Below are 243,793 nucleotides of genomic sequence, written 5' to 3' on the forward strand. Positions count from 1 at the left end.
GAAGGACGTCACATTTTGTGATGGCGTTCTTTACCGTGGATATGTATGTCGAATCATAACACGATTTGGTTTTGCAAAGGAAATGAGAATCGGAAGTGGTATGTAGTAATAGGTTTTAAATGTGGACATGAGGATTTGCATTCAAAAGTTTATATGTTGCATTTTGGAAAGGGCAACGCTTAGTGGAAGTTCAAGAAGATGGAGTGAATAATTTATAGTATTGTGGTTCTTTGAACTCCGGGGGAACGTTTAGTCATAGCTGACTGAAAAAATCAGGTTCGGTGTAGCAAGTTCATTATACAGAGATATAAAAGTTGATATTGAAAAAAAGTAATAATGACTGAATTCCCAAGAATTTGGTTGATAACGAAAGGTGAAGTATATGGGCAGTTTCAGAATTTCAGATTTTGAACTTTACAGAACACAATAACTTCAATAACTTATGGTTTTTTTTACGTTCCAGCGGCTTGCATGCCACAAACATTCTCAATAACTAATTACAGCGCTTTTTTTTCTTCCCAATTTGCTGAGTATCGACTCAGTTATCTTAGAGACGATGATACTGGTCCAAAAAAGTTATTTCAGAGAAATGTCCTGGTTCTACGGGCTCATTTTGTACCACATTTAAAAAAAATTAAATGCAGCCCTTTTTTTTAATTGGGTGAGTGTCGACTCTCAGTTATCTTTTTTTTTTTACATATTTGGACAATACTAGGACATTGTGGTTCCTCAGATGAGCCTGTGAGAAACAACAGTACAAAATAAAAATGCCATTCACAACATTCAAAAAAGTCTCAAAACCCTCGATCATTAACCACGACACCAGTCTATTCTTTACTCTTCTGATTTCCCAAACCTCACATAATCTACATAAATAAAGTTTCAAGACGTGCACTATTTGCACTTCTATCCCATTCGAATCTTTGACCGACCCATCTAGCTCCGGACTCATTCAACATTCCGTGCAGATATCTAATAGTGCTTTTTTTGTCCACCCGGAAGCGTTTGGACACTTCTGGTGATGGCATGTAATGAATTAGTAAGAAAAACGAAGTAGCAAGAAGATGCAGCAGAAAATGGAACATAATCAGATTAAATATAAATCAATTTTCTTTAAAAGGAAGAAAAACGTTCAGATAACATAACAGATGTTACGAGTTCCATGGTTCAAGTGGTACAGAGCTGCTCTTTAATGTTTAGAAAAAGATTTCCCTGTTTCCTCTATTTTTGGAAGAAAAAAATAAAAGAAAACATTGATAAACATCTTCTGATTTCTGCATCTCTCACTGATCCATTTTCTGATCAGTGTTCAAATAGGGTACAGACAACAAACAATGCTCAAAAAGTGACTTCTAATCTACCAATGACATCATAAGAATCTTTATGGATAAGGAAGAGAATTTTTTGTCTTGTGAAACTTTTATGAGCGATATATCATATGACTAACTGGATACTTTTTATAGATTATCCCATCTTCCAACATTGTGCGTGGGCAAAAAACATGAACAGGAAATGGAGGGTACCACCCGGCTCTTTTTAATTCTTAAATCTCAAGAAAGTTCGAAAGATTTATAGTTTTTCTTCTAGTGAAAATCTGAAAAATCTACTTTCAGATCTGCACGTCATCATCTCCGGATTACTGAAAATTAGGAGGATACGAAGGTTAAGATATTTGTGGTGACATTAACATGATTTGTTGATTTATTTGCAAATAAATGTGACCTCACAGGAAATGGACTCGTCGCATTGGACTCGCCGGAACTATGAATAGTAGTTTTGGCTTGGAAAATCGGGAAGGTCCTCCTGATATTGAACGTTCGGGAGCTATTAAAACTTTTGAAAATTTAAGAAACAGTCTGATTCCTTACAATCGAAATGATCCGAAGAGGCCAAGCATTATATCTCAACTGACAAAAACATTTTCTTAAACTGATCTGCGAACATCCTACTGTATTTTTTCAGTTAACGTCTTTTCGATATCTTATCTAGAAACCAATTCAAGCTGTTGTGAATTTCCCCCTAAAGATGTACGACCCTCCGAACCAATAAGCAGAGGTAATGCGTTTTTCAGTCTGGAAATATTGATAGTTGGGAATCATCGAAAACATTACCAGGACCCTTCAAGCCAGAAAAATCCCAGGTCAGACTAGTATTTATCATTTTGAAACAATAAGAATCGCTTATATTCGTAAAGACACTTATCCTTCAAAAAAATGGCAAAACAAGTTTTTACATATTTTAAAGCTGAAATTATTCGTTCCATCTCTACATAAAAAGTAGACTCCACACAACTTTGACGTTTTCCCTTTGTTTACAAAACAAAGTGGTTCAAGACCAAAAACTTGCACAACGCTTGATGATCGTTCAGGCTCAGTAGTTTCGATCAAAGATTTTGTGACCTACAATTCGGGAACAAACAGTCGCCCACGTTACAGAATTTGTAACTTCTGATTGCCAGAAGAGACTTGATCAAGTAAATTTGAGTCTATCGAATAATAAAGATATTATCTTTCTCAGAAAATTCTACGCACTGTACTTCCTGATGCGTACAAAATATTGAACTGGTAGGATAAGCAATCTCAAATCCCTTATCCTCAAATTTCAAAAAAAATCGTTTTTTCCTGTCTAGACCTAGTGTTCTGTTCTGATGATCTAGAAAAGAAAACTGTCTTAAAAGATATCAAAAACAAGTCAAATTCTCACGTCTTCTAGTTATTCTTTGATTCTTTCGGAAGAAGAGAAAAGTGCAATGTTGGACAGACAACTCGTCTCGACAAGAAAAGGGGGAAGTCCGTTTATGGACTCAAAGAACCTATAAATAGGAAGGATCACCCACTCAAAAAAGCTCCAGAAAGCGACCAAGATTCTGGGATGAATGGGGAGGGAAGGGCAATCAATTGGAAATGCACAATACACAGAAGATTAAACGAAACAAAAAGAAACGTTGAGGGTGTATGCCTACGTAACCGGAGAGAGTAAACCGAGTGGAAACATTTTTGAAAGAAGAAATGAGTTAATAAATAGAGGAGAACATTGGATCATTTCAGAAGTGAGTAAACTAGAAAAAAGGTTGGAGATAGGAGAAAGATGGGTTAATGATCAAGTAATACGTCTACTGGAGGCGGGCAAAGACCAGGAAATGAACGAAGTAATTAGACGGAGGTTCGATAAATAAATGGATGAGGTCATTAAGACAATTAGTGACGGAAAATGAACTACCTCGCAGAAAAGTGAGCTTACTACCGCTGAAAACTAGATAAACACTACGGAAAGACAAAAGGAATGACCCTCCAATTCGGATTTTCATGTTTCCTATGGTTAAAAAATGGGGTCAGTGCCCAAACTTTGAGCTCAATTTTCTCGATACTCAGAGACGTTTTGCAAAGTTTGAAAACAGATTTGGAATTTTCAAAGTTCAAGCTTTCCAACCATATAAGTCCTGACGCGGAACTCCATCTTGACTTGGGATCCTTCCCTAGTTAGATGGAAAATTTATGAGGAAGATTCGGAAAGTTCGACACTTATTTGAGCACCCGGAAGATCGCACATCTTAATAAAAGAATCAGTTTGGAACAAAATCTCTAAAATTATGAAGGCCTTTCACGGAAAATAGAATAGTGCTAACCAAATCTCCATGACACAATTGTTCAGACGCCGAGCTTTCAAAAGTTTATTGTGAATACGGTATTTATTTTTGAACATTCTATTCCAATCTCATTCGGTCTATTAAAAGTTTTCATAAGGAGCGTTAATGGCTCAGTGCACGAACGTTCTACTCAATTTCGTTGAGATTTTGAACATTCACGCCGTTTTTTTGTCATACTGAATAAATTTGTACTAACATTTCAAAAATAGGTCCAAGAGAAACTTGAAAATAAAAGTGAAGTCATAGACTATAAAATTGTAAAAGCACATTTATATTCCAGGTACTCATATTTCACTTTTTGAAAGTTTGTGTTATTTATGTTTCAAAATTTTGAACTTTGGCTCACATGGCTTAAAATAAACTATGGTGGTATGGCTCACGAATTTTAGGGATCTGAATATTTTTTTCAATATTTTTCTCAGGGTTCCAACAACATCTGACTCATATCAACAGTGTCCTAATTCACAAAAAGGGCGTATCCTTGAATTAATCTACCAAAAGTCACGTAGCTGATGTTTGTTACGTAACCTCAATTAGTGGGATTCATTCAAAGATTACGAAATGGTTTCAGGAGTGTATGGTTTCAGATTAAATTGATACACAAAATAGAGAAGGTCGTTCTGGTTTTTGATGGAACTATTACTAATAAATTAATCTTTTGATACAGTTGGGAGCAAAATTTGAAAAAACAAGGATTCGGGATTTGAGATCAGCACGTGGTTGAATTCAAGGGTTTCGGAATGAGAAGACCAATTGAACAAAAAAAAAGATTATAGAAGTTAAAATATGGTGGAGTCAGTGGGGGAACCATCAGTTAGAAGTTCGAAATCAGACAGAATGGTGGTCGAAAGATTTGATATTGGTAATTTCTAAAAGAATAAATTTTGGAGTTTATATTATGTTTAAGGAGAACAGATAGAGGAGCAGTTTAGCGAACTTGTCATGGTTTTGTACCGTGATTATTTAAGCGCACAGACTGAAAACCAGATCGATTGAGGTAATGATAGACACGTGGACTTCCGGACATACAGACAGAAATCCAAAATGGTCGAAAATAGGAGATCCGAAAAGTTTTGTGAACGAAAATTTTTTTTGGTTTTCAAAAGGACCGTTTGGAAAATTTTGGTAGTTTCTGGTAAAATTTTCATTTTTTTAAAATGTTGTACTCCAAAACAGGTTTCTGGACATCTGTTTTTGAAATGCTTACAGTTTTCATACAAATTCAAGATTTTTTTTACCGAAAATCTAATTTTTCAGACAGTTTTCCATCAATTTTTTTTTGAATTTCTCGGTTTTTGGGTCAGAAAACCGGATGAAATGATACACAGATCGGTTATGAAATTTCGGTTTGACTAGAGCACAGACAACTGGGACATCGATAAACACAAATCCCGTACGAGACCTAAGATTCTTCTGGAATCTCCATCTGGCTTCTATCAAACAAGTATATAAAACGGGCGATACATAACAATATCTTCTGGAAGACATTGAAGTTGACCTCTCCACCAAAAGATGCCTCCAAATAATAGTTAATCTACCAACCTCCATAGCCCCATAAAAAAGCGAAGACGTGTTTTGAACCGTCACGCACACTATAGGTACATAATCTAAAACTAGACATCTGGAAAGGATCTCTGAAAATTGAAAAGAAGGTCTCGTCTTGGCAAAGATGAGATCAGGGAGGACCTCCTTTTTTTTATTTTCAAAAACATTTTCAAAAATAACAAAAAACAGAACAATATGAAACTAGAGACAAAGGGTATTTGTATTGGTTTAGGTCATGGGCGGTACGTCGTTTTGCAAAAGTGCATATTCTAGAATCTCCACGAATCATGTTCTCTTTTGTAGAAAAGTAAAAGACCATATATTTCTTAATTTGATATGAGGGAAAAGGGAAAGGGAAGTGAAAAGTAAACTGGAATGAAATCGAAAGAATAAGAAGAGAAGAGATTGAAGAACAATTTAGGAGGCCTACTTGAAAGGACTCAAAAGTCATCGGAAAACTAGATGACGTAAAATTTTTTGAGGAATATTTTGGACGGGTCCATAATACATTTGAAAAATAGGAGGACGAATGGATAGAATTTCACATTTAAGAGATCACTGATCTCATTAAAAGAGTCTCAGACATTTAGGTCAGATTTTCAAAGAATACAGTCAACAAATAGGTAACGAGAAAACAGAAAATATCAGACTTGTCACGGGCTGGGCCAAAATCAAAAATATTCTCGGCCTGGTAATCAAAAGGTGAATATGTATTAATTTAAGCACTTTTACTCTAAATTTTCAGAAATTTTTTTGTTTAAAAATGAGTACCCATTCTTGAATCCGGTCGGAGCCGGGCCGGCCCGATTTTTGACAAGTCTGTTTTAAACGGAATAGTTTAACAAAGCTATTTCAGTGCAATATGTTTTCAGATGGCGTAGATTATTTTCGGGTGGGTTGTATATGCTATTATCCAAGTTCAAGTAATGGAATTGGGTCATATGGAATGTTATGATATCATGGAAATCATGGTTTTTGTTCAAGTCGTGGAATCCAAGAAATTTGTCATTTCGGATTAGCTGAGAGCTCAGTCTGGTTGAAGTTTTTATTGGTATGTCTTTATGTTTAAAATCAACAAAAAAGAGCTGAATGCACTCCAGCTCTCAGAAACCTAATACTGGTCTAGAACATAGGGACCTCTCTGCTTACCTTTGCTTTATATAGGTTTCAGTCTCAAAAACATATTCATAACTGACTCTCTGAAAATAAATCATTTTCAAGGAACCTAGAAACGTTTCTGCAAATTTGCCGATTTTCTGAAAACATTTCTATTTCCCTAAACAGACACTATTCTTGCTTCTTGGTTCCTTCCTGTCTGGAAATTCATTGTCCTCTCCACCCTCACTTTTATTCGAAAAAAAAATTGGAGGTGTTTGATCAGACAGGAAGAATGAAATGAACTAAAAAGAATTTTTCATCCTTAGTGTGTCTTATGTGTAGTATTATGGCCTCCCACTAACTTTATTTTGATTTAGAAATCGGAAGTCAGTTCTTTGTTAATCGAGGATATCGAGTCAATCCAAATCAGGTTTAGCAGTTACAAGTCAGATTGTGGGTTTCTGTCTTGTTCATACTAACAAAAAATGAGAAAAACCAGATTTAGGGGGAAGAAAAAACAAGGGACTTGCCATGCAGAAAATTCATATTGAATTGAACTGGAGTCAGTTGACAGGCAGGTTGAAGATTACCGTAAAAACTCTATTATTACGGCATGCCATTATATTTTTTAGAAAATATCCAGGAGAATGCTAGTGGTGAATTTTGAGCATGCCGTTCCATTATAGGTTTCCGTTATAATACAGTTTTTACGGTATATTCTATTTGCTATAAAAAAAAGATACGGCGATAAATTACTGTAACAAGCTTGCCATGCGTTCTTAAAAACTTTTCACATTATTGTTTTGAATGTGACAGTGTTAAAACAATAACAATATTAATCTGACTTCAAGAAAAAAGAAAAAGTTGAACAGTCTCTTTCTGAAGGGCGCAGCTTGACTGAAAAGCAACTCTCTGTGTATATTTTGGAAAAAAAAAGTATAATTTTTGAATTAATCATTACCAGAACACGATACATGTTTTACGCGAGTTTGGAAGGATTCACCTAGCAAGATTATGAGAAACAGCGCCAGAGGCGCGACAGCCTAACTGGCAAATACATATTCTGGTTTTCTCAGTAGTCCTCGACTTTTGTGCTATTTTTAACTTGGTCAAGTTGATTAAAGAACCAACAGCTCTACATAACTTTTCGTAAATTTGTTCATAGCTTTCCTAAGGATAAATATTACAAATATATATGACATAGGTTATGTATAGCACACATCGAATCAACGTTTTTGAGGCAGCATACACCTTCTACTCCCGTTTTCTGATTGCCTTATAATAGAGAAACAACTAAATTACTCACATAATAAGCCATAGTTAAACGACTTTTTAGTATAAATTTTTGGGAAAACTAAATTACTAAATTTTCTATTAGCTAACAATCAAATTTAGCGTTTCTCAAGTCGTGAGTTTTAGTTTCTATTCTTTGATTTTCTAAAAGATTATTTCGGTTCCACAACTTCATCACCTGAAAGAAAACTGAATGATGAGCCAGTCTTTGACTCTTCCACACTTTGAACGTGTTCCTAGAAACTGATTGCTTATTCATAAATATCTGAAACATCGTCTGAATTTATTTACACTTTATTATGTACAAGAGAAACTAATCTACAAGAAAAGAGAAGAGAAAACAAACAGAAAGTGCGTTAGCACTTTGCATTGAGATGCGAAAAACAGAACGAGCTGAAAAATAAGTTACGAGAGCGATGGAAATTAAAAGGGGACAGATGTATGTAACAGAGAGGAGCGAGTGGAGAATTTAACAGTAGCTCTTTCTGGTTCCGGTACGGAGCTCCATTTTGGTGGTCGATGGAGCTGCCTCTGGTCTTGCAGCCTTGTGAACCAAGCCAGATGGTTTTGAAGCTTGAACCTTCTTTTTCTTGAGTCCATGGCTTCTGGCTTTTGGAGCCATCTTGTTCTTCGAGGAACGCTTCTTGGTCATGGCTCCACGTTTTTTCATGGTAGAGATTGGTTTTCCCTTCTTCTGGACAGCGGAGCTGGTGGATGGTTGGTTCTTGTCAGCCTTCTGGAATCACTCGTTTTACTTTTGAATATTGAATTTTCTCAGTTAGGAAACGACATGTCACAGCTAAACCGGAAATCGGTAAGGTCAGTCTAACAATCAACACCTGTCTGTCTGTTTCATAAACAACATGTTTACATTTCCATCTTATCAACTCAATTCCTAACCTTGGTGACAGCGACGTTCTCCAACTTCTGACGAACTTCCTTGAGCATCATCATCGGTTGAGTCTGGACTGGAACCACAATTTGCATGTTCTTCTCACGTTCCTTGCCCATGCGGAAACTGCCAGTGGCACCATGTCCGCGTGCCTAAAAATAGAAGTGAGGAACCAACGACCGAAACAGAAATGTCCAAAACAACAAGTGCAAGGACGTTTCAACGTTTCACCCTCACCTGTTCAATGTCTCCAGAGTCGACGGCCTTCTTGAGGACGGAGCGGAGATGGCTGTTCACCTGAAATAGATTTATGGTAATCCTTGGAGTTAAGGAATTAAAGATTAGGTATAAATAATTGATCAAAGCTCTCTTATTCACAAAAATAGGTGTTGATACATTTCTGCTCTTTGGTCTCCTCTTTTATGAGACAAAACATATGTTTGATGTTTTTTCTCATTGATATATTTTTCTTTTTTCTAGCTGGCAAAATGAAAAAAAATATCAATGAAGAATCAGAAAAGAACTACAAAATTGGAGCATATTATAGCTCATGTGGTATAAGAATTAGGTGTAAACATTCAGTGCATGTCTGGCTTGCATTTTGACCAAAGCACATACTTTCGGAAGGTTCTCTCCGACGTGATAGTTCTGAGCGATGTATTTGAGAATCGCCGCCTTGCTGCTTCCTTTTCCGTTGTCGATGGCGCTGATGGCGCCCTGAAGAAAGAAGAAATACAGTAATCCCTATTCTGAACTCAGAAACGCCCCCACCTTGATCATCTCCATGTAACTCGGATGATGTTGGACTCTCTCGTGATGAGGACGTCCGAGAAGAACGTAGTTGAGTGAGATTTCCTCGGTTGAGGCATCCAGGTTGTTGGCCATATGGATGAGAGAAGTGGTCATTTCGTCGAACTTTTTTGGTTGCTGGAATGAAAATTGGAGAGTTTTGAAGGGATCGGGCGATAGTTAGAAAGATAAGAAAGTGTTAAGAGACGGGATAATTCTTGAGAGGAGCGGTAACATAGAATATCTACCTGATTTGAACTTGCAGACGGAAATACAAAATCTAGACACATGGTATTGGAGAGAATGTAACTGATACTATATCAATGACAAGTTCTAAGCGAAACTTTTAAAATGTGTACCCAAAAGCTTAATTCGACTTTTTCTACCTCTGCGTGTGTGCAAATCGAAAGAAATCGGCTGACTGAATGGCAGAGACGAGGACGAACGATGAAGGAGGGCGTCTCGCCGTCAGTTGAAAACAAAAATGGAGAGCACAAGGACGGTAGAGGCAGCAGAATGGAAAATGGTGAGGAGAAAATGGAAAACAGAACAAAAACACATGACAAGAAGAAGAGGAGGAGGAGGAGGCAAGGCCAGTGGAAGAGATCGACGAGCGAAAAAAAAGAAAGAGTTGTTTACTCCAAAACGAACTGCCGAGTAGATGGGAAATGTGTGGACGCAAGTGGGCACGTGCCCGGGGTCGTTTTGCAAAAGAGAATAGATGAATACACTTTTGAATCTGTTCAGAAAATTAACATTTTCTGGATTTCGCACAAATCCTTGACATTCCGATAATGGAGATAACAAGAGACAGAACATGAAACGTGATTCCTCTCACTTGTCAGGAGAATCTAGATATTGTTTATTAGAAATTCGATGATGCGAAAAGTGAGACAAACGTGTAAAACTGAAAAATACATTGAAACTTTGTTGTTGAATTGGGATTCATTGGAATCAACATGTCGGATGTGCCGTCTGGGTGCCATTGGAGATTCTTGAGAAGTTGATGAGATAGAACCAGGAATATGTATTTTGCCATAGTTGTCAAGGCCCGGACTGTCAGAAAAACCGAGTCTCGGATTTTGGCGCCAAAATTCAAAATTCAAATGTTTTCGATTTTTTTTGAACACTTTGAATTTTTTACGCGAAAAAGTCAAACTTTCGACTATGATTCAGGATTTGAAAACATTTTGAATTGTTATCAAAAATTTTAAAATTTTAATGAAGAATTGGGAAAAGGGAAAAAAATTGTACTTTTTTGAAGACGGGCCTTAACAACTATATATTTTGCAATCACTGTTTGAACATGGGTACTACATCAAACAAATCGAAGTGTTCGGATAAGTTTTGATCAGTAACCAGATTCCTGGAAATTGGATGTTCTGTAAGAGCTGACCACATTCTACAGAAATTTTAAAGGTAGGTTCGAGTTGAATTATCTAGAAACTAACCAGAAAATAACGTTTGTGTACATTGATCTTTATTCTTGTAGTACTTTGAAACCAACAGTGTTTAAATTTTGTTGAAACATCGTGTTTTGAGTATTGCTGTAAATCTTCACTTTTCCGTTGAATAACTTATATCTAAGAGAGTGCTTATTCATAAAATTTTATCAACAATACAAATTATGATAATAAAAACCGAAACTTTTCTAAATAGCTGAAATTGTATTTTTATCTGAAAAATAGTTGAGTAGAGATGAGCATAACTAAAACAACAGAAAAACGATTTATATGTATGTTGAATTATAAAATTGTTATAATTTTAAAACGTGCATTCCTTCGGATAAAAAAAGCTTTGCCACATCGCTATATTCAAGTCAAGGAAGGCTGTGGAGCTTGTACTGCTGGAATTGCTTGAGGTGGTGGTACCACTGCTGATGCTCCAGCTTCAACTGGTTTTGCAACAACAATAGTGTTCGCCGTTTCATTGGCTGACTTCTTCTTATATATCCACCAAATACCGACACCTATTGCGATGATTGCTGGAATCAAGAGCCATCCATAGGAGGTCTTATTGTTATAGCCGTAATCGAAATCGTAATAATCATACCACTGAAAAGAGTTAATATTAGTCAATCTTTTCTGAAATTCCAACTCACCATCTTGACAGAAAAAATACAAAACTTGAATCAATTCAATTAAAGGAAAATGTGTTTAGTTTCATTGGAACTCGAAGCTTTCATTAAATATCATTTTGATTCATTGAATTCTTAACAAATGTCCAAACAATAAAAGATGATTTCATCTATTATGAATCATATCACATGATTCTACACAACAGTTGCGGAATTTCATTTCCACGAACAAGAAACCGTTTCTAAATGAAATTTTTGCCAGAAATTGGTTTTTTCATCTGAACCAGTTTCAGATGATGTGCCCTCTATAAAACTTATGGTAGCTCTTGTTCTGCGCAAAATTCCAAGCGGTCCAAAATAATCTGACAATATTCTTGATAATTGAGGTCTAGGATCACTTTCGTCTTATTATGGTTCATCTTGGCTTTATGCTTGGATACAAGGTTTCAGATACGCCAGTTTCAGTATGCCATTAAGTGTACACCTACCTTTATCTGACATCCTCACAGTTTTCTCAGCAAAAACCACGACAATATGCATTATATATTCACAGAGTTTATTATGTTTCAGTTGGTTGGTAAAGTAGTAAAGTCGATTCGCAATATTTCGTATTCGCAGAGTTTATTATGTTTTTGTAAAGTAAACTGTAAAAATCGTATTCACTTCAAAGATATTAGATTAGAATTACTATATCCCAAGAAATATACAAATAGACAATTAAACATAAATGTATTCATCGCCTTTAACTGCTGGAGTCACTGGAATTGTCAACACATGACTGGATCTTCTACGTTCTTCTTTGGTGTCCTTCTTCTCATCATCCAAATCAATTGACTCCACCGAATGAACATCCACTGATTTCCTCGACAACTGAACCGACTTTCTCGGAGAAGGAACTTTGATTTCTGGGGGAACGATTTGAACTGAACGTCTTGGAATCTCTGGAGCCATGGATTTCTCCGGAGCCACAGCTTCAGTGACAGCTGGTTCGGGGGCAGACAGCGACTTTATGTAGTTGACAATCGTTTTTCGATTGATGTAAAGAATCCAGAGAATCAAAAGTGCTGAAGCAGTAGCCACCACGAGTAGAATGACAATCATTTCGAAAGGTGTTGGTGACATGGGTTCTGGAATTTATAGGAATTTGGGTGGGTTTGGAAAAGGGAAAGATGGAAATGGAAAGAAAAACTAAAAAGTTTGATACAAAAGCTTCCTTTTTATTTGATTTCAGTTTCCAGGTTCGATGAAAGATGACTTGTAATAATAGATGGGTAATGCTTCACAATGCTTCAGGTGACAATAGGTGATGCTTTTTCCTGTTTTTCAAATTGTGTCGTTTTTCAAGAAATTCACGTAGGTAAACTGGTAGGCGGAACTAGCAAATAATGTTTTGCTGAAGATACACTCTAAGTGAGATAAAAAAACAAATATAGAAAATTATAACACTGTTCACTCTAAATACCATAACTCTCTGAAGACAATTGAAAACCTAGGAAAATAGGACATAACATCATTTTATTCAATTCTGAAGTTACCCAAAATCTGAACAAGTTAGTACTGAACTGGAATTGTGTACCTATGGAACAATAACCATATTTCAGATGGTTATTGTCTGTTTTCAACAGTTTTCAAACATAATATGTATCTTATCATCATAAGTTTGCTTCGGACCGCTGTATTTCCACCAATCGAATAATTCAGAAAACATTAAAATTGGAATTCTTTCAAAAAGGGATTTTTTATACATGATGCAGGATAGCTAGAAATTAGTTGGCAACTAATAAAATGTGCAAAATAGGACTGAAAATTAAATTCTGAAAAGGTATTGATCCTATAGGGGCTATTTCAGCCGGTAGGGGGCGGAGCCAAATGAAATACAGACCAATGTGTTATCAGTTGCCTGGGTACCGGTTTTACTTTTTTACACAGTGGGTAACATCTCGGTTCTGGAGTTCTACATTGAATGTGTCTTAAGAATCTTAGAAATCTGCCCATTACTGTGACATAGCACACTTCCAGTATGCCAGTTATCTAATACAGTTTTACATGACACTTTTTTAATTTCAGATGGTGTCAAACAAAGTACGATCAATGAAACGTTTATGAAAGTGCTGTAGATTTAAAACAGTAACGACAGTGTCAATTTGGAATAGTTTCTCATATTGAACTAATGTCGGGGTGGGGAATGAAAATGAAGAAAGGGAAGGAATCAAGCTCAATTGAACTGAAAATTCAGTGCAGATAGAGCTCGTCATCGGGGTGGATACAAAAACTAGATTTGAAAAAAACGGTATGCCAAACCGTTTTTCGAGAGAATAAAGTACAAATCATCACAACAATCGGTACTTATTGTAATAGAAAATAAGAAAGAGAAAGATATCAGAAATGGGAATTTTCAGTTAAAACTTTTGTGTTTTTTTATCAAAGACGGTCACCCGTATTAAAAAGAGAATGAGAGGGGAGGAAAAGAATAGGGAAAGTAAGGGTTACGATATAAAGGAAAGAGCTAAAATGAAACAAAGTGGAAGGAGGAAAGAATGAACAGATGAAGAGTTGCATCCGTCTGTATCACACGATTGAACACATCCTTTATATTGATGACCTTCGTATTTGAAGCTACCACAATGCGATATCCGCACGATTTCGGTGTCTGCTGTTAGAGTTCCCGAATCCAAAGCACATGTTCGGATTACCAGCGTTTTCGATTCGTTGTCGGCTGGAAATGTGATACGGTTGCATATCGAGAAAACTAGTCGTGAAAGTTTTTGAAATGATATCTTATCAAAAAGTAATATCTGTATTGATTGAGTATTTCAACCCAGTTGTTAAGTTTTTCATCGACAGAGTGATACCAATTTTACTAAAATAACTGTAAGGTCCCTTTAGACCGGAATTTTCTTCAGATCATATCGTATTAAAAGACTCACCCCGATAACCGACGATTTTGATGCAATGATCCGCTGGAAACAAGCCGTGTCGTCCTTTCTTATACGCCCAACAGGGATAGTTATAGTTGGCGACTGCAGAGGCGTCTCGATCCCTTGACGAAAGATCCATCGTTGAGTTGAACGGATCCTGGCATCCCTTGTTTTCGCCGTCGAACGAACTGCACACAAAACAGCCGATTCCCGATACTCCTGAAGCTTCAAATCATATCAATAGGGGGTTTGTTGGTGAGGTGGCGAGGAAGCTAGCACACGAAAAGTGTCCCTTTGTTTATATGAGGGATTCTAGCTAAACCTTTTTATTCTGACTGGTTGTGACCATACTTGCAAACCGAGCCAAAATATGGGCGGGTTTAAGAACTGAAAAATATACCAAAATGTAGATCTCGGCGAGTTCTATGTCACTGACTTACTATGGGTCTTGCGTATTGCTAAAGTGACAATGGCCGAGAAAAAGTGCCAAAAAACGCGAAAATTGCCAAAAAAGCCATTCTAGCCCTGCCCGCGGCACATTAACGATCCGCCATCCGGCCCGTAGTAAGTCGTGTCATAGAACTCGTCGAGATCTATATTTTGATATATTTTTCAGCTCACAAAATTCAATTTGAAGCGAGCTACACGCCGGTCCGGTTTGCATTATGATTGTGACAGTATTATGTTTCAGTATTATGTTTCAGATTTGTCTATACTCTCTTGATAGGCTAACAGTCCGCGTCAACATCCACTCAGATTCTAAGCTACTGATTCTTTTGAGCTACATGTGTCAAGCTAGCTTTCCACTTTCAGTTTTTTTTTTAAATATTCACCTTCCATGACGGCCAACAGAAGGACAAGGAAAACGGCTAACTGTCTTGAGATTGACGGAAACAAGAGGGAAACCGATGACGACGACGACGACGGCTTGGCGGATGGGCAAACGAGGCGGGACATGCACCACGCGTGGATCCTTGTTGTCTCGCCCCCGACAGCCCCGCCTCTCCGGTGAGCAACAGAGCAACTAGTGGGGCTCTGTGGCAAATGGAGAGCCGAACGGCTGATCGGGATAGTGTGGCGAGAAGCGGGAATGGACGGCGACGGGTTTCTGGAAGAAATGGAAACGGTTAGAAAACGTGGAAAATTGAAGATGCGGTCCAGAGCAAAAAATGAGCGAAAACGAATCTTGATGGTAGAATAAGAATAAGAAAAAAGAGTTGTTGGAGAGGGCGGGTGTATCATTTAACGGCTCCGAGAGCAACAGCGAAAAACACGCAGGAAATTAACGGGCGACGCCTGAGTCTTCCTCCTCTCCCTTTTTTGAAGACGTCTTTTTCGTCTTCTTTTGCCTGATGACAAAGAAGAAGATGACGATGATGATGACAATGATTGTATTTTGAAAGAGTATACACACTTAGTGGAAAATTGAGAAAAAAACGGAGAAAAATAGAGGGAGGGAGATCTTGAAGAGCTCCACAAGTGCTCTTCACCTTTTGGAGACGATAATGAGAAACAAGGAAGAGAAAAAAGAGGTTCTATTAGACTGAAGGAGTTATTATGAGTCAATAATGGCTGGAATAAGTCAATTTTTCTGAGCAAAAGTTTTTCTGGCTGGCTTTTCTGGGAAAACGAACAGGTGATTTGTTGACAATGGTAATTAGGTTAACTAGACAAGGAAGTTTTTATGAAAGTTGTGTAATCAGGAAAGTTACAATTGAGAATTAAAGAACAGTTTAGGAAAATGAAGAACTGTATGCAATAAATGATTGTGCGACCGACCATGATCTAGGATTCAGGATGGAGGGATTGTACACTGGTTATAACGTTATAGCTTTTAACTTGGATCAAAACAGGAATTTTATGATTTATCCAGTTTCAGCTACAAATCTTTCATCACAAAAAGCCCTGTTTTAGGTGACATACCGGCCAAAATTATATCATATTTTGCCCTTTTCAGTAGAAAATGCCTAACTTTGAAAGTGTGTCATAGAAAAACTAACTGTCCCACAAAATAAATTCTTATGGGATCGAATAGAGCAAGAGTAGAACTCCATTTTTGTAGTTGACAACGTTTTTGTATGGGCACTCCCTAGCAAGTTACGTATCGACAAAGTAATTTCTCCATCAAATCGACCAATTTCAGTGCCAAATAGTGTGATTTTTGACCTGTTAACTTAAAATTACTATAACTCTAGCAAGTGTCTGAACAAAAAAGCTGCAAACTGAAAAATTGGAGTTCTACTCTTGGTCTATTCGATCCTATAAAAAGATATTTTGTGGGACAGTTAATTTTACTATGACACATTCTCAAAGTTGGGCGTTTTCAACTGAAAAAGGAAAAAGTCTGACGCCTAGATCTAGTGACTCCATTCCTTCTAGATATTGTTAAGCAGAATCCATCACTTGAAACATTCCGAGTGTGCTCTGATCTACTTGGGAAGGAAAGAAACAAAAGATAGAAACGAAAAAAAAAGAGTTCGAGGAGCAAAAGCGGCTGGAAAAGGAAAGAGAGTATACGATTACGCGCGGGCGCGCGCGAGGCCCCCCTTCCCATTCTCAACCAACTTCTTCTTCTTTCTTCTTTTTTTTTCTTCGGAGATATGTGACATGGAGGAAAACACTCACATACAACCAAACACTCTTGCTTTGGCAAGAAAAAATGGAACAGAGGGAGAGAGAGAGATGGATGGAGGGAGAGGGGGACAAAGTATCCACAAATTTTTTTTGTAGACGTTGACGGGAAGAAGACTTTGATTAGAAAGTAGAGTGCATTCTGGATATGACACTTATTAGCAATTCTAAATTAATTTTATGGACTTAGTGGTTTAGAAGCATGACTGAAGCGTATCGAGATGGAAATGTTTGACCAGTAAAGGCTGAAATTTTAGGTGATGATGTTTAATTTACTATCAAATTTACAATACTGTTAGTAATGGTATCGGATAAGGTTTCGCCTGCTTCCAGTTACTAGGTACGTCAGGGAATTCCCCAATAACATGATTTTCAGTAAAATAGAAGTAAAATAGCAACTGAAAATAATGGCATGGGGTCTAAATATGTTGCCAGTTTCCAATTCTGAAACCCGCATTCACTGATATGATACAATCCACCCGAAATTTTGGACTGTAGGACCTAAATCTTAAGGATTTGATACAAACGGATAATAATAAAAACCTACATTTAAAACTTGAGCGCTAACCAAATATTTTTAAGCGTGAAAATATCGTATCAAAATAACAGAAAAGTCCGAAACAATGTGTTTTGTAGTAGGACCTTTTGGTTTAGACAACTTTTGAACTTTACTCCCATCATTTTCTCTTTTACAAGACAAAACGACATCCGGCCTTGCAGACTTTTTTCGGTTTTGCACATCCGTCTTCCGAGTGAATTTTTCATTTGGCTAATTTGGTCCTCTCTGTTTAATTTAAGCGGAGAACGAAAGTGCAAGAGCGCGGGGTGATTGGAAAATGGATCGGAGAGACAAAATGGAATAAAAATGTAAAGTGTATCTGACGGAGAGAGGACGGGGGTTAACACGATGAAGAGAGCAGGACTGGGACCCCACTATTTGCTGGTATTCAAGTGTATCACGTTACCAATTAAATGGTGGATGGAAAAGAGCTTCGAAAACTGGTTTGAAAAGGAAAAGAATGGAGATGGAGAGAGTGAAAATAAGAGAAAGGAAGAAGCCGGGAGCTTTTTCTTGTGGAAACACAAATAGGGGTGGCTCTCTCTCTCGGCAGGGTGCCACGCCCCGCCATAGAGCATGTTTAAGAGCAGAAACACAACCATCACAAAATGAATTATGTAGCAAAAAACGGGAGAGAGCTGAGGCCGACTCCAGGCGGACGGCTCCCAGTGTCGTGTCACATACACGGAATGGAATGGAATTGAGAAGCAAAAAAAGAGATTCTAGAGAAGAAGAAAGGTCAGAGGAGTATCTGAAAAAGGCGAGGAGTCTGAAGAGAGCTTGAATCCAAAGTTCTTGGGAGAACATTTTTAAAATCATAGGAAGCTTCTCGAATATCGGAGACTGTAAATTTGAGAAGTGTGACCTTTGAAGGCAAATCATTGGAATGTCAGTTCTAGAAAAAAGGAAACCGAAGGGAGACGTTTAGGATTCAGACGCCCAAATCTTGGATTTGAAACTTTAGGCTTATGATTTCAACATTTCTAAAATCATAGGCCTAAAGTTTCAAATCCAAGATTTGGGCGCTTGAATCCTAGGAGTGTTTTTTCTTTTGCTCTAGAACTGACATTCCAATGATTTGTGTTCAAAGGTCACACTTCTCAAATTTAGATTCCAAATGAAAATTTCAGAAATTTGAAATGCATAACTCAAAATAATGTGTCTAACTCTGGGATTTAGAATTTCAGATTTTAGGGTACACAGTAATATAATTTAGAAAATAATACGACCAAATTGAAATTTCAATCTCTAGACTACTGAGAGAAAAACTTGAATTTTCCGAGAATCTGGAATTTGAATAGATCAGTCGATGTCGTTCTGACTGAGACCGTCAAATTTGAAAATTGTGAAGTATGATAAAATTAGGAACCATCCTAGTCAAATTCTCTTCCCAATTATGTAGAATTTTAAATCAACAGTCCTCAAAAATTTCAAAAACGATTTCTACAAAACCTTGGAAATCCTATTTCGTGAAGGGCCTGATCCATCTCTGACTAATCACTAGAAATATCCGTCCCCTCCTCTATTTTTTGCCAGACACTTTGTGGTCAACAGCCCATCTTTCTCGAGTTGACAGCTGAACAACATGATTGACAGCTAGAGAGAAAAGAGAACGTTATCAAGGTGTGAATACATGTCATGTCTTCTCCAGATGATTTTAAGAGTCGCGCGTCGCGTGTCTAGAATACGTTTGACGTTAACGACGGAACAAAACGGAACAAAAAAAAGGAGTGAAAAGCAACACATACAAAAAGGCGAAAGAATGGAGAAAGAAGGAATTGTTTGGTTGCAAACGGGAGGCAAAACGGAGAGCAGAGGGGGCACGTCACCACACACAATGTCAGCCCATTTGAATAAATAACGTCACATATTGAGAATAGTAGCGAATAAAGTGTTGGTAGAGGATAAATGGGAGTGGAGAGGAGTCGGAAACTTGAATAGTCTAGACTTTTATAGAACTGGAAAAAACCTTTACGAATTCTAGGAACACAGCTGTTTTCAATGCAATTAATCTGAGAAAAGTAATCTGGAATAGATTAGTTTGAACACTTTATTTAATAACACCTGGTGTTATTTGTTGGGATTGCGGAATGACTAGATTTAATCAAAAGAGTGAGGGTCTAGTAGATAGAATAATCTGTATAAGCAAGATTAATTGTGTAGCAAGACTGACATTTTACAGATGTAATTTTAGTTTAAAACTGTTATTATATTGACCAGTAATGGAATCTCAAAAACTTCAAAGCGGAATAGTTTATGTTTAAAAATATAAGATGTTCTTGATATTGTAGACGGGATCTTTCAAAACTATATATAAGTAATGGAGTCAGTTTAGATTTATGGGACGTGACCTATATTATTGGAAAGCTGGGAACACGGTGATTCCAAATATATATATCTAGTTTTTGTCCTCGAGGCCTAGTATTCGCGATTGATAAAAACAAGGTACAAGTACGAAAAAATATTACCTTTTACCTTAGAACCTAGAATTTTATCTAGGCCTTTTACCTTTTACCTAGAATTATTTCCTTTTTGACACGCGAAAGTTGCAAAAGAAAAAAACATCATTTTTTCGTATGCCTAAAGGTAAAAATTCAACTTTTTCTAGAACTTTGACCTTGTTTTTCTCGAATACCAGGCCTCGTAAGCAAAAACTAATATACATTTTTGTTTTTTGAGCTTTCCAATGATATATGTCACGTCCCATATCTCCAAACTGATTCCATGACCTTCCCTAGTTAGACCTGATTTTCAGTGGAGCGTCGATGAAATAGTTGTCTTGGGTAAAGAGTTAGGCACCTTGCCGTTACTTTGAGGAAAAGTTGACAATCACAGAAAGGAAGATCTAGAGGTTTTTTAAAAACTAATACAAAATTTCAGATGTTTCTAGTTCTAAGAAGTTTTGAAAAAATGAAAAGTACGATTTTTGAATCAGTTTTACAGTTAATTTTGTAATTTTCGCCTTGGAAGCAAATCAAAACAGTTATAATGGCACTGTTCCTAACAATCTTAACAACTTACTCTCATATTTCCGATAAATGTAGATCAAACCAAAAAGTTCTCAAGAAAACGAAAAGAAGACAGATGAAAGTGAAACGAATGAGAAACGATGGCATTTAAAAAACTCTAATCGCACCCCCGTCCCCCCCGTCAAATCGAGAACAGAGAGAACCTCTAAAGCACCTCGAAAAATGATGGATGCAGTCATTGGAGGGCCTTATGACGAGACCGATTGAATAAAATATACTACTGGAAGAGAATTCATCAAGAGAATGGCTTTTTTTCCCCTACTAAAAACTTTTTGCCCCGACTCTTTTCGCCGAAAAAAACGAAATTCGAGATGTGGTCTTACTAGGCGTAGTAGTGCTCATGGGATGGCAGAAAAAACTGGGAGAGGCGGTTAGAGGGTTTTTACGAGTAGTATTTATACATGTTTTCACAATTATTTTCCAGTATTCACATTCGTGACGCTGTTTTTTTTATGTCAGTTGTTCAGGGAATATTAAAAAATACGACGAAAATTGGAACAGGTGAATCTGGATTTGTTATTCTATGCAATGAAAAGACTCAGGTGCATTGAAACTGAAAGCGGTGAGTCTAAGCCTAAGAATCGATGGTTTATGCTAAACGATTTGCAAATGAGTAACGGAAAGAAGGAAGTTTTTTCTTACTCCTTTTATGAAGATCCTAGGGATTAGTACTCGGAAAGGGAAGACGAAAGAAAAGAAGGAAGTGACGTGGAATTTCAGAATGGTTTTAGTATGCATCAACTTGGAAGGAGGATCTTTGAGAATCAGAAAGTAAGACGTCAAGATTGTTTGCAGATTTGCTAGAAGAATTGACATGAAGGGAGTACGCGTCTATATAATAGAGTATTTCTATAGTTTTGCAGGGGAAGTTTGGTATAAACACGAAAAATTTAGTCTGTGTATTAATATGCGAAAATTGCAAAATTTCAAAAAAAAAATTCGGGTGTTAGAAAGGCAATTTGTCATTTTTCCAAACTTTGACGTTGTTTTTCTCGAATACTAGACCTCGGGGCCAAAACTGAATATATATTTGGAATCAGCGTATTCTCAGTTTTCCAATGATATAGGTCATATAGCTCCACGGTCACTCGGGGGCCTTCCCCGTGAATAAAACTTTCAGAATCAAACTGAAAATCTGTAGTGCTTACAGCTTCTGATCTTGTAATGTGTAATTGAGAGTTCAAGAAAAAAAATTAAGAACAAGGATTATTCCTAGTAACTGATTATTTAGGTATTGGATGATAAAATTTGAAATATTGAAACAACAAAATTAAAAACCATATTCTTTGTAAAATTAAAGACTAAAAAAACTAAATTATCAATGATTTTATTATAATTGTCTTATTTAGAACAAAACTTTGAAAAATTGAATTTTTCTAACTGGAATAAAAGGTTTCATAAATAACACATGCCAGTGAAAAACGAAATTTTAACATAAAATTACTTATATACAAGCTGAAAATTAATTCTATAGAACCTAGTTGGCTACATGCCACATTAATAAAAAATCATGTAATAAATGAGATTGAAATCTATTTTTGACCTACTCAAATGAATTCATGAAAAAGCTTTTTTGTTAAATTGAATCCAAAGCACAAATCCTTCCTTAACTAATAGAATTCTTTTGACGTCTTCAAGAAATCTTCATTTAGATTTTCAATCTCTTATGCAAAGATGCAACATTTTTTGTTTTGCGAAAAAGGTTTCATCAATCTAATTCAGGCGCGGGGCACATCCATCATAATGAAGGGGGGGGGGTACAAAAAAGTGTCATAAAATGTGTGCCCTTCTCCTCCTCCCACTATTCAAAACCATTTCAGAGAAGGAGCAACACAGAGAGAAACAAAAATCGATGGAGCTTCTTCTCAAGAGGCGTACGGAGGAAGAAAAAGAAAAACGGAGCAAAAAAGAAGAAAACGAAACGAGAGATGGAAGAGAAGGGACCTCTCTTCTTTTCTTCCTCTCTAAAGCTTTTGAAAGCCTCTCTCGAAAAGCATAGCACACATTCGAACCACAAAGAAAAAAAACGCAAAGAGAAGGAGAAGGCATGAAGGAATAAAAATGGAGACGACGTGGACTCGAACGAGAGGAAAGAATGACAGAAATCGGAAACGTTCAGAGCATTTTCTTCGTGGTTTTCTGAGGAGAGACGACGGAAAAGTCCAATCGGCTCAATTTCATTTCGAATTGAGAGAGAGAGAGAGAAATTTCCCTTTTTTGAGAAGGGTGGATTATGGAAAAGTTTAGTACGGAAATAGTTTTTGGGAAGAATTCCGGAAATTTCCGGGCGGGAGGATTCTGTGACCCTAAAAAATGAATTCTGGCACATTATTTTATTTTTAAACCTTCATTTTGTTCTAATTGTTTGGTTTGCTTGAAAATTGAGATTTTCGGGTCTCACCACGACTTTAAAGGCTCATACGGTAGCTAAATTAATATTTCATCCAAAGTGTGTCATGATTATACTTATTTAAAAGATCTCATCACGCTGAGTTCAAAATTTGAATTGAATCAAAAATTGGACTGAAACTCATAGATATATGTCAACTTAAATTTTTTGAGATATTTTTTTGAAAAGTTTCAAAGTTTTCGAAAGACAGTAATTTTGTCAGTTTTTGACGGATTTTTATGTTTTTAGGCTAAAATTTCATAATCTCAATGTAACTTTTGATTTTTTCACCTTCTAAAATATGAGAAGAGGCTTCGGGTTTTGACATTTTTAGGGGAATTTGTCTGTCCTGCATGTTGACAAAAATTGCTATTTGATGGAAATTTAAATTTCCAACAATTCTTGATTATCCAATTACTTCAGCTCACTGAACTCGTATTCGGTTTCACTCTTACTAATGGTGTTCTTTATAATTTAATGACTGAAATTGAGAGAAAATTTCCTAATCAAATGACGTCAATCAGCTTCTGAAAGGTTACCCTCTAGTAAATAAAAGTTCAAAAAATTGGAGTGCTGTCACCACTACATTACTATTTGGATAAATGTCAAAACAACAAGTAACAAAAAGAAAATCTTGTTCTACTTCTCCCTTTCCTCTTCTTTTATTTTATTTTCTGACGTATGTTTGTGTTCCTCCTGCCATAATTCTGGATTTACGACAACTCATTAGATCGGTAAAAGAAGAAGAAGAGAAGAGAGATGTTCATTTGAGATGTGTGATCTCTTTGTCTTTCGAAATTTCTTTGAAGCAAGAGAAAGAGCAGCTGTTTGACCTTGAAGCAAGATGTGTTGCGGTAGATTTGTCACAACTCATCACAACATCCCTTCGTGGAGGTTCAAAACGTTTAATAATGTGCGGAAGGAGGTCAAAACTTGAAAGTTTTCTGATCTGTTTCATGTCTGTTCAGGGAAACACGTGGAAAAAGTTAGAAATGAAACTAGTTCAAGCATGAAAATGCGACCTTTCGAATATGAATCATTTCTATGAATACTCGCCACGAGGAGGAACGTATTGAACAAATATTTTTTGTTTCTACTGCAGTATACACATTCACAATCCAGAACTCTATTTTGTATTAGATTTTTTTTTGGTATCGTCGATTTTATAATTTCACGGTCTGCTGTCGGAGGGTGTTAAAAGCGCAACTAATTTGTTCGGATTGGTTTCGAAGATGAAAAAATGATTTCGGAAATACGGTATCTGATCTTTTTCAACTACCAGACCATTCCGCAAAAACTCCAATGAATTAGCTGAGCCCGCCGCTCTCCGACAGCAGACCATGAATTCATAACATGAGATTCCGTAGATAAATGATTTTCTAAACATATTCTGTCTGTATGAAACATGAGTACTTTCCTATTGTGATAATTGCGACAAAATCTACAATAAAAATATGTTCATGGTCGATGATTGAGTTTTGTTCAATGTCAGAAAGTAGCCGTCACACTACTATTTCTTCTTATGCTTGATGCACAATTCGACTAGCGAGTTGATCGCAAAGTCGTAAGCTTCGAATGTGTCAAATGTGTTGCATCGAGTGAAACTGAAAAATTGATTGGAATATTGCAAATAATGGGAACTAACCGAATCGCTTTGATCGTGTCCCCATGCTTCACTCTTCCGTATTTCGTCAAACGGTCGCATTCAAGATCAATGAATGCCACCACGCCGCATCTGCAAGAATGAATTTAGAAGTCATTTCTACAATAAATGAGATTTCTTGAACAATCTACCCACCTGGTAGCCCCATCTCTGCAGATGATAACAGTTGGTCCCTTCAACGGGCTTCCCAAATACTTGCGTGTTCTCTCCACCATCTCCACCAATTCCGCCGGAGTCATTTGATCAGCACGATTGAACTTGACCGCTTTCAGATTTTTTCCATGATCCTTGATATCTGCAGTGGCTAAATCATCAGTTCCCTTCTCTCCCTTCTTCGTAGCCAATTTTTCGAACTTTGGTGCGATTTGACTGAAAAATTAAATATTTAACTTTTCAGCAACAAGGTCTCCATGGCTACCTCGAAAATTCATCAGAAGATTCGGCAATGATAATCGCTTCCGCTTTCACATGATCCACCATTTTGAAGAAATCCTTGGCGGCGGCTGCGTCACGAGGTGCTTGAGCAAGAATGTACTGGTCTTAAACAGAATTATAAGACTTTCCTCGGAATCGGGAAGACTCACTTGGTCTCAAACCTTCAACCCACGATGCATGATAATACTCGAGATCAGGAACGATGACACGAGTTTGATCATACAACCAGACACTTTCCGAAGCGTTCTTCTCTTTTGGGGCTCGGAAATAGTTGATAAACGTCGGCGACTCCAAATAGTACTCTTTGTACAATTCGGCTACTCCCGCCTCGAAAGATTTTCCGGGAGTTTTTCCGATAACCTGAAAACTTGGACTGTTTTTAAGTACTTATTCCTCCCGGATACTTACAAAATCACAGAATTTCTTCGGCGACAGCATCGTAGTCTTCTTTTTACGAGTGGAACGTACCGACATCCGATTGGTTCCTATAGCGAGAGCAGTCGCTTTACCGTTTGTTTGCAAGGTGTCGGCCATTTTTCTGAAACTTTTCTGATAGCTTGAATTCTTCAGAACCAACAACTCACCGTTACCGAAGACAAACTGTTGACCAGCTCACACTACACAACGCTTCTTGTCGAAGGTACTGATTTTGATTCTGATTGATTCAATCGATAAGGGAATCTAAAGATGACCCGGTGGCCTGAAAGGAAACTGGAAAGGTCGACGTGAATTTCAAAATATTTTTCTTTTATCAAAAGTTTCTGCTCGAAAATAGAATGAGTTTCACGAGTGAAATCTAGACATTTTCTTCATTGAATTTAACCTTATTAGACTCGTTTAGTCATATACATTCTAATCTAATAGTTCGAAAAAAAACACTTGAAGCGTTTTTTTCTCAGCAGGTGGTTTAACAGCAGACATTTAAGTGTCCTACTATTTTGGAAACTATTTTGTTGCTTTGTTTTGTTTAGTTCTTATTTGTGAAATATTTTGATTCGGTGTACTTTTAGAAGATGAAATTCATAACTTATCGAGTCAGAGTAATGCTACGAGTTTGTATTCTTGATAAGGTTTTTTTTCTAGTTTTGTTATGTGATATAGTATTTGCAATGAGTTTTTCTTTTCATACTTTGTTTCCTATTCCACTGAAATTAGAATTCAAACGGTTGCATCGAAACTGGGCTTCAAACCAACTTTATAGCAACACCTCTTATATAAATGCATCCTTCTGCTCTCCGAATTTTCAGCTACCAGGATATCAATAAACTTCAGTTTCCCAATTAATAAATTTCCCAAAGCAATAAATTATCGTTTTTCACAGAACAGAAATCAAACGACGTTCCGTTTTAAGATCGGTATGGTAACAAATGCAAAAAATTGCGATAGAACGCAGTTTCTCGATACTAAAGAGCAGGAGAACGTTCTGTGGTTGAACCAGATTTACTCACATACTATAGACTATCACTGAAACCAAAAGAGCAAACGCTATCATGCAAAGAAATAAGATATAGAAACATCAGAATCTTGTCGAAAAGTAAATCTGATAAAGTGCAGTGGAGCGCACATACCTCTCCCTTGGAATGATCTTGCAAATATATATTTCACTCATATCCTATAAGTACTAACACTGAACTTTTCGCATTCTCATTGGGGCGCACTTTGTCTCTCGGAGGACCAATTGTATGTCTTCTGACCTGTGTGTTAATGTCACACGATTCTAGTTTGAGAGCAATTAATTTTTCCTTCGATGATTATATCCTTCAAAACCTTCAATTGGCACTTTAATTCCAGCTCTTTTTGTTGATTCATTTCTCTTTTTTCTTTTCCAACACGAATTTTATACTCATTTTACTCCAACAACTTTCAGAATGCTTAATTTTCTTCATTTCAAGTAAAAATAATGAGGATAGTATCACTCATTGAAGCGAACAGAAACATTCTTCTCCAAAAGTGGGTGGAGTCTATTTTTCTGTTCTTTCCTCTTTTCACTCTTGCTTCATTGTTTTTCTCTTTCTTACCTTCTCGTATTCACTCGCAATTTCTGACATTTTTGTGAAGTGAAACGTAAGAATTTCAGATGAATTGGGTTACTATATGTCAGATGATATATGGGATTCCTTCGTTTTTATTGCTATGGTTTTTCTTCTGTTTGCCAATTATTTATAAGAAGAAATTGAGCAATCCGTTCTATAGATTACTGCAAATTGATCTAATGGTGGTAAGTTTATAAAAAAGTAGAGTGTAGTATCTATTTTCGTTTGTTGTTTGCAAGGAGATAGACACGAGGAGTACCGTTCCGCATGTGTAGTCGCGTGCTCATGACTTCTAGAATATTTACCAAACTTGAGTAAAGAATAGAATTCATACTATTATAAATTCACGGTCTGCTGCCGGAAAGTGTTAAAGGCGCATCTAATTTGTTCGAATTGGTTTCGAAGCGGAAAGTATGATTTGCTGTTTTTTCAGACTTAAAATACGATATCTGATTTTTTCAACTACAAGATCATTCCGCGATATCTCCAATTAATTGAATGCGCCTTTAAAGGGGGACACCGGTATTCCAGAAATTGTGATTTTTGATATGGATCGACTCAGAAAACAAGAGAAAAGTCTCTTAGAATCAGGCCCGAAAATAAGTCAAAAACAAGTTATGAGGCCTCAAAGAGTCAAAAAAGGGCCTCTCGCCGTGAAGATTTACCTTATATTTCATCACTTTTTCACGTGCACCGCGAGTGAATTTTTCCTTGAAATATATAAGGCAAACCTTCCACGGCGAGAGGCCCTCTTTTGACTCTTTGAGGCTTCATGACTTGTTTTAGACTAATTTTGGCTCTGGCTCTAAGACACTTTTTTCTTATCTCTACAAAATTCTGAGTCGATCCATATCAAAAAATCACAATTTCTGGAATATCGGTGTCCCCCTTTAACACCCTCCGGCAGCAGTTTGGTGTTGCAATGAATAAATAGTGTCACTTTCCATTTCAGAAGTATACGGTAGTCTTGCAAACCTGACAAAGTACCCAAAACATTCCCATGATCGTTGAACTTTCCCATTCCTTTCTCATGCAGACACTCATGTTACTTCGTAAAAATTCAATTTAGTTAGTCAGAAGGAAAACCAATAACTGTGACGTTGTGTGCTTTTGGATTCTTGGTTTCTTTCCCACTGACTCCAATTGTAACATTTAGAAGGAAGTAATTATTTATAACAAAATGTTCGTAGTTTTTTGAATAAATTATTCATAGTTAGAGAAATCACCTGTTGTGCCTGAAGTATTAACAAAAATGTTATAAAAAATCGAAAAGTCACCTCTCAAAAAACACTTCCAGAACATCACATGCTACATAAACACATGGACAGCAATACGTTTGGAATATTTTCCGGAAGGAGTGAGATGTTTAGTTTTATTGGAAAGAGCAGTACCGGGTATCTTGACTTTGTCAAAATGTCTTGTTTCGGTGTAAGTTTGATTGAAAGCTGATTGACATGATATTCCACGCTTCCAGATATTTCCACATGCAAAACGTAACTGGCCTCTCTTTGGTAGTGTATCGTTTCACTTCTGTACATTACTTGAACTCGGAACAGGTACAGTACCGACCAAAATTAATATCATATTTTGCCTTTTTCAGTGGAAAATGCCCAACTTTGAGAGTGTGTCAAAAGTAGAGCTCCGTTTTTATAGTTATCAATTTTTTTGTTCGGGCACTTCCTAGAGAGTTATATTAATTTTAAGTGGACAGCTCAAGAATCGCTCTATTTTGGACTGAAATTGGTCGATTTGATTGAGAAATTACTTTGTCGATATGTAACTTGGTTGGGAGTGTCCGTACAGAAAAGTTATCAACTACAAAAATGGAGTTATATTCTTGGTCTGTTTGATTCCATAAAAAATTGTTTTGTGAGACAGTTCGTATTACCATGACACACTCTCAAAGTTGAGCATTTTCAACTGAAAAAGACAAAATATGATAACTTTTTGGCCTGCACCGTAGACCTTGAACATATTTCTCAGACTCATAATTTCTATTTCAGCATTGGAACCGGTGGTACTTTCTTGTTCCAATCTTCGGAGTCTTTTATTCATTTGCTGTATTATCTCCTTGGTATATCAGTGGCTATCTGGTTACAAGAGTCAGGCTGATCAATGGAAGACTTGAGAAATGTGTGAACCAGGTTTCATGCTTTTTCTATTTTCAAGAGAACTTTTTTCATTTGAGGTAGCACTTTCCACTCATGCCGCTGTGAATCCAATATTCGCAACATTTTATTTCATGCTAATATTGTTGATCGGAGTATGGACAACAGTTAAATTAGAAGAAAAAGGGAAGAAAAGTCACTCGAGTCAGCACAGGCATTTTGTGAGAAAATTGACAAGAGTTATAGCATGTAATAGTTTTTTGATGTCGGGTAACTTGATACTTTTAGTGAGGATTTACAGGAGTTGTAAGTGAATTAATAAGACGTTTTCAGTTCGTGATGAGTGTTGCTTACATATTTTATATACCTTTGTTAATACTCGAAATTCAGTCAATTGTGGTGACGTTTACATCAGATATGGTGAGTTGGGGATTAGAAATTGGTCAAAGGGGCGAATAAAATGTTGAGCTCTCCAAAAAAATCTGACTGTAAAAAGTTGTAGCTTTGCTCGTGCAGAGAATAGTAATATTTTTGAAGCGAATAGCAAAAAAACACCAATAAAATTAGAATTTTTTATGCATAACGACAGAACGAAAAACGAAAATTCAATTGAAGTACCCCCTCATGGGGCCTGAGAGTGAGTACAAAATCAACCGCGCTCCGCTGAAATCAGCGACAATTTCAGCGAGAAATTCAAAATAACTGTCTTGTTTAAAAATTGTAATAATTTTTTAGTAGAATTGATTTCAAAACGGCAGTCGAAAAATTTACCAAAATTGCGAGAAAAGTAATACAAATCGGCTCAAAAGTGGTCGATTAAGCCGAGTATCAAAATGCCACAACGAAACAGCGAATTGAGAAATTAAATTTTGAATTTGCCCCCCAAGTCTAGTGGAGCGCGTTTAATTTTAGTACTCACCCCCGGACCTCGTGCCACCTATATTACAGGTTTCACGGTAATGTAAGCTAGAAAATTATCTATCGAAACTTTTGACCAGTCATCTGATTTCCCTATTTCTAACGCCATGTGACTAATGATTCAACTGAACCTCCGAACACAGCCATATCCGATCCAAGACAAGTTCTTAGAAGAAAAAATCTTTCAGGTAACCCTCGCAATGCCTTACATCCTCTTCGCGTTCGATTCCAACATCCGACGATTACTTCGAATTGAAAAGACTCCTGATATTGCGAGACAGTTCAACAGTTGTTCTGGCAGAACGATATCAAACTACGCAATAAACTAAGTATTGTTATTACTTGAGTGTTATGATGAGAAGCGATCTTCGATCCATATGATTAATGAAATGATATCATCACTCAATCATCTTATCATCTCCTTCTTCTTCTTCTTCTTAGTTTTTCTGTTCTAACCCATATAACTTTTTTTCTGTTTCTCACTTACCAAGTTCGGCGAGAACAAGAAGAGAAAAAGAGAGAAAAAGAGAGAGATCGATTCCAATTTGTGTATCCTATTTTACAATTTCTTTTCCATCTTCTCGCCTGTTTTTGTTTCGATTACCTTCAATGTTTCTATTTATTTTAGAATGAAAATATCAATTTGAAAACCTGTTGCTTTTTTGTTTTCTTTTTCATGTCTATTCTCCCTACAAGTCTCTTCTTCTTACTTACCATAATATTTCAGGTCATCAGATGTGGCCTATAATTTTATTGGGCATTGCTGGAGTTGTGTCAGCTGGAAGTCCAGGAACAAATGGAGATATCAATCAACCACAGTTACAAAAAGAATTATTGGAGGAGGCAAAAGTGAGAACTTTTTGAAAATTTGAAAATGCTGTTTTGTTAAGAAGGGTACAAAAATTTAGAAATTTCTGGATAAAAAAATTTTGTAAAGTTTGGTAATTTTCAGTTGAAATCGTCTAACTTTGAGAATGTGTCATGGTAATACTGATTGTCCCATCAAGTAGATTTTTAATGAATTATAAAGATCAAACCTGGAACTTCGTTTTTGTAGTTGACAACTTTTTTGTACGGACATTCCCTAGAGAGTTATAGTCATTTTAAGACGACATTTCCAAAATTGCACTATTTTACACTGAAATTGGCCGATTACCGGTCTAAATTTAGATAGTTACCGCTGTGATATAATCCTTCAAAACATTTCCATAAACTTTTATCAGAAAAAGTAGGTCAAAAACCAAATCTACTTCCTGGTCACAGCATAACGATTTATTCAGGTTTACCTCTTCAAATTCGGATACATGATCCCTGACGCTCATCAACCGGTCAAATCAGTTCAGGAACCAACTCAACAACAGATTCATGATGCTCTAATGTATATTCCTTGTCTATTTTTAAAATTCAAAATAATTTTAAAGTTTTCAGCCGCTTCCAGTCCGCATTCTTATACTACTCATCGGGTACTGTTGACGTTCCAACTCAAGCAAAAATGAATGAATGGAGATGTGCAAATAATGATATGGATAGAGGATCTCCCATTGCTCGTGAGTACTTTTTGCTATTTTCAGTGTAAAAATTGTATTATTTTAGCGGCTTCAAAGAAAGAGTTGTGGACCAAGAAATCATTGACCTACAAGATAGTGAACACTCCGAAGACACTATCACAAGCTCAGATCAAGTCAGCAGCTCACGAGGCATTCGAGCAATGGACCAAAGCCAGTGGATTCAAGTTTGTGGAGACGACAGCTCAGAACCCAGATGTCACTATTACATTCTATGACGTACCACAGAGCAATTTGAGAAGTGAGACACAATTTTATTTTAAGTTTTTTTCCTAACCCGAGTCCGTTTCAGTCGCCGGCAGTGCGTCCAAACCGCTCAACAGTCATATCATCTTGGACAAGAACCAAGAATGGGCATACAAGTCACAGGCACCAATGGGAATCTCTTTATACCACACACTTCTTCATGAGATTGGACATATTCTCGGATTACCACACACTTTCTATCGAGGATCCATCATGCACCCAATTTTCAAGCCAGTCCTTCTTCCATTCGGTACATTGGACACTGTTCCAAACGTTGATCGTCTCGCAATTCGTAGAATGTATGGTGAGTAATTCGCAAAGTTCGAATTTAATTGAGTGACCACTTGATGATTCAATGTTCCGTTACAAGTCAGAAAAGAAGAGAAAAAGTGAAGTTATGGTTCAGTGATCAGAAAGATTATATGGAAAACCAGCTGAGGGAAGGAGGTTGTCGCGCCTCCGACGCACTATTTGTAATTTTGCTAATTGAAAAATCTACAAAGTGTACCGTAAAACCTCTAATAGAGACGCACCCGCTAACAAGAGTTTGAAGCATCCTATCTCGGTTCTCTTTGAAAATATAAAAATTGTTTCAACTGAAGAAATATTCTATGAATATTAAGCTATATTTTGTCAGTTTACAGTTTTTGATATTTCCTTTGGGAGCCGAGATATACCGCTGGGAACACGCACCTCTAAACGAAGAGTTTTCTTCTGAACCATTTTTTATTTTTACATTTTCGGTCCAATTATTAGCAAAACACGCTTCTTACAACCATAGATTAGGTATAAATTTTTGTCCATCTTTACTTAGTTTCACAAATCACAAAACTTGATTTAATTACTCAATTTTGATTCCAAGTCTATATTGGATTCTAGCCTTGACTCTAGCCATTAAGTGGAATATAGCCACACATTTTTCTATTTATAAAACTCTTCCGAATTAAAAAAAACCTCGTTCTCTTCTCATTCATCTCAACGAAACCAAAAGTCATTCGTGGTTTTTTTGTGTCCATCTCGTGAAGAACAGCTGCATTCTCCTAGTCAGCTCTCCTGCTCTCCTTCTCTCGCTTCTCCATTTCTCATAAATTTTCCTTTTCGTTTCACCCATTTCATTTGTGCCAGTGGCTCAAGATGAACTTGATTTCATCTCTGTTTCTTCTTCTTTCTATTTATGTTCTCTGTATTGAAAGTGGACCGCCTGGTATTGAGATAAATGATAATGATGTTGAAGAGAACACTAATAATAATCAAGAAGGAGAAGCAACTACAGGAGAAGGTTTGTAAAATATGATCGTGTTGGATTTTGTTCGGAATGCAGTGTTCTTTGTGCTAGGTTAGTATTCTGATTGATCTTGGTTGTCTTCGGATCGTGATGGGCAAAAATCCAAGTACCGCTCAAAATGTTATCAACTTTGGCTGTTTTCAGTAGAAAATTACCAATTTGAAAGGTATTTCGGTGTCATCTGATTGCCCGACAAACTCAATTTTTGTATGGGTTGAACAGAGCAAAAATAGCACATCATTTATGTAGTTGACCAATTTTTTGTAGCGACACTATCTTGAAAGTTACAGGTTGTCAAAGTGAAAAGCTCCGAAATTTCGTTAGAATGCACGGAAATTAATCGGTTTCAGGGATAGATTACTTTGACGGCCTGTAACTTTCAAGGTACAGTCCCTACAAAAAAATGGTCAACTGCAAAAATTATGTGATATTGTTGCTATTTTCAGCCCATACAAAACAAAATTCTTCGGACAATCAGGTGACACCGAAAGACACTGTCAAAGTTGGCCATTTTCCACTGAAAAAATCAAAACTATAGATACTTTTGAACGTTACTGTAGCATCAGGATTCCCATCTTCACAGTCATTTTTCTCATAGTTAGGAATTCCAGGCATTCACTCTTCAGGTAATAACTTCAAAACTTGACCGGAAACATGTGACATGCTCTCGCTGGCACACTTGTCAGATCATATATCTTTCCTCGTTCATCTCTTCTTTTTTTTCAGGACTCTCGTCCATCGATCACTCGGTTCCATCATCCGACGTTGCTCAATCAAAGTGTCCAAAGCATATTGACTCGGTTGTAGCCAGTGAGTATTTTTAGATTGATTCCCAATTAGATTTCTTGTTTTTTTTCCAGTCAACGACCAGGAATGGTTGTTATTCCGTGACAACAAGGTGTACAAGTTGAACAACAGAAAATTCGTCGACTCCGGTCGCCCGATCCAACAAGTGTTCCCACGTGGACCTCAATTCGTGAATGCCACCGTCTCGTCGGGTCCGTTGACTCTGTTGTTCGTGGAGAGAACTATTTATGGATACGAGTATGATGGAGTGCAGTTCACGTTAGTTTGAATTTCATCTGGAACTCTATAAGATATATAATTTCAGAGAAGCTCAAAACTATCCAAAGGAGCTTCATGATCGTGTACTTTTCTATCCACAAGGTGCATTCCCACTTAACAATGGAAGTGTCATTTTGTTGTCTGTAAGTTATTTTCTGCCATACTTGTCGAGACCCGGCCTCGCAAAGCCCCGAATGCCCGGGCCGTTTTTGTTGATTTTTCAGCATTTTTTCTAAATCTGAATGATAGTCGAAAATTTGACTTTCTACTTCAGTTTTCAAATCTTTAAAAATTTCAGGGAAATGTGTTCGCTACATACAACGTGAATCAAAACGCCCCATCGTTCCTCAACGACAAAAACCGCTACTTCCCAAATCTCCCTGAAGACGTGAGAAGTGGAATCGAGAAGACTCAAGGGTTCACCGATTCCTACTATATGTTCGATGAGGCAACTGTCTCGGACTACGACATGAATTCAAAGCAGGTGCTCCAGTTGCAGAACATTCCAGACTTCTTGAAGTGCGCCTAATTTGTATAAATTTTGAATAAAATGTATGACCTGTGTGACCTACTAATAATCTTTTATTAATGTGAAAATATCATCGGAATAAACATTTTTATGTATCATAATGTACTTGGATGATAGCATTCGATTGATGGTGCACGGTTCAGAGTTCTTCTTATTATTTGTATCCGATGCTCGTGTCTTCTAGATCTTCCTGATTCTCCAGTGGCAAAGATTGATGGTTCACGACTTGAAACTACTGGAGAAGCAGAAACTACTGGCTCATGTAATTGTTGATTCCGTAATTCTTCTTCTACATCCAATTCTCCTTCATCATCCGAAGCGATATCACTGATTGTGTTCAACTCATTTTCAGCGGGAAACATCAATTCTTCAGCTGCATTTTCGAATACAAAATTTGATTCTGGTAATCTTTGTGATTTTTGTTTTCCACCGATTTTCTTCTCGGCAGCTACAAAAAATATATAGGTATAACAAGAAATAACCAAAAACAGCTTACCAAACACAGGCCCAAGTAGCTCTGAATTGTGTCGACGATAGAAGAGAAAAACAAAAAGAAGTAAGCAAGTGAACAAAATTTGAATAAGAAATAGAATCCTATCACGGATAAGGGACGGGTCGGTGAAGTTGATAAGGAGATTCGAAATGTAGAAAATCCGAAAAAAGTGGTCAAATAGTAGTTTGAATACCATTGTCACGTAGATCAAAGTTTTGCCGATTGCATTGTAGATGCCACATTTTATAAGAGCTGAGCACTTGTCATAGTAGAGAATGACTGGAACAGATAAACATTTTTCTATAGAATTTGGAATCAAACTCACTTGAAATCACATGAAGTGCAATAACCACTGTTATATCACACATTACATTCTGAAAGATCTCTCATTCTTTTCCGCAATTCTTGGCTATCTCAGAACATACCTCAATCACAATAAGTAACCCTATGGCAAGTATAATCAAAATGAGATTAAGCACCGAAAATTGTATTATTACTTTCAGTGGGAGAGCGAAGTCTGCGTAAAAGATTGAATAAATCATAAAGTTAGACATGATGACGTAGAATATCTCGATTGCTGTCAGAATTTGTAGATTGATTCGTTCAGAGAACAAAGAGAAGCGCTGGAAATTAATTGGTTATTTTTTTTTAAACTTTGTAATTCACCTCAACACCCTCGAACATAAGGTAGTCTATAACAAATTTGATCTGAAAATAATTAGTATTTTTTGAAACAATCATCAGTCCCTCACCGTTAGAAAAATAATCACTATCGCTGGCCTAGCATACATTTTTCTGTGTATAATAACAATAATAATTCTGGTAATAAGCAAAACAATTGTGAAAATAGGACACCAATTTGAGTAGAGAGCATCATTCCAAGGGATTGATGAGGCGGCTGATGTGGTTGCAAGCATTTTTCTGGAACAACAAAAACGTATGGTCACTTGAGGACAAAAAAACTGAGAATTGAAATAAAAGATGGATGGGGATAGGTTACCTGCACTTTCAGAATTCCTTCAGGAACCAACTTTTCGGGTTAAAAATATTCATCTAGGACTGTAATGAAAGAATCCAGTAAAATTGAAACTTTAATATTTTCATTTAAAACATGTATATTTCTAAACTTATGCTATCAGACCATTCGATTCAGTTCAGATAAAACTTTTCCAAATAGGTTTGATGATCATTCAAAACCTAACAAAATAACATTTAAGGAGCACGTATTAGCTCAGCACAGTTTTTACAACTGCGCTCCGCCGAAATGCCCTTGAATTTTTTTTTCTCTGAGTCTCTCAGCTTTGCACACAATTTTCTTCGGTTTCGGTAGAGCGCGGTTGTAAGAAGCGTGTCATGCTATTAACTGAGTGTTTTTACAACCGGACAATTCAATTTATAAGAGGTCATTGGTCTGCCTGACTTTTCAAATTTATTGAACGAGTATTATATGAAAAGGAAAGGCACATATTTATTTTCGAAAGGAGTCTATCGGAATAAAAATTTCAACAAAAAAACATCACTTTTCCGGTACTTGGCCTAACTAGAATCAGCTGTCACATTTCACTATCCCCCGGAATATTCTCAGAAATTAACAAAGAAAATAAAAACAAAACCGGGAAAATAAAAAGAGATTCTATTCCTGGCTCCAAGACAATTGCTTTTCTTTTCTATATTTGAAATATATGATGTGAACATTTGATTTTTTGTTGTAATTAGCAGAAGGAAACAAACAAAAGGGAACAAGAAAAAGACAAAAAAGTAAATTATGAAGCTTGTGTTTTTTATCAAGCAACAGATTTGAGATAACAAAGCAAGGGGGTCCTAATGAGATTCTGATAAAAGACACAAAAAGAATATCAATGAACACAAAATCTGGTCACTAGACAGTCTGGAGAGATCCTAGACAGGAAATTGGAATATAGTAAATGTAAACTGCGGGGGCACAGTGAGTAGGAAATGTCTACAGGATACAATACAATTCATACGAATTAGTTCAAGAAATAATAAATGACGTGATCTGCTCTCAAAACTTTCATCTGAAGTTGTCTCAAGGTGCTAACTGATTTTTTTCTCTTAGCTCTAGAAGAGACTCGAGAAGAAAGGAAAGAGTTGGAGAGTAACTGGTGATTATTGCTCGACATACACAACACCAGACCCTAGATTTGGTTGTTAGATATGTTCAGCTGTCGCCTGTTTTTTGAATTAGGAGAAAAGGAGAACGATGGAGGTGAAGTAGGTTAGGGTCAGAAGAAGGAAGGAAAATGTCTGGAATTGAATTGATCGAGTTTGTCGGCGAGAGTTCAATAGTTGAGTATAAGTATAGGAATCAAAGAAAAATTGAGTGGAAACTGGCAATTAGAGTGTAGATTTTTTCGCTTAATTTGAGCGTACCAAGAATAAAGTGGTTCAGAAGGAGAGATTCATTTTATACCTGGCTTTTGGAATGCATGGGGAATTCGTAAGTTTTTTGTTTGCTCTTCGCTTGCTATAAGCAGTTTTTATCTCATCTTTTTCAAATTTTACCAAAACAAGCGACCTGCTCAAGTCAAGATGAGGTTATAATAAAATTGGCCTCCCTCAAACTTTCAAACAACAACCGTGTGCTTGAAAAATTCAGAAGTAATCCGATGAACCTTTAATATCTTAACTGAAATTTTGTAGGAAAGCTGATCAAACTGATGCACCGTCGATTCAATTTTGAGTAATTTTGTTAAATCTCGAGTTTTTGAACTTTTTCTGTCTTGATTTTATTCAATTGAAGTTGACCTTGCATTTTAAATTAGATCAACTCAACCACCTCACAGTTCAACTAAATATTTAACTGTGTCCAATAAATCCAGAAGTATTCTACACTTCATTCTCAACCAAGCATGCCACGATATAAAACTGATACAATCTTGACTAGATTCATTATTCTTAAACAACCCGAAAAAAGTAATAAAATGAAGCAAACGAGATAACAATAATTATCACGAGAATATACTACTTTCTATAACTCCTTTTTCAGCTTCTCCGCCTCCATTTCCTTCTGTTTTCTTCTTTGAATCCGTCGGGAGTTGATGAACTTTGGATGATTTCGGACATGTTCTATCATCTGAAAAGAGGGAAATGGGTACATTTAGTTAAAATCGGTTTACCATCTTTACTTGCTCCCGGAACTCAATCGGATCCACATGGTAATTGGCGAATTTCAGATGCTTCTCCCCGCTCTGTGGATGGTCCCCTTCATCATCAGAACGAATCAAGTGAATCTTTGACTCTGGCCAAGTGTAATACTTGACACCTCTTAATCTTGCCAAATCCGAATAACATCCAGCGTCACCGCAGTTGTATCTGAAATTTGGAACATTGAAATGTTCCCAATTTGTTTTTGTTTAGGGAGCATACATCTCAAAAATTGCAGCCCAATCCGGCAAGAACATTAAATGAGTTAAACCAGCGCCATGCATTCCAATGAAGATGTCAGTTTGGGATGTGGTGTTCAGTTGTCTCAGGAATGGGATCCTTCTGGAGAGATTTCAAGATTAGTTCAAAGCTCTGTATACACAGTGACCAGGGATGTGCGGAACGGAAATCGGAAAATTTTGCCGAAACTTCTGATATTTTTCGGAACTGTTTTCCGGCGGAAAATTTTCAAATTTTTTCATTTCGGAACTTTCGGAAATTTCCGATTTTCGAGATATTTTTGAGGAAAAAATTTGGTTCCGAAATTTCCGATGATAAAAAAAATTTTGCGGAGTCGAAAGAAATGGCTCCACAACCATTGTGAACGGTGTCAGAACGTCACATCTGTGTCAAAATTTACAGAATTTTTAGTTTTTACTGCATCTTTCTAGAATTTGACAATAAGAAACTTGAAAAACCGAGTTTCCGAAAAGAATAATTCGGAATATTTCTCAGTTCCGAAATTTCTGAAATTTTTAGTTCCGCACATCCCTGATAGTGACTCTCATGAACTAACAACTCTCCTTGACCATCAAAACATCCACTAATCTTTAAACTTACTCATTATAATCAACAACTCGAACGGTGACATTTGGCAAGTGTCCAAGTGATTTGAGAAGCTGAAACAAGACAACTGATATATATCTTTTCTCGTGATAAGAGTGCCACCTTGTATCAGGTTACGCTCCCAATAAAAAGTAGTATTACTACTGCTTTTCTCTCAATCTCTCAAGAGACGTTATGATTATTCGAGAGGCCATTCAATGGGCCACCCGCTTCTTTTACACTTGTTCTCCTCTTCTTGTCACTCGATCATCGCCGGGAGAGAATATTTATCAGAAAGCTGCTCTTGAATTGTGTTGCTTAGTCTTTCACTAACTATAAATGATATAAATGCTAATTTTTGATATTAAGTGATTTTGATTTTTCTGTTGTAACATATAATTTTAAATCTTTGAATGTCAATATCATATGTGGGCGCTAAATTTGTTTTGGGTATTTAGGAAAGTCACGTTATTTTTCAGGAAAGATGTAATCATGCAGATATAGACAAAAACCAGAAAGATGAAAATGTGAATGAACATGTTAGGGACTTTTGGACGGTAATGAATAATATAATATGAGCAAAACTTTAAAACAAAAATGATATAACTTATTAACTACTTATTGTTTTATCTTTGCTAAATTCGATACATTGGAATTTATGATCAAGTCACTCTTGTAAGTCTTGCAAAATCATGAACCTTTTTGGTAATAACTCGGCTACTTTCCGCTACAGTTGCGCAGCACTAACGCAGCAGTTATTCGTAGAGTTTACTCCTGCTGCGTCAGAGGCGCACAAGTGTTGCATGAATGCTGCACAGTTGTTGCATCAGTGCTGCCGGTGTGCTGCATGCGTTCATTGCTTCTCGTTTCTAATCAGTATAGTTAATTTGTGAACAGAATAACATAAATAACTATTAATATTTATTTTAAGAATATTAAATTTAAAAAAATTAAAGCAAAAACAAAAAACTTAGAAACGTCATTGAAATTCCATTGTGACCGACAGTCGATGAAGTTTCCAAGTTCCTACTATCTGTAGACGTCCGGTGCCCCAAGCTCATCGACTCTAGAACTGAAAAAGAATGTTTCAATGAAATTCGGTTGGAAACAACTCACATTTTTAGATCATCTCTTGCTGAAAACGCTTCAAAAGTCCAAGTTTTTTATCGAATAGGCGAATTATGTTGATCAGCTGCTCTCTCTGACTCGTTTCTGCCATCCAGAGACATTCTTCTTCTGAAAAATAATATTTTCATAAAATAGAGTAAAAATAAGTAGGAAAAATGATAAAACTTGTTAAACAGACAATAAATATCATTGGAAAAAAAATGAAAAATGCAGCCAAAGTCCAATTTGCATTGGAGCGAATATACAGTTGCTGCACGACTGTTGTGAGATTGTTGCACAACTGGTGCATGCCCCAAAAACAAGGGAACCATCAGTCGCAGTGACGTGAAAGCTGTGTAACTGTTGCATATGTTCTGATTTTTCCTAATTGCTGTGGAACTGTTGCAATCTTGTCGCGTAACTGTTGCAAAAGCTATGAATGCTGCGTAACTGTTGCGGGAAGTAGCCGAGTAATTCCTTACGGTCTTGCTTAATTTAATTTAGTCAATTTTTTTCCAATTTTTGGGATATTGAATTATAGTTATCTTCTTTACATTAAAACTAGCTGGAGCCTAGCTATCACATGATTTTTCTATGTAATTTTTCATTGCTGATTCAAAAGAAAAAAGATATTTAAAGATACGACAAAAGTTGAATACTGAATTAGCTGTTTTCAAAAGATTTGCGATAATAGATCCGTTCGGCACACTAAGACTGAATTAAAAATAGCTAATTTGGTATTTCCATTACCTACATTTTGGTATCAAAACAACAATATTTATATAGGACAGTAATCATAGGACAGAGTCTTGAATTTTCTTTTTCCACTAGTTCATTTTCGCTATTTTGGGATTCTTAGTTAGTACTTCACTAATTTGTCTGGAATTGCTCCGTTAAACAGTGCTACTAAAAAACCGTCAAGTTCGTTTTGCCTACTCTAACCTCTTTTATTGAACTAGTTCTTCTTTTCCAATCAAATTCATTATCTCTAAAACTCTCTTCTTTCTAACTCTCTCATTGATCGATTACTTATATATCAGATGCAGCTCCGTCGAGCAATTTTTCATCGTCCTCCTGATCTCACATCAATTTCTCCCCCTTCCCTCTCTCTCTCCCATCCATCCCACTACAAGAAACCCACAAGAAAAGACCCCAAGAGCAGTTGGAAACCGATGCGATTCATTTTCTAAATGATGCACTGCAATGCACTGCTTTTCAATTTTACAACAACATAAGCAAAGAGGCCATGAGAATGTGAGATACGTTTTTGAGTCGTCTATCTCATCTCTCTCGAGTCAAAACTTCCCCTCAATCTTTTCAAAAAATCAGAACTCCTCTTTTCTAATTCAATAATGGCGGCACCTGTGCCATTTCGAATCGATCAAACAAAGGTATGCAACTCTTTTTCAAGCTCATGGCCTCAGCTCACAAAGCCCATTAAATGAGGGGAGTGATCATAAATTCGACGATTTGATGACATGTGTCGTCTTCTTTCACTATCATTTCACTTTTATCCGTTCTTCTATCTTTTTTCTCCTTCTTTTTCTTTTTGATAGTGAGCATTTGAAAACTAAGAAGAGTCCAAAAACAAACTCGTTATCTGATTTGTTTTATTATTGCAGCCAATGCCTAACTTTCCGCCCACTGTCTACTATCGGGATACCTATGGATTCGATGATCGACCCAGTGAATCGGATAATGATAGTATTACTACGAAATCAACAGGTATGATTTTCAGACATACGCTTTTTTCAGCATGATTATGAAAATTAGAGAGTAAGACTGCTGATTAGTGTATATTTTGAGAATAAGCTGAACAAAATAACTAAACATTTTGAAAGTTTATAAAAAAAGAAGTGTCATTTTCTAGGGTAAGAAAATCTTGTTCATTCTTATTGTCCGTACATAGGCGCGTTCCTTACAAGGGCAGTCTTTGGAGAAGCGGCTTTCAAACCATCCATGAATTTGTTTATAGGTACTTTTGGCTACGGGGAACCCATTTCTGCTATTAAAACCTGCTAAATTTCCCTGTGAGCCGAGTTATAAGCTGTCAAACTTTTCACATGGTTATGCTTTTTCACATGGATTTCAAAATCGGCCGCACATACGCCTCCGCGGAGTTCCGTTTGTGTTCCCCAACAGTTCACTGTGCTCGTACGCTGGAAAAATGAGAACATTTTTGCGTATATTATTTTTCGATTTGGAATTCCATGTGAAAAAAACTTGACCATATGAAAAATTTGAGAGCTTATAACTCGGCTCACAGAGACATTTAGCAGGTTTTGACTGCAGAAATGGGCTCCACGTTGTCGAAAGTACCTATGACCAAATTCATAGATCGATTGAAAACGTCGTCTCCAAAGAATTCCCTTGTTAATGTAGAAACAACAAATCTGCCATACAGCGATAATTAAAAAATGTTTAATTCAACTTTTTATGTAAAAGTTGATCAGATTGCTGAATTTCTAATTCTTAATCATCCAAATTAATAGATAGTGTTCTTCCAGTAACAGTCCGTACAACATACAACATAAATCCCGGTGGTGGTGGAGGAATGGCTGTCAACCCAACATATCAACAGATTCATAATCGAAATATGAATAATGGAGATTCTTCGAAAATGATGAATTATTCACATGTCTCTAACTCATTTCATGTAAGTTTTCCAGCTTTTGTGACACGTTTCATTGATTGATTTTCAGGTTGAACAACTTGTCACATCAAAAATCTTGACACCCAACCCCAGAACAATTCTGATATGTGTTCTGATTGCAGCAGCCAGTGCTATTCAATTAGTGAGTCAGAAAGTTAGTTACAAATTTCTACAAATCATCTAATTTCAGATGATATTCGCAATGATTGCCGTATTCTACGATGGTCCGTTCCCATGGCCTCTTCTATTATGTTTTCTGATGTTATGTAACTGTTTGGTGATATTTATTTTTATCAGATGCCAACCGACTAGGGCTTGGCTGGTGAGTATTTAACATTTGGCTATGATAAATCTAGTAATTTTCTTTTTTCAGTATGCCAGTCTGATCGCGGCTGCTTTATCGTTCCTTGAGTGCACTGGTTTATTCTTCTGGACTGCGCTACTCATCAGCGACGAGGAAAAATATCTCGAAAGTGTTGGTGCAAATGATAATCGTATTGTTACGAGTACTCGCATAGCGATGTATATGTGTCAGATGTTGTTTGGGCCGATTCATTGTATGTGTAATATTAAGAATATTGAGTGAATTTTCTAAATTTCCAGTGATAGTCTGTGGTCTCATAATCTGGAAACTACAAGCTCAACTTTCACCTTCTGATGACGTGGTGAATGGATATTTCTTGAGTGAGCCCGAACTCGGACATCAGGTAGTTTTTTACTTTAAAACTTTACTTGGTAGAAAATCCAAAAATCTAAGAAAATTTCAGAAAATCCTGGTACCCATTGAACTTCGTCAGATCAGAGATCAAAGTGACGATGAGACCGAGAACGCGTCCATTGGTGTTCAGACGGGCGGATCAAGAAATAATTAAGAGAAAAGTAATCTGATCTAACTACAAGTCTTTCATAATTTCACTTGATGAGTTGATGTAACTATAAACATTTTTTCATTTCACCAACCTCTTTGATGTTGAGAATCCGCCGGTATGCAGTAGATCTCGATAAGATAACAATTCTCACTTTCTCCAATTCAGCCTTTTGCGGTTTGACTCCGAGTCTTAAAGGAAATTCAAAATCCATTAGAGCGCATTTGCAGCTTATCAGGCAAACCTGTGCAAAATAAACTGCGAAAATGTTTTGAATAATGTAGATCCTGAGCATCCGTTAACTACCGGACTGTTATAGAACAGACCATTCCACTGGCGAGCTAGCAATGGCATCATCACATTTTTAAAGCATACTCGTTTTTGATCTGAATCGAGCTTTTTGTAAGAAATTTGGAGTTTAAAAAATATAGCTCACCTAAAGTTTTCAGTTCAATAGGTTCATGTTTAGAAAACGCTTTCCACGTTATCCCATAATAGTGGTCGTTGTAGCCTCCTGGATGCTGAAAATCTTTAAAAAATAGAAAACTGAACAGAAGACAGTAGCCTTACAGTCTCCCATAGAATAATGTCCACATCTTGGTCGAATGTTTGATTTAAATGGAGGGAAGCATAAAGATTGATGAAGTCACAGAAGTGGTGATATCTAAAAAAAGAACCCTTGAAGCTTACCAGGGAAGGTCACGGAGTCAGTATGGAATTGTGGGACATGATCTATATCATTAGAAAGCTGAGAAAACGCTGATTCTAAATATATAATCAGTTTTTGCCCTCGTGGCCTGGTATTCGAGAAAAACGAGCTCGAAGTTTGCTAGTCATTACCTTGCTGATGTGTAAAAAACATCGGCAGCGTGGTGTAGGTGGTAGCCATAGAGTGCAAACTTTGAGCTCGTTTTTCTCGAATGCCAGACCTCAAAGACGAAAACTGAATATATATTTGAAATCAGCGATTTCACAGCTTTCCAACGATATACGTCACATGCCATATATACACTTGGTGACTTTCCCGTTAGTTGTTTTTAATAGTGACTTACAAATTGACAGCTGCATCTAGTTTCATGACAATAGTAGGCCTTTCGAATATCACATCACAATGATCGCTATTAATTTTGAAATCATCTTTCGACCGGAAATGTTGCAACTCATCAGCCCTACAAAATGTTTTCAAAAATTCTGAAATCATACAGAAGTCATACCAACTCATCAAGTATCCCTTCACTTTTGTGTTATCATTCAGTAAATGTTCATCAAAATTCTCACAGTTTCCACCAACTTGACCGGCTTGGATCACATCTTGTCGGTATCTCGAAGAAGTTTTGATTTTGAGATTGGAGAAGTCGAAGTAAATATTTCTTCCGATGCAATGTGTGAGATGGTCGGAGCAGGAAAGGCTGGAGGAGGACTGAAATAAACACCAGAAATTATATTCTACAGTAATAGAACTGACATCATTTCAAAACTTTCCTCCTTCAACTAAAAATTTATTTTTGGATTTTATTGTAATCCCGGATTGCATTTTGATCAGCAGCGAGGTGCTCTATAATCTTTAGAACATTTTTCAAAATGACGATATTCTATTCCAAACGATCGTAGTTCTCAAAACGGATAATGTCGTAGTTAGGTCAACAGGATAATTCGGTTCATATGAATAGGGGAAACTGGATTTTTGTTTTCACCGGATTGTGTTATTGCAATAAAGTTTGAAACTATATCTCACTGTCTGGCGTGAATGACGAATTTTTCATACTAGTATAGGTAAACAAAGAGATCATCATAGTAATCCTAGCCCACTATAAAATGTCTCCCAGTTTCACCAATAACATTGAAAACTCTTCAATTCAACCATCTGAAAAATGCTTTACACCAAAGTCTTCATTTTCTTTATTCTTTTTGGACTAGTACTTGCCATGCCAAATAATCAGGCTAAGCCAGAAGCAGCAGCTCCTCAAGTAGCACCACCAGCTGTGCCTGGAACCGGAACTCAAACTGGAGCCAATGCTAATTCTAACAATCAACCGAAACCAAATGGTAATCAGGGAACACCTTCTAAACCAGGACGGAAGTAATTTGGGAATCAATAATAATGAACAACATTCATTCATTTCTTTATTTATGTATGCATATCAGATTTTTTTTGTTTTTTAATAAATATATTATCCGGGAATCGAAGTACACTTTTTTTTGGGAAAAGTTGAAAAGTTAAGAAAATACTCACCTCCTTATCACTTGAAGAGCAAATGCTATGTTTCACCAACCGAGATTCCAGGTATCCGAAATCTCCATGCTCGAAAAACTTGTCTTTCACCTTTCTGAAAAATTTAGTTAAAGATTATAAAACTTGGTGGTTCTTACGGATTCAAATTCTCGTCACAACTTGTGAATTTGCTTCTTGAACTCAACGAATTTTCTTTCTGGCAGTCTTCTTCAAAGCCGAAACATTTCGTCGTGTTCAACTGAAATGGATGAAAAGAATTTGTTATTAGCATCTAACTAGGGAAGTCTTTGGAGACGCCGCTTTCAAACAATCTATAAATTTGGTAATAGGTACTTTCGACTACGAGGAGTCCATTTTTGAAGTCAAAACCTGTTTAATGTCTCTGTGAGCCGAGTTATGAGCTCTCAAACTTTTCATATGGTTCAGCTTTTTCACAGGGATTTCCATATCGGCGAATACTACACTCAAAGATATTCTCATTTTTGCAATGTACGAGCACAGGTAAGCCGCTGGGGGAACACAAATGGAACCGCGGGGTGGCGTATATGCGCCGACTTGGAATTACATTTGAAAAAGCTTAACCATATGAAAAGTTTGAAAGCTCATAACTCGGCTCGCAGAGACATTTAGCAAGTTTTGACTTCAAAAATGGACTCCTCGTAGTCGAAAGTACCTATTACCAAATTTATAGTTCGTTTGAAAGCCGCGTCTCCAAAGACTTAACTTGTAAAATTCAAAACCTTACGTCAATTTTACATCCCGGGTCATTGATACATTTGTCTCGGAGGTGGGTGTTAGAAGAGACATGGTATTCCAATAACTGTCGAGGGAGGTTTATGTCTTTGATCCACGTGGATTGAGATTGAATAATTAGTAGAGAAAGTATGGTAAAGGAACCACCAAACATTGCAGAAACTAAGGAAAACTGCAGAGACACTATAGCAACATGTGTTCTTCAATTATTAATGACTCGACAAGAAATTGGCTCAAAAAGGGAAGAAAGAAAAGGAAGAATCAGAGAGAATAGATACAATAGGAGACAGACGTGTCGGAGGTAAGACCAAACGGAAAGATAATAAAGGTTTATGAGTGGAAGGCAACGGAGGGGGGAAACCGTTCTCAAGGTGATTGGTGGTCGAATACATCGAGAACGGCACATTTCCTCTCTTTTCTACACTATTCGATTAGATGTCTTGTTGACCTTGAATTTATTTTTTGGAAATGTAACTTTTTTGGAAAATACAAAGAAAGTTTGGTGTACGTTTGAATTTACAGCTGAACAAATAGTCATAAGTTTTTATTGCTTCGTTGTAATAATTTTCTCTGGAACAAGTGTGAATAGAAGTCTAGTGTCTACTTGTCTACCCAGTGATGATGAGGAATATTTAGTTTCAGCTAAAATAGGCATAGCTTGTTGAATACGGACACTGTCTGGAATTATCAGAGCCTAACCTAGGTAGCATGGTGTTGATAGGAATCAAAATACTCCATTTTTTGAGGCTTCAACTCAAGTTTTCCAGACTTCACGGTCTTCCCCACTGCGAAAAAGAACTGCAAAAAACGTGAAGCCGATTTTTTCACATTTTATCGGCACCCAACTCCCGCTCCGCCCGACTACTTATCAAGAATCGTACTAGAACCTCCCCCAAAATACCTCCTCTTTACGTCAATAATCAACTGATATCCTCCAACGCAGCTAAATCATCCATATTCTCGTCTGTATTTTTAGCAACTACAACTGTTCCCCTTCCAGCTCGCTTATCCCAGTATCGAACAGTTCTAGTAATAATATCTCAACTTCTGAGCTTTTTCTTCCCTGGATCATCGAGAACACGCTTCGTAAAGTCCCTCCCCGTTGCGGTTTCACAACTCATCATGCCAACTTCTATATCATTCGTAACTGCGCTACCACCCTTGCTATCCCGTTGTCAATAATCTACTCTGACTCTTTTCTCAAGTCACACGTCCCTGCCTCTTGGAAACACGCTATCATCACCCCAATTCCCAAAAAAGGATCCTTGACCTCTCCTGAAAACTACCGCCCGATATCGCTCACAGACCCTTTTTCTCGTGTCTGTGAGCGTATCTTGTGCAATTATATTAAGATTAATCTTTTCCGCAATATAAGCAGATTTCAACACGGGTTTCTGTCTAAACGATCTTGCTCTAGCTCACTTGTCCACTCTATCTCTGAATACAGATTATTACTCTCCAGTCACAAATCTCTTGACGTCGTCTATTTCGACTTCCGCAAGGCATTCGATCAAGTGGACCACCAATTTCTTATTTTGAAACTTGTCAGCTTCGGAATCTCTAGTAATATCATTTCCTGGCTTACTGATTTTCTGTCTGATCGAACATTCTCTGTCAAGATTGATGACTTCGTTGGCACTCCCTCTGCTTCTATCCCCTCCGGTGTCCCCCAGGGCTCCGTCTCTGGCCCTCTCCTGTTTTTAGTCTTTATTAATGATCTCCTTCTCAAACTTGCTGACATTTCATCGCTACGTATCGCAGCTTTCGCTGACGATATTAAGCTGTACTCTCATGATCCTCTAGCACTTCAAATGGGAATAGACTTGGTAGAGTCTTGGGCTTCTGATAACTCCTTACCTCTGGCCCACTCTAAGACTGCCCTTCTTCGTCTCGGACCTCGAAACTCTTCTCACCCGTACACTATTGGAGGTTCCCTCATTGATTCCGTTGATTCTGTTAGGGATTTAGGTTTATTAATAGAACCTAATCTCAAGTTCACTAGACACATTAATCGGGCTGTTGCTCTCGCCTTACTCCGTTCGAAACAACTACTGAAATCTTTCAAATCCAACTCTCCCCAATTTTATATCTTCCTATTCAAAACTTACGTACTCCCTCTAGTTGAATACTGCTCCGTCGTTTATTCGCCTCCCCCATCATCTAAACTAGCGCACAAGCTTGAAACTCCTCTCAGATTCTTTTCGCGGAAAATTCTCCAACGCTGTAACACACCTTATTGTTCCTACTCGGATCGCCTCTCCCAACTTGACCTCTTTTCTATGCGCCACCGTAGGCTCAAAGCGCAACTACTTCTCTTATACAATTTCATAATCGGCGCCTCATATTTTCCTTGCCTTGAGACCCATGTCAGGTTAAGCTCCTCCTCCCGTCGCCCTATGTCTCTTATCTGTGTAAATCCTAATTGCTCTAATTTTTTCTCAACGGTAGTACCTATTTGGAATGCCTTAACTATTAATGTTCCTCATTTCCTTTGCCCTTCAGAATTCAAGTCTCTTCTTGTAAATAATATTGTACGATTCTGATAACTGATTATTTTATATTCCCTCCCCTCCTTACCCAACACCTACTTTTATAATTATTCTTTTTCCCGGTTTCCCTTTCTCAGGTTTAGTCTCGTGAGGGGCTCTACCTGACCTCCAGTGATTCTTACTGTATATTCAAATGTTTAAATAAATACAAATACAAATACAAACTCAATTCTTTTATTTCTTGCACTGAAAATTCAGTATTTTTTTTAGGTTTTCAGACGTCGAAATATTAGGTTGGTAAATAATTTTCTGAAATTTTTCTATAAAACTTTGATTTTATTTTTTCAAATCCAGAAAGATTTCTAAAATTCAAAATACTGTTAATCAGCATTGATAGTCTTCTGACAAGATTTTGGTAGCTTACTGATTCTCTCTGCGTAGACCATCTATTCGAGATCACTGGAAAAGGAAACTTGCTTCTTTTTGATATCCCCTTTTTATTTGGATTCTTCCCCATTAAAATGTCGTTGAAGTCAGGCAAAATGTTTGTGATTAAAGAGAAGAAGGTTGGATTAATACAATGAATAAAAAATAATTGTCCAGGCAGATAACAACAGTTTGTTGTGAGCTACTTTCGCAACACATGAACAATCGTTGTCATACTGAAAACTTCGTTTTATTATATCTCCCCGTCTTGGAGTCACAAGATTTTAAATTTATTGAAATAAGAAACGTGAACATCTGATGTTACTTCCCTGTCCTTGCTCAGGAGTTCCCTCCACTCCACCCAGAGTACTGAGTCCCAGATTCAAAAAACCACTTTTTCAGGTTTGAGAACATCCAGAGCGCCCAAATCTTAGTCCACACATTCTACTTTCCTCACATCGTTAGAGTAACAACTTGACTACTTATTTCTAAGAAATAAATAGCTCGACCATACGTGTGTTGGGTGTAAAAGTACTAATAGCCAACTTAGGTTCAAGTGATGTGCCATCTCATGTTGTTTCAAAACGTGTGGTATGTAAAGATGAATTTTCTCATTCCGATAATTTGTTTCCATCCATGAACTACAGTTACATAAGTCACCCTTAAAGAAGTTGACAACCTACGTGTGGTTTGACACAGATCCGCTTCTACGATTCCCTGCTATAACTCCAAATCTGGCTCTGACTGCTGATAGAGAAGAAATTTTTCAGTCAGATCCAAGTTTCTTGTTTCAAATATTTTGAATCAAAATGTATTTGCGTTAAAACAAGGAGACCTTTGTCAACATACATCAGCAAGTTTTTTTTGAATGACATAATTTTTAGACCAGAAACGAATGAAAACAAAAAAAGGTTCCAAAAACGCAAAAAGTTGCATGTAAATCAAAGCTCCGTTCTCGGCGGGGAAAAAACGAGAAGTAAAACTTTGAAACTGTAACAAGTACTTGAGTAGGCCTACCAAACACAAAAACAATCACATCACAAAACAACTCCTATGTCGAGAAATGAAAACGACAACCGGCAAGCTCGAAAATTGCAGAAAATTATGAACCAACCTAATAGATAGTATGATTTTTGGTTAATTCAGCCAATATTTGTTTCCAAAAAAATATAACAGATTCAGAGCGTCCACGACTACTTTTTCTGCAATTTTTGTTCGAAAATGTTTTTGCCTAAAAAGATATACTCAATTTTTCGTAAATCGGTTTTTCTGTATCAAAAAAAGTCAATTTCTTACCAAAATAAATAAAAACTTTAATCATATTTAAAAAAATAGTCGAAAAATCGACTTAAAATTATAAATTTCAAACTTTTGTACTGAAACGGCCCGTTGCAAGACTGATTTTTTCGTATTGGATGTTTTTCTGTAATTGTTCCATACAGTTTCTTCATTTTTGTTGTGCCTCCCAAGCCATTTATATATTTTCAGTCATAAACGAAATCTTGCAAAAATACTTTATTCAATACACATTTGTCCATCAAAATACATCCAACTCCGAACTAATTTCCAGAAGCGTTGACAAGTTCTGGTGCACGGTAAGCCAACTCAGTCATACTTCCCTGAAAATATTACAACATCTAACAGAAGGAAAAGGTTTCAACTTACATTGTACAACTTGGCTTTAATTCCACTTCTCTCCAAAGCAGTGAAAATAACAGATGCTTGAATTCCAGTGTTACACGCCACGTATACTTGATTTCCAGCAGTCAATCCGAGTTTAGCGATCTTAACATCAACCTCCTGCTGGCTAAGGAATCCATTTGGTCCGATGACCTCAGCCATTGGGAAGTTGATGGCTCCGGTGACGTGAGATCCAGTGGCTTCTGAAAATGAATTATTTTGAGACGGCCTACAGAAGAACTACTACTGTACTGTGCAAAAAGCTACGAACTTTGACCGTTTTCAGTTGAAATTGTCCAACTTGGAGAATGTGTCATGGTAATTCTAATAGTCAAACCCAGTAGGCTTTTGATGGATCCTACAGATCAAAACTAGAGCTTCATTTTTGTAGTTGACAACTTATTTGTCCGAACACTCCCTAGAGAGTTATGGTCATTTTAAGACGACAGCTCAAAAATTGCACTGAAACTGGTCAATTTGAGGAAGAAATTACTTTGTCGACGCATAACTTGCTAGGGAGTGTTCGTACAAAGAAGATGTCAACTACAAAAATGGAGTTCTGCTCTTGGATTGTTCGATCCCATTAAAAGTTATTTTGTGGAACAGTTAGTTTTACTGTGACACACTCTCAAAGTTGGGCATTTTCAACTGAAAACGATCAAAGTTCGTATCTCTTTGCACAGTATTGTACTTACTAGTTCCAGGATAAGTTGAAGAAAGTGGGTCTTGTCCAGTGAATTGAGCTGGAACTCTGGCATCCAAGTAGTCGACTTTCTTCTCCGCGAAATGATTGAACGGGATTTCCTCAAAGTTTGCCAAGATTTCAGGGTTCAGGGCTCTGATATCAACATTTCCAAGAGCTGGGATCACAACTTTATTGTCTGTGGAACCTCCAGCAGCCTTCCATGCATCGAGACCTCCATCGAGAAGATTGACATTTGTGAATCCGTAGACCTGAAAATAATAAAAAATTGAAAATAAAAATCAAAATGTTTTCCACAGATTTTTCCAGAATAATGACATCAAAATTACATGTTTTTGTGTTGTTTCCGGAAAAGCCTGATCAGTGACAAACACGTATGGTTTCTAAAAATAATGAATCACTCTACTTCCATAAATCCACAATTGTTTCATTCTCTCCTCACTCCCTCCACTCTCTCACAAAGTTCACAAACACTTTTTACTCTGTTCACTCGGTGACTAATACTTCTCAACTAAGATTTGCAAACATTACTGAAAAAGATCATCATCATGGGAAATTGCTATAAAAGGTTCATCGTTTCCATGAAAAAGTATCAATTTCTTTTATTATTCTTCTAATAATGGTTTCTACAAAACTGTGTCTTTTATTCCTAGTTGCTGGAGTAGCTATCGCTGCGCCAGGCAACAAATGGAGGTCTTCCACTACCACTGCTCGTCCAACTTCTCGTCCAACCAGAAACGGGCAAAATGAATTCAGTGGAAGCAACTCCAATAATCAGATGCCATCCGGAGCCAACTCTAATCCCAGAGAAAACTCTAGAGGTAAGAGAGAAGTGGAATCAATGGGCACTGGCGAACAGTCTGGTCCAAACAGACAAACCGGATTCGGTGAATCTATGACCAATACGCAAGAACCAATGGGACCAGGATCCAGTGGCCACATCAGCAGAAATGGTGAATCAAACGAGAACTCTCACTCCAACGAAAACTCAAACGAGCAACTTTCTTTTGGTGGTCAGACGAGCCAGAATGAGTTCGGTGGATCCAATTCCCACACCCACGGAGACACCAGAAACAAGAGAGCCGTCGGATCAACTAGCTTCGGAGGACAATCTGGACAAGGTAGTCAGAGTGGATCCGGCTTTGCCGGCCAGAGCGGTTTCGGAGGATCCAGTTCAAATGGACAAAGTGGATTTGGAGGATCTAGTTCAAACGGGCAAAGTGGATCAAACGGATTTGGTTCTTCCAGCGGAAATTCCAACACTGGATCAGGATTTGGAGGTCAGAGTGGCTTTGGTGGATCCAGCTCCAGCTCCAACGGACAAAATGGACAAAGTGGATTTGGTGGATCCAGCTCAGGATTTGGTGGTCAAACCAGCCAAAACGGAGTGAGCGGATCTAACTCGAACATCCGTGGAAACACCAGAAACACGAGATCAACTGGATCGTCGACCTTCGGAGGACAATCTGGTAGTCAGACTGGATTCGGATCGAGCGGAAACACTAACACAGGATTCGGTGGATCCAGCCAAACCAGCTCAAATGGCCAAAGTGGATTTGGTGGATTCGGCGGTAGCAGCGGTAACTCCAACATGGGATCAGGATTTGGAGGATCCAGTTCCAATGGACAAAGTGGACAAGGACTCGGTAAGTCTAGCCAAAAAAAAACATATGGTCAATGTGGATTTGCAGGTTTCGGTGGGTCCAGCTCAATCGGAACAGGATTTGGAGGGCAAAACGGACAGAGTGGATTTGGCGGATTTGGTTCTAACGGAAACTCTAATACGGGATCTGGATTTGGAGGACAGAGTGGATTTGGCACCAGTGGACAAATGGGATCAGGATTCGGAGGACAGAGCAGCCAGACACGTCAAAGAACATCTGGACAATCAGGATTCTTTGGACAAGGACAAGGAACCTCATCCTCATCGAACAGCCAGCAAGGATTCGGGCAGAACGGATTCAGTGGAAGATAAATTTTTGAACGTAATCCTCATACCACTTATGACCGGTGCTATTTACTTCTCCAAACTACACGAATAAATATATAATCGAACATAATTACCTTGAACGTCCAATAAGCTCTTGAAGCAAACATCATTCCGGAGGCAGGTCCTCTACTATAGATGACTACTTGATCATTGTTATTGACACCCAATAGACGGACGTATTTCTGGAAAACCTCTGGTGGGTAGAGGTCGAATTTGATGTATTCTGATTTGAAGTAGGCGGAGTCAAAGGCATAATGAGCAGCTCCTGGGATGTGCTCTGCAGCGTAGGCATCTGCTGGCATGTAAGTGGCGTCGATCACTCGGACCTTCTGAATGCAGAACAAATAAAAATTGTAATTCGAAATATATATTGCAACCCACATTCAAGTTCTGAATAAGCCATTGTGGCGTAACAAGAGAATTGGTGCTCATCGCTCTGAAATCAGGAGAGACTGGATGAGAACTGGCGGAGACTTGATTGTTAATCAACAGAATAACGGACAGAAGAGTTAGTGTACAAGGAGAAAACAGCACACACCTTTTGAATATGCTTATCATATTTCGTGTTGGCGGAATCTGTGCGTTTGGAAAATGAATCGGCGGGAAACTGCCGATTTTCTGAGTGTTTCATCGAAATTTATAGACATTTTCGAGTTTCCACTGATAAGACTCACGTAATTTCGAATTGAAGTTACAACAATCTTTTTCGAAGGTTAGAGAAATGACTAGAGACACGTTCGAAAGAAAATTGGAGAGGGATCATTAGAACTGCAGGAGACATAGACAAACAAGAAAACCATTTATTAGATTTTTATGAAGAGACGGTAGAGAACACGAGTGATGTGAAGACCAGAAGGTATTAGTGGACTGTGTACATATTTTTTGTGGGGAATTGAGGAGGGAGAGAGAGTGGAGGAGATGCATGTGGCAGAAGGGGAGAAATGTGCTGACCTAATAGATTGATAGGGAGTTTAGATAATAGGGTTTTAGAAGAAAGGGAGATAGCTGAAGTTGAATAAAGCCAAGTGTATTTTTTGGTGAATACAACAAATAATTGGATTCGGGTAATACAGTAATCTTAAAAGGGAAGTTCATGATGAGTCGGGTTGAACTTTTTCTATAAATTTGACCGTAGATAATTTCGACCCTGCTGATTCCAAAACTACAAGATAACTCCGTTCACGTGAGCAGTTGGCTTATTTTCCTTGCAGTTTTGGAATCGGCAGTTTGGAATCGGTCGAAAGTATCTAGGGTCAAATTTATAGAAAAAGTTCAACCCGACTCGTCATGAACTTTCCTTGTAAAACATATATGAACGTATTTCTTTGACAAAATCATAATGTTGTAATAAGTAAACTTGTATAGTCTCTCCTTTATCTGAAACAGTATGTTTCCAGAATTACCCATTACAGGCGTTCCAGGTTCTCTTGGGAAAGTTACTCCACAATATTGGTCACGGATTGGTGCTTGTGGAATGAAAAGTGTTCTTTCATCTCACTGATGATTATAAATTTCTGTATTCAATCCCAACAAAATGGCGAGGGCTCTAAAAGTGGTTTTTCCCTTGTGTTAAAAAATGGAAATCTGAAAACTTTAATCGACTAGACGATGACTAGTTTCCTGACTGCAAAACCTCGAATTTTCTATCTGCAAAACTATGCTTTGAAATGTTAAAAACAATATCTGAACTAAAAATGGCTACAACTAACCAAGCAGGATCCAAAAAACCATGCAATTGTTGTTTTATTTTTGTCTTATATTCTTATGACCCACTTATGGTTTCACACCATAAAATTAGTTATATTCTCTGCGCAACTGAAACATTTCTAGTTTTTCTCTTTCAAATTCTCCGGCCTGTATGTTTCAAAAATGTGATTATGTAGTTTGCTGAACAATTCAACGAACTCATAAAACATTTTTAACACTAATTTTCTCAAGTTTGAACATATTCTTTGACCTTGTTTAGAAAAGAACTATTAATCCAATCTTGTGATGTTGTTGTTGTTCCCTCTTCAAATCAGGATAAACATGACAACCAATTAAAGAAAAAAACCACTTCGTTTCAATAATATTTATTCATTTCAATCACAAGAAGAGTCAACAAAACGGTTGATTTTCAGTTATTTCTCTGTTGTCCTCCGAATCCTCCTTGTCCTCCACCCTGGTTATTCGAGTTTCCTTGTCCATTAGTCATGTTTCCACCGAAACCTCCGATTTGACCAGATAGTCCTTGTCCAATCTGAGCACCACCTCCGACTCCATTCGAAGTTGTTGAAACCTTTCCTTGGGCTCCATTTTGACCTCCATTTTGTCCATTCTTATTATTTGGAGCCGCGATGACAAGAGCAACAATTAGGATCAGGATAGTAAACTTGGTAGAGAACATAATTGAATTTGAGAATTCGATACTTTTAGTACTGCTACTCCCACTTTTATACCAAAATAGTGGTGGTGAACTTGTCTGTGAAAAAATGTAAAAATGCAAATCCTCTGTTGGTGATGAATCTGTTCGAGAACTTGGAACTATCCATGAGTCATGGACGGAATGGGGTTCCCAGCAGCGTTGGGAAATTCCGGACCGGGCCGATCCCGTTGAAATACGAAATTTTTTGAAATTGTTTGCAAAAAGGTCGAATTGTGGACTTTGTTTTTGCATATCGATAAAAACTGAAGCGTACGAGAGAATTTTGACTGTTTTATTTAAAATTTCCAAAAAATTCGAAAAAATTGCGCACATTTCTGAATCCGGGCCGGCCCGGAATTTTCCAATTTTGGTTCGCAGATTGTCGGTTTTTGATGAAAAGAGGAAAATAGCTTCACAGGTATAGTGCTGAGAAACATCTGAAAAACCAAGAAAAATATGGGAACCGTGAAACGAAATATTTGATGTTTCAAAGTCTCACTTTTGTCTTACGGAGCGCACTGTCTTCTCGATCACTCAAGACGTTCTCCAAGAAGAAATTAGGTTTTCAGATGACGCACTTCCGAGACTATCCATTACCACCTTCGCATGATCACCTATTCAATTTTCCCATTAACTTCCAGGTCACTCGTGATCCATCCCACACATATATCCAGTTTCTGACCGTTCCCATTGAAACCAGAACGTCATTTTCCCTCCCCCCACTATCATAAATCCACACGGGAAAGTGACCAAGTCACTTTCATTTTTTCCTCTGCCAGAAGATGATGATCACACATTGCAGTGTCCATTCAACCAACAATTCTCTTATTTCTTCTTCCCGCCACCGATACTTTTTTTCTTCTTCGTTTTCTTCCAATGTTTTTGATATCTCTTTTATTTCTTCTTCTTCTTCTTCCTCAAATATACTATCTCTCATTCTCTTCTGATCGAAAAAAAGAAAACAATAACAAAATAATGCCGGAATTGCGTGAGAGTGACCGTCGATCTGTACTGAAATGGCTGAAATAAAGAATCATAATTCGGTCAGCGGGGGTCCCGCGCGTCGCGTATAAAAGTGTTCTAATCGTATCAGAAGTGTCATTTCCTCCAATTTTTCAGTCGTCAATATTGATGTTCTGGCACAAGACGTTATTATTCGCCCACTCCTCTGAATTAGAAACATCTTGAAAATTTCAGAGCAAAAATGAATTCAATCTTCGTGTTCCTGGCACTCGTCTTAGCAGTCTACTCAATGCCAAATCCACCTTCATTCCCAATTGTTAGTTTATGAGGTCCCAAATTAAAAGAATCTACTCAAATCTTGGAAACAAAGTCACTTATTCTCATGTCTATCTCTCATTTCTCCTTGCCTAACCCTTGTCGGCGGTCAACACTCCGCATTCTTCTTGTCATAGAGAAGTCGGTTAACTGTCCGCCTCAATAGCTCAGTTGGGAGAGCGTTAGACTGAAGATCTAAAGGTCACCAGTTCGATCCTGGTTTGGGGCAATTGTTTTTTGCTTCCTTGCAAAAATTATTGTTCAATTTTTCAGAAAGAAATCTGTGCGGCTTACGGGGAGAAATGTGTGAGCAAACTGAATAGACGGGATTGTCCAGAAAGAATTATTGAGTGTGAGAAGTATGCGAATCAAGGAATTCGAACCACTTGGTCTTTCTGTAAGTTTGCTCTCTTTTCGTCTCGGGAACACTGACAATATATTTTCAGGCATGTTCTCCAACAACTACGATCTTTCCGCGTGCCACGAGCGTGTTCAAATCGATTACCAGATCATTCAGTCATGGATCAGCAAGGATCAATTTAAGTATCTTCCAGAATAATCTGTGTTCTTTCTGATTTATGACCAAGAAGTTTTACGAAGATCAACGGGGGAAATATATATAAATTTTGATGAGTCATCATTTCTGTAATAAATGTTCGAATAATATTTTGTTGTGATGTGATGATGTTTGTTGGTCCAGGTATAAAAAGGAGAGAACACGTGACAACGCTCGGTTTCAAGTTTTTTTGATTATTCAAACGGAAGACATTGCTGAAGATAACTACCGTATTCTCTGACCCAGAAACAACAAATCTCCAAAAATCGCGTGAATATCAGAGTTGCATGGAAGTGAAAATTTCTTATCCGGAAGTCGGAAGTGAATTTCCTTAACCGGAAGTCGGAAGTCGGAAGTCGGAAGTGAGTTTCCTTAACCGGAAGTCGGAAGTCGGAAGTTGGAAGTGAAAAAACGCCCGGAAGTCGGAAGTTGGAAGTCGGAAGTCGGAAGTCGGAATTAGATTTTTTCGCAAATATTCAAAAACTCCAAGAGAAAAGATCATAAAATTGGCGGAAATCAGTGGAAAATTAGGTTTTGGATGAAGAAAAACCAATTGTCTCTCCTTTTAGACCATTTTTTCAAGTATTTCTGCAAAATATACTTTTCGGAAATTCTGCAGTTATGGAATGACGGAAGTCGGAAGTAATATTCCTTATCCGGAAGTCTGAAGTCGGAAGTCGGAAGTGATTTTTCTTATCCGGAAGTCGGAAGTCGGAAGTCGGAATTCCATGCAACTCTGGTGAATATGTATGAAACACATTCGAATCTCAAGCTTCACGTAACCGCCCTGTGTATTCAAATACGTACTCTAAATAAAATGAATGTTCTTGCTCACTCGAAATTATTATGCTATTATTAATACCCGGTTTCCATATCAGGTTTAGTCTCGTGAGGGACCTTACCTGACCTCCAGTCACTTTTCTGTATATCTATCGTTCAATAAATTATATCAAATTTAAATTTAAATTTGTATTGCATTTTTGAAATATCATGTAACATTGCAGATACAAGACTATCAAATCATTTTCAGATTACATTATAACTCGAAAACTTCTTGACTTCAGATACAATCTAATCCTATCTGCTGAGTTCACAAGATCACATTTCTCTGAAATTCTCCAAAAAACCAAACACCGATTCCAGAAGTTTTATCGTTGCATTTTTCTCCTTTCCCATAACCATAAAACACAAAATTTCAAAATTTTTTTCATGAGAATTTTCCGAAAAAATATAAAACGTTTCGTTCGAGTATTATATATAAGTTGCAGAAGACCTCCATCACCAGTCCGGCGCCAAATGTATTATCACTTCCCGATCAACACATCCCCTCTCCGTTGATCAGATATCCGTTTTTCCGTTTCACTTTCTCTTTTTTTGCCATTCATCATTTATTGCCATCCATCGTGCCATTTTTTATCGGATTCAAAATCTAAATGCCTATTCTTTATTTGTTTTTTGATTCTCCTCTGACTTCTACTCTTTTCAAAATGAGAGCTCATTTCGAGAAGAATATTGATGATGGTTTGAGAGGACATGATCCACAAGAACAATTGGTGCCAATTGACAAAACTAAGGGGAATTTTGTGAGTGGGAAGAGTGAGTCGGTTTTCAACCAAACAACAACAAATATTCGAAGAAAAAAGATCAACGGGCACGTAGGCAATCATAGAGGGTTACTGTAGAACTTCTCGATAACTGGATAGGAATATTATAGAAGAAAGTAAAATGTCGATGAGAAATTGAGTCTGAAATATAAAAACTTTGCTCGGTTTTCTGTTTCCAAAAATGTTACCAGTACTCCAGTTCTTCTTTGGTAAGGGTCACAAGTCAATTATAAAAATCATGATTTTGAATTGCGTATCTGCAAATAGGTTTGTTGAAACATAAAATTTAGAGATAACTGTCTATAAGCTTGGTTTATTCTCCTTATCCGGTCATAATAGGCCCAATCCGCTCAGGCTGTCGTCGGAGCCTCAACTCGTTGCTATTATCTCGGGCACAGTTCTTACATCTGCGCTCCACCAAAATGGTCTTAAAAATGTCACTTTTTCTTGGAACCTCTCAATTCCACACACAATTTTCTTCGATTTCGCTAGAGCGCGGTTGCCTGCCGTGCGGATATGACCTGATGATGTGAGAAAAACGATTCCAGCCATCGCAGTATTCACAGCGTCGAGGTTGTCCTTCAGAAATACCAAGCAAATATAGGTTCAATTTCCAGAAATAACGTTCAATTTCCAGAAATAACGTTCAATTTCCAGAAATAACGTTCAATTTCCAGAAATAACGTTCAATTTCCAGAAATAACGTTCAATTTCCAGAAATAACGTTCAATTTCCAGAAATAACGTTCAATTTCCAGAAATACCGTTCAATTTCCAGAAATAACGTTCAATTTCCAGAAATAACGTTCAATTTCCAGAAATACCGTTCAATTTCCAGAAATAACGTTCAATTTCCAGAAATAACGTTCAATTTCCAGAAATAACGTTCAATTTCCAGAAATAACGTTCAATTTCCAGAAATAACGTTCAATTTCCAGAAAATGTAGGTTCAATTTCCAGAAAATGTAGGTTCAATTTCCAGAAATAACATAGCCTACCAACCATATATTGTCATTTTTGCTATTTCAGAAGCCAATGCTACATCATGCTCTGTTTCACTGTCCTCAGGCTTTTGTTCCCGGAAATCTAAATTCCTAATCTTTCCAATCTACGAACTTCTCCCAAGAAGTTCACCCGAACCTTCATCCCTTCCTCTTCAAAATCACATGAACCCATCTAGTTTGCGTGCCCTGTTATTTTGCCACCTCCAACTGCTCAACTCCCACAAAACATCTCTCCATGATTCTCTCTGTATTTTTTCCTCCTCGCCCAAAAATTCTCGACGATCTGTTTGCCAGTTGTCACCTCCTCATCATCGCCCTTCTCTCTTCTCTTCTTCGTGCCAAGATTAATTGGCCTCACTTCATCAACCAATCTTGTGGGGGCACCGCCCATTTTCACTCCGCATCGCATGCATCCACTCCATTCATTTTACCAGTCATTCTTCAACAGAGCATATCTTCTTCTTCTTTTTTTCTTTCCTTTTTTTTTGAAAAAGAGCAAACAACATTTGTTTTTTGATCAGGATGCTGAGGACCCTCGTTCTTCTATCATCCGTGGCAATCTTGTCGACATGGGCGGTCAAGTGTAAGTACGACAATCAAGATTTGGACAACAATCAGATTATTGTGAGTTCACAATCCAATAAAATTTTCAGAGCAAATTATTTCCAGGTCGTCCAAAACGCGTTCAGAATCAAGTGTCTCACGGAGGACAACGGATCGTGGAAGACTGAAATCGTCGGATGTGTTGCTCCAGATGGTACTGAAATCGACGCCGGACAGAAGAAAGAAGTTGGAGATAAGGTTCATGAGTGCGTCAAGACCGAGGGAGGACAAGTCTCGTTGAAGGAGTCAAAGGGACGTTTGGCTGCTTGTCCAGGAGGACAGAAGAATGGTTAGTCCGAATGGGAGTGGGCATATGAACGTTTATTCAAAAATAGGTAGCCATCACATATTATTTTGTCGAAATCCTTCTTGTTCAGCTTCAATTCCAGCTCGGCCATTTGAGTTTCCTAGTTCACTGTTCCCACCAGGTTTTCCTTGTCCATTCTGAGCACCACCTCCTATAGAATTAGAAGTTATTGAAACCTTTTCTTGGCCTCCATTCTTATTATTTGGAGACGCGACGACAATAGCAGTTATTAGGAGCAGGATAGTGAACTTGGTAGGGAACATAATTATAAATGAATATGAGAATTTGACTTATATTTCAGCTTTTATACCAAATAGTGGTGGTGAACTTGGTTGCGAATGTTATTGAAATGTTTCTGAACATTGTGGAGAGAGAAAAAGTTTTCAATGATCTTTTCTGTCTGTGATAACTAAAGAAGATTTCCAGGAGAGGAATGGCAAGAGAAGTCGTTCAAATTCCGTTGCGGAGACGGCGGAGTTGTCAAGTTCATCGCATGCGTTGGACAAGACGGAAGTGTCATCAACTCTGGGGAGACTGGAAAGATTGGAGGATTCGATGTGAAATGTTTGCAACACGCAAATGGTACTATCACAATGCAAGCTGCCAACGACCCGAAAAGCTATGAATGCAAGGCTAAGGATGGATCCATGAAGAAGAACGGAGAAGAGTACATTGAGGGAAATTTCGTGAGAAAGTGTGCCGATTATGGACAAGGAAAGATTATTGGATGCTATGTAAGTTTGATAATTATATATTTGTGTTTAACAAATATTATATAGGCTGAGAGCGTTGGAAACACTATCGGAGTCAACCAGAACGTCACGGCTGGAGACGTGATCTACAGTTGCAAACAGGACGGATCCAACTACAGCTTCAAGACCTACAACCTCAAGGCAAACTAGTCATTTTATCGTTCCTTTTTTTGCAATATGAAAAATAAAGTTTCGGTTTGCACTGTTTGGTTCTATCAGTTGTACGTGACACGTCTTGTTGAATGCATGCATGTTTCAGATTTTATAGCTAGTAGTCGCTAATTTCAGAATTTCAGGCACCTGTCGTATACTCGATGTGTGAACAAGACGGAAAGCAGTACAAAAATGGATCTACTTTTGTGAGTTTAAGATAGATTTACAGAGAGTCAAAAGTGGAATGGAAAAATCACAAATCACGAATTATTCTTTTCGGAAATTCAGAAAATTTCGGAAAACCGATTTTTCACGGCCAAAACCAATAAATATACAGTAAAAACTAAAAATTTGTAAATTTTGCCAGTTTCTTTTGATTCCGCACAAAATCCTCTTTTTATCATCATGAAAATATATGGAACTTCGGAAATTTCGGGAAAAAAAGTTTTCCGAATTTCTCGGAAAACGGAAATATCTGAAAGTTCCAAAAAAAATTCGGAAAATCTCCGACGGAAAACACTTTCCGTTGCGTTCATTCCTGTTACCTATCCAATCTTAAGATCTCGAGAGAATCCTTCCGTATGAAATGTGTGACTTTCAAAAACTTGACCTCTACTCTTGAAGTTGTCTCCTGTATCACTCCGGCCGGTGTTGAGGTTGGTTTGGCCTCCTTCCTTTTAATTGGATAATTGTTTCTTTTAAACAGATTGCTATCGGTACCCAATTGGAAGAGGGAGATAGGGTATTCGAGTGTACATCTGGCAATGTTACGTTGAAATCTACACCTGGACAGACTGGAAAATGCAGAGGAACTTATAAAGTTGGAGAGGAATGGGTTGAGGATTCATTCAAGTTCGCTTGTGAGCCATATGGAAAGATTATTATCAAAAGTTGTGTCACAAAAGAAGGAACTGAAATTCCACTGGGAGATGCTAAGAGAGTTCCAGCTGGATATGCAATGGAATGTGTCATCGTCAATGGACACGTGGCTCTTCAAACTGCAAAAACTTTCGACTGTGAGACTGGAACAGGGGAGACTAAGAAATTCGGTTAGTACGTTTTCTAAGAAAAAATCACAGCTAATCATCACGACCTTTTCATCCAACATTTTCCAGGAGAAACATGGAATGAGGGCAATTTCGTCCGCCGTTGCGCCAACCACGGAGTCTCTGAGATCATTGGATGCTACGTGGATAATGTGGGATCCGTTGGACTCAACCAGAACTTGACTTCTGGAGATCTCCTCTATTTGTGCATTCACCAGAATGATCAGTTCAAATTTAGAACTTTGAGAGCTCAATAAGATATTTATATTTTATTTTAATTGCTTTTTGCTTGCTGAAAATGTAATCTTATTTAATTTTTATCATTCTTATATATTATTTAATAATCCTTCGACAGTTTTCGTAATAAATATTGCTTCCGCAGAAGTCAAAAATCACAAAAATTGTTCTTAGACCCCTCGTGGCCTCTAGTTGAAATTAATTTGTTTTTTTTCTGATCTCGCACAAATTTGAGCTCAAGTTCATTATAGGACTCCTTTCCGGACTCTGCTCCAAGACAATAAAAAAGTGAACTTGAGAGGAGAAGACCAGAAAAGTCTAAACCTGATGTACGGCTTCTCACTTTTATAAATCACGTCGTGAGAGAATTTTTTTGAAAAATATGGGCTGGTTTCGACTCGTCTTTTCTGTTCTAACAGTGGTTAGTTTTGATTTTTTTACTCAGATATTCTCAGTTCTTGGTACAACCTTTCAGACCTTGGTACAATCCCAAACTCGTCAGATTTTAAAAGTAGGATTACTATTTGTCCAAAATGTGACTTCGTTGGAAGTTGGAATTGGGTACCGTACTTCTGCTTCTGCGGTTTTGGTTACAAGAGATAGAATACGGGCGGAACATTTATTGGACAGTTTTGATTTTGAGCAAGTTTTTATTGACAGTACTTTTATGTGTTCAATGTTCATTCAGATTTATATCCGAGTTTGATGAATGTGATGAGGTTCAAGCAGCTGGAAAAACGGTGGATCTCCTTGCAGTAAGGAATGTCGACGTTATCTTTGGTCCTACTTGTTCTCGTCGTTTGTTATCTTTTTCCTGTTTAGTTAATTCCATTTCACTTTTCCAGCTGCAATCGCTGCATCTGGCCTAGCTGCCTACTACAACATACCAATATTTGAGTGGGGACTTACCACATCATTAGATTTGACATATCGTGCCCGATTCCCCACTACAGTTCCATTTTCCATCAACTCGTTCAGCCTTGCTCTGGCGATACGAGGGTTGATGAAAGAGTTCGAGTGGGATCAGTTCGCTTTTATGTATTCAAATGACGGAGATGAAGAAAAGTGTGAATCGCTGAAAAATGATATACAGACTGTCGCTTCTTTGCATAACGATATCACACTGGCGTTCACTTATCAAATTGCTTCGAAGAGTTTGGTGGATATGAGGGAGGCTGTTAAGATTGTGAAGCAGCGAGGGAGAAGTATGAAAACAGAAAAAAAGCTTATCAACTTGGTAGTTTTTAGTGGAAAATGACCAACTTTGACAGTGTATTTCGATGTCACCTGATTGTCCGATGGATTATATTTTGTATGGGTTGAACAGAGCAAAAGTAGCACATAATTTTTGTAGTTGACCATTTTTTTGTAGGACCACTTCCATGAAAGTTACAGGTAATCAAAGGCATTTCTCCCTGAAACCTCGAAATTTTGGAGCTTTTCACTTTGACTACCTGTAACGTTCAAGGTAGTGTCCATACGAAAAAATGGTCAACTACAAAAATTATGTGATATTTTTGCTCTGTCCAACCCATGCAAAACAAAATTCGTCGAATAATCAGGTGACACCGAAATACACTGTCAAAGTTGGTCATTTTCCACTGAAAAAAACCAATGGTAATTGGTTTTGGCTTTTTGAGCGGTACTTTACTTAGAATATCCAAATCCAATAAATTTATAGTTATTGTGACATGTGTCCCTGCTGGAAATGGATCAAAAAAGACAATCATGCAAGCAGTCACCGCAGAAGATGCGAATACAAGTGAATACGTTTACATCATGGCAGAGACCAATTCGAGAGGATTTAGTGAGTTGGAACAAGATAGAACAAAAACGTCCTGCTTTTTCCAGTTGTTGACGACTTTGGTGGCGAGTGGCATTATTTATGGGAAGGGTCTTCAAATAGTGTCAATGGACTTTCTGTGGAAGAATCGAGAAAATCAATGACAAATCTTCTTTTTCTTGTTGACGTGAGCGATACATACTTCCCAATAATCTCTATCATATAGTTTTCAGAACATGGGAATGAATGAAGAAGTGACTCCTCAATACTTGAATTTCTCGAGTCTAGTTATTCAAATGATGAAGGAACCACCGTTTTATTGTGTTGAAGACTGTACTGATGCTAAGTATTCTTCTGTAATTAAGAATAGCTAATGTCAATTATAAATTTAATTTTTTTTAGGTTGCAAAATACGCTGGGCAGCTTGCTGACGCATTCTATGCATACGCAGTCGCAGTAAACAGAACTCTTACAGCAAACTCTACAGCGAATTATAGAAATGGGTCACTGATTCTGGAAAATATTGCAATGACATTCCAAGGAGTCGGTGGAGGCGATGTGGTAGTCGATCCAGACTCGGCGCGTCGCTCTTTGATCTACTTCATCGGTCTAAATTCGTCTCTTCTTCCTCAAACATACGCTAGACTCTTGATAAATAATCAATCCACTGAATTCATAAAATACTACGAAAATGAGTCGAAAGATGTGTGGAATGGAGGAGAACGGCCGAGTGCGAGACCAACTTGTGGGTTTACAGGAACAGAGTTTCCTGCGAATTTTGTGAGGGACTATCTGGCTATCACAGTTGTTATTTTTATTTTCATCATTTTTGCGATTCTTGCTGCAATCGGAGGTTTGTTGTACGCTATAAGGTGAGTGGTGATTTGGAGTGGGCATAAGTCTCTAACATTTCTAACGAAAATTTAAGAATGAGACAAAAAGAAATCGAGAAGCAAGATCTATTATGGCAAGTTGGGTTTGCGGAGCTCCAAGTTATACAAAAGAAGGTTCAATTAATTTCAGAAGCTATATATTTTTTATTACTTTTTTCTGTTAAGTCTCGCGCGGAATCCAGTCAGCGTTCATTTGCAAGCGGTCCATCTACTTCTACAAAACTTACAATAGAAAGCAGGAAGGAAACATCACGATACTTATTTTATGTTTGCAGGGTGAGATTCATCCTCTTGTTAGTTTACTCATCACCACTTATTTCAGAACGAAATAGTTGCTGCGAACAAACATGAATTAAGAATTTTGCTGACAGAAGAAAACAGAGTACAAATGAGACAGGTACTATTCCATAGTCTGACTCTCTCTAACGTGGAGGTTTCAGATGAGAATATTAGACCACGAAAACATGAATAAGACCCTTGGGATTTGTCTGAATGGTCCCCAGCTTCTATCCATCTGGAAGTACTGCTCAAGAGGTTCTCTGTCAGATGTGATCAGTAAAAGTTCAATGCAAATGGATAACTTCTTCATGTTTTCTCTAATACGTGATATTGCAAATGGTCTTGGATATATTCACTCGTCGTTTCTAGAAGTACATGGACATCTCACTTCTAGAAGTTGTCTTATTGATGATCGGTGGCAAATCAAAATTTCGGATTACGGCTTCAGCTTCCTTAGGGTTCATGACCGGATTGATAAGCAAAAGATGCTCTGGATTGCTCCTGAACTGCTACGAGAAGAATGGAGTGAGAGAACACAAGAAGGAGATGTCTATAGCTTTGCAATTGTATGCGCCGAGTTACTAACCAGATCATCTGCGTTTGATATTGAGAATCGGAGAGAGACTGAAGAAGAAGTAATTTATAACTTAAAGAAAGGTGGATTCAACGCACCTCGTCCATCATTAGACGTTGACGAATCATTGGAGACAAATCCAGCATTATTGCATTTAGTCAGAGACTGTTGGACGGAGAAACCATCGGAGAGGCCAACAATAGAGCAAGTGAAGAGTCAGCTGAAAAGTATGAGCAATGGGAATAAGAGGAATCTAATGGATCATGTATTTGATATGTTGGAGACGTATGCATCAACATTGGAGAATGAAGTATCTGAAAGAACAAAAGAGTTGGTGGAGGAGAAGAGGAAATCAGATGTATTACTGTATAGAATGTTGCCAAAGTTAATCGAAAGCACTTTTCAAGTTTTAAAAAGTTCAGTTTTCAGAAGTATCGCAGACAAGTTAAAATCTGGAAACGTGATTGAGCCGGAAACATTTGAACAAGCTACAATATTCTTTTCGGATGTTGTCCAGTTCACTACTTTAGCCAGTAAATGTTCTCCATTACAAGTTGTGTCACTTCTAAATGAGTTGTATACAGTCTTCGACAGCATTATTGAAAAACATGATGTTTATAAGGTATGCGACCCACCGTACTCTGTTACCCAGTAGTTTTTTTCATTTCACACCCAATCCTTTCTCATCAGATTGTGAGGTTTCGTGCTATTCTGTAGTGATTATCAATGATCCGTTACAAATGGATTACGGTAGTCTATTGCTCCTTGATTCCGTTAAACCTTATTAGACAGAAGGATTATGCTATGCATCAATGAGACCACATTTTGTTCTTCAGGTGGAAACAATTGGTGATGGATATCTTTGTGTGTCTGGACTACCGCATCGCAATGGAAATGAACACATTCGTCATATTGCGAGAATGGCAATTGAATTCATTTCTAGCTTAAGCACATTTCGTATAGGTCATATGCCAAATGAACGGATAAATTTGAGAATTGGAATTAACTGTGGTTCGGTGGTTGCTGGTGTTGTAGGTCTTACAATGCCTCGTTACTGTCTTTTTGGAGATTCGGTTAATACAGCAAGTCGTATGGAGAGTAACGGAAAACGTGAGAATAGAGGGTCTCAGGAAACAAAAGAAACGTACGATTTTTCTATTCCAGCTGGAAAAATCCATGTGTCATTGGAAGCTAACAGAATGATCACACAAGGAGGATTCCAAACTGAATCTCGAGGCGAAGTGATTATCAAAGGGAAAGGAGTCATGGAGACATTTTGGCTGTTGGGAGAGGATACTCATGTAAAAACAAATTTGAAAAACATTGCTGAGAATCATTACTCATCAGAATTATGACTCTTATCAGTGATCACTCTTTTCGCTGTTTTCATGATCGCATTTGATTCTGATGACTTTTCTTTTTCTAAAAACTTGTAAAAAGATGTCTAATGAAGATTGATATTTGCCGCCTAATCCCTCTTTTTTCGTGAAGAGACCAAAGCAGTACTCATCACTATAATCAAAATATATATTGAGAGGTTTCGTTAGATTCCCCCTCTCTGATTCCAGTTTTTATTTCATTATATCTTTTCAACACCATGATTCTTTTGTTTTTTCTTCTACCGTATTTTGCTGGTGGACAGTTCACAAAGCAAATAAAAGTTGGTTTGTTGTTCTCGAAAGATGCACCGTCTACGATGAGAGCCGTTGGCTATCGGACTTCTGCTTCGGCGGTTTTGGTGGCAAGAGATAGGATTAGAGAGGAACATTTGTTGGATGAATACGATTTCAAGTTAGTTTTTTCTTCTTCTTGCTAGAGAAATGGTTTCGCAGACTTTGATTTTTGTTTTATTGAACGTGAATGTATGTAGAATCCTGGGCCTTAATGGCGTCTTTGTTAACCCAAAACAACTAATTACTGAGCATCAAGAAATTTGATACGAAATTCGTTTCCTGAAGGGACACCAAAAATCTTCCAGCTTCACTGTAAAATTCGATGAATGCTCTGAAAGTCTTGCCGCTGGAAAAACTGTAGAACTCATCAACGTCGACGATGTCGACGTGATAATCGGTCCAACTTGTAACCGTGCTGGAGTATCTACTGCCTCACTTTCAGCCTATTACAACGTTCCAGTTTTTGAATGGGGTCTTACCACGACAGCTGACATTGGAAACTTCAGTAGATATCCTACTACAGTAACACTGTCGTTGGATACTCACAGGTACACTTGTGTGATGAGTTATTTGCATTCAGTGAGCTTTTCAGCATGGCGATTGGAGTTCGGGAAGTTTTGCAAAGATTCGATTGGGACGAATTCGTATTTGTTTATTCAAACGATGGAGACGAGGAAAAATGTGCTGCGATGAAAGATGACATGGAGAAGATGTCAATTGAATATGCAGATACCACATTAGCTTACATGTATCAAATCCAAACAGTCACTATGGATTCGTTGAAAAGGGCTTTGAAGGAGATTTCGAAGAGGGGGAGAAGTAAGTGAAGGTGCAACAATTCTTCAATGTTTGAGTAAATTACAGTCGTTGTCACATGTTTTGCTGGCGGGAAAGGATTCAAGAAGGCTTTTGTATCCGCTACAGTACTCGCAGAAATGTCTAACGATGAATATGTTTACATATTCGCTGAACCCCAGTCCAGAGGCTTTTGTGAGTGAGAATATATATGTAGCCGTTTTTATAAAAATTAAAATTAGTTAGGCGAACTCTAGCTAGCCTTGAACTTGTAATACCCCCATAATGTTGAAGATAGTAATTCAGATGTTGATGAGGCAAATGGTGGACTACACTACTCTTGGGATGATAGTGATGGAAGTTTTGTGACTGGTCTTACTACTGACCAGATTCGAGCAGCTTATGGACGAGTACTGTACATTTGTGATGTAGGTTTAAAACTTGGTGCAGCCAGTCTAATCGAGTGTTTTTAGAATATGGGAGAACCACCGACGAAAACTCCAGAGTTTTTAAATTTCACAACCCAAGTTATTGAAAGAATGTCCGAGCAACCATTCAACTGTGTACAGGATTGTGCAAATTCTACCTATAAAGTTGTGAGTTGTGTTTTCGATGAAGTTGACTCAAATTGAAAACCCTATAATATTTCAGTCCGCTACCTATGCCGGTCAATTGTTTGATGCGTTCTACTCCTATGCAGTGGCTCTCAACAAGTCTCTTGCAATGAACCCATCAGCCACCGATCTGAAAAATGGTTCTTTGATTATGAGCAGCATTGGTATGACGTTTAGAGGTGTCGGTGGATCCTCAGTAACCCTGGATGAGACTGGAAGTCGGATTGTTCAAGTTTACATGTTTGCAATGAACTCTTCTCTCCTTCCGTACATTGCTGCAAGCCTTTTAGTGAATGGAAACCAAGTGGTAAGCTTTGTTTATTGGTAGCAAATCTTAAAATAGCTTTCAGGAGTACACACCATTCTACAGTAGTGAATCCGTACTATGGAAAGGCGGAGTCAGACCGAAGTCTCGTCCGATATGTGGATTCTCTGGAAACGAGTGCCCTCCGGATTTCGTGAAAGACTATCTCATCTATACCATAATCGCCGCTTTGATTGTTATTGCAGCTTTGTTGGCGGGATGTGCGGGGCTTCTTTATACAATTCAGTGAGTTCTTGGGTGATATGACATTTGGTGTTATTGTTTGAGAATAATGATGGGTTAGTCATCTTATTACAAAGGAGAAGAATAACAACCACGAGTGATTCATACTTTGATGAAGATAAGGTTTTCAGCATGAAAAAGAAAGAAATGGAGCGTCAGGATCTGCTATGGCAAGTTCCGTTCATCGAACTTCAACAGATCCAATCGAAATCCAAAGCTGAAGCAAGTATGCATTCATTTGCAAGTGGGCCATCTACATCTACAAAAATTACGATTGAAAGCCGTTCCGAGACCACAAATTTCATATTCTACTATTACAAGCAAGACATCACAGCAGCCAGAAAACATGACCTGATTCTCATGTTTGACACAAATGAAAAAGCAGAATTCAGGCAAATGAGAAACTTTGACAATGATAACCTGAACAAGTTTATTGGACTCTGCTTGGATGGACCACAGTTGCTATCACTATGGAGATTCTGTTCGAGAGGATCACTTTCAGATGTGATCAGCAAAAGTTCAATGCAAATGGACAGCTTCTTTATGTTCTCTCTAATCCGCGATATTTCAAATGGTTTATCTTTCATTCATAACTCTTTCTTGAAGTATCATGGACATTTGACATCCCGATGTTGTCTTATCGATGATCGGTGGCAAATTAAAATTTCTGGTTACGGTTTAAAAGCAGTGAGAACATTTGAGAACCCGAAGAAAGAAGATTTGCTATGGACGGCACCGGAACATTTGAGGAATGAGAGTGGAGAGAAGACATCTGAAGGAGATATTTATAGTTTTGGTATCATTTGTTCGGAGATTCTCACAAGATCGTCTGCTTTTGATTTGGAGAACAGAAAAGAGAAACCAGATGTTATAATTTATCAAGTGAAGAAAGGAGGTCACAATCCAATGAGACCGTCTTTGGAGACAAGTGAGACAGTGGAGATTAATCCGGCATTGGTAGGTTTTGAGTGCGGGGGAAACATCATTAAATGCCTTTTCAGTTGCATCTAATTCGGGACTGCTGGACAGAGAGACCATCGGAGAGACCATCCATCGAGCAAGTACGCAGTCACTTGAATGGAATGAGAGATGGCAGGAAATCCAATTTAATGGATCATGTGTTCAACATGTTGGAAACTTACGCATCAACTCTCGAGGAAGAAGTATCGGATAGAACCAAAGAACTTGTTGAGGAGAAGAAGAAATCGGATGTTTTGTTGTACAGAATGTTGCCAAAGTGAGTGTTTTATTTCAGAGAATTGGCCTTTGGAAACTTAAACTGAAAACTATTTCAGAATGGTAGCAGACAAACTGAAGCTAGGACAAACTGTCGAACCTGAGACTTTCGAGCAAGTCACGATATTCTTTTCGGATGTTGTTCAGTTCACCACGCTGGCTGGGAAGTGTACTCCACTACAAGTTGTTACGTTGTTGAATGACTTGTACACGATTTTCGATGGTATCATTGAGCAGAATGATGTGTATAAGGTTACCAAAGCATGCGGTTGCTATGATTGCAAGAAATATTTTATAGGTTGAAACAATTGGAGATGGTTACCTATGTGTATCCGGATTACCCCATCGTAATGGAAATGAACATATCCGCCATATCGCTCGGATGGCTTTAGGGTTTCTGTCGAGTCTACAATACTTCCGAGTGCAGCATCTACCAGCAGAAAGAATCAATCTGAGAATCGGAATCAATTGTGGTATGAAACATTCTGAAGAGGGCAACTAAAAGTGTTTTTATTTCAGGATCCGTGGTTGCTGGTGTAGTTGGACTCACAATGCCTCGTTATTGTCTCTTTGGAGATGCAGTAAATACAGCGAGTCGGATGGAGAGTAATGGGAAACGTGAGTTACCTTAAACATTCAAGTATTTCTATAACTTGTGTTTCAGCTGGTCAAATTCATGTCACTGCTGAAGCTAACAAAATGCTGACTCAAGTGGTCGGAGGGTTCAAAACAGAATCTCGAGGTGAAGTAATCATCAAAGGGAAAGGGGTCATGGAAACCTTCTGGTTATTGGGAGAAGAATCTGGATTGAGTGTTTCAGCGCAGAGAAAGAAGACACCTGTGAGTATTGAGAATCTCTCTGATTTCAATTTCAAAATTTCAGGAAGAACCGCCACGTCGGCAATCAGTGAGAAGCATTTCTCCGATAATTGAGAAAAATGTAGAAAAGGAAGTGGCGAAAGGGCTGTACACGGAGTACAAAGATATCAATAATGGGAATGAGATGTGATAATAAATAATTTATTTATTTTTTGAGAGGGGATCAAAGTAATAAAGATTTGTATAAAGAAGGAGTTCAGTAGAACATTATCTATGTTTAAAGAGTATGTACAAGCGAGTCAGGCGCACCGTGGCGCGGTGAAAGATACTTTATAATCACGTTCATAACTGTAGGTAAACTATATGAAAGGTGTTGTACTGATGTTAAATCTAATTCATTGACTCGCCCAAAACCTCCATTACTGTACCTGACGTTTACAGTCTATAGACACTTCCAGTTTTTGGCAAAACTCCAGTCATAATCAGGCTATATTTATTCCGTACTGCAAATTTTTTTGCCCAAAAAAGTCTGAAGCTCCGACTATTTGTCTATCCTATCCCTCTCATAAAATCTCGGAATTTCTAAACTACTACTACTACTACTTATCCAAAGCGAATTCAGTGTGGACTGCCACACTTCTGCAATACCATAAAAACTCGGCTCTTCTCACTCCACCCACATTTTATGACTGCACATCTAAAACACAGCCTATTTCATCGACCAAAAGTTTTTTAGTTCCCTCCATCCCATCCCTCCCCCACTCATCATCATCATCATTTTCATCGACACCAACAACTTTGTGTGTGTGTGTGCTCAGGGGCCATCATCATCACCATCATCATCTTCATGAAACGTAATTTGGGAGGAGCGGTCTCCCGGAGAAAAAGCAGAAGGAAAGAGAAGGAGCATCTACTATTTTGGCTAGTCCTCCTCCCCTTCCATTTCTTCTTTCTCCACGACGAGGTTCATCATCATCATCATCATCTGTCCCCTGTGCTTCTGCTTCTTCTTCTTTCTTCATTCTCCAAATAACCCATTTTCCACCTATCCGAGCACACACACCCCTTCTTCGTGCTCCATCTATCTCCATTTCTTTTTCTTCTTCTCCTTCTTGTCCACCGACAAACTTACTCCGTCTATTCCATTTCCATTTCGTTCTCCTTCTCAAGGAGGCGACAACTCGACGTACTCGATCACATTCATCACCTTCTACATTTTTCTCGTATTTTGTCTATTCTTTGTTATCCAACATCACCTCTTGACGTGGCACGAAAAGATCCGAATGTCAGACTTGATCTATCAAAAATCGAGACTTAAGATCTTCGATTGTGTACCCATTCCCAAACGTTTATGGATCTAATTGTTCGATCTCCCACCCCTTCGGCTTAACATCTCTTTTACATTACGCTATGTGGGAAGCCTTTGCTAGATGATTTCACTGAGATACCTTTATGGAAGGTTTATTTGACAGAAATGACTATAATAATATTGTATGTTTATTAATCATTAATCTTTAAAACGAATATATAAATGCTGCATATTTTGATAGTTTTCTTCTGCAGTTGTTTTTTTCATGTACTGTCATGACACACCTGCCAGTAGCTTTTTTCTAATAAACTTATAAGCATACTTGCAAACCGGGTAAACATGGGCCGAAACGTGCCAGCTCGTAACTCGCTTAAAAGAAAAAGTTTTGAGCTGAAAAATTTACCAAAATGTAGATCTCGGCCAGTTCTATGTCACTGACCTACTACAGACCGGATAGAAATTTGTTAATGGGCCGAGCTAGAAAGACTTTTTTGACCATTTCCGTGGTTGTGACACTTTATCCGGACCGTGGCATATTAACGACAAGCCATCCGACCCGTAGCAGGTCACGGATATAGAACTCTACATTTTGGTATATTGTTTAGCCCATAGAATTGCCTTTTAAGCAAGCTACCCGTGTTGGCCCGTTTTGCCCCGGTTCGCAAGTATGCTTACATACACAATCATCACTACTTTATTTTTATTTTTAGACTAACTCGTGATTAGAGTAAGCTTGTCCAATTTGCATGTTTGTTTCACATATTATACAGTTTCCATCAACAGAGTTTCAGCATTATTTGATTTGTCTGTATGTACTGGGAATTTATCTACTACCACAGTTATTATCTGACATTTTCGCTTTAAGATCTCAGACTTTCCACGAGGAACTTTTTCTTTTGAATGATGACTTTCCACCCTCACTCTTGATTGTTATTCACTAATTGAATCAAGTCATTCTTCTGCAAGAATTTCGTTTCCTGATACCCACTGCATCCAAATGAAAGTTCCCATTTGAAAACAATGCTGAAATTCCCATGTCTTGAGTACTCGAATTCTCAAATTCTCCATCTTCCAATCTCAATTTAAAAATAATCTTTCATTTTCAGTTTCCTTGTTGGATTATTAAAAGTTTTATTTTGTTTTCGATGGCCTGAGCTTTCATGATCATCCAAAAAAATCTACTGGGAAACAAATATAGACAAAATAGCCACTCCCGAGAAAAAAAGAAAGCGGAGCTGTAGTTTATGACCATCTATTTCTATGGCACCAAAATGTGAATCTGACGAATATGATGAAGCTTCTTTTTATTCTGCTTTTCGAATATATCCACTTGTTGCATAACAACAACTTTTATGTGTTCGACGAATTTTTTTTGACTTTTTCGAGGTATTGTGTTCGTGTTTTTTTCTCCAACTCATCGAAACAAGATTGAAATCAGAATGATCAGGAGAAGCCTAGCCTTGTTAGGGTACTCAAATTATTTCAAGTAATTTATGAAATTCCTGAGTAGGATGTTCTTTGGTATTTAGTATCAGTATGCTAGGAATTTTCAGAAAAAGTTATGTCATCTGACCGGCAACGTGATTACTGTAATAATTTCTTGCCCATTTTGGCTGAACCAAGATATCTAGAAACCCTTATGATAAAAGAGTCATCAGAAACCTAAATTTTCTAAACAACTTTATTCTCTCTCTCTTATCTATCGAAAATCACAAGTCAATGAGGAACAATAGTATTCTATCATCACGACGGGGCGGTCGATTTCAAGTGCTCAAAGACAATTGAATTGCAAAATGGAGCACAAAGAGAAAAGAGTCCCTTCTTTTTTTCTCTGAGTCACTTTGCGTATGTAAATTGAGAGGACTTTCAATTGAATTTTGGGTAACGGAGATGGGGCACAGAATAGGAAGAAATAGATCACAAATTGTTGCGTGTTCCTTCTTAAGAAAAAATAGATTGTTTTTAGAGGTTTATACTTTTCAGCTGTGATTGCATATTTTTTTGTTAGTAAATAGGTGGGGTGTTAGAAAAATGGTTTATTTTTATTTGTAGTTTCCATCCAAGAGGTATCAAAGCTTCTTAGCTGTGCAAATAAGAAGATAAGGAGACAACCAAATTCCAGACTTCGATACTTGTTTTAATCATTATTGTCGTCTCGAAATAAAAACAGACTTCCAGTAGAAGCTTTCAAAGAAGATATTCAAGTTACTAAATATCGGCTTCTTAAATTACAATTTTCTTACTGTCAATCCTTTCTTTAGTGTTTGTTACAACCGTAATTATTTTTACGGGTATTTTAGCAAGTCTGTATATTTTCCGAAATCCCAATTTATACCAACTTTCTGATAGAGATACAGACCAACTACAATAAATTTTTAGATAAAGTTACCAGCTAGGTTTGTCGCGCGTTTGACGCATTTTCTCGCGGCTACGAAACTTGCATTTAAAAAACTCTTCTCTTAAGCATAAACGAAAATACAGGTAGGGTCGTATCATCCCGTAAAAACTGTATTATAACGACACCTGCAATAGAACTGCATCCGCATCCAGGCTCAAAAATTTGAAGCAGTCCGAACATTTTTTTGCGATATGAGGTACGGTATGCAAAAGCTGTGCGAACACCGCGCGGTGCCCAACGGCTTTTTTCTTTGAAAATTATTTTGAATTATGTTTTTTTTACTATTAACGAAAATTTTCTGACTCAAAGAAACATAGTTGTTTCAATTTCAGAAAAATGTCTGATAACAAGTAACTTTTTTCCGAATCTGGGGACAACGACGTCTAAAAATACTCAAAAACTAGAATGTCAAATCAGAAAAAAAAGTCAAAAACAAAAAAAATATTGTTATAATTTTCTGGAGGCAAGGTCGTATAATACAGTTTTATAATACAGTTTTACGGTTTGTGGAAATTGTATCTAAAATTCACATTTTCTTATTTCACTGCTCCATTGTCTCTCTCCGCACGCATTGACTTCATAATTTGATTTTTCCTCTCGCCTTGATTACATCTGCATACAATTTTCCTTGGCAATTCCCAAGTCATCAACTCTCCTGTCCCTGTATATCTATCTCTATCTTGTTCATTGTCCGTGAAACAACGAAAAAAAAAAAACAAAACAAATGTTCGAATCTCACGCACCACAGATTCCTTCTCCTTTTCTTCTCCTTTTCTCATCATCATCTTCGACTCCTCCTTGACTCCTCCTTCTCTTTCTAGAAGAGTCGAGAGGATTCAGACATCACCATACTTCTCTGTTTTTTTTTCCAGGATCAAAACGGAATTCATGAATATGGAAGTGGCCGAAGAGCATAATTGTATCGATGTGAATGCTATACTCAAACAGTTCAATGATTGGACGGTCCTATTGGAGGTTCGGGTGAGTTTTAAGTTGCATTTATTTTTATTTTAAATTGAGATATAAAATTTAAAACCGTAGTTTTTTAGAATTAGAAGGGTCACATACACTTAGCCAATTGAAACCATGCTTAAAGTATCAAAAATCTAGTCATCCTCCTAATTCCGAAACGTCGTTGGCACTCCCGATCTGATAGGAAGTCCCACGAGAGTAATGCTCATGTTGAAATCGGGAATTTTGAAATAAAGATTCTAGAACCCTGGCTAAACGAAAACGATGTTAATTGGAACTTAGGACATCAGTATTACGAATTCAGGACAATACTATTATTTGGTTTTAAAAAACAGTTATGGGGTTATGCGAGAAATATTGAACCTCATAATTTCAGCTTGCCTACTCTTCCTTATACACATTTATCTTTGTTACCGGAGTAATTGGAAATGGACTTTTAATATCATCTATACTACTCCGAAAAAAACTATCAGTGGCCAACATCTTTCTAATCAACTTGGCGGTTTCTGATCTGGTAAGCCCAATCCATGTATCTCCCACACTATATCCTCCCCTATCTTTCCAGCTTCTCTGCATCACTGCCGTCCCGATAACTCCAGTGTTGGCATTTATGAAACGATGGATGTTCGGCATATTTATGTGTAAATTGGTTCCCGCTTGTCAAGCATTTTCGGGTGAGAATTGGTAGAAATTGGGAAGTAGAATGAACGGAGGGGGATCTAGTCGATTGGAACAACTCAATTGTCTCCTTTCGGTAGATCTTCTTTTTGGACCAGCGAGTCCGAAAAAACACTCTTTTTGCAAAGCGGGAACTCTTTGAAGACCAGCAGACTGACATTTAATTTCCGTATTTCTTTTTTCAGTTCTCATTTCTTCGTGGTCTTTGTGCTACATTGCAATTGACCGATATAGGAGTATAGTGACACCATTGAGGGAACCATGGTCGGATAGGCATGCGAGGGTGAGTTTTATTTAAATTTCTGAATATTCAATTGGTAGAAAATTTTGTTTGAAACTGATTCTAGTAAAGAAAATTTAACAGAATCTTATCTGTTTCTCGTGATAGCTAATGTTTGAGTTAGGTCATTTCTTCTGGAGAAAATTAACATGCTGAAAGTTTGGCTGGTCTATTTGATCGAGTTCCAAGCCAGGAGCCTACTGTGAAAACATAAACGTTTCGCAAGAATTTCCAATTTTTGTTCGTGAGCTGAAACGCAAGTGCGGCAGGGAATCGTGGGCGGAGCTTAAACTGCAAGCGACGCGGATACACCTGACTTTTTTAACGAACAACATTAAGTTTCAAGATAAATTCTGGGTTTAATCAATTTTTGCAACGTTTTTCACAGTATATTTTCATCTTTTGCTTTTTTCAACCTAGAAAAAGTCAATTGCGATCCCCTGCCGAACTTGCGTTTCAGCCCGCGAAAAATTATTTGAAAATTCTTGCGTAACTTTTATTTTTCACAGTACTGAAAGTTTGGTTGCCCTATTTAGTAACTTACTAGTTAGTTAGTAATACATCTATATTAATGTTCTTCTTCTGAACAAATATAATCTATCTTGTTTCAATTTGTTTTCTTAACTGTCGAAAACATTATTTTCAGTGGCTGCTGATGTTCACCTGGGTCGTGGCATTTCTGGCTAGCTACCCACTATACTATTCTCAAAACTTGAAAACTATGGTTATTGAGAATGTGACACTATGTGGAGATGTGAGTTTTTATAGTAATTGAACCTGAAATTTTCAATCTATTTTCAGTTTTGTGGTGAATTCAACTGGCAATCTGATGAATTATCGAAACTGAGCTACACTACAAGTTTACTTATTATTCAGCTGATAGTTCCAGCACTAATCATGTCTTTTTGCTATTGGAAAATATTACAAAAGGTAGGCACCACACTCGAAAGATCCTATAAAAAAGCCGTAATGTTTGCAGGTGCGAACCGACTGGCTGGTCGACGAGGGATCAATGTTAACTGCGGCACAACAGGTGAGACGCAGACAGTAGTGGACAGCTAGGCGTCCAGTTTTATGACGGTTTCGTAAACTATGGTCAAACATCGGGGGTATAGCTCAGTGGCAGAGCATTCGACTGCAGATCGAGAGGTCCCTGGTTCAACTCCGGGTGCCCCCTAAATATCTTTTTTCCGATTTTTGTTTGACAAATAGGGTGTTTGACGAATTGTACAAAGTGGCCGTCTGTGGTCTCTATTATTTATGAATCGGATTCCTTTCTCACGGCGATTTGACAAGCGCTATAAAGAACGTTCTCAAGCGGGGGTATAGCTCAGTGGCAGACACAGGTGAACCGCTGGGAATCCTATGTGTGAAGGTGCCAGAATAGCGTCCTATATGTGTCCATAAATGAAACGTGGACCGCGCGTGTGGCGTATATGTGTGGTCGTCTTTTCTGTGTACTGGCAGCGCGTGCACCCATATAGCTCCCATATACGTTCCATGTATGGTCCATATTTGAGGGTGGCGGCCGGCCGCCGCAACGAAACTCCGGAATTACACGTGGGCGTGTTGTTTACCGTAAATCGACGCGACATTTTTTCTATAAGTCCGGGCCCATTTTCTCCGTTTCTCGAAGTTTTCACCTATTTTCTTCATTCTTTTTGCACAAAACAGATAATGGCAAACTTCAAAAATAAAAATAAAGTTATTTCAACTTACGGAAACTTATTTTTTTCAATACAAAAGTTGTTCTTTTCTCAATAAACTTAAATTTTAGCTTTTTGTCGAGAAATTCGAGTCTTGTGTTTTTCTTTACTTCGGTATGGTAAGTATATATATATAATATTTATATGAAATCGTATGTGATTTTCAATTTTTCATGAAGTATTGCCATTATCTGTTTGAAAAATGAAGAACTTCGAGAAAGAACGGAGAAAATGTACAAGTCCGAGAAATGGGAAGTGAACAAGTTGAAAAAAGGAATAGTGAAACAACATAATAACATTACATACCTATCATAACAATGAATTAGGGCTTTTTAGTGTTTCATACAGAATAATCAACCAAATACGGTTGGTAGAATTAATGCTGATATGCTATCCATATGCGTTCCATATGCGCCCCACGTTTTCGGCCGACCGCGCGTGGATCCATATGGGCACATATAGGGCCCAACCCTCATTCTTTTTAGCCACATATTCGCCACCGCGCGGTTCCATATGTGTTCCCCAGCGGTTCACCTGTGGAGCATTCGACTGCAGATCGAGAGGTCCCTGGTTCAACTCCGGGTGCCCCCTAAATATCTTTTTGCTATTATTATTAATTTCAGGCTCAAACTGCTGTCCGAAAACGACGGGTGATGTACGTGTTGATTCTGATGGTTATTGTATTCATGGCGTGTTGGTTTCCACTGTCTGCTGTCAATTTATTCCGAGATCTGGGGATGCGATTCGATCTATTTCAAAGTGTCTACAAAGTGCTAGTCATGGATCAAATGTACTTCAAACTCCTGAATGTACACGTGATAGCGATGACCTCAATCGTATGGAATCCGGTGCTCTATTTCTGGATGAGCAAGGTATTTGAGCATTTAGGTATTTAGTTAAACTAATTCAGCCACATGAAAACATCAAAAAAAGTTCCAAGTTTACTTCAATTAGCCCATTAAATTTCAGCGGCATCGGCGAGCCCTAAAAGACGACATGACGTGGCTGACGAACGCCCGTCGACATACGAACGTCGGCGTTCTATCTCGCTTCACACCTTCTCCGTCAGTGTCTGTAGTCTACCGACGAACTTTGGAGCGACATCTCGGCGTCAATCATTTCCGGTAAGAGCGCATCTCTTTTTCGAGTCTTTCTTGATTCTCGTCTTTTTGGCGCCGCCGGCTAAATGTGCTGTGCCTAAATGAGATTAGGCTCTTCTGGTTAGATAGAGAATACACACACATACATACACATAGAAAACCCATATATCCACACGCAACACTGACTCCTTTCGATGTTTCATCTGAACTTCGGGGATCTTCGGAAATGAGTCATGATAGACTGGAATGAAATCAGAAAATAATTTCAGCCGTGGGACGCTTGCTGATCCAACATGTACATCACGAGAACGAAGTCTACCGAGGGAACTACAATCGAACTGTTTTCTGCTTGTTCCGCTTATGCCGTTATGTCAATCTGTGACTAGAAAGAATAGTCATTTGGCCATCAATCGAGATGGGTGAGTGAAGGAATGAAACTTTGATGATTGGTTTTTATGAGGTGTTGGATTGGGTGCGGTATTAGATAACGGTGAGGGTAGCACGGGTTCCATGATAATACTGAAATTGAAATGACTGAGAAAGATACAGGATGCGTCAGTTAAAGTAATGTCGCATTTACGTAGAGAATCTGTGTTGAACAAGATCCAGTAATATTTTTCGTCATTTTTCGAAACTTCTGAAATAGCCAAAGATCAAATCTGTAATGTTTTCGAGATCTCACCTAACACTCTATGTTTTAAGAAATTTCTAAATATCCCATTCTTTTTTGGTAGGATTATGAGAGCGGATTCTATGAACCTTATTTAAGCTAATTCATCATAAAGGGTTTTCTGAAGTCTCTAATTAATATGTAGAGCTTTCCACAGTCTTCATAGTTTTTCTTATAATTCAAGCATTTTTTACCTGTTCCATCAAAAAATGAAGACATCCGTTCCCGCAGTTTAGCTACAATAACAAGGAGACAATAATAAACAATTACACCGAACCAGACTTGTCTCGTGAGACTTCAGCTTCATAACTGAAGACTCAAGCTTTAATTACACAAATTTTGCACCCTTTAAGCAGGGTCATGCCGACACATTTTCTGAAACCCTAACTCAAATCGATCTTGCTGAAACTTCAATAACCCTTCTCCATCATTTCAGAATCGTCATTCCTCAAGCGAACGGGCCCAGTCGCCGTCCTTCCAGTGTGAACACAAATTCAACTCGAGACTGGTGACACATCATCTCATTGGTCCCTGACTATTTTCACTACTTCCCCATCTTCTCCTTGTCTTTTTTCCCTATCCAATACCCATCGGGTTTTCTTCTTCGTCTTTTTGCATTTTCGTCTGTGTTTCGAAATGAGACAATAAATTGGAAATTCTTTGTGTCGTCTTGCTCTCCTCGTCTATTCCTCTTTGACTTGTCCAAAAGAAAAAAGAAAACGAATTGAAAAGTGCACCCAGTTGACTACAATGGCTGTGAATTTTAATGAGAGAAGGAAACAGGGAATTGGTGAAAGAAGAGCTCAGAAGAGGAGCAACAAAAGAGAAATGAGTTGTGGAATCGTATAGTTGATGGAAATTCGAGAAACAGGAAAGCGATAGTGAAAGCTTTTAATTACTGGGACGGTAGCATTTTTGAAAGTATTCGAACTTGTATTCTGGAAAATATATAAATATCCAGTTACCTGAAATAGCCTCGTTTTGTTTCTTCAATGACGGATGTTGGAAAAGAATACACGATTTTCAGCTTGGTGTTTCCTTATAGGTTTCTCATTAGTATGTAATATTTGTTTAATAGAGATAGTCTTTCTGTGAGCTTGACCGTCAGAAGTATTCAGAGGTTCCAGTGATGAACAACGAACCCAAAAAAGCGAGGATGTTCGTTTTGAAAAGTTGGAAAAATGAAAGTTGTGCTATGAAATGCAACTATTTTGGAACTATTTACCTGAGCTCAACTTTTAGTTACATTTTCGAAATTTGAAAAAATGAAAGCTTTCCACACACACAAAGAACAACCACTCGAGTTATATCACTGATAACACAAAACTTGATAATGAAAAATATATATGTCCTTATAAATTTCAAAAAAAACAGCTTGTCGTTCTGGAAATTTGAAAGATTATGAAATCAAAAGGGTTTCTAATCAAGGCTGTCGCACGGCCGGTCTCGGATCGAGGTTTCAAGTTGGTCATTTTTCCACATCGACTAATCTTCAGGACCACTACTTGGCCAGGGAACGCCGATATAAACTTGTCCCACGGTATTTTTGACAGCCTTATTTCTGATACAACTCTTAATCAAATAAAAGTGAAACGATTCCTAATTTAAGAACAGTTCAATCTCAAAAATAGTTTAATCAAGTATGTCCGTACCTTCTTCTAGAAGCGAGTCAGTTTGCTTTAAACCGAGAAATCAGTGAGTGTATATACTCATGAGTACCACTAAAGTTTTTATGACAAAAATTTTGTCGAGTTCGTCGTGCTAGAAGAAGAACGCTTTCTCGTCCCATATCTTTTGGGGGAATCGCTCAACTTCCAAAATTATCCTTTTCGTTTTTTCAAAGAATTGTTAACAATTTGATTATCTGTGTTACTGTTTGAGCAGTTTTTTCAAATCCCATTACATGTTTAATCTGGAATCACCTATTCCAGAAATTCCTGATTTTCAAACTCTTTATGAAATTTAGAAATTATATATTCTATTCATATCCCTGTCATTTGCATCTTTTGCTTTCCTCTACTCATCTTCCCAATTCTGAATACTCTCAATTTTCTTCTATTTGCTATTCAAATTTCAATGTAGATGTATGCTGATCCCTCTCTCCCTTCTGCTCCAACAAATCCGATCGCCCTTTTTGTTAAAATGGGCAAAGAAAGTAGGGATGTTGCGGGCGACCTTCGCCTTCACGCTGCGCCTGCTTCATTTCCCAATAAGGCGAAAAATACCGTATTCATTTCCAAGACAGGCTATTTTCGCCTGTTTAGTTTTTTTCTCGCAGGTTTTCATTACCGCTTTTCATTTTTCGGCAAGCATTTTTTACGCTTTTTGAAATTAATTTCTACACAAAATTAGAAAAAAAAACAGCATTTTTACCACTGGGAAATGAAACGCGTCAAAAATTTGCGTTTTAAAAACAGGCGAAGGCGGCCTTCGCCGGAAATGAAAAAGGCGAAGGCCGCCTTCGCCTGAAATTGAAGCGGCAAATATCGCCGTCGGCGGAAATGAAAAAGGCGAAGGTTACCGTAAAACGCATTTTTAACATCCCTAAAAGAAAGTCACCCAATTCCTCTTCTCGAATTCCGCTTCTAATCCATCGTCTGGTCACTCGGACTTCTTCATCCGGGTGGAACACTAATTCTCCTCGTTTCACACGATATTCTTCCCATTTTCTCCCTTACTAGCACTACTTTTGGAAAATCGAGAAGGGGTGTCCCCCGTCCCTCTTTCCCTCTGCAGAGCTCTGCCTTAGTTTCCTCCGTTGCTCTTTCTTTTCCTTCTCTGTGCTCTCAGGGGCTGCTTCCAAAATGGATCAATTCGTGTTTGTCTCCGTATGCCCTTCTTCAAGAGAAAGAGAGCGGGGGGACCCCTTTTTCCAACAGCAGCTACCACGACGACCTCATTTTCTTTCGAAATACTTTGCCTTTTACATTGATTTTCCCTTTTGCAAACTTTCGAGTTTCGACCCCTCGCTCTTCTTCCTTATCTCTGATCCACCAAACTTCAAGAGCTACACTTCTTTTTTTGTGATTTCCATGTGATTCCAGAACTTTCAGTGTCAATTTCATTTTCAGTCAACCAGTTAACCTCTCTCAGGTGACACCTATACCTCCCTTCAATTCGATTTTTGTTATCAGTCCCACCTTCTTTTTCTTTTGACGGTCAGCTGACCTGATCCTGACGGAGAATGATAAGAGAGTTAAGGGAGAGCACCTACACACACATACCAGATGACCTCATGGCCATGACGAAAGAGTCGAGACCGCGGAAATTTGAATTAGAAATATAAGGAATGGCATGATGATTTAAAAGTATGGAGAGAGAGGAAGCGTGTCATTTAGAACTTATTTTGATATTTCCTTCTCGATGACATTACAGAGTTCAGAAGAATTTTTCTGAGTTCCTATTACGTTTGCTCCAGAATTAGCTTCATTCTGTTGATCTTTCTAAACCCTTGGCTATATTAGCTCCTATTTTGGTTCACTACTTGCAGAAGATAATCTGAGACTAATAAAGATTAGAGGGCTTATGTATATAAAGTACATCTTATGCGTTTGACAAATTTTTGCTGCAATTTTTTCTGAGAGGACGCCACAAGACCCGTTGGCACTAGAAACGGTCACTATGCAGTAGTCAGGCATTTTACGTTCTCAGTTTCGGGGAATTAGGAGATTTTGGCCAGCCGAGTACACTTGTTCAAACTTTTTTATTTAAAACGTTTCGAATTCTCGCTTTCTATACCCATAAAGTGGAAATATCTCTTAAAATCTGAGATTTGCATTTTGTCTTGAATTTCAGAAGGTTGCTCAGGCTCTCAAAAAAGTTCTTGAATAGTTTCAGCAAAACCAAATGCATGTTACTGGCTGATAGATTAGCGTGTCTATCTACTGACATACTCGAACTTTCTAAATTTAAAAATGTTTTTTTTTTAATTTTGGCAAGAAAACCATTTTGTTCTTTTTCTTAATTTGTCAAAAAAAATTCAGGAAGTCATGCCAGAAAGAACATTACCAATAACAGGAAAAACGAAAAAAGTTTTAATTACTCAATTCGTTAGCCATGTCCTTGAAATGACCTTCCCATTCCAACCCATATGACTAATCAGTCCTTTTCAGTCAATTAACTTTATCATCTCACCAGTTTGTTTCGTTCTTTCTCAAAAAAGAAGGGAATCAAAATTGATGAAAAAGGAACTGACTAGTAGGAAGAAGAAACTTTCACTTTACCACATGCTTTTTGTCTCTCTCCCTATTCATCTTATCACACCGTACATCATACAATTTCTATATGATCCTCTCTTCCCATCACGTACACACAAAAACCAGCAAAACCAAAGGGAAAAAGAGGCAAAAAACGTTCGGAGGTGAAAATGCGGTCACGCGGCGATTCGTTTTCCACTGGGCACATAGGGGTCTGCGTCTCTTCTCCGCCTAGACACTACTTCTCTCTCACTTATTTCTGCCATTCAACACTAGAGAGGTACGGAAATGAGAAACACATATTCTCACGCGATTCTGAATTTCTGAATGTGTGTTTATATGTTATGTGGTGTCCCCACTTAATGGCAGGTAATTATCCCTTAGCTTGTTTTGCTCTCCACGGAAGGGTGTGCCATTGAGACCACTTCTTGCTCATCGTTTACTATTTTGCTCCCCCATTTTTAGGTGGTATTTTGCATTTCGCAATTCTTGTTTTTCGCGTTTTTCACCACCCGACCGCCCATCTGTTTTTGTTTGCCCTTAATAGAGAGTCTAGATGTTATTGGAGATTTGATGGTTTTTCAAGGAGGTCTCGGTTTCGAGGTTCTAGGTCAAGCCTTGATTTCTTAAGGAAACATCTGTTCTCTTATGTTCTTTGCTCTGAAGTTTTGACAGCTTGTTTGACAGCAATTCAGAATTCATAAGAAATTTCCTTCCTTCTCTTAGTTGTTTTTTCTGCCAAACCGTTTCTCGAATTCATTATCTTCCATTGGCAACACCATCAATCTTTCTTCTTTTCTTATTTTTTTGAATTCTATCTCTCACAGTCACACTTCTCACTTCGAGTACACACAGTGTAACCCCGAGTAACTTGATCATCATTTTTTTGAAATCCAACCTCCCCCCACGTCCACGTCATCACTCAGCTTTGACCCATCCCACCCCACTACACAAAGTGATTTATGATTCCAACCAATTTCATCGACACGTCTGAACAGAGGGGTCTTACCACGTGCCGTCAATGTTCTAATTGTCTGCGTATCATCATAACGTCCTTTTGGACTATAAACATCACACAATGAGAGAGAAGGGGAAAACTGTAAAAAGTGATGATACAAAGTATGGAAAGAATAACGAGTTCGTTTGTTTATTTGCATTAAGAATTGTTTGTTTATGACCCCCTTTCCATGAAGAGAGGGGGGGGGAGCTCCAGATTATTGTATTGATAACATGGAGAGGACTGGAAAAATAATGAATTGAAAACAACACTTTGATTTGTTTTTAACTCAAAAAGGTTTTGAATTTTAACTTTTTTCTTTTTTCCGTTTTTAGTTGAAATTGTCCAACTTTGAGAGTGTATCAGGGTAATACAGATTGTCCCATCAAGTAGCTTTTTAATGAATTTTTTTGTAGTTGACAACTTTTTTTGTACGGACACTCCCTCAAGAGTTATAGTAATTTTGAGACGACATATCAAAAATCGATCTATTTTGCACTGGTCAATTTGAGGAAGAAATGACTTTGTCGATATGTAACTTGCTAGGGAGTGTCAGTACAAAAATGTTGTCAACTACAAAAATGAAGCTCTACTCTTGGTCTGTACGGTCCAGAAAAAATTTCTTCAGTGTTACCGTAATATCCACTTAAAGTTGGAAATTTTCGACGAAAAACGGCCAAAGTTTGTTTCTTTTTGCCCAGTATTGTATAAGAAAACTCTTGAGAAGGGTGTCTTCTTTTTGCTTCTCTCATTTTCTTGATATCAAACTGCTAAATCCAAGATTCCAAAATCAGAAAATTCGTTTCAACTTCCTGTGTCGCTCATTGATCCATTGAGCACTATCACATCCATTATCTTCTACTCCTCCTTTTCTCCCTCTCACTCATCATCTTCTTTGTCTTTTGAAACGTGTGACTTTCGGATGTCTGTTTGAGAGCTGAGAAGACACGCAGAGATGAACATAGAGGAAAAGAGAAGAGGACAACAACAAAAAGAAAAACAAAGCAGCACACGAGAGGCACAAAAAGTAAGAGATAGGAAGGAATCCTATATCACCTGCGGTGAGACGGCAGCTGTTATATCGAAGAGATAGAATGTACCTGCGTGGAGACACAGACATCACAATCACATGGGTGAACTCTCTCTCTCTCTCGGGGTCCCTTTGAAGAATCGACTGGATTTTCGAGCATTTTTTCGCCCCGTGCTTGAAAGATATCAATCTGTCAGACATGGATGCTGAAATTGATACTACTGATAATGGAGGTGGCAATGAAGAAGACGTTGAAGTGGAGCTGTTCTTTCGGAAGCCACCAGAAATCAACAACTTTGAGTTGGTCAAAACGTTTTGGATTGATCCAACAGGTGAGTAGTTTTTTAAGTGTTTTCCTAGTAGTACATACCGTAAAACCTGAAATAGAGGTGCATCCACTAGCCAAAGTTTGGAGCATTATATCTCGGCTGTCATTAAAGATATTAAAATTTTTTCTACTGAAGAAATATTTTATGAGTATGAAGCTATATTTTGTCAAATATCAACTTTTTGATATTTCCTTTGGGAACCGAGATATACCGCGGAGAAAAGGTGCGCTTCTATTACAGGTTTTACGGTAGTCATTTCTTTTATTTTTTGAGTTTGAAAATGTTTTTTGTTAATTAATTAAATCTTTGTAGCTCTTAGGAACTCACACTTCCTAGATACTTCAGATTATAGATAACCTATTTTGCTTCACGCAGTTTATAATATTTTCAAGATTCCACTTTCTAAAAATAATTCGATCCGAATCCTATCTTTAGAATTTTCTCTTCAATTAAAGAAGATAGAATCAATAATACTTAATTTCCGTTTAATATTTCATGAAAAATTTTCGAAATCTAACTTTGATTTCTTAATCTCTAGCAGCATAAAGCATTTCCTAATTTGCAACATGATAGTTCCAAATCCTAATCCTATCTGACTACTTTCCAGAAGTGATCATTTCAACAAACGATCTTGCTCAAGAAGACCAAAACAATAAACCCTCCTCGGATCCTGAAGTGAAAGTTTTACAACCTCTTGCTCTCCGACCTCTCGAAACTGCTGAGGATGAATCTGGTGGGTCGTCTTGTTCTCATTCGGAAGATGTCCGACTTCCTGATGAAATTCTGGATGAACCTTTGGATGATGAGGTCTTCGAAGAAGAAAATGAAAAGACTGAAAATGTTGAAACAGACCTTGTGTTCCGTCAGCCAAAAGAAAAAGAAATGGAATTGGTTTACACGATTTCAAAGAGTGCAGTTTTCAACTTGGATGATTTGGAAGAAGAGGACGAAGACGTTGATGTTGACCTCTGGTTCCGTGAGCCAACGGACACTCGCTTTGAGCTTGTCTACACAATTCCGTTAATGGAAGACGTGAGTGTTGATTCTTTGGGAGAAACTTTGGAAGATGTGCCTCCTGCCGAAGAACTGGACAACGTTGTTGAAGAAGCGTCGGTCGCCGAATTCACATTCAAACCAATTGAAAATGATGAGGAGACTGAAACAGTGACGACTGAAGTTGTGACTGTGCTGGAACGAGGCGGAGAAGGATCCAGGGATTTCATTGAGAAAGTCAAGTTGACATCAAATGACACTTTCGATAATTTTGATGATGAGGGAGAGGACGCTTTCCAAAATGCATTCGTCAAATCTGTGGAGACTCCGGAGACACCGGTTCCCGAGTATGATAAGAATCAAGAAGATATTATTCATGATGTTTCTGTTTCGGATGTTTTGAAGGATGCCGCGGAGAAACTTCAAATTATTCAAGATTCTGAGAATATTGGAACTTTGAAACAAATTGCATCTGCTCCAGAATTTGTTTCTGATATTCGTACTCCAGAAGGATCTCCTGATGAAACAGAAACTACTCGATTTGAAATCTCTTCAGTTGATGAAATAAACATCAATACAGAGAATGTACCTTTCCTTCAAGTCACTCAAGACACTGATCGAGTTCCAAGCCAGGAGCCATCAGACTATGCTCAACTGGAAAGTATCTCGTCGCCTGATGATGTTCCAGATGTTGACCGAACATTGAATTCGTTGAAGAATGAAGATGTGTTCCCAAAAGAAGCGATTCCAAGTGAAGTGCCAAAAATTGAAGTGACTCCGGAAGCTGAGACTCAACCAGTTGTTGGTCTGGAAGATTCTGGAATAGTGGTGACTCCAGAAGTCGTGGATTTGAGTAAAGAAGATGTAGAAAAAACATTGAATGCTGAAGACGTTATTACAGGAGATGATGGTGTTTTGGTAGCTAAACCAGACGTGTACACTACGGAAAATAAGAATGCAGATGATCCAGTCATCGATCGGGAAGATTCTGGAAAAGTTGAAACCTCAGAAGTTGTTGAATTGAAGCAGGGTGTTATAGAAGCAGCTTTGAATAGTGAAGACGTTCTTTCTGATGCTCATGTGATGCCTCAAAATGAGACTACTCAAGGTGACCAACCTGTTGAAGAAAGCGGTGCAACTGAATCTCCATCTGTTGTGGACTTGAATTCTGAGGTGGTAACGGATTCATTGAATAGTGAAGATGTTAACTCTCAAACCGAGCTCCTTGAAAGCTCCAATCAAACTTCTGAAGACTTGCCTCAATCGGTCTTGAAACTCGAAGACTCCGGAATCGTAGAAACTCCAGATGTGGTCGAGCTAGAAAAAGAGGACATGATAGATGCGCTCAACAGTGAAGACGTTCTCACTAAAGCTGATGGTGTTCAAATGTCGACCGAGATACTCGATAACGAGACTCCGATTGAGGATCAACCTGTTGTGGATCTTGAAGATAGTGGTCCCACGAATATCGTCGGCTTTGATGACGAAGTGGTGGCTGATAATGAAGATGTCCACAAAGAAGATGATGCAACTCCTGGTTTAGATGAGCAGGTGCTGAAACTTGAAGATTCCGGAATTGTAGAAACTCCAGAAATTGTTGCTCTGGACCATCAAGATGTAAAAGATGCTCTCAACAGTGAAGATGCTCTTCTGGAGACTGAAGGTGATCTGGTCTCGTCTGCGGTTACTGAAACTTCGGAAGCAACTCATCAAGCAGCAACTATCGATGGTTCGAATGAAGAAGAAACCCCAGTTGATAATAGCATGATTGGCCTCGAAGATGGTGGAGATGTTGAAACTGCAAGCGTTGTCGAGCTGACCAACGAGATAGCAGCCGATGTTTTGAATAGTGAAGACGTCACTGGAGTCACATCCCTATCAGTTGTTGATTCGGAATTTCATGAAGGAGAACAAGAGTTCAACATTGAAGAAACACCAGTCGTTAAACTCGAGGATTCTGGAGTTGCGGAGACACCAGACATCGTTGAGCTGGATAGAGAAGTGGTAGAAGATGCACTGAACAGCGAAGATGTTGTCAATGAGACTACCGCAGTTGCAGAAGCTTCAGAATCTCACGAGGCAACTCAAGAAGAAGAGCTTCATCAAGAGAAAACGGCTGCTGAAGACACTGTGTTGGGACTTGAAGAAAGTGGAGATGTGGAGCCAGTAGATGTTGTCGCAGTGAGTAACCAAGAGGTAGCCGATGCAATGAATGGCGAAGATGTTGTGAAGGTTGCTGAAGAAGTTGCAGGAGAAGAAGCAGAGCAAGTGAACAGTGAGCTTCCTCCAGAAGCTGAAGAATCCGTGGTGGACTCTCAATCTGAAGAAGAACAAATTTTCATCAAGAACCAAGAAGATCAGGAAAAAGAATCTACTCCAGTTGCTGGAACTGAAGAGGAAACTCTGGTTGAGAAACTGGTTTCAATGGTTGAAGATACTCTGCCTGTGGATGCTATTGCCATTTCTGAAAAGATGGATACTCCTGAAGAATCAAAGGAAACGAAACCAGAAGCATCGAAGCCTGAAAGTGAAAGTATGGTAGAAGCTGATGTTGCCGATAGTTCTGAAGACCAATCTAAACCAGAAGAAGTAGTGCAAAAACTGGTGTCAATGGTTGAAAACGTGCTCCCGGCTGAAACTGTGATTCCTTCGGAAGACGTTGTTTCCGAAGAACATATTGAAGAGAGGGAAGAAGATGAACAGCCTGCAGAAATGTCTGAAAAGCCAACGATCATGGAGAAATTAGTGTCAATGGTGGAGAACATTGTTCCTATGGAAACACAAGATGAATCACTTTCTCCAGATGTAGAAGAACAGGAATCTAATCCAGTTGCAGAAAATTCTGAAGAATCTAAAACTCCAGAAGATACACAACCAGAGGAAACATTTGTGGAGAAGTTTGTCTCAGTTGTAGAAAATGCTCTTCCCGTCGACGTTGTTCTTCCTTCTGAAGACGTGCTTTCTGAAGATCATGTGGAAGAACCAGTCATTGAACTTTCTTCTGAGAACGCTGAAGATTCTACTATTCTGGAGAAGTTGACATCAGTGGTTGAAAGTGTTCTGCCTTCTAAAGATAACAAGAACATTGAGGAAGAAAAGAAGACTGATGAAAATGAAGAGACAGCTACAGAAAACTCAGAACTGCCTGCGGAACCGACCATAATTGAGAAGTTGACTTCAATGGTGGAGAATGTGATTCCTTCCAAAGATTCTGTTCCAGAAGAACCAGTAGATCTCGAGGGAATTCCGAATGAAGAAAATGAAATCAAAGAAGTGGCCGTGGAACCGACTCTAATGGAACAGTTGACTTCAATTGTGGAAAGTGTTCTTCCCACACAGGAACCGATCAAGAACACAGAGGAACCAGCCAATCCAACAGAGTTAGTAGAAAAAGCGACACCAGAAGATTCTGCTGCTCCCGAGCCGACACTTATGGAGAAGCTGACTTCTATGGTGGAGAGTGTTCTTCCTTCGAAAGATGAAGTTTCGGAGGAAAATCATGTTGAAACAACAGTGGAAGTATCTGAAACCAACGATGCTGTTACGGAACCAACAATATTGGAGAAGTTGGCCACAATGGTGGAAAATGTTCTCCCAGCTGATGCGATTCTTCTATCCGATTATGTCCGACAATCCGAGGAGCGTAACTCCGAAGCGAGACAAGCTGAAGAATTGGACCCTAGTGATCAGGTTCCGCTCGTGCAAATAGAGCATCTGGAAGAAGTATCAGCTACTCAAGACTCGGCTGTTACTACTGAAGCTGAAGAAGTTTTTGAACCAGAGGAAGAAAAAGTTTCGGGAGAAATTGTACCTTCTTTTGAAGACACTACTTCTGATGACCGCGCCGGAGAATTTGAAAAACCAAACGAGAGTTTGGCAGAAGCTGATAAGCGTGATGATCTCGACACAGTTCTGGATACTTCTGAAGACCCATCGAAACCGGAAGAAGCCAACCCAGCTCCAGAAGAAACCATGGAGCAAAAACTGGTGTCGATGGTTGAAAACGTGCTCCCAGCTGAAGCTGTGCTCTCTTCTGAAGATGTTGTTTCCGAAGAAGATAAACAGCCTGCAGAAACGTCTGAAAATCCAACGGTCATGGAGAAGTTGGTGCCAATGGTGGAGAACATTATTCCTGTGGAAACTAGTTTGGAAACACAAGATGAATCACTTTCTTCTGCTGTAGAAGAACAAGAATCAAATCGAGTTGAGAAAGATTCTGAAGAAACAAGAACCCCAGAAGATACGCAACCAGAAGAAACATTTGCGGAAAAGTTGGTTTCAATAGTAGAAAATGTTCTTCCTGTGAGCGCTCCCCAAGAAGAACCAAACGACACTCAACGCCACCTGAATGAAGAAAACCAAATAATTTCCACTTCCGATATAATTTTACCCTTTGAAGAGAACACGTCACTCGAAACACCATTTGATGCTGAAGGATTCGCAGAACCACTGGTTGAAAAAGAAAAACAAGAGTCGTTCAAAGAGCCGACTGCCGAGGATATTATCGAAACAGCTGACATCATTCTACCAGTTGAAGAGGAAAAATCAAAGAACATTGAGACACCATTTGATGCAGAGGGTTTTGTTTCTGAAGACCCAGTGGAGACCCCAGTGAAAAATGAAATTCAACAAGAAGACGTCCCAGATGAAACTGAACCTGAGAAGAGTACTGTTGTCGAGGAGTTGCTGGCGATGGCAGTTGATATTCTTCCAATTGATGGGACGGTAGCAGAGAAGATTGAAGAGAAATCGCTAGTTGAGAAGACTACCGTTGAAGCATTCGAAACTCCGAATGAGAAACCAGGAGAATTCAGAGAATCGGGAACTTCCGATCCTGAGCTAGCCGGAGAAGCTGAATATGTTCCAGAAGAATCTCAACCATTACCAGAAAAGTTCGAGAGAGTGAAGAGAGGAGACCAGATGGAGAAGGAAGATGACGAAAACGAAATGCAAGTGGCAACTGTTGAAGTCGAGGTTGACAATGAGCCGCAGGAGATGATTACTCCCAGCATTCAAGTAGTTGAGGTGACTGTGCAATCGGATGATGATCATCCAGAAGATGTCCCAACATCATCTCAAGATACAGAAGAGCCTCTCACAAAAACTGATCAACACCAGGAACCTCATAAGATCACTGACGTCCATTTTGACATTCCGAAACATCATGACGACTATGGTAATGATTACGCTCCATTTGGAACCGAGCCATCTGCTAGAGTGGAATTCAACAACCCAGAAGAATCAAAAGAGGAAGAGGAGGACTTTGTTGCTGAACTCAACTTCCACCCGATCCGTCAATGGAAAGATGAAGATGTCATCTCACTTCAATCACTAAAATCTCTAGTTGCTGAAGTTGGATGCACTACTGATGTATCTGCAGAACCCCAAATTCCGGCAGACAGTGAATCTACTCTGAAAATTCTAAAAGTTGTTCCCTCTGAACCGTCACTAATGGAGCTAGACATCTCCAATGACCCGAGTGTGATCCACGTGCCGATCCCGCTCCTCGAACCAGCTACCAAGTATTTGGAGGAGATGGTGGAGTGGATTATTGCTGATGCAGTGAAGGAAGTAGGTGAGATGGAAGTGGTCACTGAATCGGAGATTAGTGAGATGGTAGCACAAGAATCAGAGAATGAGTGTCCAGTTCCTGAGCCACTTGCTGATCTGAAACTTCCGACGGAGGATGACGAGAAGACTCCGGAACCGGAGACTCCGATTGAGGTGGCCAGAGTGATACCAGTGGAAGTTGAACCAGTCCAAACAATTCCACAGAGACCGCCACGAGCGCCAAAGGTTGAAGGTTCGAAGTTGGACACTTCGAAATCCCTGGATCAGCACAAATCGAAGGTGAGATTCAGACCATTGAACATCAAACTAGGAAGGAGTTATTCCGAGGAACAGCAAAAAGAACTTGTGGAGATGTTGGAGAGACCGTTGACAGTCATCACATCTTCTGAGCAGAAGCCTTCTGAACCCAAACCATCCCCTCTCTCACCAAACACTCTTGATGAATACGAGCATGTTCCGATGATGGATATGCAATCGGTTCCACATTCTCCACAGGAGAAGTTAGAAGAAGTGGTGGAAGAGAATGAAGAACAAAAAGAACCAGAGGACCTTCCAATGGTGGAGCAAGTAGAGCAACCAGTTGGATTTGTGAAGAAAGTTGAAGTGAAAACTGTCGAAACTCCAGAAGATGTCAACGCCCCACAAACTAAAATTTTCATAACGGAAACTAGAATTCTGGGAGCCGGCAAGTCTACCGAATACGTGGATGATGAGGATGGAAGTGAATGTTTGGACTCAATTGGAGATTTGAGTGAAAGGACTATTCAGAGATTCAATACTTCCAGTGAGCAACAGTGTGCTCTTTTGTGGTTTTTTTTTCGAAAGCTAGTTTTTTCAATTTCTAAAAATCATCTCACAAAACAACTCTAGGAAAACTCGAGACTTTGAGAATGCGTCACAGGTTTCTCGGTGTTGAAATTTTATATAATTGGGAATGTTTAAGTTCATTTTTGTAGTTGGACACTTTTTGATAGCTCGACCCACACTCTTGGTACTTAGGAATCTGTGACACATTATAAAAGTTGGCGTTTTCTATTCCATGACCTGAATGAGTAATCTTAGATATTTTGTCTTTGTGTCTAAACTCTCATTACTCTCCACTGCGGTTTCCAACTCATTTTCTAACTTCATTTCCTAACATTTTGAGTTTTTTTCTTCTTTTTATTGAAGTGCTCTTCCTTCCTACCATTATTTCCTCTCACATCTTTCCAGTCGACGATCCATCTATTCGTCGTGACTCTTTCTCCTCAATCTCCTCATTCGGAGACCGTCAAAAGTTCCGAACCGCCATTGAGAACATTCGTCAAGACTTGCTTCCGTTCCAATCTTCCGTTCGTTTATTCTCTCTCACCCAATTATTTTCAATATCTCAACATTCTCTTAATTTCAGGTTTCCCAGTACCTCGATCCATCTGTAAACCCATCTCAACAACTTCTAGTCACCAATTTATCCATGGATTCGCCATCTGACTTGTCGCCAAATGCGCCACCAGCCGGGTATGAGAACACTGCTCAATACCTTGAGAAGCTCCAACAAGAGGACCGCCCATCTGCCGAGGGATCCATCGATTCGAGTGGATTCGAGAAGGTAGATCATGAGAGTCTCGAAGATTACACTGCTCCAGTTCATGATCCAATGCAAAAGTCAGTGTTCGGAAGTCTCACAGCGGATTCTGATGATTTGGTGAGTAATAGAAATTGATGTTTTGATATGGTATAGAGTAACGGTGAAAGTTGGAAAATGTATGCCTTTCTGGTGGTCTAGAAAAAAAGAAAAAACTTCTAGGCGTTATTGACAGTACTATACAATTGAGAGTGAGTTCCACAAGTTTCATAAGGCAAACACCCTTTGGAACCATCAAATTTTATTGGCTGCATTCTCTTTCCCAACAAATGCACACATTCGGAGAAAAAGAGGAAAAAAGTGAAGAAAACTAACAAATCGGTTCCGGAGAGTGCTGTCGTTCTTTATAAAAGAAGAGAGATCCGAACCTGCCCATTTTCTGTTCCACTTTTCACATAGTTTCCAGTCGTCCACGCGTGTAAAATTATAAAATTGGGCGGTGCGGTACTGCGCTTTCTTTCCAATAGCCATTTCTGGGATGTTGTGGTAACTGGATCGGGGAAGGAATCTCAAATTTCCTTTCTTCTTCTTCGTTTTCTTCATAAATATTTGAGCTACTAAGTTAATCCAAATCATGACCATGATATTCGGTGCTTCATCAGTAATCATACCGGAAACAGGGCCAACAGAAAGACAGGTCTCTCTCTCTCTTTCATCGTTACTCTTGAATGAAACTTTAATTTTTTATATTGTAAAACTGGAATGCATGTATTGTGAGGTGACGTGTATATTCAGAAGCCACAACACGGAGACGACGGATTCGTGTTCATCGAACGAAACGAGGCAAACGAGGGGACTCTGAAGAAGGTTGTGCATATATATATTTGCCCCCACTGAAATTTAGTTTGTTATGTAATAGTCATTGTTTGTCCCCACCCTCTGTTATATATCACATGACCCGAATGGAACAATCAACAAGAAAAAAGAGATATTTTGAGAAAGAACCGCGGTCATTTAGAGTGAGAACTGTGACCGATTACTTAATCAGTGAGTGAAACCACCGGAAACTTGCGTCATCTTTCTATCAGCAATATCAAGTATTAGCGATTGCGCTTTATTCGAGGATTTCTATATTTCCACTTGCATCATCTTCTTTTTTCTATCAGCAATATCAAGTTTACCTAGGATTTCTTAGCAATTTGCTAATTTAAGAGCGCTCTGCTGCAATATTGTTGTATTGTTCAAAACCCAGCAGCAGTCACATTCAATAATGACTCAACGCGCGCGCAGTCACTATTGAAAATTGTTTTGGTCTTCTGTTCTTTTTCTCTCTCATTCCCCTCTTCCGGTCACTTCACTATTCCCATTTTCGAAAAGTTTTCGCCTAAAAATTGTAGCGGTGCGAATCGATTTGAATACATATACATATTCCGGAAATTTATGTGCAGAAACAGCAAAAAAGAGCGCCGCGCATTCTTCATTCGATCTTCTTCGCGCTCTCTTTTTTGTGTTTTTCCGCCACTCTCTGAATCTCTCTTCTCGCCTTTCTCCCCATCCATTTTTGTGTTATTTTGTCATTTTTTGGAGAGAAAAACGGAGAAAGGATGCGAACACTAACTTTAGAAACAAAGCTTTCTCTTCTTTTCCTCTGTTTGTTTTGTTTTGTGGCAAATTGCCCATTTTTGTGCAAACGGTTTTAGAATTTCCGTCAATTTCGAATGTTTCGAAAGTTTCGAAAGTTACGAAACAGAGAGAACACCTGTGAGAAATGCAAGAAAAAGTTTCCGGAAAAAAGAGTGAAATTACACTTTTTGGTTCTCAAACATCTCATTCGTTTACGCCAACGCCAGCTGGCCAACAACCCACATTTTGAAAGTAAAACCGAAATGAGTTGCTCATCGATTTTTCCGAAATTTCGCTCTGAAACTGCCTAGAATATAAATATATTTTTGTGTTTTTTTCTCTCTTGTTCCGTTGGCTGCGACATGTCTTTGTCTTCTTCTCACACACACCCTTTATGTTTATGTGGTTAGTACAACCCGGCAACAACAACCCACATTTTGTCTTTAGTCATGACGAATCCTTTATTTTCTAAAATATTACTCCATTTTTAACAATTTCCCAACTTTCAGATGTCATCCCACCACGACGACGTCATCGAGAAAAACTACTTCGGAAGTGCCGACGACGCCGCCACCGCGAAGTTGCTCGAATCGCCGATTGCCGAGGAGGCACGAAAACTTGTTCAAGACGCCGTTGAATCCGCGTCGGAATACTCGAAACACGCTACTGGCGACGATGATGATGAGATCGGACGCGAGTTACTCGACAATGTTCAGCACAAGTTCGAGCAAGTGAAGGAGCCGGTAGCCGACACGTTGCACAAGGCTTACGATGGTCTCGGCGACTTTGTTCATGAGACTGTGCCACAAGCGGTCGACAATTTCGTCGAGGAAGTTAAGAATCGTCTTCCAGAGAGCCCAGTTCCAGAGAAAGTCGAGACTCCGGAACCACTTGTTGATATCCATGATAGTGTTGACCAAGTGCACGATGAGATTGACAATTACTTGAGACGCGAACCAACTCCACCACTAGTGGCGGCTGACGAGAACGCTCCATCCTTCGACGAGAAGCCACAATTCGGAAATCAAACTCCAGAAGAGGATGAGACGACGTACGATCGTAAGGGACCATTGACGATTCCGGAGGAGGTTGAGAAGGCCGCCGCCGCTCACAAGTATGAAGACGAAGATCTTGATGAGTTCGACCCATTGGTCACTGGCGCTACTGGAGCTGCTTTCGGAGTCGCCGTTGGAGCTGCCGCCGCTTCAGAGGCTCTCACTGAAGAGGAGATGTTCGGACATCAGAAGTTCGAGACAGTGCCACGTCCACCAACTCCACCGAAGGAACTCAATGATGACGATGTGAAGCCATCGACCGTCAATTTGGGTCCAGCTCATCATCATTGTGAGTTTTTTTTGTTTTAGTTGCGGTTTTTAAAGTTAGTATTTCAGCACACCCATCATCTCCACACCATTCGATTCTGAAGCATCACGGAGAAGCGTGGTTCGATTTCAAGACTGTTCCACCATGTGGTAGGTTATAACGAGACGAAGAAGTGTGCGAAGCATTCTAATTCTGCTCTTTGTCTCCCGAATTGTGAGAGAAAGAGAATTGTGTCGGCTCTACTACGAGCTGGCTCCAGTAACATACACAACAAGAATAATAGGGGCGGGGTGGGTGGTTTTGGAAGCAAAAGAAGCTTGGTGGAACTACTGGGCGGGGTGGGAAGCTGGTGTAGACGACGGACGGGACGAAAAGGGGCAGCTCAATTTGGCACGACTCCAAGTCGATACGATGCGCGAAAATAGACGGGTGGCTGGTGGAGGGTGCAGATGGCCTGCGTACTGGTCACATGGTTCAATAGAAGAGCCAAAAGAAAAGAAGCACATGCATGCACACACAACAACAACGACGACGACCAGTACTAAGGAAGACGGCCTCCCATATTTGTGTGTCTGCAATGAATGTCTCGTTTTGGATGCTTCGTTTTTTTTCTTTTCTGGTCAGCTGTTTTGTCTAGTTCAACACCTTCTACTAAATTAATCAAGGAAATTGAATGTATTTCTTCAAAGTCTAGATTATCTCCCGATTTTTCTTCACTTTCGCAGAAAGAATCTGCTTTATTTCTCGAATTTCTCCTTTAAATCTTCAGAAAATCAAAAATCGTGGCGAGACCCTCTGAAAAATTTCACCACTGCGCCTTTCCAACCGTAGTTCACCCAGCATTCTTCTTTTACTTTTCAAGTGTGACACACTCGTTTTTTGTCCACTTTCCAATTGAATTGCGGTTTTTCTGTGTCTTTTGGCGAAACAAAAGGAAAGTGTCGCCCTTGTTGCACCCAAAAGTAAGAGAGTACACTTTTGTAAGAGACTCCTGCTTTCCCCCGCAATTCGAATTTGAATTTTGGCGCGCGCTCACCCTGCACTATTTCATCACTTCTAAAAGCGTCGTCGCTGTCTCTTTTCCTATTTTATCCTGCTATTTGAGCTGTATTCCGAAGCTTTTCTTCCTCGAAGGTCCTTAATCCGAAAATTACGCGCGCTCGTTGCTCCACCATTCGAATAATATCCGTTTCGCTAATTAGAATTCACCTCGCATTCTCCATCGCGGCCACCACCACATTTTCTAACTGATTATGCACGATTCATCGTGTGCCCTGCTACGTACTTTGATTCAAATTTATTCATTTCGCAATTTCTGTTTACAAATTTCTTACCTAGTCAGTCATCAAACACCCCCCGATTGTCCCGTGTTCATTTTGTGCCTGTTTTTAATCAATCGCGCTCTCTCCCACCCGTTTTTGTGTTGTTCAACACAACCAGTATAGTGTTAACACAAACCGAATATCAGTCTTTAGACGGTTTCCGCTCGGAATGGCTCAATTTTCGATTGCGTCCGCTCTTTCCGTTTCACTCTGCGCCGCCTAATTATTCATGGACCCAAAGTCTTTTGCGGCAGTCGACACATGACAATAATTGACTGAAAGGCACGTGCGTGTCCTCTTCCGTAATACTTTCTCTTTATTTTCACGCTACCAGTAATATTGTTGTTATAATATAGGTACTAGAGGTAGTAGAAGGTCGTCCATCCGAAAAGGAAAGTTGCTTTGACGATATTTTTGTTGTTACGAAACTATATGGATTTCGAAATCAAATTTTCGCCTTTTGCAACGTTTCAGTAAATAAGTAATAGTAGTAATAGGCTCGCCGCAAAAACATTCGTCAAAATTTGCAACATTTTCGCAACAAAACGCATATCGTTAGCCCCAAGGGGATGCAATGTTCTTGCTTCTCGATTTGTTTCTTTATACTTCTTGTTTTCCTTTTCTTATCTCTCTCTCCTCTATCTTCTTAACTCATCTATTCACATGAATAACACCACAGAAACACACTCGTTGGAACCGAAGAAGAACAAGTGATGAGTAAATTGGGAGCGATCGGACGCGGACTGTACGCGCTCATCGCGTTCGTTGTCAATATTGTTTTGCGAGTTGGACTTAATGTTGCACTTATTGGTGGTGTCGCTGTCAGCGGTTATGAGGCGTACAAGTTCGCCAGAAGCTCGGGAGTTCTTCAGCGAAAAGAGGGTGAGAAACGTCAAGAAGGAGTCGTTAATGTAAAGAAACCATTAGAAAAGGGGATAGACTAGGTCACTGCGAATTGATGGGAGCTGGTTTTTGCCCAAGCGACCTTCGATAGTGGACTTGACCGGGACCCGGTCGTATAAAGATAAAGATATCGGTGTACAATACATACATCTACACACTACTCAGCGTTTCGTTTCAACGGAACGGCAACGAAACCGCAACGAAACGGATATGCCACGCGGTTTCGTTGGGGTTTCGTTGCCGTTTCCTCCGGAATGGTGTGCAACAGAGCGCAGTTGCACGTTTTACACTGATCGCGCTGGTATCCCCCTCCTTCCTTCCGTAAATATAAATAACTGTATGCAATATTAAAGAACAATTTAGATGAGAATATAATTTATTGAGAAACAAAAAATTAACAACCGAAATCATTCTCGTTTTCTAATTGAATGCCGGAAGATGTCCACGTAGCGAGATGAATGTCATCGAAGACTTCCTCCTCTTGAACAAATTGGCTTTCGACGAGCTGTGGACTTTCAGAATTGCGCAGCTTTTCCATGTTGTTCGACATGTGTGTGACCTAAAACCGAATGATTTTCTAAGAAATGTTGAAACATTGAAATTACATTTTCGTTTTCTTTCTTCTCGTAGACTTCCTCATTGACGAATTGCTGTATGTTGAGTGTGACAATGTCGAAGCGTCGTAACTCGATACTGAAAACAAATTACACAAATTTTTAAGTATGTATACAGTGCTCTCTGTACCTTGTCGAAAACAATCCCAGCGAACTTGGTGATGTCGGAAAGGAGGTTCTGAAAATTAACCTCTGAACTTCCATCCTGACTGAGAGCAGCGACTAGCCTGAAAAAGAATATTAGTTAAATACTCGATATTCGACGTCGTCACCTTTTTCATTTGGTTTCTGACAGAAAAGGCTGTGACAACAGTTTTCTGCGATTTTGTTCCATTAGTGCACGGCTACCTGTAAAATAGTTTAACTAATTTTATTCGCAGCATTAATTTTTCTCGCTGAAAATTACCATTACGGAAAAACTAATTTTTAAAAAAACTGGAAAAATATTACTAAAAAAATATTATTTCAACAGAGCTTCGTTTTGACATTCGCGCAAAGTTTAGGGACACTATGCCGATATATCGATTGATTTCCGATTCGTTGTGGTTTCGTGGTGGTTTCGTTGTCGTTTCGTTGAGATTTTTTTCCGTTTTCGTTTCGTTAAACCGAATTTAGGTTTTCGTTTCGTTGCGGTTTCGTTGCCGTTTCGTTAAACCCTCTCTTCCGTTGCCGTTCCGTTGAAACGAAACGCTGAGTAAGAATCGCTTGAGACCCAGAGAGCAGCATTGGAAGAGAGCGCGCGCGGTCACTGTTTCCTTTGTGGCAGTTGGAGGTCTCGAAACTGCAAATGTGAGGAGATAGTATAAAGATCTGGGAGTGTCAGACAGAGCGCTCGCGGAGATAGTTTTTGTTGCGCGGAGGGCGACGGACGGTTGATCGGTTGCCGATTACGGTGACCGCAGTGAGAGACAGGGTGGAGACAAATACGCGGCCGTTCGTGTCACTTTTCTCGTTGCGATCTATTCCGCTTTTGTTGCCTTCTTCACTCTCAGTCAGTGTCGTCTTCGTCAGTGTGCTATCTATTCTACTGCTCGCTAAAAATGGCTCAAACCCGTTTTGTTAACAAAAAGTACACGAAGCAACCGACATGGGTTCCAGCTACAGATTTCCCCGGCAAGAGTGAGTTGGCAGAGAGAGAATGTGGGAGGGTTGGTGATGGAGCTGGGAGTAAACGCGAAAACAGGTGTCTTTCTGTGTCTCCCCGGTGAAGTAGCTTTTTACTCATCTCTTTTTCTTTCTCCTCCCCAATTTTTTGTTTGTTCGTTTCGGCGAGCCGTGCTCTTCTTCTCTTGAAACACGTGTGAGAATATTGATTCGAAAATCGAAAATCCACTCATAATTATATTTCTGTTCCTAAAATGCCGAGTTGTCAGTGCCAAAAAGGCGAGTTTTTTCCCTTATCTTTTGGATCGTGTTTCTTATCAAATGCAAAGAAAACATCATGTCGGGTAAAGTGTCGATCATATTGTTGTCGGGACACGCAATCATCGTTGATCATGTATATGTCAATCTAAAAAAGGAAAGCGAAGACAAAGTTCAATGTCTAGAAACTAAGTAGCTTGTGTTCCAACTCTCACAGTTCGGGTTGAAATCAAAGATGCATTGATAATAATAACTTTGAAAAAAATAATTCTATATAAATAATTTTCAGTCTTGGACGTGATCTACTGGCGCGATGCCAAGAAGTCGGCCATCGTACTCTCGTTGGCTCTTCTCGCCCTCTTCATCCTCGCCAAGTACCCACTTCTCACCGTCGTCACCTACTCCCTTCTTCTTGCTCTCGGAGCTGCCGCTGGATTCCGGTAAGTCACTTTTAAAGCACACCCATTGACTACAACCATAAATGAGTGCGGTTTCCAGCGCCTACAAGAAGATCGAAGCTCAAATCAAGAAGACCGACACTGAGAACCCATTCAACGAGATTCTCGCCAAGGACTTGTCCCTTCCGCAAGAGAAGGTTCACGCTCAGGCCGATGTTATCACCGAGCACGCCACCTGCGTTGCCAACAAGTTGAAGAAGCTCATCTTTGTCGAGAGCCCATTGGAATCTATCAAATTCGGACTTATCCTCTGGTCTTTGACATACGTCGCCTCGTGGTTCTCTGGATGCACCCTCGCCGTTCTCGCTCTTCTCGGAACATTCTCGATTCCAAAGGTTTACGAAGCTAACCAAGACGCCATCGACCCCCATCTCGCCACCATCTCCGGACACCTCAAGAACGTCCAGAACTTGTAAGTTTCTCATAACTTCCTCAAATCTTGTACAGAAATTGGAATGTTTCAACTTTCAGGATCGACGAGAAACTCCCATTCCTCCGCAGCGCTCCAGTCGCCGCCGAAGAGAAGAAGGATCAATAAATCAGCTCGATTCTTCGCCATCTGAACACCTTTTGCCATTGTTCTTCCAAATAATTCCGCATTTTTTGTTCTATCTTCTCACACACCCCACTCCCTCAAAAAATCGCTTCTATCCCTTTTTCCTCTTGACATTTTCAGGCTTTTCTTCCCCCATAATGCGTGTCTTCTTGTAGAATGTAATGTCGATCAAGTAGATTTCAGCTATTGCTTACATTTCCTATAATCGACCTATTTTTGCCCCCGTCACCAAAAAACGCACCCATCCCCCATTCACACATAATTATTTGTACTGTATATCTTGTCACAGTTTGGTACATTACTTTTTTTGTTCTTTTCCCCCCGAAAAATCTCCCCCTTCTTGTCTATCATATATATTTTCTCTATATAAAGCTTGTCCTTAAAACTGGACGATACGAGAAACAGTTATCACTAGGACGCCGATCAGTGTGAAGATGTAGGCGACGCCGAGGAGAAGAAGGTTTCGACGCTCCTGGAAACAATTCATTGGAGAAGAAAGGTAATTTCAGAAGCACCAACCGATATCTCCTTGAAGTAGAAGACACTCCATGCAGAAGTCACCAAACCCGGAGCCATCATACAGATCGGATAAGAAATTGTTGGCGATAAATGTTCGTTTGCAATGAAGAAAAAAGCCATCGCAGAAGAGAAGAAGACACCGCTGAGCATCGAAGGTAGCACTATTCTTGGTGGAATCGCTGGTTTTCCTTTTCTGAAACCAAAAATTGACTAAACTTTCAGCTTTTCAAAAAGACTCACTTCACCAGACAATAGAAAACAAAAATCACAATGGAAACGAGTATTACTCCGGTGAAAAACGAGAAATGAAACGAGACGGATGACTTGATTTCAGTGGAAAGTGGATAGATGTCGTGGCGGGTCTGGAAGTGAAAAGTAGAAAAAATAGAGAAGAGGGTCTAGATGTCTGTCGGTTTGTACGGATGTCCGCAAGCCCTGTTCGCTATAAATCCTGGTTTTTTTGTTGTGAAAACTCATTTTTGGGTGCTTTTTGGAATGCTGGTGCTGAAAATCGTGGTACTTTTCTCAGAAATTTTTCGTTTTCGCGTTTTTCGAGAATTGTTGCACTGAACGGCTATGGTTTCCGTATTCAGGAACCGCCCGGATTTCTGTCTGTTTGTCCGGATGTCCAGGACAGAAAAGTTGTCATTTTCATCGCGATTACCTCGTCTACTTCATCAAAAGTCAGAGTTTCAGAAAACACGCCCCGCCCACTGAAAATGTTCCGAATTTTTGTGAAATTTACTTCCGAACTTGCTGATTTCTGAGATTCTAAAAGTGTTTCGAATCAGCGATTTGCATTTTGTTGAAGCCAAATTATCGTGATGGGAAAAATTTGTTTGTAAAAAATTATTGAGATTTGCGTAATAAAAAAATGAATCAAAAATAAGGATAGCAGAAGTTTGTAGAAAGTTTCAGAAACGGAGGGATTTAATCTAGTATTTCTGAAGTACAAATACGTTTTTTTTTAGGTTATTTTTATCTATCTGGGAATACAGTACCGCCCTGAACCTTGGTCGTTTTCAGCTAAAATTGTCTAACTTTGAGAGAGTGTAATAGTAATTCTGATTATCACATCCAGTAGATTTTTAATGAATCATATAGATCAAAAACAGAGCTCCATTTTTGCAGTTGACAACTTTTTTGTCCGGACACTCCCTAGAGAGTTATGGTCATTTTAAGACGACAGCTGAAAAATCTCCTTATTTTTCGCTGAAATTGGTCGACTTGAGGGAGAAGTTACTTCGTCAATACGTAACTTGCTAGAGAAAGCCCGTACAAAACAGTTGGCAACTACAAAAATAAAGCAGCTCTACTATTGATCTATATGATTCATTAAAATTTTTCCTGATGGTACAATCGGAACTACCATGACATACTCTCAAATTTGGACAATTTCAACTGAAAACGGCCAAAGTTCATATCCTATTGAACGGTACTGTAAGTGAGTCCAAAATGACCTAGGATCCAGAGTTGTCCGGAATCCGGATTCCGGAAATTCCGGATTCCGGAAATTCCGGATTCCGGAATTCCGGGTTTTTTTGACATTTCGGTTCCGGTTTCGGATTCCGGATTTTTAAAATATGATTCCGGTTCCTGATTCCGGACTCCGGAAAATGAAAATTTTTATTCCGATTCCGGATTCCGGTTTTGTGAGTCTCCTTTTTCCGGAATTCAGAAGTTGAAATTTGGAAATTGTTTTGAGTTTAAAAGACAGCTATAGTAATTCTTTTTCGGTTTTGATCTTCAAAAGTAGTTTAAAACTTTATATATCATCGAAAACACTCGAAAAAATGACTTGGCCTTGCAAATTTATCGAATCATTCCGAATTCCGGATTCCGAAATTCCGGAATTCCGGGTTTTTTGTCATTCCGGTTCCGGATTCCGGATTCCGGATTTCAAAAATTTTATTCCGGTTCCGGATTCCGTATTCCGGAAAATGTAAAATCTCATTCCGGTTCCGGATTCCGGATTCCGAAAATCGAAAAATCTCATTCCGGTTCCGGATTCCGGATTCCGGAAACTGAAAAATGGCCTTCCGTACAACTCTGCTAGGATCCAACAGATAGAGTTCCTACTTCAGTCTCGATGGGTTTCTGTGCTCATCCGAATGTTTGTAAATGTGTCCGAATATCCATTCACCCACAACTTTCAAATAAAAACTAACCATCAACAGAGTAACTGGAGTTGTCATGACACCCAACGACAATCCAACAAGTATTGTTCCAATCCACGCCGCCACTTTCCTCACCGAATCATTCATATCGACGTCTTCTTTCTCGGCATGTTGCTGTCGTTCTTCCATTTCTAATTGATTCTGAAATTCAAAATTCTCGTGGTTTAATCGGAATACTCTCTAAATCTCCTTACCATTGGTACTACTTTTACATGTGGATCTATCACTTTCACTGCTCGGAAAACATTGATTTTTATGAATGGATATATTGCTGAGCTGAAAATAAAGGCAGTGACTACGTTTATCTGAAAATAAAATGACTGAAATTACCTACCCAAGAATAAGAAGAGCGATTCCAGAATAATTCAGAATATTGCTCATTGGAAGTGATGGAGGTACTCCGAATAGACCGAAACGGGATATTGCCCATCCAGTTAGGCAGGATATGGAGGAAGCGAATAGCATGAACATTGCCATTCCAACATGAGTCATTATGGGGACAGCGAAGGAATTGGCTGGAAAATTGATTTTGGTAATTTTGGTCAACGATTGATAACTCGGCGAAGAGAGAAATAATAGGTTCAGAAGTACAGTACCGTTCAAAAGTATATTAAGTTTTGGTTTTTTCAGTCGAAAAGGTCAAACTTTGATAGTGTGTCATGGTAATGCTGATTGTCCCATCAAGTAGATTTTTGATGGATCGTACGGATCAAAAGTAGAGCTCCACTTTTGTAGGTGACAACTTTTTTGTACCGACACTCCCCAGAGAGTTATGGACATTTTTAGACGAAAGCTCAAAAATTGCACTATTTTGCACTGAAATGGGTCGATTTGAGGGTTTACTTTGACGTTATGTAACTTGCTAGGGAGCGTCCGTACAAAAATGCTGTCAACTACAAAAATGGAGCTCCCACTCTCTAAGTTGGGCATTTTCAACTGAAAAAGGCAAAACTTAATATACTTTTGAGCGGTACTGCATGCCGCAAAGGATCTCTTGCTCAAAATTTTTAATTTGGAGTGTCCTGAATAATTATAAATGAGCTACCAAACTTCTATGATTAGAAAACTGAAGTTACGAGGATTCTGAAAGGGTCTGCAAATCTTGCTAATACTAAAATGAGCAGAGCTACACGGTTTCTTGTATGCGAGAAAGCGAAGCTAGTTATCACCAAAAAATTATCAGTCCGTAGCCTTACTTCAGTTTTATCATTAGTTAAGAAACTTCCGCTGAAAATTTCATGTTCCTCACAAAGCAATTCAATGTTTGTCTGAATTCTCTGTTTTACAACTGTCTTTCAATTTCCTACATTACTTTTTAATAGGGCAAATCTACGAGTCTAGACTATTCTAGATTCCAAGTCCTATAAAAATCTTCCTGATGTTTCCCACAACTGAGATGCAAAACTCACTAGCCGACCAAACCGCTCCTCCAACCATCGCCAAACTGTAGATTCCAGGAAACTCCATATACACATAAATCGCAAAACTAACGATATATCCAGCCAGACACATGAACAACTGAGTAGCGAATCCATCTGTAGGAGGGCATGCTTTAATTGGAACGAATAGAGTTCCGAGGAGAAGACAAGCACCCAGACAAGCCAGTAGACCAATGAGCATTGTTTTTTTATCCGGTCCGATAGAATATTCTGACCAAATCTGTGTTTATAACGGATTAGCGAGAAGTGAGACAGAGGAATGTACAGGTTTATTGTGGCAGGTAACAACAAAAGTGGAAACAGTTTTTCTGCGTGATGCAAAAACAAATTGTTTAGAGTATTCATAAATGGTGAAATGGCAACAATAGGAAAGAAGCATGATGCTTATGAAGACAACGTCTGAAAAGATGTGGAATTCGAAAACTTGATGCTGATGTCTTTTTGTATTTTGTAGTTGTAGGTTGTAGCCGTTCGGGGGAAGAGATGAAAACTTTCAAGTTGAAAAAGATTTTGGTGGAAAGCTAAGGGAAACCTAAAACCACGTCCACAGTTCCGAGTTTCGACCTCCATCATTCCAGAACTGTGGAATTTAGGAAGAGTAAAAATCACAGAAATACTTGAAAAACTGGTGTAAAAGGACAAAAAGTAGGCTTTTCTTCAGCCAAAAAACTTCACTTATTTCCGCGAATTTTCTGATCTTTCCTCTTGGAATTTCGAATCTTTGCGACAAAATCAAATTCCGACTTCCGGATAAGAAAGTTTTACTTCCATGCAACTCTGGTTTGTCATCAGCGTAATGTAACTGCAACTACCGTAACCCAAGAGTACCGTAGACAACGAGACCTCTCTTTTGCTCAGACTTGCAGTCGACTCGGAGTCAAAAAATGTGCACAATTTTTTCACAAAATTTTCCGAAATGTTTAAAATTTTCATCAAAAATAGGCATAAATCCTATGTACACTTGAGTTTTACCGATATGTACAAGTTTTATCGATATGTAGTCGAAAATTCGACTTTTTTGCAAAAAAATCGAAAAAATTTCAAATTTTTGTACTGTGACCCGGGCCAGGCCGGGCCGGGCCGGTGAAAATTCTCAGATCGGCCCGGCCCGGCCCGTTGCAAGTCTGCTTTTGCTCGTTCTAGCAAAAATAAACGCTCCCAGACTTTGCCATTTCATAAATGAAACTGCTGCATTTCCCTTTTCTAGACCATAGCAAGATATTCAAAGATCTATATGTAGAAGAACTGTTGATTGTATCATTCTGCTCTTGAGAGAATCGAAACAGGTCTTCATACTGTAAATGTGCAAAAACTCGTATTCCAACAAGTAAGAATAGTGATTTAAATATCATATTCACAAGTTTCATCGGATGAAAACATGCTACCGAAAATAGTGACATTTATCATTTCATATTTCGTTGATGATCGTCTTCTTTGTCATTCTTTATCTGATATGATTTGAGAGCGTTATTTATAGATTTATGACCGGAAATGGCCGATCCACCTTTTCCACTTCCGGTTTCGTTTCCCTCAATATCTCTTCTTTCCTTTCGGTACGGCATCGCACACAACTGTTTATCTATATTCTCCAAACACTTCCCTTCTCGTTCCCCCTTCTATCTATGAACCTATAATGAAATTTTTGAGATTTCCAGCTTTGGTTCTTGAAAAAATATTTGAGAACTTCGTCGTATCAGAACTATTGTTTCTATCCTTCTGTTCAAAACGGATGAGTTTTTTGATTCAGTTATTAGAAAAAAATCGATTAAAAGACATCAAAACTATAAATTATTATTTTGTTTCCGATGACCGTGTTATGATTCTTGGTCTAAACATTAATAATAAACCTTCAATTGATTTTGTGCTGACACCTGTTGAAAAAAAGAAAATTGCTCCGATGGGATTGTTTGGAATGGACAAAGATATGATTTGCTGGTAGGTGTTCTATCTTTTTATGTCAAAATTTTCGTTTTTTCCAGCATAGATTGGAGTTCGTTGTGTTGGTACTCTAAATATTTATACGATAAAAAGAAAAAAGAAGTCATTGTCCAAGGAGTTCACAACTACCTTTATCAATTTTTCGGACCGTCCATCCAATATCAAGTTGTGTCCGATTGCGACGAGCTACCACCAAAACTTGAGAATATTCAACTCAGTCACATCGCATTGACTAAATTGAAAACGAAGCAACAAAAAGTGGAAGATTATTTTAAAGCTTCTCCATATCAAGAATACATGCGAATTCATGAGAATATGAATGGAATGATATCCCAGAAGTCAGTTGTCTATTTAACGAAACACTTGGAAATCGACTGTTGTCACAGCTTCGGAGATGATGCTTTGTTTCGATTCAAAGGCAGTTCCCTATTGTTGGTCGATGCAATGTTCAGTGACAAGACTATAATTCGTTTTCTAAACGAATGGAAGTCTGGAACAGCATTTCAACAGCTGAAACATCTATCAATACACTGTCCTTTGTATCCGTTTCTCGACCCTTCCACAGTACAGAGGGAAGTTGGAATGCAATATTTTGAAGGTTTTCTAGAAATGAAGTGGAAGCAAAGGTTTGTCAATTTTCAGATAATCACACACATTGCGCTTACAGACTTAAACATTTTGCAGGACTATGGTGGGTAGATTTCAAGACAAACGATGGATTCACAAAAGTTTTAAATCTCGTGATTATTTGATAAGAGAATTTGATGGAGCTGGAGCATCGATTCAGATTTCATCCACACACTTCAATTTTGTTGTCTGGAGTGCGAGTAAGAATTCACAGCATATTTGAACAATTGGTGTTCAGAAAAAAATTTTCTTAATTACCGTAAAAACTGTATTAGAACGGCATGTCGTTCTATTTTTCAACTGTCTTCCAGATAAGTTTTGGTGGTTTTTGAGACTCTTAAAAGTTCACTAAAGAATCTTTTCTAGATGATCTACTACTATATCTAATTTTAATCAGAATCATGGAAAATCTCCAGGACAATGCTAGTTGTGAACTCTGAGCATGTAGGAGGTGCCGTTATAATACAGTTTTTATGGGACTTCGTTTGTAATTTTTTTGAAATAAAAGGTTTATCTTCCCTTAAACATTCCAGATTTTCGATAAGAGAATCTAGTGTGGCATTAGCATCCATCAAGATGTCACAGACTCATTTTAATTTTGTTGTCAGAACTGCACCTATGAATTCTTTCTCATCGCTTTATGAGTGATAAAAGCTTAAAACTGTACAGATTTATTTTTTTAAGAATAAGAGAAAGAAAGAAAAGAAATTCAAAAATGGCAACAATTTTTAAAAAATGGGCAAGAATTATTTATCGAGAAAATATGTAACGTAGGTAATTAGATGATCAGTATGGTTGACGTTCGAGACAATTCTTGAGAGTGTGTCTGGAAGAAATTCATTATTTTTAACTTGATGATCATACTGGGTTCTTACTGAATTGGGTATGGGTTGGAAGCAGCTTGCCATGAGAGGTTCTCATCGAATTGCCAGTATCCTTGTCTCACCTGAAATCAGTAATTGTGAATAGAAGTTTACGTTATATGAGAATTGAAAAGTGAACTAAAAATTTCCCTTTGTATTAGTTCGACACAGTTCTTACAACCGCCGAAATCGAAGAAATTGATAAACTCAAAAAAGAGACATTTTTCAAGGGCATATCGGTGGGGCGCAGTTGTAAGAACTGTGCCGAGCTAATAGAAAAGCCAAATATTACATCAGTTTCCTACGACTTTCAGTAAAACCTGAGAACTTTAGTAATGTTTTCGGACCACGAATTACGCTAAAGATTCAAATTCGAATAGTAATACGTAACAAAACTAGATTTTCATTTTTGTAGTCTTGATACAATCCCTCACAAAAGAGTTGTTGAACAATGTCACCCAGATGTTTCATTTTCAACAAAAACTCACATTTGGAACCTGCTCTCTGTGCACATTCTCAAACAATCTGATCTCATCTTCATGAGATTCCGGGTCCATCACAGTAGTCGTTGTAGTAGTCGTTGTCTTTTTGATTGGAATCTCTCCATGATTATCAAGAAGGTGAGCGGCATATCCACAATGGAAGAGTAGAATTCCAACGATAATGAGGATAAGGGCAAGTGGGATTAGGGCGGAGGCGCTGAATTCGGGTATATGTACTTTTATAGAAATAAATAAGTTTAGGAACTTACACTCCAGCACATTCAATGGCAATACAGGTGAGAAGCATAGCGAGGAGAATGATGACACCGAAGAAGAAGAGAAGAGCACCGATGATGAGCACGCATTTTCTGAAAAACGCGCTCCATTGTACTCTTTGTTAGTTACATTCGAGCTTGCTCACCTCGCTGGCCAAATTCCCATATACGCCGGTAGACATGGGAAGCAAAAGACGGGCGGAGCCCTCCTACTGTACCACGGCACGTATTCCCCGTCCGTCACTATCTTCACCATCTGAAAGGAATCAGTCGGAGTCGGGGTAGTAAAGAAAACGAAACGGCACTAACGTTATAGTTTGCACATGTTTTTCTCTTGCTTCAAGAAAATTTTTCAACGGGAACAGAAGGGAGAAAGAGATATTTGAAAACGTGTGTGTGTTTTTTTTGAAACGGAAGAGAGGAGAAGAAAATGAGAGAAGGATCCTACTAATACATCTGAAGGGAAAAGAGAGAATAAAAATATTAGTATGTGTTCTCAAGCGTTTTAAACTGGGTAATTGTTGGAAATAGGGTGAAATGGGAATGAAGGTTTATGAAGGTTGTTGGAATGATTATGAGCAATATTTTATCAAAAAAACTGGAAAAGATATGGCGCAAGCCTCTGAAATACTGAAGAAAGGGTCTTAAATCTAATGAACCTAGTTTGGCTATTCTGGAAATTTTTAAGCGCGTTATAGAAACTAACATCAACGGCTAATAAAGCAGTTTCCGGAAAATACTTACAAGGGAAGTCTTTGGAGACGCGGCTTTTAAAAATCTATGCATTTGGTCATAGGTACTTTCGACTACGGGGAATTCATTTCTGCAGTCAAAACCTGCTAAATGTCTCTGCGAGACGAGTTATGAGCTCTCAAACTTTTCATATGGTCAAGCTTTTTCACATGGAATTACAAATCGGCTGTCACCGTGTGGTTTAATTTGTGTTTCCCAGCGGTTTACCTGTGCTCGTACGTTTAAAAAAAATAAAATATTGTGTATACTATTTGCGATTTGGAATTCCATGTGAAAAAGCTTAACCATATGAAAAGTTTGAGAGCACATAACTCGTCTCACAGAAACATTTAGCAGGTTTTGACGGTAGAAATGAATTCCCCGTAGTCGAAAGTAACTATGACCAAATATATACATAGATAGTGTTTAATTTGGTTAGTCCAATTTTGGACAGGTTCCAAAAATAGTGAATATTTTACAATTTTTGGTTATTTTGGTATAAAAAGTTTGAACTTCAATCTTTTTTGTAGTTGACAACTATTGTCTACGGGCTCATGTTGAACTGAAACAAGATATCGCTATAATTTTCTGTGTAAAATAGGAATCAGTAAAGTTGAAACTATAAAAATCAAGATCTACATTAAGAAAACGCATATTAAAGTAATATTTTATGTCTTCGTGACTAGGTAATTTTCTAGCTCTTCAACTCAACAATCCAATTTCATAATAGATCTGGCTCATGAACCAACATGGGGCAAGTTCAACAAGAATCTTTTCAATTACTATAACCGTAGTTACCAAGTGTTCTAAAAAGTCATAAAAACCAATCGATACTTCTCGAACCTTAGTATCCTCTCTCAAATCAGAGTGATTGTTGTTGGTGTTTTCTTTCTTTCTCTTCCTTCCCATCAGCTCCACCCCTCCCTTGGCTTTTCTTCTTCTTCTTTACAGCAGCATGTGCTCTTCTATCACACACAGATTCCTCGTCTCTTTCCTATCTTCTCACTCGGGATTCTCTTCCGAATCCATACTATCTCTCGTGCCATTCTCGAGGTCTTGGATCAGTGGGAAGAGAGAAGATCAGTGGGGGCGGATGGGGAAGGAAAGAAATGTTAGCGAGGGAGAAAGTAAGAGAAAAGGAAAGTTTCGAAAGGGAACAAGAAAAGGTCTTATTTGGGTGAAATGAATGTTTGAAGGAAGTTAAGGTGCGCGAAATATGAGTTGTGTTATGTATGGGGGTCGAGAATGGGCGGTATGTTTGCATGAGTCATCGTGAGAGAAGAAGAAATTTCATAAGTGGAAATAGGGCAGATTCTTAGGGCGAAAATGGGGAGAAGATAATAACTCGATTAGGAAGGGATGGGAGAAAAAAACTGAATGAAAATGCAAGAAGATAATTGAAAAGTTAGAAGAGATAGTTGGAAAAAATAGTGTCACAATGCAATTGAGAGAATTCCAGGTCGACTGTTTAGCTGGAAAGACACAATGCCGTTTTGACATGGTCTTTCTGAATAAATAGGAAGGTTTGTAATAAAACACGGTTATGGGTGTAAAGTTTAAATTTTGAGGATTCTAATACTATTTTCAAATGTTGCTCCTTGTTAGAGTGAACCGAGATATATGACTTTAAGTCAAGAATTTTTGCTGATTCGACAAAAAGGATATCAAAAAGGAACTCGCAAAATCGAAATTCTCTCAAACTCAAGTCTACCAGATTATTGATATTATCACGGAACCGTGATAAAAGTTTGAAGTTTTTAGAGCGATACTATAGATGAATCTGTGAGTACTTTGAATCGGCGGGAGAGCAAGATTCCATCAATTGTAGGTAACGTAATCAGAACTGAAGTGCTCTCATTTAATTTTAAATGAAAAATATAGAATAATTCTAGATTTTCAATGTTGTAATTGTCTTTTTTTGAAACTTTGCTTTTTAGGGTTCGAAATATGAGGCTTCTAAGATACAGTACAGCTTAAATGGTTATCAATTTTGGATGTTTTCAATGGAAAATGTCCAACTTTGACAGTGTATTTCGGTGTCACCTGATTGCTCGACGAATTTCATTTCGTATGGGCTGAACAGATAAAAATAGCACATAGTTTTTGTAATTGACCATTTTTTGTAAGGATACTTTTTTTGAAGTTACAAGTTATCAAAGCCGTTCCTCCCTGAAACCGACTAATTTCAGTGCATATTAGCAATATTTTGGAGCTTTTCTCTTTGACAACCTGTAACTTTTAAGATAGTGTTCTTACAAAAAAGGTCAACTACAAAAATGATGTGCTATTTTTGCTCTATCCAACCCATGTAAAATAAAATTTGTCGGACAATAAGGTGACACCAAAATACACTGTCAAAGTTGGTCATTTTCCACGGAAAACAGCCAAAGTTGATAAGCTTTTGAGCGGTACTGTAGGTTGCTAAAACACGAAGATAGAGAGATTGCTGAGAAGCTAGAGTGACTGATTTCTCCAAAGATTCGCTCACCAATTTTCCAAAATTCATGCCACTTTCATGTTCCCAGCAACCTGATATTATCATGTTGTTAATCTCCTCAATTTCAATTTCTTGTAATACTCTCCGAGAGCAGTAAAACCCCGGTTTCTCATTTTACATCTTCTCCAACCCAACTTATCACTTACTCTTCCCCCTCTCAATTGTAACAACCCTCCCAACCTTTTCAACTTTGCAAAGTTTTGTTACACTCAATAGGTTTGTGGCAATTGGTGCATAATGAGGATTTCTAACATTCTTTCTTTCTGAGCTATGAGTAAATCTTTTTGTTTTTTGTTAAACCATAATATTGTCTCCTCTTTTCTCCACCGACCATTGGTCTTATTTGCACCCGTGAAGAACGGGAAGCTTCCGTTCGCATAGAGAGTCTTCACAAAACAAATGGCTTGTTTACCTTGTATAGTTAGATGGGACTCTGTTAGGCTCTTTTTCTTCTTTTTACCCCAACTTGGTGGTGGTAAGCTTAGAAGGTTCTGGCAGTCAAGTTCTACAATAGTAGAAAACCGATGGCCGTTTTTAGTTGAAATTGTTCAATTTGGAGAGTGTGTCATGCTAATACTGATTGTCCCATCAAGTAGATTTTTAACGAATTATACAGATCAAAGGTTGAGCTCCATTTTTGTAGTTGATTCCTTTTCTGTACGAACAATCCCTAGCAAGTTACGTTTTGACTAAGAAATTTCTCCCTCAAATCGACCGATTTCAGTGCAAAATAGTGCGATTTTTGAGCTGTCGTCTTAAAAAGGCCAGAACTCTCTAGAGAGTGTCCGTACAAAAAAATTGTCGACTACAAAAATGAAGCTCCACCTTTGATCTGTATGAATCATTAAAAATCTACTTTATGAGACAATCAGTATTACCGTAACACACTCTCAAAGTTGGACAATTTCAACTGAAAATGGCCAAAGTTTACAACCTTTTGACCGGTACTGGAATACCAGATTTCATCCGACTACTCAATCATATTGTTTTTTTTATTATTTTCTAATTCATATGCATTTGCATCCAATGTGTGCTTAATCTGCCCAGTCCACTTTGATTATTCAACTGCCTTCCCTCCGCTCATCATTTATGTTTTTTTTGTCCTCTCCCCCGCTCATTCACCCTCAAGATTCTGGTCTAGACTTTGGTTTTTTCTTTGAATTTTACAAAGTACTAGTCGCAGCAGCAGTCCAGTAATTTGTATGTTTCACGGATTTTCTATTGCTCCTCGCCATCTCCTTTTCCCCCAAAGTACACCACGGTTTCCACGCTTAAGATAAAGACCGGCAGCGCCGCCCGGTTAGCACCGACGTTTTTCCCGTCAATTATTTGCACATTTAGCATCTTTCACCCATCATCATCATCATCACCGCCCTCCTCCTACGAACGGTCGGCGGTGGGGGAGAAAACGATTCGCTCCTTCAAGGCGCGCGCCAAAATCTTCAGGATAGGGCTTTATGATTTTGACTTTTGAGTAGTTTTCCATTATCTTCGAATTCCATTGTTGTTGTTTTTTCATCTCAATGCGATAATGGGTTCTATGTGAAGACTAATGGGTTCGGAAGAATGTAGAATTCTCGAGACTAGGTTCTAGATAGTCTCTTTTGTTGTTTTAACGAAGAACTACCCTAAGTATACTGGAAGCTTCTGAAAACAAGGATTTCGCCACTTTTGAGTTTTTTCGAAATTAACTATACCAAATTTCAGCAATTTTTGGATTACTGTTGTAAGTTTTCAAACCAATAAATTTTGAAACTTTCACACGAAAATTCTTAAATAATTCAATATTTTCTGTAAGAAATCTATGATTTTTTTGATTATATAACTGGTATTCGAGCTTATCAATTGTAATTCAATCAATAATTAGAAAATATTCGTCGCTATTTTTCATTTCAGCCGTTTTTTGTGAATTTTTCGATCGGAAAACTACTCGAATTACATTGATAATGATTCCTCCTCATTAGGCGAACATTTTCTCATATTTGTTCTACTCAAACCTTTTCATTTCGATAACTTTAATGAATTTTTATGTTCGAAAACTCAAATTAATAAAAATATTTTTTACTGCGAGTGCATTTGATCGTAGCGGTGTTTGCGTATTTCAGTCCCTACCGTAGTCAATTAACACTGGTTAATTATTTCAATTAACTTTCTTTTCAAACTTTCAAATTTACATGAAAACTAAATAATTAATTGGTGAAAAATCACTTTAAACTTCTCAAATTCCTTTCAGCTGTTCTTTCCATTTCCACACTTGCTCTCCCATTCCCTTTTCCTTCGAAAAACCGTTAATTCTTTTCATTTTTGCGAAAAATTCCAATTAATCAACCACAACCTCTATATTCTAATCATTTTCATTGATACACATTCGACACCTCAGCTTCGCAAACATCGAATGCGCGAACGTCTTGGTGATGGTGGTGAGGGAGGAAAGGGGTGTAATAAATGAGGCGCGACAATAGGTTAGGTGTACTCTTCTTTCTCTTTTCTTCACCTTTTTGCTCTTCCTTCGGTTTTCCGGTCGTTCTTATCATTTTTATGGGCTGTCTTGGTTTTTTGTTCAGTTTGCTATAGGTGGTTTTAATCAGTCTGGAAGTCAGAGAGAAATAGACGGTTAGATTAATGGAAACAAAGTTTGACTTGATTCGATTAGGTGAGTAGTTTAATTAAGACTGACAAGATTCTAGAATGTTGCTTCCAAAGCTATCAAGTTCGTTGGGTCAAACCTTGGGGCATTCAAAAAACCTGGATAAAGAAACATCTGGTTTTCATAAGATTTCGATAGTTCGAATCTCGAGATGCAAGGATCTCGAAAATCCTTCGTCCCAGATTGTTGACTACTTTGAAAAGGTGTCGTCATCTAATAACGACACTCAATGTGGCACATTTGATGTGTGAAGGAGGGCAAGTGACCACCACTATGGCGCTGGCGGCCGTCGTCAACCCTATCATGTTCACTCCTCGTGCCCCTCTTCTTTTCAATTGATTTGTTACCTTTCGGTGTTGGTGACCGTGAAGAGGCAGAGAGACCTTTCTTCCCTCCTCTACTCCAACAAAACGAACACTCCAACGGCACGTCAAAAAGTGAGGAGCGACACCCCGTGTGAAGCTCAATTCGTTTCGCAACCGATTGCGTCGTTCTTTTGTATCGGAATAAAAGTTTGACCGCCGCCGTATGACTCACTGTCTGTTTTTCGACGCCGCCACCGCTTGTCTTGTTCTTTTTTCTCTCCTCCCACCTTCCACCTCCACGAGACACACAATTTCACATTGATTATATTCGATTAATTCGAACGGAGAAGATGGTGATAACATCTATACCTACTCCTACTGTTACTGTTATTCCTGTGCCGAAACCTCGACGTCTTCTATCCTCAGATGCCCCAGTGCCACCACCTCGAAAATCTCTACTCTCAAATCGAAGAGTGTCGAGAGAGAATGTAACGAGGAAGTTCGTCTTCGAAAGAATTCTGAACTAATTCGTCGTGACACACATCAGCCAATCTTTATTGAAAGAGAGAAGCTTCAGCGGATTCTGGAAGTTGCTGAACCAGAATTGAGAAGTTCGAAACTTCGTCCATGCTCTTTCCCATCGTGTTCGTCATCTTGCCATCTGAATAATCTGGAAACTAGTTCCTTCGATAAGGCTGAAAATCATTTGGTGAGTCTGTAATCGGTTACAAACACTATGTTGATTGAACCATAAAGCGTTATCAGTCTATTCTATTTTTAGAGAGAGATAGTTCTAGAAGATGTTGTGGAAAACAAAGCACAGTTTTTTTGAAAGCATGAGGTTTCATCAAAGCTTGTTGTGAGTCATAGTTCGATTGAAAAAACAATGGGAAAGGAAACATAGAATTAACATAGAATTACCGTAGTTTTGCAACGAAAACAGTAGGAAATGACGTTTTTTTTTTCAAGATTTCCGCAGAATTTTCCAGGTATTCTGAATGTTGAGTTTCTAAAGATTCGGGTGTAGTTTGGCTCGTATTTAACACTTTTTGATATCAAAGTTGTGAAAATATATGTATCAGCTCGGCACAGTTCTTACAACTGCGCTCCACCGAAATCCTTTTGGAAAATGTCTCTTTTTCTCCGAGTCTCTCAATTTCGCGCACAATTTTCTTCGGTTTCGGTAGAGCGCTGTTGAAAGAAGCTTGCCGTGCTAATAAATATGTGCAATTTTTTGAAATTAAGTTTCAAAACAGTTATGGTTTTCTCCCCAAATTCAATGCTAAGATTGCAGTTATTTCTGACAAAAACTGATCTTCGCTACTCGAAAATTAGTTAATTATGCAATAATTCCCTATTTCTCTCTTACAATCAATCCCTCCCCCACTCAGTATCTTTTTATTATATTCCATACAAAACCAATAAAATCGACACCATCGCCACAACGACGGCTCGTTTGAATAGTGATGGGAAAATGTGTGCGCTTCTCCCCCTATTCTTCCTTCTTTTCCGCTCGATTTTCAATCAATTCTTTCGGCTCTTCATCTCGCTCTTTTTCAGAAATCATTCTGTACTCCCGACGACACACCAACAATGTCGGCGAGAGCCATCGCTCGAAATCGTGGAGCGACGACAACGACAAATTATAGTAATATTAATAACAGCGAACGACCACTGTCGGCTTACGAAGAATCGGCAGAAGCGACACGGCAACGAAAGAATCGAAGAGCCAGTGTGGCGGTAATGCCAATGATGGAATTGGATTATAGGGATAGAGTTATTGCTGGAAGTACTCGATCGGCGACGATGGGAAGACGGAGAAGTGAAGGGACGGCGGGGAGAGAGTGAGTTTTTTTTTTTGAAAAAAAAGTTTTCGTTAAAAATGAATGGAAAAATAGGAAAAAAAGGAAAAAGTTATTTAAAAAAACAGATTTCCCGCATTTTCTGGTGATGGTTTTCGAAAAATAGATCACATTTTGATTAAAAAAAAGTTACAAAACCCCGCGATTTTCGAAAAGTTTTGTCACATTTCGTTTTCGTCAAAAAAGTGAAAATTCGCAATAAATTTACATAAAAGTCCACATTTTTCATTCGATTTCCGTCAATTTTTCGCGGGTTTTCGCGATTTTTTTTTGAGAGATCAAATTTTGTTGAAATTTTTTCGAAAACTGCAATTTCAAGTTTAAAAAAAACTTTTTCGAATAAAAAAAATATTTTTTCCATTCATTTTTACTGGAATTTGCATTCTAATGTTGCAAAGATATATTTTGAAAACAGTTTAAAAAAATTCCGCTTTTTTTCTGTTTTTCCATGAAATTTTCAATCCAGCGGGGCTGAAAATTTAAATTTTCGAAACCTGGAGCAACTCATTTTCCTATTTTACAATATATTCCACTCCCTCTTCCAACAGTTCTCTATGAATCATAACGAGTCACAATTAGTTATTCCATTCGCTCTCCATGGGAACCTCCTCTTTTTTTTTACATTTTCCGCCGTATACATTAGACACGTAATCATATTGAATATGTTTAACAGTTTCTCTTTCTCCTTTCGAACTAATTATAGAAAAAATTTCCAGATTCAGCCCGGACTTTGGAGCAATTCGAGTACAAGTGGAGGATATCACGTCGGTTCCCGGCTCAATGATGAAGGAGGACGACGATGAGAAGAGTGGGGAAATCGACGGCGGACGGTCTTTTGGTAAGGGAACGATGAAGACGTTTGGAGGGTTTGAAGACGTGGAGAATTGACTGAGAATTTCGAGTTTACTGAGAATTTTATGAAAGAGAGCGTGTACCGCTCGGATAACAAGATAACATCGGAAATGCTTCAAAACTATGCTTATTTTATGAAAATCGTTTGAATTTAGTCAGGAATCTATCACGGCTTCAGTGCTAAACTACCAATTTTCAAAATTCACATAGGCGACAGTCTTCATAATGAGAATTTGTAACGATTCCGTATTCTAGAAACATCACAACTATCACTTAAAAACCTGGTAACCAACGAAACCGGTCTTACCTCCTCCAGTTTGATTCTCAAGAATGTCTTCTTCCTTTTCTCTACGAATCTCGATATATGTGCCAAATGAGATATGCGCTTACACTTCATCGTCTAATATATGGCTTGATGATGACCAGTAGAGTAACCGCGGCCATGTGAAATAGAGCGAGAAGCGAACGATGGACTTGTCTTTCCCCCTCCACTATGAGGGAAAGCGATGACAAGTTGTCCGTCCGTCCCCTCATTCCTTCACGTTTCTCATACCCCGATTTTTGGAAATTTTGGAATATTTGGAGTCGTCGAGGGAATTGGCGAAGAGTCCAAAATGAAACATTTCGTTTCCATCCCCTCACTGGCCATCATTGTGTGCACCTGCCAGACCACCCTCCCCATCTCTTTCCGACCGCAATCATATTTTTGTTTGTTTTTGATTAAGCGCTAGATGATGGCAGGCGGACGGACAGGCTGTCCCCTCCTTTCCCCTCTTCATTCCGAACTCTTTGAAATACTCTTTCGATTGGAGAAACATTTTTTTCGAGCGTATTTGAGCATGAAAGTTCAATTTTTCTCATAAATTTCTGTAGTTTCTAGGTAAATCGTTCGCATTTTTTGCATTTGAATGTTGAACAATTCCAACTTGTTCAAAAACAATTTGAACTCATTATGAATTTTTCCGAAACGACCGAGACAGGTGTCGGAAAAACAATTTCAGTCGAAATATGTAATGTTTGGACCGTGTTTCTTATATTTCGCACTCAATTTTGGACAGAAACATCGCGATCTTTTATTAGCTCGGCACAGTTCTTACAACTGCGCTCCACCGAAATCCTCCTGAAAAAAGTCTCTTATTCTCTGAGACTCTCATTTTCGCACACACTTTTTTCGTTTCGGTAGAGCGCGGTTGTAAGAAGCGTGTCGTGCTAATACAGAATTCGTTCTTAAATACTTTGTTAGAATCAGATCTACAGTATGCTGTAGTCTTCGTGAAGTCTGTATTTCGAACAGTAGACTGAAACTTGTTAGTTTTTAACCAGAATCTTGTTTGCTCGAAAAATTCAAAATTTGATTCTCAATTTTCCCGTCTTTTCTATTTAAGAAACATCAAACATTTCTCGAAAAACAATCATTTTGATTTGAAAATGAATCATTTCTCTCGAGAATTCTCTCCATTTTTCCAGACAACGGTGGCGAGACGTCAACTGAAACGATTACCGACGCGACTCTCAATGGAAGTATGCTGAATGGAATCCGCCGTGTCTCCGATTGGGCGGTCCCTTCAGAGTATGCGAGCAGTCCGATTGCTCAAGAACTGTCTCAATCAGAAGTTGAAGAGGTAGGAGATGCATGGAATTGTAAAGGCTCTGAATCACCGTCTCGAATAGATTAAAAAGTGTGTCTGTGTAAATCAGTTATATTCAAGTGTAACGGGTCTTACACAATTTACGTTTTTTTTCTTCTTCTCGACCACCTCAACAAACCTCGCGTTGTCCAATTTATCATGTTCACGAGCAAGGGGGTTGCAGGGTGAAATGGAGGACACTTGTTGTGGGAGAAGAGAGAGCACGAGGACTCTTTATCACTTGTTATTATTTGTGGAATGGCGTTGTATATACACAATTTTTATGATTGGAGGGAGGAGGTGTTAATGTTTTTTAACGAAATCCTTTGGAATACGATTTTTTTAAATGAAAAAAAGCAGTCTAGATTTTGAGCCATAGGTGATTTTTAGTCTCGAAATTATTATAAGTCGAAAATTTTTTGGCCAGCTGGTCTCGCTAGCTCGAACTGTGTTTTCCGAGAGGTACCCTTCTTAAAAATGAATTTCCAGACTTTTGAATCACGTGTGTTTTGAGCTGAAGTTAACTTCTGAAACATACTGAAAACCTGCATAGTTGTCAAGGCCCGACTTCAAAAAATGACGTTTTTTGAATATTTTTCAGAATCATTCTTATAATTCTGAATGATAGTAGAAAATTTGACTTTTCAGCGAAAAAAATTCAACTTTTTTCAAAAAATTGAAAAATTTGAAATTTGAACTCTTGCGCCAATTTACCAGGTCCGTCGGGCCGGGCCGGCCCGGGCCTTGACAACTATGAGAATCTGGAAAATCTGGATTGGTATACTATTTCTTCCCATTTCGACTTCAATTTCCTCGAAAACCATACTTGACGACCACATTAAAACCGTTATTCTAACTCATAATTCTCCTAGAGGTCAATTATTAAACCAATCATTTCGATTCTTCTTTACCCATCATCAATTCCCGAAAGGTTGAATCCATGGAAATTGAAACCATCTATCCTTCTCCTTTTTCCCCATTCTTTTACCAATCTTCCTCATTTCCCATCTAATTCTCATCGGGATGACCTTCTCTCCGCCAACGAGATGAATGAAATGGCAAATTGGTGACCATTCGTCTTCAGAATCTCTTTCCCTCTCCTCAGCCATTTTTTCGTTTTTCAACTTCAATCTTATTGCAGAGACCTCGACCGCCGATCCCGGCAATGTATATGAACACTTCGATATCGTCTGCCGCCACGACGACGACGGATCGAGGCGAGGAGAGTGTCTACTCGGATTTCGTGCTGAAAAGGAACTCGTCGACGTCTTCGATGTCGGGAAAAAGTGTGACGTTGCTGGAACAGATTATACGGACACACGCAGTTTGGTGAGTTTTTGTCAAATGAAAAGCTGACGTCGTGAGGATTTAGAATCTCAATCAATGTTCAAATTTTGAATCTTTTCAGAACTAGCTGCCGTTTGATTTCAATAGTACATCGGTTTGTCCAGATTTTCAAATCAAATGAAAATTTGGACAATCCGACACACAGATAGACTAAAATTTACTGAATATTCGTCATCTTTCAGCCAATTTTCACTCAAAATCACTTTGAAACAGTAAACTTTGAGTCTGGACGTACCGACACACAGATGGGCAGTGTTGACTCAAAAAAACTTCCATTTTTAAGCAAAAAATGGATCAAAATATGTCCTGAAACAGTAAATTTCCGTCCAGGACAAACCGACACACAGACCGATCTTCATTCTTATTTCAGAAATAAGTTATTTCTCCTTCTTCTAGGTACCTCCCCCATATGGGTCGCCCCGAAGTCCTTCATCTTCTCCGCCGTATGGAACCAGGAAACTTCATTGTCCGAGCATCGACCCGCGAAAACTGTATGGCTCTCTCAGTCCGCTTGGCGCCAGGAGCACACGTCGATATAGATCACTATATAATCGAAAAGCTCATAGTTCCACTGAAATCTGGTTCTTCGAAGGATTCTGTGGCGCCGACGTCGGTGAAAGCGGTCCGATTGGAAGGCAGCCCACTCACTTTTCGATCTCTTCCACTTCTTATCGAACACTATTGTGTTAATGAGTAAGATCTGGAAATTGCTGGAAATTTTCAAAAAAATCTCGATATTTTCAGAGACGAATTGGAGCATCATCTCCAACTTCCATCTGCAATCCGCGCATGCACAACTACAAAGCAGCTATTGAGTATTGCTGTGATGGAGCAGGGTAAGAGAAGAAGAAGCATATTGTAGAAATTAAGTGGATGCATTCAATGCGATTTCGATGATGGAGTCAGACGAGAGATGTGGCGAATCGTGCCAGATGTGTGATTCTCTCCTTTTCCCAAAGCTAACTTTTCTCCGCGTCTCTCCGCTTCTTTCTCTTTTTTTACTTTTATTGCGAGGCGGATCATTCTTCGTTCATTTAGTGATCCACACAGCACCACCACATATTGTGCTTTTTGTTTTCGTTTAGTCTTCTTCTTCTCGAAAACTTTTATCGTCGTCTGGTTGAGTAGCTTTAGTTTATTCATCGGGAGGGTTTGAGTGAGTGCTTGAGCATCATAATAACTTGGGTTACAGCTCTCTCGTGATTTTGACGAGAGTTTAGTTTTTTCTGGATTCTGGAGTAGCCTGAGATTCTGGAGCGAACAAGAAGAATTAGAAGTTTCAGTATTCCTGAAAACACTGAAGTTCATATCTGAATCCTTTTTCGAGAACTTAAATTTCAGATCTGAAATTCTGCAAATAAAGCTTGACGTAGAATTCAGGGCGTCTGGGTCGGATTTATACGAATAACAAAAGATTCTCAAAAAGTTCCCGATTTTTCAAAAAAAAAGTCTCAATTTTTGTCCCGAAATAGTCAGATTTTCTCATTTTTTTCAAGGAAACTGACTTTGACAAACTTAGGTTATAGCTCCCGTGATTTTGACGAGAGTTTAGTTTTCCTGGATTCTGGAGTAGCTTGAGAAGAAATAGGAGTTTCAGTATTCTGGAAGATATTGACGTTTATTAAGAGTCCATACCTCAATTCTTTTTCCAGAACTTGAATCTCAGATACTAAAAATTCTGAAATTCTGCAATTAAAGCCCTTTATCGTTGAATCCAGGCCATCTGGATCGGGTTTTCAATGAAAAATTTCATTAAACGAATAAAGTAAGATTTTCAAAAATTTCCTGACTACAACATTTTTTGAATCAGTGATTCAGAATGTTCTTATACTCCAATTTTCAGACAAAATCTCAATTTTCGTCTCGAAATTATCAGATCTTCTCATTTTTCAATTTCAGTATTCTGGAAGATATTGACGTTTATTAAGAGTCCATACTTCAATTCATTTTCAGAAACAGATACTAAAGATTCTGAAATTCTTCGAATAAAGCTTGATATCGTAGAATTCAGGCCTTTTGGGTTGGGGTTTCAATGGAAAATCTCATTATACGAATGGAAGATTCCTTAAAACCTCCTGAAATCTCAGAACGTTCTTGTACTCCAATTTTTAAACTAAATCTCAATTTTTATATTAAATAAGTCAGATTTTCTCATTTTTCAACTGATCCTGACAAACCCTCCCGAAATTTGCTTCTGTTGACATAGTACATGTTTCCCCTCGTAATCACCGTAAAAGTGTTGCATCCGTCCACCTCTTCATCTTATCCATCATCTTTTCCTCTCTTTATTCTCCTCATTTCTCGTAATCACGGTCAATCCATCACAAATTAATGATGCTGGGTGTGATAATAAAATGAAATGAGGTGAACCAGAAGACGTTGGAAAATGAAAGAGACTGGATTCAAGAGAGATCCCCCTCCATTGTATGCAAAATTTGCATCTTCACCTCTTTCTTCTATTGTTCTGTATATCTATGTGACACCACCGGCCTTTTTCTTCTTCTTTTCCATTTTTCCTGGCGTTGTTTCCTCGTTTTCCCGCAGCTTGTTCACTCTCCGTTTTCCCTCTTTATTGCGATTATTATCGCCCGTGTTTTATATTTTATTATTTCGATTTCGCCGGTTTTGATATTTAGGTTGGATTGATTTACGACTTTGACTTGGAAAACGCTGAAAATAGGTGTAACATAGGTCATATTCAGCGAAGTGTATCCTTTTAATGATTAAGTTTTCTGAAATCAGGTTTTTCAGTTTAGACAATTTTGAGATAGATTGCAAATAGGCAGTGAGACAATTTTAGCTTCATAGAGATCTTCTGGTATAACTGTCCAGTTTCCCATCAGTCAATATATGAGTCCCTGATTCAAAATCTTTCCGATTCTTCTGATGACGGGTCGGCTGGCTATTTGTTAATGTACCGCGATCCGAGCGCGAAAATGGTCAAAAAAGCCATTCTAACCCGGCCCGAGGTACATTAACAAATAGCCATCCGACCCGTAATAGGTCACCGACATAGAACTCGCCGGGATTTACATTTTGGTATATTTTTGAGCTCATAATATTGAGCTTGAAGCGAGTTACGCGCCGGGCCGGTTTACAAGTATGCTCAGATATCAACTCTCGATCCGTAACTCATCCATAAATCTTACATTTCTAGCTCATAAATTTCCTCTCCGCTCTAAAATTCATCTCTACTATTCATCATTTTCTCCATTTTTTTCAAAATCTAGGACCACTTCAATATCTTATTCATAGATATCAAAATTAACACCTTTCCGCGCCCGCTCTCTATGATTGATTGACAGTTTTAGTAGTCCCTTTCCCCCGTCTCGCAGCTACCAGTCTGGTAACCAATTTGCCATTGTCCTCTCCATTCCTCTCGACCGCCTCTTATCCGTTCGTTCTTTTTTGCCGGCCTTGACGTGTTCATCATCATCATCGTCATAACGAGAGAGGTGTTCGTTTCCATCCGGTCATCCTCTCTCTGTCCGTATTCTACTTTGTGGGTTTATCTGTTTGTTGTCTGTCGGAATAGGGCGGCGGCAGAATCACGCACTTTCACATGTACCGTCATTTATTACAGTTTTATTGTTCCGCGGAGAGTGAGGGGCTATGCAATTTTAGGACGAGATGAACGGGGCGGACAAACTATCTGATTGTATTTCTGTGTGGCCCGTGGCGGCGGCGTTTATGTGACCACACGAAGATTATGAGTTTATTAGAACACTTATTAGGGTGAATCTAGGTTTTGAGATGATATCAGTTGTAAATAGAGGTGTCCCTTTTGAAGTGCGACAGAATAAAGTAGTAGAGACATAGCTAATATTGACTAGAATTGAAAATGTTAGTTAGTTTATGACCTAGATCATATAAACTGTCATTGAGAGATAGACTGCAACTAGGAAGTGAGAAAATTTCAGTTTCATAGAGATATCACCTCTTCTCTAGATCTGGTATATCTGTCCAGTTCGCCATCAGTCAATAACCGAATCCCTGATTCAGAATCCTTTTGATTCTTTCGATTCCTCAGATATCAGCTCTCGGTCGTAACCCATTCATAAACGTCCTTTCGGCTCTAAATTTCAAATATCTGAATCGAGATGCGGCAGTCTCCACAGAGATTCAGCGACTTCTGAGAGCTGATCCAATTTTTCTAGGTTTCATTTCTTAAGTTTTAGCTTCTTTTTTTTCCTGAAACTCGAGCCCCTGCTCACCTAGAAACTGCCAAGTCTGGGAATTCTCACCATACTTGTAAACCTGGCCGACACGGATCGGCGCCTAACTCGTTTCAAACTCAATATTATGAGCTGAAAAATATACCAAAATGTAGATCTCGGCGAGTTCTATAGATGTGATCTACTACGGGCTAGAATGGCTTTTCCAGCACTTTTCGATTTTTTTGGCACTTTTTCCCGGCCCGCGACACATTAACCAATAGCCACCCGGTCCGTAGTAGGTCACAAACATGAAACTCGCAGAGATCTAGATTTTGGTTATATTTTTCAACTCATAATATTGAGTTTGAAGCGAGTTACGCGCCGGCCCGGTTTATATGGTTCTTACCCATCTGAAACTACTTTAATTATCTATATTTTGACTTTGCTCCTTCTGAAACCTTTTAGGGACGTGATCTCCAACCTATCCTCATTTCTTGATTCGATTAGTTTAATTACACGATTCTCATTTAGGTTTAGCTAAGTTCAAGTACGTTAATCATCTGAATCAACCACCTGATCTTCTGTTCCTAACATCAAGATCGAGATCTCCCAAACGGCTATTGTCTCCCTTGACAACACCCCCTCTTCCTGCTTTTCACCATATTCTCTCACCCACTTGATGTTTTGTTACAAAACAAGAGATGGCCGTGATTCGTTTCGAGACGACAAGTGTGTGTGCCGTTTTTGAGGTTTCGATGAAGTATCGAATGTCATTTTCCTCCCCCTTTTTCTCCAGTTTGTCAGTTTAAAAAGAGACGGCGCCCAAAGAACTTTTTTGCTTCTTTGAGTTTTGTGCTTTTTTCAAACTTGAAACCTTCTTTTCCATACTTTTATCATGAGAGTAATATGCCATCCTTTCGGCACCTTCGGGCGTCAATTCCTGCGGTGTGGGGCAAGAGGAAACCCATAACATTTTATGCGATTTCGTTCCCGATACGCCTCTGTTTCTTTTCTTTTTCGAAACACACACAAACACTCGTCCGACGAATCCGAAGAAGAAGAAGAAGTTCTCTTGTTGTTCCAAGTCTTCACACTTTTTACTAATGAAATGTTACTTTTTTTCAGAATTCTGGGCCAGAGAGATGTCGTTGTCCAGAAATAAGACGGCGTCGACCTCCTCGTCGTCACGGAATTCAATTGCGTCGTCGTTTCGAAGCAACAACAACATCAACGCCTCCAACAATAATACTATGCCGAGATGTCATGGTGAGTTTTTTTAAAACTCAAAAGTATCAGATTCTTGATTTTTTCGTTCTAGAAGCCCCAGACGCCTCCACATGGTTTATGGATCGTCCCACTGTCGACGATGAATCGATTTATGATGAGGTGGAGCCACGAATGAATAGTAGAACTGGAGTAGGCGGCGGCGGTGGCAGTTACTATGCAGTCAATGACAACATCATCAAATCCAACACGCTCAACAACAATTCTCCGAGACGGAGCAGTGGAATGTTGTTGACACCTGAAATGGCATTGGGACCGGATCAGCAGAAGACTGTAAGAGGGTTTTATAGTTCACGGTCTCCCACACTGCTAAAAAGAACTGCAAGAAACGTGAATCCGATTTTTTTCACGTTTTGAATCAATTTTTTTTTTTTTGCACTGAAAATGTAGAATTTTCAGACGTCCCAATGGATGAAAATAGGTCCCATCCATCAGAATTGTAGAAAAAATTATCTATCTTATAGCCCAGAAAACGTGAATTGTGGTCAGAATTTGAGTTTTTTGATACAGAAAAACATATTTTCAGAAAATTGAGTATACAGGAAACATTTTATAATTCAAATAATACATAATGTACAATTTTTAGAAAATGAAATATTAACTGAAATGGCTGAAAATCTCATCTTTCTGAAAATCTGTTTATCTGTATCAAAAAAGTCAATTTCTTACCAAAATTCACGTTTTCTGGCTCACAAGGTGGACCATCTTATTTTCTACATTTCTGATGGATGAGACCTTTTCTCATCCATTGTGACGTCTGAAAACCTAAAAAATACTGCCTTTTCAATTCAAAAAATAAAAGAATTCATTCAAAACGTGAAACAACAGATTCGCATTCCTTGCAGTTCTTTTTCGCTGTGTGGGAGACCGTGTAGTTGAATATATTTCAATTTTGAGTTTTCAGTCCAAGAAACGCCGCTCATCGTCTCGTGCCTCGTCTTCATCGAATCCTAGATTCGCTACAGTTTGTGTTGGAGATTTCACGTCACTTGATAATTGGAATGGAACGTCTTCAAAGAATGATCCAGATGAGACGGATAGTGGATTGAGTACTCACTCGCCGCCGAGCAAGCACGATCGTCTAGATGATGGTACGGATTCCTTGGAAACTAGAATACTCGATAACGGTTCCATCTCGAACCCAAAAATTCAAATTTCAAAACACAAATCTAATCGGATTCGTCGTATTTTGAAATGGAAAATGGTTCAGAATTCGTGTCTGTTCCTAATCCCTTCTTCCCTTTTTTCGGTATTTATTTCCTTCTTCCCCTCCTCATCTAGTGATGGTCAGTGGTAGTTGTTGCGAAAAATGAGGATCATCTGATGATCCCGTATGAAAAAAAGCAGAAGGAGAAAGAAAAGAAACTAGTCCATTCTCTACTCGCATTCTACTTCTTTTCGGCTTCGTTTTTGGTAGATGACACTAATTGTATCTGAAGAATAGGAAAAGAAGGAAATAAGTTACTTTTTTTAGATTCTAGAGAGGTAAAGTCGTGTTTTTTTTGCAGCTACGAACTCTAGAAGCCGAATTTCCTTATTTCAAAACCAAATTACTTCTAAACAAATTTTGAATTTTTTGTGTTTTCCGAAAATGTCGAATTTTTGACTATACTTCAGAATTCAATCAAATACTGCATCGAGAAATTGGATTTTTTGATGTAAATTTTTTTGAAAAATTCAAAACAATTGTTCAAAAATTGGTACATTTTCTTAAAGCTGGGACGGGTTGAAGTTCGACAAATTTGCTTCTAAATTTGAAATTTTCTTGTGCTTTGTATACTTTTCATCATCAGAAGCCTAAAATATTCTTAATTTTTCAGTTCACATCTCCCGAAGTGACCGTCGCTCTCAATCCGTCAGATCGCATAAAAGTGGTAAGATTTGTATTTACTCCCAGCAATTTTTCAACGGAAAATCAAAAAGTTCCTAGTAAAATTGTTGTTTTTTAACGGATTCTAGATCCCATTCGATCTGAAAACCCAAGGCGATGCTGCCAGAAACCCTCTTAACATCTCAAAATAAGGATACACAGCCAGAAATAAATCAAAATTAGCCTAATTCTCCCCTTATTCTGATTCATGACGACGATGACATGCTGTGATGATTCCTCTCTCTCTCCTACTGTTCCACTCATTGCCACCTTATTTATGATCTCATTTTCCAGTCACATCATCTCCGAAGCTTGGCATCCCATCGTCGACAAGCAGTACACTTTCACGGCCACGTTCGTTTCTTCGGTCGCTTCTCTCGTTTGGATCGTCAAATAAGGAGCAGAAGAGGAAGGAGAGCTGTAGGTTTTTATGTGAAGTTTTATTTTTAGCAAAGTTGCGACGGCCCGGATTTTCAGTACTGAAAAAATTCAACTTTTTTTGGAAAAGAGAAATGTCTCTTGGTGTCATGTCTGAAAATGCGTCTGAAGCGAGTTACGAGACTTCAAAATGCCAAAAATCGCTCGTCTTCGTACAATTTTTTAGTACATTTCAATAGGAACTCTTCTCGTCGTGCACGTGAAAGGAATATTTTCGAAAATTTTAAAGAGAACGTTCGAAAAATGAACATTTATGAATGCATTTTACATATTTACAGACGAGGATAATTTCTATTAAAATGCCCTGAAAATTTGCACGACGAGGAGCAATTTTTGGTATTTTGAGGTCTCGTAACTCTCTTCAGACTGATTTTTCAGGAACTTTTTTTTTGATAATTAATTTTAATGAAAAAATTCGAATCTGGGACGATAGGGCCGGCCCGGAATTTCGCATGTATGTTTTTAGTAAGGAATTGTGGAAAATTTGCTTTTTTTTTCGATCAGAAAGATGGGGAATGTCTATCTAGCAGATGCCTGCTCTTTGGTCCCCTAATTCCAGCACCTGACCCACCGTTACGCTCAAAATAACCTCTTAATTTCCAGTGGACGTTGACTCGACACCCCGCCTTGCCAACTGTGAATACTTCACTCCATGGGATAGCAACAGATCGAATATGCAACAAGTTAGAACGTGAGTCCTCCAAACTAGAGACAATTTGACCTCTCACCTTCCATCATTATTATCATCAGTGTATTTCCTCTCCCCCATTGATATATACAACTACACACACACCCGAACAGAGAATTTGGGGGGTGACATGTGTTGTCAGTGGGGTAGGGATGACTATGGATAGTGAGAGATGAGACATGGGACAATTAATTAACCAGTGACAACATACACACACTGGCTCAGTCTCCTCACAGAAAGAATTGATAAAAGAGATATCAGCAATGAATTGAATGAAAAAGAAACACGAGTAGCAGCTTTTTGATTCTTCTTCTTCCATTGCACCCCATCCGAATTGAATCTTCAATTCAAGATTTATGAGGAACATAGTAGAAGATATCTCTTTTTTGATACCTCGTGTGCTGCTCCTCACCTCTGCCGTCGTCGTCGTCGTCCCCCTCATTGTCGATAGAAAAACGATTTGTAGTGATTTGTGAGTGGTGATTTTAATCACCCCAACACACTTTTTCTATTCGACTTTTTGTATTGTTCTCTACTGTTAAATGGCATCTGTACTTATTAGTTGGTGTTGGTAAGTTTGACTCCCAAATCTGGAATATCACAATCCGCTTGAAAATTGTGTTCAACTTGGAAACTTAAATTTGGGGGTTTCAGACTTCTCTACGGGTGTTAGACTTGAGAAATAAAAAGTGGAAAGAACCATCTAGATTCATAAAAATGGTGAAAGAATGATCTGAAAACTGAAAAGTTTTGATTCAGTTTACATTGGTTTCAGATCAGAATTCGTGAAAATCTTGGAGTTTAAGAATCTGCACAATTGGATCCTTCAGAATTCCTCTTCGCACTTTTTTGTTGTATTTTGACACCTTCCAGATTTTTTAAAATCATCTCACTTGTAACCCAATCGTTTCAATATTCTCAAATTCCTAGCCGTTATTAACACGACACCCTTCTCACAACCGCGCTCTACCGAAACCGAAGAAAACTGTGTGTGAAATTGAGAGACTCGGAGAAAAAGAGGCATTTTTCAAGGACATTGCGGTGGAGCGCGGTTGTAAGAACTGTGCCGAGCTAATAACCCTTGATGTCCTTTTTGTAGTTGAAGAGTTTTCTACAACTGAACCTAAAGATCTTTCTCCGAAATTTGCAGAGTATTCAGATGATTTTCAACTAAAAAATTAGCATCTTGAACTTCATAAAAAGTAGAAAACGTCTCTTTTTTAATCTAAAAATCTAAAAAAATATCTAATTCTAACTGTTTTCAGCTCCCGCTCCGCCTTCGACATCACCTCCCCTCCAACCCGCGGATTCTTTGGCTCAACGACACCGAAAAAACGGAATGGAGTGATGCCAAGTTCCGTCTATCAAGCAAAAAATGCCTCATCATCGAACATGTTTGACGACGAGAATTACACGCGTGGATGGAAGGTTTGTCTCTTCATTCTTCTTACTTTTGCTGTATTGGTGTTCTTTCTTCTACCACCCCAATTCATTTTCCTTTCATCTTCCATTCTTTTCGCTCTCGTTCAAACGATTATCGTCATCGTTTCTCTCTCTCTCAGCGGATGTATCTCTTTTCTACAGTTTTCTGTTTCTTTTTTCGTGTTATTTCTTTTCTAAATTTCACATCTATTGTATTCTAGGAAGCTGCGTATGCTGAGACACCGAACAATCATCAAGCGGATTCGTCGATGCGAACGTTCAAACCGCCGAATTATGATGATGGTGAGCATTTTTCTGGTTTCGAGGCGGCGGGATTCTTTTTTTGGAAACTTTCTGGATATAGTTTTGGAGAGCGTTGTTGTTCACAAGAATCACTAAAATTTCAGAAAACTAAGCCTTTAAAAAACTGCGAAAATTTGGCATCTAACTATTAGGTTGATGCATAAGTTTCTTTCTTTTTTGAAGGTGTGACTTTGGCCAACGGTCTCTAAGCGATGAGGTTGTTTTTCAACCCAAACTTTTTTGCATTTTTATGACCTCTTTAGTGGCTAACATATAATGTTTCAAGTTGGTGCCTAGACAGCCCGCTCGTGAAAACGATGGCTTTTTTTGATCGCCAACCAAATGCCTGTTTTGGAAAGTTTTTTGATTTTTGTCGCATTGGTATCGAAATGATAAAATCTTCATAAGAAATTGAGCGCAATTTATAGAACAAGATTTGATCTTGTTATTTCATTTTAGTTTTCAGTCGGAATGTTGAAAACAAAAAAGTTGTGATAAGACGATCGACAGCAACGAAAAACCATGGTTCAGCTGGGTTCAAACAGATTACAGAAATATTTGAGAGAACATTTGTACCAAACTATTTGTAAAAGTTAGAGGATAACATGAGTAAATTATGTCTTTAAAAAGTTTATGACAAGGCCATCAAATTAAGTGATAAAACTTGGCTGATAAATTTCTTATGATTTTTGCGCTTTCGAGAAATTTTGTGTACTAGACCTGAGTGGAGGCTAGGTCTCTTCTGAACGCTCACAAATAAGTCTGAATTATTTTATTGTAAGTAATCAATAGTACACACATTGATCTAAAAATGTGCAAAATATCTAGTGGATTGCTTTAAAGGTAGGAGCGGTAGGCCTCATCAAACTCAAAAATTAAGTGATTTTGATGATGTTGACTTCGGGCTTCTTGCGAAAAAGGACAAATGATGTGAATATTGGAAACAAAGTAAATTTAGAAACATCAATGTCTACTTTACCCAATAACTAACATTTCCGCCAATTTCCCTATCTACAGTTAAAGAAATATCGAAAATACGCGCACATCCCTAAATTGCTGATCTTCACCTTTCTTCAGAGGCGGGCACTGAACTAGCGTTGCTCAGTTGGAATGTCTTTATTTGCTTTTTATAAATAACTTTTCTTGCTTGTTTTAATTCTGAATAGCTCACCTATTCTTGTCAACATTTTCTAGGAAAAAAATGGAGACGAAAAATGGTACCAAAAAAGGGTTCCTCAAGTGTTTTGACGTGCCTCCGGCTGAGATTAGGCGGATGGTAGACGTCAAGTCACAGGTATAATCACAATGAGTTATAGGTACTAACCAGCAATGTTCCTTATTATGTGAGCTATTAGTCTTCAGGCAATTTCATACCAAAAATTACCCAAAAAAAGAAAGAAACTTATGCATCAACCTAATATGATTCATGGCATCTTCTTTTTTCTGATTAACTGATTAGTCATGTATTCGACGAACCCTTCACCTAATTCTTTCCATCTTTCAGTCGCTGGATCTTCCACTGGATCCCCATCGAGCCGATCTCGACCGCTGGCTATGCGAAGAGAACGAAGTGATTTAGGAGTGATGAGCAACGGATTCAATCTCGGAGTGAAGAACAACGCACCACGTCTGGCACATCACAATGAGAGCAGTCCGGGACCCGCGCATTCTTCTTCTAATGGTGAGCTCCGTGAGCCAGTTTCCGAAAGTACTTCTGAAAAAATGCAGAAATTGATCACTTTGTGGACAATTTTATAGCCCAGGATACCTTTTTTCTGTCACTTTCTCAAATACCGTAAAACCTGTAATAGAGGCGCATCCACTAGCCAGAGTTTGGAGCATTCTATCTCGGCTGTCTTTAAAGATGTGAAAATTGTTTCAACTGAAGAAATATTCTATGAATATTAAGCAGTATTTTGTCAGTTAACAACTTTTTAATATTTCCTTTGGGAACCGAGGTATACGACGGCGAAAAGGTACCCCTAGGTACGCCTCTATCACAGGTTTTACGGTAATAGTTGAAAACATTGAAAACTACACGTCTATGTCCACTTGAAACACTCTCTTTCTTTTCCAGGTCGTGTTCCGATGACACCACCGGCGAACGCGGGCGATCCACTGGTGCAACAGAATTGTGTTGAAGAGTTGCGTCGAAAACGGTGAGATATTTCATTTCAACTTCACTCACGCCCCTCAATAAAAATGAATGAAAATGCAAACGCGGTATTGACACACTATTATGCAAATGTGACCTGTCTCGATTTCCGGCGGAGAGGAAAAGGCCGCAAAGGAACTGTCTCTTTTTCCTCCTCCGTTTTTGACAGTAGAATTTCGATTCGTTTTAGAATGTATTTAGGAGATTTTGTACGGTTTTAGGCTGGAATCTCTAGTAAAAAGGCACTTTTTTAGAGATCAAATAGAAATTTGCATAAAAGCTTATATTCTATTTTTTCCGGTGTACACTAATTATAATGTTTCTTTGTCCGTTTTTTTGGCAAAAAGTCAAACAAAAACGAGAGAAAATTATGAGCTCACAGACAGAAGAAGTATATTTATTTTTCGAAAATACTGCTCCTCACTCGGGAAGCTCCTCGCAAACATGTTCCTAAGCATACTCATCGCACAAGAGTCGACCTCCCCGCGTACCCAATTGTTATCAGAGTAGTATTATATGTTCATCCTTCTCTTTACTCATTTGTGACAAGATGACATCATTTTGATGCTGAGAAAATGCTGAAATTCAAAGTTAGCCGGGCGCAAAAGTAGGTGTTGTTTTTGTTTATAATTCGTAACGAATTTCTGCAAAATTTAGATTACGAGAAGTCTGACTCAACTTGTTTTCGGCAGATTTATAGAAATTTCCAGAATTTTGTTTTTTTTTTCGATGTTTGATTTCTGAGTTAGTCACGCCCTCCATCATTGATGTGCTGAGTTAAAAATTTCGAACATTTCGGAACTAGGAAATATTCCGAATTGATCATTCCGGGAATTCCGAAAATTCCAACTTTTTATAGTCAAAATCCAATAAATATGCTGCAAAAACTGAAAATCCTGTAGATTTTGACACATGTGTGACGTTTCGGCATCGTTCTCGTTAGTTTTGCAGAAATTTCTTTCGATTCCGCCCAAATTATTTTTTTATCATCACGAAAATATTTGAAATTTCGGAAGTTTTGGAACCGAAGTTTTTTTCCGAAAAAAGTCGGAAATCTTGGATATTCCGATTTCCGTTCCGCACACCCCTAGCCCCCATTGCTCTCTCTTCATCTAGAATTTTCTCCAGACTGCAATCCGCCAATGAAATGCTCTCACCGCACGAAATCAACGCTGCCAAACATCCATATGGAGAAGTTCATAGTGCACACGCGAGTCCTCAAGTATCAATGAGACGACGAAACGGCGGATTCCCATCACCATCTGCCAGTCACAACGGATTCAATCGAAACAACGCGTTCGCCGCTATTGATAGAAGTCGTGGAGGAGATCATCGATTGTCTGTGCCCAATTTGATTGCTGTAACTGATCCATTGGTTCCTGGAAGTGTTGGACAATCAGCGAAAGCGTTGAGAGAACGACTTGGTGGAAGGACTACGGATGGGGAGTTGATGGTTATTAATGAAGGATTGGTCACACCGGTAGTGAGAAGAAAAACGTTTGCTCCAGCTATGAAGACTGTAACGACATCGATGGATGAGTTGGGTGGAGAAGTGATGAAGAAACGAGAGGCTCTCGAAGCGGCTCTCAATGAGAAGAGAAGACATCCATCGGATTCGATGTCTAGTGGATCGTCGGATCATTCGTCATTGGGTAGAAGGAAGTGAGTTTTTTCTTTTTTTTGCTGAAAAAATTGAAAAAGGTGTTCGAATTCTAAAGAGGAAATGCTAATTGCCCCACTCTCCTGAATAATGACCATCATCCCCGCTGTTTAACGGAACAGTTGCGCCCCCCGCGCGCGCTTACATTTAAAAAGAAAGCTTCATCTTCTTGTCGCCTTTGTGTCCCCGCACCGCTTTCGACTTTATTTCGACTTTATTTGAGGCAACCACCTGTGGATGTTTTGTAGAAATCTTGTGTAGTTTTTAGGTGATTTTGTCTAGATTCTCGATCGAGATTTTTAGATTCAGTTAGCCTTTGCGTCATTAGATAATATTCGAATTGAGATCCCTCACCTGTTGATTTTCAGCCACGCTCTGTAAAAACAGACCCACAACTTTCCCTTGATATAGATTACCTCTAATACACATACATGAATGAAAAGTCTGAGATTTCAGGGAAACGTTTTTTTCGATCTAGAATACCATTGAAATAACAATTTTATAACCAAAATTCCTTGAAAAATGACGTAAATTCTTTAAATAAGGGCCTAAATTCCTTGCAAAATGAGCTTAATTTCTTTAAAAACTACCAAAATTCCTTGAAAATTGACGTAAATTCCTTAAAAATTACCCAATTTCCTTAAAAAACGACCTAAATTCCTTGCAAAATGACCTAAATTATTTCAAAAATAACGTTTTCGACTTAAAAAGTCTGCGATTTCAGACAAAAAAACACGTATGCTAACGAGGAAACCTAGATTAGATTAGATACTGTTTTGAATATGACATGTTCCCTATGCAGTCGCGAAGTTTGAGTGACTTGAAATTAGTACATTCAAATCAACCTCTCTCTCCATTCTTCAAACCAACTGAACCCTTTTTCGAGGTCACCTGTCCCCATGGGGAATGGTTTCTCTTCTCCTCATTCTCTCTTTCCATTTCGACGTACATAAATTTCATGGTGTAGATAGAGATAATTGCCACGTCTGGCTTGTCTCTACCAACAACACCAGCAACAACACCATTTTTCATTCATTTGGTACCTTCTGCTCATCGTGAATTATTCGTGGATTTAGGTGGAGTCTCACCTCGATTTCTGTGTCTTGTGAAGTCAGTTTTGACGCTTTTATGAAGTCGCTCACTTGAGATTTTTGTCACCTATAAGCTAAAGATACATTCCAAGGTCAATGCAGGTACTTGAAACATTTTGGACGTCATTATGAATCATCTTCCCTCCGCGTCAAAGAGAGAGAGACGAAACTTTTTTAATCTCAAACAGATTGCGCAAGTTGTTTGAAGCCCTCCCTAGTGACGACTCCTATTAGTCATTTATTTGTGAATGCTCCAGATGGTATTTGCTGTGACTACTTCTCACTGTGAGGTTGGAGACTCGAATACATATTACTATCGTTCTTTTGTATTTCGGACGGCACTGACCATTCTCGTTCTTTCTGTTTGCATTTGGGGTTGTCGTTTCTTTCGTTTAACAAAGAATTATTGGTGCTGAATGGTCAACTGATTTGATTTTTTGATAATTTTCGTTACTGACCGGCCTATATAGCTATATAGCAGAAGACTCCTTCCACACAAGTCAATGGATTGATCTGGTTTACCGCGTGCTCTTTTCCTCTCTCTCATTTCATTCCGCACACACACAAAACCACCACGCGGAATGGCACAGTCTCTTCACGCAGGACAGGCACAGCTTGGAATTGTTTTGTGCTCCCACTCTCTTTCTCGATTTCGTCTTTTATTCGCTCCCCTCCACCACTCCACTTGTATGATCATACTCACGCTAGCTGCTCCTCACGTTTTGAGAGCATCCGCGTTCCGTTTTTCCGTTCCGAGCCTCAACTCCTGCCAACAGACAGTCATTTTTTTATGTTCTAATGTTCAGCAGTAGTTTTGATTTACGCTGAAAGACTTGAATGTTGTCTAGTTTTTTGTTTGATTGACATCATCATCATCCATTAATGAGGAGGAGAGAGATGGTTTGTGTTCTTCTTTTTGTTGGTATGTTCCTTTTTAGTTGGTTTACTACTTGCCATGGAACCCGGCAGTCTGGAAATGATCTCGACGTGAAGGTTGACATCTATGTAGCCTTTTCTGAAATTAAAGATGATAGATCGGAATCTAGACTCGTGCAGAAAAACGCTGAAAATCACGGTTTTCAAGTCCAGAAACATCAATTTTCTGACATTTCGATCTAAAAATGAGAAAAATTGAGTCTCACGGCTCCAACTCGCGAGAAAACGTAGTTTTGACTGAAAACAGCCTTTTTTCAATAAAAACATTATTTTCTGTATATTTTTGTGCTGAAAAACGCTGAAAATCACCGTTTTCAGATCCAGAAACATCAATTTCTCCATATTTTGATCTAAAGTTGAGAAAAATTAAGTCTGAAGGCTCCAACCCTTTACCTCCTGGAATCATCTCTATCACAGTGGTTCTCGTCTGGCTGAAACCTGTCATCTAACTGTAATTGTAATTGTAAGTATACCTGTTTGGTCGAAACAAGGAAAGAGTTACAGCTACAATTACAGTTAGATGACATGTTTCAGCCGGATAAGGGTCATTGTGATGGAGATGATTCCAGGAGGAAAAGGGTTGGATCCTTCAGACTCAATTTTTAGATCAAAATATCGAGAAATTGATGTTGCTATGAAACTATGAAATCGTCTTTTTCAGCACAAAAATATAGAGAAAATAGTGTTTCTATTAATATTTTCCTTCTCGACATATCCGCACATGTCGTTGCCATCTTTACCTCTGTAACCATAATCCAACGATATGTCACACCTGTGTGTGCTCTCCCTCTACCAATTCGCTTGATTGCGTTGGTCATTGCGCATACATCTCCCAATTTCTTCTGTTTCTGTTTCTCCTAAATCCCTTTACCTATATGCAACCAATTTCCTTCCTCTCTCTCTCTCTCTCATTAGCCCGTTCCAACCCGACGTACCTTTCTTTCCATTTAGAAATACCCCTAATAGTTTCCGTTTCGAACCCCGCGACCGTCTGTTCAATTCTGTCAGATTTACCGCACCACCATATATGCACAATAACATGACAGGTGTGACTGATTGGGTTCGACTGGGGTAGCTTGTGCATAATGAGGTTCTCTCTTTATTTGATACATTCTGCACCTGCCAGTACGGCTTAGATCTTCTCCTTCTTCGAAAGATAAAGATTATACCCAAAAAGTTGAAGTTTTTCGGAGAAGCCCCCCTGGGGCATACTTGTCACAGCAGCATCCTTCTTTTCTTAGCTTTCTTACAAATTATTAATAATGTGTATAGTTGGCACCCCGAGAAAAAGAAGAAGAGAATGATGAGGGTGAGAACGAGTGAGTCTAACTTTACACCAGGTCTTTTCCATTTTTCTTTTATTTTCTAAGGCTTCTGATTCGTCCAGATGTTCCCTATGGAGAAGAAGAAGCTCATGTTATTATAATTAGCATATCTCTTTCTTCAATTTCAAACCAATTAATTATGTGTTGTGTCATCGAAAACCCTCTATTCCGGGTTCATCCTTCTCCACTTTTGTTGTCGTCTCGGTGGTGAAGAGAGACGATTTGTTCCTCCCCTGCTGGTTTAGGATGGCAACAATTCGAATTATACGGTGAAGATGATCATGGGAAAGTTTCCCGCATTGTGAGGAAGGTCAGATTTACTCTGACTGAGATGAGAAACAATTAGTTTTGAATCTTCATTTTGTGAAATTCGCTTCGAAAGTTTCTGAAATTCTCTGGTCTTTCCTGTGAAAAAATAGTTTGATTTCAGTCCTTGGAAAGATTTTTCGAATTCAATTTTCTAATTTCGAACGGGGTTTTTCGAGTCCTCCTGTAATTTTCTACGAATTTTGAGTTCAGAATTATAATTTTGTAGATCAAAACTTGTATTCGAGTATCTTTTTTCAACATTTTTTGATCTAAACGACTACTGTCAAATATCTACAGCATTTCTCATGTTTCTCATGAGAGTCACCAATGACTCATTCTATCTGAATTGTAATTTCGAAATCATTTCTCTCTTTCGAATCTGAGAAATAAAAATGTGATTTTTTGTGTAGATCAAAAGTATAGATCATGTCTCTAAAACTGTATAACAAAATATGGAATATTTCTACATCTCGGAATCTTATCGAGGTTTTGATCTACTCCTCTAGAAGATTGAATTCTCACATAGTATAACTTTCACTATTTTGACCTTTCACCCCCCTCCCTCTCATCCTATCTAATCTTGTCTCATGTTACTTTCTCCTTCTTCTTATTCTCACTACCAGATGATGTAATGAATCTCGGAATATTGGTATTATTTGAGGCGGATTATGCATTATGAGAGATCGTTAGCATCACCATCGTTATGACCTCCCCCCCCCTTCTCACCTCTTTTCCCGGTTTTGTTGTTGGTTGGCAACGACGACGACGACGACGATATTACTAATATCGAGTGACACCTTCATTTTCCTCTCTCCGTTCGCACTATGATGAATACCGCAATAACAATTTTCTCCCGGGAGAAAGATATATTCACCTGTTCTCTCACCTTGTTGATTGGGTTCAATTAAAGGTTTTAGGGTTTCGGGGAGACTTTTGAATATAGATTGAAATCAGCTTAGATTTATAAACATCTAATAGAAAGACATGTATTGCTGGCCTTTTTAGTCAAAATCTTTTTTGATTACATGGAAAATTGGTCCATAAAATCTATGAGTCACCTCTTTGGATTAGTCATTGAATAAGAAAATTTGTGTTTTTCCTCCTTTTTTCAGTGGAAAACACTGTATTTATTCCTATTTTCTTCAAAATTTCTTATTTCGATAGCAAAATCACCTTCAAAGTTGTAATTTGTTGCTCAAAACTGACACGAAATCCGTTAAATTTTTCGATATTTCGTTTAGGAAAATAACTTTTTTCCCCGGTATTCCTATAGCTTTTTTGCTTTTGCCCCCTCCCCCCCTCATCTTTCTATGAATCTTTGCAACAGATGTATGCACAATGAGCTTCCTACAGAATCATCAAGTATCAATAATAATTTTTCCCCCTCCCGATTCTCCTTCCATCTTGAAATTTGATACCAACGAGTGATCTTGAAGATGATATCTTTGCCGCCCTGCCATGTTGCTCCTCTTCTCTTTCCGAGAAAATTGTGAATTGAATACCGAAATCGAATCTCCAAGTACCCCCTCCTTCGTCCTCGTGGAGCATCTGTATAGGAGCAGGTTGCCTAATCCATCTTGACACTTCTCTCAGCTTTTGAATGATGTCAATTGGAGACAAAAATGAGGAGAACAGATGATGATGATAGAGAGGATGAGTAATTGGGAAGCACAAATTGCATTATTATTATTGTTATGCTGAGGACGCTGATGTCGATTTTTTCCATCGCTTTTCTTCTGAGTAAATCATCTGAGTAATTCTTATTGTTGCAAAGTGTGACCAATGTCTGAAAGTGGGTGCTGACAAGGTCACTTTTCTAGTTTTCTTTCCCCTTTAAAAGCCTTCTTCTCTTCCTGTCAATTCGCTGGACTAGTTTCATCCTTCTCTTTTGTCCACAATACATGACGTTCGGTTCGTTCCATTTGCATAATTAGTCGACCTCTTCTTCCCAAAAGGATGAATGGATGAAAATGTTCCCCTCTTCATCACCTCCCCCGCTCCGCTTTCATCTACTTTTGGTCAGTTTTCTCTAATATTGTTGAATGAAAGAGGCGAACCCTTGACACACCACCACCACTACATCCGGTTACTTGAAGTTTTCATAACTTAGAAGGCCTGTGGACATGGCATCTTTTGGAATAATCCAACAAGGAATCTGAGGTTTTGAGCGCTTTTTCAATCACTGAGAGAATCCGTAGGCTGTTAAATCAAGATTTTCTGAGTTTCCTCTAAATTTGTTGCTTTTGTAAGAAATGAAGTTTTATTCTGCACCGCTCTATTTTTAAGAGTGTCTTTATCTGTCGTTTTTCTAATGAATGTTTTCCTCCTGTCATTTATTAGCACGGCACGCTTCTTGCAACTCCGCTCTACCGCCAACGAGAGAGTATCGGCGAGAGATCCGAAGTCAGTGCACTTCTTCAAGGTCATTTAATTTATAATTTTTCTTTATTTCATATATTCCAAAAAGCTGATCTGCCTTATTCAGATTCCTATTATTCTCAGCGCTTTTCCATTATCCATTCTTATCAAAACTGTCCATTTACCATATCCTAAACCATATTATATTCTTCCAGAACATCCACATCATCCCCAACGACTGCTCAAACGTCAACGGAAAGTGAGCTTGTTTGGCGAAGAGCCAAACACAACGCTCCACCGCCATCCACCACATCCAAATCGTCTGCTCCTCATCAGTGGTCCGCTGTCAATCACGAGCTGAAGAATCGACAGCAGAAGATTGCAAAGGTATAAGATAGTAGTAGCCATCTATCATTGTCTCATGAGAGAAATAAATTCATTTCTCTCTCTAAACGAAAACAAAACGTTTTCTCACCGCCTTCTCAGACTTTCTCGCGCGGCGACAACTACTATAAAAAAGACGAGTTTGACGGAAAAACTGTCGAAAATCAGAAGAGAAGAGACCGTCTGAGAGGTCTGATCAAAGTCTAGAAACAATTTCGAAAAGTATAATCTCTCCTGCCTACTTACTATATTCAAAACTTCCACCTGACCTCTCTCTGTCTTTTTCGGAAGAAATTGTTCGTATAATTACCCCATCCCGCCATTTTTTCACAAACGAGAAGACACTACTCCGTCAATCATTGTCTCTGTTTTTCTGTCGCTTCATTGTTTTCGTCTCGACGATGTCTTATTCTTCTTTTTCGTTGACTTCTTTTCTCGTTATGTAGAGAGACTGCTGGAAATGAGAACTGTAAATTACAGTCTGTAATAGAATGGGCACCTTTGAAACTATTTCATTTTAAAAGTAAAGAAGATTTCAAATTGCTTTAATTCTTTCAGATTTCACCCAAATTTCCTAATTCTACTATTTTTTAGAATCAACACGTCAAAGCGCTTCGAATGAGTATAATCATGTCCTATCTATGATCCCCCACCCTACTGTATACGGGTTACTGTAGTTTTCGCGGGGGGGGACCCAACTTTCACCAAAAGAGGGCATGATTATACTTCTAAATTTTACTTTTTATCTCCTCTGCAACACTTTATTTTTCCTCTGCGTGTTTTGAATTTTCGATTCCAATACGTTTATTTTTTCACAAAAAAGCCAAAAATTTAAGTGTTTCCCTCCTAGATGAATCATAGGTTATGTCAACTCTTTTCTCTGAGAAAACAACATTCTGCGTTTGAAACATTTTGAGAAATTCAAGACAGAAAACTTCAAACCTTATCTTTCGGGAAAAAACAACATTTTTTCCTTTTCTCCCCCGATTAAAGTAAATACAGTAGTTGTTTTTCTCGGAAAAAGAAACCATAACAAGAGAAAAAAGAGAGAAAAACATTGTGTACAATCCGAAAATTGCGCCTATTTTGCATACTCCTCTATTTTCACTAAATTCTGTTTTTTTTTCAGGTCCTCCCAACTCCTCAACCACGTGGACACCATAATCGTAACATGTCGATTGTTGGAGGCGTCGGACCGGCGATGATGTCGGAATGCCGACGATCTAGTGACTACGCACAACTCTGTGATTTCGCCTCGGAAAAGCATGGAGTTCATTTGGATGTGCATTCGAGTGAGTTTTGGCTGAAATTTCTGAATCTTGACCAAAAATTGTAATTTTTTGTAGAAATCGAGGATGACGCTGTCAGTGTTGCTGGAACCGTATTCAACGAACCATGGGATTCCAACGTCTGGGAGAATCTTCTAGATTTGGCACATCATGGAGATGAATCCACGATGGGATTGAGTGAGTTCAACCCCTTTTCTCTTCCAGTTGTTAACAATTCCATTTTCCAGAAGTTAGCGAGCCAATTCAAGAAGAAGACTCTGATTCTGATAGAACTGCCGGTGGAGATTCCACGTGTCAAATGGATTCAGATGAGGATGACGATGATGACGTCGAGGATGAGGTGATTCGATGGCAGACTGAGAAGATGATGAGACGACCTCTGCCGAGTGATCGAGTGACTGTGAAGGGGTGGGAGCAGGATGCGGATGCTGGAAGCTCGAAGTTTAGTACTTTGGAGAGTCGCTCGAAGAATGGATCGATTGCTGGAAGTACGTTGAGGAGGCAGCCAGAGGGATCGTTCTCGATTCGAAGTCTTCCACGAGCTCTATCCAGATTCTCACAAAGTATCGGAATGAATGGAATGAGTGCAGCGGCGTCATTCGGATCTATTGATGACCTCCCAACTACACTCCCATCAATGTCTCCACTTCTCAGTGGACGTATTTCGAGAGCTCAATTGCCACGTAGTGCCAGCACTGATGAGAAAATAGGACGGGCGGTTCAAGAGTATGTGGAGGAGTTGGCTGAAGTGAAAGAAGGAGACAACGCTTGCTTTGGACTGACTCTCCGACAATTTATCGCGTGCACAAAAGATACGAAGGAGACGGATCCGGCGGTGGTGATCCGAAATGTTCGACAATTTATAAATGGAATGAAGAATTATTTGGTGAAGCATGGAGAAGGAGATTTGCATCGGATAATTGATGAGGAGAGTGCTAGACTGAATAGCAATCAGATTCTGAATATTGACGCGGTGCTGGAAGCAGTTCTTCACAAGTTGCTCTTGAGAGAAGTGAAGCCATTGCTCTATCATGTTATGATAAAAGAGCATTCAAAGGCTGGAGCTCTTCAATTGATATCTCAGAATCAAGGAGTTGTACGGAAGATGAATCTGACAGAGTTGGGATTCACGAATCCAGAATCTCTGGTGACGCCAGCTCCATCGATTCTGGAGCAAGTCAAGCTTTTGATGAGAAAGATGCAGAATCACTACTCGCCGATGAAGAAGTTGGAGAATTTGATGAAGGCTGTCGGATTGGTGCTTGGTTGTCAGAATAATGGGAATGAGAACGAGAATCCGACGGATCCGATGAGTTGTGGACATCGAGGATTGCCTCCAGGGGACGATCTCGTTCGATGGTTTGTATATATTCTGGCACGTACGTCGACAGTCGGATGTGAAGTCGAAGCGTGGTATATGTGGGAACTCCTTCCCCAACCAGTTGTCACCCAAAGCGATGCATCGTACTATCTGACGTCACTCTGGTCCGCTGTTCACGTTCTGAAAAGTGCTGAAGCGATTCGACGACTCTGTGAGAATGATCAGCGAGTCTTAATGTCTCTGGACTCTTCTCGTCACTGTTGCTCATCACCACTTCTATCAACTGCTACACTGACACGTGGCACATCGGCTGGCCTCGTTCAAATGATTTCCGCAGCCACGTGTGATGCTTTCGTGAAAATTGCGATTCCGGATGAGGCGATCGGGTGTGTACGATACGCCACATTCCCAGGAGTTCCTATGCTGACGACGTCGAAGTTGAGCAGACTCGTCGCGCATCAGCAAGGAATCACGAATCCAGAGGAGCACGGATTGTGAGTTTTTATATAGAAGTTCAACTGATTTTTCAAGTTTTTCTCCATTTCCAGATATCTCATCGCCGAAGGATTCGAGTCGTGTCTCCTCCCAACGGACTGTCCCGTCTTGGTGCATGAGCAGCTCAAGAAAGAGAACAAGCCGCACATGTTCGCCTACAAACGACACGAGGCGAAGATCGCATGGCCACGTGCAGCAATTTGTTAAATTAATCCCTGTTACATAATTTCCCAATTTAAAAAAGCTTTACATCCCAGTCTCTCGCATTTCCAAGACATTTCTCTCCCTCCTAATTTGTATTTTATTGACCTCCACTTCCCTTCCTCATTTTCACCATTATGGGTACTGTACTGTCAAAATAGTTTCCTATTATTTTATGCACACATTTTTTATTCGTCTCGAAACTACTTTTTGTTCTGTTTTACTTCTTTTTCTTACCACTACCAACAGCGCATTGTGAGTCCCGATTTATTTGTTTTATTAGCCTTTCCCATCGAGCATTTCCTTTTTTGCTTTTATCCACTCCAGTGATATTTTTATTGTCTAGATCATCTTTTCCACTGAATATTTGTATATTTTGAACGCATCAGAGTACTTTTTACTGTTATATTCGTCTACATAAAGAAGAGTAACGGTTTACATGTTTTGTTGAAATAAGCAGCATCTTTGGAAACATTTTCAGAAAAATCTTCAAAAAAAGAAAAAAGATCCACTTGTCCGTGAGGAGTACACAAAGTTCGGATTCTAGGCCAACAACAGGAAAGTTCGGCCGTTTCGATTTAAAGCGGAAATTTTGAATTAAAAAAAGGTTTGTGAATTATTTAATTCCAGATGAAACTGGTGTAATTCGCAAAGTTACTGGAAGGAAATAAAACTAAAAAATATCTCATTTTAGAATTTCTTTCTTGAAAATCTCACCGAAATATTTACGTTCAGAAACAAAAAAAACTGAAAATAGGTTTTTGCAGTATCTGTGTTGAATATACCTTATTTTCTAACGATATCGCCCCTAGATGATATCAAAACTTCAAAAATAGCAATTAAAATCATATTAGTTCCCGGATCCTACAATAAATCAGAAAATTATACTTTAAAAACCAAAAAAACGTGTGAATGGTGGCGGAGCGCCCGAGGCCTTTGCCACGTGGCACGCGGTGGCACGGGTCTCAGAAAGAGGAAAGAACAAAAAAACTACACATTCTTCTAATATTTGTCGCAATAAAATGGCGGATCCGGAGATCGTCGAGCCTTCAGAATCCCTCCCGAAGACGTCGATTCGTCGTCGTAGCTGTGTGGTTTGTCGGAAGCCGACGCCCAATCATTATGTCACCTCATTCACTCGGGCACCAGAGAAACAGTAAGGTTTTTAAAACTTTTTTGAAAATGATTACTTTAATTTCAGAGAGCAATGGACGTGTCGATTGGCGAATGGAGATGAGGAGTTTGCGACTGATTTAAGGGAGAAATTGGCGGCTGGAAGGAAATATTTGTGTCTCGATCACTTCGATCGAAAGGATCTTGTGCATAGAAAAATGGATGGAATGGAAGTTATCAGAAATCGATTGCCGATTCCATATGTAAGTATTAGCACTGCACGCTTTTTACAACTCTATAGAAACCGATGAAAATAGTGTGCGAAATTGAGAGGCTCAGAGAAAATGAGACATTTTTCAAGGGAATTTCAGTGGAGCGCAGTTGTAAGAACTGTGCCGAGCTAATAGGGTTTATTTTAAAAAAAACCAACAAAAAATATATTAATTTCAGAGAAACACATATTTTGTCCGCCATTCGTTGACAGACACCCCTTCGACTTCAGAAGATACAGACATGTCTCCAGTAAGCTCTTATCCTTGTTTTGAAGATAACAATTTTTAAATTTTCAGATTCCCGAGAAACGCCGTAAAATGTCGACGCCAACTCTCGCTGGAAAAGGAGCTGAGTTGGATCCGGCGTCGATGACCTTATTGATGGACACTGTCAACTTGTATGTGAAGAGAGCGATGGAGGAGGCGGATGTGTGAATAATAAGAGATTTTCTGTGTTTATATTGTATTTTTTCTAAAATTTTTCTCAATAAAGTGTAATTTTTATGATAACGTCATTATTTAAACATGTAAAGCAGATTAGTTAACTATCTGAAAATGGATAAAAAATATAATGTGAATTTAACCAAAGCGCTAAAAAAACACGCGGGGAGACCGTACAAATCGAGAAGAACTTGCGATCGAGCAGAAACGAATCGGGAAGAACGCAAAGCATGCGGCAAAGTGAACGCAGATGGGATAGTCTCAATAAAGAAATCAAAACTGAGCCAAATGGATGTCGTGGTGAAGAATATTCAACGACGGTATTACTGTAGAAACCAAAAAATCATCTAATCTCGATAAAATTTCAGATATTAAAAGAAAGTAGAAAAACGCAAAAGTTAATGAAAGAGAAGCGTTCGGCCCTCGAGACGTCAGTACAATCCACATCAACATCATCTTCTACATAATGGTTCCAGAAGAACTCAAATCTAGCCTTGGTAGCTTCATTTTCACACATTCCTGTCCATTCACTCTATAGTTCAATTTTTTCATGCATTGTAAATTTCATCTGAAAATTGTATTTTCGTTCAATGGGTCACGTGTATTTGCATCTCATCAATAAAAAGTAGTCCCGAAATATTTGTACAAAGTTTTATTGAATAATTGTGGCCAATAAGAAACTTGAAAAAAGGCAAAATTGTAGTTTCCTGAGTTTTAGGAGGTAGTGAAAATGATAAGGAAAAAGGGATAAGTTTCTTGTATTCCGCTTAAGAGATAATCTCATAATCTTTTTCTTCTTGTTCTTCTTGATCTTTCCTTGCAGCTTCATCTCTCTGCTGATCAAAATCTGAAATTTCTATAATTAATTATTCCATTCAACTTTACACCCAAACTAACATTCTTCTGTTTGTTCAGCTACATGTGAATATTCCGTATAGGATTCCTGAAGCTTCTTTCTACCTGTGTTCCACTCTTGATCAAGATGGGAAATAGAGGATCGTTTGAAGAGAAAAACGAAAAAAGCTAAGTAGTAACAAGCCACATCCAATGTCTTGTAGGTATCCGATTGGGCATCAAGACGATGATTTCTTGCGTATTGATGTGAACAGAATATCGAGAGGAAGAACAGACCGTCGAAGAGGATATATGTTAACAGCTGAAAATATTGTGGTATTGGGGAATTTAGACTAAATTGACACTTACTGCTTTCCAAACAGGTTCCGCTATCAATTTCATACGATTTTTCATTTGCTCTTTATGGGTGAACGTAATTCGTTTCATTCGGTTGGATGAGATAAGTGATCTGAAATAACTTGATGAGAAAAGCGGGGAAAGGAAACTTAACCCTCACTGATGCTTATATTTTCTTGATATTTCTGTTTTCTTTTCTTACTTTCACGATACTTGCGATCGTATTCAATAAATAAATAAATCAAAACTAGTTGATCAACTCACTCCAACTTCTCGCACTGAGTGACGAGTTCTTTCAACGACTTCTCCCATTCAATTAGATTCCAGCCAAAGAATGGAAGGATTAGAACTGCAGTCGCGGCCAATGCCATGACTGTTTTTGAATCATAAGACTCATTATACGTGATGAATCCGGAAGTGCAAGCTAGCAGAACATAAATAAACATTGCCAGTGTAGTTTTGGATTGTTGGGATTTCTAAAAACGAAAATAAGAAAAATACAACTCATTTAGCTTACCATGTTACTGTACTCCTTTTCCAAATCATTCAATCCACTGAGAAATTCCTCTGTGTTTTTCATCAACCATTCTCTGGAATTCGAGAACTTTTCGTCCACTTCTTTGTGTATTGCTTCGAATACCTCCTGTTTTAAAATACGACCCTTTCCGAAATCCATGAATACGGTTTTTCTGAAAATTGCAAATATCTGAATAAATACTTCAAGCTAATTTACTAACTTGGCATATCCAAACGCACTGTCTTCAAATTCTAACGCTGCTGCTTTTACTTCTTTTTTGATTACACCGAGAACCTCTGGAGATAGTCCAGTTTTTTCTTCTGTATCCATCGGGAAGAACTGTGGAAAATTATGTTCTATGTTATCTTTAAGTTCAAAATCTAATCGACTTCTAATAAATGAAAGACAGAATAACCGATCAATAAGAGGTCTCGTGCACTTTTAACAGAGAGAACGGATACATAAGAGAGTCTGCAGACGTCGAGAGAAAGAAAGAAGAGAGAAGGACTCTGCATAGCCTGGTGTGGGAGGGAAATTACCGGGGAATGATATTTAGAACAGTCAGATGAGATACGGAAAAGTATAGAAGGAAACTAGCCAATTCATGCTTCACCAACTTTCGGCAACAGTAGTATTTTTTACTAGAGTCTCATAAAAACTATGTCTATTCAAACCTTGCAACAAAAATCAATAAATAAGACAAGAAATCATAAAGAGAATTCGTGAAGACGCGAAAAACTCCAAAATTAATTATTTTCCACGAATTTGATGTTTTTCGTAAAAAACAAGATTTTTTGAAGTGTTCACCAAATGTCGATTACAGTACGTATAAGCAAGTTTTTTCTGAGTGTCTTGACCAGAAATAGCCTTTTCACTGTTTCGTTTTCTACAATTGCTAAAATTTATCTCGAAAAGAAAAAAAAATCAAAATTGATGCGGAGTTGCCGAAAAACAGTTTCAGGCAAGCATTGCAATTTACATTTTATTTGTTTTGAAAGTTCAAGAATGTTGGAAGAAACATAGCTAAACTTTTGATTCATATCTCGTGTTAATTAATGTAGTTCAGATTCTCAGTGGTACCGTAGTCTACAGAATCACGTTTTCCGTAAATACTGTGATTGAAGCATAATTTGAAGCATAACGATCTCCGACTTTTGTCTTTCTGAACTTTCTTCCTAGCCTCCATTTATCAAACATTTTTGTACATATCCATCTTCTTATCGGAGTCTTCGGCTTCTCCGGGTAGCTTTGAATGTCTCTCCTAAATCTCTTGGCTATACACTCACCTTCAAAAAATGTTTTAAGTGATATCGCCCCAGAGACCCCAAAGAAAATGATTCACATTACACAATGATTAATTGTCAATCCCCCCTTTCTCGTTTCTCCTTCTATCTCAGGTTGACTTTTTTACATCTGCACACACAACTCAACAACTAATCGTAAAACGCTCACGCAACAAATAACCAGATAAAAGTTTATTAATTTAAAAAAAACGGACAATGAGAATCGAAAGATACAAAAAGAGATCGAGAACAAAAAGAAGAAAAAAGAAGAAAAAAGATATAACAAAAATGAGAAAGGAACCAAATTAAGACTCTGAGCCTGAACCTGAGCCTGACCCATAATCTGAATTTGTATCTGTCTCTGACTCTGATTCCGGTTCATACTCTGATTCAGATTCAGAATCTGCTTCAGAATCTTCTTCTTCCTCATCTTCATCCTCTTCTTCATCCTCTTCATCTTCATCTGTTTCAGTATCTTCTTCACTATCTGGTATTTCTCTCCTTCTTTTCGCAAACTGTTCAAAATAATCTATCACTATTTTTCTATAATGGCTGCTTTGATTAGCACAACAATCAACCGATCTCAAGATCACTATGAACGGAAATAGGACGCTGAGATAAATGTTGAGGTCGATTTCTGAGAATGAGTCTTCCAATGGATACTTCCAGCGTAGATTCAGAAAGTAGATAATCATCACAGTAAGGACGTAGAAAAGGACAAGGTATTTGAACGTGCGAGTCTGCAAAAAAGCGAAAAGTCTGTCTGAATATCTATGGGACAACTTACGAGTCTTGGATCTATAGCGAATAACTGATAAGTGCGGAGTCGTAAATGATTTGAATCGGTCCAAAGGGTTGCTCTCGGTATTTTGAATTTGGATATCGTGCTGAAAGTTTGAGTGAATGAAACTCTTAAAACAAGCTAGTTCCGACATCTAGATGAGCTCATGAAAGACACTTAGAGTACCGTAAAACCTCTAATAGAGGTGTCCCCAGTAGAAAAAGTTCACAATATCTCAACTGAAAAATATTTTCTAAGCATTCGGCTATATTTTGTCTGTTGTCAACTTTTTGATATCTCCTTTGAGAAAAAATATATACCGTGTTAAGTAGACTTTGCTGGGAGCACCTCTTAGTGGTTTTACGGGAAGCAATTTTCAGCTGACAACTTTCCAAACACTTACCTCAATTTTTCGTACATATTGAGCGTCGTTTGCGTTGCCTTTTGCCATATGACAAGATTCCAACCAAAAAAGAATGTCAGAAAAGCACTGAGTACACCTAGTATCCTGACTGATATCACATTGACGGGACTATATAAAGAGATGAGTCCGGAGAATAGAATGAATATGAAGTATACGTGTATTAAGATCACAGTGACTCTTTGACGTCTAGCCTGAATAAGTTAATAAGATTTTGAAATTTGAAACAAAAGATACTTACCGGAATCGCTATAACTTCCTCCAAGTTGTCTAAATGCTCCTCAAATTCTTCTCTGAACTTCTTCAAGTACGCCTTCTTGTAATAATAAATTTTTGTACTGTATTCTTCTCGAACTAGCAAAAATAATCTGAAATCGTAGAATTTGTCTGTAGTTGCTGCGTCGCGTGCATCTTCATAACTTATTCCGTTTCTGAAATTGAGAGTTGTTGAGAGAAAATTCCTGCAAAAGAAAGACTTACTTCTCTGTTTCAAACAGATTCGTAAATTTCTTCCATGCCGCTTCCACTTCATCGTCGACCATTTTCACCACATCGGGAGCTAGCATCCATTTCCTCAACTGTTCAGACAACACGGGTTCATCTGAAGTGCTCATCTGAAAGAAGAAATATGAGGCTTCAAAAAAGAACAAAATGGTGGCAGGACAAGTGTAATTCGAAAATGAGTAGGCAGAGGAAAGACACAGGGGTCGGGCGCCCTCTCTCCGATGAAGAGAGAGTTAAGTCGAAAGAGAACGGAGAGTTAAAACACAATGGGATAATGAGAGATTTGGACACAGACTGCCCAGGGGTCATTGGAATGAAGGACAAGAGAAATATGGGAATTAATGTGACATGTTTAGTTGGAAGAGGGGGGATTCATTAGAAAGATCGCTCCATTTTAAATGAAGTTTTTGTTTGGCACGATGCCAATTGAATCATTCTTCTTGTACATAGAAACTACGGGGGGAATCTTCCCGCGGTATGTTTGTTCAAGTGTCCGCAAAACTTACTCGTCTAACTCTTTGGTTTATCGCTGTGAGCTTAGAGAGAAATCAATGAACAAAGGTTTCTCGGGGAAATCATATACAGTATCGGTCAATAGGTTGAGCTTTGGCCGTTTTCAGTGAAAGTTGTCCAAATTTGAGAGTGTGTCATGGTAATGCCGATTGTCACACCCAGTAGGTATTCCATGAATCATACAGATCAAAAGTAGAGCTCTGTTTTTGTAGTTATCAGCTTTTCTGTACGGGCACTCCCTAGAAAGTTATAGTAATTTTAAGTGGACAGCTCAAAAATCGCACTATTTTGCACTGAAATGGTTCAATTTGTGGGAGAAATAACTTTGTCGATACGTAACTCTCTAAGGAGTGTCCTTATAAAAAAATGGTCAACAACAAAAATGATGTACTATTTTTGTTATATTCAACTCATACAAAATTAAATTTATCGGGCATTCAGGTGACATCGAAATACAATGTCAAAGTTTGTCATTTTCTTCTTAAAACAGACAAAGTTTATAACCTTTTAGCAAATTACGTGCAAGTTATGAGTTAGGACATCCAAAGGAAAGTCAGGACATCCAAAGGAAAAAGCTACTCTTCTGAAACCTCCTAAACACAGATATTCATCCAAAAAGTACTGTAATTACTGTAACCAAAGTACATGTGGTTCTATATTTCAGAGGGATGTTGTGTGTCCTTAATTACAAGTGCTCTTCTAGGTCTGCTTCAAATTGAGCCGCACTTCTAGTACTAGAGGTTCTACATTAGTTGGTTCCGTATAATTTAGCAACACATTCATTTAGTCAAAAAAAAATTGAGAATCACAACACAAAAGAACAAGTAAAATGCTTGAAACTATTAAGAGATCGCGATGAAAAACCTAACAAGGAAAAATAAATAAATAATTCAACAAGAAAATTTAGAAGAAATCAACAATAGGCTTCTCCTCTTCCACCTTTTTCAGCTCCATCGGTGCCAATTGTTTGCTGACCAATTTGTAATAGAGACCATCTGGATTCTTCATCAACTCCTCGTGATTCCCCATTTCTGTCACATTTCCCTTCTCAATTACAGCAATTCGATCGGCACTTCTCACTGTTGAGAGACGATGAGCAATCACTACGACAGTTCGTTCACGGGCACATCGATTCAACGCTTCTTGAACCATTGACTCGGATTCTGAGTCTAATGCTGACGTGGCTTCGTCGAGAATTAGAACACGTGGATTACGGATGAGTGCTCGGGCAATGGCGATACGCTGCTTCTGCCCTCCGGACATCTGGACTCCCTTCTCTCCACATTTTGTGTCGTATCCCTTCTCCATCTTCGACACAAATTCGTGAACATTTGCCATTTCAGACACTCTCATCATGTCTTCATCTGTTCCATTCTCTATTCCATATAGGATATTCTCACGGATTGTTCCAGAAAATAGAGTTGGTTCTTGGGCAACGAGGGCGATTTTAGTGTGGTAATGATGATGATCAATATTGTGAATTGGTGTTCCATCGAGAAGAATTCTTCCAGATTGTGGAGCATAGAACTGTTGAATCAAGGAGACAAGTGTAGACTTTCCGTTTCCACTCGGTCCAACCAATGCAATCGTTTTCCCTGGTTCACACGACAAACTGATTCCATTCAAAACGTTGGCAGTTTTCCTTGTGGGGTATGCAAACTCCACGTCTTCAAAGATGATGTTACCGACGACTTCTGGAGTCTCTGTTCCGATTTCGTAGTCGAGTTCAGGATGGCGATTCATGATATGAATGACTTTTCTGGAGGATCCGATAGTCTTCATGACATCAGAAAAGAGAGAACTGAATGCCTGAAATGTTTCAATTTGAATCTCTTCAAAATTTAAAAGAGAAACTTACATTGAGTGCAGCATGAAGTCTCCAATGATAGAAGACATAAGTGAGAAGTGCTTCTGGAGCCATTCGTCCATTCAATGTCAAGTATCCACCGTACAAATAAATAACAACATCTTCGATATTCCACATGGTGGCCCAGAAGTAATTGTAGAAGGTACCAACGACGACGCTCTTGATACTGATCTTAAACCAGGCATCCGTATTTTTGGTATATCTCATGTGCTCCATCTTCTCTGCGGCAAATGATCGAACAGTTCGGATGGCTGACAACACTTCTTCGACAGTCTCATTGGATACTGCAGTCGCGTCGTTCTCCTTTTCAGACAACTTCTCAACAAACAATCCGTAATATTTTGTCATGAGAAGAGTAATTGGGAATGTGATAAATGTACTGATGGACAGCTGCCATGAGTAATAGAACATGATCGGAGCGGATCCAAACAACATGAAAAGGTTATTGGTGGTGGTTTCGATATAAACCGGAAGAGAGTTGGAAATCGATTCAGAGTCATGAGTAATTCTGGACATGAGTTGCCCCGTTTTGTTTTCATCAAAAAAAGAGATATCCTGATGAAGAATTGCACGGAATAGGCCGACACGAATATTACGAGCAGTCAGTCGTTCTGCGTACTGCATGCAAATGTATCTGACAGTGTTACACGTGGCTTCCGAGAATTGGACAATCGCTAGGATGAGGCAAGCTTTTTTGAGGATATCAAAAGATTTCATTTGGATGGCTGTGGACATCATTTGACTGTACAAGGCTGGTTCGATAAGGTTCACTGAAAAAATAAAAATTTAGAAGAAGACTAGATAAAGGTGAGAACGGTTTAAGTTTGAGGACATGCGATAGTCCCAAATACCGACATGTCGTTATATTTTTCACCATTCTTCGGAAGAAACTTTGTGGTTTCAGAAACTCGTTAAAATTGAACGAAACAACTTTTTTAGACGTTCTATTTTGCAGATTAAGAAGTTACTAATCACGCTGCTTCTAATCAGAACCAAGAAAACACACAGGGATAATCATATTCATGAATTCTGAGTATAGATGGGGTACCGTTATAATATAGGTGCCGTTATAATACTGTGTTTACGGTAATTGAGCTATTGTTGGATCTAATGAACGAGTTGGCATTTCAATTTTTGTGGTTGATTACTTTTTGTTTGCATTTCAAGTTGTTAAGATGACAATCTTTGTAAATTAACTAGAAGGACTGATTGTTCTACCCAGAAAAAACTCTGTCAAAAATGTTCAATTAAAAAAAAACTTACAAATACAATCAATCAGCAAAAGCGAGTATGCAGCCGTGAACCACTTCCATTGTTTTCCACACAACTTGACAATCTGCCAGAGATGTTTTGACAACGGAAGACGTTTCTCTTTTTCTTCTTTTGAAACTGCATCTTCTTCTTCTTTGTCGTCAGTAGATTCAGAAGATGTAGTGGCAGATGTGGGGGCATTGGATGTGCCACTAGAGGTGGTAGCAGTACCTAAAAAGATATATTGTTTGTTTAGTGGTCTGGTTGGTTTTCTGATAAGAATTTAACTGCGAAGTATCAGATTTTTGGTTATCAAAGTACAGAAATTGTCTATGATGTCAGTTTTCTGCATACTCTGCCTTGAAAACTTTTGAGATTTCATTGAAAATTTATAAGTTTTCAGACCTAAAATATTCCGATAGCAAAGCTTTTTTTCTATTCTTCATTTTTCTTTTTAATGGAAAACGGGTTTGCTTTTTTCGATTAAAAACTGGTTTTATGACACTTTTTGACCTACAAATATTTTCGAAACTTTTCTAAAATCTGTCTAACATTTTGAATATCAAAAATCTCACCATTTTCTACACTTGCGTTCTCCTGATTTTCATTTTGCAACCTCTCATAACCTTCCTCTTCGCTGTCTTTAGTCAATAATGTCTGTCGAATAGCAAATGGAAGAGAAAACGTCAGGAAAACTGCAGACCCAGTGCTCATAAAGACACCTGGATATTTCATGATTTCAGCGGTCTCATCGAATGCTAACAGTTTCACAACAGCTACCATGTATCCGAGAATTCCGAGAATATCGTACACCAACATCCATTTTTTCAATTTCTTTGATTTTCCACGAGTAATAATTATAATTGCAATGAGTAGAGACACTTGACGCAACAGACATAACACAACGTAGTCCAATGGAGATGTCCAATATGAATAATGAGCAAAATGGAAGGTTTTGGAGATGTCATTCAAGTTGAAATTCCATCCGGGTGAATAGAATCCGAGTGAGAATAAAGTGAAGGTGACGTCAAATATAACATGCAGAAGCATCAATAATTTTAGGAGTAACGGTGGCATTTTGGCCAAGTTTTGAATTGGAAAATCCTAGAAAATGTGAGGAGGTTTTATATGATTGAAAAGAGTAAGTGAGAGGTGTCAGACGTCGAGAATAATATAATATCAGTGATGGCGGAACATTTCGAAATTTGAGTGTGTAGCAGATGTGTGTGCAATAGAAGAAAAGACGCAGATGGAGAAAGAAAAAAGAGAAATGGGAAGATTGAAGACAAATAGAGGGAAAGGAGGAGGGAAGAAAGGAGAACTGATGTCATTCTGGGATAGTATTTTATTAGAAGAGGTGTAGCTCTTTTATGCGAAGTCAGGTTGCGCAATGTTTAGTCAGAAGGGGCGAGGATATTGGATTTGGTTCGGTTGTTATGGGAAACGCCTGTGAGATTCAGTAAGAAAATAAGAGAATTCAAATGTTTTTGAACATTTTCAGACGAATCCAGCCAACTTTTTAGGCAGGTGTTCTAGAAAGGAAGAAAATAAAATATTTTTGGTGGAAAGACGGAAGAACCGTTTTAAGTTAAACACACTGTAAAATATGTAATAGAGGCGGACCGCTAGCAGGTGCTTGGAGCATCCTATCTCGGTTATCTTTAAAGATATGAAACATGTTTCAATAGAACAAATATTCTATGAATATTAAGCTATATTTTTTCAGTTAACAACTTTTTGATAGTCCCTTTCGGAACCGAGATATACCGCTGCGAACAGGCGCCGCTAAGTGTCCCTCTATTACAGGTTACGGTATTTTACAGACTATTGCAGTTTTTGAAGATCAAAAAAGATTAAAAAATTCCAAGATCATAAAAGAACTAAGAACCTTTTTGTCTCAAAAAACTGTGTCAGAACGGAGACTAAAAGTTATAATATATTTACGGACTTTCAAAACAAACTGACCTCCGAAGACCGAGTCCCAAACTGACATTCAAATACATAAACTATTCGTTTCAACCAGAGATCACCATGAAACAAAACTCTATTCTTTTTCATAAACAACTCACATTTTGAATAAAAATTGCAAAATGAAAATAACAGAAAACAAAAAATGCGTTTGTGTGGTTATTGGTTTTCAGCTTTCTCAGAAAACAATGTCTGTGAAAACCAGAAACCATTTTGATTGTTATGACTAACTAGGGAAGGAACTCGAGTCAAGATGGAGTTACGGGCCGAGACCTATATGGTTGGAAAGCTTAAACTTTGAAACTTCCAAAACTGTTTTCAAATTTTGCTAAACGAATCTAGGAATCGAGAAAAATGAGCTCAAATTTCAGCTCTGATCTCGGTTGTTAACCATATAAATCGCTCGAAGAAGGGGTGAGGAGGTACTACTTTCCTCACTGCCTAGATAATCCACGTTAACGTATACCCACTCGACCAACCAACCGTTGGAAAACGTGGATTATCTAGGCAGTGAGGAAAGTAGTACCTCCTCACCCCCTCTTCGAGCGATTTATATGGTTAAGAACCGAGATCAGAGCTGAACTGCGAGCTCATTTCTCTCGATTCCTAGAGGCGTTTAGCAAAATTTAAAAATAGTTTTGGAAATCCCAGCCGATTTCCTTTCCAACCATATAGGTCTCGACCCGTAACTCCATCTTGACTCGGGATCCTTCACTAGTAAGTGTCCATTTGGTAGACATATATCCTTCTTTTTATACTGAATATTTGCATCATGACACCTTTGCATCATCGAAACCAATGATCAAAGAAATTTCAGGTCTTAGAGATTCTGGATTCTATTCTGAAACTGTAGTCGAGGTTCTGGATATCAGTGCTATAACATTGTCCTTGGAACATCTTTCAGTAATACCTTGAAATCTTTAAACTTCAAGATTACCGTGTTTTGTAGGGAAGAGAGTACGGAGAAGCAGAGAGCGAAGGGCGTAAAATTTCGAAAGATAGACCAACAAAGAAGGGCAAACATTTTCAGTTGGTCGTTTGACCACTGAGTCATGCATGTCTAGATTATAGAATGCATGAAATCATGGAACCAGCGACACGGGAGGAAATGAGGTGTAGCCGTGGAAATCTTTTCAGGAAGGAATGTTCGCAAGAAAACTCGGAATACTGTAGAATCAGAAGCACCACGAGTCACCCCTTGTCTTCCACAAAAACGTGTATTCTGTATATCATGTAAACTGTTTGAAGTCAAATCAGAAACACATCAAAATTCAATAAAAATTTCATGTCGGACGAGAGGATGCGATCTGAGTGTGCTGGGATGCCATTTATGGATTGTATTCAATTGGCAAGTTCTTGCGACGAACCATACCGTCTCCTTGGAACCATTCACGACGGAACTGCTTGGCGGCTCCATCTGGGGTGTTGGTCCACTCGATAGTGATACGGTCGTTGTTGGTATCCTGGAAAATGGGAGTTTAGGGGTTGGGATTCTAAGAATCCGGAGCACTTACCTCCTGTCCGAATGCGAAGGCGTCGCAAGACACAGCCAAAAGAACAGCCTCCTTTGGGTCGAGGACTCCGCATGGTGGGTCGACTCCAAGTCTCTTCATGTTGGTCGTCTTGATTCCGTATCCAATACGGCGAGCCGACGAGTTGATCACCTTGATGTGGTAGGTGTGCTTGTCGTCGTACGGAGCGTTGAAGACGATCTTGGCGTTTGGTTGGGTCTGGATGTCTCCTGGTGGGACGGATTGAGCCATGGCGTTTTTGACGGGGAGTTTATGGGAAAACTCTGAAGTGAAGCTTCCACTGGAGACGAGCTTCTTTTATACGGACGTCTTATCTCTGTTTTTGATCTGCTCTAGATTAAATATGGGAGATAAGGGCAAAGGTTAGTAGAATAATAGTTTTTCACGGGAATTTTTTGATTTGTGATAAGATGAAGACTGTAGCGTCTTTGGCGTCATTTTGAGTTCACGTGTAAAGAAAGTTTTTTTTTAACTATTATGATATTTTTTTAGACTAGAGTCAATGCGTGTTTTTTCTTCAGCCCCCTAAATTTGCTTGTCTCAATTGAGTCGAATATATGAACTGATTCCTTTTTCCTTTTTGCGGTAGAAATCTTGTCCGAGAGGATTACACGACCTTACTGAATTACTCTTCGACCTAGGCTTCTTTTGAGTCAAGAGAACGGGAATTGTAGCGTTTAGAGTGAAATCTCCAATGATGAAAGTTTCTTCGAATTTTCTGAAGTATCATAAGTAATCTGAAGTTTAAAAATACGGCTTCAATCCTCCTTTTAATTTTGAGTCAGCATCCTCAAGCCCAGTGATCTGTTCCAGAATAGACTATAGTCATAGATCTCGTCGAGACCGTCGAGAGATTTGGTTTCGAAGCGGTGTGTTTGTTAAAAACCTTATTTAAAAAAATCTTCTAGTTGCCTACATCGAGCAAATTGTCAGCCACAACACAGCTAACTCTTCAAACTGTTTCGAAAATTCACATAAATAGAAATACTGAAAACTGAACAACTCTTCTCGTTTTTGCAGTCAAAAGACATAAACAACTTTCAATGCCTCAATTATTCGTCGGAATAACTATACAAATGCAATCAATCGATTCAGAAACATTTTCTCTATTTTTTGGAATATTTTTCACGCATTTTCAGCTTGTATCCACAGAATCCAGAAAACTTTTACATTTTCAGCAAAATGTCGCTGTCCGAAATTGTCGTCAAATCCCGCACATGAACCACGCGGTGTTTGCAGACACAGTGGAAAATTGAAAAAATTCGAATAGAAAATTATTTTTATCTCTATTTTACACTATTTCAAAAAGCTTTTACTTTAAATTTTTTACATTAAATTTTACAGAACAACGGTGTTAACCTAGATAACACTTCAGAAATGACATCCATCATCAAATTACGAGTGTTTTCGGGGGCGAAAGACGAGGGTCCTCTGTGCTATCTGCTGCAGGTGGATAACGACTACATTCTGTTGGATTGTGGATGGGATGAGCGGTTTGAGTTGAAGTATTTCGAAGATTTGAAGCCTTTTATTCCGAAAGTAAGGTTTTTTGAGCAAAAAAGTTTTCATTTAATTCCAAAAACTGAATTTTAGATCAGTGCAGTGCTAATCTCCCATCCCGACCCTCTACATCTAGGTGGCTTGCCGTATTTAGTTGCAAAATGTGGTTTGACAGCTCCAGTTTATGCAACAGTGAGTTTCAGACTTTGGAAAATCAAAAAAATATGACGTTTTTAGGTCCCTGTGTACAAAATGGGTCAAATGTTCATCTACGATATGGTATACAGTCATTTAGATGTGGAAGAATTTGAACATTATACACTTGATGACGTGGATATGGCATTCGAGAAGGTGGAACAAGTGAAATATAATCAAACAGTTGTTCTCAAAGGAGATTCTGGAGTTCACTTCACGGCGATGCCCGCTGGACACATGATTGGTGGATCTATCTGGAGAATTTGTCGAGTTACTGGAGAGGATATTATCTATTGTGTCGATTTCAATCATAAGAAAGATAGACATTTGAATGGATGCTCTTTTGATAGTACGGTTTTGAATGTTGTTGGGAAATTTGAATTTTTCAGGTCGGAAATCTCGAACAGCCCTCGGAAAATAGTTTCTTGAAGAAAAAATCTATTTTCAGTATGAGATTATGCGATTTTTATCAAAATTCATATCAAAGTTTTGGACTCAAAATTTTACTTTCTGAGCAGTTTAAAACAGAACATTTTGTTTTTTATTGCAAACAACGTGTTTTCTCAAAAGTTCGTTGAAAAATTACGATTTTCGCCTTTAGAAATGCCTTTTCTATATGAAAATGTCGAACTTTTTATTCACAGCTCGGTTTTCTACTACTACATGATCTCTGAAGAGATTTTTGATTTTTCAGTGTAAAAGCTTATTCTTAGAGAAAAACGGAGATTTTTAATACAAAATTCATTGGCCAAATTTGAGATTTTTCCTCTAAATTAATCCGCAAATTTCCAATTTTCCCAATTTTCTAGATTTCAACCGCCCACATCTCCTCATCACCGGCGCCCATCACATATCTCTTCCCCAAATGAAACGAATGGATCGAGATCAACAACTGGTGACAAAGATTTTGAGAACAGTTAGACAGAAAGGAGATTGTATGATTGTGATCGATACGGCTGGAAGAGTGCTGGAATTGGCATATTTGTTGGATCAGCTGTGGGGAAAGTGGGTGATTCTGAATACTATGATCGATATTTCTGGATAGGGGATTCTGAATTCGTGGGATATATTCTATTCTAATCCACATTTTAAACAGATTCAGAATCCTCAGCTTCCTAGAGACATCGGTTTTCATGGAAAACTCGAATTTTCACATATAAAAATGTATTTTTTCAGTGCCGACGCTGGACTCTCCACATACAATCTCGTCATGATGTCTCACGTAGCCTCCTCTGTCGTCCAATTCGCAAAATCTCAATTAGAATGGATGAATGAGAAACTGTTCAAATACGATTCCAACTCTGCCCGCTACAATCCATTCACTCTGAAACACATTACTCTATGCCATTCTCATCAAGAACTGATGAGAGTTAGATCTCCAAAAGTCGTGTTATGCAGCAGTCAGGATATGGAATCCGGATTCTCTCGAGAGCTCTTTCTCGATTGGTGCTCTGATTCTAGGAATGGAGTCATTTTGACTGCGAGACCGTCTTCTTTCACGCTGGCAGCAAAACTCGTGAATCTGGCTGAGCGAGCGAACGATGGAGTGTTGAGAAATGAGGATAGATTGATTAGTTTATCGGTGAAAAAGAGGGTTCCATTAGAAGGGGAAGAGCTTCTCGAGTATAAACGGAGGAAGGCTGAAAGAGATGCAGAGGAGACGAGGATTCGAATGGAGAGGGCAAGACGACAGGCACAGGCGAATGAATCAGATGACAGTGACGATGATGATATGGCGGCGCCGATCAATGTGACGAGACACTCCGAGAAGGATTATCGATCGTTTGATGGGATTGAGAGTGATAATACGCACTGTTTTGATATTATGTCGAAATGGGATAATCAGCAGAAGTGAGGAGTTTGAAAAGCTCTTCAATGAGAAGAGCCGGGTGGAAATAACTGAAAATGATGGGAAAATCTTAATAAGTTCGAATGATTGCAGTGTTGGGAACGCAGGATACTCGAGAACCGGAGCCCGATGCATTTCGAGCATAAAATGACATTTTTCACAGTTTTACACTGAGATTTTCGTATTTTACAACTGATATTTATAGCAAAGACAAGGGCTTTCTGTAGTAGTAATAAATACCCATTAACAGAAAGGCACCTAATGAAATTCCAAAGATTATTCCCATTTCACAGTTAAAAAACAGACATCTTATCAGAATGTAGGCATTTTTCATACCTTTTTAGTTGATATTTTTTATTTTTGATGAAACAGAATGATAGTTCTTAAAAATCAGAGAACATTCGTATTACCATCATGTTTTATAGCAAAATCTTCAGTTTCAGAGTCATTTTGTGGGGTTTCGTAGTGGAATCTAGAGTTTTGATTAAAATTAGACTTTATTCCAAGTTTTAATTCCGGAATTCCAAGTTTAATATGTTTTTCGCCACTTTTTGATCAGATTTCAATGGATTTTGCTTTAACAAAGCATTTTTTCTTAATTTTTCATAGAACATATCAAAATTAGCAACTTTGTCAGCAGAAATTGTATGGAAATTACAGTTCTGGTTATTTTAGAACTGAGAATTTCAGTTATTCACGTTTTCTCCCTGTAAAAATTGTGACTTACAACCCATTTTCAGCTATTTCCATCTAATATCACAGTTCTCTCCCCCTTATTTATCACTCATTCTCATCTATTTTATTTCCAGAGCCTCATTCTTCAAATCGACGAAAAAATCGTTCCCAATGTATCCATATATCGAGGAGAAAGTGAAATGGGATGATTACGGAGAAGTGATTAAACCAGAGGATTATACAGTAATCTCGAAGATCGATCTGAGAAAAGGAGGGAATAAAGACGAGCCAGTGGTGGTGAAGAAGCGAGAAGAGGAGGAGGAAGTGTACAATCCAAATGATCACGTTGAGGAGATGCCGACGAAATGTGTGGAATTTAAGAATCGGATAGAAATCTCGTGTCGTGTGGAATTCATTGAATACGAGGGAATATCAGACGGAGAGTCGACGAAAAAGATGTTAGCCGGGTTACATCCACGACAGATTATCATTGTTCACGGGTCTCGAGACGATACTCGCGATCTTTATGCCTATTTTTGTGATAACGGATTCGCGGCGGATATGATGAAGACACCGGTGGCAGGTGATCTCATTGATGCCTCCGTTGAATCGTTTATCTATCAAGTTGCACTTAGTGACGCTCTTTTGGCTGAAATTCATTTCAAGGAAGTGTCAGAGGGCAATAGTTTGGCGTGGATGGATGCAAGAGTAATGGAGAAAGAAGCGATTGACAATATACTTGTGGCGGGAACGTCGCAATTGATGATTGAGGATGGAGTGGAAGTGGTTGAGGAAGAAGACATTTCGGATGAGGAACATGGATTCGAGATTGTCGAGAATGAGGAGGAGCTTATGGAGACGGTAAGGGTTGGGAATCAGGTGGGTTCTGAAAAGTGGAATGTCGATTTTCAGAAAATTTTCGTGTTTCCTAGAAATTTCGACCATTTTTATCTGGAAATGTTTCTTTTTTTTAATTGACGAAACCTATCCGAAAATGTCTGATTTTCCAGATTTTAACTGACCTTATTTATTTATTTATTTATTGAATACGATCGCAAGTATCGTGAAAGGAAGAAAAGAAAACAGAAATATCAAGAAAATATAAGCATCAGTGAGACCTTCTGTCTACTTTTCTAGTTTTCGACAAAAAATAAATCCGATTTCTTGTTTTCAGGATCAAAACAAGTCCGCACCAGAAGGCGCTAACACCGAAGCTGACGAAAGTCTTGAAAATGCAGAAAACGCGAGAAAAGCAAACGAAGCGGCTGCCAAACCACGTGGAAATCTCATCCTCGAACCACTGCCCAAAAAGCTGATTCCTATTCATCAGGTTCGTCTTGATTCAAAATGTTCACTTAAAAAAACGTTTCCGGTCGTCTCGGTTAGACCAAAAAATCATGAAAAACTGGAAAAAAATTGTAGGCAATCTTCGTAAACGACCCGAAACTCTCCGATTTCAAAAACTTGTTGGTCGAGAAAGGGTACAAGGCAGAATTTCTCAGCGGAACTCTTCTTATCAATGGAGGTAAGTCACAACTTGGTCCGATGCCAGACAAAAATACCGTACTCTTTCAGGAAAGTGTTCGATTCGTCGTGGTGAGATGGGATTCTCTATGGAGGGAGCGCTATCGAAGGACTACTACAAACTTCGAAATCTGTTCTACGATCAATTCGCTATTCTATAAAATTTGTGATCTCTCTTGTCATTTTTTCCCGGAATTCATGAAATTTTACATTCAACATTTTTCCATGCACATTACAGCATTTTGGGTAGTCAAACAGGAAGAGATCGAAGTTAACTCAAGCTTGGAATAGTCTGATACAACAAAATTCTATTTTCGCCAATCTCATCTTTCAGAAGACTTCATCTCTCTTACATCACAACACATAAACCTATAACAGATCAACAAAAAGTACGCAACCAATTTCCTCAGAACACTTCTATTTTGATATCGTCTAACCCGCTTCTGACACCCTTTCCTAAGAAAATAATCGTACGAATCCTCCCAAAAGACCGACTGATTCTGATTATCCCGATTGGCGTAGACGTTTCTCGAGGGGGTCAGAGATGGATTATTTCGAAAAGAAGCGATTGATGTCATAAGTTGTACATCCGTCTATTCAGATGAGGCGGATGAATAGAGAATTACCGAATGACGAAGGTGTATTGAGATATATAAAATGAGAGAGAATGGCTCATTTGTTTTGAGTCTTCTAGGTACACTTCATTTTCATTTTCATATTCATTTTTGAAAGATTTGTGATTTCAAAAAGAAAGCTTATTCATCGGAATTTTTTGATCTTGGAAAACGAGAAAAAGATTAGCGTTCCTAGTTTTAAAGACCTTCAATATCTGATTTTGAGATTGAAAATTTTCGAGAATTTCAGTTCAGATAGGAACAGAGAATTCTGAAAATAAAGATATCGCTCAATATGAACTTTTCGTTTACTCGACCATATCTTCTTTCAAATTGGTCGAATTGGCCTGAAACTTTGGGAAAACATTTATTGTAGAGTTTTCGTTATATTTATTATACATTCCAGAGTTGCATGGAAGTGATTTTTTCTAAAACGGAAGTCGGAATTCGGAAGTCGGAATTAGTTTTCCCCCAAATTTTCAAAAACTCCAAGAGAAAAATCAAAAAATTCGCGAGAATCAATGGAAAATTAGCTTTTGGCTGAAATAAAGTCAGTTTTCTGTCCTTTCAGACCATTTTTCCATGCATTTCTGCAAAATGCATTCTCCCTAAATTTCACAGTTATGGAATGACGGAAGTCGAAAGTAAAATTCCTTATCCGGAACTCGGAAGCCGGAATTCGGAATTCCATGCAACTCTGATGCATTCTTGATGAAATATCATGTTTCACAACTTTTTTGCAAAATTTTTCGAAAATCGTGTAAATTCGAGAAATCGCATATTTTTATTTCCATGACCGGTGTATCAAAAATAGAGTGCGTAATTAGTGTTAATGACTAAATTTCAATAGAAAATGTCTTGATTCTCATTTTTTGACGGCTGGACCATTACTCTTGACTTATTATCCATGTCTACCGGGCTGTCAAAGTTTGGTCATGGAAATAAAAGTATGCGAATTCTCTAATTTTCACAATTTTCGAAAATTTTACGAAAAACTTGTGGAACCTGATTTTTCACCAAGAATTTATATTAAAAGTAACGAAAACTCTACACAAAAAATGTTTTCCCAAAGTTTCAGGCCAATCCGACCAATCTGAAAGAATAAATGGTCGAAAAACCAAAAGTTCATATCCTATCGGTACTGTATCTCATGTCTTTTCTTGAATACCAGTTCCAGATCCCACGCCCACTCCTTGCACTTTCTAATTGTCTGTAATCTTCATTCCAGCTCTGACCTAAATCCTCTAATCTCAAAAACAAAACCAGGAAGTTCATGAAAACCTCCCCTGAGTATCTATAAACGTTCATTAAAACCTCTCAACTCGCCTATTTCCGTACTTCCTCAATTCTACGTCACCTTAAACATTTCCAAGCTCCCTCATAGATACAAACCAAAAAGTTATCTCCCCCTAATCCTTCTCGAAGATGTCTATTTCAGTCTTCATCAGCCTATATCCACCCTCAATCTTCTTCGCCCATCTTTTCTCCAAATAGGATTTGCTCACGTCTATGTTTACATCTCTTTTTCCACTTAAAAAACTCAAATCTTTTCAACAAATGCCTCATTTTGTTCAATTGACAATACCCCTTCCTGACTCATTTCTATTTTTTCTGCAGTCTTGAATTTCAGCCCATTCGCAAATGCTATCTACCGTAGCAAAGTGATGATAGCATTTCGAAGAAATTCCTTCGTCTTTTTACTAATCAGATCTAGAAATTTCCGGTCTCAAAGGAAATGCATCCCTCCTCTTGACGCGCGAGGATCCATTCGAATCAAGAGTTGAATTTAAGAGAATTTCAGAGAAATTCCAGCATTTGAAAATGATGAAAATCATGTCGTTTTAACATTCGTGCCTGAACTTATAAAATCTATGTTTCCGATATTTCCAGATACTTCTATTTCCTTATATAGTTCACGTGTAGGTGACATGATGGGATTAGAGTATCTTTATAAGTGTAGATTCCTCCTGGAATTGCTATACACCTTGACTCATCATCTATTTTTGAAACATTTTTTCAATTTTCATATTTGGCTAATTATTAGCTCGGCACAGTTCTTACAACCATCGAAATGCCCTTAAGAAATGTCTCTTTTTCTCTAAATCTCTCAATTTCGCATTCAATTTTCTTCGGTTTCGGTAGAGCGCGGTTGTAAGGCATGTGCCGCCCATATTTTCTCAAAAAAGAACAACCAGACTTTACCGACAGTCTCTCTTCTATGTACTAAACTTCATGGCTTCCATTACCCCCATAGTCCTCGAAAATATCCGAATCTACTAGAAGAATCTTTTTCTCAGAAAAAAAAACAAGATTTTCCAACATAAACAAGATTTTTCCAGCACAAGTACACATTTAATTGTGTTGATCAGCGGGAAAAAATGCTTTACCACTTCCTCTAATATCAATTTTTAGCAGAACCTTGAAGGCATCTGAATCGGTCTCTAATTCATGATAATCGCATTTTCTGTTTTGGTGATCAAGCTTTTTTTTGAAAAAGTGGGCTGAACTGAATTCTAGGATACAACAATCCTATATGAATTTTTCTGTTTTTCAAATCTAGATCTTGAAATTTGTAGTTGAAAACATTTTGATAGTTTTCGAGATATGAGAGTTTAAAGAAGCAAATCCGTTAAAAATCGATTACCTTTGAACTTGTATAACTCCGGGTGAATTAAACCAAATTGTTCAAAATTTTATAGATCAATTTATCCACTCTAAAGCTTCATTTTTGTAGTTGACAACGTTTTGATATCTCTTCCATATTTTGAGATACGAAGCTTTAAAGTTACGTTAGAGAGCGCCGGTGTAGAGAGAGACGGGGCAGAGAAGTAGACACTCTCGCTTCTCTGCACTCTCCATCTCTATCTTGGAAACTGTGAAAGCTAGACTTTTAGTCTCAATCCTCCATATTAGCACGGCACGATTCTTACAACTGCGCTCTACCGAAACCCAAGAAAATTGTGTGCGAAATTGAGAGACTCAGAGAAAATGAGACATTTTTCAAGGAAATTTCGATTGAGCGCAGTTGTAAGAACTGTGCCGAGCTAATATCTTTCACTAAAAGTTTGCTTTTCTAGCCTCAAACCAGAAACGAAGACCTAATCAAACCAAATAAATTTCATCTTTTCTCTTTCCAACTACTATAGCCATTTTGTTAGTTCCTCAAACTCAAAAAGTTTCCATCTCCATCTAATCCCATAGTCATGATCCATAAAAGATATCACATCACTTCTTTCTTTTCTCTCCTAATGACCACTTCGTTATCATTGACGCATTTGCTCCACTCTAATTCTCTCTCATCTCTCCACCCTCAACTTTAATATCAATTCAGTTTCCCATTTATTTCTTTCTGAGAAGAGAGACCTCACATGTCCTTTTTTCATTTATTTTTATTTTTCTCAGATTTTTCTCAGATCTCTCAAAGGATTATACAGCTAGACCGAATAACAACGCCTTATTTTTCAGTATTGTTTTTCCTTGTTATATTCCCCAACGATATTATCTTCATTGTTGCTCCGCCCATCTTTCCCAGTTACCTACATTTCTGTTTTCAGTTTCTCCCTCAATCCACCTCCCAAACCATGTCGATTCTCTACGAAGACGAATACGTCCGTCTCGGTCAATTCACACTTTTCGTCAAAAACTACCATTTCCCTACCAAAAAAACCAAGTCAATCTCCCTGGAGGCCATCACCACACTCTGGTTTGAGGTGAGTGACTAAAGGAAAGTTTAATAATTAAAAATTGTGAAGTTTTCAGGAACAAGAGACATGTAAAAGCTCCACAACAAAGATCTGGGGAAAAGCCTCATCGGCGAGCATCTATTGGGCCCTTGACGTTAAACGGTGGGTGGTTTTAGAGAGGATTTATGATATAATATAAAGATGAATAATGTTTCGGGGATTAGACCAAAATGATTTCTGATATGTTCTTGGTTTTGGAACATGCGCTATGCTAAAAAAAAAAGTTGAAGAGTTGTCACAGATTCAGAAACGGATCCAGATCTTACTAGTTAGTTTTGTAGTTGAGATTTGCGCTCCTACATACAGTACCGGTCAAAAGGAGGAGCGGTCAAACTTTGGTCGTTTTCAGTAGAAATTGTCCAACTTTGAGAGTGTGTCATGGTAATTTTGATTGTCCCATCAAGTAGATTTTTAATGGATCGCAGAGATCAAAAATAGAGCTTCATTTTTGTAGTTGACAACTTTTTGTACGGACACTCCCTAGAGAGTTACGGTCATTTTTAGATGACAGCTCAAAAATTGCACTATTTTGCACTGAAATTGATCGATTTGAGGGAGAAATTATTTTGTCGATACGCAACTTGCTAGAAAGGGATCGTACAAAAAAGTTGTCAATTACAAAAATGAAGCTCTACTCTTGATCTGTATAATTACATCAGTATTACCATGGCACACTCAAGTGGATCTTTTCAACTGAAAACAACCAAAACTTAATATACTTTTGAGCGGTACTGTATATAGAATGATACCAACATCCTGTAAACTACAAAAAACCTCAAGACTTGAATCCAATAACCCAACCAATAACCGGCAACTCATCCCTCCCATTTTCAGTTCCCTCGGCAGTCTCTCCCCTCGTCCCCCAGCCAAATCCAACGTGGTCGTCGAAGTCGGCGCGAAACTTCGCGTCGGCTTCTCCGTCGAGAACATCGACGAATTCATGGACGCCATCCGCACTCTTCTCGACTACCACGTCATCATCGTCAACTACATCAACCTCCCCTAAATCTCATCTATCTCTTCTAATCTCTCATCGATTTTCGTCACTTTCACCTGTGTTCATTCTCTATCTCTTTCCCTCTTCTTATCATTGTGAATGGTCATTTGGATCACATGGAGATTGTTTCGAAACTACTTTCCTCCAATTCTCTTCATTTCCCTCATATTTTTCTGTGTATATTTTTGCTCATTCCTTGCCAATCTTTGTTTAGAATGTACATAAAGACGATAGAATCTTCTTCAAGAATCATGGAACACGATTAGTGGTTCAAAATCAACGTTATTTATACTTTAAAACCAGCAGTCTCAAACACCAAATATCGTTTTGTAAATAGAAACAGAACATTTCAGAAAAATATGAACCCTTAGGTTTTTCTGCAAGATTAGTGGCCAAAAATAAATCAAATCGAAGTTTTGCTAGAAATTCAAAATACGGATTATTCAAACATCTATGGAGTACCACTACTTTCTGTTGGAAATAAACTAATTTAGAAATTCATGAAGGAGGACTGAAGTCATAATTTGTGTTCCAGATTATGATACTTCTAACAAACTTGCATCAGGATTTATACTAAAAATAACCCTAAAAGCCACAATTCCCGTTCTCCAGACTCAAAACGAGCCAAGGTGTCAGAGTTTTTCAGCACGGCCGTACAGTCCACTCGGAAAAGAATTCTATTCAATTCCAATACATGTTCATGTTTTTCCAACTTATATCACAAGAAAGTGAGAAAACAATGAATTGAACAGAAATCTTGTCCGAGAGAACTACACGGTCGCTCTGATAAACTCTTCCACCTTGGTCCTTTTGAGTCAGGAGACCGAGAATTGCGGCGTTTAGAGTGATATACTCCAATGATGAAAGTTTGTTAGAATTGTCTTAAGCGTCGTAATCTGAAACAAAAAAGACTACGGTCCTCCTTTAAGCAACTCTATGGTATCATTCTTGTGGTTAACAACTTTCCGTTATTTCCCTACATTTCTAGAATTGAACATACTCATCAAACTCAGATTTTCATACTTAAATTATCTGCAAGTTATTTACAATTTCTCAAAATTGCACTCACTTAGAATCACATCGGGGGGTCAGCTGGTCACAGAAATTCTGTCATCCGGTGCAAAAAGACAACAAACTTCTTATCAAAACAATCATATGACACCTTCTCAGTTCAAACTTCGTCCATTCTTTCTCTCAACGATGTCCATTACCTACCACTTGAATCCCTCCTCAATAGAATCCACCCACGTCTTCCTCCACTCAACACCATCATAACATAATAACCGTAACCGCTCAAGGTTGTCATCATCCAATGTCTTCATCCCTCGTTTTTTTATTCTCTCTTTTTTCTTCTCTTCTATTTCTTTACGAACGATCCGTCACTACATAGACCCCCTTTTTCTCATTAAATTCGTATGTTTTCTCTCCGTGTTTTTTTCTTTTTTTTTGTATTTCTTCTCACAATCACAGACAGAAACCGACAAAACCACTATCATATGAACTTTTAACGGCGGATACTTTTTTCTGATACTCTGTTTTTTTTTCAATCTTTTCCAAATCGGTTTCATTGCTCAGAAGATGTTTTTGAATGCTCATTTAATTGTGTTTCATCCTTTTTTAAAATTATTCCTAGTTTCCAGGAAAATGAGCAGTTCCCCAGTTAAATACATTCTTGTCATCAGTTTTCTAATTTCCATAATATCCTGTCGACCTCCTGTCCGGAATGATCAAGAGAAGAAGATCCTGGGAAGTATCGAAGAACAAATGGAGTTGGGGGATTACATTGATTATTTTGAAGACTTCTTTCCCGTTTTGAATAATTCCACAAAGCTTACTGTGAGTTTTTGAAAAACATTCTGATTTCTGAATCAAAAATTGAACATTTGAAATTGAAACTGAGATGTTGCAAGTCTGGAATATCAACTTTCAAACTTCCTGTAATTGACTACGTTGGCTGTGTGATACAGAAGTTTCAAGTTTCTGAAGATATCAGAGAATCATGTTACAAATCCTTCAGGTTTCAGCTAAAAAAGACAAGTTTGAAATGTTCGTCTTGTTATCAGGAGTCGTATCTTCTTTAAAAATTGTTAAGCCTATCCTATTAGCTCGGCACAGTTCTCACAACTGCGCTCCATCGAAATACCTTTGTGAAATGTCTATTTTTCTCTGGGTCTCTCAATTTCGCACACATATTGCTTGAAAGATCATTTTGTAGTTCAAAACATTTTTATAGCTGTTTCAATACTCGAGATATAAACGTTGAAAGTAATAGTGTGTAGAGAATTGAGTATATGTCTTTGGAGCCATAAATCTCTATCAGAAAAGGTCAGAGCTATCGGAAACCTGTCAACTACAAACATTGAGGACTAGAGCTGTTCTATTACATACTCAAAAAATGACCCGGTCAGAAAATCCGTTTAGATGTGACGGGCTCTCAAAATCACTATTTTTGACTGCATGGTTTCTATACTTGGCGTCGTTTCTATGGTAGAAGCAAAAAATCTATAAATCCAGTTCACTTTGAAAACTAACAAATGTTTCTCTTTTCTTCGAAATAAAATATTATTCTCATATTCCCAATTTTCAGGAGAACTACCAATACGAGAAGAAGAAATACCTAACGTCAGTTGGATTTCCGGCGAAAATAAAAAAGATGTTATAGTCCACCTCTCACACTTTTGTTTCATTTATCCCCCTTCCGCCTTCTTAATAAATTTCTCTTGTAAATAAATAAAAAAGACAAAAAAAAGTGAATGGGCGGTGCATTTGTGTCGGGGAAGGAGTTCATCGGCAAACAGGCAAAATGGCAGTCAACAAACATCTCTTCTTTTTCTTCTTCTTTTTGAAACACACAAAATATTCCGTTGGTTTTGCGGTTTTTTACTGTTGAATTGATAATAGTTTTGGTTTTTGAGATTGGTTTTCTAACTGTTATCTTTACTGATGGAAAAAAAACCTATAAAAAGTAGATGTGATAAGAAATTCTGTAGAAATCTCATCTGATCGTGATGGATGTTTAATCGGTGAACGGTTAACGAGGGGTCAAAAAGTTTTTGGATAAGAGAGAGAAGGAGAGATAAGGGATTTATCATTGGGGTACAATGGTAAAACATATGATTTGGAAATGAAGAGTATAACGAAGGATAAGAAGAAACATTTCCTGAGATAATTGATTTAGAAACATTTTGGTCAGTTGAATTTAACAAGAACTCATTCTTGAACAATTATTGTTTAGAACTGGATCCTTCAAGATCCTCCAAGTTCTCTCCTTTTTTAAGCGCTACTTTTCAAAAGTGATCCTGAGGGTGTCTATTAAGAAATCTATCAATTACAGTATACTCCTTATACCTGAAAATCTGAAAATGTGAAATAAACTTGCTGCTGAAAACCCGGTATTTTTTGAAACTATGGAGCCACTTCGATATTTCCCAATACTTAAGCATCTTCAGATTCCATCCAGCCAACTATCTCAATATCGAAGTACATATTAGTCGATATTAGTCGTCTATAGAAAATGAGTCAAAATGTCATAAAGTTTTCTTAATTCGGAGTTTCTTGATAATCGAAGTTATATAAAACTCAGTTTTCTGTTTGTGATTGACAATTTATTTTCTTATATCCGCTCTATTTTCACTGAAATATTAAAACATATTTCAGCCATTTTCAAAACATCTGCCATTGTCAGACATCTGTTCATGACTTTCACAAATCTTTTCATTCTTTTTCGATTTTTTGTTTCTTGAGTTGAATATTTAAGATTGTGAACAAAATATTTGTGCTAATCTGTTCTAGTTCCATTAAAATGCCGATCGTGTTCTTTTTCGTCTTTATCATTCAACACATTGGAATGCACTCACATCATTTCAATTTCCAAACTCCCCTCGGATGAAAGAAAATCTCAAAGAATCTGTCCAATATCCCAAATCTATATCTGTGAGATCTCTCTCCATCTCCCCCGCAAAAACTATTCGACCATTCCCTTTCCATCTCTATTTGTTTCTCGTGGTCTTCTTGCTTCCTCTCTTCTTGAGCGCCGCTGCTGCTGGGGGGAGCATCCCGCGCAAAAATCGTCCTCTTTACCACTCAAAACTTACCACCAGAACCCCCAGAATTATTGATTGATTCTTATAATTTTAAACCTAGAAGAAACTTTTTAATTATTAATTCCTTTCTCAGAGCTTGGTTCAGACGTCGTCGGGATGTCATATTCTCCACCACAGCCGCCACCACGTCAGTACAGTAGCACGTTGAATGTTGACTGCGTTGATGGAGTTTATAGACAAGCACAACAAGTTTCACCGTTGACAAAGGTAATCTGGGGTGCCTTAGACGCATTTTAGTTGCGTAATTTCCTTATTAACACACATATTTCCAGCAAGTAAACCACTTGGCCTACGAGATTCCAAAGAACAAGTATGCCAACAATCCATGGAACTATGCGCCAGAATTCTTGAAGGTTATTTAAATAGTTCTCAGAAAATTCAATTTGTTTTTCTATTTTTTGAATATTCCAGGTTTTCGGCGATTTGCGGGTTCATATCGGCGGAAAAGCCGTCTTCGATTGTGTTCTTCTCGGTAGCCCACGTCCGCGAGTGAGTTTGCAGTTTGATCCTAAAATTTTAGAAATTTTAAATCAAAAAAGTGGAAAACTCGTTAAAAAGAAAATATACATGCACATGATTGTGTTTGCTCTTGAGATTTGTCGAACGCTTTGTAAAAACTTTGCACCGAAGCATGCTAGACAACTTTCCACGTGACGCCACCAATCAAAACGATTTTCTTCAGGTGTGCTGGCTGTTCAACGAAGACAAACTCCGCTTCAGTGACGTCATCATTGAAGACACCGCCGATGTGTGCCGCTTGACCATTCCATACGTTCAAATGCATCACTTCGGAACGTTCACCGTGTTGTGCGAGAACGAAGTCGGACGTGCCACTGCCGAAGCCCAATTGCTGCCGCTTTATGAATAAATTTCTGAAATAATATTTCTTTTAAATTGTATAAAATCTCTCATATATATCGCCTAGTGTTGTTGTTATTCATTTAACATGGAATAGAGATATCGGCATAATAGATTGGAACGGGAAGGGAAGCAGTTGCAACAACAACAAGTATTAATACCAGTAAAATGTGCGTGTATAATATGCGATAAATGAGGAATAAGAAAGGGAAACAAACACTCAATGAAGATCAAATCAATAACTTTTGAGAGAGAAATGGGAATAAAAACAACAAGAAATAGGGTAAAAGCGTATTTGCAATACGGGGATTAATATCAAATCATGGTACAGTCAGTTTATCAGAATAGTCGTCACTTTCTCAGCTTCTTCGACACTTTCGCCATCAACTTCATCCTTTCCTCCGTCAACTGACGAATCTCCGCGTCCAACTTCTTCGCCTCCTGCTCATGCTTATCCTGAACTTCTCTCTCGCGTGCCGCCAATGCTTCTTCCATTTTTCGCATGTCAGCTTCAGTATGGTCGAGTTTCTTCTGGAATTCTTCACGAAGACTCAGCTCTCGGCGACTGAACTCGTCTTGATACTCGCGATGTTTCTGGAATCGACGCTTAGAATCAGTGAAACCTCATTTCTTTAATCTAATGAGATAATACCTGTGCAAGTTTTTCAATTATCTTCGGCCCAGTCTCCCCATCTCCAATTTTCATTTGTCGAAGTCTATCGCGTCGATAATTCTCATATAGCGATTCATGTGTCCTTTGTCTCATTTCGTCAACATTCGTACGGAGAAGAGCTTCACGGAGCTTCACAAAATCACAATGTTGCTCATTCTCAACTTCCACTATTCCCCATGGATATTGACGAGCACGAACCATTTGTCCGTTCTCCTTCTTCACAAAATCACAACTTCCCACTACAGCGAATGGAACAGCTGTGTTCATTGCTTGATTTGTTGTCGAAACTGTTTCGTCATCGGTTGGGAATGAATAAATCTCGATTTTCTGTGATTTCAGTTCGCTAAGAATTTTCTTCTTGAATCTCAGCAACTCGTCCTTGCATGTCGTGTCGGATTTGGCTATTACTGGGATAACATTGACACGCTTTGCCAATTCACGCAATGTCACCAAGTCGAGGGCTTTCAGTCTGGAAAAATAGAGTTTCTAAACGTATATTAGCTTGAAATTGTTTAGCAATCAATGTGAGGCTTGTATCGTGAACTTTTTACATAATTTACTGTAAATCGATTTTAATTTTCTACTCACCCATGCCCAGTTGGCGATATAAAATAAAGACACGCATGAATTCTTGAGTCATCGAAGTATTGAAGCATTCTCCGTGGCTTCAATTCTTCCTGGAGATACTTCTCGAACTGCGACTCCAAGTAGTCGACTATCACCTTGGCGCTGAAACTCAAATGGGTACTTTTTACAAGAATAAAGCGATAATGTACCTCTTATCCTTGTCAAGTTGGTCTCCAAATCCAGCGGTCTCGACTAGTCGCAGCTTCACACGAATTCCACCTTCAGCGACGTCTGAAATACTGATTTTAGCTCATTTTCTATTTTCAGCAGAAATTCCACAAAACCAACCATAAGTTTTAGTCCTCAACTCGACGGTCTTCAACTCGTGATTGCATGGTTCAAAATCGAGTTTCATGTTGAAAAGCGATTCTATCAGTGTCGTTTTTCCCATTCCCGTCTCGCCAACACACATTAGATTGAATTGAAATCTGGAATTATTCATTTTCTTCTACTGAAATCTCTTTCTACAATATACCCTGCTTCAACAGCCTTCTTAACGAGTTGATGAGGAAGCGAGTCGAATCCAACATGTCCATTCAGCTGCATGACACGACCGACTGTGTCCATCTGTAAGAAATAAATATCGAAATGAATGAAGTATAACACACCAACCGCTTTACTGGCCAGAGGAGCAGCTGGAGCGGCGACAGCGGGCTTCTTGCTAGCGGTGGATGTTGTGTTGATACTGCTAGTAGCCGAAGAGATTGTCGTTGAGTTGTTATGGTGAGTTGAATGAGTTAGTTGAGTGTTGTGGTGATGTGGCACCGGTGGAGGTGGATTGTGAGGCGGAAGGTGCTGAAAAATTTTGTTTAGTGAAAGCGGTGAGAGGATGCACACGCACCTTATGCTCAGTGTCGGTCATGTTAAATTTCTTGGGAAGAATCACTGGGATTTCCTGAAAATGAAATTTGAACGATTTAAATATACAATTTGAAGAACAAGCTATAGAAAAAAGAGAAAGAATTGGTAGGAGAAAATTCTAAATAGAAAATTTCGAGGTCAGCATAGGAAACAGAGGAAACAGACACACACACAACAGATGTTCTCTCCTTTACCATTTTAGACGATCGACTCGTCATCGTGACATACGGATTCTCTTGAGTCACCACCACTGTCTGCAGATTCACACTGCTTTGTTTGGAGCGTCGAACAATGAGAAAAGCGGTGGTGAGAAGGAATACAAGGAAAATGAATAGAAGTACGACGGCGGTGTAGAGAATCGTTTCGAAACTCATAAATTATCAATCGATTCTTTGAATTGAATTGTGTTCCTCATTGAGATGGAATTCGAATAAAAAATTGTCTGTGGATCGAGGAAGAAATGCGAAAGGATGATGTGAGCAAATAATAAACAACAACTGTCATCTAGCGAGAGATTTCGCACGATTTTCTTTTCTTTTTTGTTTGAGAAAGCTAATCAAATGATAAAAACTACTGGATACAAGAGAAAAACCATTAAAAATCGAGATGTTCAAAATAAAGTACGCAGATAAATTTGAAAAATCGGCTTTCGCGCGGTGCGCGGTGGAGCGTGAATACATTTACGAGGTTAATGTCGATTTACGGGAGACTTTTACTCTCGAATTCAATGATTTTCGGAGGTTAAAAAGGGATTTTAAAGTGTTTTTCTTGAGTTTCAGTATTAAAAAAACTTAATTTATTAAAATTGAGTGTCGCCAAGACAAAAATAACAAGTTATTAGCGTTAACAAATGTAAAATCCTACTCGTATTGCAATTTAGTTCAACTTATAACCTCCTCTTGTCTACCCTGTGTACCCATCTCATATTCTCCCTCATTTTCGTCGTCTTTCATCCTCCGACATGTGCTGAACGAATGTATCAGCACAATGATTAGGATAAAAAAGAAATCAGTGCAAGATGGATAAGGAACCACGGAAAGTTAGAAGATTCTTTTGGCTCGATAGAGTTTTGCGGAAGTTCGAGTGCTTTCGAATGTCGTGTCGCTTCAGCGAATCCGAGTCCATTGCAATAGTGACCGCGGCAGTAACATGTGGTGATGTTCACACTGGAAGAAGAAAAAAGAAGAAGATTAATTTGCATTGTTCCCATTTCTTCGATGACTCACTTTCGGCGGTTCACCACTTTTTCGTAGGAAGTGCACAGTGGGGCGTCTTCTTCTGTCAGTTCCGGAAGGTTTCGTGTACGAGGTTGACAATCACGGACGATGGCTGGAATTAAATATTCTAGAAATCGCTGTAGTTGTCAGCGAAAACATTGAATCTCGCATTCCGAAAATCACAATAGTTTTCTTCGAAATAATTAAAAATCGGGAGAATACCTATTAAAAAAATTCAATATTGGAAATCAAAGTAGAAATTTTGATACATTTGAAAATTGTTCACAAACTTCTTATTACGTTTCGTTTGGGACAACTGAAAATAATTTGACAAAAACTTTCGGAATAGTGCAAAAAATACACTTTTAACGATATTTGAAGCAACATTCTAAATAATAATCCAATAGAAAAACTCACAAATAGTCTTCCCCTTGTTCTCCTCATCAGTTCTCGTAATGTTAATAGTCATGCAGTATCCAGCACAGGCATCTCCATCTTTTTTCAGCTTACTCTCCACAAGACACTTGTCATCACTCACAATAGAGTCCCCTTGATTAACTGGTAATCCATATTTCACCCAGTTCTGAATAAATATAAATATTTAAAAGTTATTAATCCATGAAACTGTTAAAACTTACCCAAACTGCATCAGTACTTGCACACTTGTGACACATGTAAGCATCTACTGACTTACATGCATACAGCAATAGTAGCAGTGAGATGATTCGTTGAAACATCTGAAACATAAGCTACATAAGGATACAAAGTTAAAACAAAGAAGAAAAGAAGAAAGCTCCCGTGGGGCAGAGACAACCCCGCGCAGGAAGGGCTCTATTTCACACGCATCTCTCCACTAGATGCCTGCGCCTCTGGATCCCAGATACTCTCTCCGCATTGGCTCCTTGTCATCAGCATCACCATTTCACCCTCACACAGTATTTGAACAGGGAAAAGTGTGTGCAGTGAGGAGGAGGAAAGGTGATATCCGATATGTTTATTGTTTTTGCTAAATACAGACGTTACGCTTGACAGGTAACTCTCGCTCTAGCAGAACTATCACTAGCTGAGACAGTATTAGAATGCATTCGAAATATTAATAAAAAGGTCCTCAACCTAGAATGACCCTCTCTCTCTTCAAAGTCATTTGCATAACCAATGGGACACTTATGAAAACGAGGACAATGACTATTCAGCCATGCGAAAAATGTTGGACCAGTGCCAACCATCTGTTTTACGGAAATCAAAGGGAAACAGGAACACAAAGAGAGGGAGAGCAAGCAAATTGAAATGGAGGCTAATCAATCGGTAATCCGAAAGTCAAACAGAATGGGAATTTATTGGAAATGTAAAGAATGGAGGAGAATGTTTTATTGTTGTTGGTTCGAGTGGAATCAGTTTCAATAAACATGGTCCTCTTGAGTTTGCAAAGCTTTTCAAATCCAAATACACAAAAGTAAATGAAGGCGTTTATTGTCGAAAAAGTTGAAATGACAGCAAGATTGTACCGGTTGAAAAAAGTAAGACACAAGCAGAAATGATGAAGATTATGGTAGAAGAAGTGATTAGGAACGGAGACGAGCAGCGCGGCTTCCAGAGTATCCTGATGATCCTCCTCCTGCAGCGGCACCACCAGAAGATCCAGAATATCCTCCGCCGGATGGAGCTGGAGCTGGAGCTGGTGGCGGTGGTGGCGGTGGTGGGGGTGGAGCTGGAGCTGGCTCAGGGGCTGGTGGTGGTGGTGGGGCTGCAGATCCGCCGGAATATCCTCCTGACGATCCTCCGCCTCCTCCTCCTGATGATCCGCCCGATGATCCTCCAGAGTAACCTCCGCTAGATGGTGCTGGAGCTGGAGCTGGAGCTGGAGCTGGAGCTGGTGGCGGTGGTGGCGGTGGTGGGGGTGGAGCTGGAGCTGGCTCAGGGGCTGGTGGTGGTGGTGGGGCTGCAGATCCGCCGGAATATCCTCCTGACGATCCTCCGCCTCCTCCTCCTGATGATCCGCCCGATGATCCTCCAGAGTAACCTCCGCTAGATGGTGCTGGAGCTGGAGCTGGAGCTGGAGCTGGAGCTGGTGGCGGTGGTGGCGGTGGTGGCGGTGGTGGTGGTGGAGCTGGGGCTGGTTCAGGGGCTGGTGGTGGTGGTGGAGCTGCAGATCCGCCGGAATATCCTCCTGAAGATCCTCCTCCTCCTCCTCCTGATGATCCGCTCGATGATCCTCCAGAGTAACCTCCGCTAGATGGTGCTGGAGCTGGAGCTGGAGCTGGAGCTGGAGCTGGTGGCGGTGGTGGCGGTGGTGGGGGTGGAGCTGGAGCTGGCTCAGGTGCTGGTGGTGGGGCTGCAGATCCGCCGGAATATCCACCTGAAGATCCTCCTCCTCCTCCTCCTCCTGATGATCCGCTCGATGATCCTCCAGAATAACCTCCGCTAGATGGTGCTGGAGCTGGAGCTGGTGGCGGTGGTGGCGGTGGTGACGGTGGTGGTGGTGGGGCTGCAGATCCTCCTGAGTATCCACCTGACGATCCTCCGCCTCCTCCTCCTCCTGATGATCCACTTGAGTATCCGCCGCTGGATGGAGCTGGAGCTGGTGCTGGGGCTGGGGCTGGTTCAGGAGCTGGGGCTGGTGGTGGGGCTGATGCAGAAGCGTAGCCTCCCGATGATCCTCCTCCACCTCCTCCAGATGTAGCGTATCCTCCTCCGGATGACCCTCCTCCAACTCCTCCTCCTGAAGCGTATCCACCGGATGGTGCTGGAGCTGGAGCGGGTGCTGGTTCTGGAGCTGGAGCTGGTGGTGGCGGTGGTGGTGGAGCTGCAGCGGCAGAATATCCGCCGCCTCCTCCTCCTTCTGATGATCCACCTCCTCCTCCTGAAGCGTATCCACCGGATGGTGCTGGGGCTGGAGCTGGAGCTGGTGGTGGGGGTGGTGGTGGTGCAGATGCAGCTGCATATCCTCCTCCGCCTCCTCCTGATGGCTTAGCATATCCTCCTCCTGACGATCCTCCTCCACCTCCTCCCGAGGAAGCATAGCCTCCTGATGGTGCTGGAGCTGGAGCTGGTGCTGGTTCAGGTTCAGGTGCCGGTGGTGGGGGTGGTGGTGGAGCAGCAGCGGCAGAATAGCCACCTCCTCCTCCCGCAGATGAACTTCCTCCGCCTCCTCCTGATGCATAACCTCCTCCTGATGAAGATCCGCCGCCTCCTCCTGAAGCGTATCCGCCGGATGGAGCTGGAGCTGGTGGTGGTGGTGGAGCTGGAGCTGGTTCCGGTGCTGGTGGTGGAGCAGCAGCAGAATATCCGCCACCGCCTCCTCCTCCTGATGGTTTAGCATAACCTCCAGATGATCCTCCTCCTCCTCCTGACGATCCGCCGCCTCCGCCTCCTCCTGAGGAAGCATAGCCTCCTGATGATGCTGGTGGGCCTGCTGGAGCTGGTGCTGGTTCTGGTTCAGGTGCCGGTGGTGGGGGCGGTGGTGGAGCAGCAGCGGCAGAATAGCCACCTCCTCCTCCTGCAGATGAACTTCCTCCGCCTCCTCCTGATGCATAACCTCCTCCTGATGAAGATCCGCCGCCGCCTCCTCCTCCTGAAGCGTATCCACCGGATGGTGCTGGGGCTGGAGCTGGGGCTGGAGCTGGTGGTGGTGGTGGGGGTGGAGCAGAAGCAGAATATCCACCACCACCGCCGCCGCCTCCTCCTGATGGTTTAGCATATCCTCCTGACGATCCGCCGCCTCCTCCTCCGCCTCCAGATGAGTATCCTCCTCCTGATGAAGATCCGCCGCCTCCTCCTGAAGCATAACCTCCTCCTGATGAAGATCCGCCGCCTCCTCCTGAAGCATATCCTCCAGATGGTGCTGGAGCTGGAGCCGGGGGTGGGGGTGGGGGTGGAGCTGGTGGTGGCGCAGAAGCTGAGTATCCACCGCCTCCTCCTCCTCCTGTTGTTTTAGCATAACCTCCTCCTGACGATCCGCCGCCTCCGCCTCCTCCAGATGAATATCCTCCTGATGGTGCTGGAGCTGGGGCCGGTGGTGGGGGTGGTGGTGGAGCTGGTGGTGGCGCAGAAGCTGAGTATCCTCCGCCTCCGCCTCCACCTCCTCCGGACGGTTTAGTGTATCCTCCTCCAGATGATCCACCTCCGCCTCCAGATGATTTTGCGTATCCACCTCCGCCGCCTCCTCCGCCTCCTCCTGATGGCTTAGAATATCCTCCTGACGATCCTCCACCTCCTCCGCCTCCAGATGAGTAACCTCCTCCAGATGATCCTCCACCTCCTCCGCCTCCAGATGAATAACCTCCTCCTGAGGATCCTCCTCCGCCTCCTCCAGATGAATATCCTCCAGATGGGGCTGGAGCTGGTGCTGGAGCCGGTGGTGGCGGTGGTGGTGGTGGTGGAGCTGGTGGTGGCGCAGCAGCCGAATATCCACCGCCTCCTCCTCCTCCTGATGGTTTAGCGTATCCTCCTCCAGATGATCCACCACCTCCTCCAGAAGATTTGGCATATCCGCCACCTCCTCCTCCACCGCCTCCCGAAGCGTATCCTCCTCCGCCTCCTCCAGAAGGCTTGGCGTATCCTCCAGATGATCCTCCTCCACCTCCTCCAGACGAAGCATATCCTCCTCCTCCGCCGCCGCCGCCGCCGCCTCCGCCTCCTCCTCCCGAAGCGTATCCTCCAGATGGCGCAGGTGGAGCTCCTCCAGCATATCCACCACCGCCTCCTCCCGATCCTCCACTCGCACCGGTCGAAGCATATGGCGCTGGAGGTGCAGCAGCGGAAGCGTATCCGCCATTGCCTCCACCTCCAGCTCCTCCTGGAGCTTTAACATAGCTTCCGCCACCTGTAAATAAGTGATTTATTAAATATTCAAGGAAATCGTTTCAACTCACCACCGGCTAACACCGTGTGAACGAGAATCACAGTGGAGAAGAAGACCACCTTCATTGCAGAAAGAAGATGAAGTCTTCGTAGAACTGTGTGTTCAATTCGTGTCATGGTTCCCTTTTATAGTACCAAATATTTATTTACAACCCCTCCTCTCACTCCCTCTCTTTACTTTCAAACCAAGAACAAAAACAAGTTTCGATCAGGGAATTCGATAAGAAGGGCAAAAAGAATTCAGAACACTGACGCAGTCCTTTGACCCAGTAGTGATAGTAATCAGGTCATAAAACTAGTAATTCGTTCCCTCCAAGACAGTTTGTTTTTCGATTCTTGGTACAGCTGATGCAACGTTTTTCAAATCAAGATGTATTTTTATTGAACAAGTTGGTTTCATTTAACTAGCACCCTTTCATTTTAATTTCTTTGTAAATTCTATAAATGATCGGTTTGTAAACTTCATCGGTGGCCCTGAGTCCAATTGCATAGTCTGCGTGAGTGAAATGGTCCAGACTATAACTTTCGATGAGTCCAGGTCCCATTTGTTTCATTATAATCTCCCGAACATCCATTTCATCCGTGATTTGATCTTCTTTGCTGAAATTACGGCTCAAAAGATAATCAACTGGCGGTTTTTAGTGGAAAATGACCAACTTTGACAGTGTATTTCAATGTCACCGGATTGTCCGATAAACTAAATTTTGTATGGGGCGAACAGATCAAAAATAGGACATTATTTTTGTAGTTGACCCTTTTTTTGTACAGACACTACTTTGAAAGTTGCAGGTTGTCAAAGTGAAAAGCTCCAAAATTTCGATAATATGCACTGGAATTAGTAGTTTTCAAGGAGAAATACCGTAAATACTGTATTATAACGGCAACAGTAATAGAACGGCACCTGTATTATAACGGCACCCCATCTCTACTCAGAATCCATAAAAATGTTTATCAGGGGTTTTTTTCTCGGTTCTGATTAGGAGCAACGTGTTTGGTCACTTCTATGCCGTTATAATACAGTATTTACGGTAGCTTTGATGACCTATAACTTTCATTTTAGTGTTCTTACAACAAAATAGGCAACTACAAAAATTATGTGCTATTTTTGCTCTGTTCAACCCATACAAAATAAAAATTTTCGGACAATCAGGTGTCACCAAAATACACTGTCAAAGTTGACCATTTTCTAGCGAAAACAGCCAAAGTTGATAATCTTTTGAGCGCTACTGTACCTAAAATACAAAATAGTTTGTGCCACAATATTTCCAATATCAAATTTAGGAGCTTCCTTTTGCCCATAAGCAATCAAATTTCTCTTCGCTCCCAAATCCAATCTTCTCAGCTCATGAAATTTGAAGATTTGTGCCCAGTGAAGTAAGTTGAGAGTGGAAGTTGCAGATGGAAAATGGCTAATTATAATAGGAATTCTTGACTGAAAATATAAATAATTTTTCTTTGAAGTTTTCAACTAGGAATCTCACCGTGTTTACTTGTCCCAACGTCTCTAATCCTGCAGCATTTAATCCAGCTGAACATAAAGGAGAGAAGAATCTCGATTGACAAATATTTGTGATAATTGAGCTGATAGCTTTTGGAACTTCAACAGGTAAGATTCCAAACTTTCCATCCAATACAAACTGAAACATTACTTTAATTTTTTTTTTAATCTGAATTTCAGATTATCTGAAATTTCGAACCTGTATCAACTGTTGCAAGGGACCTTCTCCCAACAAAGTGAATGGCATCAATGGCTTCAAGAATCCAGCAGTTGGGCCCAGTGCAAAGAATATTCTAATTTTACTCTGCCACGTGGCATCTGCTTCAGCAAGTCTTGCAAACATTACAGTAGTTCCCTGACTATGTCCAACATAGAATAGAGATTTCTGGTTGGTTTTCTCGAGAGCATATTCAATTTGTTGGCGGAGATCAAAGTGGGAGTGCTCGTAGAGTCTAAAATGTGTTCATTACTTTTTGAAAACTCAGAAGTTTACTTACGTAAAGTTCCAAAATCTGGCTTCCTTTGGGTGAAAAGTAGTGTGGTTCAAACCGTATTCTGTGCCACGGACGTTACCAAGCCACACATCAAATCCTGCATCAGCGAAAACAAAAGCAGCACTTTGGGATGGTAGATTGAAAAGATACATATAGGAAGTGGCGAATAAGCCATGCATGAAAAATACAACAGGCCGTTTTGTGCAACCATCGATAGACCGGTCTGAAATTTTCAGGTTGGGATTTTCAGGTTGCGATGGTTTCAACAATTTCATTTACCATCTCTTCCATAAGGAATTCTCTGCATTTCAATCGTATACCCGTCATCCGTTGTAACATAGTGTCTCTCTACTGGATATCCGTAATATGCAATTAATTCTACCTAAAGTTTTCAGATGTTTTATATTTAAAAAATCATCTAAATCTATCTAAACTCACTGCATCCAATGTCTCCTCGATTTCCTTTGATTTCAAACTTCCGATGGAAATTAACATAAATAAAAATATAGCAATCATGATGAGACTGAGACTCAGAAAACTAATGTAACGGCTCAGTTTTTATACGCGGAAAAAGAAATTTCAGCATTTGTTTTGAACACCCTCATTGTTATCAGTGCGTTTTATCATTTGTGTTTGATTAATGATGACCAGTTGGAAGCAGTGGGTTGAAACTTAAAAACAACCGCAAAGAAATGTTCTGTCTGTGCTTTTGAAATATAAATCCATTGATACAGTATATACAATTGTTTATTCGAAAAAATGTGATTTAAAATGATTTAACATTCTCCATTTTCTCGGGTTCCATACTTGTAGTCGAATCTTGTCTTGGTCTCCGAATAACAACATCATTAGCAGGATTCTTTGAAATATAAGGCATAGCGATTTCAGATTTTGGAATTGGTTTTGCAGTCCAGTTGGCCATAAGAAGGAATAGATTCATGTCTGAAAACGGGAAAGATTGGAGGGTCAGTGGGATTTACTGAATAAGATAATATAAACAAGAAAAATTTCATCACATCTCAGAAAAGAGGTTTATAAAGTTAATTCTGTGAAAAATCAACGAGAGATGAGGCATTGCTTTCAACTCGGATCAGAATAGGAGATAATTCATGCCAAAATTTCAAGTTTCAGTTACTCAAAATAACAGCACAATACTTCTAGAGGCTATCAATTATTACTAGAATGAACATCTAGAACCGAGTCACAGGGTCCTTTTTGTCCATATGAATTCAAATTATTTTACCGCGAAACCGAAGTCTGGTGGAGCACGTTTGCACACGACTTGACAGGTTGCCAATTGAGTCTCTGCTCACTAGGGAAGGTCACCGAGTCGGTCTGGAGATAGGGGTCGTGACCTATATAATTGGAAAGCTGAGAAAACGCTGATTCCAAATATATAATCAGTTTTTGCCCTCGAGGTCTGGTATTCTAGAAAACCAAGATCAAAGTTCCCTATCTCCAGACCGACTCGCTTCCCTAGTCAGCCATAATGCGGGACTTATAACGGACGAACTAGGGAGTTAAATTTTTCGAATGAAGCTGGCTTTCCTTATACTCTGCTATGTTTTCTCATTTTTAATTCTTCCAATTAATCAACAAACCGTGAAAGTTAAGAATGAGCAACCCTACTTGACGAATTCATCTGATATCTACACAAACAATGCGAGATTTCCCTACAGTACTAACAACTTAACAAACCAAAAAACTTGTTAACACATTCTACATCGTTCTTATATACTTTCTGAACTAAAAATAAACTCGTCACTCTATTGATAACCCGTTTTGAAATTATACTCATTCCTAGTCTACGTACATCATGAAGTTACAGATCATATACTAATTGCGTTCAAATGTTTTCAGTTCGAAGTGGCAAGAGTTTATTGGGAAAGAGAGAAAACATAAAATAACAAATGTATCAAACAACGAGAATGAAATCATTGGGAGGAGTCGCTTTCATTCTTTCACAATAAAACGACAGACAATTTTGTTTTTGCTGTTTTATAAGGTTGTTCATCGGTCACTGATTGTAATAATTCGTCAGGTACTGGGAATTTGGAATCAGGAAATGATGGAGGTGTTGGAATAGATTCAGATGAATTCAGGGTGGTATTCTCTCTCGAAGAATAGATATCACATAGTATCAAGGTGGTCAGAAGAGATAATGAGAAGAAGATAGATAGAGAATTCATTTTTAGGACACTTTGAACTGATTTTTGTTTATATATAATCCGTAACAAAGATCATAAAAATGGAAGAAGAGACAAAAGGAAGGTGCTGGTGAAACGGAACTTTGTTCTGATTTTGTAACACCTTGGAATTGATAAACAAACAGATAAAAAACCAGAACTGAAAACTATGTGTTATGGTCAGGAAAACAGATAAACTTCAGTTTTTTTTAAAATTTAGAAAATTATTGAAAAGGCACTTCTGTAAAATCAGGAGCTTTGTTATCTCTGTAAAACACTACAAAGAATTGAAAAGATAAAATTTTTATGTGCACTTAACGCAAAGGGGCGAAAGGCCACCCTAATATTTCAGATTCCATGCAATTTCTAGCCCACCTGATAACGTCGCCACATAGTTGATCCTCTCTTTCTTGTCACTTCTTCATGAAATCCATACAATCGATTCATCTTCATACATTCATGATTTCCACGTAACAAATGTAGCATATGAGGATGACGAACTTTATAGCAGAAGAGAAGAAGTGACACTTCCAGAGCCTTCGCACCACGATCCACGTAGTCACCGAGAAATAGAAATTGTAGTTTTGGATGGTATTCAACAGCATCAAAATATCTTACCAAGGCATCCAGCTGGCCATGAATATCCCCAACTATAGTGAAAGGGTGCTCGATTTCAAGCATTGCTGGCAGTGGTTTTAGAATTGATTCTGTTTGAAATTAGTTTGACAAAAATACTGTCTCTCTTCTAACCTTCTCAAGAATAGTGTACAACTGCTTATCGGAGAACGGGTCTAAATTTCTCAATTTTCAAAAAAAAACCACTACAATTTTCTGCTCAAAAAAAGTTTTCCGTGAACTTCCGTGAAAAAATGCAGAACGAACATCGTCCAAGAAACTCCAGAAAACTAATCATTCCTACACTTCCCATCTCCCCAAACTAAAACGAGTCGAATGTCGAAACTAAAAGAAATGAAAAGTCGAACAGGAGACATTTTTCAAGGAGAAACAGTCGATCAACTGGCTCATCGAATAATCGAACATGTGGTGAAATGGAGAAATTTAGACCCGTTCTCCGATAAACAGTTGTACACGATTCTTGAGAAGGTTTGTAGATAGACAGAGTACTTTTGTTAAACTTATTTCAGACAGAATCAATTCTGAAACCACTGCCAGCAATGCTTGAAATCGAGCACCCTCTAACTATAGTTGGGGATATTCATGGCCAACTGGATGCCTTGATAAGATATTTCGATGCTGTTGGATACCCTCCAAAAGTACAATTTCTATTTCTCGGTGACTACGTGGATCGTGGTGCGAAGGCTCTGGAAGTGTCACTTCTTCTCTTCTGCTATAAAGTTCGTCATCCTCATATGCTACATTTGTTACGTGGAAATCATGAATGTATGAAGATGAATCGATTGTATGGATTTCATGAAGAAGTGACAAGAAAGAGAGGATCAACTATGTGGCGACGTTATCAGGTGGGCTAGAAATTGCATGGAATCTGAAATATTAGGGTGGCCTATGAACGTGACACGTACAGTACCGGTCAAATGGTTATGGACTTTGGCCTTTTTCAGTTGAAATTGTCCAACTTTTAGAGTGTGTCATAGTAATTCTGATTGTCCCATCAAGTAGATGTTTTATGAATCATACAAATCAAAAGTAGAGCTTCATTTTTGTAGTTGACAACATCTTTGTACAAGAACTCCCTAGAGAGTTACGTATTGACAAAGTAATTTCTCCCTCAAATCTGCCAATTTCAGTGGAAAATTGTGCGATTTTTGAGCTGTCGTCTTGAAATTACCATAACTCTCTAGGTAGTGTTCGTACAAAAAAGTTATCAACTACAAAAAAGAAGCTCTACTTTGGATCTGTTTGATTCATAAAAAATCTACTTGATCTGGCAATCACTATTACCATGACACACTCTCAAAGTTAGACATTTTCAGCTGAAAACATAACCTTTTGACAGGTACTGTATATGACTGATCAGCCACAACAAAATATTTGAGTGATCAGGACAACATTATGAAAAATCACAACCACACCAAACAATAGAGAGTGTTGTCTAGAAAAAAAACAATTTTCAAGATTCAATCCGGCTTCAATTATCTCTAACGTTTTCAGAATGTGTTCAACGAGCTCCCATTGTGTGCTCGTGTTGGACAACGAATCCTCTGTATGCACGGCGGAATCCCCCAAAACTACAAATCTTGGGACTCATTCCGAGAGCTCAAAAAACCAAAAACACCGAAAAAGTGTGACGAAGGTCTTCAAGTCGATTTGATGTGGGCAGATCCAACACAGGACAAATGTAATGTGTTTGCAATGAATATGGTTAGTGATCGTTTTTCTATTATAGTAGATCACTAAACGTTATGTTTCAGCAAAGAGCGATTTCGGTGATATTTGGAGAGAAAGCGTTGACCGATTTCATGAAGAAACTGGGATTGTCTTTGATTGTGAGAGCTCATGAAGTGTCACAAGAAGGTTTCAATTTCATGTTCGATCGGAAAATTGTCACAGTATTCTCGGCTCCATACTATTGTGGAAACGATACGAATTGTGGAGCAGTACGTATTTGAGATGATTGAGATGAGATGAGATTAATAATTTTATTCTCTTTTCCAGATCATGCACGTCTCTCCTTCCTATGAAATCTCGTTCACTGTTCTCCGTCCTCGCATGATTCTTACTCCAGAAAACACTGACGTTGTCAGACAGATGGAGAATAACTATAAGACATTAATGGCATTGAGCCCTGATCCAAGTGAGATTTATTTTAAGATATGAGATATATGGAATCTATGTTTCCAGATCGTGGGCGTCACCTTCAACCTGTTCAGCCGGCACAGCTTGCTCAGCTTGCGAAAACTGGGCTGAAACTCGTTGAACCACCAAAGAAATGATAATTCATAAAAGTTTATTGAATCTTCTTGAATAAATATTAGAGTTAGAATTACTCACTTGTGAAGCAGGTCGTATTACAGAATTAGAGTTATCAGTGGGAATTTTAGTGGGTAGATCATTACAATGATTCATAGAAATAACAGGATTAGACGCTGAATTTGCACCGAGAGAAGATAAAACTTGAGAGATTTCACTAGATGCTGAAACTGAAACTGTGGGATTTCTTTCTATCACCAGAAAACTGTCACATGGAGCAGGTATAGTGTCGGTTTGAGAGAGTACAATGTATGTGGAGGAAGCGTGAACAACAGAGAGAGGGATGTCAATTACGGATGCTAGATGTAGGGTGATTTGAGTGGAAGAGGCACGAGATACATGTCCGATGATTGATTTTCGTTGGCTGTCTGTGGAGAGGTAGGAGAATTCAAAAGGAGATGAGGTGGAGTCGTTGAGGACTGAAAATAAAAATATGGTTAGATGTTCTGTGCAAAAAGGTACAAACTTTGGCCGTTTTCAGTTGAAAATTAACAACTTTGAGATGGTGATACGGTATCACTGATCGTCCCACAAAGTAAATGGTGTATAAACCATATAGAACAAAGGTAGAGCTTAATTTTTGTAGTTTACAACTTTTTTGTACGGACACTCCCTAGAGAGTTATGGTCATTTTAAGGCGACAACTCAAAAATCACTCTATTTTGCACTGAAACGGGGCGATTTGAGGGAGAAATTACTTTGTCGATATATAATTTGCTATGATTCATTAATAACCTACTGGGTGTGACAATCAGAATTACCATGACACACTCTCAAAGTTGGACAATTTCAACTGAAAACGGCCAAAGTTAGTATCTTTTTGACCGGTATTATTAATGTTATTGCAACTCGCCTGTGATTTGAAAGCATCTCATAATTGGATCACTTTTGAATAAGGAGAACAATGACTTCCTTGAAGTGACTGATCCTCCAGTCGACAGCTTCTCAATCGCTTCGTGAATATCAATGAATGAAGTGTGAAGCATTCGTTTACTCACTTTTGTCACATGCCACAACCCTTTGATATCTAGAACAGGATATCCACGTGGACATGTATTCATCATCTGAATTTGAAAAAAAGGTGAAATTTTGAGCTGGAATTTCAGTTTAAAGAGGGACTGCGCTATTCGAATTCAACTTTTTTTTTACATGAATCGGCGCAGATTTAGGGGTTGACATTAAAATTCACCTGAAGGAAGGTTCGGAAATTTGATTCAAGAAATTTTTAATCTGTCAAAGTTGTTCCGAGTCTACCTTCAAATGAATTTTATTGTCAACCCCTAAATCTGCGTCGATTCATGTAAAAAAAAGTCGATTTTGAATAGCGCAGTCCCACTTTAAGAAGTTACCTGAGTGAGCGTTTCTAGAGCTTTCTTCTTATCTGGATCCAGTTGAAAAGACGAAGAAACACCTTCAGGAACATCGGAAGTCCGTGGAATCGCTATATTTGATATCACTTTTTCACCGTAATCTCTCAACATTAGCCACCCATTTCTTATGAGGGACTCTAATGGGTCTGCACACTTCGTTGATTTTAAAAACAAGAAAAATAGGATGAAGTAAAGCAGAGAAGAAGTTTTCATGACATAGCAAAGTATTGCGTAATACGGGTACGGAAGAGAAGGGGAAAGTGACGACGGGAAAAAGTAGATGATCCGTGGGGGCACGAAACTGGATACGAGGGGTGCAATTAGTTAGACTGGTATGGTGTAGAGTGATGAATGACGGGGGAGATGAAGTTGAAACATGTAGCGGATGAGTTATTAGTAGAATTCGGTGATTCGATAAGTTTCAGCACAAAATTTTTCAGAATTTTCCCATTCGAGAACTGTCCCTTTTCAGAACTATTTATCAGTAGAACTTGTTTTCACTTAAAGATTTTCAATTTTCTAACTTTATTTTCGATTCCGAACTGCTTTGGGGTGCTTCTGCTAATCAGAATCGATTAAAAATGGTTAAACGTTATAGCAGAGCCTAGATTTGGTAGCCTGATTCGAGGCAGCACCAGTTCTGGAAAGGGAAATTTCCATCATTTCAAAGTATTTTTTCGAGACGAAACTTTTTCTCATCTCCTCCAGATCCTTGCCATCGACGTAACAATGAACAAGTGAGCATCACGCAAGATGTTGAATAATTCTTTCCTCAAAAAAAGATGCACACCAGAACATATTCAATTGTTTCTTTCATCCCTTCTCCTTTTTTTGTGTCTTTTCAAATGAAAACATTTTGATAATCTCGAATGTAAACGGAATGAGCAACACGGTGGGCGTCAAGCGGAATGGGAAACAATGAATTGGGTGAGAGAAGGAAGAGGATGGACACATTTCACACTTGCAATTGAGAGCTTGCTCAGAGCACTCGGATCAAATCGTGGGATGGATTCGATACGGTATGTTAGCTTTTACAGGTTTTAAAGACTTTTAACTTTTCTGAAACATCTTCCATTACTATAAGCATACCGGACCACTGCGTAACTCGCTTAAAACGCAATGTTATGGGCTGAAAAATATACCAAAATGTAGATCTTGGCGAGCTCTATGACTGCAACCTGCTAAGGGCCGGATGGCGGTTCGGTAATGCACCGCGGGCCGGAAAAAAATGCCAAAAATGCGAAAATGGTCAAAAAAGCAATTCTAGCCCGGCCCGCTGCACATTACCAATGGTCCATCCGTCCCGTATTAGGTCACAGAAATAGAACTCGCCTAAAACTACATTTTGGTATAGTTTTCAGTTCATAATATTGAGTTTGAAGCGAGATATGTGCCGGCCAGTTTATGCCAAAATATGAACTAAAAACTATATTATCTTAAACCAGGTGTCTCCCAACCATAGTTCTAAGTATAGTCCTCCACTTTCTTCTCGCCTCAAAATACATTTTGAACCCTCTCCAAAAAGTTCTAAACCAATCAAATGTGTCTATCAAAAAGTGGCGACATTTTCAAGTACTCCCGTATCGTCTTACATTTCCTATTGCTTTTTCCGAAAAGGTGTGACCGGAAAAAAAGCGCGAGCTTAAGAATTCTTCTCAAAAAACGCGTCTCATTTCATTTCCTTCTTCCTTTGTTTTTATTGCTCTATTGCTCTCTTGCTGAACAAGAGATGGTCTTGTGTGACCATGCTCATACAAACTTGGAATCGGGATGGCTCAATAGGGAGGCGTTGCTCACTCTATTTATTCAGCGCCCTTCTCCTTCCTAACCATATTAGAGAATGTTGTTTGTTGTGCATGCTCAGCCGGGTAGAGCCTGTTTGTTTTTACTTGAATCGTTCTCTCGTTCTGAATAAGTAGAATGACGGAGACACGGGAGGAGAAGAAGAGGTATTCAATTACCATACCACCACACTCCCACTTTTGTATGTGCCGCCTGTTTTCGGTAAATTCCACTTCTGATCTGTTAAGCGTCGCGCAAAGAGAGTAATCTGTCCGCAATGTGCTTGTTCAGGTAATTTTTTGCGAAATTTTAAAGTTGGTTTTTCAAAACTACAGTACTCCTCATTACTGGTCCTCAAAACTCTTACTCTCCAGATCACCCATTTTCCAACTGTTGGCAACATTCTGCTTTGTGAACGGTGCTCCAATTCTACCCAACGTTCAAACTGGATATGTACCCATATTTGGAAGTGAGTTTCTACAGTACTGTGTAAAAAGATACGACTTGTAGCCGTTTTCAGTTCAAATTGTCAAACTTTGAGAGTGTGTCATGGTAATTCTGATTGTCACACTCAGTAGGTTTTTAATGAATCATACAGATCAAAAGTAGAGCTTCATATTTGTAGTTGACAATTATTTTGTACGAGCTCACTCTAGTAAGTTACATATTGACAAAGTAACCACTTTCAGTGCAAAATAGTGCGATTTTTGAGCTCTCGTCTTAAAATGACCATAACCCTTTAAAGAGTGCCCGTACAAAAAACTTTAATTACAAAAATGAAGTTCTCCTTTTAATCTGTATGATTCATTAAAAACCTACTGAGTGCGACAATCAAAATTACTATGACACACTTTCAAAGTTGGACAATGTACCCCTGAAAACGGCTAACAATAAAATTCGTATCTTTTTGCACAGTACTGTATTTTTCCCCTGACAACCATTTGACTCGAACTTCTTAGATCGAGTAACCCTGGAACCCATCACCTTCACCTTCACAACTCCGCCTCCGAAATCACATAACGGGCTGAGAAACTTCCCCACGTTGAGACCATTCTCCTCGTCTGAATTTTTGAATGCTCTCCCAGGACCGCCGATTCAGAACAATTATCCACAGAATAATCATATCCAAGGTTAGCAATAATCGAGCGAGAATTTTATTTAGTCTTATGTAATTTCAGAATTCACGTATGAAGTACAGATGCCAACTCATCCCAGACCATTCGTAGCGGCCACCCCAGTGTATAGTCAAGCACATATTTATGTATGTTTTGAATCCTCCACTTTTGATGTTTTGATTCTGAATCCTAGACATTTAGAAATCAATGCAAGCATCTCTTCAACAAGATGTCTACGCCACGTACCGCACCATGTGGAAGCAAATGATGGATACTTGGTTGAGGCTACGGAGTCACCTGATGTCAGAGGGAGTCGAGGCAGACTGGCACGTCTTCTGGCAGAAATTCACTGGAACCGTTGAACCATACATGACAACAATTAGCAATCAAGTTGGCAAGTTTCTCAATGTCTTCTTGAAACATCAACACGAGAAAGAAGTGAAAGAATCGACATGGGGGTGATAATTGTAGCGTGAACTTCTTGACGATTGTAGACGTGTAAATTATTGATTCTATGCAACTGAATAAACTGTATTTATTTTACTCCTATTTTTATTCCAATATTTCCAAAAATCAAAACTATTTTCAAAAGAGATTAATAGATTTTGATAGAATCAACAAATGTCAACGTCAACGTTAGAAAGAACTCCGTCGGATGATAGTCTGTTTTTGGCTGGTGAGTAGTTGAAAGTTCCAACTTGGAACTCTCATATCGAAGAGTTCACCACAACTATTTTTCAGCTTTAAGAGAACCCCACACCGAAATCATCGAAAAACCTTTCACCGGTTTTTACGACAAATTCAATTTCACCGTTTCTGTGCTTGCATTGCTCACTTTTGGTGCGATAGGTGCATATTTCTTTCACGGATTTCCATTAATTCCTCAACATATTTTTCAGTAAACCTCTTATCCATATTTCCCTGTTATCCCACAAGTCTCATCGGCACGATTGGGACAGTGGCATTCTCCATATGGTATAATCTTCACGGGAGAAAGATGACAAGAAATGAGGTAATGTTGTTTTCGTTGCGTGTTTTTGTTTTTGAAATAACTTTTCTAGAAATCCGATCAGAACGTCATTAGAACCTTTGTGACGGATATAACCGTTTGAAGATAGGGTCAATAAATTTTAATCTAGGTTTATCTAGTGACGAACGAAAGGGTTTGGATCAAACCAAAATCTGTATCAGAATGAACCCGTGATATACCGTAATACCTCTGATAGAGGTGCTCCCAGCGAAGCTTATTTAACACGGTATATTTTTTTTCTCAAAGCAGATATCAAAAAGTTATCAACAGACAAAACATAGCTGAATACTTATAAAATATTTCTTCAGTTGGAAAACATTTGATAACTCTTAAGGCATTTGGGATATTGTGCACCAAACTCTTGCTACTGGGGTACCTCTATTAGAGGTTTTACGGTAATATCTTCTTGATTTCAGTTGCTCTTCCTCAACGTGTCCAATATGCTCGAAGTGGAACATACAGAATTCCGTTTCGGACTTCCTGCAAATGACGATGACTGCTTGACTCCAGGTGATGGAGAGCAACGTGAGGCACCACAGCCACAAACTCTTTGGGACGCTCTTTTCACGGATGAGAAATCCATGCAAATGGAACGATTCTACAAAAAACATTATGGAGGTGTCCATGCAAATGCGACCAAGGCGTTGATGGTGAGGGACTAATAGGTACTATAAACTGTTTGAATGTTTACAGGAATACGAAGCGAAGCGATCGAAAAAAGAAGAAAAGTCACAAAAGCTCTCCGTAACTTCTACTGCTTTTTCCACTTCTAAATCCCTCTAATACAAAAAAATGGCAATAAATATTTGTAAAACTTTACTTCTTTAATCCTTGTTCTATCTACAAGGCGTTTTTTCTTCCTCTCGGAGAAGAGAAGAGCTGGTGATTAGTATTCGGAGGGGGGCTCACTGCAAATACAAACACACGAATACACATGACGAATTTAATGGTTTCTTGAGAAGGCCTCCTGCTACTACTCATCTTCTCCTTCATCTTAAACTTTTAATTTTACCATTGATCCCTTTTCTCGTTTCGTTTTTGGGGGTGATGAATGTTTGCACGTAATACTTCGTGTTCTTTAAATGGTAGCTTTTGTGTAAGATAGTACAGTTGTTGGGGTTGTCGGATTATCCTGATGTTTTGCATCTTTCTTAAAAATTGAATACGGCCGTACTATTCCTGATGTACTCAGCTTGTGGTGAGCTAAAGTCATGCCTCAGCAGGGTCAAACCATGAAAGCTACAGTAGCCCAGTTTAAAGGCGTATACCGTAAAGTCGAGGAGAGACCAAACTTAGGCATGATTATACTTTTCTGAAAGCCCTTAGAACGGTGATTTTAGAACTATACGTTTCAGAAGATTTGAGTGACAAATAAGAGAGTTACAGCAGTTTCAGTCTAGAGGAAACCAGGCAATGGTATTTTCAGTTGAAAATGTCCGATTTCAAGAAGGTGTCATGGTATAACTAATTTTCCCATTAAAGTGAATTTTTCATAAATCATAAAGATCAATTGTAGAATTCCATTTTTGTAGTTGACAACTTTTCTACACGGGCAGTCACTAGTAAGTTACATCTCGACAAAATAATTGCTCAGCAAATAGTGTGATTTTTAGGTTATCACCTAAAATGACTATAACTTACCATGAATGTACAGAACAAAAAAGTTGTCAACTACAAAAATGGAGCTCTATTATTGATCGTTATGATTTGGAAATAGTTAACTTTCTGTGACAATCAGTGATACCATGACACACTCTTGTAAACTGAAATGCCAAAATTGTATTTCTAAATGGATGGTACTGTATCACCCCAAAGTCTGAATTAACTTTGAAGAAACCTGCAAAACTCACGTTCCCATTAGTTTTAGTTTAGAAATGTATCCATACCTCAAACCTCTCTCTCTCTCAATTACTTGCCCATGCCAATTGTGTTCATTTCCTGTCTTCTAGCGCTGCCCTTTCTTTGACCATAAAAACAAACCCAGAAATCTAACTCAGATTTTAGTTCTTTTTTTTTCATGATTCATCAGAATGTATTCTCCATTTTCTTTGAGATTTGTACTCCACTCCTCCTATGCCTCTCCTCAAATTTCTCTGTTTTACTACTTTCCTCTTCTTGTCGCCGAATAATTTAATTCCGGAAGAAGACGACGGCGAAAAAAGAAGGAAAATTTAACAGAACACATCAACAATCTTCCTGAACGTCCACTTTTTCAAAATTCCATTCATTTGTCTGGTTATTATTATTTATTCTCTTCTTTTCACTCATTTCCCTTTCTCCAAAACTCATTTTCAACCTTTAAGTTCCATTAACCTCTGAAAATATTTTGAATGAAAAAAAATGAAGGAGACCGCCCGAAATCTCAAAAACTCAAACTCGTAGTACGTGATTTCCTTGGAAAGTGGTTCGAAAACTGCCACAGGGCATTCTGTTGAGCCCAACGCAATCCGGTCAGGGAAAGAATTGGAGGAAATTATTGTCCAGGCGGGGGCTGCAGTTGGATTCTCTAATATTCACATTCTTCTCCAGCTTCCTTTTTTTGTTTTTCCTTTTTATGACTTTTATAATTTGACTCTTAGGTCTTTTATTGCAGGGAGAGAGAATGAAAAACTTCCGTGTTACCCATTTTGAAAAAATTAAGTCTTCTGTGAGTGAGAAACAAAATAATCCGCTGGTTTAAGCTAGGCAATTGTTTCAATTTGAAAGTTGTGAGCTTTTCCTTGACTATTCTATTTCAAGACAGCTTCTTTTAATTGATGATTAGTAAAAACCAGATTTTCGTAGAGCACGATGTCCTACAGTACCGTGCCATGAGATATTCAATTTCAATATTTTCAATTGAAAATGTCCAACTTTAAAAGTGTGCCAAGGTATTACTGATTGTCCCACAAAGTTGATTTTGTTTTATTCATACAGATCAAAAGTATAACTCCATTTTTGTAGTGGACACCATTTTTGTAGATTCACTCCCTAAAGAGTTACAGTCATTTTAGGTGAGCAGCTCAAAAATCGCAATATTTTGCAGAGAAATTACTTTGTCGATATATAACTTACTATGGACTGTTATTGCAGAAAAGTTGTCAACTAAAAAAATGAAGCTCTGCTTTTGATCTATATGATCCATAAAAAGAAAACTTAGGGGAACAATCAGTGATACCATGACACACTCTTGAAGTTGGACCTATTTAACTTATAAGACCAAACTTTCTACTGTTTTACTGAATTCGGTGGCGAACTGATTTAACTTTGCCAGCCATCAGACAACTTGCCCTTTCTTCCATAGCAACTCAAACTATCTCCCAACTTTCAAAAACTGCTCCAAACACCTCAACTCTCTCTGACTTTGTTCTAGGGAACATTATCCAATTCCAAGTAGAATTAGACCTACAAAAAACTGAGATTTCATGGAATTCAATTAGATCTGGTCAGTTGGGGGTGGGAGAAATTGCTCATAATCTTGTCAAGTACCTTCAGGTGTACTTGACAATAATTGGTTTAGTTTTATAGGAAATTGCCGTTGAATTCAATCAGACTTTGGTAATATTTCAAAATGTACAATCATAAGATCCACTTGAAAGTGTTCAACTTTTCAACACCTATTCCTGAAATCTCAAAAACCTTTGTAACCTGACTCCACTCAAAGAAAAGAAACTGAGAAAATTGTAACATTTGGTTAGTTTGTTATGAAGAGAAAGAAGATGAAAAACACTCTCTGTTGATCATTGCTTTTCACTTTTATAGGTGTCTAGGATAGCTGAAAAGTCGAGGCACCCAGCAGTTGGTTTTCCGATTTTCAGAGAGCACTTGGAGCTTTGAGAACCTATAAATCATTATTTTATTTCCCCAGTTCTAGATTTTTATTTTAGATCCCCTCTCTTCATAAAAAAAAGAAAAAAAGTGCTCTGAAAAGATTTCTCAAGATATTCATTTAGGTGGAAACTAATTCAAAAGGTGGCGGCACCCCCGACGGAGATTCTTGATCGTCGGGGAAAGAGAAAATAAAACATTTTTAAGAGAGATTTATTGCGAATTTCGAATTGTGTTTCGAGGGCAGAATTCGTTGAGCAATGATGTCGGATTTCTCTATTTCTTTTTTCGGAGGTCACTGATCTGGAAGTGGATCCGTTCAGATCAAAATATAACGTAAAATAAGGAATGACGATGAATCATGATCTTTATGAATCAAACAACACAGAGGATCTAGAATAAAGTTTTAAAGATTCATAACTTTTCTACTCAAGAAAGAACATTTTAATTTAGTCAGAAAATAACGGCCGGACCTTGAGAAGTATGGCCCTTCTGATAAATTCCTATCATAGCTGTCCGGAATCCGGATTCCTTATACCGAAATTCCGAAATTCCTTTTTTTTTGTCATTCAGGTTCCGGGTTCCGGATTCCGGTTTTTTGAGTTTAAAAGACTATCCTAATACTTCTTTTTCGCATTTTATCCTTAAAAGTAGTTTTAATCTTTATTTATTATTAAAAACACTCGAAAAAATGACTTGGTCTTGCAAATTTAGCAAATCATTCGATATTTCGGATTCCGAGTTTTTTCCTCCGGAAATCCGGATTCCGAAAATTTCATTCCGGTTGTGAATTTCGAATTCCGGAAATCGAAAAATGTCATTCCGCACAACTATGGTTCCTATACAAGTGAAGTGTCACTACTGAATATTTCCTTTTTTTGAAACATTTCCTTATATCCCACAAGTGGTTTTCGAGCACTTCGTCGTCTCGATGAATCAGTGAGAGAAATCCAAATTTGGAAACAAATCTGATTAGTTCAAGTGACATCTTTTCCAAGTAGTCTCTTCTCTTCTGTCGGGGTTTTGAGAATTTTAGAAATAGCCTAAGTAACTAGAATGAGATTTTGGGTCAGGGCAAGGAAATGATTCAGAGGTCTGTGAGTATTGCTGTCCCTTCAGTTTCCCTTAAACATTTCGAACTCCCTTTTTTCCATTCCAGCTAAACCATTTTCCCTTTCCCCCAGTCATCATCATTTTCAGTCTGAAAATTTCAGAGTGTTTTCGTTTTTGTTTCAGACATCCATCTCATTTTCTTCCTCCACATTCCCCACTCACTCTTAAAATGACGATGATAATGAGGATCTGAATTCAATTCTAAATGTTTTTCAGCATGAAAATAAGATGGAGATTGAGGCAGAGAGAAAGAAACGGTAGAATTACAAAACACACATGAGAAGCCCATTAAGACAGCGGGTTGAGGGTTAGTAATCGGATTTTCAAGCATCTCAAACACCCCATTCTCCTCTCTTTTTGTTCTCCTCTGTTTCTATTGGATTTCCAGCCTTTTCTAGAATCCTCGTGAATGTTTTTGGTAGGCCTCTAATCTAATGAGATTCATTTCTTTTCGAGAAAAGACAAAAGACAGAAAACGAACGACAAGAAACCTCAGTTGGAGACCAGTTGGGTATGTGTGGCTGAAATTATAAAGAAATTATGATGACGAAGAGAGGAAGAGAGGTCTCTGATCTAGAGAATACAAGTAATTACTAAGATTTGTTAGAATAAAAATAGAATTTTAATTCGATTCCGACGAATCCGGAAGATGAGCATACTCTCGAGTATTGCTCTTTTGTGTTTTAGTTTTTAGTTCTTTGATTGAAAAGCTTTATTATGCCGGACACTCATTCTTAAGTAAATAAAAATTATTTCAATTAGCCACTGAAAGTGTTAAATCTGAGCTCATACATTTAACTGAAAATTGCCAACTTTGACTACTTGGAACGGGAGTAAGAAGTTTTCGACGATTTTAAATTTTTATACGAGTGTGTAGACCAGTCCTATAACTCCATTTTTGTAATTGACAACTTTTTGATAGCTATTCACGTTTTTAAGATACGTTCCCACGGCCTCCAGCGAAGGCCCTCTCGATAAAAAGTGATGCAATCGCGCTCAACGGCATTTTGGCGCGAAGCACAAAAATTTAAATTTAAATATTTTTCAGACAGTGTTTTTTGCTAGAAAAATATCGTTTTACGATAGGAAAGAAAGATTTTTATCATAATTCTAGCAGTAAAATCATAACAAATACGTTTCGAATTCAAAATTGCAAAAAATCTGATATTCGATATAATTTGGAATAAAAAGACGCAGGTCGTTTATTTGTGTAGCGATAAGTGATATTCGTTTGTAAATTTCGTTTAGTTTCGCAGTATTGCGCCTGATTCTTAAGTCGGTGTTATCCAAATGTATATTAACTGAGAAATTGTAAGAGAAAAATAAAGAAATCAAATTTTATTATGAAAAAAAGGGAAAAAAGAACGAAATGAAGAAGTTGCGGCGCCGAGAGGAGCTGGTTCAAGAGAAAAGTGACCCTTTCTGACTCGTTCCGGTGTGCGAATTGTTTCTGTAAAATGTTCAACCTCAACTACGACATTAGAATAAAAGGAAAGACACATAAAGGAAAAATGGACCTGTCAGAAAAAAACATGAAGAATCCATCATCATTTGGGCATCTGGTGTCGTTGATAAGATCGAGGATGCCAGTTGACCGTAGATTTCTCTGGAAAAATGCTTTTTTTTCCCTATATAAAATGTAAAAACAACAAAAAACTATTTATTTAGCGAAAAATCGAATGTTTGCCTTCGTTTCTCACCTTTTATTACCTCATTAGTCATCGTAGTAGTCGCTATTCCTCGTTGTTTGAGTGAAATGTACTCCTTTCTGTAAAACTTTGATGTTCTGGCCCGTATATCGAAGAATTTGTAAAATTCATAAACGGAAAGAAGAAAAATAGAAATATTCATCCCATATAAACATTATTTTAACAAGAAAAGTGAAAAAATTTGCATGAAAACACATAATTCCTTGTTAAAACGACGAGAAAATTAAAAATTGCGGCTGAAAAAAGCTGAAAACGCAAACGCGCTCCACTGAAAAATGACGTTTTCCCGCTTTTTTGTTTGAATCGAGAGGGCCTTCGCTGGAGGCCGTGCGTTCCGTCAAAGATAAACACCTGGAATGACAGTGAGGAGAGACGCAGAGAAACGAGGATGTCTGTTTCTCTGCGTCTCTCCCTGCAGGTGATTGTCTTTGAAGGCGCATATCTCAGTAGGGTGAATAGCCATCAAAAAGTTGTCAACTACAAAAATGGAGCTCTAGGACTGGTCTACACACTCATATAAAAATTTAAAACCGTAGAAATATTCTTACCCCCGTTCCAAGTAGTCAAAGTTGGCTATATTGAATTGAAAATAGGGAATGTTGATACTTCAGAGCCCACTATTCAGAGGCCACATACCTAAAAAAAAAGAAATAGTATTAGTCATCAAAATTGTTGTCTCTGATAAAAGTTAGAGATATAATCACGTGATTTCACATGTTCCTCGTATAAAAACTGTCTTCTCTCTTCTTCTTTCTTGGTACAAACCGTTCGCGAATCTTTGAACTTGAACGGTGACGTTGTACATAACATTTTTCAGAAAGTGCTTTCCAACTTTTTCATCTTTTCCTCTTCCCCATCATTCCAAACCACAAATTTCTATGATCAACAATCCCCCCATCTCAAGCCCCGCCCTCTTTCATCAAGACAAAAATAAACTGGAAACCTTTGCGGACCACGAAGCCCGATCCAATTTCATAGTATTCCCCACCTAGACGAACGGGCGGTACGCCGTCTGGATTCAATTGCCTCTTCTTTTCTTTCTCCCCCAACATATCTTCTTCTTTTCGTTTTGTTTTTGTTTTCAATTCATCTCTGCAAGGTTTTTTCTTAAGGATTGATAGGGTCCCTTCAAACAGAAGATAATCGAATTAGGGGGATACACGAGTAAGAAGTTCCGCCTTTTTCCATTTCTATCCAATACTTCCTTGATCAAGACGTCACCTTCTTGCCCACCCAAGTAGAAATAAAAAACGAACGTTTTTGGTGGCGCCAGAGAGTTAAATGGATGATGTGTAGAGATATGTTGTCTTCTCTTCTTTCTCTTTTTTTGCTCCATTTCTCCTCGTGAGAATTCTGATGTGGCATCGAATATGGGTCTGCAATTGACACTGTTCCTCCTGAGACGGCGAAAGCGGGCCCTCCTTTTTTTTGAGTCGTCAGCATAGATGCACTTCGTTTTTTTCTCTAAATGCTTCGCTTTTTTGTTATTTGGTTTTCGGTTACCCGGTTTTATGGACAAATGTTTAGGCTGTTTAGACAAAAATCAAAAATTCTGTCACCAAAAATGAAAAATATAAAAGTTGTCACTTCTGAATGTGACATGGCGTCCTACTGACAAGAAAATAATTTTTTTGAATTTTAAAAAACATGGTGGTTACTCGACAGAGCAAACATCATGAGGAAGTTTATCCTTTCTTAAAAATACAGGTGATTTTTATCAAAAAACATGTTATAATTTTAAAATTTGCAGCCAAATGTTCGATCAGAGGTTAATTGGTCTAGACCCGGATGTACATTTGTTTATTTTTTGATGGATTTTCTGAGATTTTCTGAGATTTTAGATCTAGAATTCAGCAGTTATTTATGTTTTGTCTGCAGATGCTTTGAATTACTAACCAGGGGGAATCTCCGCAGATTATGTGGGTTAGCGGCTTCCGATTACTTTGGAATTGAGTAAAATGAAATCTGTCTTTTCTAAAAATATTTACAGTTTCTGATAGTGTTCATTATTGTTTTATTGGTCAATTTCTATTTTTACTCTCTCAACTTTAACTTATAACCCTCCAAACGATATTTCTCAAAAAGTGGTTTCATCCAGACGGTGCTCATACATTTAGCGCGAAATAGCCAACTTTGACTACTTGGAACGGGGGTAAGAATATTTCGACGGGCTCAAATTTTTATATGAGTGTGTAAACCAGTTCTCGAACTCCATTTTTGTAGTTTACAACTTTTTGATAGCTATTCACGCTTTTGAGATACGTTCCGTCAAAGATAGCCACCTGGAATGGCAGGGAGGAGTGACGCAGAGAAACGAGGGTGTCTGCTTCCCTGCGTCTCTCACTACAGGTGCTTATCTTTGAAGGCGCATATCTCAGTAGGGTGAATAGCCATCAAAAAGTTGTCAACTACAAAAATGGAGTTCTTGAATTGGTCTACACACTCATATAAAAATTTGAGCCCGTAGAAAAGTTCTTACTTCCGTTCCAAGTAGTCAAAGTTGGATATTTTGCACTGTACGTTAGTCATCAAAATTGTTGTCTCTGATAAAAGTAATCTTCTACTTTTTACCGTTGGTCAAAGACCTCAAGATCCCAGGTCATGACTCAACCCAGGCATCACCACCATTTAATCTTCTTTTCACACCCGAAAAAAGTTCTTTCCGAAATAGTTTCATGACGTCGTTTGGTTTCGTTAAGAAATGTTTCATCTCCGATCATTCCGGCTTTTGTTCATCATTCTCTCGTTTTTTCCTTCTTTATTTCCTTGAATCGTTCCCAGAGCATTCATGTTCCAGCCCCCTTGAGAAAAGTCAAAAAGAGCAATTAATCAAAGAGGAGTCCTTGTTGTCAAAACGAGCCCAAAGTTTGAGTCGACATTTCAGATTTTTCCTTTTTTTCTTTTTCTTCTTTTCGATCTGAAATATTTATTCATTTTTTCACTTTTCACGTTTGAATTCTAAATGAGTCCGTTAGCTTCTTCCCTCTAGAATTCTAGAATTGATAAGCTGCAGGAAGTGTGGGAGAGGTATGATATCTTCTTATATGGCTAAGAAATCTGTATTATCATTATTATTTCTGTGGCTTTTTAATAAAAACAAAAAGGATGTTCCACTTCTTTATTGTTTTACTACCGGAAACCTTATGACTAACTATTAATATTAATATTCTGATCACAAATCATTAATCTTTGGCTATCATCGCTGATGAGTATACTGTTAGTAATGTGTAAGATCTCATGAAAGTTCAACAATTAAAAAAAGTACTTTCCCCGAAAAAAGAACTAGAGAAACAAAAAGGTGATGTAATTAGCGGACGGGGGATGTCTGTCCCGGAAATTAGACACGCACATAAATTACATATGTAGCTATCTATCTGAAAATTTGTCTAGAAGGTTATTATGACACATTTTTCCTGATCCTAATATTAAGAAGCCTAGGTAGATATTAATTTTCGGTTTGTTTTGTACTGTATAATTGAAAATTGGGGTTTCATAAGAAGGTGTCTCATACGGACAAGATTTTCAGTGGTCGTAAGCCTAAGGTTTGGATCGGAATGCTTGAAATATAGGATCCACAAATTCTATGTAGACTGTTGAGTTCCAAAAAGGTTCCAAGTCACAAACTCCACTTTCAAGATCACTCACAAGATCATGTCCCTCTCTAACCCAATAAAACCCTGAAAATTCTGAAAATCTTATTTCCGGGAATGTCAAAAATATTTAATTATTATTCTGAAACTTTTTGTTCAGAATTTTGTTCAATTCTATATAATTTAATACAACTCTGCTTCCAAGTAAACATTCCTCTAATGATATCAGAGAGAAAAAAGGAAATTACAGAGCAAAAAAGTGAGTAAGAAGATAATAGGTCGAAATTTACTTCCCCCCATATTTGGCAGATCGCATGACTTGTTGGCAGATGTAAATATAATTGTTGTTTTTGTCTTTCTTATATGTTCAAATCTGCAAATGTTGTCTAGGTTTGTTTTGTAGGCAAAGTTCATTTTTTGGATGGAATTGGGTATTTTGTAACTTTTGAGAAAAATCAAACTTGCCACGGGCCGGGCTGGGCCGAAATCGGAACTTTCCTCAGCCCAGCCCGTCGGCCCGGGGTTTGAAATTCAAAAATTTTTGAACTGAATTTTGAACGAAATTTTGAATTTTTTTGTCAACTTTTTTTTTACTAAACTTTAGAATTCAGTCAAAAGCTAGTTATGCATCAAGAAATTGGAACTTTTTGGTGTAAAAGAAAAATTAAAAGTTTTAAGATTTGCTCAAAAATAGGAACCTTTTCTTGAAGCTAGGCTGAGCCAAAATTCAAATTTGGGAAAAGTGTATAATGAGAATCTGAAAATAAAAGCCATCCAAAGTGTCATGATATCGGAGGCAAAGCAAGGTTGGGCATTAAAAACCACTTTTTTCACGAGCCCTCTTGTTCTTGAAGCCCGCAACGTGATTGATACGAAAACGAGCTTCGTACCTGTTCGTCTATCGGTCGGAAAACTTTTTGGGATACCGATCTCCACAAATTCCTACAAAAAATCCTCATAAAACCACAGTACCTTCCCACTTTTTCATTTTTTTTTCCATCTGAAACCTTGTCTTCTAACCAATCTCTTAATTCACTTGACATCCTCGTCCAAACATAAAAATCTACCATATCCATTTCCAATCTCCCTCCGAAAAAGATTATTTTAATTCGACTAATGGCATCACTCAAAAAACTCTTCCTCTTTCTCCAAGCTCTCTTGTTCCCTCTCCCCTTACGCCCCGCCCCTTTTTTCTTTTCTCTTTTTCTTGAAGACGTGAAGCTCAGTTTCTCAATGAAGATCGTCCACATTTCTTCTTCTCCTTTTCTTCATTTCATCATTGTTTCTGATAATACTTCCGAATCCTCTGATTTCAGAATAAAATGGAGTACGACTATCAGATAGCTGAAGGAGAACTCCCTGCACAACCTAACTGCAGTTACTACGGAACAGATGATGTAATAGGGAAAATGTTCTTGATCGGTCTATTCGCCAACCTGATCGCTGTCACCTCTATCGTTTTCAACACATTCTACACGATCGTCTTCATTCGGAATCCTTCGTTAAGGTGGGTGTTGATGTGAGAGGAGGAGGAGAGGGGTGTCTTATTATTCTAGGGTTTTTTATAGCTATTTTTATTGGCAAAAGAAGCTGAAAATAATAAATAGGGCGTGTAAATATTACCAATGGAAAGGTTGTCACAGGGACATATTTTGTCTCATCGTACCAAATTTAAATCCGTCGTAAAGTGCAAACTTCTCTTGATGCTTTTGAGGTACAGAGTACAAAAAAGAACGAGAAAGTAGAGAACGCAGAGAAGTCAGACACTCTAGCTTCTCTGCGTCTCGCTAATTGTACAGTACCGTATCCTTGAAGGTGTGTACCTCAAAACCTGTAAGATCTACCAAAAAGTGGTCAATTACAAAAATGTAGATCCATAATACTTTGAGTTTTGAGATCAGGCATGCCTTAAGATCTGATTTGTTGAAAGATCTGGCGTGCCTTGGACGCGTTTCTAGGGCACAAAATGTCCATAGTTGAGTCTGAGACGCCTTTGACGCGTTCTCAAAACTCAAATCACAAAAATTTAAATCAGGGTGCAAAAGCTCTAGAACCTGTTATTCTGAATTCCAGCTCAACATATAGCTCACCAGGTCACAAAACTCCTTCTCTAAATGATCATAAACCATTCCTATCCTTTATAATCCCCCACTATCATATCATCAACATATCCCATTTTCAGACGTAGCGGTGTATTCTACTTTGGCGTCATCGCCGTCATTGACATCATCATGGGCATCAATTATATCGCTGTTATGGTTGTTCCAGTAAGTATCCCCTCCCACATTTTAGTCATCTATTGAGTTAGTTCTTTTTTTTGTCTAAAGCTGCTTATATTATCGCCTAATGAAATCTCTGCAAAATAGTCATGGGTGCTGAAAGAGCGAGCTGAAGAGGTGTTGCGTTTCGCACTAGTAATCGGAGAAGTCGGGTGGGGAAAAGTCTGAAAGTAAGAAAAGTTCTGAAATTGGATCCACTCATTGAAGATGATGAGCTTCCTGGATATATCATATTTCTCTTTCTGAAACCGAATTATGGTTGAAGTTTTCATCTTCGGGGAAGGGAGACTAACTTTATTTCGTTAATTCCGAGACCAATCACTAACCACTTTGCAAACACGAAGCACTTAGCTGCCTCTTTTCTAAAAGCCAGTCACTATGTGCACTTCCTCCGGATATGGACCCGAAACTCGGCTGGGAGGTACGGGTACTTTTGAAAACGGGAGTAGGGTGAGAGATTTGAATTGAAATGGGTCAGAGATTGAGAGAAAACAATAAGGAAGGTAGACGGAAGACAATAGATAATTGTTGAAGTTTTCGAGAAGAGTTGAGTAGGCGTGGAAGGAAAAAACTTTTCAAAAAAGGGCACTTTAAAAAAAAGAAGTCAGGTGGTCAAAGGGGGGAAGAATATTGTCGGAATGGTACTGTATCAATAACAATGGGAAATCAATTTGCTAGTTAATAGGTTCAGAGAATACTGTAGACTAGGATCGAAATCTTACTAGAAACCATTTAAATACCGTCTATCAATCATTTTCGAAACAAATCTTAGCCCATGTAGTTGCTTGGAAAGTGAAGACGTGAGGATTCTGAATCTGTTTCAAGATTTTGTTGAATACCAAATCGGCCGATTTGAAACAAGATATGCGACTTTTTGTCAAATTCAATGTCTTTTTCTGAAAACCCCCACTTTTGCTGCTCTTCCGTAATTGTGAAACCACCCAAAAAGCTGTAAAAATGCCCACTGAAAACCGTTTTCAGGTCTACATGGACTACTATTTCTACCTTCCCCTCTGGCACGTCTTCCTCTCCTACTTTCGAATCGTGATGACTGAATCCAACTGTGCCATGTTCGCCTCGATGCTGATGATCGTGTTGGCAACGACAGAACGGTTTTTGAAGACATTCGACGGGAAAACTATATCAGTTTGTCGGAAGTTTCTAGAGAGAAATCGGTATGGAGTCAGTGCGTTCTGTATCTTTTTGGCTTGCGCTTACAAATATGTCATTTATTACGAGCTTGACGTGGAACATCACCCGCATTGCACGGAATTCCAGTTAGTTTCTACAGCTCATCAGAACTATTCTTCAATACTTCGCTTTCAGAGAATACGAAATAATCCCTGGCCCTTATGCAATGGACCCCAACTATCGTTTCTATTTCATGTTTCTCCTCCGTAACACTCTCGATCGAATCCTTCCGTTTCTTGTTCTTCTCACGATGAATGTGTTGATTGTGAAGGCGTTGAAAGAGGACGAGAGACTAAAACTGCAAAAAGAATCGGTCGTGAGTAATGGGAAGACGGTGAACTTGAAATCGCATCGACGGAATGTGAAAGACGCGACAAGGGCATTGATCAGTCTCGTCTCCATCTATCTTTTGTCGCAATCTCTTCAGGTATTTTTTGGGAATTTTTGAAAGAAAAGAGACTAAAACGTACATTTTCAGGTCTTTCTGACTGTCTGGGAGACCATCAATCGATCAAGTCTTGAGGATGGCTTCCCAACAATGTACTCGTATCTCAATGATATCGTTTCGATTTTCACTTTGTTGGCAAGGTTTGTAAAACTGAAATTTACTAACCTTCTGACATGAATCATTTCAGTTGTCTCCGCTTCCCAATTTACTTTTGCTGCAATCGCTTAATTCACACTGCTTCAATCGATACTCTTCATGGAATGAGAATCACTTGTTTCATGGGAAACTCCAAAAAACCACAGGAATACTCACCGATTCATGGTATTCCGAATTCTTTGGAGTGTGGTGGAGCAGTGGATGGGGGATCGAAGACGTCGTTGAGCTCACCGGAAAGCATTTCCAAACCATCGGCTGTTTATGATGAGAAACTTCAGGAGTGGAGATTATAAGAGATTATAAGCGGGTTGAATAATAAGAGAAACTGGAATTGTAAAAATTGCTCTGATTTTTCTCTGTTTTTGATTACGGAATAAATTACTAGATTTGATTGAAAATTGTTTGCAAATTTGTTAGATACAGTATTAAAAAACAAGAACAACAAGAGCAACCGATAAATATACAGGATAAATATGACACGATTATCAAAAGAGAGGTTATAAATCACTGAGATCATCGAAATTGCGGCCGTACTTCTTACTAGGCACAAATGGTTCCCATCGTGATGCCGGATAGATATGTTTGTTCTTTTCGTACCAACTACGAAGAACTATCTTTGCCGGATGCGACTCTCCGTAATCCAAAGCAGCGTCTTGTCGTATACGAACGTCAGAAGCCGAATCGAAGACGAAGAGTGGTCCAGTCTTTCCCATCGCTTTGGTGACAATGAAATCTTGGAATGTGTAGAAGTGTGGAATGATGAGATCCTCTTTCACGAACATCAGATTCTCGGTGGTGCACGACTTGAGCTCGGTGAATTCTTTTTTGAGTGCCTGAAAAAATAATTTTCGTTGATGAAATTACAGAACGTTTTATAATCGTGCTAATTTCGAAGTTTATAACCGGAATTTTCACAAAATAATGGTTCTTCTTCCCAAAATCGCATAGTTTCTTGTTAGCAAACCTGAAATGAGTAATTTTTACTAAAATGTTGGTGGTCAAACTGAAACCGTCAGTTTTTGAACAGTAAAAAGCGGCAGAAACGAAAAACACTGTTTCACCGAAAACCCACAGCTGGGTCTCGAAGTATTTGACATAATAAACTAAAAACTTATGATCCAGCCTTCACATAGAGAAAAAATTCTGAGCTTAGATTCTGAGCTTAGGGCAATTGAGATGGATTTTTAACTGAAAATTCGAAAAAGAGCAACACTAGCCAAATCCGTCTTCTCCATGAATCCGCTCAAATCGTATCGCTATTGTTAGGAATTCAAAAACTACCAAGATTCCGCAAAAAAGAATATTTAAAACGAAAAATAACTGAAATTCGCGGAAGTTTATGACGAAGTTCCTATTTCGATACGAAATTATATAAGAAATGTAACTCGATTAGCAAATTTTTAATGAATTTTGGCCAAAAGCCAATTTTCGTGCAGAAAACTATCAAAATGTTTCAGATTTTAACCTGAAAATGGCATTTTTTTGAAGGATAACGGAGAAAATAAGCCCGTTTCTGATAAAATTTGTGTTTTTATCAGTTTTCATTACCAAATCCGTTTGAGATTTCTCGTTTTCTAAGAAAAGTGTACTTTAACCTGTAATTGCAGCTTTCTTTCTAACCAAAATTGAAAATTTTAAGAACTCTGAGGATCAAACAATGGCAAATCTGTCAGTTTTCTATTAAAAATGTGCCTTATTAACCTCAATAGCTCTTGCTAAACACTGCGAAATCGTATTTCCCTTCTTAATCTTCATATTCTTCCGATGCGACGATCCATCCCAATAGGCGTACGCAACAGTTATCTCCTCGTTCTTTTCAGTATTTTGTTTTACTCTCCACTCGGCCGCCAGTTCCTCCTTCTTTCTGGAACGAACAACATAAAAATTGATAAGATATTTCGAATTCGTTACACACCTTCGCAAAAACTCTTCGCGCTCTTTGTCTGGTAAGAAGCTCGTGTCGACTGTCGGATCCATTCCAACTCGCTGAAATTGTATTCTTTCAATAAACTCTCCCTTTTTATTGATTTTTCCAATACCTTTTTTGGTATGATTGGTACCGCATCTTCCTCTTCTTCCTCATCTTCGTAAGCAAATGAGAGCACTCGTTTCTGCAATTAGAAGGCAATCGTAAGAACGTTCTAGAATCCCGCAATTGTCGGTCTGTTTGTTTTCTGTCTGCGTCTCCACCATTTTCACAACTTATCCCGACTTCTCTCGTCTGGAACCTTCTAGATCCTCGAGAATCGAGTATAAAAAGGTAGGGTAACGTGAATTCTATAGTTATTTCAACTGCCATCGCTACCAGAATCTTTCTACTCTTGCCAAGCAGAATCCACATTACCTGGGTATGTTTCGCAACGTGTTCTTCCTTCTCGCGCGCTTCTTGTGAATCTTTCGATAATGCTGATCCAGAAGATTCTCCTCTTGCTACTTGTAAATCTCTAAAAACTCATTTTTGCTTTTGAAATCTCTGAAATCTCCTGAAACCTGTTAGATATCTCATTTTTCTGTATGTTCTTCATGTCATCGAGAGAAACCAATCCATAGGTTTTCGACTTGACAGATTCCTCCATTGTCTCATAGTTGGCTGTGAATTTGTTCGTGATTCCAACTCTACCTGTAAAAAAATCAGTTGAAAATGGGAAATTTAAAGAAAAAAACTCACATTTCTCCTTGTCTTCTTCAAGTTTTCGCAGTTGCTTCTCAATGTCTTCCTTTTCGCGTTCGCGTTTCTTTGCCAAATGAATCAATCGGCCTTCGTCAGCACGGGACATTTTTAATACTGGAAAATTGAAAAATTAACGAAATTTTAACAGGAAAACTTTGAAAGTATAAAAATTAAGCGATTTATCTATTATCTGAAGGCGGTTTTTTTTGTAAAAACTTAGAAAATAATTAGGTTATTTATTACGATGCAGTATTATCCAATTTTTTGCATGTATCTCTTTTAAAATCAAAAAATTAGAGCCAAAATTCAAAATAAAAATTATTTTCTGACGGCCGTGGTATGGCGACGCAAAACCTCGGCCACCACCTAATTCGCGCCCCGCCGCTAAAAATTCTTCGAGAATTTTCGTTCGAAAAGGACATTTTCGCAAACAACCAATCATTGCGCTTGGCTCCGCCTCCCTTCTAGAACATTCCGCCTCGCATTCAAAATATATCGAAACGGCGACGGTCAGTTCCATACCTGAGCTCCGATTATCGCAGGTTGTTCTTATTTTCGCTCTAGAAATTTCCATTTTCGCTATTTTTTTGCGCTTTCTCTTGTTTTTAAGACTTTCTTTCTTATTTTTGTGCAGCAAAGTCTGAAGTTTAGGCTGAAATTTTTTGTAAATCAAAATTTTCAAAAAAAATAAACCCCGTAATATTTAGATTTCGAATAACCGAACAATAGTTTGTCTTCATGTTTTCATCCTACTCGTTGCCTTATATCTTTCTCTTATCTGACATTTCATTTAAACATCTCAATTTACAGAACCATGTCCGAGAACGCCGAAACGTTCGCATTCCAGGCTGAGATCGCTCAGTTGATGAGCTTGATCATCAACACCTTCTACAGCAACAAGGAAATCTACTTGCGTGAATTGATCTCAAACGCTTCTGATGCTCTCGACAAGATCCGTTATCAGGTTGGTGTTTTTGAATTTAAAAGTTTCAACATTTTATTTAATTAATTTCAGGCCCTTACCGAGCCATCCGAGCTCGACACCGGAAAGGAGCTCTTCATCAAGATCACTCCAAACAAGGAGGAGAAGACCCTCACCATCATGGATACCGGAATCGGTATGACCAAGGCCGACTTGGTCAACAACCTCGGAACCATCGCCAAGTCAGGAACCAAGGCATTCATGGAGGCTCTTCAAGCCGGAGCTGACATCTCCATGATTGGACAATTCGGAGTCGGATTCTACTCTGCATTCCTTGTCGCCGATAAGGTTGTCGTCACCTCCAAGAACAACGATGATGAGAGCTACCAGTGGGAATCTTCCGCTGGAGGTTCATTCGTCGTTCGTCCATACAACGACCCAGAGCTCACTCGTGGTACCAAGATCACCATGTACATCAAGGAAGATCAAATCGACTTTCTCGAGGAGCGCAAGATCAAGGAGATCGTGAAGAAGCACTCGCAATTCATCGGATATCCAATCAAGCTTGTGGTTGAGAAGGAGCGTGAGAAGGAAGTCGAGGACGAGGAGGCCGTCGAGGCTAAGAACGAGGAGAAGAAGGAAGGAGAGGTTGAGAACGTCGAAGATGATGCCGAGAAGAAGAAGACCAAGAAGATCAAAGAGAAGTACTTCGAGGACGAAGAGCTCAATAAGACGAAGCCAATCTGGACCAGAAACCCAGACGATATCTCCAACGAGGAGTACGCTGAGTTCTACAAGGTAAATTTTTGCTCTAAAACTTTTCAAGTCACTAATTTCTGTAATTTCAGAGCTTGTCCAATGACTGGGAGGATCATCTCGCCGTCAAGCACTTCTCAGTTGAGGGACAACTTGAGTTCCGTGCTCTTCTCTTCGCACCACAAAGAGCTCCATTCGATCTCTTCGAGAACAAGAAGAGCAAGAACTCTATCAAGCTCTACGTTCGTCGTGTCTTCATCATGGAGAACTGCGAAGAGCTCATGCCAGAGTACCTCAACTTCATCAGAGGAGTCGTCGATTCTGAGGATCTTCCACTCAACATCTCCCGTGAAATGCTCCAACAATCCAAGATCTTGAAGGTTATCCGCAAGAATCTTGTCAAGAAGTGCATGGAGCTCTTCGACGAGATCGCTGAGGACAAGGACAACTTCAAGAAGTTCTACGAGCAATTCGGAAAGAACCTGAAACTTGGAATCCACGAGGACTCAACCAACCGCAAGAAGCTCTCCGAGTTCCTTCGCTACTCCACATCGGCTGGAGAGGAGCCAACTTCCCTCAAGGAGTATGTGTCCCGCATGAAGGAGAACCAGACCCAGATCTACTACATCACTGGAGAATCCAAGGAGGTCGTTGCCGCTTCAGCTTTCGTTGAACGCGTCAAGAGCCGCGGATTTGAAGTTCTCTACATGTGTGACCCAATTGATGAGTACTGCGTCCAGCAGCTCAAGGAGTACGACGGCAAGAAGCTCGTCTCTGTCACTAAGGAAGGACTCGAGCTCCCAGAGACTGAGGAGGAGAAGAAGAAGTTCGAAGAGGACAAGGTCGCCTACGAGAACCTTTGCAAGGTCATCAAGGACATCTTGGAGAAGAAGATCGAGAAGGTCGCCGTCTCCAACCGTCTTGTCTCTTCACCATGCTGCATCGTTACATCCGAATACGGATGGTCCGCCAACATGGAACGTATCATGAAGGCTCAAGCTCTTCGTGATTCTTCCACAATGGGATACATGGCTGCCAAGAAGCATCTTGAGATCAACCCAGACCACGCTATCATGAAGTAAGTTTGAATAATTTCTGGCCTTATAACATTCTAACTTGTTCTTTTTTCAGGACCCTCCGTGAACGTGTTGAGACTGACAAGAACGACAAGACCGTCAAGGACTTGGTTGTTCTTCTCTTCGAGACTGCCCTTCTTTCATCCGGATTCTCCCTCGAGGAGCCACAATCTCACGCATCCCGTATCTACAGAATGATCAAGCTTGGTCTCGATATCGGAGATGATGACATCGAGGAGTCTGCTGTTCCAACCTCGTGCACAGCCGAGGCCAAGATTGAAGGAGCTGAAGAGGATGCTTCCCGTATGGAGGAGGTCGACTAAATACCATTCTAAATTATCATTTGTTACGAGATGATCTCCCTGAAGCCCCCTCTACAGTTTTATTCATTGTTTCCTGTCTATCGAACCCAAAAAAATAAATCCCCTTAATTTAATACAAATCCGTGTACTGTTATTGTTTTACGTGAACTCGAGAGAGTTGATTTTCAGGGAAAATTTCAGAAAGAAGTTAGTTCTTACAATCGACAGCGAATATGATCACAATCTTTTTCGAGCTTGTATGCTTTTTCATTTTTGCGGCGACTATGGTAATGTGTCTTCTTCCCGAACCGGTTAGTTGTTCTCCAGTGGGACTTCGATAGCTGTTTCCACTTCAGGAAAAACCGTATCATCCTCGTGCGAGGCCTCCATTCAACCAGACGATATGGGAACCGGCTCGTGAGACATTCGAGAAGCACCACTTAAGCCAACGTTGGATGAAACCATCGAAGCCTTCTGCTCGTGCTCCAATCCCACCAATCCACGCAGTCTAATCCCCAATTTTCTTCGTTTGGAATATAATAAATATTCTCTCGACCACCATCTGTCCCGCCTTTACTCTGAATCCGCTTTCTTCCGTACGCTCTCGCACGCAAATCCGTTGATGCATGCCCAAATAGGCATCCGTTACCATGCCAACTCATCGACGCTTGAGCTGGCTCACACCTGCTCAGTATTCTAGTCGTTCTCGCTCTTTCTCTTTGACTAGTATTAATTATGAAAGCCGCTTCTACTGCTGCTGCTTCTCGTGACACTGGCACGAACATGCAAAACAAGAGAGTGATGAGGAAACCAAAAGCTGTCAGGGTACGTTGATATGCGAGAGGGGTCGAAATAGTTACTCTAATAGAGCTGCATCAAGGAGTCAACGATGGAAACCTGGCAAATAAAGGAGCATTTCTAAGAAAAAACCCCACGAAATTCTTTTAAAACTGAGCTTCAAAACGGAAAAATAATAATTTGTTGAAAACGTGGTATTTCAAACTTGATTTTTCACCGATTTTATGATATTGTGGACTGAGATATAATAGAAAATGTATCAAAACGACCACTTGAACTCCACAAAATGTAAAAATACTCGTTAATTCTCAACATAACGAACTTTTCATATTGTTTCTTCTATTGTAATTATAATTCTTCTCTCTTAAAAATCACAAGAAAGAACAATCTTAATCGATCTCGAAGTTCTTTAAAAAAAAAGACATTGCAGCATTCGAAAACTTCGGCGAACTACTGAAATTTTTGTCTGAAGTGTATAGGAATTAGAACTGCTCCGAAAATACACAAGCACGACTCAAAACTGCAAAACTGTCTCTCCTTTCGCAAATTATCAATAGAGCGAGATTGCCATTCGCTTTTCATACATAATAGACATGGAATTTTCGAATATTTTCCTTCTGGAATCTCCAAAAAATTACATATTTGAACAGTTGAAGTGCATATTTTCTGTTTGCCTACAATAACCGGTTCCTCCCACATTCTTTTGATTTGCCTGCCCTCAGTCAAGTGTTTTCCGTTATCACCTCTTTCCGCCGTGCCGTCGATAGCTCAGTTGGTAGAGCGGAGGACTGTAGAGTCAGTGGGTATCCTTAGGTCGCTGGTTCGAATCCGGCTCGACGGAGTTTCTTTTTTCTTTCTCGGAAACATAAATTTCAGTCAGCGACTACTGTAGCAGCACGTCGGAAAGTTCCAGCTACCGTAACTTCTGCTAAGAAGAAGGTACAAGTTGTGGAGCCAATTCAAGTGGATGCTCGGAAAATAGCGGAAGCGGAGAAGAAATTGAATGCGATTCAAATTCATAAGGATCGGTTGAAAGATCGAGCGGATAAACTGAGTGGAGAACTGACAAAAACTCGAATTGAATTGAATGCAGCTCAACAGGAAAGAGGAAGAATTCAACAGTTTTGGAAGATAGCTGAAAATGGGTTAGATGAGGAAAGAGAGAGGACGAGAGATGTTGAGAAGAGTATGTTCGAAATGAAGACTCAGCAGGCGAATCAAGTTCAACGACTTCAACAAAGAATCCGAAGTTTGGTATTTCATGCGAAAATGAATCGAAATGCTGGAACACAATCAGAACCAATTGCTCCAAGTGGTGGACTGGAAAGTGTTGAATGTCAGACGATGGAGGAGTTGACGAAGGAGAAAGCAGCGAATATCCTGAGACAATCTGATGATTTGTTGGTTGCATTCATTGCAGAGTTGGAGAAAGAGAAGTTGGAGGCTCAGAGTGATTTGAAATATGCAATTGTTCACTTGGAGCAACGAATGAAAGAAGAACAAGAGACACAAATGGAAGCGATGAAAGAAGAAAGAGAGATTGAGATTGAGGAGATTGGGTTGAAACATATGGAGCAGATAAGGACAATTGAGTCGGCGAATAGTGAGCAGACGGCTATGATGCAGGGGAAAATCGATTTCTTACAGGTAAGAAAACTTTTAAGGCATTATACTCAAATAAGATAATCTTCGAGAGATTTCCTCGATGCCGAGATACATTACTGGCCATAAAGAATGCGACACTGACAGTTTTTGTTGAAAATGATCAACTTTGCGACTGTGACACGGCTTCCCTGATAGTCTCACAGTATCGATTGTATATGGAGTGTGTAGATCACAAATAGAACTTTATTTTTATAGTTGACAACTTTTTTGTACGAGCACACCCTAAGAAGTTATCAATCGTCAAAGTGAAGTGCTCAAAAATCTCTCTTTTTAGCACTGAAAAAGAGCAACAGTTGCAAAAAATTTCTTTGACAATTGATAACTTGTTAGGGAGTACCCGTACAAAAAATTGTTCAATTACAAAAATGAAGCTCTACGTGTGATCTCTATAGTCCATAAACAATCATTATTGTGAGACTATCAGGAAGGCCGTGTCACAGTAACAAAGTTGACTATTTTCAACTAAAAACTGCAAGTGTCGCACTCTTTATGGCCAGTACTGTATACTACGAATCCGTTAATTGCATTTTTAAACCACTGGAAGAGCTATTGATTGGAGTAAAATTTAAAATTTTTCAAACTTTGACACGATTCGTCTCTTTATAATACCAGGAGACTCCCTCAAAGTTGGACAGTACAGTAGACTCTCTAATTCTAAAATTTTTCAGAGCGAAGTATCAACTCTTCGCGAACTTCGTGATTCTCTATCAGCTGATCTTGTGGAAAGTCGAGAGAAGTTGACGGATCAAGCGATTATATTAGGGCAGAATCAAGCAAATATAGACGAGATGAGCAAGGAAATAGCGAGACTTCAGGACTATAAGAAAAACTTTCAAGTGAGCATGTTTCCAAATTTCTTTTGTTACCCAATCTTTTTTTGTCAGCGGGACATCAGAAACGTTGAAAATATGCGAAAAGAAGTTGAAAAGTACAAAGAACTCAATGATATCATAATGGGAGAATTCGAGAAAATCGAGAAGGAGCGAGATCAATTATTGGGAGAAGTTGAACGAAATTTGGGAAGATTGGAAATAAGTAATCAACAAAAGTTTGAGAGATTAGAGGATCGAGGAAAACGAATTTGATTGATTTGATTCAATAAATATTTTTAAAATTCGATATAGGCTTCCAGTTTTCCAGTCTTTATTACTTCATTACTCTACGATCCATTTTCCGATCTCAAAACAGGTTTGGTCTAAATGAACAATAGATATTCAAAGTTCACGACAAAAACTATTTTTAGAATTTGAGAGTCCGTACAATAAGATTCTGAAGAATTCCATTATTCTGAAAATTTCCATTAAATATAAAACTATTTTAGGATTTCCAATCTGAGAACTGAGTGAGACGATCTCCTTCAATTTCTACTCTTTTTCCATTCTCGCAACCTGTCTGATTCGCAGGAATTTCCTTTTTGACAATTTTTTCTGCGAAAACAAGTGTTATAAGAGAGCAGAAAACTAGAAGAGGACTGACTACTTCTTCCATTTTCTTCTCAATTTCTACATATCAAATCGTCCAGGTCGTAATTATCAAATTATGCTAATGAAGTACTCACAGTACCGCTCAAAAGTATATTAAGTTTTGGTTTTTTCAGTTGTAAAGGTTTAATGGATCGTACAAAACAAAGGTGGAACTCTGTTTTTTGTTATCAACTTTTCTGTACAGGCACTTTCTAGAGAGTTATAGTAATTTTAAGGGGGCAGCTCAAAAATCGCTCTATTTTGCATTGAAATGGGAGAATTTGAGGAAGAAATTACTTTTTCGATATGTAACTTGCTAGGGAGTGTCCGTACAAAAAAGTTGTCAACTACAAAAATAGAGTTCTAATCTTGGTCTATTCAATCTCCTTAAAAGTTATTTTGTGGGACAGTTAGTTTTACTATGACACACGCTCAAAGTTGTTCATTTTCAACTGCGTTTTCCACTGGTGAGTTTCGTGAGAGGGCTAATTATGTTCCCGGATTAATTGAGATTCACAATAAGACTTTTATGGGTTCAGTGTCTTATTGCTATTCCGCTGATCCTCGTACCCAAGTTCCGCTAGTAAACGATTTCTATAGAGGGTGACAAATCAACATGTATGTATCTACCCAAAAACAAAAAACACAATTTATTTTAAAATTTTATTCATAATCTTTTTTGAAGTTTATTCAGTCATATAATCCATACACTCAAATTAATTTGTTCTAAAGATTTGATTTAACAATATTCAGTTTAGATACATAGATATGAAAAAGGCACATAAAACGTTTTGATCCGGGGGATATACTGGTGTCATATTTGGTGAAAACTTTGATAAAAAGAGGAAAAAAGAGGGAGAGAAAAACCGAATTGAAACCTAAATGAGGGGAGAAAAATAGAATAAAAACGATAAGAGAAACCAAAAAGATTACGCCCATCCTCCAGTAAGCTTATGGAAAAGTTCTTCGTTGAGAGTTTGAGATTGTTCTTTACTTCTCATTGAAAGGAAAATGTAACCTCCAATGAACTCATGTACGACTTTGCAATCAGCGGATAACGGCTTGAATTCGATATCTTCGTCTTCGAATTGGATCTGTAAAAAGCATAATAAAAAGGAGAATAAATTGTGGAAGGTTGCAACTTCGGAAGCTTGGTTTAGAAAAAATTCCAACAGTTTCTTACCTTCAAATGCCGAATCTCCCAATTGACATGCCATTTCTTCATATTCGAGAATCGCCACGTCTTTAAACTCTCTCCATTATCCATATTCAATTTGGCTAACCGATTGATAGCAACAGCCACCAGCTCAGCTTTTCTAGCATTTCGGAATCTCACAATGAAATAATGAATTCCGTGTTCTGGTAGTGCTTGCCACGCTCTGATGTACTGTAGTTTGGCTTCAGTGGCAGTGAGTTGTCGAACATTTCCATGAGCATCTGATACTCGTTGTTGAATGGACTGTTTGCTCTTTGCCCTTCTGACATATTTCGATGAAATGTATTCTTCAACGTTGAAATCATTTGGAAGCTTCACTGCGTTCGTTTTTCGGGAGGCTGTGTTGTTTCCATTTTCGTTGCCATTAGCTGAAAAATTACTATTAGAAAGACATTTTTGAACAAAAAAACAACTCACCACTCTGCATTTTCAGCAAGTTCTTAATACTTTCAACTTCCTGTTGATATGAAGAATCAGCCATTGATTTACCTCTGGAAGCTAACCGACAAGCAGCCATCCACCTGGCATATTGATGCTCAGAATCACATTTCAAAATGAAATCAACCATTCCTTCGGCAGTTGGAAGTAATAACTTGATGTGATATTTCTGTTGGCTCACTGAGACATCGGGACTAACTTCACACCCTTTCAGTGAATATTGTCCCAGAGGATTCGAGTTAACATCTGATGAGCTCTGGTGGTAGGTAAGATATAAGTCACGGAATGAGAAGAAGGCTCTCTTGAATCCCTTGAATGCGGCTAGCTTCTTTGGTTTCATATACTTCAAGTAGTCAGCCAGCTCGGGAACTTGTGTGAGATCAGACCGTCTGTTCAAAGCGGCAGCATCAAGGTTATGTTCAAGTTCATCCAAAAGAATATCCACATCATCCTTGTTATTATCTTCAGGTTCTGGAGAATCTCTTTGGAGAGTTGCCTGGAGTTGAAGAGCAGCGAAAAGGGTTGCTTCTTCTTCGGTGTGATCGTATTCATCGAGAAGAATACTCCATTTAGCTTGCTCGTACAATTGATTGATTCTCACTGGATCATATTTTGGATTCAAGTCAAAGAAGTTCATAAACTTAAACCGGAGTAGCACAATTTCTCCTTCCTGAATTCCTTGCTCCATGAGTGATCTACTAGAATCCAACCATCCTCTGTTGATCGCAGCCTTCTCAATATAGTTTTGAGGTCTGAACACCGGAGTATCTCTGCTTGGAGCAAGTCTCGGTGAGTGAATCAGAGCATCATCGAACTGCTCATTTTCAAGTCCCTCACTGAAACTGATACTTGGCATAATCGGTGTTCTTCTCATCGTATCATTGTAAGCTCCAGGTGATGGACTCACTCCACGTGGCAGTGTGGATGTGTGACGAGGAAGGGTTCCCATTTCATGCGCATTGAAAATATGCCCAGATTGGGAGAGAGCTGGCGACTGTCCACGTCGACGCATATCGAGATTCGATTGGGATGCGAAGATTGGAGTGGCTTTACGGAGGGTCATTGGGCCAACTGATTCCTCTCCTGGACGCATTGAAACTGGTCCGTTGAGATTGTCAGCATCGGATGTTCCACGACGGAGATCCTCAGGTGGGATGTATCTGAAATTATTTTCTTTTTTAGTTTTGTTTAGAATTTCAACATTCTCACCTCTTCAAAGACAACTCCTCCGAATACCGAATGCCCAAATCTCTGCATAACTTCTTTGTGGCTTTAAATGAATTGACCGAGAAATCAACTCTAGCATCAATCATTTGCATATCGGGAAGTTGAATTCTCGCTTCTTTATGCATCGGAGTGAATTCCAATTGTGTTTCAGCAGTGATGCCATTCTGGTCAAGTGTCGATCGAGTGTGCTGCAGCCATCTTCTTTTCTCTGGCCACCAAAGAGCATGGTCCGACCAATCACGTTCGGTGTCTAGAAAAATGAGGAATTTCAAGTGTACTTGAAGTTTTTAGGGGTTTAACATTATACGTGTGTTGCAGGAAAACATAATTTTCGGTCAGTGTGTACAGTACTAAGAATGCGATACTTTCAGTTTTCAGTTGAAATTGTCCAACTCTGAAAGTGTGTCAGGGTAATACTGATTACCCCATCAAATAGATTTTTAATGAATTATACATATCAAAAGTGGAGCTTCATTTTTGTATTTGAGAACTTTTTTGTACGAGCACTCTCTAGCAAGTTATTTATCCCTCAAATCGACAAATTCAGTGCAAAATAGTGCGATTTTTCAGCTGTTGTCTTAAAATGACCATAACTCTCTAGAGAGTGCTCGTACAAAAAAGTTGTCAACTACAAAAATGAAGCTCTATTTTTGATCTGTATGATCCATAAACAGTTGACATTTTGAAATAATCAGTGAGGCAATAATACACTTTCAAAAATGACCATTTTCAGCTGTTGTAACACCGTCATTTATTTTGTAAGACCGTCAATTTGCCCTAAATTTTGCTCTCCCTTCAATATTGTTTTTCTATAAAAATCTAAGGCAAAATCTGAAGTCTAACTTTTTGCTCTGGCCCCTTCTTTCCGCTCTTGATCATGATGAATGTTAGTTGTTGTGTGATCTCAAGGGACCCGCCAATCCCTATCATTGTGTGCTAGCCGAACTCATATCTGAGCGGGGGGCTCTTCTTGGCAACTTTATGTACCACTTTTGTGAGCATTCAGAGGAAAAGAGGAGATGAAGACTCTCTCTTCTAAACAATCAGCTTATGTAGATGCGCACACTTGAATAGTCAACATTAGAAGGGAGGCAAAGGAACAAAAGACACGCATCAACTGGTAGAAATAGAATCCATTAATATTTGATAGGCGGATGAGAAGAGGGTTTCTCTATGAATAGTTGACTGACATGATGAAAGTTTTTCAGTTTCAGATATGCTCAAAAAAATGAGAAGTTTCAGTATAATCATTAGGATCATCAAATTCAGGGAACTCATATATTAGCACGGCACGCTCCTTACAACCGCGCTCTACCGAAACCAGAAAAAATTGTATACAAAATTGAGAGATTCAGAGAAAAATAGGCACTTTTAAGGGCATTTCGGTGGAGCGCAATTGTAAGAACTGTGATGAACCATTATACAAAGATAGTACAAAGCGTCGTTTTGAAAAATTGATTCAGTACAAAAATTCAAATCTAGATTGGTCTAACTCAAGTTGAGACCTCATTCCTTTCATTTTTCTGTCAAAAAAAAAATGGAATTCCAGAAATGTTTCCACTTTTTTCAATCATGTTTTTAAAAACTTTTTTTTTCCAATTTCCCATGCTTTTAGCTTTTTCTGATTTTCTTTATCTAACTGATGGAAGGAGGTGAGAGCATCATCTAGAGATGCCACATATCTATTCGTTGTAACAAACGCGTAGGCGAAGGGAAAGAGAAGAGAAATGTGCCCGAGGGAAGCTTTATGATGAAAATAAAAGTGATCGTTGAGACTTTCTAGTGATAAGGGAAGAAACAAATCGAGATAAAACATACCACATTCGTTTACAAGTTGGAGCATGAGTCCTCCGATGTGAAGGTCTCCACGGACGTAGATGCTTCTGGTAGTTTAAGAATTAAATTGGGGAGAAACAAAACGAAAATTTCCTACCTTTGGATATTCATGTCCGTGACCAAGATAGGCAATTGCCACGTGCCATCAATGATAGAAGTTCCTTCCACAAGATGCGCCATTTTGGCTGATGTTTCAGGTTAGAACCACTAAAAACGACAAAAGGTTCGTGTTGTTTGTATTATTGATAATCAACAAATCAATAAGCGAGGAACAGGTATAAAAAGAAAAAGAGAGAAAGAGAACGTGTATAAATAGAAGATTGTGAATAAAAAGAGAGTGCGGACTGGGGGCCGGTGCGGACGAACAAACGGACGGACATTGGCGGAGCAGTACAACACAACGGCGGGGGCCTTCCCGTCGCTGTCTCTGTGACTCACATCAACACCGTCTCTTTTTCTATTCTTTCTTTTTCTCTCGCCATCTCGTTCCATATAACATTGAAAGCATTGGGTGGAGGAGGACGAGAGAGTGCTGGCTTCTACACTGGAAGTATGAGAGACTCAGAGTTGAAGGACACTCGCCAGGCGGCAAAAGGGACGGGAATGGGAGGAAGAAAATGACAGTAGGCGATGGAAAAGAAGAAGTAGAAGAAGAAGAAGAAGAAGAAGACAACATTACACACCCCTCTCGGAGTATCCACACCCGGCTGGCAGCTTCGGATTTTTGGAGGAGGAGACTAGATGCCAGGAAGCTTCTGAGAGGGAGAGAAGAAGTATAGGATATCACGGGTAGTTGAGTATTATGAAAGAAGTGCAATAAAGGAGAGACGAATACTAGTTTTCGATGAATTCTTCTTTTGTTAGGTACGTATAGTAGGTGTCTAGAGGCGGAGGAGGGACATTTGGGAACATCTGGTAGTCGAGTGGAGGCATCTAGGTTTGAAGACAAATTGGTCATTTTTTGAACAAAGAAGAAACATTTTATGTTTGAACAACTGTTATACAACTTCTGTGTGTATGTACATCTGCAACATATGCAGAAGCTCTCGCGGTCAACTTCAAGTAGAAAAGTTTTCATGAAAGCACATGCATATCGAAAGTTTTCTGATGTGACCGATGCTAGATGTTAGCCAAAAAAATGGTCGCTGCTAGGGGCGTGGCGAGTTTCTCTTGCACAGAGAAGTTTGAACTCATAATAATCATACTTGCAAACGGACCGGCGCGTAACTAGCTTTAAACGAAATATTATGAGCTGAAAAATATACCAAAATGTAGATCTCAGCGAGTTCTACGTTTCTGTCATAATACGAGACGGATGGCTAAACGTTAACGTGCCACGGGCATAGAACTCGGTGAGATCTACATTTTGGTACATTTTTCAGCTCATAATATTGCGTGTTAAGAGAGTTGGCCCGGTTGGCAAGAATGATAATAATTGTTTCCAAGAGAAGCTTTGTCAATCACGGGGTAAGAATCTTTCTTGAAACTAGATAAAGCAATATAAATCTTTTTTTTTTCAAAAAAAAATCCGTACATCAAAATTTATGCGACATTCTTCTCGTGTCCTCCACCACCAATTTATCTGACATTTTGCATTTCAACATAAGAATAACAGAATTCTTGATAGGCTTCGTCAATAGAATCATGGCCAACGTTGAAGCGAATCCATGGACCGTCAAGGAGATAAATGAAAGTTTCGCAACGACTGAAACAAAAAAAATAGATTCTCGAATTCCTCGAAAGGCTTACACTCATGACGTACTCCAAAAAACGCTGCAAATATAAACATTGCGTTTGGGGCACCTAACATGAAGCCATGGATTGCAGTCTGGAAAAGAAAAAGGAAATTAAAAAAAAAAAATATTTTGGTACCTGAACTGCTAGAGTTATCAACAACATCTTATGCATTCTTACAACTGTCGCAGACTGTTGTGCATTTTCTTTCAAGTTTCTTTTCAAATAAACCGTAGTTGCAGAGGTAGAAGTGATTGTGATAAAAACAACAAGTACCCAAACGACCATATTATACAACGCAACTGGATCTTCTAATGGAACAGCCACAATGACAGTAGGACAGAGTACTAGGATAGAGGCATCTGGTTGATCGGAAAATAGTTTCTGTCTGTTTTTGACCTGTAGTTCTAATCCAAAAGTGTATGTGACACAGTTAGCAATTATAAAGATCAGTAAGACGCCACGGAAAATATATGTGTTGACTCTCAAGTATAAGTAGAATGACGTGGCTTTGTAGTTGAGCAGACTGGCTCGAAAGCGGAACATGAACATTTCGAAAACCGAGTAGGCAGTTACTGAAAAAGTGGAATGATCATTGATGGTTTGTTGCTAATTAACCTACGATAAATCATTGATCCAATTATGAGAAACTGGAGTAAACCACTGAATCCCCAAAGAGACAGATATCCAGTGAATCGGAGAAGTGGTAGTGGCAGATGAACAACAGGTAGCAGGAACCATGAATTCAATAATTCAGCCAAAAGATTTCTGAACAACTATAGTTGTCAGTGCTCGAGTTTCACTCATTGACTCACGTGGAAGTATGCCAGATTAAAAACAATTTATACTTTTCAAAGTACGGCGATTTTGTTTGTAACAAGGCAAGAATAGCGAGAGCATATACAGGAAGTGATATAATGAATACAGAATGCATTATCCAATAGTATGAAGCATGTTCTGACTCAGCGCAATCCATTTATTGATAAGAAATTGAGGGAATGAAGGAAAAAGATTGAATATGAAAGGAAGTTGGTGTCTAGTCACCGGGGAGAGTGGAAAAACTTAATTACGTGTTATTAATATCTATGTGGACTGAGTATTGATCAACAACCGCTCGAGCTCTAATATGAAACGGTTGTTGGTTACATTTTTGGGAAGTTATTTTTGGCAAGTTTCGGGAAGTTCTTCGTGAAATACTCGATTTCCTTGTTCTAGCAGCCAACTGACTAAGAAAGTCCTCCAGGTAATCGTGGAGTTATGGGACGTGACCTAAACCGTTGGAAAGCTGAAAAAACGCTGATTCCAAATATATATTCAGTTTTTGCCCTCGTTTTTCTCGAATACCAGGTCTCGAGGACAAAAACTGGATATGTATATATGGAATCAGCGTTTTCTCAGCTTTCCAATGATATAGGTCACGTCCCATAACTCCACGGTCACCTGGAGGCCTTTCCCTCAACGTTACCTCGCATCTCCGATTCGTGATCTCATAAGCTATTATAAGTTTTCTATGCCTATTTTTTTCAAAAGATAAAACACGTTTTTCATTTTAAAAATCACTTCCAAATGCAAAAAAAATCCGCAAACCTCCACGTGAACTTGGCACTGTTTTTCCTTTTGCTGATAAAATCTGCAGTTCCTACATAAAAATAGCCGATTACTTTACTCTGTCGTTATTCCCACTTGAATTAAAACCATGATTCCCTTAATCGAGGACTCTTCTAAATTGAATACGATTCAGAGTGAAAGTGAGTTTGAATTTCTGAATTTTTCAGAACAATTCAGAATTTGAGTTTTTCAGTTTGAAATCTCTTCTTCTTCGTGTAACAATAATTTTCGTCATCTTCTGCATTTCTTCAATATTTTCACATTTTCGATCTTGTGTGCAACGATTGTCTACGTGGATTATACAGCAAAGGACATAATTTTTTATCAAAATTCGTGCGATTTCCAATAAAGAAAGATAAACATTTTCTGTTTCTTTTGTTGATTTTACAAGGTTGCTCGTTACTACTGCGCTCTACCGTAATCATCTCAAAAATGCATATTTTCGAGCTATTTTCTCAATTTCGGTCGAGCGAGGTTGTAGAAACTGAACTGTGATGAAATGAAATTAGTTTTCTACCTAAACTTCATCTTGAAATTGTCAGCAATATAGAATTTTCAATCGAGAATCATGGCCGACTCTCCATTTGTTCATTGAAAAAATAGTAGAAGTGGAACTTTTTCCGTTTGATCCATTTTCGGTTTTTCCATTCGATTTTCCATATTTCAACATCTGAACAACTGCATTTTTGATAGGTTGAGTCAAAACAATCATTGCCATAGTTGAAGCGAATCCATGAAATGTCAAGATAAGGAAGGACAGTTTGGCGATGACTGAACAGTTCTACTACAAACTAGGAAAGGCCATGTAGTCAGTTTGGAGTTATAGGACGTGACCTATATCTTTGGAAAGCTGAGAAAACGGTGATCCCAAATATATACTCAGTTTCTCCCCTCGAGGCTTGGTATTCGAGAAACTCGAGGACAAAAACTGAATATATATTTGGAATCATCGTTTTCTCAGCTTTCCAAAGATATAGGTCACGTTCTATAACTCCAAACTGACTCCATGACCTTCCCCAGTCAGGATAAGATCTAATAGTAAGAAAACTCACTTTCGCTTCGAACTCCGACAAATGCGGCTAGTATAAACAGAGCATTTGGTATACCTAACATTATACAGTGGATGGTTGTCTGGAACATGATCTCTCGATAAAGAAAATTGTCAGCCTGTTACCTGAACTGTTAAGCTGAACAATAACATTTTCTGCATTCTCACAACAGTTTCTGATAAATGAGAATTCTCCTTCAAGTTTTTTCGTAGATAGATTGTAGTTGCAAATGTGGAAGTTAGTGTGATAGTGACAATGATTAGCCAAATAAGCATGTTATAAAAAGTAATTAAATCACCGAGTGGAGCCGCCACAATCACATTAGGACATGTTATCTCGATTGCAGAATCTGGATAATTTCGCATCATATTCTGTCTGTTGGATTCTTGCTGATCTAGAGCGAAATTGTAGGTACATATGTTTAGAGTAAGGAAGCAGGTTATGGTTAGACGGTAGATGTAAATATTTGCTCTGAGATAGGTATAGAAAACTTTTGATTTGTAGTCAATCATACTAGCTCGAAAACGAAATAGAAACATTTCTGAAATTGAGTAGGCAGTTTCTGAAATAATTTTTTTTTAAATTAAATATTTGAAACAAAGGCACTCACGATATATCATGGTTCCAATTACAAAAAATTGGAAGAGACCTGTAAAACCTAATTGAGAAAAGATTCCAGTGAATCTGAGAATTGGGAGAGGTGAATGAACAACTGGGTTTAGAAACCAGGAATTGAGGATTTCGATGGAAAAATTTCTGAAAAAAACTAACTTATTTTTCTTTTGAACAATTAGATCACTTACATCAACGTATGCCATATCAAGAACAACTTGTACTTCTCAAAATAAGAAGATTTGATTTTTAATAATGCAATGATAGCAACTGAATAGACTGGAAGGGAAACTGTGAAGAAGGTATGCATAATCCAGAAGTATTCATTTCGTTCAGTCGCTGTGCAATCCATTTTTCTGGTTTACTGATCGTATGAAATTGGAATATTTTATAATTGTAGGTACTGGAAAACATTCAAACATCACTTGATATTCAAGTATGATGAAACCTATCACATTATTATTGGCATTTTTCGGTAAAACATAAGCTAAAGATCGGATTATGAAACACATTATTATTATTATTATTTATTTACGATACGTGAAGGTTAATCAATTAAAAATAGAATACAATAAAAAAAATACAATAAAAAGAGGAGGGGAAGTCAGAAGTCAAGTTCGGAAATGTCATAATACGTGTTTCTTCTAGGGCTTTTGATTTACTATTTTATTCAGCACTCTGTTTGTAAAAAATAATCTGCCTATTTTAGTTTTTGATTTCTTCTATCGGTAGGAGTGGCCACGCCTGGTTTTTGTGGGAGAGTAACTAAAGTAATTATTGTGGTCAATTGCAATTTTACCCAGTAGAAGTTTTTGGAAAAACTTAACGTCAAAGTGTTCCCGCCGATCTTTAAGAGTTTGAAGGTTGTAGTCAATAAGGCGGTCAGCAGCACTTCGGTACTCTGGGTCCGTGTTAAGAATTCTTTTACGTGCCACTCTAAACATTACTCTTCTAGTGAAATTACTTTGCACAGCCTCTATGGATTTCACTGTTTTCATATCCGTTGGGTTGGAAACGACTGTCCCATACTCCAAGAATGGTCTAGCAAAAGTTTTATAAAGCAATGAAAGTTTTTCTTTAAAAAAATCCGTACATCAGAATTTATGCGACATTCTTCTCGTGTCCTCCACCACCACTTTATCTGACATTTTGCATTTCAACATGAGAATAACAGAATTCTTGATAGGCTTCGTCAATAGAATCATGGCCAACGTTGAAGCAAATCCATGGACCGTCAGGGAGATAAATGAAACTGTTGCAACGACTGAAACAAAAAATAAGATTCTATGTAGAATTCCTCGAAAGGCTTACACTCATGACGTACTCCAAAAAACGCTGCAAATATAAACATTGCGTTGGGGGCACCTAACATGAAGCCATGGATTGCAGTCTGGAAAAGAAAAAGGAAATTTCAAAAAAAGAAATATTTACAAAACTATTATCACCGCACACTTCATACAACCGCGCTCTACCAAAACCGAAGAAAATTGTGTGCGAAATCGAGAGACGCAGAGAAAATAGATATTTTTCAAGGACATTTTGGTGGAGCGCAGTTGTAAGCACTGTGCAGAGCTAATATAATTTGGTACCTGAACTGCTAGAGTTATCAACAGCATCTTATGCATTCTTACAACTGTCGCAGACTGTTGTGCATTTTCTTTCAAGTTTCTTTTCAAATAAACCGTAGTTGCGGAGGTAGAAGTGATTGTGATAAAAACAACAAGTACCCAACCGACCATATTATACATCGCAAATGGATCTTCTAATGGAACAGCCACAATGACAGTAGGACAGAGTACTAGGATAGAGGCATCTGGTTGATCGGAAAATAGTTTCTGTCTGTTTTTGACCTGTAGTTCTAATCCAAAAGTGTATGTGACACAGTTAGCAATTATAAAGATCAGTAAGACACCACGGAAAATATATGTGTTGACTCTCAAGTATAAGTAGAATGACGTGGCTTTGTAGTTGAGCAGACTGGCTCGAAAACGGAACATGAACATTTCGAAAACCGAGTAGGCAGTCACTGAAAAAGTGGGATGATTATTGTTGATTTGTTGCTAATTAACCTACAATAAAGCATTGATGAAATTATGAGAAACTGGAGTAAGCCACTGAATCCCCAAAGAGACAGATATCCAGTGAATCGGAGAAGTGGTAGTGGCAGATGAACAACAGGTAGCAGGAACCATGAATTCAACAATTCAGCCAAAAGATTTCTGAAAAACTGTAGTGTTGTCAGTGCTCGAGTTTCCCTCTTTGACTCACGTGGAAGTATGCCAGATTAAAAACAATTTATACTTTTCAAAGTACGGCGATTTTGTTTGTAACAAGGCAAGAATAGCGAGAGCATATACAGGAAGTGATATAATGAATACAGAATGCATTATTCAATAGTATGAAGCATGTTCTGACTCAGCGCAATCCATTTATTGATAAGAAATTGAGGGAATGAAGGAAAAAGATTGAATATGAAAGGAAGTTGGTGTGTAGTCACCGGGGAGAGTGGGAAAACTTAATTACATGTTGTTAATATCTATGTAGACTGAGTATTGATCAATAAATGCTCGAGCTCTAATATGAAATGATTGTTGGATACATTTTTGGAAAGTTATATTTAGGAAGTTATTTTGGCAAGTTTTCGGGAAGTAACATTGCATCGTGAAATACTCGATTTCCTTGTTCTAAGCAACCTACTGACTAGGGAACGACTCGAGATGACCGTAGAGTTATGGGACGTGACCTTAACCGTTGGAAAGCTGAGAAAACGCAGATTCCAAACATATATTCAGTTTTTGCCCTCGAGACCTGGTATTCGAGAAGAAAACTAAGTATATATTTGAAATCACCGTTTTCTCAGCTTTCCAATGATATAGGCACTGTCCCATAACTCCACGGTCACGTGGAGGCCTTCTCTAGTGAGTCATCAGAGCCTCCTGTGGCTTCTTTGCCTCCTGGAGCTCCATTTAAAGGTGACCGAACTCAATGTGAAGTAGAGTGGATTTATTCTCTTGCAAATTGCTCTGTGGTGTCTCAACGTGATCTCGAATCTCATAAGCTATTATAAGTTTTCTATGTCTATTTTTTTTTCAAAAGATAAAGCACGTATTTCATTTTAAAAATCACTTCCAAATGCAAAAAAAATCCGCAAACCTCCACGTGAACTTGGCACTGTTTTTCTTTTTGCTGATAAAATCTGCAGTTCCTACATAAAAAGAGCCGATTACTTCACTCTTTCGTTATTCCCACTCGAATTAAAACCATGATTCCCCTAATCGAGGACTCTTCTAAATTGAACACTTTTCAGAGTGAAAGTGAGTTTGAATTTCAGAATTTTTCAGAACAATTCAGAGTTTGAAATTGAGTTTTTCAGTTTGAAATCTCTTCTTCTTCGTGTAACAATAATTTTCGTCATCTTCTGCATTTCTTCAATATTTTCACATTTTCGAGCTTGTGTGCAACGAGGAACTACGTGGATTATACAGCAAAGGACATAAAAGTGCATCAAAATTTCTTCGATTTCCAATAAAGAAAGATAAACATATTTTTTGTTTTTTTGTTGATTTTACAAGGTATTTGCGTGTTACAAATGCGCTCCACCGTTATAATCTCAAAAATTCTTTTTTTCTCTACGTCTCCTAATTTTCCACGCTATTTTTCTCAATTTCGGTAGAGCGAGGTACTCGAAATTGTCAGCAACATAGAATTTTCAATAGAGAATCATGGCTGACTCTCCATTTGTTCACTGAAAAAATAGTGGAAGTGGAACTATTTTCTGTTTTTCCATTCGATTTTCTACATTTCAACATCTGAACAACAACGTTTTTGATAGGTTGAGTCAAAACAATCATTGCAATAGTTGAAGCAAATCCATGAAATGTCAAGATGAGGAAGGACAGCTTGGCGATGACTAAATAGTTTTACTACTAACTAGGAAAGGTCATGGTGTCAGTTTGGAGTTATAGGACGTGACCTATATCATTGGAAAGCTGAGAAAACGGTGATCCCAAATATATACTCAGTTTCTCCCCTCGAGGCTTGGTATTCGAGAAACGGTAACATAGGTAAGGTGTCAGTGGTCCAAACTTTGGCCTCGTTTTTCTCGAATACCAGGTCTCGAGGACAAAAACTGAATATGTATATTTGGAATCAGCGTTTTCTCGGCTTTCCAATGATATAGGTAACGTCCTATAACTCCAAACTGACTCCATGACTTTCCCTGGTCAGGATAAGATCTAATAGTAAGAAAACTCACTTTCGCTTCGAACTCCGACAAATGCGGCAAGTATAAACATAGCGTTTGGTATACCTAACATTATACAATGGATTGCTGTCTGGAAGTTGAGATTTTGAATTAAAAAATTTTAAGCTGTTACTTGAACGGTTAAGCTGAACAATAACATTTTCTGCGTTCTCACAACAGTCGCTGATAAATGAGAATTCTTCTTCAAGTCGGAGAATTCTTCTCCGAGCAGATAGAAGAATGGGTTGAAAAGCGGGCAAAGGCAGAACACAAAAGAAAGCAGAAGCTGAAACAACGCAAACAACAACGGAAAGATCGTAAGAAGAAAACTAAGAGACATAGACGCAGGACATGGATAATTTTCCGAGAGTTCGTTATGGTATTTCCCTGTCAAATGGTAGCTCTTGAACTATTGGGGATCAAGTTTAAGAGTTACGAAGATGCTAATTTATCTCCAATCATCCTCGAAGAAGCATTTGTTCCAAGAAATAAGAAAAAGAAAAAGTTGAATTAGTGCTACGAATACAAGAAACTGGAACACGGACAAATTGAACTCATGCATATTGGTATCAATCACGTACCCATTGCGGACGTAATAAATTATTATTATTATTAAAGTTTTTTCGTAGATAGATTGTAGTTGCAAATGTGGAAGTTAGTGTGATCGTGACAATAATTAGCCAAATGAGCATGTTGTAAAAAGTAATTAAATCACCGAGTGGAGCAGCCACAATCACATTAGGACATGTTATCTCGATTGCAGAATCTGGATAGTTTCGCATCATATTTTGTCTGTTGGATTCTTGCTGATCTAGAGCGATGTTGTAGGTACAGATGTTTAGAATAAGGAAGCATGTTATGGTTAGACGGTAGATATAAATATTAGCTCTGAGATAAGTATAGAAAACTTTCGATTTGTAGTCAATCATGCTAGCGCGGAAACGAAAGAGGAACATTTCAGAAATCGAGTAGGCAGTTTCTGAAATAAATTCTTTTAAACAAAACAACTATCAGGTACTCACGATATATCATGGTTCCAATTACAAAAAATTGAAAAAGACCGGTGAAACCTAATTGAGAAAAGATTCCAGTGAATCTGAGAATCGGGAGAGGTGAATGAACAACTGGGTTTAAAAACCAGGAATTGAGGATTTCGATGGAAAAATTTCTGAAAAAACTAACTTATTTTTCTTTTGAACAATTAGATCACTTACATCAACGTATGCCATATCAAGAACAACTTGTACTTCTCGAAATAAGAAGACTTGATTTTTAATAAAGCAACGATAGCAACTGTATAGACTGGAAGGGAAGCGATGAAGAAAGTATGCATAATCCAGAAGTATTCATTTCGTTCAGTCGCTGTGCAATCCATTTTTCTGGTTTACTGATCGTATGAAATTGGAATATTTTATAATTACAGGTATGTTACTAGAAAACATTCAAACATCACTTGATATTCAAGTATGATGAAACATATCACATTATTTTTGGCATGTTTCGGTGAAGTGTACTGACCTTAAGCTAAAGATCGAAACACACCACGTAGATTTTGAAGAGTATCAGAATCCTTGGAATGCTGTTTTTGTGAGCCTGTTGTCTGTGTATACTCGTGGTCAGATGTCCTTCTCCCAAAAAATTGAAAATAATCTGAAAATCTTCGATTTGTTTTCTGAATTTATGTAGAAAAACCTGGAAAAACAACGAAAAGACATTTTCTGTCGATCTGTCTATCTGGATGTCCAAGGGTTCCTGTCTGTCCGTCGATTCGTCCAAATGTCCACTACTTCCCCAAAATTGACAGAATCCGTGTTTTCGATGTGTCCATCAGAATTGTGCGGAAGCAATTTTTTCAAAACGGAAGTCAAAAGTCGGAAGTTGGAAGTTGGAAATCGGAAGTCGGAAGTTAATTTTTTCGCAAAAAATTTAAAACTTCATGAAAAAGATTATAAAATTCGCGAATGTATTTTTGCGAAGTGTATTCTTCCTAAATTCCACAGTTATGGAATAACGGAAGTCGGAAGTAAACTTCCTTGTCTGGAAGTCGGAAGTCAGAAGTCGGAATTCCGCACAACTCTGGTGTCCATACCATGTCTGAAAGCACGAACATTCGTTCGAGATCTTCTCTAACCTGTCCCCCCTCATGCTTACGTGATTTTCTGAAAGTTTTCGGACAGTTTTCTTTTTGCAGACACCCTTTTGTTTTTCACATATCTCACTGAACCCCTCGTCGCGCCTATGTCGTATCAAAAGTTATGCAATCTAACACCATCACACGCCTTTCTTTCATTTTCTTTTCAATTCGATAAGTCTGATTTCTCGTGGCCAGGGGACCAGTGATTTATCACCAACTGATATTGTGAGAGAAGTTGAAAATGAGGCGACGAAAGAGAAGAAGACGTCGACTATTATCATCACGTTGCTGCAAGACACACGGTCAGGGCGAAGTACAACTTGTTCCGCCCTTCACTTTTCAACTGTAGCCCCCTCCCTATGTCTCATATTTGGGCAACTATGACACCACTGTTCGATGTAAACAGGAAGCTATGATTCCACGTGGGGTTCAGTGACGTCATCAGCTTTTGAGTTCGTCTGATTCGTGACGGCGTCATTGGTCTCACGGAGAGACGGCATCGTAAATTCTAGTGTGATGTAGTTGCATAGAGCAAAGATGAGTACATACAATCCGAATACAATCTGTACCCGGAACGGACGTTCATCAAGATTACTGTACGGGTACACTTGCACTGTATCTTGTCATTGAGTGAGACGTTCTGATGTTCGATTGTCTAAGACATCAAATAAATTGTTTTTCTAAGATCAAACACCTGTTTTCTTTTTTTATCTGCATGAAACTTTTGTGAGATGAAATAAACAGTTTTTTGTCTGTTTTTAGGTACATCAAGATGATTTATTTTTAAAGATTCTGAGAAAGTGATCATCACATCTTGTCCGACAAGGAGAAGATCATAGAATTCCAAGGTTTGTCTAGGAAATTTGAATTGAACGATTTAGATGAAGAATGGAACAGAACGAAAGTAAAATCTTGTGATCATAGATGTTGAAAATGAGAACTTTGAAAGGGAATAACTATGAAAAAAGTGTTTGACACATACTATGGATTCATTCGGGAAGATTTCGTAGAAACCATCTAATATCAGCGCAGCACTGTTTTTACAACTGCGCTCCACCGAAATCCTCTCGAAAATTTTCCTCTGCGTCTCTCAATTTCGCACACAATTTTCTTCGGTTTCGGTAGCGCGTGGTTGTAAAAATTGAACTGTGTTAATATATCTGTTGCATAAAAACATCATTCTCAGTTTTTCAGAACTCCAGCATTTTTGGGATATGTAAACAGTCTCCTACACCTTGAGCCAAAATAGAGGAGGCGAAGAACGCAACCAATCATCAATGTTAAAAACCGACTAGACTATAACCCAGCCTACAGTAACTCAACAAAACCAATTCATCAGAGAAACCACAAATTAGGACATTGAACCACTGTTTTATTGCAGCATCGGTAGACTCTATCTTTTGCAGGAAAGTGATGTTTGTAGTGTCCGTTGGATCAACTCTCGAATGTTTCATTTTTCCACGTAAGGACCAAAATGAGAACCTGGAGAACAAGTTGGAACACCTGTAGTTTTTATATGTTTTTATATGTTTTTTCTCTCTTTGTTTCCATATCTTCAGCCACATGTCCATGTCAACGACGTCGTCAATGAAGAGACGACGACATCAGAATATTTATGATCATCATCTCTCCTGTGATTGGAGACAGAGAGGAGGTCGACTTGTTCGATATTATCATCGACGAATAGGCAAGGAAGAAGGGGGCTAACTAACCAAAAACGACGATCTCTATGCCGTCGTCTCTTCTTCTCTCTTCAAGAAAGAGACAACGTTGATAACAGTAGGAGGTGGGAGGGGTGGGAGGAAGAAGTATCAGTAGAATAGGCGTGTCATGAATTCAAAAAAGGCAAACGAGACGTCACAGGGCAATCTGGCGCTCACCGAACCCATCTCTTCTCGTCGTTTTATCCCGCAATGTGTTTATAACACAGAGCTCTTATTCACATTTTGTCGAAAGTTTCAAGTCTCGTTGACTTGTCTTATCCTAGTGAAAAAACGGTTTGATTCTGGATACTCTCTGATCTTATATTCAGCTTGATATTGATATTCTGTGAAGAATGAGTACTCTCATTGACTTGTTCGCCGGCTCTCTTGGAGGTTTGTTTTTCAAAATGCGATTTGGGATCTGTCAGCATTTTAGGCACACACTGAATAGGTAACGTCGTGTGTGTGTGGATCTGATACAATTCTGACTAGGAAAGACAACATTACACACCCCTCTCGGAGTATCCACACCCGGCTGGCAGCTTCGGATTTTTGGAGGAGGAGACTAGATGCCAGGAAGCTTCTGAGAGGGAGAGAAGAAGTATAGGATATCACGGGTAGTTGAGTATTATGAAAGAAGTGCAATAGGGAATCCAATGGGCGCACCACTCTCGTATCGACAATACAGGTCTAACAGATATGACTGAATCACACAATATGGTTCAGTTAGTTAAATCAGCAACTAGAATCTCTCAACGTGGCACGGAAAACATCTTAGATCTTATTTTCTCGAGTAATCCCAAAGCTTGCTTCAATATTAAAGTTGGCGAGCCCTTGTTGATGTCGGACCACAACTCCGTTCTCTTCTCAACCAATCTCACCAAAGAAGCAAGTTCCCGTCGCAAAGTCAAACAATTGCTGAACTACCGTAAATGCGACGTTGATTCACTGAATTCCTATCTCGCTAGTTTCAATTGGGCAAAGCAGTTTTCCTTTTTTGCAACTCTCGATTCAAAACTCTCCCACTTCTTAAATATCTTCAATGAGAGTATAGATATGTTTACCCCTCTTATGAAAATAAACTCTAGATCTGCGGTACTAAGTCGGCAGTATACCTACAAACTCTTAAAGCGTCGGAATAAAACCTTAAATCCCACCAAGCTCAAATCAAAGGTCAAATTACGTTTGAAGAACATACGAAAAAGGATAAGAAAATCTGAAAACGAAATAATTGGATCAGCTAATCCTAGAAGACTCTTTGGCTTCGTTAAAAGAAGGCTCACGTCTTCTTCCTCCATTACAAAGCTTCTTGTTAACGGTAGCCTGATCACCAAGCCTTCGGATATTGCTGACCAATTCATCAAAACGTTTGCAGAGAGTTTCACAATTCCGTCCTCACCGCATCCTGCCCTCCCTCATCCAAAGCCTAAAAACATATTTGTGGACGTCTCCCCCCTTAGTGTGTTCCTTGCCATTTCTAAATTACAGCCCAAAATAGGATACTCAACTGATAGGATCAACTTTTATATTATTAAGAAATGCGCAAATTCAATCTCCGTCCCACTTTCGCTTATTTTCACCGAATCACTGTCTGCCAGGAGGTTTCCCGATTGCTGGAAAACTGCAACGGTCATTCCGCTGCACAAGAAGGGCAGCATTCTAGATCCTTCTAACTTCAGACCCATCTCTCTTACACATCCTCTAGCCAGATTATTTGAGAGATTAATCCTGAAACCAATTAAATCAGAACTCGCTGCTCAGCTGTCCAAAAAACAATACGGATTCCTATCCAACAGATCATGCCCACTGGCCCTCATCGATGCTACTTCCCAGTACCACTTAACCCTTTCGAAACCTAAAGCATACATGGACGTAATTCTAATCGATTTCCGCAAGGCCTTTGATTCGGTTCCTCACGATTTGCTTCTGTTCAAATTGATGAACTTTGGACTCGACTTGGCTCTTTGCGAGTGGTTCAAATCGTTTCTGTCCAACCGTGAATCCAAAATCAAAATCGATGACTACGTATCAGAGAATAGTTTTAATAACGTCTCAGGTGTTTTGCAGGGTACTGTTACGGGTCCATTTCTGTTCTTGGTATATATCAATGACCTGATCCAGTCCCTTCCCTCAGATGTTTATTCCATTGCCTTTGCTGACGATCTCAAGATCTACAGTGAAAACCCCGCCAGTCTCCAAAAAACGCTCAACGTTATTTCTGACTGGTGCGATAAGTGGAAATTGCAACTAGCTGAAAACAAAACTGTAGTCTTGCATCTTGGTGTATGCAATCCATACACAGACTACTTTATTGGTAACGCTAAACTAGCGTCTGCCAATATTGCCAGAGATCTGGGTCTTCTTGTCGATTGTGGTTTGAAATTTGATGCCCACATTGCAAAAATAGTAAACAATGCTAAATTTAATTGCAGAAGAATATTGAATAGCTTCCGTTCAAACAATATAAAGTTCTACTTCAAGCTCTTTAATTCCTTTATTCGTCCAACACTCGAATACGCTTGTGAACTATTTCACCCTTCAAACTCGCTCAGTACAACTCAACTTGAATCTCCCCTCCGTTTCTTCTCTCG

The 243,793-nt window shown here is 38.7% G+C and overlaps 50 protein-coding genes across 50 annotated transcripts; 20 read left to right on the forward strand and 30 right to left on the reverse strand.

The window, feature by feature from the left end:
- Positions 1-8,051: 8,051 nt before the first annotated feature.
- On the reverse strand, positions 8,052-9,380 carry GCK72_017410 (uncharacterized protein; the record flags this gene model as incomplete). Its single annotated transcript, XM_003102291.2, has 5 exons — positions 8,052-8,318; positions 8,483-8,626; positions 8,712-8,771; positions 9,093-9,191; positions 9,246-9,380. The coding sequence occupies 5 exons, from the start codon at positions 9,378-9,380 to the stop codon at positions 8,052-8,054; spliced, it is 705 nt and encodes a 234-aa protein (XP_003102339.1).
- Positions 9,381-11,077: 1,697 nt separating this feature from the next.
- On the reverse strand, positions 11,078-11,880 carry GCK72_017411 (uncharacterized protein; the record flags this gene model as incomplete). The annotated part of the gene is made up of 2 exons (XM_053732073.1): positions 11,078-11,317; positions 11,848-11,880. The coding sequence occupies 2 exons, from the start codon at positions 11,878-11,880 to the stop codon at positions 11,078-11,080; spliced, it is 273 nt and encodes a 90-aa protein (XP_053580986.1).
- A 177-nt stretch (positions 11,881-12,057) lies between these two features.
- Positions 12,058-12,462, reverse strand: GCK72_017412 (uncharacterized protein; the record flags this gene model as incomplete). The annotated part of the gene is made up of 1 exon (XM_003102253.2): positions 12,058-12,462. The coding sequence occupies one exon, from the start codon at positions 12,460-12,462 to the stop codon at positions 12,058-12,060; it is 405 nt and encodes a 134-aa protein (XP_003102301.2).
- An 11,914-nt stretch (positions 12,463-24,376) lies between these two features.
- Positions 24,377-25,498, reverse strand: GCK72_017413 (uncharacterized protein; the record flags this gene model as incomplete). The annotated part of the gene is made up of 5 exons (XM_053732074.1): positions 24,377-24,470; positions 24,665-24,898; positions 24,948-25,068; positions 25,114-25,324; positions 25,373-25,498. 5 exons carry the CDS (start codon positions 25,496-25,498, stop codon positions 24,377-24,379), a joined length of 786 nt encoding a protein of 261 aa, XP_053580987.1.
- A 5,260-nt stretch (positions 25,499-30,758) lies between these two features.
- On the forward strand, positions 30,759-34,713 carry GCK72_017414 (uncharacterized protein; the record flags this gene model as incomplete). The annotated part of the gene is made up of 9 exons (XM_003102284.2): positions 30,759-30,872; positions 31,304-31,401; positions 31,452-31,570; positions 31,617-31,829; positions 31,881-32,138; positions 33,846-33,929; positions 33,980-34,184; positions 34,231-34,327; positions 34,483-34,713. 9 exons carry the CDS (start codon positions 30,759-30,761, stop codon positions 34,711-34,713), a joined length of 1,419 nt encoding a protein of 472 aa, XP_003102332.2.
- Positions 34,714-34,808: 95 nt separating this feature from the next.
- On the reverse strand, positions 34,809-35,997 carry GCK72_017415 (uncharacterized protein; the record flags this gene model as incomplete). Its single annotated transcript, XM_053732075.1, has 6 exons — positions 34,809-35,161; positions 35,210-35,485; positions 35,532-35,580; positions 35,632-35,829; positions 35,873-35,914; positions 35,959-35,997. The coding sequence occupies 6 exons, from the start codon at positions 35,995-35,997 to the stop codon at positions 34,809-34,811; spliced, it is 957 nt and encodes a 318-aa protein (XP_053580988.1).
- A 2,198-nt stretch (positions 35,998-38,195) lies between these two features.
- GCK72_017416 (uncharacterized protein) lies at positions 38,196-38,655 on the reverse strand (the record flags this gene model as incomplete). The annotated part of the gene is made up of 3 exons (XM_003102364.2): positions 38,196-38,300; positions 38,344-38,539; positions 38,594-38,655. 3 exons carry the CDS (start codon positions 38,653-38,655, stop codon positions 38,196-38,198), a joined length of 363 nt encoding a protein of 120 aa, XP_003102412.2.
- A 3,273-nt stretch (positions 38,656-41,928) lies between these two features.
- Positions 41,929-43,828, forward strand: GCK72_017417 (uncharacterized protein; the record flags this gene model as incomplete). The annotated part of the gene is made up of 7 exons (XM_053732076.1): positions 41,929-42,028; positions 42,796-42,959; positions 43,006-43,098; positions 43,147-43,278; positions 43,330-43,513; positions 43,560-43,663; positions 43,724-43,828. The coding sequence occupies 7 exons, from the start codon at positions 41,929-41,931 to the stop codon at positions 43,826-43,828; spliced, it is 882 nt and encodes a 293-aa protein (XP_053580989.1).
- A 61-nt stretch (positions 43,829-43,889) lies between these two features.
- GCK72_017418 (uncharacterized protein) lies at positions 43,890-46,962 on the reverse strand (the record flags this gene model as incomplete). The annotated part of the gene is made up of 9 exons (XM_053732077.1): positions 43,890-44,013; positions 44,067-44,208; positions 44,259-44,343; positions 44,393-44,486; positions 44,875-44,991; positions 45,037-45,242; positions 46,056-46,149; positions 46,193-46,293; positions 46,801-46,962. The coding sequence occupies 9 exons, from the start codon at positions 46,960-46,962 to the stop codon at positions 43,890-43,892; spliced, it is 1,125 nt and encodes a 374-aa protein (XP_053580990.1).
- A 4,320-nt stretch (positions 46,963-51,282) lies between these two features.
- On the reverse strand, positions 51,283-52,656 carry GCK72_017419 (uncharacterized protein; the record flags this gene model as incomplete). Its single annotated transcript, XM_053732078.1, has 4 exons — positions 51,283-51,342; positions 51,389-51,606; positions 52,099-52,357; positions 52,633-52,656. 4 exons carry the CDS (start codon positions 52,654-52,656, stop codon positions 51,283-51,285), a joined length of 561 nt encoding a protein of 186 aa, XP_053580991.1.
- A 69-nt stretch (positions 52,657-52,725) lies between these two features.
- GCK72_017420 (uncharacterized protein) lies at positions 52,726-54,081 on the forward strand (the record flags this gene model as incomplete). Its single annotated transcript, XM_053732079.1, has 2 exons — positions 52,726-53,752; positions 53,798-54,081. The coding sequence occupies 2 exons, from the start codon at positions 52,726-52,728 to the stop codon at positions 54,079-54,081; spliced, it is 1,311 nt and encodes a 436-aa protein (XP_053580992.1).
- Positions 54,082-54,119: 38 nt separating this feature from the next.
- GCK72_017421 (uncharacterized protein) lies at positions 54,120-54,528 on the reverse strand (the record flags this gene model as incomplete). Its single annotated transcript, XM_053732080.1, has 2 exons — positions 54,120-54,425; positions 54,478-54,528. 2 exons carry the CDS (start codon positions 54,526-54,528, stop codon positions 54,120-54,122), a joined length of 357 nt encoding a protein of 118 aa, XP_053580993.1.
- A 1,684-nt stretch (positions 54,529-56,212) lies between these two features.
- GCK72_017422 (uncharacterized protein) lies at positions 56,213-56,482 on the reverse strand (the record flags this gene model as incomplete). Its single annotated transcript, XM_003102266.2, has 1 exon — positions 56,213-56,482. The coding sequence occupies one exon, from the start codon at positions 56,480-56,482 to the stop codon at positions 56,213-56,215; it is 270 nt and encodes an 89-aa protein (XP_003102314.2).
- Positions 56,483-57,704: 1,222 nt separating this feature from the next.
- GCK72_017423 (uncharacterized protein) lies at positions 57,705-58,337 on the forward strand (the record flags this gene model as incomplete). Its single annotated transcript, XM_003102270.2, has 3 exons — positions 57,705-57,779; positions 58,052-58,175; positions 58,225-58,337. 3 exons carry the CDS (start codon positions 57,705-57,707, stop codon positions 58,335-58,337), a joined length of 312 nt encoding a protein of 103 aa, XP_003102318.2.
- A 3,126-nt stretch (positions 58,338-61,463) lies between these two features.
- On the forward strand, positions 61,464-64,059 carry GCK72_017424 (uncharacterized protein; the record flags this gene model as incomplete). The annotated part of the gene is made up of 8 exons (XM_003102295.2): positions 61,464-61,565; positions 61,611-61,833; positions 62,278-62,585; positions 62,631-62,744; positions 62,900-62,962; positions 63,317-63,412; positions 63,463-63,805; positions 63,872-64,059. 8 exons carry the CDS (start codon positions 61,464-61,466, stop codon positions 64,057-64,059), a joined length of 1,437 nt encoding a protein of 478 aa, XP_003102343.2.
- A 362-nt stretch (positions 64,060-64,421) lies between these two features.
- GCK72_017425 (uncharacterized protein) lies at positions 64,422-68,923 on the forward strand (the record flags this gene model as incomplete). Its single annotated transcript, XM_053732081.1, has 15 exons — positions 64,422-64,460; positions 64,515-64,681; positions 64,728-64,837; positions 64,885-65,244; positions 65,721-65,846; positions 65,891-66,009; positions 66,056-66,178; positions 66,225-66,694; positions 66,751-66,829; positions 66,881-66,991; positions 67,038-67,112; positions 67,156-67,952; positions 67,998-68,190; positions 68,405-68,678; positions 68,733-68,923. The coding sequence occupies 15 exons, from the start codon at positions 64,422-64,424 to the stop codon at positions 68,921-68,923; spliced, it is 3,234 nt and encodes a 1,077-aa protein (XP_053580994.1).
- Positions 68,924-69,165: 242 nt separating this feature from the next.
- GCK72_017426 (uncharacterized protein) lies at positions 69,166-73,442 on the forward strand (the record flags this gene model as incomplete). Its single annotated transcript, XM_053732082.1, has 15 exons — positions 69,166-69,359; positions 69,547-69,789; positions 69,834-70,060; positions 70,106-70,231; positions 70,343-70,464; positions 70,510-70,632; positions 70,688-70,957; positions 71,001-71,200; positions 71,329-72,154; positions 72,199-72,434; positions 72,493-72,685; positions 72,732-72,906; positions 72,953-73,051; positions 73,098-73,273; positions 73,317-73,442. 15 exons carry the CDS (start codon positions 69,166-69,168, stop codon positions 73,440-73,442), a joined length of 3,336 nt encoding a protein of 1,111 aa, XP_053580995.1.
- A 4,411-nt stretch (positions 73,443-77,853) lies between these two features.
- Positions 77,854-82,877, forward strand: GCK72_017427 (uncharacterized protein; the record flags this gene model as incomplete). The annotated part of the gene is made up of 11 exons (XM_003102273.2): positions 77,854-77,940; positions 78,308-78,445; positions 78,497-78,605; positions 78,795-78,892; positions 79,536-79,643; positions 79,691-79,819; positions 79,869-79,922; positions 81,219-81,467; positions 81,565-81,719; positions 81,965-82,114; positions 82,802-82,877. 11 exons carry the CDS (start codon positions 77,854-77,856, stop codon positions 82,875-82,877), a joined length of 1,353 nt encoding a protein of 450 aa, XP_003102321.2.
- A 5,910-nt stretch (positions 82,878-88,787) lies between these two features.
- Positions 88,788-105,188, forward strand: GCK72_017428 (uncharacterized protein; the record flags this gene model as incomplete). Its single annotated transcript, XM_053732083.1, has 11 exons — positions 88,788-88,920; positions 89,525-96,265; positions 96,694-96,812; positions 96,872-97,165; positions 97,841-97,912; positions 99,178-100,012; positions 100,060-100,144; positions 101,993-102,195; positions 104,482-104,632; positions 104,691-105,062; positions 105,122-105,188. The coding sequence occupies 11 exons, from the start codon at positions 88,788-88,790 to the stop codon at positions 105,186-105,188; spliced, it is 9,072 nt and encodes a 3,023-aa protein (XP_053580996.1).
- GCK72_017429 (uncharacterized protein) lies at positions 102,611-103,034 on the reverse strand (the record flags this gene model as incomplete). The annotated part of the gene is made up of 3 exons (XM_053732084.1): positions 102,611-102,775; positions 102,822-102,909; positions 102,961-103,034. 3 exons carry the CDS (start codon positions 103,032-103,034, stop codon positions 102,611-102,613), a joined length of 327 nt encoding a protein of 108 aa, XP_053580997.1.
- Positions 105,189-105,585: 397 nt separating the features above from the next.
- Positions 105,586-109,522, reverse strand: GCK72_017430 (uncharacterized protein; the record flags this gene model as incomplete). Its single annotated transcript, XM_003102302.2, has 7 exons — positions 105,586-105,678; positions 105,726-105,918; positions 105,966-106,087; positions 107,894-108,043; positions 108,097-108,178; positions 108,237-108,417; positions 109,312-109,522. 7 exons carry the CDS (start codon positions 109,520-109,522, stop codon positions 105,586-105,588), a joined length of 1,032 nt encoding a protein of 343 aa, XP_003102350.2.
- Positions 109,523-112,692: 3,170 nt separating this feature from the next.
- GCK72_017431 (uncharacterized protein) lies at positions 112,693-113,782 on the reverse strand (the record flags this gene model as incomplete). The annotated part of the gene is made up of 5 exons (XM_003102354.2): positions 112,693-112,732; positions 112,782-112,852; positions 113,258-113,468; positions 113,521-113,619; positions 113,673-113,782. The coding sequence occupies 5 exons, from the start codon at positions 113,780-113,782 to the stop codon at positions 112,693-112,695; spliced, it is 531 nt and encodes a 176-aa protein (XP_003102402.1).
- Positions 113,783-120,057: 6,275 nt separating this feature from the next.
- Positions 120,058-140,131, forward strand: GCK72_017432 (uncharacterized protein; the record flags this gene model as incomplete). The annotated part of the gene is made up of 20 exons (XM_053732085.1): positions 120,058-120,195; positions 120,285-120,416; positions 121,268-121,551; positions 122,286-122,407; positions 123,889-124,043; positions 125,191-125,378; positions 125,793-126,089; positions 126,141-126,232; positions 130,679-130,819; positions 130,872-131,110; positions 131,742-131,928; positions 132,658-132,711; positions 133,002-133,127; positions 133,749-133,836; positions 135,099-135,261; positions 135,477-135,558; positions 137,063-137,239; positions 137,636-137,717; positions 138,842-139,375; positions 140,098-140,131. The coding sequence occupies 20 exons, from the start codon at positions 120,058-120,060 to the stop codon at positions 140,129-140,131; spliced, it is 3,315 nt and encodes a 1,104-aa protein (XP_053580998.1).
- A 9,973-nt stretch (positions 140,132-150,104) lies between these two features.
- On the forward strand, positions 150,105-150,902 carry GCK72_017433 (uncharacterized protein; the record flags this gene model as incomplete). Its single annotated transcript, XM_003102324.2, has 4 exons — positions 150,105-150,238; positions 150,284-150,458; positions 150,646-150,717; positions 150,765-150,902. 4 exons carry the CDS (start codon positions 150,105-150,107, stop codon positions 150,900-150,902), a joined length of 519 nt encoding a protein of 172 aa, XP_003102372.2.
- A 773-nt stretch (positions 150,903-151,675) lies between these two features.
- Positions 151,676-152,946, reverse strand: GCK72_017434 (uncharacterized protein; the record flags this gene model as incomplete). Its single annotated transcript, XM_053732086.1, has 6 exons — positions 151,676-151,755; positions 151,806-152,064; positions 152,112-152,211; positions 152,364-152,575; positions 152,740-152,788; positions 152,837-152,946. The coding sequence occupies 6 exons, from the start codon at positions 152,944-152,946 to the stop codon at positions 151,676-151,678; spliced, it is 810 nt and encodes a 269-aa protein (XP_053580999.1).
- Positions 152,947-154,204: 1,258 nt separating this feature from the next.
- Positions 154,205-155,715, reverse strand: GCK72_017435 (uncharacterized protein; the record flags this gene model as incomplete). Its single annotated transcript, XM_003102357.2, has 5 exons — positions 154,205-154,639; positions 154,687-154,786; positions 155,084-155,295; positions 155,343-155,532; positions 155,582-155,715. 5 exons carry the CDS (start codon positions 155,713-155,715, stop codon positions 154,205-154,207), a joined length of 1,071 nt encoding a protein of 356 aa, XP_003102405.2.
- Positions 155,716-157,021: 1,306 nt separating this feature from the next.
- GCK72_017436 (uncharacterized protein) lies at positions 157,022-160,313 on the reverse strand (the record flags this gene model as incomplete). The annotated part of the gene is made up of 4 exons (XM_053732087.1): positions 157,022-157,927; positions 157,977-158,755; positions 159,249-159,467; positions 159,812-160,313. The coding sequence occupies 4 exons, from the start codon at positions 160,311-160,313 to the stop codon at positions 157,022-157,024; spliced, it is 2,406 nt and encodes an 801-aa protein (XP_053581000.1).
- Positions 160,314-162,532: 2,219 nt separating this feature from the next.
- On the reverse strand, positions 162,533-162,967 carry GCK72_017437 (uncharacterized protein; the record flags this gene model as incomplete). Its single annotated transcript, XM_003102263.2, has 2 exons — positions 162,533-162,667; positions 162,719-162,967. 2 exons carry the CDS (start codon positions 162,965-162,967, stop codon positions 162,533-162,535), a joined length of 384 nt encoding a protein of 127 aa, XP_003102311.1.
- A 1,146-nt stretch (positions 162,968-164,113) lies between these two features.
- GCK72_017438 (uncharacterized protein) lies at positions 164,114-168,640 on the forward strand (the record flags this gene model as incomplete). The annotated part of the gene is made up of 9 exons (XM_053732088.1): positions 164,114-164,275; positions 164,330-164,428; positions 164,474-164,780; positions 165,241-165,436; positions 165,608-166,282; positions 167,090-167,816; positions 168,130-168,285; positions 168,378-168,480; positions 168,531-168,640. The coding sequence occupies 9 exons, from the start codon at positions 164,114-164,116 to the stop codon at positions 168,638-168,640; spliced, it is 2,535 nt and encodes an 844-aa protein (XP_053581001.1).
- A 4,034-nt stretch (positions 168,641-172,674) lies between these two features.
- On the forward strand, positions 172,675-173,842 carry GCK72_017439 (uncharacterized protein; the record flags this gene model as incomplete). Its single annotated transcript, XM_003102341.2, has 3 exons — positions 172,675-172,803; positions 172,853-172,938; positions 173,671-173,842. 3 exons carry the CDS (start codon positions 172,675-172,677, stop codon positions 173,840-173,842), a joined length of 387 nt encoding a protein of 128 aa, XP_003102389.2.
- Positions 173,612-175,142, reverse strand: GCK72_017440 (uncharacterized protein; the record flags this gene model as incomplete). Its single annotated transcript, XM_053732089.1, has 2 exons — positions 173,612-173,838; positions 175,049-175,142. The coding sequence occupies 2 exons, from the start codon at positions 175,140-175,142 to the stop codon at positions 173,612-173,614; spliced, it is 321 nt and encodes a 106-aa protein (XP_053581002.1).
- Positions 175,143-178,032: 2,890 nt separating this feature from the next.
- GCK72_017441 (uncharacterized protein) lies at positions 178,033-178,804 on the forward strand (the record flags this gene model as incomplete). Its single annotated transcript, XM_003102350.2, has 4 exons — positions 178,033-178,143; positions 178,209-178,289; positions 178,348-178,425; positions 178,619-178,804. The coding sequence occupies 4 exons, from the start codon at positions 178,033-178,035 to the stop codon at positions 178,802-178,804; spliced, it is 456 nt and encodes a 151-aa protein (XP_003102398.1).
- On the reverse strand, positions 178,571-181,329 carry GCK72_017442 (uncharacterized protein; the record flags this gene model as incomplete). Its single annotated transcript, XM_053732090.1, has 10 exons — positions 178,571-178,808; positions 179,150-179,388; positions 179,447-179,936; positions 180,056-180,196; positions 180,244-180,325; positions 180,383-180,522; positions 180,570-180,661; positions 180,707-180,889; positions 180,936-180,989; positions 181,150-181,329. 10 exons carry the CDS (start codon positions 181,327-181,329, stop codon positions 178,571-178,573), a joined length of 1,839 nt encoding a protein of 612 aa, XP_053581003.1.
- Positions 181,330-181,946: 617 nt separating this feature from the next.
- GCK72_017443 (uncharacterized protein) lies at positions 181,947-182,909 on the reverse strand (the record flags this gene model as incomplete). Its single annotated transcript, XM_003102279.2, has 4 exons — positions 181,947-182,121; positions 182,182-182,284; positions 182,590-182,755; positions 182,811-182,909. The coding sequence occupies 4 exons, from the start codon at positions 182,907-182,909 to the stop codon at positions 181,947-181,949; spliced, it is 543 nt and encodes a 180-aa protein (XP_003102327.2).
- An 825-nt stretch (positions 182,910-183,734) lies between these two features.
- On the reverse strand, positions 183,735-187,098 carry GCK72_017444 (uncharacterized protein; the record flags this gene model as incomplete). Its single annotated transcript, XM_053732091.1, has 2 exons — positions 183,735-186,994; positions 187,044-187,098. The coding sequence occupies 2 exons, from the start codon at positions 187,096-187,098 to the stop codon at positions 183,735-183,737; spliced, it is 3,315 nt and encodes a 1,104-aa protein (XP_053581004.1).
- A 338-nt stretch (positions 187,099-187,436) lies between these two features.
- On the reverse strand, positions 187,437-189,540 carry GCK72_017445 (uncharacterized protein; the record flags this gene model as incomplete). Its single annotated transcript, XM_003102375.2, has 7 exons — positions 187,437-187,632; positions 188,265-188,464; positions 188,514-188,669; positions 188,730-188,982; positions 189,028-189,247; positions 189,304-189,406; positions 189,463-189,540. The coding sequence occupies 7 exons, from the start codon at positions 189,538-189,540 to the stop codon at positions 187,437-187,439; spliced, it is 1,206 nt and encodes a 401-aa protein (XP_003102423.2).
- A 250-nt stretch (positions 189,541-189,790) lies between these two features.
- On the reverse strand, positions 189,791-191,891 carry GCK72_017446 (uncharacterized protein; the record flags this gene model as incomplete). Its single annotated transcript, XM_053732092.1, has 2 exons — positions 189,791-189,966; positions 191,666-191,891. The coding sequence occupies 2 exons, from the start codon at positions 191,889-191,891 to the stop codon at positions 189,791-189,793; spliced, it is 402 nt and encodes a 133-aa protein (XP_053581005.1).
- Positions 191,892-192,385: 494 nt separating this feature from the next.
- On the forward strand, positions 192,386-194,122 carry GCK72_017447 (uncharacterized protein; the record flags this gene model as incomplete). Its single annotated transcript, XM_053732093.1, has 5 exons — positions 192,386-192,691; positions 193,341-193,550; positions 193,601-193,786; positions 193,845-193,983; positions 194,031-194,122. The coding sequence occupies 5 exons, from the start codon at positions 192,386-192,388 to the stop codon at positions 194,120-194,122; spliced, it is 933 nt and encodes a 310-aa protein (XP_053581006.1).
- Positions 194,123-194,998: 876 nt separating this feature from the next.
- Positions 194,999-195,640, reverse strand: GCK72_017448 (uncharacterized protein; the record flags this gene model as incomplete). The annotated part of the gene is made up of 2 exons (XM_053732094.1): positions 194,999-195,223; positions 195,509-195,640. The coding sequence occupies 2 exons, from the start codon at positions 195,638-195,640 to the stop codon at positions 194,999-195,001; spliced, it is 357 nt and encodes a 118-aa protein (XP_053581007.1).
- An 807-nt stretch (positions 195,641-196,447) lies between these two features.
- GCK72_017449 (uncharacterized protein) lies at positions 196,448-198,888 on the forward strand (the record flags this gene model as incomplete). Its single annotated transcript, XM_003102259.2, has 5 exons — positions 196,448-196,548; positions 197,686-197,780; positions 198,271-198,441; positions 198,490-198,572; positions 198,628-198,888. 5 exons carry the CDS (start codon positions 196,448-196,450, stop codon positions 198,886-198,888), a joined length of 711 nt encoding a protein of 236 aa, XP_003102307.2.
- An 897-nt stretch (positions 198,889-199,785) lies between these two features.
- On the reverse strand, positions 199,786-200,082 carry GCK72_017450 (uncharacterized protein; the record flags this gene model as incomplete). Its single annotated transcript, XM_053732095.1, has 1 exon — positions 199,786-200,082. The coding sequence occupies one exon, from the start codon at positions 200,080-200,082 to the stop codon at positions 199,786-199,788; it is 297 nt and encodes a 98-aa protein (XP_053581008.1).
- On the forward strand, positions 199,897-200,239 carry GCK72_017451 (uncharacterized protein; the record flags this gene model as incomplete). The annotated part of the gene is made up of 2 exons (XM_003102306.2): positions 199,897-200,106; positions 200,150-200,239. The coding sequence occupies 2 exons, from the start codon at positions 199,897-199,899 to the stop codon at positions 200,237-200,239; spliced, it is 300 nt and encodes a 99-aa protein (XP_003102354.2).
- Positions 200,240-210,997: 10,758 nt separating this feature from the next.
- GCK72_017452 (uncharacterized protein) lies at positions 210,998-214,042 on the forward strand (the record flags this gene model as incomplete). Its single annotated transcript, XM_003102315.2, has 6 exons — positions 210,998-211,182; positions 211,858-211,942; positions 212,936-213,231; positions 213,281-213,572; positions 213,624-213,733; positions 213,781-214,042. 6 exons carry the CDS (start codon positions 210,998-211,000, stop codon positions 214,040-214,042), a joined length of 1,230 nt encoding a protein of 409 aa, XP_003102363.2.
- Positions 214,043-214,246: 204 nt separating this feature from the next.
- On the reverse strand, positions 214,247-216,526 carry GCK72_017453 (uncharacterized protein; the record flags this gene model as incomplete). Its single annotated transcript, XM_003102316.2, has 7 exons — positions 214,247-214,582; positions 215,451-215,613; positions 215,665-215,735; positions 215,789-215,860; positions 216,094-216,193; positions 216,240-216,369; positions 216,418-216,526. The coding sequence occupies 7 exons, from the start codon at positions 216,524-216,526 to the stop codon at positions 214,247-214,249; spliced, it is 981 nt and encodes a 326-aa protein (XP_003102364.1).
- A 3,183-nt stretch (positions 216,527-219,709) lies between these two features.
- On the forward strand, positions 219,710-219,988 carry GCK72_017454 (uncharacterized protein; the record flags this gene model as incomplete). The annotated part of the gene is made up of 2 exons (XM_053732096.1): positions 219,710-219,787; positions 219,833-219,988. The coding sequence occupies 2 exons, from the start codon at positions 219,710-219,712 to the stop codon at positions 219,986-219,988; spliced, it is 234 nt and encodes a 77-aa protein (XP_053581009.1).
- A 223-nt stretch (positions 219,989-220,211) lies between these two features.
- Positions 220,212-223,024, forward strand: GCK72_017455 (uncharacterized protein; the record flags this gene model as incomplete). Its single annotated transcript, XM_003102349.2, has 4 exons — positions 220,212-220,301; positions 221,151-221,921; positions 222,608-222,775; positions 222,824-223,024. 4 exons carry the CDS (start codon positions 220,212-220,214, stop codon positions 223,022-223,024), a joined length of 1,230 nt encoding a protein of 409 aa, XP_003102397.2.
- Positions 223,025-224,331: 1,307 nt separating this feature from the next.
- Positions 224,332-228,299, reverse strand: GCK72_017456 (uncharacterized protein; the record flags this gene model as incomplete). Its single annotated transcript, XM_003102280.2, has 6 exons — positions 224,332-224,496; positions 224,586-224,986; positions 225,036-226,216; positions 226,266-226,533; positions 228,102-228,166; positions 228,217-228,299. The coding sequence occupies 6 exons, from the start codon at positions 228,297-228,299 to the stop codon at positions 224,332-224,334; spliced, it is 2,163 nt and encodes a 720-aa protein (XP_003102328.2).
- Positions 228,300-229,654: 1,355 nt separating this feature from the next.
- On the reverse strand, positions 229,655-230,829 carry GCK72_017457 (uncharacterized protein; the record flags this gene model as incomplete). Its single annotated transcript, XM_003102337.2, has 5 exons — positions 229,655-229,824; positions 229,869-229,947; positions 229,992-230,428; positions 230,476-230,621; positions 230,669-230,829. 5 exons carry the CDS (start codon positions 230,827-230,829, stop codon positions 229,655-229,657), a joined length of 993 nt encoding a protein of 330 aa, XP_003102385.2.
- A 1,170-nt stretch (positions 230,830-231,999) lies between these two features.
- On the reverse strand, positions 232,000-233,474 carry GCK72_017458 (uncharacterized protein; the record flags this gene model as incomplete). The annotated part of the gene is made up of 5 exons (XM_053732097.1): positions 232,000-232,232; positions 232,514-232,592; positions 232,636-233,072; positions 233,121-233,266; positions 233,314-233,474. 5 exons carry the CDS (start codon positions 233,472-233,474, stop codon positions 232,000-232,002), a joined length of 1,056 nt encoding a protein of 351 aa, XP_053581010.1.
- A 742-nt stretch (positions 233,475-234,216) lies between these two features.
- Positions 234,217-238,740, reverse strand: GCK72_017459 (uncharacterized protein; the record flags this gene model as incomplete). Its single annotated transcript, XM_053732098.1, has 8 exons — positions 234,217-234,386; positions 234,434-234,512; positions 234,712-235,148; positions 235,196-235,341; positions 237,378-237,456; positions 238,081-238,344; positions 238,388-238,533; positions 238,580-238,740. 8 exons carry the CDS (start codon positions 238,738-238,740, stop codon positions 234,217-234,219), a joined length of 1,482 nt encoding a protein of 493 aa, XP_053581011.1.
- Between the last annotated feature and the right edge of the window lie 5,053 nt (positions 238,741-243,793).

The sequence above is a fragment of the Caenorhabditis remanei genome, chromosome V (genome assembly GCF_010183535.1).
Source record: "Caenorhabditis remanei strain PX506 chromosome V, whole genome shotgun sequence".
Taxonomy (NCBI): domain Eukaryota; kingdom Metazoa; phylum Nematoda; class Chromadorea; order Rhabditida; family Rhabditidae; genus Caenorhabditis; species Caenorhabditis remanei.